We start from the raw sequence: 225,512 nt of genomic DNA, 5'->3' as shown, positions 1-225,512 counted from the left end.
TCAAAATAACGGCTGTTATTTCGAATTAACTTTGATGTATAGACATACCCCAAGAGAAGAAACTACATCTTGGAGACAGGAGAAAGTGTGAAGCAGTAGTCATGTCTGAAAGAGAGGTAAGCCATTTGCCTATGATAGACTGATAAATAGGCTGGTTCTCTATGAACATATGAAATTATAGATAGCTGGTCAGCAGTTTATAGCATATGTATACAAAAAAGAAAGGTTTGAGTATTTCAATATAAACAGAGCATGCTCACAAGTGCCATATCTTCTGTTTCCTTACCTTGGCCTGTTCCTGTTTCATGTTAACCCATGCCTACAAGTGTGTCTGGCAACCACAGAAACTTATTGTTCTGGACCAGCAGAAGAAGAAATCCAGAGATGCTCAAAGAGTGACATTTTACAAATGAGCTTCCAGGATGGATCTAATATCTCTTGTAAACACAGCATTTGGCTCATTTGAAGCTAGGTTTGCCTACTTACTCTTCTTGTGGGCTCTCTTGTTTATCTTCTGAACCAGGGGTGGGGAACCTCAGGCCCAGGATCTGGATGCAGCCCCCAGCTTGCCTGGATCCAGTTCCTGAGGTTCAGTAAACCCCCCTGAAGTTTCCTCCGCACCTTTTCTAAGTGCCGCACACTCAATGCAGGGTGGGGTCAGTGCGAAGGAAGCTTCATGTGCTCTCTGCCCCCAAGCTCTGATTGGTCTGGGGGCGGGGAAGCATGCGAAGCCTCCTCTTGCCCTGCAAGGAATGCACAGCACTTTGAAGTGCTGCGCGCTCCTTACAGGGCAAGGGTAGGCCAGAGCAAACTTTGCGCGCTCTTCCCGCCCCCAGGCCAATCAGGGCTTGGGGTGGGGGAGTGCATGACGTCTCCTTCCACCCTGATGGCACTTCAAAGTGCTGCGTGCTCCTGGCAGGGCAGAGGAAACTTTGTGCGCTTTCCCCACCCCCAGGCCCTAATTGTGAAACCTGACAAGCTGCACTCATTTACAAGAGATGCTCTCATTTTGGAGAGCTTTTAAACCAGTTAAAGAATCTTGCCTGCTCTGATGGAAGATTTGGCTATGTAGTTCAATGCAATATTTTTAAATTTCTCTCATTTAAGTGGTCCCAGCTTAAAAGCCTTGTCTGAGAAATTCCAAACCATTTCTAGTTATAAAACAAAATCCCCAACCATAATTTAAAAAAAACCTCTTTTCACAAAAACCACGATCAAACTGGCAATATAGGAAATGTTTTCTAATAAAGTACTGAATGCCATCTGTTGCCGAGTGAAATTGACTTCTCAATTGTTCTCTTCTGCAACTATTCTTTATTACAATTTCAATTTACCCTCTGAGGACTGGGTAGACAATGTATACAAGGCACTACTTAAAAATGAGTTCCAGCAATAATTTATCCTCTTAAATGAATACAAGTCTAAGAGATAAAGAATCCATACATTGTTTTGCTGATACATCTCCTTTGCAGGAGACCATTAAAACAATCATGTTAGAGCAGTCTGGGTACGTCTACAGTACAACGTTAATTCGAACTAACTTAGCCCAGAGTGGCCACCAGGGAAAGCTGGGGAGGGCTAGCCTCCCACTAGTTCGAATTAAGGGTCTACACAGCCCTTAATTCAAACTAGTAAGTTCGAACTAGGCTTAATCCTCATGGAATGAGGATTACCTAGTTCGAACTAAGCGCTCCGTTAGTTCGAATTAAATTCGAACTAATGGAGCGCTAGTGTAGCGCCTATGAAAGTTAGTTCGAACTAACGTTCGTTAGTTCGAACTAACTTTGTAGTGTAGACATACCCTCTGAGATCAAAGCTGAGATTTAATCTATGGAAAACCGCCTTTCCAATGCAAGGACATACATTTCATCCAGGCGGGACTGTATCAGCCTGCATTTCTTTTCTTTTACAGGCTACCCTGTGGCAAATTTGTCACCAATAAATCCCTGATTCAAAAACAAAACAAAACTTGGAGCCTGATTCTGATCCTTCTGGAAGGTTCTTTACACTGTTCTAGTGGAAAGGAGGGCAATGGCCCCAGCATGATACCCCATCACATCTATGCCAGTGTAATATAGAAGGCTGTTATACGTTACACCCCCATAGCTCAAAAATGGCTAGACTGTCCTATGCTTTAACAGTTCTGGCCTGCAGTCTAGACAAAGGGGTTGGAAGTTGTGTTGTAGCAGCCCCAGGATTTCCGTGGTGGGAATGCAGCAGCCCCTGGATCAACCCTGAGTTCAAGAAAGGCAAAGGGGTCAAATAATCTCCTTTGTCCCTGACCTGCCTCCTGAAAAGTGCATCACAAACTCAGTCCTGCAGGCTTCTGCTCTCCGTTGTACCTCTACACTTAGGATTTGCCTATGCTTGAAATGCTACAGCAGCACCGCTTCAAGTGTAGACATGGTCGTAGGCGATCCCCCTCCCTGGGAGGCAGTAGCTAGAATAGATCAATGGAAGAATTCTTCTGTCAACCTAGCACAGTCTACAGAGGGACTTAGACCAGTACAACTATGCTTCTCTGTGGTACAGCTTTTTCACAGCCTGAGAAGGGGCTGCAGGTCTGCAGAAATTTTGGCGGTGCCCAGAATACTCGGAGCCTGCACCACTCACTCACCCCAAATCCCTCCTCCCCCCACATACCTAAGGCTCTGAGTGGGAGTTTGGGTGCACGAGGGATGCAGGCTGAGGGAAGGAATTTGGGGGCTGGAGGGAGCACAGGAGCTTGGGGGCAGAAAGGGTGGTTCTGGGAGGGAATGGGGGTGCTTCACTTACCTAGAGCACCCCACACTGGCAGTGGCTCTGAGGGGTGGGAGGCTCCACATGATCACCTTCCGGTATGTCTCCCAGCCCTGTCTGCTGCCCCCAGGCAATTTCAAATGGCCTGTAATCCCCCCCCCCCGCCCCCCACACACACACACCATCACTGTCAGAGCAAAGGGCTAGAGACGCACCATGCCACTACCAGCACATGGAGCCCTGTGGGGCCGGGCTCTCTGTATGCTGTTCCCAGGACTCGGGAGCAGCACACAGAGACACTCCCCCACCCCCTAAGGCCACATGCAGGCAGGGGCGCAGAGCCAGTGGTCGAAAGCTGCTCTAGCACCGCTGCACTGCTGGTGCTGGCCCTCAGGGCATTTGAAATAGGCTGGGGCAGCCAGTAGGACCAGAAAATGCAGCTCACGGAGAGCGTGCAGAGGCGGCAGGTGAGCCTGGAGGACGTGGGGAAGGGAGAGCATGCAAAGGCAGCAGACTGAGCTGGGTGAGAGACCTGGCCCAAACTTTGATGGAGCACATCCCCCCAGGCCAGGAATATTACTGGGCTCCATGGGCCCATATAACATGCCTCCTATGACCCTGAGTGATGTAATTAACTTAAGCTGACTACTAATTACTAAACTTCTAGGACAAGCTTTCCTCTCTGTGTGATTCCCAGCCAAGTTGCACACAAGGAGCGAGCTAGCGTATGCAGCCCTTGCTCATGTGCTGGGCACTAATTCACATGCGAAGTTCCCCGAGGGCAACTCATAGGAGGGCTGCACCATCTAACCCAAGGAAGGGCTGGTCTAAACCTTACTGTACTGCTTTAACGATCATCATGGAGCTCCGTGTACTCCCCACGCCTAAAGGGACTTCTAGGGCATGTCTAGACTACAGGCTTACGTCGACATACGTTTTGTCGGCAGAATCTGTCGACAAAGCTTCTGTCGACAAGAGCATCTAGACTACATCCAGTTTTGTCGACAAAGCAAGCTGCTTTGTCGACATAACAGTGTGGACGCAAAGGACAGTGTAGATGCAATAATGCCTTGTATCGACAGAACTCTGTCGACAAAAGTCGTTATTCCTCGTAGAATGAGGTTTACATACGTCGACAAAACTGCTGAGTTTTGTCGACGTTATGTCGACATAACTCAAAGGCAGTGTGGACGCAGGTATAGCTTTGTCAACAAAAGTCCACTTTTGTCGACAAAACCCTGTAGTCTAGACACACCCCTACTGGCAAAGCTGATTCCTGTATGAAAAAACAGAACATGTTGGAATAAGACACCTTTATACCAATATATAACGCCATCTACACAACGGGTTTTAGAAGCATAATTAATTTGAAAGAGGGAAGTGGTTTTTCCCCTCTCCCCCGTTATTTTTTTAAACTGGAAATAATGACATTGGTACAAAATCTGGGTGTTGGCCAGGTCTCAGACAAGAGAGTGAAAGACTGATTGAAGCACTGAGCAGGAGTAAACCTGCTCCTGCTAGGACCCTGCGTGAGCAATCTAGCTGCCTTCTGCCTTTCCCAGCCTAGATGCAGAATGTGCTGACTTGCATTTTTGCCAGCTGCTGCAAAGCCCTTAGTTCTGGGCTTTGTCATTCTTTACATGAACTTCCTAGTGCCCTTCCCCCATTCCAAGCCTTTCTATATGGGACATGAGCTACGTGTCCTGTCAGAAACCCTGTGGTCATCTTTATCAAACCTCACAATAACTCACTTTTCTTTCCAGCTCTCTATGCAGCCCTAGGCTACAGCACTGGGAATAGCAACTCTCCCAGGAAAGCCTTCGGCTTCTGAGTTCTGAGCACTTGTTGGGCCACAGTACCTCACTGACTGGGGTTTTGTTATTTTTAGTTTTTAGAAAATCGTTCAGTCTTAGTCCTTGACACATGATCTTTTTACTCTTCGTTGGCATGATTTTAATGCCTAGGTGGAAGGGAGAAGCTGGGGGCCACTTAAGCCTGTCTTATTTTCCTCCTGTCTGATTCTGTAGAAACACGCTTTGAAAATTATATTCATATTCTGGATTTTAATGTCATTTCATGTTTGACAGCAAAAATTCCCACCCTGGCCATAAACGGCAAACCGTGTGACACATTTGTGCTGGGTCAGCCATTCTCTCTAAAGCAGAGTGTTCAGACTGGGGGTCATGGAGGAAAGTTCTGCAGGAGGAGGCAGCGTATACCAGCTCTGCACAGCAGGGCCCACCCTACCTCCTCCCCCACCCAATGAGGGGGAGGGAGGGAGCACCCCCTACATGCCGTGACTCACCTCAGAGTGCCAACCAGCCTCCTGGGTCAATGTCAGCATTCGCCAGGGTTGTGCTCAGCAGCCAGCACTGGTTCTTTCTTCCAAGATTGTTGCATGCACTTTCCTCCATCCTGAGAAGGGAGGAGTAGGTATTGGCCCTGCCTGAGCAGTGGCTCCTGAGTGCAATATAGAAGCAGCCTGCTGCTGAGAAAGCTTTATTAAGTGGCTATGTATTTGAAACTTAAAGGTGTGGGTAATGTAACTAAAGTGGTCTTAAGCAGTGTTCCTTGTAAGCTGGGCACTTGTGTGGCCACTCAGGAGAAATTCAGATGCAGGGGAAGACTAAATGCAAGAGCCCTGTTGGCTGACACAGAAACCTTAGTCCCTCTCAGTTCAAATCAATATTTTGGAGGGACGGGACACTTGTTTTAGCAACTGATTGGAAAAACTCACCATGGCAGGGATGGGAATATCCCACTTGGAAACAAGGAGTTGTCTGACATTGCCCTGCATGTGCCATAGCTGGAGCTGCAATTTCTGACAGGACATAAACTCCAGGTTGCTTGCAGGGACTCAAGAGTCTAACTGCAGGTCACAGTGCTGAGAAAACAAGAGAGAGATCTGCCATTCCGTGTGCACGTTTTCACTGTCCAAGGGCTCATGTTAATAACTGGAAGAGTGAGTCATAAATGGATGCCAGTGACCAAACTATGTAACCGCCGAACAGGTTCACTGACCTGTTATTGAGGGCACCCAGCACCCACACACACTCTCAAAGGAAAAGGCTTCTAATATTTTAAAAGAATGAAAGTGCCAAAACACTATTGCAAGCTCTACTTCATTCACTCAGGCACAGTGAACTAGGGATGTAAAATCCCATTTAATTGGTTAACCATTATGATTAACCTGTTAACTGATTAAAGGGGATGTGGGCAGAGGGGACTGCTCCAGCCCCGCTGGGTTGGATCAGGGCCTAGCCCAGCTGGAACAGCCATCGACGGGTGCTGCTCCAGATCACTGCAGACAGGGCCTGCTCTGGTTGTCCCCCTGTGGGTCTGCCCACAGTAAGTGGGGAGCTGCTCCAGCTCCCAAAGTTTAACTGTGAACCACAGCCGATAAGCATCACCCATTATGGATAATGCTTTCAGGTTAATCAATTAATTTTTCACATCCCTACAATGAATGGCACTGGATCTAAGAGCAGCCATTTTATGGATTGACTGAAGCTCCCGTTAAAATGCATTGGAAATAGTGGACTTGCAAAGCAGCATAAGCACATATAGAATTTGTGGATTGCTTTTAAGGTGAAAACTGCATTCCTGGCATCTTACTTTTCATTATTAGGGAGGGAGTCAGAGGGCACCTTCTTTCAGGATTGTTAAATATAACTGTCACAAGGATTAATTAAGACCAATTTATAAAACGGCTATAGTGACTCCATTTTCCTTGCACTGTAAATGCAGGGAGCAAAATATCTTGTACTGCACTGCTGTTTCCTTTAAACAGAACAAACTCTTGGCAGCTCACCCTGCTGACTCTAATAGCTGTTCTGAGTCCTTGGAACAAAGGGAGCTGCCTGAGTTTCGAATGCACCCTTCCAGTGTATTTCCACTGCTTGTGTGGCTCCCATGGTGACCCTGCCTCTGATGCTCCCGAAGTGCTTCTGAGTGGATGACTTTTGTTGTCAGTGAGCTGCAGGAAGCAGTTGTCCTCAAAGTCACAGGTAGCCACAGTTAAAAAAACTCCAACCTATGTACATCTGATCAGAGAGTGAGACAAATGCAACTGCCTAGTATAAACCACAAGAAACATGGCACTGGCAACTTTGTAATGTGTTTTGTGGCATAGCACACAGACCCTGGCTCACTCAACTCTCTCTGCCAATTGCCTGATCTGCTTTCTCTTGCTCAGAATCAGGAATCAGGAATTTACACACAAGACCAGGCTCTCTTATTGCAAAAAGGCACAAAGCACTGCTGCCAACAAACCGCAATCCAGCCAAAGCCCATCACTCTCTTTTCCTGGGGCTTGGATCACATTACATGACCTCAATATTATCTTAACTCTAAAAAGGAGCTGTAAAAATGGCTGACATATAATCAAGAGCAAACTGTTTGTTTTATGCTCCTAATTCAGGGAGGGAAGGACTATTTCTTTGACAGTTACAAAAGCCAACATTTGTTTTAATAAAAACACTTCGTTTGCAGGGGATAAAGAATTACAAGGAACTCAACGGGGATGTTAAAACGTGTGTAATTAAGTAACAGTGTAAAATTTTAACAGTTACATGCAAGGCGCCATTCGGCTCCCAGGAGCTGGTGCACATAGGCAGCAGTGCAGGGTGGCAGGCGGAAGCCAATACATGCAGGGAACTAGCTTAAAAGCCAGCTCCCTGCATGTATTAGCTCCCACCTGCTGCCCTGCACTGCTGCCTCTGTATCAGAGGCAGCAGCAGGGAGTGGCAGGTGACTCCCCGGGAGTTGGTGCGTTCCGGGAGCTGGCTTTTAAACCAGATCTCCATGCATACTGGGAGCCTGCGTGTAACCGCAGATATTAATCGTAAGCCTTGGCTCTTTGGTTAACTATTTACACAGTTACACTTTCAAATCCCTAGAACTCATAGCACTCTTTAAACACTAATGATGCCTCTCAGCAGCCTGAGCAGTGGTGTGGGCCATTTTTCAGCGGGGAAACTGAGACACAGATTAAGTGGCTTCCCTAAGGTGACAGCATCTCTAACAGACTGTTAGGCTTAGAGGCAGCAGGTTGGGTTCTGTGTTTTGGCCCATTTTTGCTCCCTCCTTTAAAGTTCTTAGGACTGTGTTAGCTCAAAACAGGAGCTGTACTGTTTGTAATGTTTCAGACTAAAGGGCAGTCTCTGATGTTCAGTGCAGTGGCCCATGGCCTCATTGCCGGTATAGTCGTGACATTCACAGAGTCAGCAGGCCTGCGTCTCATCCTCACACTTCCATAGCACTGTTGTCTGCTGACTCTTCATGGGACTAGTGAGAAGATAGCCAAGCCCCATGGGACTCACTCGGGCTGGCTGTTGGAACACTGTACCCTGGCAACTCTGCAAAGCTAGACAACTACATGCTGGGAGCTGTAGGATCAGTGTTCTGCACTTCTGTACTGTTCTAACAGTCATGTGTCTCCCTATTAAAAACACAGATGCTGCCCGAGGGCTCCTGGCAAGAAGCCAATGCAAGAAACAACCTTCAGTGAGGCAATTTGACCAACTCCTGAACTAAAAGCAGCTGCTGGTGAGGTGTTGTTTTCAACCATAACAAAGGGAGTTGTACATCTCCTTTCCACCCCTCCTCCTTTGGCATATGTGTTGGGTTATAATTGCTGTGAACATGTTTGCTTGCTGTAAGTACCTCATTGTACAACAGACCTAGGCTACTGTTCAGAGCAATGAGCACTAGTTGTTCTTGTTTTGTGTCTTGGCAGCCGGGACACATTAGTTCTTTCTTTCTCAGAAAGCTTTGGGAACAGCTCCACCCCTACGCTCTGCTCCACATAGGAAGCCAAGTAAAGAAATAAACACATGTCAGAGTGCAGCGGGCGATGCCACTGTGCGTCATGCCGCTCTGTGCTTTGTGAACCCAGCTGGGCAGGGTCTGGGATGAGAATACTGGTTTTAAATTGGATTAGAACTGCGGATGCAAATTCCAGTGGGAGCAATGGAGCCTGTATAGGGCTAAAGGCCCACGAACCCCACGCTCTTCATCTCATTTTCATTTGTTTTTCCCTGCAAGTTTTCTAGGGAACACTGGGAAGGGAAGGAGCACCAGTGAGGTGCAGTTGCCAATATAAAAGAAAGCCGGGTATCTCCCTGTCTCTTCCTGGTTGATCCCAGAAAATTCAGGCAGAGCTGATGCCTTCAGTTTTCTTAATCACTCCCCTTTGCAGGGGGTTTGTGTGGATCAACTAGTGAATAGTCAAGCACAAACGGGCAAAGTTGGAAAACGCAGACAGCATTCAAGCCTATCATGCAAATCTTGGGGTGTTTGATATCATCTCTAACGAGGGCTAAGTATTCAAGTGTTCTTGAACAGGATTTCAAGAAGAATGGGGGTGGGGGAGAGGGAGCATGAAGAGAAAATAGGTAGAGCCCTGTAAATCTGCAGGTATCTGCAGACCATGTTTGCAGATCATGGATTGGACGTGGATACAATTTTTTATCCATGCAGGGCTTTAAAAATAGGGTTGCCCAATCTTTCAGGATTGTCCTGGAATCCCCGAGAATTAAAAATTAATCTTTGATTTTTCAACACTTTCATCTGATTAAATTTCCAGGAGTTCATCCAACCAGATTTGGCAACCTGCCCTCTCGCCCCAATTATACTGCCTGGATTGGGCTGAACACACGTCATCTTTCCTTACTAACCTGAGTTTGTGATCCTCAAAGGGACACTGATTCCTTCAATCTCCTATTCCACCTACTCTCCTCCTTCCACTACTACTACTCTTGTTCAGCTGCCTTGCTACTGATCAGTGAAAATGTAGTAGAGAATTTCTAGTGCATGGTAACAGGGTCCACTTGCTGAGTTAGTGTGCATTAGGTCAGCATACTGTAAATTTATACCCTGACTTGCCGTGCATTAATGGACCGTGTACCCAAACGTTCAAGACTCGAAAGCCTTTGTTAACAAATATGATAGAGCATGTTATTCAAATCCATTTTACTTAGCAGGCAGGAAGAACTCATGCCCTTCATACTTCTGAGAGGGATTGGTACACTTTTGGGGAGGAGAGGTGGATCTTGGAAACAAAGTGACTGAACCATTCCAAATTACAGGGTCTCCTATCACACTCATAAGTCACAAGAGACATATACATTGGGGGACCAATCTAATATTCTTCTTTGACAAAGTAACAAATCTTGTGGATGGGAGGGGTGGAATGACTACCTAGCAAGGAGTATTGCAAAAATTACCCAACTAAATATGGGTCAACGATATAAGACGGTCGCAAAACAGCAGTCTTCATTCATTACAAAGAGTAGGGTGATAAATTGTTCTCTTTAACCTCTGGGGACAAGATATGAAGTAATTGGTTTAAATTGCAAGGGAGATTTAGGTTAAACAGTAACTTCCTAACTGGCAGGGTGGCTAAACACTGCAACAAACTACCTAAGGGGCTAAGGGAATTTTTGTCATTAGAGGTTTTTAAGAACAGGTTAGATCCGGGGTGGCAACATGTGGCATGCATGCCATAAAAGGCACTCAAGATGATTTTCAGTGGCACGCACAATGAACAGGCTTCTCCTTGCTTCCCCCCACCCACAACAAGGAGCCCACGCTGGCGATCCTGCATCACTCACCCTGCAAGATTGGAGCCAGTGCCAGCTCCCTGCAGGGGAGGAAAAAGCCCCAAAGCTCCACGTCGGATCCGGCTTGCGGGGAAGCGTGCGCATGTTCCTCCCCTCCCCACAGCAACTGAAGCGCTGTCTTATCCACCCCACCTTCCCTGGGGCTCTGGGGAGGCAGGACACAGAAGCTGCATGGCCTGGGAGCACAGGGCAGGAGACCAAGTGGTGTGCATGGTTGAGAGCATTGTTCCCTCTAAGCTGGGGGCAGCACAGCTTCACCAGTGATTAATCAGCCCTGCCCAGTCAGTCAGCTCCATGCACTGAGCCCTGAGCCTCGGACTGGGCGGGGCTGATTAATCACCTGTGAAGCTGAGCTGCCACCCAGCTTAGAGGGAACACTGGTGGAGAGAGTTCCTCCCCGCATAGGAGAGCAGCACAGCCCAGAGCAGGATGGTACGCCGGGGCACACCACTTCTGAAAGGCTGCCGACCCCTGTTCTAGATAATATTAAGTCCTGCCTGGATGCAAAGGATCTCTCGGGGTCCCTTCCAGTCCTACATTTCTATGATTCTAAACTACTCCAATGTGCAGTGTTTTAGGTCAGGTTATATTTCATGCAAATATCTTATATTTATTTGGGGCCTTTAATCTTGGAGAACTGTGTGCGAACATACCACAGATGCACATGACTCATCACTGAACTGCTGCCACTTGTAGGGTGAGATACAACAACACTATATCCACACTTCACACAGGACATGAAGAAGAAACTACAGGAAGAATAGATGCAGTTAGAAAAAGTTGACTAGATATCTGGAGTCAACATGCCACTGGTGCTAATTGGAAAAAAAAATACGGTAGGATCTTTCACAATGGAAAGTGCCCCTCTGACTTTGGGCCCATCTCAAAGAGGGTGCCCTTAGCAGCGGGTTGAGACGTTACTTCAGCACTGACTCAGAGAGAGAAGTGCCATCTTCTGACTCATCAGTGCATGTGCTGCAGTGCCTAGAAGTTTCCTGGACATCTCTCCTATCAGGAGTGACCCAGCATGATCTTTCTGCATGTGTGAGAGGTGATCCTAGCCTGAGGTGTGGTAGCAAATGTACACATGATGAAGTCTATTAATAATGAGACAGATCACCACCTACTCACCTTTCTCAAAGTCACAAAGCAGCAGAGACCCCAACATGTAACTATTTGATACAGTGCATAAACAGGGACGATGACACAAGCAATTTATCTGACTATGGGCAAATGGGATGCGTGTGCATGGTAGAGGATGCCTGCTCAGCCCTCCTTCTCCTCCTCTCGGTGGCTGCATGCACACTCCTCACTTTTGTCTAGAGCTAACACAGCCTTCAGGATCCCTAGCTTATCGCTGGAGTGAGGGAGAGCAGAGCAAAGCAACCTTACTTCAGCTGCCAAGTTTCAGAGGGGTAGCCATGTTAGCCTTTTTCAGCAAAAACAAGGTGGAGTCCTTTGGCACCTTAAAGACTATCAAATTATTTGGGCATAAGCTTTCATGGGCTGGAACCCACTTTTGTCATGTTTATGCATCTGGCAAAATGGGGTCCAACCCACAAAAACTTATACACAAATAAATGTGCTAGTTTTCAAGGGGCCTCATTGTTCTTACTTCAGCTGGGATATTCTGAAAAACAGTAACGAGCCATGAAACAAACAAGGGGCCTCTCACTCATGTTGACGTTGTTGAGGCTGCATTTCACCAATCTCTCAGCTTCTAACTTTTGGGGACTGAGTTGCTCCCCACTTGCCCACCCCTCACCATCTGGCCTAGTCACACACCTCCTCCTTGCTCTCTTTAAAGTCAGGCAAGACCCCTCTCTTCCCTTCACCCTCAATCTCCCCATATAGTCAGGAGTGGGGGATGTCTCAGTGTCAGAGCCCACTGGCGTTTGGTTTCCCATCATGGGTCTTTCAAGCCCTTCTCAGAGCTTTCACCTTTCTTCCTGTCCCATGCCTTCAGGGAGAGGAATGGACATCCACCAGAACCCATCAATGCTGCTTCTCACTCAGCCAGCGGGGTGAGACCTCCATCTCTGCAGCCCTACAAGCCCAGAAGCTGGAGTCCTTATGTGACAAAACTTTGGACATGATCGCATCCTACACAAGCTATTTAACATAATGTATTAATCCCGTCATTCGGAAGGATCCAACACACTTTACAAATGATGTGTGTACAAGCACCACTGAAATGTAGCCAACTCTATGGCAGAGGGCAGCTGTCCAGATTGAGAATTTGAGCTCTGGTTGGAATCATAGAAAACTAGGCCTGGAAGGGACCTCGAGAGGTCATCGAGTCCAGTCCCCTGCCCTCATGTCAGGACCAAATACTGTCTAGACCATCCCTGATAGACATTTATCTAACCTACTCTTAAATATCTCCACAAATGGAGATTCCATAACCTCCCTGGGCAGTTTATTCCAGTGTTTGACTACCCTGACAGTTAGGAAGTTTTTCCTAATGTCCAACCTAAACCTCTCTTGCTGTAGTTTAAGCCCATTGCTTCTTGTTCTATCCTCAGAGGCCAAGATGAACAAGTTTTCTCCCTCCTTCTTATGACACCCTTTTAGGGTACGTCTAGACTACAGGGTTTTGTTGACAGAAGTTTTGTCGACAGATATTGTCGACAAAGCTTCTGTCGACAAAGAGCGTCTAGACTACATTCAGTTCTGTCGACAAAGCAAGCTGCTTTGTCGACAAAACCCTGTAGTTTAGACACACCCCTACATGCAATAACACCTTCTGTCGACAGAACTCTGTCGACAGAAGGCGTTATGCCTCGTAAAATGAGGTTTACCAGCATCGACAAAACTGCTGAGTTCTGTCGACATTATGTCGACAGAACTCAGAGGTAGTGTAGACGCAGGTATAGTTTTGTCGACAAAAGTCCACTTTTGTCAACAAAACTCTGTAGTCTAGACACACCCTTAGATATCTGAAAACTGCTATCATATCCCCCCTCAATCTTCTCTTTTCTAAACTAAACAAACCCAATTCCTTCAGCCTTCCCTCATAGGTCATGTTCTCTAGACTTTTAATCATTCTCGTGATGCAAGAGTCAAATCTAGACTTCTTTTTGGAATGCTCTCTTCACCAATCAAAAGAACATGAAAGCTTGCTCTTACAGTGAAAATGCATTGCAGTGTGTTGTCAGGCAACGTACACATACCTCCCAAGCAAGAAGGTTTTAGACAAGCTGCTGTTCAGAGGCTATAGTAAAATGTTCTAGAAGAGCAGCCAGGAAAAACAGGAGAGCAGGACAACAGGCACTGTACTTGTAGCGTCTGAGGCCAACTTAGATGCTGGTCTGCCTCTGTTAGACTAATGGCAATGTCACAGTGAGCTGATATGCAACAGAGGGCTCCCATGAATAGGTGTGATTTCTCAGGCTGCAGGAGAAGTTGCTGGAGGTCCATCTCCTTGAGGTTGTGATGTGTTCTGTTCCTCTGAAGTAACGAACACACAATCACATAGCCATAGATCAGCCTTTATTGGCTGACTATATGGTGAATATTAGCCCTCCCATGTTCAGAGGATGGTTGTTATACTGTTAGCAATAGGGTGCTGTTTTTCTACTGTGTTTCTAATAAGCTCTGCTAGTTCAGTGCACTCTGTTTGGTTGGAAAGGAGGGAAGAGTGCAGCAGCAGAGACACAGACTTGGTTTATGCCATCATGGTCCTTAGTTAGCCTCTCAGATTCCGGGACACATGAATAGCAACATCACCAATCCTCAAACAGCCTGCACAGGTATAATACACTCCAAGATTTAAGGGCAACTTAAACGTTGGGACCATAGTAACAGCCTTCAGCAGACAGAACAGTCTCACTGTGATAGGTGAATGCTTCCCTGACACCAGAATACCAAAAAACCTACAGTGAGCCATACTAGAATCAAAGTAGCATCATCTACTGTCAGCCTCTGGATTGTTTGCTGAGTGGTATCTTGTAGAGCCTTCCTGGGAAGTAGCTATGAAAATGCACAAGTGAATTATTCAATGATCACCTGTTCAGAATTTCAGTGACTAATATCCTTTCAGTGATTGTTTTCCTCTTGCCAGGGAGCGGCCAATGTCCAGCCTAAAAATAGGCTGTTTTCGTTTTGTGCGCAGTCTGAATCCCAGCCAACCAAGTTTTCTCCTGATGCAGCCACTCCCATGGCTCAGAGCATTTATAATTGTTTTTCATTAAGATGACTTTAATGTCAGTGAAAGGTATCAGATCAGCTGCCCTGGAGACTGAAGTCCTTTAGCCAAAGAATAGGTATACAAGTCAATGACATTCCACCAATGTATTTCAACCCTGGGACTAGCTCTACAGGTGACAGTTGGTTCAGTCTTGGGTGTCTATAAAAGTAAGTACCAGGTGTGTCTGTGGCTCTTAAATGACAAAAACTAGATAGTCTACCTCTCATCTCTTATTAACCACCAAGCAGCAATCGGGTGGTAACCACTTTCAGTCACTATCAACTTCTGCTAGTTTGGAACTAGCTACCATATAGTGATACACTCTTATTTTCCATTTAATATTATGTCTAGTTCTGTAGGTGTCTATGGGCAGTTGTCCCTCTAATAGATTATCCGTGAAACTGACAACCTCTGGTTAGGATTTTTCCTATGTTTTAAAAATGTAAATGCCTCTGAAACCACCTAATTTGTCTAGCAGACCAGATAAACCCTAACTGAAATCTTAGAGGCCTATGAGGTGAGCACTTGTAAGCCAGTCGTCAACAGGGCTAAATAAGCAACTGTTTTTGAAACGTGTCACATATCTGCTGAACTAGCTCTGGCAGGATTCAGCAGGTCTGAGCTCTGCTGTTGCTGTGTCAGTTCCCAGTCCCATTGTGCATGTGACACACTGTGTGCTCCACAGTCCCACACGCTGCTGCTCAGAGGGTTTTTTTTACGGATGTAGGTTCTGATAAAATCTTTAACTAAAGTTGCATCACAAGTTCCTGTCAGCTGCATGTTCACAGGTGACTCAGCACCGAGCTGTCTGGAGGACGTCTAGAAAACGGAATGCATCACTGCCGTTTTCGTAACAGTTGTTCAGTGACGTACAGTTCTAATTTGCCAGGCAAATCCAGTACAAAAATGCATCTGTTGTAAAACTTCTCCCATGTCTCATTCCAGCCAGGATTCCAACATGCAGATACTGTCATAAAAGCCTGAGAGAGCGGAGTGTAGCATTTGCTCTAGCTGACTGCATAGTTGCTCTTATCTTCTTGCTTTCACTGAAATCAGAAGGGAGTTTCACAAATAACATCAGTGGGAGCAGGTCTGGGTCTTTCCCAAACCATCCAGGGATCCTGAAGACAAGCTTGTACCTTCCTCTCCCCTCTCCTTCCAGGTGACTTCACAAATTGATTATTTATGTAGTTTCACTTTTGGAATCATGTTTTCTTCTGTAACTTGTCCTCTCTGCTGCTATTTGAGCTCTTTCTACAGCAGTAACTTAACACCTGCTTCAGAAGGAAGGCTCCTGCTCCCAGAATGTGTTCTAAATGTGCACACAGTTAATTTCCGACTGTCTCTACCCAAACAGTAGGGGGTTATAAAAATGATACTTTGCATTTATATCCAAAGATCGCAAAGTACTTTGTAAGCCTTAGTTAATTAGCTAGGCCTCAGAACACTGCAATGAAATACAGCAGGTGAGTGTTTCCCAGACTTGACAGATAAGAAGAGTGTTCAAAGATTAAAATCTTTGGCTCTAGCTCTGGACTGAGGCTATCAGCCTGGAAATCCCCCAGCTTTTGACTTGCAGTCCTGCTCTCTGCACACCCAACTGAATGTCAGCAGCAGTCTCTTGATTGCTGTAGGAAAATGTCACTCTTCAGTTAAGGCAGAGCTACTCAGCATGTGGTCCATGGGCTGCATGCGGCCCAACGGCCTGTTTGTTTGTGGCCCGTGGTGCAGTTTGGGTTTACACAGGGCTCAACACGCGACCCGTGGGTGGGAGCCAAAACAAAAAAGTAGCCAATATAATGCTCTTCTGTTGCTATGCGTTTTAGTAGTTAAATTCCTGGCCTGTCGTTGCTCATTAAAAGTGCTGTCATAGGGGTGGAAATCGGGTAAATATTGAATTTTATTAATATCAGCAGAACTGACTTAAGTGGGGCCTCCATGTTGTGTAGTCTTGCCTTAATCTTTGTATTCATCCCTGTCAGTGTGAAAGAAGCTATTTGCACATATATTTGCATATATATGAGACCATGCTTAAGTTGCAGCCCTTGACATGTGCTGTATCATTGTGGCCCCCGGAGCTTCCATAGTTGAGTAGCCTGCCCTGAGCTAAGGTCTTGTCCTCAATTGGCTTTTGGCAGATATATCAGTTGGCACCCGAGAGTAGGTCTGTTTTTAAAGGAAGCTATCCTGTTTCTCCCATCAGTGAACATGGCAGCAAACACGGTCTAAGTGTGGCAAGTAGGGAGTCAACAGTATGAAGTTCTCCTTAGGTCAGTGCCCTTGCGATGCAGCAGCAATTCATGGTTTTGACTCCTAAGAAAGTTAATTGGGGAGAAAGTGTATGCCACCAAGGATGTGCTGAAACAAGTAGTGCTTCCTTAAAACAGCCCGTAGACTGTTAATACCTGAAAGCTCTTGTATATTGTATCTGAAGAATCTTCCTTTAAAAAAGGGTTGGTGACTCTAATGCTGGTAACTGATAATGGATCAGCAACCCTGGAGATAGAAACTCTCTGTCTGTAGAGAACAGGTAGAGTAGCACCACAGTTTCCCACACTGATCTCCTGATATGTCTCAACTCTGACCACCTGGCAGAGCGCATCTAAGGCTGATTGTTGACCTCTTTATTGGGGCACCTAGCTAGTGGTCACTGGTGCCAGTGATTGTGGTTTGGTATGTGACACCTGCCTGGTTGGACCTGTTGTCTCAAAAACTCCTGTCACATTGGCCACCAGACAGCCCAGTCATTCCTGATACTGGCAGGGTTTGATATGGAAACCGTAAGGAACGAGACTTCTGTCTTGGATTAGAACTTTCCTGGTTTGGCCAGAACAGCTGCTAGTTCTAGAGAGCCATCACAGAAACTTGTAGTCCCTACTACTGTCCTGGTCCTCCTAAGAAGGAGTAGATTGCCACAAGTACTGGGGCTTGGTGGGCACTGGGCACAAATGACGAGGAAATGCTAAGCCAAAAGAAGCATCTCACATCAGAATGTTGCCCTGCCCTACAGGGTGTCACAACTGCCGGCACTGCTACAGGGAAGGGTGGCAAATGGAAAATGGAGTGACTATTGTTGAGAAGACCTAGGAGACAACCTACTCCCTGCCCTCTGCACTCAGAACCTAGAGCAACCCCAGGAAAGGGGAAGGGGACAAGACAAAAGTGAAGGAGAAGCCACGTTTGAGTTCTGCACCCAGATTAGACACCAAGACTGATGGACAAAAGAAGATACCAAGAAGGACCTCACAGCCTGCCTGAGATCTCAGAGGGTTGCTCTGCAGGCTGAAATCAAATACATAATTATTTTTTAAAAGGAAGTATTGCTGCTTTACTGATAGAGAGGTGTAAAGAGGCAGTACTGTAGGGCTGGGAGGAGGTGCGAATCTAGCCCCAAGGAGCCCCTACTGGAGAATGGTTTCTTGAAATTAGTTTAAAATCATGGCAACTCCAAATTCCCAGAGCCATTCCACCCATCTTGCCTAGTCTCCAGTTTCTAAAATGACCACATCTTCAGCTCCCCCAAGAAAAGATCCTCTTTCATTTCACAGCATTTAGTGACAAACTAACATGAGATACAGGGCCTCTATGAAAAACTAACATAAACTGCAGCTGCGAGATGAATGTCTTATAAAGAAACCACAAAGCATTCAGTTTGTAAGTGCAGCAGCCGTGGGATGTGTCGTGTGTTTCCTGCCCAGGGATGGGCTGCTGCCAGAACAGGCAGTGGCTAATATATGTGTCTGCTGCAAGACTGATGAAAGAGGCAGCCTGAACTGCGTAGAGGTTGCACTGAATTGCACTGTCTGTGGCTCATCACATCAGGCCTCAGGTGAGGAGTAGAAAAACCAGTCAGTGCCAGTCCAGGGTGAGGCTTCGCCTCTGTCATCTCACCTCTTGCTCACATCATCTTGTTTTGCTGGGGTGAGACATCACAGTTGCCCTAGCTCAGTTTCTTTCTAGTTCATCCTAAAAACTGCCAGGTTTCTGTTTCTGCTGCCTTGCTTGCACTAAATACCCTTTCAAGGTTCCAGCTGCTTCTTTTGTGTCTGTTCCCCAGTTTATAAAAGTTGTGCATATGTTTTGTTTTGTGCTAAAAATTTGGCTTAGCAAGTAAATAATAAATTAAATAGTTCAAGGTTGTATCTATGCTGCCACATTCAGCGCTAAAATTTTAGTCATTCGGGGTGTGAAAAAACACTCTGTCAGTGATAAAAGTTTTAGTGCTGAAAAGCACCAGTATAGACAGTGCTTTGCTGTTGGGAGCTCTGCTCCCAGCCATAAGGCTACCATCCCTCCTTTGGAGTGGTTTTCCTTTATTGCTGGGAGCACTCTACCCTGATGACAGAGTGACTGTAGTGCCCATGTCACAGCGCTGCGGCGGCGGTGCTGTAACATAGGCAGTGTACGCATACCCCCAGAGAATGATGGAATGTAAATATTGTAAAAATAAATGTTCAAAGCTCTCGTACCCAACTAACACAGAACCAAATTAAAATTATTAAAGAAGAACTGCCCTGGAAAACCAAAAATCTGGATGCACGCATCCAGGGTTAGTGGTGTTTATATTGGGGATTTGTAGCCCACCTCTGCTAGAAGCAATTAGTGACCTAGTCACACATCTACATGACTGCAAGGCAACATCAAAGTCACATTTGCCTTTAAAATCTTAGGGTACCTTCTTTTCTCTTTTGTTCTCTTAAAACCAGATATGGAGGCGTGACTACTAAATGTTGGTAAATCAGGAAATTCCTAATTGGCTGGGGTGGGGGAGGAAACCATTCTTTAAGATTTTCTGTTGCTTTTATTTCATCTTTCTCCACTTCACATTGCTTGTACAAATACAATGCAGCTTTATCTTGGGACTTTCATACATACGGTGTACCCCTACAATTCCTGAGAGAAAACACTAGATGCTATGTGGACATTCCCATTGTCAGAGCTGCACCGCATTAGCCCAATAGTCAAAGAATACCCTAAAACTTCTCGGGATGGATCTACAATGAGATTTTCCTTAAACTTTCTATTGTTCTACCTTTATGCTCCTCCAAAAGGCATGATGGGAATTCTAGTGTAGACTTGGTACTAGTGTTTGTGCCACCATGTCTAATCCTACTCAGAGCACCTCTAGATGTCCTGGTGGTAAAAATGGCAGTGGCTGCTGGTGTATTGTCTACATAAGAGCTTGTACCTGTGCTGTCACCCAGTCTGCAGCTTAGGAAGAACAACGCTGAGAAATTTTTAAGAAAAATCTGTGGAGATTAACTTCAGCATAGACAAAGTTTTCATGGCCCTAGTCACGTTTCCCTCTTTGGATGTTCACCAGGCTGCTGTATTTGTGTCCTGTCGCAATGGGCCCATATGCTCTTAAACAGAGGTAAAGCTTGGGATAGGAAAGTATGTAGGGTCATATGTTCCCCTCCCCCTACTTATTGCTTGGCTTGTACTGAGCATGCTGACACAGACTGAGCATACTCTTAACACTGATGAAGCTGGCTGCCCTCACTTTGCACCCCACTATTGGCAAGCATGGGTCTTCTCTGCTCTTAAGAGTGTTTGTTGGGTTTTGGTTAGAATTCTTTCATTCATCCAGGATCAGCTGTTCCTCACGCTGCCCATAACTTCCTCAATCACAGGCTTTCTTTTTCCTATTTGCAATTTCTTTTGACCTTGGCTGGTGCCACAGTTTAAGAAGGTCCCTATGCTATGACAACATGCACTTTTGTTCCTATCTCTTGCCATGAGCCTTCTTAATTTTTTAAAATCTCTTCTCTGACATCTCTTCTCTCCCTTTGTTCTCCTGCTTGGGGATTTTCCACTCTCCATTTCTCCTTCCCTGGAGCTGACAGAACTTGTTTTCCAGCTCAGGCACCCTCTTTAGCATACCTATTGTTTGGCCATAGCATGGTTAATGACTGCCTTTGTTCTGTAGCCTCTTGCAGACAGTGTGGTTGATACATTTCAAGAGCCTTGTTATGTTATCCCATGGCTGATTCACTACACATTGAGGCATTCAGTGATACAGCAATTTAATAAAATTAACTAGAAATCATAAACGCTATATAGATAAATGCTCCACAGTGTCACATAAGGCCTTGCACAACAGCAGCAGGTGGAGATACTAAAGTTTTGCTTTTATATGTTAATGAATTGCACCTTTATAACTTGGCTCCTTTCAAAGTTTTGTTACTTTGTGGGGCCAGAGTCTCTGCTGGTGTATGTGCCTGAAAAGATTGCTTATCCAAACCTGGTTGATGGAAGTTTTTCTGAATCTAAACCAGAATTTTGCAATGCCCACCATTCCTCTAATTCTCTCTCTTTCTCTATCTCCCTCCCTCTCTCTTCAATTCTCCACCTTCTTTCTCCTTTTAACCTGTAAGATCCCTCCCTATAGGATTTTGACTTTCTAAGCCCCTGAGATATCTGTAATATGTATCATGCCAAACCCAAGATGCTTGATATTTATTGTGCACTGGGCCGATGCAGCACTAGTTTATGCTATAAGCACTAGTGGTGACAAGCCTCTGTTGCAATAGATGGGCCGGTTAGACAGCACAGTACCGCAATGCTCCTGCATCTCAGTCTGTGACAACTCCGTTCAGTGTGCAGTGTCTCCTGCGCTATTGATTACTGATGTTGTTGTAGTTCAGAACAAAATCATCCGATATCTACAAGCTTTCTGTTTCACAGGTTTGTTGAAGATTTGTAATCTATACCAAAGCCATTTCGTTTTATAAAATTAATGTAGCTTATACATTGGAAAACGCTGAGTTATTCTGTTCACATTGTAAAACAAAGATCCCATATGGGCCAGCTCATCCATTGGTGTGAATCAGCAATGTTCAATTTCCTTCAGGAATAAACAGGGCACAATTGTGTTCTGACCATGCCTCTTGCCCTCACAAGTTATAGAGCCATTAGGCAGCTTTGCACCATGGGAGGACTCTGTCTATTAGAAGCGATTTCCCCAGTGGCCAGAGTCATCAGATTTCTGGTTCGTTTCTGCCAGCAGCTCTGTTGGAAAAGGACCATAGTTCAATGGAGAATTTGGCCCTTACACATTGTAATTTCCTCGGCCAGGTAATTAATCATTATTTGTGACTTAAACAGCAACAGGCATGTTGTCAGCACTTACCTAATAATCTTTCAAAAGTTTGGATGTTGTTTATTCTGGCTAGAGACTAACTTAAACTAGCTCATCCGTTCCAAACTTTCAGTCAAGGTAATGAGGGACAGATACCAGAGTTTCTAGGTGACCTTTCTCCATTAGCACATTATTGCATTAGCTTATTTATCTGGATCAATAACCTTTCTGTTGAGGGTAACCTTAAAGTAATTTGTATTAATAGCCCCAAAGCAGCTCCTTTCTTCATCACATTAATTATATACATTTGCTGACTTTAGCTTGGCTATACCTAGAAGCAGGATAAATCACAGCGGAGGTGCTGCAGCGCTCCATAGCTTGGGACCCACCAAAGTTTGCTGGTTACTGTCAGCCATGTTAATAAAAGTGTGATGATTTTAGTCCACCTAAGGAGCCACTCTTAAAAGGTTATTTGGCTGTGTTCTAACACGTAGCTATCTGGAAAATAAAAGCCATAAGCCACAACATGCTATACTGTGAGATACAGTAAAGTTTGCTTAATTGGGACATGTATGTAGACAGACTAGGTTGGGATAAATAGCATCACGGGGTTCTATGTTTGAGTGTCACTGATTCCATGCAAAATGCACTTGGTTTATAACTAATAAGACTGGGGTGGGTCCGGGGACATGGTTTAACTTCCAACCCTACACAGACACACACACACAGGAATAGGAAATTGAAGCTGGATTCTTGCTACCTCACAGATTATAACCATGCTGTTCTAAATATTACACTTGTGACTCCTCATTGGCCTTTCAATTGCCATCTGGGGGCATGCGTTCAGAACAGCTTGTCCCCTAGTCAGGGGCCAAAAGAAATGTCCTGATTTTCAGAAGTGTTCAGCATGTTAGGGCTTTTGCTTTTGTGAAAATCTGACTGTAAACATCACATTGGGTGCTGAACACTTTTGCAAACCTGGTGCCATGTTAAAATTGCAATTGACAATGCATGAGGCAGAAATTACCCTCAAAGCTAGACTCATACTATAACACTAAAAAGAATTAAAAGTACTAGAATTTTTTTGGGTCAGTAAAATGGGCAGACTTGACACTGAATATGCAAAGGGAGCAGATCTGCTGAGTAAGATGTTGCTAATCTATTTTTAGCTGCACCCCCTGCTCACTATGCTCATCAACCCCCTCTCCATGGTTCCAAGTCATCTGCATCCTTTTCCGCTCCTGCCCCACCACACCTTTGGAGGGGCCCCTCTATCCAAATGCTCATGGTCCATCTCGTTCACTCACGCCCTTCAATCGCCGGCTATTCCCTCCCCCTCCCCCGCCACACTCTTCCTATTCCTGACCCCCCTGACAATAAAATTGTTCATGTGCAGAGTTCGGAGCCTCTCCTGGCAGCTAGCATGGAGTTTTCAGAGAAGTGACCTGTCAGGAAGGGATAAGCTCTGTGGATTTCTGAGCCTCACGTGTAAACAAAAACCAAACACAATCAGTAAAATGGGGCCCAACCCCAAACAAATCCCCTTCATTCTGGGTGCTCCTGGGCACCCGGCTCGCTAGTGAGGGACAGGGTCTGGGTTACATGTGAGCAGCCAAGTAGGGAGAAAATTCCCTCCACACCTGGTTACAGCCTGTCTTTGCAGGGCAGCAGCGCTCCAGATGTCTCCTTGCAGCTGGCAAGCAAGCTCCTGCTGCAGGGGTGGGACGTGCTTCGTGTGGACAGGGCGCAATGGAGAGACGTGGAACCATGAGGGAGCCCCCAGCTTTACGCACCCACACCCTACTGAGAACCAACTTTGGGTCATGCAGGAAGAGAGCCTGGTAAGGTAATCTGGGCTGCTAGTCCTTATCTTGGAGCTCCGTGGCCCACAGCCCATCCTCCCTCCTTCCATCCCTACCCCCACCTCCATCCTCCATTCCTACACCCCTATACCCCTGCCTCCATACCCACCATCCTCCCTAACCGCTCCCCCTTCCCACCCCACACTGCCCATCCCCCTCCTTCCATCCCTACCCCATCTCCATTCCTGCACCTACCCATCCTCCCTAGCCCCACCTCCTCCCCACTCCACACTGCTTATCCCTACCTCCACCCCCTTCCTTCATTCCCCCCCCACCCCCCAACCCCTCCCCCCACACCACCCATCCCCCTGCCTCCATTCCTATATCCACCTCACCTCCGCCATCCCCCCTTACCACACCATCCATTCCCACATACATCCTATCCCCCTTCCACCTTCCCCACACACACTCTACCCCCTCCCACAAATTTGTCGAGTTGTGCACCCCTCCCCTTCAGGAGCACCACCGGGCTGGGCAGCACAGCTCCCGCCACCGCAGCAGGAGACGGAGCCCCAGCCCACCCTCTCCGAACGGGCCTGTTGAGGCAGCTTTCCTCTGTGGTGAGCCCAGGGAGCCCAGAGCACAGAGCAGCCTCTCCGAGGAGGCAGGGAAGTGGCCAGAGTGCGGTGTAACTGTGTCATCCCCAAAGGGCCATGTGTGTGGTGTGGCCAAGACCTGCTCAGCTCGCTGCAGGCCTGGGAGAGCATGCCTGAGCCGGGGACCTGACACTGGGTCATTGGCATACGCTGGAGCCACTTGTCTGGGGGGAGATCTGCAGCATGGCCCCCCAAGAACCGTGGCCAGGCCCAAGTCACACAGAAGCTGTGCGGGAGGCAGGTCGATGCTGCTCCAGGGATCCCGTGGGGAAGGAGCCGCTGCCCCCTCCCCTTTTCACAGAGTGATCTCATAGTCAGGTCTCCTGGGGCAGGGTCTCCTGGGGACGGGAAAGGCTGCATGGCTGAGGGCGGGGGTGTACAGTGGTACACAGAGTGACGTGATGATGTCGTCCCACAGGAAATTTTTTTATATAGAGAGAGAGAGATTATTTAAAGCAGAGACACCCTTTTAACAGAAGAAATTACTTGCATGGGGGAAAGGCCTTATATTTACACTATATTCAAATACAGAATGAAAAAGATAATTGCTGCTTTACATCTTTGATAGCTTTTTTCATCGTTTTTTGGAGCACAAAATATTACCTCTCATTCACAGGATACTGACAGAATGTGTCCCATTAGACAGAATTTATGTTGGTTTAATCCCAATTAAACAGTAATCGTGCTTTTTGCTATCAGTGTGCTTCATTAATTCCTTGGGAGTTGTGCCAGTAAAATGCAGTGTATTGTAATGGGGTATTTTTCTGGAAGACTACAACTTTCTAAAATGAAAAACAAAATTCTGTGTAATGAAATTAAATATAATACTTACTAACCCAAATATAGCTCTGTCCTACCTCTCCAATAGATAAATAGATAAATACATCTTGTTTTAGCCCCCTCTGTCTTAGGTACTTATTTGACCACCAAAAACCATATTCTTGGTTCTGTAGCATCCCTTGCTGGACCTATTTTTTTCTTTTTTCTCTTTTTTGCAATGTCGGCTTCATTCTGTGTCTATATCTTGGTCTAAATGCCAAAAAAAAAACTTCATTAGGATCTTCCCACTGTTTTTTTCATAAGCTGCATTGTTTTCTTCAGAATCTATATGGCCATTTTTAAAAAGAAATGTATCCTCTACTGTGACTAAACTAACCTTTACTGTGTAACTGAAGAATTCTCCTCCTCCTAACTGTCCAGAGAAACTGAAACAGCAGCAAGAGAACTGGGAAGTCCCTTCATTCAGCTTAACTGAGATCCAGCTTTTGCCAACACCATTTAAGTATTAGCATTGTTAACCGTTTCAAGGCTGACCCTCAAAGCAGACATTATATTCAGTTTTTTCCAGCTGGCCATAATTTTTATGACCCGATGTCCCATCCTTAGAGGTTTTTAATGTTGACTTCTAATGTTTCAGAAATGTCCCTACAGGATAGCATGTTTCTCCTGCAGGAAAATTTCTGAAACATTAGAGATGACCTTCCCTGTCTACGGTGGTAGTGAAAGGAGTTCAAGACAAGAGGGTACGTCTAGACTACATGGCTCCGTCGATGGAGCCATGTAGATTTGTTGTTTTGGCAAAGGCAAATGAAGCCGCGATTTAAATGATCACGGCTTCATTTACATTTAAATGGCTGCCGCGCTGAGCCGACAAACAGCTGACCAGCTGTTTGTCCACTCAGCGCGCTAGTCTGGATGTTCCATATTAGGGTTAGGGTTAGGGTTAGGGTTCCATGATCCTGTCGACATCAAAGCCCTTTGTCGGCAGCCCCAGTAAACCTCATTCCACAAGGAATAACGGGGCTGCCGACAAAGGGCTTTGATGTCGGCAGGGGAGCGTTCAGACTAGCGCGCGAGCCGACAAACAGCTAATCAGCTGTTTGTCGGCTCAGTGCGGCAGCCATGTAAATGTAAATGAAGCTGCGATCATTTAAATCGCAGCTTCATTTGCCTTTGCCTATGTGTCTAATCTACATGGCTCTGCCAACAGAGGCATGTAGTCTAGACACAGCCAAGAGGAGCAACAAGTCAGAAGTCAAAAACTGGTATTTTCTAGAGATTCTTAAGAATTCAGGAGCCAGATTTTTGGGCCAGTATATTTCCATGGCTATTTGAATAGAGCTTTTTTTTATTCCAGTCCCAGTGGTTTTCAGTAGCCAAGGAATCACTGTTAATAAGAGAATTATTGGAACAGGATCAAAAAGACTGCTAATCCATTAGTCCCCACAATTGAGATCTCCCATAAAGTCAGAAGATTCCTGCCTTTGAGGAATTCAGCACTGGCTGGAATTCAGTCCACTTCTGTCCTGTTCCAACATGTCAACTAACTCTTCTGTCTCACTCCCACACAGATTCCTCCAAGGACCAGGTTGCCCACAGAGTGTTTCTTCTAGCTGCCTTCTGATTTTTAAGGGGCAAGGAACCACTAAACTAAACTAGCTAATGACCAAACACAAACAGCCCCCCACTTACTGACTTTGTACTCTCTGTCCTGCCAAAACTAAACACAGTGTTTTCAGTAAAAGACAATACACATTTCACTCTATATTCGCTCTCTTCTCAGTACCCCTCTTCACACGTGCTCATTTTCCTCAGCCTCCCAGTAGATTTGGCTCCACTTGAGAGCATTTTCTGCACCCATGATTTCTGCTCGAGAATTCTTGTTTAAAAACAAACAAAACAAACCAGTGTCAGAAAAGGAACAGCTTAGGACTTCTGATCAATTTTGAAACAAACTAACTAACTAACTACAATCTTACAACTTCTCATCTCTGCTTTGATGCTTAAAAGTTATCCAGAATAGTTCCCTGAATTCTAGGCTGGTAGGAGCTAAAACACTGCAGGTGTAGGATGTGTGCAGGGAAAATAACAGGAAAGGGAACATTTTATGTCTTTTTATCTAGTAACAGTTGCAGTGGGAGGAGAAAGGGTAGAAATGGGTGAGTATTTAGAGTCTGTAGAAAATACTAAACACATTCAACCCTGTGTGGAACCTTTCAACCCAGCCAAGCCTTTCTAAAGAGATGAGCCTGGCATCTCACTCTCTCTCTGCCCTCATATCAGCATTGTCAAGTGCCTATTAGTACCACTGTGCCAAATCATGTGCCTCCATGTAATTATGTCAGGCCCACTGTAAAAAAAGAACAGCCCTGTTTGTGGTTTCTTGTCTCTGCATGGAGCTAAATAAAACCTTTCCAATTAAAGGTTCTGAATCTTCCCAGAAAAACTGTAACCGTTCTGTCTCCTTACTCTCCCTGAATTTTCTCCCCCGTTTTCAATAGGTAAAGGACATTTGCTATAAATATGATTGTTTCAGACACATTCACTTGTTCCTTGTGTTTATCCTCCCTTGAAGATAGATTCCTGTTTGTGCCACTGGAATCACTTCCATATCATCCACTTCAGACGGAAAGTTATTTGATCAGGAGCTGTTTTTTATTTTGTTCAGCAACCAGTACCAACTGGGCCCTGATGCAGATTGGAGCCTTTGAGTGCTACTACTATAAAACAAATAAATAATATCAGATTTCTCAGTGACTAAACATCAGGTGGAGAACATACTGTAGGAGCAGTGCAGATCAGAGCCTAAAGAACAGAGAGCCTGGGCTAGACTGACCCTGTAGACACAGGAAAAGGCAAATTACATTACCCTGTGCCCAGGAGCACAGCTGAGCCTTAGGAGGCATTCACACTATGGGGAGAGGGTGCTTTGGTACCACTGCTTACTTCTCCCAAGGGTTCCCTCAGAGGGAAGCTGCTTTGAATTGCAGACATGCTTCTGGGAACATGCTAGCAATGGAGGGGCCCTGGGAGCCAGTGTGCTTGGTCTCACTCCCTCTTGGGGACTGTCCTAGACAAACTGAGATTTGACACCTAAACCTAAGCTGTAATGGAAGTAACTTTTAGGACTGTCTGAGTAGCTTCTAAATAGCACCGATACAGTAGGTATCTTGGGGGGGTGCTGATTAGTGCAAGTATGGAAGAAACATGTTGTTGATGATGAACACAGTTGTTTCTAAGTGTCCCATTGATGAGATGAGGGGGGTAAAGGGGGCAACTTCCCCAGGGCCTGGCGATTTAAAAGGTCCTGGGGTTCCAGGCTGTTGCTGTTACTGTGGCAGCAATGGCAACTGGAGTCCTGAGCCCTTTAAATTGCTGCTGGAGCACCATGCAGCACGTCCCAAGTGGCTCTGATGGCTGCCAACAGTAGGGGGCATGGAGCGTTTTGGACAGCGCTGAGGGCTGGCTGCCATGACTCCACGCCTTCCATGGGAGATCCCGTCCCTTCTGGGAGTGCAGAGCTGGGCCCCTCACCCACTTTGTCCAGTGCCCAGCAAATCTGTCAGCTCCCCCACTGACCAGCACTGTATTTGGACAGGCAAACTAGGTTTTTAACTCTGAACGAGTACTGCTGACTCTAGAGTTTTTGTTGTCCCTACCAGTCACTCACACTATAGTCACTAAATATTTTGCTGACCTTAATACCTTACTATCCAAAGCAACTCTGTCTTGCTTCGATGACCAAGCTAACATGGCCCTGAACCTCTGACCCATATGACTCTTCCAGAAACCCAACAAAATCCAAAACATGAAGAGTTTTATTTAATTTCTTCCCACTCAGCAGATTTCGAAAAGAACATCTAAACTGGGGTTGCTTATGTGTTCCAAAGTATACGTGGCTTGTCACTTTTTAGATGAAATGGCTTTGTGCAAAACAACCTCAGACTTTTTTATAAAGTGAAATAAAAGGATTTAGGAAAAGAATTCAGCATTTGAACCTTGTTTGGTCAAGGTTTCTGATGCTTCCAACCTCCTTTACGTCCTCTTGGTACTTGCATAATTTAACCTTACCACCAGTGTTCTCTGTAAATTGAGCATTTGGGCAGCCACCTAGAAGAGAGTCAGGTGCCACTCAGCTGATTGGCAGAGCACCAGGAGCATATGTTACCATTGGTGGTGCATATCTGCACATGCCTCAGTGCACATAACAAACTTTATTCTGCACATTGAAAAAATAGAGGGAATATTGCTTACCACCATTTCAGATTAACCATTTTGAGACCCACCTGAAACTGAATTAAAAGTTATTTTAGTATTTTTTCAAAAAGAGTTAAACACTAGTCCAAAACTGGACCTCAAGGGGATGCCCCAGCAATAAGTTTAGCACACAATGAGAATCTTAACACACAAACACATGGCCTCCAGAATTTTTTGCCTGGCTATGACCCACTTTTATAAAAGTATTTATTCATTGCTCACTCTGCTGTGCATAGAGCCTTATTCAGCTTTTTTGAAAATGACAGTTAGGCAGTGCCACAGTGAGCACAGCAATGCCTAACTATTTTTGAAACTCACTTGTTTTCAATGTTGTTGTAGCCATGTTGATCCGAGTACATTAGTGACCAGTATCTCTTGGTGAAAGAGTCAAGAGCTTTTGACCTTGCCAGACCTGAAGAAGAATTCTGTCTGGATCAAAAATGTCTCTGTCCCCAATAGAACTTGGTCAAGTAAAATAGATTATTACCTCACCCATCTTGTCTCTAAATGTAGGCCTGTGAGTAAGGGAATTTATGCTGCTTTATACCTAAGTATCAGATATACTGATATTGCACAATGGTTGCTAAAATGACACAGAATTCATACTTCTGTTGCTATACACATACTTGTGGCTGAGTGAGATTAATGGCTTAATCTAGCAGTAGTATAACATTTAGAGGGTCTGTCCACATTTACACTTTTCTAACCTTTTATATTATTGTTTTTTTTTTAGAAGTGTATAGGTTCCCTGTTTAAATGTGTCTTTCTGACACTGGAATATATGGCTTTTTAAAATTATTCAGATGTCATCAAAGTTTCTATTTTTGCCTTCATCTTGCTTTAAAGAAATAATTTGGTTTAATTTCTGTATTTTTTTACTTAAACTGAAATGATAGTCTGTTAGTCACTAATGGACTGGAACTTTTGCATGTTGCAAGGATCTTGGAGCTTAAGCAAGCTTCTACAGATCACATACAGTACAATACCTAAATATGTAGAGATGGATTATCTCTGAATGGCCTGGAATCTGTGGGTTCACGTCAGCACCTTTCTTTTTTTCTGTCTTCTACATATTCATATGTGGAAGCATGTGCAACAAAGTTGTATTACATACAAAAGTTCATAATTGCTTTCTGGACACTAATTTGGGAAATTTAATCAATCTGTGAGATTAATTGACAATATGTCTCCTTCCAGTGGTTTGGTGGGGTAGAAGAGAGTCCATTTTTCAATAAAACTATATCCCTTTGTATATAAATAACTCTGAGAATTTTTTCTTGAGCTAATAATTTCTTCATACAATGCACAGTCAACCTGTGGAACTCCTTGCCAGAAGGTGTAGTGAAGGCCAAGACTATAAAAGCGTTTTAAAAGAGCTAGATAAATTCATGGAGGATAAGTCTATCAGTGGCTATTAGCCAGGATATGCAGGGATGATGTCTCTAGCCTCTGTTTGCCAGAAGCTGGAAATGGGCAAGAGGGGAGGGATCACTTGATGAAAGCCTGTTCTGTTCATTCCCTCTGAGGTACCTAGCATTGACCACTGTCAGAAGACAGGATATTGGACTAGATAGAACTTTGATCTGAGCCAGTACAGCCATTCTTACGTTCTGTCTAGAACAGCAGTTCCCAACCTTTTCCAGATGAGGACCCATTTTGAGAATTCAGAAAGACTTGGTGACCCAAGGCAATTCAAAAACAGGGGGAGAAGGGAGGACAGAGTCACCCAGGGAGACACTAATGGCAACCCATATTTGGGTCCCGACCCATAGGTTGGGAAACCCTGGTCTAGAACTAATCACTGTGATAGGAGGGAAAATATCCTTTGGTCAGTTCAGGCTACTTCACAGTGTCCTGATGTCACAAGGCAGCCTGAAACTCATTGTGATAACTAGCAGCATCTTCTTAGACCTAGGAGATTTGTCCACTGGTGAAGGGTTGTTCTAGTGGATCCTATGCTACTTCCCTTCATGGCTGCCCTTCACAGGGATAGTGGCTAGATTGCCATTGCATGTTATGGCTGTCAAGGTGCCAGAATTGTCTGTGAGGTCCATAGGCAGTTGAGTATCAACTAGGGTACATTGTTCTTCTCCTTGTGGCATGCCGTGATTTAACTTTATACCAATGTCTTTGGGTAATGGTTAGAAAATTATTGACGCCCATCATCATCATTTAGAATCCAGCTTTTCGTTTTTGATCTGATATCTAAAAGAACATAGAATTAGAGCCCAATCAAAACACAGAATTAGAGTCCAGATAATGGCAATACATTGATTGGAGGCATACGAGGAAATAATTGCACACTCTGTACTTATACTGTAACGAGGAATCCTATGGTACCTTAAAGCCTAACAAATTTATTTTGGCATAAGCTTTCACAAGCAAAAGCCACACATCTGACAAAGACCAAGACCAAAGAGGGATTCTGTGTTTAAAGCCAGATTGCAGCTTAGGAGTTTGTGGTCCCTTATCAGACCAAACATGTTTCTGAGATACTAGGATTGTTTGTTTAGTTTGGAAAGAGGAGGAGGAGACAGCTGTATGACACAGGTATATCAAATAGTGACTAATATAGAATTCAGACAAATAATCTGCTTGACCTATGGGTGAATAATGAATGAGTTGTAGCCCAATTGTTCACTACAGAACAGGCTTTCTCAGGGTACGTTTACACAGTAGCACATACTTCTAAATAAGCTATGCAATTTGCATAGCTCAAATTGCGTAGCTTATTTCGAAATAGCTTATGTCTACACAGTGCCAAATTACAAAATACATCACAATTCCGGCATCTTCCTTACTCCTCGTGGAACGAGGTTTACAGGAAGACGGAATAAGATGCCTGTTATTTTGAGACATGAAGAACGCTATTTCGGCATAATGGACATAGCACCGCTGTGTAGACATACTCTCAGTGAAACAGAGTACATTGTGGTGTGCAAAACCATCAAAAGAAGGCAAATAAATACAACCCAGGGAGAAGGAAAAATCAGTTAATATTTAAAAAGTCTTCAATTATCTGAGCAGGTGAAGCACCTTTGAGAATGATGAGCTACAACCCACCTAAAAGGCATCTCATTTGTTTGTTTACAAAAAAGGGACCTGTGAGCTGGGGACAGTTAATACCCACGGGACGTTTGCACATTCTGCCAGAACAGAATGCTCTTCCTTTAAGTAAGCAAGTAACTGCTTTCCTCTGAGTGCACGCGCGCATATACAGACATTCACATTTTGTATTCAAAGTTCTTCTTGGCTCAGGTTCACTAGCAGCTGGTGCTAGCCATTTATCTCCCTGCTTGTGTCACAGAGCCAGAGGAGGCTGTGCTAGCACTTGTGCCCACGGGGCCGCTGCATGTCATTCCCATAAAAAGAGAAGGTGGATGAATTAAAAAACTTGGGGGAGAGGGCAATACAGTCTCAAAAGGCTTCTCTCAAAACAATTGCACCATATATTTTTCAGTGCTTTTTCTGTAAAGAAAAAAGGTGCCAGTACTCCAGGGGAAAAGTTGTTGAGCTCTGACTGGAGGTGCCGGTACTACGTTTGGAGGTGCGTACTGGGCAGTACCATCACAAAAAAAGCACTGTATTTAGTGCACCAAATTATGTTTCCTTAAAGCTGAAGACTTCTTTAGTGAATAAGGATGAATGAGTTCTCTGGGAGCACTCCCTCCCTAGGCTTCTGAGGTGAGCTGCAACTTCAAAGCATTTGCCTGTACAATTATTTTTAGAGTACTAGCAGGAGCTCTACTAGCTGGGGTCTGTGCACCCAGTTGTGAGCTTACTCCATGGTACTGTACTGTAAACATATCTAATGGCAAAGATTATGAAGAAGGAATTGTTTTGAGAACAGCATTCAGCAAACATATCTTAAATCCTTTTACAAAAACCCTCTATTGAAAAATAATTGTGCTGATGAGCAATCCACGTTCTGTACTGTTTCTCCTTTGTTCTTTACCACAAAGAATATCTCCCCTTCATAAATACACACAAAGTGGAAATGTTTTAAGTGCCTTTTGCCAGAAAAATCAAAACTGAAGCAAAACATTCCATCTTCACTCCTCACTGCTGTGAAAGGGAGCCTCAAAAGGAAAAGGGGAAAATAACCACTTTAGGTGATATTGTACCTGTTATTTGCATCAGCCATCTTTGTATCAGTCCCTAGTGCAGTGCATAGCACAGAGACAGTTGCACTATAGACTTGTCTGTGCTATGGGTGAAACAGTGAAAGGAAAAACTGTAAAAACCACAGCCCTGTAGTATGCAGTTTCAACCAGAGTGTAGGCAGGGCCTTGTTTAGCTCAAAATATACAGACAGCTTTTGTCTAGCTAGTCCTGATTTTAATCATACCTCCTTTCCAGATACAATGTCAAAATCAGCCAAGTTGCTCAGTTTTAACAGATCTACATTACAAGTCTTTTTCATGATCAGATGATTTATCATGAATCAAGGCCTGAGAAAACCGTGTGTTCATATGCATTTTCATGTTGTCATCAATCAGTACATAACTGATAGGATAGGCCTTGCTGAAAGTTTTTTATGTATCTATATACAGTATTTCATAGCACTTTCATTTTCTATGCCTTGTAAGTATCTAGCAATACCTGTCATATGTAATCGTTAACCTAGGAGTGGGGAACCTTTTTTGGGTTGGGAGCTACTGACCCATAGAAAAATCAGTCAGGCACCACACACAAGTGAGAGGCAAAAAACAAAAACAAACAAACAAACAAAAAAACCCTTAAGCAAACCCTCACTGACACAGCACCCTGACCGAGAAGAAGAAAAACACTCCCCAAATAAGAGCCTGGGGGGGGGCCAGGCTAGTAGATTTTGTGGCTGGAGGATTACCACAGGCTCCCCAATTCTGGGGAAGGGGCCTTAAGTCTCGGGGAATGGATTCAGGCAGGCCAGGGGCTGCATCCAGCCCCTGGGCCTTAGATTCCCCACTGCTGCCCTAAACGATTGTGTGTGTGTGTGTGTATGTGCGTATATATTTGTGAATATATATATATATATATATATACACTCACTTGTGACAGACTCAGGCCAATTGGATAGAGAAGAGTAGTCCTATTGGATTCTGGGAGGTGGGTGGGCATTAGCCTGCCCACATCTAAAGGATCTTCCCCCAGCCTACGGGGAGGATCCATAGAGCCCAGAATGCCAAATTATTACTGGGGACAAAAAAGAGAAAACAGGGACAGGCGTGGAGGTCACAGGGTCAAAACAAGAGAGCTGAATGGGGACACTGAGCAGAGAACCCCAGACAGCGTCCAATGCCCCTAGAAGGTTGAGAGAGAGCCAGCGGATGCTGCCCAGTGGAACTCTGCCCAGACACATGAATGGATGCAGGTTAGAGAAGAGTAGTCGAAGGCAGATATACTGGCCACAAGGTAAGCAGGTAACCAAAACAGAGGTTATTCCGGCTAATTGAGACATCTGATGCTAATTAGCCTGAAAAGAGTCAGTTGAGACCATTAGGCTAATTAAGGTACCTGAGGCCAATTAGTTTGAAAATAGTCAGTTGAGACCAGTTGGCCAATTGAAACACCTGAAATTAATTAAGGACCTGCTAATTCTATTTAAGACCTCCTCCTGAGTCAGCAGAACCCTAGTGAGACAGGAGGAAGGAAGTATTATTAAAGGACTGGGAGTACAAACACCAACAAGCTACAGGGAAGGAATCCCTGAGGTAAGAGTGAAGGAAGTGTTGAGGGAGAGGAAGAGAGAATGGGAACACACCAGCCAGTGGCCAGGGAATTGCACCTGATCTAGTAGTGAAGGGAAACACTGCCAACAGGTGCTGCCAATAGGATCCATGGGCTGGAATCCAGAGTAGAAAGTAGGCTTGTATTCTCCCCACCCCCAACCCCGATCAACTACAGCTATGTCTCCCTAAGAGGGAAGACAAGACCCCTATTAGGAGGATAAACTGCTCCTCCTAAGACCAAAGGGGCAACAGACAGTGGGGCTGTGTCTACATTGGCATGATCTTGTGCAAATACTCTTTAATGCAACAGTTCTTGTGTTAAAGTATTTGCACAAGAGAGCGTCTACACTGGCATGTGCTTTTGCGCAAGAAATATGCTTTTGCACAAGAGCATCCGTGCCAGTGTAGACTCTCTCTTACGCAAGAAAGCTCTGGTGGCCATTTTAGCCATCGGGTTTTCTTGCTCAAGAAATTCATGTTGCCTGTCTACACTGGCCTCTTGCGCAAGAACAGTTGCGCAAGAAGGCTTATTCCTGAGCAGGAGCATCATAGTTCTTGCACTGATTTCACACATTAGAACATCAGTGTTCTTGCACAAGAACTCCCCGCCACTGTAGACAGGCAGCATGTTTTTGCGCAAAAGCGACTGCTTTGGTGCAAGATCATGCCAATGTAGACACAGCCTTGGAGGCTTCCTACCAGTTACCTTGCTGGTCTATGGTGAGAGGCTCAGCAGACTGTGACCTTTCTCTCTAGCTAGAGAGACGTAACATTGAGGGTCCTAGTGAGTCTGTGAAGCAAGCACAATCCTCCTGGAAGAGAGGGGCCCACTAAGACAAGGTTGGACCTTTGTCATTATGTATGTCTATCCTGTCAAATCAAGATTGGATGTTATTCTAAAATAGATAGTCTCGGGTCACAAGTTGGGCTTGATGCAGGAATCACTGATTGATCTATGGCTTATTTTATGCTGGTTTGATTAGAAGGCCACAACAAACTCTTCTAGCTCATGTGTCGACTTGGATGCTACATTTTTGAGGAAGAAGACACTGGAGAAGCTGTAAGGCAGCACTTTCATCTTTTTTGAAAGAGGGAAAGGCAACTTGTTCCCTTTCCCCTGGGAATAATGGGTAGCCACAACACTAGTTGCCACTATCTGTCTTATGCTGCTAGCAGAGATTCTTCCCTCTTGTTACACCAGCAGTTGTGGTCTGTTTTATCTAGTGCTGCCAGGGCCGGATTAAGGAGGGGAGGAGCTAGCCGGGCAGCTGCCCAGGATGCCAACCTATGGGGGGTGCCTGATGGCAGCTGTAAGGGGGGGCAGCATGCTGGGGGGGCGGGGCCATGCATGGGCCATGCGCCTGGGGGCGGAGCCATGCATGCGTTGCGTGCGCGCCTGCTGCCCGGGGCACAGGAATGGCTCAAGCTGGCCCTGGGTGCTGCACCTAGCCTGTCACCTGCACAGATGCTACAACTAAGCAGAAGACTAAGTGGAATGTTCAGCTTGTGTAAGTTATGCTATATCCCTACACCTGCTGTTTGGAAGAAGACAGTGGATGTATTTCTCTCTCATCTTGTTCCACCCCTTCTAGCCATTCCAAAAGGAATCTCTGCTCAATAGCTTATCTCTAGGAAAGCACCTCAAAGGTTGACATCGTTTTTAAAAGTTAGGTGGGAGCTGGTCTCCAATTCATGTTTGGGGTCCCAGCATTGCTAATGGTGGAACCATTGTAGGCCAACCCTATCCTTCCCCAAGTTTCAGAATGAATTACTATTATCATTATTTATTTATTTTATTTATTGTGACCAGAATTTTCAGAAGTGTTGTAGATGCTGAATGCTTGATATACCCAGACCTTGAGAGCTTTTTTAAAAAATGTGGCTGCACATGCCAGCAATGTATTCTCCAATTAAGACAATTAAAGGTATAGCCCCTGTTCTAAGGAGTTAAAAATCTAAATGAGAATTGAATAAAAGGTCAAGTCAAGGAGTGGTGGCCTGGGATGAGCTAGGTTGAGAGTAGTATTGGTTGAGACAAGATGACTTATTTAAAATGGTTGAATTTTAAAAATCATTCTGGTCTGAGATGTTGGACCTGCTATTGTCATAAGTAACAGCTGAGGAGACTATTTCTGAAAAGTTTGTGGGTGGTTGATGTGATCTTTTAGGTTTGTGCATTTTGACAGAACTCTGTGTACTATGTACAGTTTCCTTTCGGGGGTGGTGTGTGAGGTGGCCATTCACATAGCAGTTGGGTAAAGGGAAATGTTTTAAAATGTGATTATAAAACCACAAACACTTAGCAGAAGAATGTGGTCAGAATTAGGACCTGAAACTGCTATAGTCCCTTTCAAAAAAATAAATTTTAAGATTGTGTCCCTTAAGGTTCTCCATGATCTTAAGATAACTGTTCTATTTACCTTGTGGTAAATTGAAAGTTTATTTAGCACATGGATGTAAGTTTGATTCTCCCTATAAATTGCTCCAGCACATGAAACAATAGTGTCTGGCAGCTAGCAAAGTGTTAATGGCTATTTGTTTAAAAGGATTTCCCTAAGTATTTCTTAATATTCTACTTGAGTGCATAGAAACTCTAGCTGTTCAACATGCCTGTCCCATTAGCTATATTTACATATCTTCTATATGCCTTGGACACTGAATTTCAATGTGCCATATCTGTAAAAAGATCTCTGGGCTGCCAAAAGTGCAGGTCTTTTTGTGGAGCTGGGGCCCTGGGCTGCATCCATTAAAGCCCCTACACTCTGGTCCTGGTTGGTTGAAGGGGAGAGGATGGCTGCAGTTCCATGTGCTGCTGTTTCCCAGGTCCACCCCATTAGACAGGAGCTGAAAGCAGCAGGAAGCTCTGTTTGTGTGCTTCCCTCGACTGCAGGTTTTCTTCCTACAGCTCCCATTGGCTGGGAATCATGGCCAATGGGAGCTGCAGGCGAGCACAAGGTAGGCAAGGAGCTACTTGTCCTCTCTCCTCCCTGGGACCATGCCACCAAAGGGGAGCACCCTGCACCCCAACCTCCTGCTCTGGCTTTGAGACCCCTCCAGCATCCTAAATCCCTCCCTCACCCTGCACTTCTCCCTGCATAAGCTCCCTCCCACACTTCAAGCCCCTTGGCCTCTGCCTGGAGCCCTTCCTCCACCCCAAATGACTCATCCCCAATCAGACCCCTCACCCCCTTTCTCAATCAAACCTCTGCCTCAACTCTCAGCCCCCTCCTACACTCTGAACCCCTTGTTTTTTGGCCTCACCCCAGAACCTAGTAGGCTCAGAAAAATCTAATAGCCTTGGGTCCTTGGAAGAGTTAATTGGCCCTGGTTCTGTCTTAGCAACAGTGATCAGAGACTTTGGGTATAGCACTACAGGAAAAGGCATGTAAGAAAATAGAGATCTGACCTAGTCCAGACAGATAAAAATCCTTTGCAAGAAAATTGTAAAAATGTACATGTTGGTGTCTTTCCTGCAGGTGCAGGGTATTCTCCCCTGAGGCATGGGCTGCTACACATAGGTTTTGGACTAGTGAGGGTGATTTTTTGTATTGTGTATTAACATCTATTGATATGCTGGTGCAATGTCCAGTGTGGAGGCAGTTACACAGGTAGAATTTATTCTCCTTCCCATACAGAAGTGAGCTGATGGGAGTGAGTGGGGTTCAAAAGGGGCAGTTGCTCCAGGGCCCAGTGATTGAAAAGGGCCTGGGGCTCCTAGCCGATGCCCTTGCTACCACAGCAGAGACAGCATCTGGAGCCTCAGGCTCTTTAAATCACCACCCAAATGCTGCGCAGCATCCTCCGAGTGGCATTAAGTACTAGCAGGAGCAGGGGGTGCTGGCTGCCCCAGCCCTGCCCCTTCTGCCTGAGACTCTACCCCTTCTGGGAGCACGGACTGCATCCACGCTGGGCATTGCACCAGCATATCACTCACCACAACTCCGCTTTGCCCAGGGGCCTGACAAGTCTGTTGGCAAGAGCCCAATTCTCCTCTCTGTAGTGTAGCAAATCTCCCATGAAAGTCAGTAGGCACCAATCTCTTTAACAGTTTGCAAAACATTCTTTTTTTCAAGCTAGCTTGACACTACAAATTTATGCCAGCATAGCTAGGTAAATCAGGGTGAGACGCTGTGATCCCTGACCTAGCTGTGCCACCAGAAGTCCCTGCTGTAGATGCACCTCTAACAAAGCTGTGTTTTACCCATCTTTCTGTTTTACAGCTTTTGTTCAGCAATTTTACTATTTTGGTACAGAGGGCAGCTTTATCAGTAAACCTGCATCCATACTAGGAGTGCTTTGCCCATATACTGTAGGAACAGAGATATACCAATAATGCTGCTTTAGTGTGGTAATCATGGCCTCATGATTTCATGCAACATTATGTAGGTCCTGATGCTGTAGATCCTGAATAATGAACTAGTAGCTGGACCCCTATGACTGGCTGATCCAGGAGTCAGCAGCTGGTCACACAGAATTGAGATTTGGCTTGGGCTATCTGTATCCTCTTTCTTCTCCATAGTGAGAAATGTCCATTTTAGATTGCATGGCCCAGACTCCTGGGCTCCTGCCAAAAACTGCTTGCTTGCTGTGGCCAAGAGCTACCTGATCTGTTTTCTTCAGCTTAAGTGTTTTTGTGCTAACCCATTCAATACTTTGGGTCTTAGAATCCCAAAATGGATATTTTGCTTCTGGAAAAATGCCAGAAGTTACTTTAGACATTTAAGGGACTTCTCTAACCCCTAAAAATTGAATAAAGGGGAGAGGCCAAGCCATTATTGTCAGGATGGTACAATGAATGTTCAAAAACCTTTAAAAGCAACACTACATTTCTGCCCTCTGTATCACTTTTCAGTCTGAGTTGGCCAACCTTATTCACACCGAGTAGTAATTTAGTCAAAGTAATCCCATACCCTAGCTTTTGTAAAGAAAACCCATGGTTTTTTTTGGTTAGGGGGTGTCAAACAGACTTTCCTGGAAAATCTTTAGATTTTTTTAGTAGAAATGGACTTGCAATTAAATGGATTTTTTAAAAATGGTTCTACCCTAAGTCCATTTTGCCTAGGTCTTGTCAAGCAACTTAACTTATACATAGGTGCAAGCTTTTTAGAGTTGTAATTGTAGGCTTATGTAATTGCCCTTTGATGCAAATAAACGAGACCAAAGCAGTGGACAATGTATTGTGGGGAACACTCCTACAATGAGGATTAGATTGACCTAACTTCCTTTCCATGATTTTTCTTCTCTTGATTTTTTTCATTAGGTGGCTATCCTGGCATCTTTTCTTCTACTTACAGACTATTTTGACTTGGCCCATTTGAACTTTCCACCTCCCATTCCAAGAATCAGTCAGATGTAAAGTACAAATCAACTAATCTAAATCTATCTCAGGACTGGCAATAGCTGAGCCACACGTGCAGTATACATGGTTAAAATAAAAATAGGATTTATTTCTGACAACCAGTTTACCAAATGTGATGGCTACTTGCTATTGTTTTCTTTCTTTTAAAAGTAACCAATTAAGGATTATATGCTGCATTCTATCCTAATGTATACTAATTACCACTTACTGGGCGTAAATCAGGGTAGAATTTTGCTCAGTTAATGACATTTCTGTATTGTGATTATAATTTAATGGGGAAATAGAATCCTAAGGAATCTTTCATTGCACCACCTACTTTCAAAGGTTTCCTCTCACAAGGGTCTTTCCTTCAGTGTGGCTCAGAAAATGCATTTGAGACACACATGCCCCCACAAGGGGAAGGTATCTACCTCCACAATGCAACAGACCGAAATAGAGATCAAAACTACTATCACAGGCTAAAGCACAGACACTAGCCTGATGTGAAATTTGGGCTGCATGACAAAACCACAAATGCAATCTTGTACATTTTAAGGCTGACTCACTAAGTAATGCCATGGATTAAACCAGAATATTTTGCTAGATACAGAGGACATCAAACTATTGTACTCTCCTATAGACTGAGAGTTCCCCTCTTCTCTTTAGGAACTGCAGTAATCCTCAGAGATAAAATAGACCAGTCATGTAAAGTTAACCAGAACTAGACGTCAGGTACTATCTGCTTTAAACTCCTGTTTCAAGAAATGTATTCCCTAATCTCTCAGGAGTGGTGATGTTATCTTTTTAATGTAGGGTTTAAGCTCCTTTAAGTGATCTTGGGATAAATTCATCCCTAGTGTGATAGTACATTTAAACTCCTTGAAATAAATACAAAGACAAATTCACCCTGGGTCTGTACAAAAAGGTACACTTTAAAACTGAACCTTTTGGGCAAGGGGTATTTCCAAAATATGTAAGATGGCTGAACTGCTTGGAGAAGGAGAGTAGGTATCATCTTATTCATATACCTATCAGAAGCAGGACTTTAAGTGCTTTTTACCTTTTGTGAGAAGCTACAAACTGCAATGTTTCATTCTGATGCTACTGCCCCTGGTGCATTGGCACTGTCATGTGCTTGTCCCTGAAGTGGCAGGCACCCATTCTCTATGGATAGAGCTCATTGGCATGCTCTTAGGACTAGCTTGTAGTTTTTGGTGCTTGCTCACCTCTAAATTTTAAATGCCCTGCAATTAGAAGTTAATTGACACGATTGTAGGTCCCATTACTGTACTTCATTATTTCAAATGGTTGAGGAACTTGAAGCATGTAGTTCTGAGACCCCAGTTCAAAATTCCTGTCAGGTGAAAGACAAGCTTCCCCAAAATGCCAGGCTTGTGGAATGAGCTACCTTAAAGATTGGAAGCTTCAGGGGATAGCTGAGTTAGTCTGTACAGGATAAACTTTAAAAAAGAAAGTCTGGTAGCACTTTATAGACTAACAAAACATGTAGATGGTGGTATGAGCTTTTGGTCCTAATAGCACTAATGAAATCAGCATGCTAGCAATGGAATAGGGTGCAACTGTGTGTTTTGTAAAGCAGGACATGGCCCTTACCGTAGCTTATGCAAGATATTCTAAAACCTACAAAAATGAGCAGAAGTGTCTACTACCTTTAAAGTGATATTGCCCAGATGTTAAAGGTGAAACTAAAGAAAGCCAAGTTGTCAATTAGCTTTTATTAGAAAAGTAAAAAACCCTCTCAAAACAATACAATTGCATAGAAAATCTTGCACTTGAACATCAAGTGCATTAATGTAAACTGTCATCAATAGAAGCACTACATAGGATAGTACACAGGTTGTTTGTGAGGGTTCCTGCCCTCATCCATAGCATCACATCACATTTCCCCTCTGGCATGCAGTATTGGAGAGCAGTAGGTAGCTCCCAGCAGTATTTTCTTCAAGCATATGAACTGATTACAACCCAAAAATTCTTGCTTCTACATTCACTTGAAGACTATGTATAGCTGCCCTAATGTCAGTAGTGGAGCTTATCTTTGATCAAATCACATACGGTCCCATCAGACCTTAAATTCAACCATCACTCATACACATGCACCACCCTCCCTCCACCAAAAAAAATCCATTGATTACAATGTAGGTTTTTTTAAAAGCCAGGAATAGGGGGACTGTCTACCCCCAACGCAGTCCTGCTGCTGCATCTGGCATCAGAACTGTCACAAGACTAACTGAAGAAGTCAGTACAATAAAAACCTGTTCTACAATCACTGAAAGGTTAAAGCTAGCACTCACTTGCTATCTATGCCCACTGAGTGAGGGAAGTAGAGTGCAGTTTTGTTTTCCAGTGAGCTTCATCCTTGCTTTCCCTCTCTGGACTACTTTCTTTTTGTACAATCCTGTGCCACCCTAACCTTGGTGACTAAGGAGCTGCCACATTTTAGCCAACTTATGTTCACTTTTTCAAAGCACTTAAGTTGTTGCTCCAGTTTCTCATGGTGTGCTACACCAGTTTAGAGAGTAATGATCAGTTATTCCTCTGAGGCACTTTCAGCACTCCTCTATTAGCAACTGCTCAGAGCTGTAAAGCTTCTTTTTAATGACTCTGAACCCAGTGCTCAGCTTCAGCGATTGACTAAAGCCTGGAGTGAAAGAAGTCCCAGAGCTAAAAAGGCCCTGGATTTTAGGCCATAGTCGAGAGTCCAATCTTAAAATAAGGGTCAGTTGAAAAGTAGGCACAAGATTTGGATCCACTGCAATCTGCCCCACACTGTAGCACCCCTTCCCTTGTTCAACACACAGGTCAATGAGGGCACCTCTCAGGCCACAGGGCTCGCTATAAGCCAGGTGAAGCAGCTCTTTGCTGACTTGAGTGATGAGTTGGCTTGGCATCACAAGTCTGGAGCAGCGCTTGGAATTGATGTTGGCTTTGTTCAGACTGACTTGGATTAGTTTCATGAGATTGTTACATAGGAGTTCATCTTCTGGGTCATTTAACAAGTCAAAGTCTGGAAGAGAAACTTCCTCCAGGTACTCTGCATCTGTGAATGAAAAGTCAAAGAAGGCAGATCAGTACTGGCCAGTTTATGAAGCTGGCTTTTGTTTCACAAATGCCTTAGTAAAAAGTTGCTACAAAGGACCAAAGTTAAGGAAAAGAAAACTTGTCCATTTATTAACCTAAACCATAATTTTCACAGAAAAGCTGAGCACTAAGTGAAAAAGAACAGTCTGCTGACATAGGGAGAGAAGGGCTGCTATGGTTTTATGGGACAATGTTTTGATGAAGCTTAAGCCTCTCCCATTGTGTATTTTAGCTTTACTGAATTACAGGTATGTGGTATATTCAGTTTGCTATTGCAATTGTGTTTAAAAATGTATTTACTGGACACATCGTTTAGAGGATAAAAAAAATCTTGATGGGTAATGCTGTCCTAAACTGTTCATTAGTGTAACTCAAACACCAAAGAAAATTGACTTTCAGCCCTAAGAAAATCTACTTACCGCCTTCGCTGCTCGAGCTGCTGTCCAGGGATTCACAATCGGAGCTCTCCGCTCTGGCACAGCGATCGGGCACCTCCTGCTGCCAGCTCTTTCTCCGGGAGAAGGGGGGTGAGGATTGGTTCTCTCTCTGCTCCGGAATGGGAGGCAGCGAGGAAGCGAAGCTGTCCCACACGCTGGGCATCGCTGCGGATGGTCAGTCACCCTGCGGAGCGGGGCCGCGGAGAGCAGCACGGAACAGATCCTGCAATGCAAGGCCAGCACAGAGCCGTCAGGAAACGCCCGGCGCTGGCGGGCAGGTGGAAAGCTCTCGACGGCAAGTTGGGGGGATTTGCACCGATGCGCCTCCGGCTAAACCACCCGTCGAGAGAATGAAAGGCAGCGGGGCCGCGAGCAGGCAGCGATACTTACAGGGCCGCGGGGTCCGGGCAGGTGGAGGAGGTAGGCGAAGTGGGGCAGGAGGCTGCGGGTGGGAGCCTACGCGCTCAGTTCCCCTTCTCGGCGCTGATGTGCCCCCAACCCTCGCTGGGCCCTTTAAATAGGCAGCTCAGGAGCGGCCGCCCCTCCCTACTGTGCCAGAAACCCAGACTCGGCCTCCCGTGCCGCAGCAACCAGTGGCGAGCCGGGAGTGTGTGTCGGGCTCGGCCAATGGCAGGCAGGCGCACGTTCGCAGCGTTCTCTCCTGCCCGGTTACAGCAGCCTGGGCTCCGCCTTCCATTGTGCGTGGAATCTGAGCTGCAAGCAGAGACCTTGGGGATGGGGGAGGGCCTGTTTATTACAGACTCCCAGGGCTTGGTTGGACCCTGTGCACCCGAAAGGCTCGTTCACTGCTGCTTTCTGCCTGTAAAGTAAGGACTAGGTTACACAAAGTAACATTGCATTGTACTGGTAATCTGAGTCCTAGGTTCACTCTCAGACCCGGGACTATTGAGAGGCTGATGGTGATGACACGAAAAATAACTACTGCTCATTTATAGCCAATTTTAGCAATCTTAATTGTGCTCCCCACACTCCCCATTTTCATGCTGTTTCTTCCCTGCTGGATATTTTTTCCCATGAAAGATTAGTTACGGTGTGGACAATGCGGGCGGTTGGGGAGAAACGGGGGATCATAGCTAGCCATTTGTGACATGACTTGGAATATCGGTTTAGGTTCTGTAACAAAGACAAGTCCTTGCTTCGTATAAAATCAGTTTCAACCCACTCCAAACTGGGAATAAAAATCTTGCTGCTACGTGTTTCTGCATGGGGGTTCGTTTTAAAAGGATGCGATGAAGTAGGATTGGTGTATAAAATCCTTTAATCGTCTCAACAGCAAAGATGCTGCAGTACATTTCATCAACTGTGTTTGTTGTAATCTTAGAAAGCGGCGAACTATGAGTTTATTTTCAGAAACCCTAGAGATTTCGCCATCCTAGCACACTATAAACATGCGGCTTTCAAACTGTACGTTGAGCTAACATCTTCCAGCCTTGGATTATTTCGTGCACAATCAAGGTCAGGACATTATTGCATGGTTTCCCTAACTTTTAGTCCTTAAAGCTCTATTGAGAAACTAGTTTATTTGCACATTCGTTACGTCAACTGATTTTTAGGAGGACGGTAAAGGAGGTCGAAAGCCTGATCATGCTATTGATCATTCGAGTCGATAAGTTCATTTGTTTGTTGCAATTCTAATTATGAGAATGCAGGCTACACGGTGAATTCTGCACGTATAAAGCTAACTCTAGGTAAACAATCCAACGCAAGTTGCAGCACAACCTCTGGGTCCTAGCGTCCGTCTTGCACTTTGGCTGCTTTGTGTAAATGACTGGGAGAATTGCATCATATGGGACGAGTTGGAGAGAAAAAGTCCCAGAGAGTGCAATAAAGCAGATCGTTTCATCAGAGAAACTAATAAGTCTACAACAGGAACAAGCAAGCGTATAACCTTTAAAATGAGGGCTTAAAATGTGATGCAGTTTAATCTTCAAGAAAACATTTTTGGGGTTTTAAAACCCAAGTATAGTGCACCCTGTGAGCTCTTTGATTATAATTATAATTAACTATAAGTATCTGATGTGCTAGTGTCCAATTCATCTGATGAAGTGTTTTACCCATGAATGCTCATGATTCTATATATTTGTTACTCTCTAAAGTGTCACAGCACTACTTGGCTTTTTTAAGTTATAGACTAATATTGCTATCCCTTTGAGACTTGTTAGTGTATGAGCAGTTAGCTAACTTTTCTGGACTAAAACAAGCCATGCTCCCATCTGCTGTCCTACATCTCCAGATGGGTCCATGCCAGCATATCACAAGTTGTTTAAAATGTGAAAATAAACTCTTTGAAATAAGGACTAAGTGGGGGAGCTGAAACAAAATGGAAAGGGGAAAAAAACCCATTTCCACCTAAACTGTGACACAAACCACCAAATTAATATTAATAAAAAGCCCCAAAACCAAAAAAATGTGGAAAACAGTAAAACTTCTCTAAATAAATAGAAACAATAACACACCACGTACAAGTGGTGAGCTGCTACTATTTTATCTGTGCCTTTGCAAGTATGGGGGATTGCAATTCCCATTGGTTGAGAATGACGATCTGCAGCCAACAGCAGCTGCAATTCCCTGTACCTACAGAGGCGCAGGTAAATATGGTGACGGGGGGCCCACTAGGGGCTAACCTTGGTGGACTGGATCCAGTCCAGGGGATGGTATTGTCCCACCCATGATTTACACTTACCATCATTTTGAGTGGCATGCTTTAATATGTGCTGCAGTTATACTGATGTAAGTGCTAAGTTTGTTCCATCTACCAAGCTATTGCTGCTTGAGGTGTGGATTACCTACCTTTCCATTGCTATGGGAAGTGCCTGCACTATGCCATGACAGTCAGGCTGTGTCCAGACTCCATGCCTCCGTCGACGGAGGCATGTAGATTAGCCAGATCGGAAGAGGGAAATGAAGCCGCGATTAAAATAATCGCGGCTTCATTTAAATTTAAATGGCTGCCCCGATCTGCCGATCAGCTGTTTGTCGGCAGATCGGGAGAGTCTGGACGCGATGCCCCGACAAAGAAGCCTTTCTTCATCGACACAGGTAAGCCTCGTGAAACCAGGCTTACCTGTGTCGATGAAGAAAGGCTTCTTTGTCGGGGCATCGCGTCCAGACTCTCCCGATCTGCCGACAAACAGCTGATCGGCAGATCGGGGCAGCCATTTAAATTTAAATGAAGCCGCGATTATTTTAATCGCGGCTTCATTTCCCTCTTCCGATCTGGCTAATCTACATGCCTCCGTCGACGGAGGCATGGAGTCTGGACACAGCCTCAGTGTGCATTAGAGACACATTCAAATGTGTGTGGGGGGGAGGGGTTGGGCAATGTGCTTAGCACAGGAATCTTCATTCTAAATCTGTTAGCAGAACACCTTTTTCCATAGGTCTATTCATGCTAGGAGATGACACACAAACTGGAGATAGCTGTTGCTCTTGACCTGTTCTCATTCACACAGCAGACCGGGGTGGGGAATCTGTAGCCCCCCGCTTGCCTGGATCTGGCCCTCAGGGCTCTGCTCCCCCCAGCATTGAGGAGGCTTGTCCTGGCACTCCATCCTCTGCTATTCCCCCATGGGGCTGGAGCACACAAAATCTACTTATCTGAGGGTCATTGGCCCCCAACCCAAAAAAAGTTTCCCCGCCCCTGCAATAGACTATTTTTGCTGCCTCTCCACAGAGATCACCAACTCTACCAGGCTTCTAGACGCTGAAAGTCATTTCTCCTGGATAGCTCTCTAATAGCCTCAATTAACTGATTTGGTGGTCCCTGTGCAGTTCCTTAAAGTAAAAATGCATTATAAGCATGGGCGTATTTGTCAGGCCCCAGGGACTGAATGGGAACTACAAGTCTGGTTTTGGCTAAACTGAGATGTCCGTTTTGAATACTTTTGATGATCCGTGATCTAGCACCTTCCACAAATACAGGCGATCCCCGCACTTATGATGGTTCTCCAGGAACCAATTAGGTCATAAGTTGAACTTTTTTTTTCCCCTGTAGGTATAATGATAAAAATGGGGGTTCTGTTCCTGGCCCGCTTTGCCTCCTCGGAGTTGTAGTCTGCGGCGCTAGCTGCTCCCAGAGCTGGCTGGGAGCTGTGCCAGGGGAAGGTGGCAAGTCACACTGCTCTCAGAGCCAGCTGGGGGCTGTGCTGTGGGAAGGTGGTGACTGCAGCAAGGTGATCGTATATGTGGGGGGGGGGTCATATGTTGAGCAGTCATAAGTTGGGGGTTGTCTGTACTGATTTTACTGACCCATATATGCATTTTGCTGACCTTACCAGTTTTTGTTCTGGCTTAGATAAGTGCCTATCAAGTCTATATTCATCTATATAGTAATTATAGCCCTGTTACAACATTTGAGTCATAGGCCCTGCTATTTTCTGTCGCGTTAGTTATGGACTCTATAGCTGTAGAATAGCTTAGCATTGCTGAAGATGTTGACTATGTAGGCGGAAAGGGATTACGGACTGAACTCTGGTTCTCAGGTTAATGGAAATAGCATTGCAGAAGAAATCTTGGGGTTGTGGGAAAGATTATTATTAATAATAATAATTAATAATAATAATTTATTTCAGTTTATTAAAGTATGTGAAAATTGCAAGACAACCAATACTGCATTAATGCAGACCCCTTCTCCTCCATTCTGGTTTACTTCTCCCAGTTGTAACCATTCCTGCAGCAATTACAAACAACTGCTTCCATTAAATACTTTGCTTCCATTGAAAAATATTAGGAATTGCTGTTTGCTTCAGGAACATGATGTGAACCACCACAGGAGGAGTGGTTCATTGGATAGCAAATGGAAGATGAGGGGAGTCCATGAAATAGTTTCCCAATTTAGATATCCATAAATATAAAAACATTTGAGTACTACTTTTCAGTATCTTTACTGGATACCATAAAGGCATAAAACAAGGTACCAGCCATTCTATAGCATGTGAAAATGCACCAGTCTATTCTCTGTGGCTGCTCTTGACTTTAATAGTTCTGCATTGTGAAATTGACCTAAACTAATCCAAAATTGGTACCTGCAAATGCAGAAATTGCAAACAACATGCATTTAGCACTTCCATTTTCAGGATTAAATCACGTTCATTCATTGATAATTGGCAATATGTGGGCTAACACAACATGTATATGCAATAAGAGCATTTGCTTAGCTATTGCCATGTTGGGAATTTTGTATGACTGGGTATTTCCAATTGTTCCTATAGCTCCTAAAGCCATTTTGAGTTAAATTTTGAATGCCTGATCACAGTCCAGAGCTATATTTTTATTTTGAGCCTGAGGAAAATCAGCTCACTCTTTTTTTAAAGTTGCACAAGCATGGGAAGAAATTATACTGGGTCTGCATTTCTTGTTCCTGTACCTGATCCTTGTTTCATGACTTCAAAATATCTCAGACACAGACTTGTCCTGAACCAGCATTTAGTGCACTAAGCCCCAATCCTGATTGCTGATTCTCTAAACCATCCTGTTAGTCTTTAAAGTGCTGCATAGTCCTGTCTTTTGTTCTACTCAGGATTGTAAACCAAATATGGACCTCAGGGCACAGGGTCAGAGTATTAACTGTGATGGTTATAATTACACTGCACTTCTGAAAAATGACTTTTTTTATTACATAAAAGACCATTATCCCAAATCTGAATTAAGACGTGTATTAGAAAAAAGAGTAGGTTTTAAAATATTTGACATTTTACTACATCAAGATGGAAAGTTGTCTAGAACTTAGAGCAGAGGACTATGAAGACTTGCCTACAATTCAGGGAAATGCTTTAAGTTATACTGGCAAAAGCACAGTAAATAGCTGGTATCAACTGAGAGACCTGTGGGCAGTGGATGTTGCCAGTGTTGCTCTGCCAGTGTACCTCAATGTGTAGACAAGAATTCAATGTGTGATATTTACAAAAATCAAAGTAATCTCTTTTTTGCTTCAGTCAACTAATCTGTTAAATGGGGATGGGGCTGTTTCCCTATCTTTAAACTGGCCATGTGGTTATTTAATGTTTATATTTTATAGAAATCTTTAAGATTTCCTTGAACATTATGTAGACTACTATTACTGTGAACTTTTAAACATTAGAACATGCAAATGCTAAGTATCTGTGAGAAATGGCAAAGTGAAGATCTCTAATTTGTTTTACTGTGGTACTGATTACAGATTTTTCACTGAAGTTGATCATATTCTTAATCTGTTTAATGAGCTATCTTGGGTACTCCCCTTCTTGAGTAGAGACTGATAATAGTTCCGCAGTAAGCTGAGTGAAATATACATGGAGGATACAGTAGGGACTAGACTGAGATTTCCAAGATCATTTGGTGTAGGAATATGGATTTAGCACAAACTGTTGTTTTGCCAGTATTTCCTGAAGCAATTTTTTCTTGCAGGCTGCTGCAGATTATTTGGGGACCTTCATAGCTCATTTGACCTCAATTTGAAGAACAATTAGTTCACTGTCACTGACCTCAATTCCATCTACTAGAAACAGGTCATTTTGTCTGCAGTCAGTCTGGCACCAGTTCCTTAATGCTGACAGAATATGGAATGAAATTTGCTAATAAAATACGTTGAGGACACACAGATGAGGGTGTCCCTGCTAAAAGAGTTTTTCCTAAAATTTTCCACCATTTTTACCATCTGCACAGGTGAAAACCGTGGTTGGAATATCAGTGTAGGATAACAGGCGATTTAACTCTGCTACGAGCATATTTTAATGACACAGTAGTTAAAGAATGCTGCTGGCCATCTGCATTTGTCTACATTAGCACATGTGAAGTTGAACCTGAGATCTAAACAGTGAGAAATGGTGGTGGTGGAATGTGGACAGGGTCTAAGGAGAAACACAATATAGATCCACTAGTTCTGAAAGATCAGGTCATATACAATGTATTGGGAGGATGAGTAGCCCATTGGATAGGCCAAGGTGAGAGTCAAAGACCTATTCCTGGCTGTGCCAATGACTTGCTGCACAACTGTCAGTATGTTGGATACATTTCTACATCTGTTCCCTCCTTCCTCACTTCCCCTGTTTATTAAAACAACTGGCTGTGTAGCATGGCTAGCTAACAACAAAAAGGAGAGGCGCTAACAGTGTACACAAGTACTGTATCTAAAGCAGTGATGCTCGTACCTCAGAGCCATAGATGTATAATTCTCACAGCAAAATGTTTGACCATGTATTCTACAATAGCTTAACACAGGAAAAACATCCTGATTGGTTAATAGCTGACACTTGTTAATAATTAAATCACCATTTTTAATATGTGCTGCAAAGAGGCACAGGAGACACATTAAAGAAACTCTTGTGGCTCCCGAGTCTCACACTAAAGCTAAAGGATCAAAACTCCAAAGAGAGTAATAGTATTAGAATTTTACATGAGCTTTTTATATGTTTTAGCTATAACAAAGAATAATTAGACACAGTTAAGGAAAGGAAGCTTCTAAAAAAATCAGGGAAACATTGGGTTAAGAAATCTGAAGTTGTGTTGCATGTCAATCTTTCTCTTTAATGATAAAGTCTTGCATAGAGAAGAAGCCCTTAGGGCTGTAATTTGCTGTGAAGTTTCTTTGCTCACATTGGCCTCAATCCTTTAGTTTTGCTGAGTGCCCTGAAATCCCATTGTTTTAAATAGTACTTGATGATGCAAAGCTCCTTAAAAACCACATCTATTGTGTCTGCACAAGATTTCAATATTATTTACATTTATATAGTAAGGATTATTTCCATCTTCAAAGTACTATGCAAATTAATTTGCTTTAGTAAAATTCCCATTGGGTGTGGTGCAGTGGAAGTGTTTGGTTCCAGGTCAGAACTATGCACCAAAATCTCTTCTCAGGATAGAGGTGTGACCGTTGTAACAAGAGCAGAATTTATCACTGTACACTCTGGATTCCTCATTTGGAGGATTTAAAACTTTAAATACAGCCCATTTATTGAAAGACATGACTGTCTAATACTTACATAGAAATGAAGTTTTGGTTAAAAAAAATTAACTTGTGTATTTTTCCATTTCTTAGTATACTCTCTTATCACTCTCTCTGTGAGTATAATAAATATACTTGGTTTTATTTCAATTTTATCTTCCTAATTTAGGTTGTATTTGTTTAAACTCTTTTGTTACTATTTCTGTAAACTCTCCAAAGTTGGATCACTAGATGTAGAACCAATGATGTGGAAAAATACAGTTTGTTTTTATTTTTTCCATTTGCTTTTTACTATTAATAACATCTGCTGTGACGTTCATGCTGTTCTTCACAGTACTGGAACTGAATAAAATAATAAAAATACTCAGTGTAAAAAGAGTCCTAATCAACTTCAAAATACACTGAGTTGTTTGCACAAGACATTCTGGACTGTGTTGCCTGCTGGATTTAATTTCCTTAGATCCTTCCCCCAACCTATCCCATCCGAAAGACTGGATGCAGGAGTTACATGATAGTACAAAAGGTGGGAGCTGGGGGAGAGGGGTATGTTGTGTGATGGTTGCTCTTGGGTATCCTTTGTAAATGAAGGGCTGTTTTCAAAGACGCCTGGAGAAGAGTGAAATTAAAGTAACACAATCTGAAAATCTTATGGCAGATCTTTTAGGATTTAAGTTCATGTAACCATCTGACATGTATTTAACAATTGTACCTGATGTATCTTACTTTTCGCATCTCGTACTGCATTTAAAGTCAGTAATAACGAATGGGTTATTTATGGGTATTTTCTTTTAGGGGGCAAAGATGAACTGAATTGATTTGCATCCGTCCATTTGGCACAGAAGGGGATTCTTGTTAGCTCCCGTTGGTCTCTTCAGGCTTATTTTATGGTTTTTTATGACTCGGAGGCAGAACGGAGCATTAAACATGCCCAGAGAAGCGTAGCATGTAGTAAAAGACAGTCGCTACAAAGGGTTAAGCGCAAGCTAGAGCCGGAACGTGCGAGCCAAGGCGTATTTCTTGGGAGGGAGGGCAGCTCGCTCGGGATTTGCATAGGGGACGGGGCCGTGCAACCAGCCTCCCCGCAGCAGACATGCTGATCTCAGCGATTTTGCAAGCCGGCTGAATAGCAGAAGGGGGTTGCCGGGTTCATCACGCACCGACAGGAGGCAGAGACAGGAACCGGCGCCTGGGGCAAGGCTGGGGAGATCCGCTGAGCAGCTGCTAGAGGAGTGGGCGATGCGGAGGCATAGGGCCAGGCAAGAGCGCTCCTCAGCCTGAACAGCGGTAGAAGCTAGAGAAGTCCCGCGGAGCGGGGTGGCTGGGAGAGCACCAGGCCCGTGGCTGGCGGCCTCGGGTGCAAGTTTGGAACCAGATCGCGCCAGCAGTGCTCAGTCTGGGGAGCTGGGAACCTCCCTTGGGAAGGGCTGGGAGCGCTCTTCGCGCCAGAGGGGAGCTAGTTAGGAAATACTCCCAGGCACCTTCCACGGCTTAGTAGTCTGGGCAGCACTTGCTTGGGGGTGCTTTCCTAGGGCGCCTTCCCTGCAACCGGCTGCGGCAGCTAGTCCCTTCAGAGCTGCGGAATGGAAGGGGCGGGGGCTAGGAGGCAGCCGCAGAGTGTGTGTAGTGGGGGAGGGAACCGCGGGGCCCGTGGAGGCTGCAAGGCCAGCAGGCCAGACCCCATAACGCAAATATGGAAAACGGCCTAAGCTGCGTCCTGAGGGGGAATGTTCCCTCGCGGCAGCCACGTGGTGCCAGCCGGTGGGAGCACAAACCTGACGCTGCAGACTAGGGAAAGAGCACAAACAACCGTCTAACCAAGGGCGCAGCTCAAACTGCAGATAGCTTTGAATGCGGGTCCCGCTGAGGATCACCAAACCAGGACAGAGGAGGGGAAAGAGCTGAGCCCTGCGCCCATGGTGGGGAAAAGAAGAAAACCAGCTCAACTACCAGGGTAGGTGGGATGAAGGAGGAGCTGGAGGGAGGAGAGGCCCGAACATGTCAAGAGCAGTGGGGAGGCACTGCTCTAGGCTGAAGAAAGATGATGGCTCAGGGAAAACAGATTGTTGGAGAGGGCTGGCTGGCTAGCACAGGACAGGTTGGTGGTGGAATATAAGGGAAGCAGAAAGAAAGGGAGAGCTGTTGAGACCACAGGATCCTGCAAAGAGATATGTTGACAAATGAAGTGAACAAAGGGAGTGAGACAACGGGGAAGGAGAGATGGTTATCGCTCCATTTCTCTACTGCACTAAGAGACTTTGAAGACTTGTAGGACGTCAAGACTTGACTGAAGCAAAGTATAACTTACAGAGAAGGGGGTAGAGTAAAAAGGTTGAAACTGAACAAGGGATTTTGAAGCAAGAATCAAGTGTAACTTTAAAAAAATAATAAGAGTTAAAGAGAGGGACTTAAAGGGGTCAGGGAGAGACAAGAACAGAGGGAAGTAGAAAATCAGAGACCAAAATAAAAGGGACAGAGGAGAAAAAGCAAAAGATGCTGAAGACAGTGTTGTGCCTCCTGTCCTTTCTTGATGCATCCCTGTTGCAATCACTTGAGTTCTGTCCCTGTTGGTACTTTTATGAGCGTCAGTGCTATATACCTGTAACATGCTTTCAGATTTCAAATCTTGAATTGGCATAGAGATAAAAATTTCTATCACGTCCAAATTAAGAGGATTCAGAGGGAAATAAAAATAGAGGCAGCACAGCACAGAAGCACTTTGCCAGCAGTGAGACTGATGAGATGTCCAGCCACTCCTCATGAATACCAATATCTAGGTTCCCTGCCTGACCATATAGATGAACTAGGTGATCATCTAGGGGGCCAGGCTTTATGGGGCACCTAATCAGACAGATAATTTTTTTCTCTATTTACAAATACATTAATATTTTACTTCTGTTTATAAAAGATACCAAATATTGCACTTGTAAAACTGCATCATTACCATGTCAGACATTGAGTTATTTATTTTACATTATGGAGCACAGTGTATGTAAAAGTTTCAAAAGAGTACCGCCTGGCTTTGCTACCTGTGGGCAGGGTCTGGCAGTTCAGTCATTCTCAGTAGTTCAATGTTGGCCAATCATACAGTTGAGACACTGTTGTTCACCGCTTAGCTAAGGCTGGTCAGTGACTCTCAACAGCTGTTCTGCTGTTACAAGCTGTGATCCTGAAGACACTGTGCCCACGATGAATTTGTATTGTGTTGTACTTGAGAACTTGGTAAGAGGTTTTAACAAGAATGTAAAAGTAGAATGTGCATTTATTGTAGACTATTACCATTAAAGTACTAGTAAAACCCTGATTTTTGAACACCTGATGACTAATGTTAGCAAATGCCACTTAGCGTATGCATTCTTTTTCGTTCTAGATGCAATAATGTTCAAGAATAGAAATTCTGGCTTTTTAAATTTGTTAAATAGTTTAAACAAATTAAACTAGGGGCCGTACTTCCAAGGAGCCCCCTGTCACTCCACACTGCTGCCTCAGTATTAGAGGCAGCAGTGTAGGATGCCAGGCAAGAGCTGGTCCATGAGGGAAGCCAGTTTAAAAGTGAAGGTATACCTGGTAAAGTTTAATTTATCATTGTAATGTTACTATGCTGTCAGGGCTGTCCCTGGAGGAAGCGAGGCCTGGGGCTAGTAAGAGAAGATGGTAGTCACTGCTGGGAGGCAGTGCCTCTCCAGTGCTTTAGGCTTGGAGCTCAGAGCAACCCCCGCACTGCACTCAGGAAGGAAACAATCAAATCCCCAACTACAAGATGTGGGATAACTGGCTAGGCAGGAGTAGTGCTGAAAAGGATGTGGGTTTATAGTGGATCACAAATGGAATGAGTCAACAGTGTGATGCAGTTGCAACTCCCCCCACTCTCCAACTAATATTACTCAGGGATGTATTAACAGAAGTGTTATGCATAAAACACAAGAGGTAATCATCCACTTTACTTACCACTGGTGAGGCCTCCGCAGGAGCACTACAGAAATTCTGCATGTCACATATTAAGAAAGATATGGACAAAATATAGAGTTCAGAGGAGAACAAAAATGACAAAAGGTTTAGAAAACCTGACCTATGAGGAAAGGTATAGGTTTTTTTTTTAAAGAACATGTTTAGTTTTGATAAAAGAAGACTGAGGGGACCAGATAATAGCTATTATTGTATCTGAAGGCTGTTATAAAAAGGATAATGATCGATTGTTTTCCATGACCTAGTCTTCAGTGAAGTAATGGAGCAGCAAGGGAGATTTTAGATTAGATATTAGGGGGGAAAAATCTAATAAGGATAGTTAAACACTAGAATGGGTTTCCAAACAAGCTTACAGAAATCCTGTTGAAGATTTTTAAGAACATCTATCACGGATGGTCTGGTGTACTTGGTCCTGCCTCAGTGTAGGGGGTTGGACTGAGTTGACCTCTTGAGGTCCCTTTTTAAACCCCAAATTTTTTGATGGAGCCGCTGTATGGAGTAAAATGACATCCTCTGCACATTGGGGATTGCTGCAACCCCATCTGCTGATGGCATGACCCTTTCTGGGGTTGCAATCCATAGACTGGAAACTGAGGGTCTAACTGTCAAATTTGGGGGTGGGAAGGAATTTTCCCCAGGACAGATTGGCAGAGGCTCTGGGTGGTTTTTGTCATCTTCTGCAGCATGAGGCACAGCCACAGGCTAGAGTACAGTAAATGGTGGATTCTCTGTAACTTGGAATCTTTCAGTCAAAATTTGAGGACTTCAGTAACTCAGCCAAAGGGAATGTATCTATTCCTGGTCTGGGAGGGAGAGGTTCTGTGGCCTGCAATATGCAGGAGCTAAGACTAGATGATCGCAACAGGTCCTTTTAGGGATGTTAAATATTGGTTAATTGAATAGTCGATTAACCTCATGAATTCTTATTGGTTACTCAACTATTCTGTAGTCCCCAGATCTGGGGCCGGCAGCCAGTGTGCTCTGTCCCCTTTCTCAAGGATCCCTCTGTAACTCTACACTGCTGCCTCAGTATCAGAGGCAGCAGTGCGGGATTCCAAGCAGGAGCTGGTCCGCAAGGGAAGCTACTTTAAAAAACAGCTCCCCTTGTGGACCACCTGCCGATGGCCCTATGCTGCTACCTCTGATAAAGAGGCAGCAGTGCAGGATGCTAGCAGCCCCTCTCCGGGTGGGCTGAGCTTCCAGACCCAGAGCAAGTTGGAAATGAACCGGGCTGCCTGCCTGCCTGGCTCCTAATACACTTCCAGACCCGGTGCAAGCCAGGACTTAGCTGGGCTGCTGGCCAGCCTGCTTAAAAATGTATTTGCAAGGGGAGGGCAGGAAATGCGTATAGTCTGTAGCATTATTGGGCATCACATGGCAGGACAGATGGACCAACGTTAGTGTCGTTGCAGAGGCTGACTCTCGCAGCATTGAGACAGTAGTTGCCCACAGGCAGCTATGATGGTCTGGTCACGTAGTCAGGATGCTTGACACACGCTTGCCCAAACAGATTTTCTATGCTCAGCTGAGGACTGGGATGAGGTCTTGTGGTGGGCAGAGGAAGTGGTACAAGGAAGTTCTTAACAAGTTCTTGGATAAGTGTGGCATTGATGTTGACACCTGGGAGAGGCAGGTGAAGGATTGGGGAACCTGGAGCCCAATATTTTGAGGTCAAGTGACATCTCCATGAAGAAAATCAGAGAGCCCGATGTAAAGAGCATGCCCGGGCCTGTATTAGCGCTGCTGGAGATAGAGATCTCATATGCAGCCGCTGCCAGGGAGTGTTCCTTGCCAGAAATGGCTTAATTTCTCATTTACGCACTTATTAGTTATAGGCGTCCAAGGAGAAATCTCCCTCAATTCAAGGGATCCCAGAGAGAGAGAACCTATAAGCTGTTGCTTATTGGTTAATTGGCTAACTGACTACACTATTACATCCCTAGTCCCTTATGGTCTTGAAGTCTGAGATACTGCTGTTACTCCAGCCAGCAGATAGTATGTGCATTTCCCAGAGAAATCCTCTGTTTTTAGTACAGCCAGTTCCAGAAATGCTGCATGTAATGAACAAAGAAAAGGCTTGATCCTGCTCCCATTCAAGTCAACAGAAAAACTCTCATTGATTTAAATAGAAACATAATTTGGCCCTTAAGCAGGAAGGATGTTCAGGATGGGATTGCAGCTGAGAAGCTGCTGTCGCCACAGCCACTGCTGTCTATACCCCAAACTTTTGCTAGCTCCCACACTTGCATCAGAGGAGTGAGAATATGCCTTTTACCGTGCTTGCTGAGCTGGTCTCTTTTGTTTGACTCTCCTGTGTTTGGACTATAAATTAATGTCAGGAAAGTGGATAAACAAAAGCAACAAGAACTAGTTATTTTCCTACATGCATTATTTCTTTGTCTGAATCTTTTGCTCTGATGCTCAGTGAAGAGAAATATTGCAATAGATTATGGGGCTGGGGGGAGGGAAATCAAGGTGGAAACTTTTTTGCTTTGATTCAACCTTTGTTATAACAGTTTAATCTTAAAGGTAAGGACACACTGTCTTTTGGAATGTAAGCATTTGGCACATCACTGAACATTAATAACAGGTACAATAAGATCTTTGTGACTTAGGAAAGGGGTTAAAGAGTATGTGTTGAAAGTATGCAAAGAGGTGATACTTGCCATATTGACTTTCCTCCTCCTCCTAGAGCGACAGTTAGATTGTGGTTCATATGGCTTTTCTGTCACCATGGGGTAATTGTCCACAGTTAACAGTGGAAGCCTCAAGCTATTGCAAAAAGACAGCCTTGCAGACTTGGTTTGACATAAAAATAATCAGAGATATGGACATTTCTCAGACTATATTCCCCTTGCACATTGCTTAAGTTTGTATTTGCAGAATTTTGTAATCTATAGATCCCTCTGTAGATTGTGGTATGACTAGTGTCAGTTAACAGGGATTTAACTAAAAATTGTCAGACTTGTTGTCCACACCTGTCTGTCTGCTGTCTAGCACTGTTTCAGTGACTGAGACAGTGCAATATAATGCCCTTCGTTGGTACTGTACTAGATTAGGCTAGTCTTTCTTTCCTGGAATGTTCTTCTTGTGCTTGCTTAGTCCTAAGGAACACACCTTTTTCTGTCCTGTCAACCCAATTCCCATTGCTAAGGCCCTGAATTGTGGCAACCATCTTTCCAAACAAATGGAGGGGTCTCCTTTTGGAGCCCACTAATGCTACTGATTGATCAAGCTAAAAGGAGTTGCCTGAAGTCACTCAGGCTATGTCTACACAAAAGGGTTTTTGTGCAAAAGCCTGTGGAGTGTCCACACCTCAAGTGCGTGTTTGCACGAGAAAGAGGAAGTTACTTACCCTGTGCAGTAACGACCTTTCTTTGAGGTATATGTCCCCGTGGGTGCTCCACTTGAGGTGTTGGGCTCATTCCGGCACCGCAGGTCAGAGAGTTATCAGCCGTGGTCCAGCCGGACCACGCATGCGTGGGGCGCATGCAGCTCGCGCTGATTGCTAGCTTGCGCTCAGTCTGGCTTCCCGCCAGTTCCTCAACTGGATCACTCCTGAAAAACATAAGGAAGAAACTCCGAAGCGGGGAGGAAAGCAGGTCGTGGAGCACCCACGGGGACATACACCTCGAAGAAACGTCGTTACTGCACAGGGTGAGTAACTTCCTATTCTTCTTCAGTGGTGTCCCTGTGGGTGCTCCACTTGAGGTGAGTACAGAGCAGTAGCCTCATCTGTGAAGGCGGGATAAGAGTCCAGATCTGTCTGCTGTGGACAGCACCGCAGAGGCCAGTGCTGATTCTTGAGCAACTGGGTTGATGGCATAATGCTTAGTAAAAATTATGTCCAAAGACCATGGTGCCGTACAGCGAATGTCTTGGTTTGAGACTCCTTTGAGAAAAGCTAGGGAAATGGATGTTGCTCTAGTGGTATTAGTCGTAATAGGTGTAGATATGGACTTATTTCATAAAGTATAGCAAGTGGTAATACATTTCATGATTATTTTAGATATACGCGGTGAAGACAACGGTTGGCCCTTGGATCATCCGTCCGCGCATGGGAAAAGCCACTGGGATTGTTGAAATGGGCGAGTCCATTCCACATAAAAAGCGAGTGCCCTGCGGACATGTAAGGTATATAGATGGGCTTCATAAGTCGTTGCATGTGGTTTGGGGTAAAATGTTGAGAGTACTATCAGTTCGTTTATATGAAATTCCGAGTTCACCTTTGGCAGAAATTCTGGGTGAGATCGTAGTATTACCCTTTGGTTGGTTAACAGGTATATGGAGGGGTGGCCAAAAGGGCTGCCAATTCTCCAACTTGTCTGGCTGACGTTATAGCTAGAATGAATATCGCCTTCATGGTGAGAGTCTGAATGTCACTTATGACTGGAGACTCAAAGGGTGGATATGTGAGAGTGTCCAAAACGAACTCAAGATCCCACAGAGCAGGTGGTTTCCTGTGCAGAGGGTGTAAGTTAATTAAATCCTTCAGGAAACGTTTAGTCATTGGGTGAGACACAATTGAAAAGCCTTCAATTGTCTGACTGCAGAAATTGCTGAGAGATGAACCTTAATAGATGAAAGACCCAGTTTAGAACAGTGTAGATAGAGAATGTAGTCCAGAATGCAGTGAACTGGAGTGGACATCGCATCGAAACCATTGACTATATACCACGAATGGAACTGATGCCACTTATAGAGGTAAGTCTTTCGTGTGGAGTCATGTCTGCTGTGAAGTATTATTTGTTTCACCTCGTGCAAACAAAGTGCTTCTGTGCTATGGAACCAGCTAGGAGCCATGCCGTGAGGTGCATTTGGTCCATTTGTGGTTGTGGCATGAACATCCCTGGCTGCATGAGCAAATCCAGTCGTTTGGGTAACGGATATGGTGGTCGGCGAGACATATGCAGTAGAAGAGGGAGCCAAGTCTGTCTGGGCCAGAATGGAGCTATTAGTATCACCGTGGCCCTGTTGTCGATTATATTCTCCAGCACTCTCAGGAGAAGCGGGATGGGAGGAAAAGCGTAGAGAAGATGAGTCCAGCTTATCAGGAATGCATCTCCCAGAGACTCGGGGCCCAGACTGGCTCTGGAACAGTATCTGGGACATTTCACATTGAGATGTGTGGCAAACAAGTCTATAGTGGGGTGTCCCCAGCATTGGAATATCGAAAGAGCCACTTCTGGATTGAATTCCCACTTGTGCTGAGGAAACAGGTGTCTGCTCAAGGCATCTGCAATGGAATTGTCCTTGCCAGGTAGGTATGTTTCCATAATAGTGATTTTGTGACTGATACATCAATTCCATAGCTTTGTAGCTTCTGCACACAGGGATATTGATTGGGCCCCTCCTTGTCAGTTGATGTAGTACACTGTGGTGGTATTGTTGGAGAAGACCTGAACCGTCTGACCACTGATCCTGGGAAGGAATGTCTTGCATGCATTGAACACTACCCTGAGTTCCAAAAGATTGATGTGTTGCAGGGCTTTCTGAGCATTCCATTGGCCTTGAGCGAATTCGCCCTTGCAGTGGGCTCTCCATCCTAGGAGAGAGGCGTCCGAAGTAACTTGGACAGTGGAATGCGGATGGTAGAAAGGAACACCTGGTAGCATGTTGGTCAGAGAAGTCTACCACGTGAGGGATCGTTTCACTGTCGATGGCAATGTTACTAGCCTGTGTAGGTCGCAATTGCCCGGACGATATATGGACGCCAGGCAATGTTGAAGGCGCCTGGCGTTCTGTACTACATATGACATCGCTGCCATGTGTCCCAAGAGTTGGAGACAGGCAAGTATTGACACTCTTGGGCTGAGGGACAGTGTCTGTGTGAGGCTCTGCATTCTGTGGAACCTCTCTGTAGGAAAATAGGCTTTGGCTGCTGTAGAATCTAACCATGCCCCAATGAACATGAGGGATCTTTGTGGTACGAGCGAGGACTTCGGGACGTTCAATACAAGGCCCAGATCTGTGAACAAGTCTCTTGTGACTTTAGTGGCCGACTGCGCACTTTTGAACGAATGAGCCTTGATCAAGCAGTCATCTAGATATGGGAAGATCATGATGCCTTGACGATTAAGATACACTGCCACCACCACGAGGGTCTTTGAGAAAACTCTGGTGTGGAGGAGAGGCCAAACGGAAGGACTTTGTACTGAAAATGCTGTGTGCCTACGACAAACCTCAGAAAATGTCTGTGCACTGGGTGTATCGTCACATGGAAATATGCACCAATTGTCTTTGTACAAAGCTGGGAATATAGATGTTAGAGTTACCATCCTGAATCTCTGCTTCCTGAGGTACCGCCTGAGATTGCAAAGGTCCAGAATGGGTCCCCATCCTCCTGATTTCTTCTCGGTGAGAAAATAGCGGGAGTAAAATCCCTTGCCCCAAAATTGATCGGGTAAAGCCTCCACTGCACCAATCTCTGAGACGGAGAACCTCTTGCATTAGGAGATTCTCATGAGATGGGGACGGGGCTGGAGGGAAGGTGGGAGGATGGGGGAAAAAAGAGGGATGGATTATCCTGATATTATTAACTCCCGTACCCAGTGGTCTGTGGTGATGGCAAACCATCTATGCTGATACAGTCTTAGTCGATGATGGAATAACGTTTGTGGTCCCGGGTTGTACGTTAGTGGAATGGTTCTCAGTCCTTCAATTGGAACATCAGACTTGCTGTCTGTTTTGGGAATTAGGGTTTTGTCTGGTTTGCGGTCTTCGCTTTTGTTGACGTGGTCTGGGGTGGTGGTGGTGTTGTGGATGGTCCTGTTGTCTGAACCTGGGCGCCCCATACGAGAAGGGTCTGTGTTGGAAGTAGGGCGTATACCATTTGCGACGATATGGAGATGTTATACATCCCTAACGTTTTTAGGGTAGTTATAGAATCCTTCCCAGAATGCAAAACTTGGTCTCTTTTCTCTGCAAAGAGACTCTGTCTGTCAAAGGGCAGGTTCTTTACGTTAGATTGTAAATCCTTAGGTACAGATGCCATCTGTAGCCATGAAGACCGCCTCATAACCACTGACGTTGCTGTGGCCTGTGCTGCTGCATCGGCAATATCCAGGGAAATTTGCAAGGCCGTTGTTGAGGCCATATAGCCTTCCTAGATAACTGATTTTAAGAGCTGCCATTTCTCGTTGGGCAAGTTCTCTAAAACTGCTACCATCTTTGAATAATTATCAAAGCTATGGTTGGACAGATGAGCAATATAGTTCGCCATTCTCAGTATAAGTGTGGCGGAAGAATAAACTTTTTGTCCAAAAAGGTCTAAGCGTTTAGATTCTATATCAGCAGCAGCATTCCTATGTTGTGGTGCCTTGGATTTTTGCTGAGCTGCATCCACAACTAATGAGTTCAGTTGAGGGTGCATGAACAGAAATTCCATCCCCTTCGGGGGAACGAAATATTTCTTGTCTGCCCTCTTATGAGTGGGCTGAGAGGATGCCGGCGTTTGCCATATATTATTGGCAATTTCTAGGATTGCATCATCAAAGGGTAATGCCATTTTGGATTTTTGGGATTTTTTTTAAGGTTCTTCAACAGCTTATGTTGCTTTTGTTGAACCTCCACTACATGCAGGTCCTGTGATTCTGCCACTCTTTTAAAGAGCTCCTGAAATTGACGAGCATCATCTACTGGAGAAGAATCGCCAGGGAACACCGCATCATCCGGAGAGGAAGAAGCAACAGAGTGGTCCACTAGGGATTGCTCCTGTGGTTGTGGCTGTTCCAGTGTCACTAGCTGCACTGGTTCTGAGTGTGCTTGAGGGAGAGGCACGTTTGCAGACGGTGTAGAGGGTTGAGTGGAAGCGCCTGGTGGCGTAGGAACCCTGGAGCTGTTGCGAGAGCGATACTGGTAGCGTCGTGAAGATCTGGAAGAACAACGTCCAGAAGAGTATAGTTGCTCATTATAATAGTCACTATGGCTGCAATAATGATCACGATAGTAACTAGACGATGAATATGCAGGTGAGTACTATCATCTGTAATCGTGACAATATCAAGATGGAGATGAGCGCAAGATGAGCGTGTAGGTGATCTAGGTGAGCGAGATCTGCGTCTGGTTTACAAAGGTAATGGAGAACATCTCTGGTAGCGACGAGGTGATGGTGAGTATCGCTGAGAGTGTCTTCTTGAGATAGTGGTAACATGAACTTCATGTGTATGTGACTCAGAGAAGGCAGAAGAAAGTGATCTGGGCTGTGAATAGAGAGCTAATTGTTCGGGGCTTGGTGAAGAGTGGAACCTTGTGCCTGTTGAATGGTCAGCTCCTGCATGCAGCATTGATTAGTGTGACCTTGGGGGGGAGCCCTGATGCTGCGGTGCTGATGAGTGGTCTGGGACCTGGCACAGTGCAGCCCTGGAAGCTGATACACTAGCGCTTCGGCGCTTGTCAATTTCAACTGTTGAAGCCGGTGCCGGCGAAGAGCCTGATGATAGCGAGCTCAGCGCCGGTGATAGTGCCAGAGAGAAGGGGTACTGATCTCGTACTGAGATAGCCGGTGCTGCGATCGATGCCATAGCAGCTGGCACTGAGATGGCTGGTGCCACAGTAGCCGGCGTGGAGGCACTTGGAGCCGGCATGGGCAGGGTCAATGCCGCTGATGCTGGGGCCAGTGTCGGAGCCAGTAGGGGTGAGGCACCTGCAGCCACGGGTGCAAGAGTGCCTGTGACCCTGAGCCGGTGCGGATTCCGGTCTGGGAGGCACAGCCATTGCCCGATCTGCTCCCCTGCTAGAGGTGGGGCTGGGCTTGGAAATACTGCAGCTCTTTCCCTGCCACTCGCCCTGCTGCTGTAGCCCAGTCGGTTTTTGACCCCTGCTTTTTGTGGAGACGGGGTTTTCACTACCACTGGAGTGTTTGTGCTGACTCCCCCTGCACTTGAGTATCCTGCGGCTGAAGCGTTTTACTGTAAGAGCAGCTTCAGCTGCATCTCGCGGTCCCGTCTAGCTCAGCTGGTCAATTTCAGACAGTGTGGGCATTTGTGGAATACGTGCCCCTCGCCCAAACACTTTACACATAGCAAGTGCCCATCAGATGCTGGCATCGCGTCATGGCACACTGAGAGCACTTTTTGAAGCGGGAGGAAGCCGGCATTATGAACTGAGGAAAAGTTTTTTTTGTTTTTTTAAAGGATAACTATTGAACAATGTGACGGCGCGTTGGGGGTCCCCCATCTCCTGCACCCCGAAATGGCACAAACAGACTGCACCAGGCGGTGGAATAGAGGAAGTTTATTGCCTCTCCAGGATACAGCACAGCACAGATGGAATCTGGTCACAGAGCTGGGCTAGGATGCCTCAGGCCCCCTTGAGATGGGGGAGACTGGGCCCCTAAACTCCAGCCCCTTCCCCTAGGCTGTCTCCTCCATGCTCTCCGACAGCCAGCAACCAACTAACTAACTTCCAGCCCTGCTCCCCAGCCAGGGCAGCATTCCACCTTCCTTTGTTCCTCTCCATGGGGGGTGTCTGGCCACTGGTTTGCATAGTGACTCATCCTGTTTTGCTGGGTCGTGGTACCCACGGCAGCCAGAGGGGCCACCCCAGAGCCAGCAGCATAGAAACCAGCCAGGTACCCCCACTACGTCACAAACAAACACTAACTTAGTAACTAATAATTATTGGCTGACTAACTATTTACACAAATCTTTCTTAAAAAGATGAAGAGAAGGGAGTTGCTCCATCTGCAACCGTTGAACGGTAAGGAGGCACTGGCAGGAAGCCGTACTGAGCGCAAGCTAGCAATCAGCGTGAGCAGCACGCGCCCCACGCATGCGTGGTCCGGTTGGACCACAGCTGACGACTCTCCAACCCGTGGCGCCGGGAGGAGCCCGACACCTCAAGTGTAGCACCCACGGGGACACCACTGAAGAAAAAATCTACAGTCAATGGACAGAACAGAGGGCTTTTTGCGGTGTAGGTATACCTCCTTCTACAAGGCATAATTCCTTTTTGCGCAAGAACTCTTGCGCAAAAACGTGTGTGGATGCTTAGCAGGGGTTTCTTGTGCAAAAAGAACCTATCACAAAAAGCATGGGTGCTCTGATGGCCATTCTGTGACTGGCCATCAGAACTTTCTTGCGCAAGAGCGTCCATGCAGTGTGGATGTTCTCTTGTGCAAAAGCACGTAGCTTTTGCGATGCGCTTTGAGGTCTGGATGCACTTTTGTACAAGAAGATTTGCTCAAGATCTCTTCCGCAAAAGCTTCTTGTGCAAAAACCCTGCAGTGTAGACAAAGCCTCAGTGTATAACTGTATAACATAACCTCTTCTTTAGTACGGATGTTAAAATGTGTTTGTTTTGATAAAAAAAGAAGTTACCCTGTGCAGTAATGATTGTTCTTCGAGATGCGTGTCCCGTGGGTGCTCCACTGTAGGTGTCGGCTTGTCCCAGTGCCGCAGATCGGAGATCTTTTCTAGCCATGGTCTGCCGGACCATGCATGCGCGAAGTATGGCTCGTGGCTTTTCGCACCGTTTGAGCGCTGCTGGTCCGGCTCCCGCCAGTTCCTCCTGCCTCATGCTCTGAAAGACAAAATAATAGACTCCGAAGAGGGGAGGAGGGCAGGTCATGGAGCACCCACGGGACACACATCTCGAAGAACAATCGTTACTGCACAGGGTGAGTAACTTCTTTTTCTTCTTCGAGCAGTGTCCCGTGGGTGCTCCACTGTAGGTGAATGTACAGCAGTAGCTCGCGAATGGAGGAGGGTTCGGAGCTAGCGTGCTGTAGCTGAGGATAACACTGCTGTCGCCACCGTGGAATCAGGTATTAACAGGTTCGGGATGGCGTAATGCGTGGCGAAGGTTAGGTCGGAAGACCACGTAGCAGCTCTGCAGATATCTATCAAGGGGACTCCCTTGAGGAATGCAGGGGACGTAGCGACTGCCCGAGTCGAGTGGGCCCTCAAGGTTGAGGGCAGTGGTTTCTTACGTAGTTCATAACAGGACCTTATGCACTGTACGATAGTAGAGGAGATGCGTTGAGCGGACAATGGGCGACCTTTAGAACGGTCCGTCATTGATATTAATAACGAATCCGTCACTCGAAAGGGTCTGGTCCTCTCAATATAAAAGGCGAGGGCCCGTCTGACGTCCAAAGCGTGCAAGCGTGCGTGTTCTGGTGACGCATGTGGTTTGGGATGGAATATAGGGAGGATTATAGGCTCATTGATGTGAAATCAAGAGATCACTTTGGGGCGAAAACATGGTTGCGTTCGGAGTATTGCTGCTTGGTGCGTAAAAATTGTATAAGGAGGGGAAGCTGATAGTGCAGCTAGCTCACTCACTCACTCTCCTTGCGGAAGTAATAGCCAATAAGAAATGACCTTCATGGACCGGTCATATAAAGTGCAGGTCGCTAGCGGTTCGAAGGGTTTGGCTGTTAGGGAATTGAGAACCATTTCGAGGTCCCAAGGATCCGCCGGTTGAGTATAGTGCGGGTACAGGTTGGACATTCCCTTCAAGAACCTTTTAGTTGTTGGATGGGAAAATACTGAACATCCGTCGACCGGCTGCTGAAAGGCTGCAATTGCAGCGACATGAACTCTGATGGAAGCGCAGGTGAGGCCTGAATTCTTGAGGTGTACCAGGTAGTCTAGGATACACTGCAGAGGTGAGGAGACTGGGTTCAGATCCTTTTGGGAACACCACGATGAGAAGCGTGACCATTTGGAAAGGTAAGTAGTCCGTGTAGATAATTTTCTACTGTTTAGTAAAATGTGTTTGACAGATTGTGAGCATAACACTTCTGACTGTTGGAACCAACTAGGTACCAAGCCGTGAGCGCGAGATGGTTCACCTGCAGATGGAGAAGGGAGCAATGATTCTGGGATAGGAGATCGTGTCGAGCTGGCAGAGGAAACGGAGGATGCATCGACATGCGATGTAGGTATGGATACCATGTTTGTCTGGGCCAGGCTGGGGCTATTAGGATTACTGTGGCCCTTTCTCGAATAATTTTCTCCACTACCCTTGGAATTAGGGGTGTGGGTGGAAATGCATAAAGTAGGTGACGCCCCCAGTTGTATAGGAAAGCATCGCCTTTCGAATTTCGTCCAATCCCCGCTCTCAAGCAATACCGAGGACATTTCGCATTGTGAGAAGTGGCAAAGAGGTCCACTAGCGGGAAACCCCATCGTTGAAATATTATCGAAAGCACTGCAGGATGTAGCTCCCACTCGTGATTGAGAGAAAAGTGCCTGCTGAGGGCGTCTGCCATTACATTGTGCTGGCCTGGGAGGTATTCTGCGATTAGAAAGACGTTGTGTCGATTGCACATGTTTCATAGACGTACCGCTTCCGCACACAAGGAATGGGACCTGGCGCCTCCTTGCTTGTTTATGTAATAAACGGTCGTCATATTGTCTGTAAGGACTCGTATGACGTGGTTGTGGATGATGGGAAGGAAGTGTTGACATGCTTTGTACACTGCCCTGAGCTCCAGGAAGTTGATTTGCATCAGCGACTCGTCTGGTGACCATAGGCCTTGTACCTGTTCGGGGCCGAGATGCGCACCTCATCCGATGAGTGACGCATCTGTTGTCAATTGCGCCGACGGTTGGGGGCGATGAAAGGGTACGCCCAACAGCAGATTGTCTGGGATTGTCCACCAAGCGATTTCTTGACTTGGGTGGGAACTGTTATTGTCCTGTGGGCATCGCGTACATTGGGGGGGCAGATTCGAGCCATCCAATGTTGAATGCATCGCAAATGTAACCTTGCGTGTTTCACCACATATGTTGTGGAGGCCATGTGTCCCATAAGCTGTAGGCACCGTAGTATGGGAACCTTTGGGCTGACGAGTAAGATCTGGATCAAGTCCTGCATCGTGTGGAATCTTTCCATTGGTAATGATGCGCGTTCGGTCATAGAGTCTAGATGAGCGCCTATGAACTCTATTGTTTGTTGTGGTTCCAATGATGACTTTGGAACATTGAGAATGAGACCCAGTTCGTGGAAGAGCATGCGTGTTGTCTGAGTGGCACTGAGCGATTCCTGTAACGATTGGGCTCTTATTAGGCAATCGTTGAGGTATGGAAAGATCATTATGTGTAGGCGACGTAGGTATGCAGTCACCACAGCCAGGGTCTTGGAGAAAACCCGTGGAGCCGACGAGAGACCGAATGGCAGGACCTTATATTGGAAATGGTCTGTACCGATTTGGAAGCGTAGGAATCGTCTGTGCGCCGGATGGATTGCAATGTGGAAGTATGCGTCCTGAAGATCGAGGGATGTGAACCAATCCCCATTCTGAAGTGCTGGGATGATTGTAGTTAGGGTAACCATTCGAAAGCATTGTTTTTGCAAGAAACAGTTGAGGTCGCGAAGATCTAGTATCGGTCTCCATCCCCCTGATTTCCTTTCCATTACGAAGTACCGGGAGTAAAAACCCCTGCCCTTGAATTCGTCTGGAACAGGCTCTATTGCTCCAACGGTGAGTAGACGGGCAACTTCTTGCCTGAGCAAGATCTCGTGAGATGGGTCCCTGAAAAGGAACGGGGCAGGGGGGGATGGATGAGGTAGCGACGTGAATGGAATGGTGTAACCGAGACGGATTGTTTGAAGGACCCATTTGTCGGTGGTGATGTAGGCCCATCGATGAAGGTACGGCCTCAGGCGGTGATGAAATATCGCCTTCGTAGCACTCAGAGTGGTATTGACAGGAATGGTTCTCAACCCCTCAAGGGACTCATCAAACTTGCTGCCTGGTACCGTGTTGGGAAGTTGCTTTGGGCAGCGGGCATCTGCGCTGTTGCCGCTGCCTACCCCTTTGTTGGTCCTGAGGCCTATACTGAGGGGATTGCCGAAGGGGGGGCCTCTGCCTCTGGTAGGGCATATATCGCTTTCTACGGTATGGAGGAGTGTACATGCCGAGTGTTTTAAGAGTGGTTTTGGAATCCTTCCCCGAGTGGAGAAGTTGGTCAGTCTTCTCGGAGAAGAGGTTCTGCCTGTCGAAGGTAAGTCCTCAACCTTCGAGAACAGGTCTTTAGGAGCAGAGGACTATTGTAGCCAGGATGCTCTGCGCATAACGACTGATGTAGCTGTCGTGCGTGCTGCCGCGTCAGCTGTATCCAGAGCAATATGTAAGGCTGTTCTGGAGGCTGCGTAGCCCTCTTTTATAACAGCCTTCAGAATGTCTCGTTTTGTCTCTGGAATATGTTGAAGCAATGGCACAAGCTTGGCGTAGTTGTCGAAGTTGTGATTCGCCAGCAGTGCGGAATAATTGGCCATTCGTAATGTGAGTGTTGCCGAGGAATAAACTTTACATCCGAACAAATCGAGACGCTTACTATCCCTGTCTGCGGCAGTAGGCTTGTGCTGTGGCATCTTTGCCTTTTGCTGAACTGCATCCACAACCAGGGAGTTAGGTTGTGGGTGCGTGAAAAGGAATTCCATCCCTTTGGCGGGTACAAAATACTTTTTATCCGCCTTCTTATTTGTCGGCAGGGCGGATGCTGGGGACTGCCAAATGTCTTCCGCAATTTCAAGAATGGCCGCATCCAGTGGCAACGAGATCTTTGGTTGGTGAGTGTGCTTGATATTGCGAAGGAGATGGTGTTGTTTTTGCTCCACGTCGCCCAACTGTACGTTTTGACTCTCCGCTACCCTTTTGAATAACTCCTGAAACTGGCGCAGATCATCAGATGGTGAGGTGTCTCCCTGAAAAACTGCATCGTCGGGGGACGATGAGGAATGGTGTGTGGGTGACTGATCAGGTTCGGGGTCCCGAACGGGAAGAGGTTGTCCGATATGAGAGGGAGACCTGGAGGGAGTTGGTGGTCTTGAGGGGGCAGAAGAAGAATGGTGTTTCTGCCCGAGGTGGGTTTGCGGAGACAGGCGTTGATGATAGGATGACCTATGATGATGATAGGGGGACGTGGAACGATGGGATCTCATCAAGTATCCTGAATGGGTTGAAAGCTGTGGTGATCTTGGTGATCGCGACCTCTCTCTATAATATGTGCTGCGACTGGGTGAGCGAGGATCATGGTGGTAAGAATGACCGGAACGTGGTGAGATTTGGCCGGTACGAGAGTACTTGGAGTACGGTGGAGATGGGGAGCGTACTTCGGGAGAGAACTCAGGGCTCGGTGATGAGGAAGATAATCTCCTGGGTGTATGGACCGGTGGTGCTAGCAAATGTTCCAGTGGAGAGGAAGCTGGGGTGGAAATGACCGAGTGTGGGATTATTTCCACTGGCATTGGAGGAATCCGTGCCGAGGTGGTTCCCGTTGCCGTTGTTGATTGTCTCGGTACCGGTGATTGCCTCCGCTCCGTAGATCGACTCAGAGGAGAAGGTTGTCGCGGTGCCGGTGAACATCCTTCTGATGGATGCCTGTGGTGAGACGATTCTTTCGGTGCCGGAGGATGACTCAGTGCCGGCACGGTCGAAGACGGGGAGCGCCCCGGTGCCGATGACGGTTGAGGCTCTTGTTGTTTGGTGGGAGGTGGAGGTCGATTCGGTGCCGACAGAGTAGGATGGGAAGGATGCTCGGGAGTTCCCGAGCACCGTCTTGTTAGAGGTCTAACCTGAGGTGGTGCCGAAGTGGGGTCGTGCACTGGAGGATGACTAGTCTCCGCCAGTCGTTTGGGCGCGCCCTTCGGTGCTGGGGAGTGTCTCGGTGCCGGGGAGCGGCTCAGTGCCCGGGAGCGGGTCGGTGTCGGGGGGTGATCCGTGCCGGGAGCGGTTCTCAAAGCCGTAGAAGTCCCTGTGAACGGTTTAGAGACCGAAGGGACAGCTGATATGGTTGAACCCGATATAGAAGGGCTTGGGGCCGACTTACTCCGGCTGTCTTTAGGCGGCCTCGCAACACTTGCGGGCGGTGCCGTTGACGTCCCTGGCTTATCGTCTGCACCCGATCTTGAGGGTGGAAGGGATCGCGTCGGTGATGGTTTTCTCTTAGCTTTCTTAGTTTGCTCTGCGTGACCCTTGGATTGTTTGACTTCAGGCTGTAAGGCTTTGTCAAACAAGAGGACCTTTAGACGCATGTCCCGCCTGGCTCTGGCTGTCAGTTTGGAACAGTGGGAACATTTCTGAGGTATGTGGCCTTCCCCGAGGCACCTGATGCATAGGGAGTGGCCATCAGAGGCAGGCATTGCCTCGTAGCATTCGCCGCACTTCTTAAAGCCCAGCATTTAGAAAGAACAACTAACTATTGAAGAAAAAAAAATTTTTTTTAACGACTAATGACTAGATAACTGTAAAAACTGCAACTTTAAACTACATAACCATTTACAATGACTATATTTCGTCTCTCTATCTCTAGTGAAACAGTTCGCAAGAGAGATGTTGTTCCGTCCGCGGCCAAGGACGGTCAGGAGGAACTGGTGGGAGCCAGACCAGCGGCGCTCAAACGGCGCGAAAAGCCACGAGCCATACTTTGCGCATGCGTGGTCCGGCAGACTACGGCTAGTTAAGATCTCCGATCTGCGGCACCGGGACAAGCCGACACCTACAGTGGAGCACCCACGGGACACTGCTCGAAGAAGAACTTGTAATTGCTGGAAATTTCAGCAATTACACATTTACATATGGAGGGTGGAGGCTGCTCTGTGGGTGCTGGAGAACACAGAGCCTGCTTTTAAGTTGGTTCCCTGCATGTACCATCTCCTGTGGCTCCTCCCCCCTCCCCCCAGCACTGCTGTACCTGTATCAGAGGCAACAGTGTGGAGGAGAGGGACGGCCAGGTGGCTCCCCACAAGCACCAACTTGTGTTTTCCCCCTACAGAGGCAGCAGCATGGTGGGAGGGCAGGCTCATTAGTTAATCTTTTACATGTTTAGACTATCACATCCCTATTCTTCACCCCACTGCTGTCTTTGGGGTTCTCCCAACTTCCCTGCTTTATTCTTTCCTGTCTACTATTTCAGTATTCAGTCCTCTATTTCACCAACTTTCCTCTGTTGCTTCTCTTCGTCATCCTGTTCTCTTTCTGTAGTGAATCCTCTAAACCAGCAATGGGCAACGTAGGCTACTGAGTGGGCCATAGCAATGGCCCTCCTTTATCTCAGTTAGCCACAAGATTGTTATAACCAAGATGGTCTCCCACGATAAGATAGTCTTGGTAACTGCACATGTGTACTAGAATTTGCGGGATGTGCGGATTGAACCATAGCAGCACTTTGGATGCAGTGGGAGTGTGTGGCTCTCATAGTCAATGTTGAGTGCAATCAGCAAGCACCTCACTTCAGGTTCCCTTCCTTTACATGTGTGTCAGTTTAGTAATATTGGTAGGAGAAAAACTGTGAAAAGAAGCCAGTGGAATCTGGCAACCCTGTGCTTGGGCAGTGGTGAACAAAATGTCTCACAGGCCACACACAACTCCAGTGGGCCCTATGTGGCTCAGGGGTTTCCAGTTGCCCACCTCTGCTCTAAACCCTCATCTGCTAAACAAATCCAGTCACACTAATGAGCTTGACCCATGCTAGGTCCTCTAGTGTAGAGGGCCATTCAAGGCATTAGCGCAGTTCATGGCTATGATTAGGGCCCATCTTCTTTATATAACATAACTGTACTTTTACTATGTTTGTTGGGGAAAATTACCGTATTATAATCGGGTCCTCCTCACCCTCCCAATTCTGGTTGTATTTTTCATACAGACAAAGCCTTTGTTCTCTGTCTGTTTCAAGTATAAAGAGCAAGGTGACATTTATAATATTTAGTTTGTCTAGAATGCTGCAGTATTGAATCATGGGACACACGCAGGAACTAAACCTGGTACCCTTGGCAACACAAGCCTCTACCACTTGAACTGGAGTAATAAGATTTCTCGTCTCTTAACTGGGGTCAACCATCAGGCAAACACATGATTATATGCTTTAGATCAGAATAGTGATCAACTGCCAACATTTCAGAAGTGGCATTAATTTGTGTGTGTGCAGATGGAGTAGGGCAACAAGATAGAAAAGTACAGACATTCCACCCTGGCACATACCAACTAGTTTGAGCTTTAAGATTTGTTAGAATGATATTTCTTGAATTTATATAAACGTTTCTCAGACACTGTATTTTTCCATTCTTTCAGGGTGCGGCTGTGAGGCTGGGAGCTGAGGTTCAGTAATGTAGTTTTGGAGTCTAGGTAGCAGCACGAGGATTGAGGTAATGAAGAGTACAGAGATATTTAGCAAAAGTTAGTACAAAATGTTCTTGTAGCACCCACAGGAAACCCTAAGAACATCACTGAACAAGGACCTTTGAGGTTTGTGCTCCTGCAAACTTTTAACACTTCACAGCCTTCCCCCACCCTTTCATAATGCTGCATTCCACACTTCAAACAAGATGTAAATTGGCATAAAGTGATCACTGATGTGGCAATTAATTTCTTGACTGGCTTTCTGATCGAGCATGTGAGGGCTGTTTTTAATGATAAATGTGAAAACTCCAATCTCACATGGAATGGAAAATTAGACTAAACAAGTTAGTCTGATTAATGAGGCATAATTAATTATATCCACAAGTGCCCTGTAGAGCCATACCCCAGAGAAAAGCAACTTGGGGAGTTTAATCTATAAAGAATAAGCTGCAGTTAGATTACATAGAATACTATTTTCAAGAAGCTACAGTATTCGCTGTTATAAAAGTGTTCACTGGAAGAAAAAACATGTTGTTCCATTTGTAATACAATACATGAACTTTTCACTTTCTGTCAGACAGCCCAGAAAGACCTATCTATTTTAGTATTATATACAAGATACAAACAACTCATGTGCAATACAGAGCTTGGTTTGTTTCTTCTTTGTTTTGCTAGTTGCAGTAACAAGACTGTCAGCATTGGTTTGAATACCACTTTCATATGACTTAAACAAACAAATCCTTATAGAAAGAGTGTGGTGAAATTTTATGGTTATAGCAGGCAACTAGGGTTCAGGATTTCTAGGTTCTATTTCCAAATGATGTTGAGTTGCAGTGCAACTTTGGAATAGTCACTTAGGCAAAGTTTTTAAAAGCAACAGATACTGAGTGCCCAACTTGAAATGCCTTGAACCTGCTTTTTTGAATCCACCACAACTTTTACTGGAGTCAGTGGGAGCTGCTGACACTCAACATATTTGATGATCATGCATTGGTATATCCAGTTTGCCATCCACAAAAGAAGCACCAAGTGACCATTTCTGAAAATGTTGTCCTTACAGTCTTTGTGCCTCATCCTGTCTGTAAAACATGGATAACAGTTCCCATATACAGTAAACTTCCAATAATCCGGCACCTTTAGGACCCAGGGGGTGCTGGATTATCAGATATGCCAGACTATCAGAAGGGGGGCTATGAGGGGTCTGGAGTGGGGTGGGAGGGGATGCCACCCCAGACACCTCATAGCCCCCCCCTTATGATAGTCAGGCTCTGCCCCAGGAGTCCCTGATTCAGCCGCTGCTGGTCAGTTTCAGCAGCAGCTGAATCGGGGATGCCTGCAAAAGAGCAGCTGGGGTGCTGCCGGGTTGGTCCCGCAGCGCCGAGGGGTGGCGCTACGGCACCAACCCAGCAGCACTCCAGCTGCTCTTGGGGATGCCTGGGACAGAGCAGCTGGGGTACTGCCCGGTTGGTCCCGTAGCGCTGCCCCTCGGGGCTGCAGAACAAACCCAGCAGTACCCCAGCTGCTCTTGGGGACGCGTGGGGCAGAGCAGCTGGAGTGCTGCCGGGTTGGTCCCGCAGCGCCAAAGGACGACGCTGCGGGACCAACCCGGCAGGACCCCAGCTGCTCTGCCCCAGGGGTCCCCGATTCAGCCGCTGCTGAAACAGATCAGCGGCTGATTCCAGGAAGCCCGGGGCAGAGTGCGCTGGGGAGACTCGCTTAGATTTCTTTTGAGTCGACCCCGTGCACGGTGGAGACGTCTTCTCATGAGTTCGGGAAGACTCCCGTTGAGGCGCTTCAGAGGGCTGTAAAGCCTTGTCAAACAAGATAAGCTTCAGCCTCATGTCTCTGTCTTTACGTGCCCTGGCCGTTAACTTCGAGCAATGGGCACATTTTCCCGGCACATGGGACTCTCCCAAGCAGCGTATGCACGCGTCGTGGCCATCTGACGCTGGCATGGGGTCCTTGCATCGAACACATTTCTTAAACCCCAGAGAGCCGGGCATGATATATATATATATATATATATATATATATATATATATATATATTCTTATAACGATAACGAATAATAGAGAAAAACCGTAACTTAACTATCTACTGAACTTCGAGAAATTTTTTTTTTTTAAACAAACAAACGACTAACTAACTAATTAACAATAAACTGTGGAAAACTTGTGATAATTTTAACGTTTATCTCTCAAGGATCTGTCTCTGAGGAGAGAATCCGATGTCCGTCAGCAACCTAGGACGGTTGAAAGGAACTGGCGGGGGGGCCGGACCGCGTGACCGAAGAAACCGCGCGAAGCCTGCCGCGCATGCGCGGTCTGGCCAGTTACGGCTACGAAAAGCCTCCGATCAGCGGCGCCGGGACGAGCCCGACACGTAGAGTGGAGCACCCACGGGGACCACTCGAAGAAGAACTGGGTAATAACTTCTTATAGTACTGAATCATGCTGTAATACATATTTCAAAAGCAATAGACTCAGGTTACCAGACTCTTAAATCAGAATGTTGTAAGTTCTGGTGGTGTAATGTGCTGAAGAAAAATGATCCATTGATTAATGGGTCAGTTTAGGACTTGGGACACCGGGGTTCAGATCTCTGATCTGCCAGTGGCTTCCCATGTGGACCTTAGGCTTAATTTCTCTGTGTCTTTGTTTCCTACCTGTAAAATGGGAATAATACCATGAAGGATATGACACTATCCTGCAATATCCTGGACAAATCTAATGGAATTAAAGTAAATTAAGATCAGAGGGGTAGCTATGTTAGTCTGAATCTGATGAAATGGGTCTTTGCCCACAAAAGCTTATGCTCCAATAAATCTGTTAGTTGATAAGATGCCACAGTACTTCTCGGTAAACTAAGATCAATGCCTTTGGGGAACGGATGTCACTGGTTAGCATCACCCTTACTGGATGATGCTTACCAGTTACTGGTTTACCAGTGGCCTGTCCAGTCTGGAGCAGCTCCCCACCCCCATGCAGGCAGAAGGCTGCTCCAGCTCAGCTGAGCCCACCATGCCGCAAGCTGGGGGGTTGCTTCAGCCTGGCTGGACTCACTGTGCTGCAGGCAGGGAGCGATCCAATCAGGCCTTCTGTTTGCAAGATCAGGTTTAACCAGTTAAACCTAACATTTAAGTGATTAAATGGGATTTGACATCCCTACTTTGGGGATCATCATAGTAAAATGCAGTTGTTTGTGGTGTTGGGAGAGTTTATGTAACTGGAGTATGTTACTATAACTCCACTAGTTATTAGCCCTTAGAAGCAAAATTCCTGAAGAGGCTCACATAGACTAGTTCAAACTGAATTTGCCAGAGACCAAAAGACAGGATTTTTAGATATATAGCCTCGTTTTAAAAAGGCTCAGGACAGGATTGTTAGTCCACTAAGGATCCCAGAACTTAGGCAAAAGTTGGAAAGGACGTAATGTATACTAAGGCCCATGAGAGTAGGTGCTAGTTCAGACATGATGTGGTTATGAACTTATGACCATGGGTGACTTTTTCTTTGCAAGGGGTTTGAAGCACTCACTTGCCAGAGCCCATGTTAAAGATAAGAATGTGACTGTGTATACGGTTAACCAGCTGAGCCAGGGGTCATCAGTTAACCATCACAGTTACAGAGGCAGCAATGGGGGTAGGGGTTTGCATGTAAAGAGGTGGGAGCCAGTGCTTGGGGAAGCTGTCTTAAGCCAGCTTCCCATGCATGCTAGCTCCCACATTTGCCTTCCCCCTCCCCTATATGTTTACACTAACAACCCCCCCCAAGCTTTTTAACATCCCTAGTTGAAGAGAGTTGGAAGGATCTCTTGGAAGCTCATTAGCATGCTTGTAAATGTTTATTATTTCAATATTTAGCTTGTAGTACTTTAAGAATAAAATAGGCTTGTATGAGAACTACTGTATAGTAACTTGACAGTACTTTATCAATTTCTGAAGATAAAGCAAGTAGGCTTGCTTTGGCAATATCTTGCTGTAATGACAGTATATTCAGGGGACTGTGCATCCTGGAACTATCCTGCTCGGAAAGGAGTGAAAAGATGTACTTGTCTGCTCAAGAGGTAATAGCTAGGGTATCTGGAAGCTTTAGAGTGGGTGCCCTTGCTTTACCACAGTGCAGGATACAAGTGCAGTTGCCCGGAGCGGTGACATATTACTATCCTCCTTTCCAGGGCGTTGTGAGCTATTCAGATACATATGATACATTCTGGGAGCAATGTAAGTACTAAGATTGCTATTCATGTTTGATATGAAATGCCTTGCCACAGGACATACGTTTTCTGAGTCCGTAGAAATTGTGTGTCATTGGATTTCTTGTCCGAGAAATGGAATTTTATATCCTAGTAATATTGCTTTGCACTTTTGATATATTTTTGGCATGTTTGACAGGGATGGCCAAAGTGTAGGGCGAAGGGGATTCTTTTGGGGGATCTTTTAAAAATTAGTCTTAAGCTTGAACTCCTAGTTTGGCACCCTCAGGACCTAAGGAACCAGAGAATTGCCAGACCATGGAAAATCAATATTGTCTGGCACAGGGGTGAGCAGTAACTTTTAATGGGGGGGGGGAGGAGCTCTCCAAGATTTTGGTAAGTGGCCAAGGGCCACACTTCTGTTGAGGTGGTCTAGGACAGAGGTTGAGTGCAGAAGGAAGCTTGGGGTAGGAGACTGGAGTGTGATCTAAGAGGGAGTTTGGGTTGTGATCTGGGGCAGAGGCTTGGGGGGCTGGGTCCAGGAGAGATTTCTGGCCTGGGGTTGGAGTTCATGAGGGGGTACAGAGTTTGGGAGGGAGCTGTGACCTGGAGGTGAGGAAAGAGGGTACCACACATTTGACTGGTGACCTGGGGCAGGTGGTTGGGAAGGGGGTATGTGTGACAGAGGCAGGCTCTGCTTGGGAGGCACTTACCTCGGTGACTCCAAGCCAGCAACCTTGCTGGAACCTGAGGTAGGCTGCCCGTCTACCTACAGTCCCAGCCTCAGTAAAATGGCTGGCTGCTCCATGTTGCTGTGCTCCAGCATGGGGAGGTGGGAGAGGCGGAAGGAGGGAAGAGAAGGCTATACATGACACTTCCCCCCTCTTCTGGATGCTGGGGGGGGAGGGAGAGAAGTGTCAGCAGCCAGCTGTTTAAAGTGGTGTGAGCTGCTCTAAGAGTCCTAGCAAGGGGGCCGCAGTCCATATCAGATGGCTTGGCAGGCCACATCAAGCCTGCAAGCTACATCTTGCCTACCCTGGGCTTAGCAGCATTACCAACACTTCCACTGGTTACTGGGATGTTAGAACACATTTAGGGGTAAATTAAAGCTAAATAACAGCTCCAAACAGAGCCAGGACTGGTGCCTGTAAAACTTTGAGGTAGCAGGAACCTGGGCCACACCCATAAGTGGACCTAAAGCTAACAAAAATCATGCTGGACCATGAAGATTGCCAGACCAGAGAATGCTGGATTGGAGAGGTTCATCTTGTGGATTGCCATTACAAGTATGGAGCTGCCTCTGCTGCTCCATAACATTCCATCCTGTCCACAAAACAGTTGATTTCTTTCCTCACATCCCAAAGCCTTAGAAAAATTCAAGAAAGAGACTTCAAACTCTTGATGTTTATTGGCCATGAAACAATTTTAGTACACTTTAGTAAAGTGAGAACAGATTTCAGTGTCTTGAGTCATTGTGTCTGCATTAAACAATTCCATTCTCCTAATACCTTGTTTACAGGCAAAAAAGAAACATTCCAGCAGAGTGAAAAAACTCAGCAAAAACAAGGAGCTCTAAATATAGAAATCAGTTAACATTTTCCCCTTCAGTTCACCCTGCACAGTTAGTTATCACATTCATCTTCAACAAGAACCTTCTTTCCATTCAGTACCCCATGCTTTTGCCCTTCAGGATTTGAACTCTAATAGCAAAAGTATCTACGTCCTGAATGATTGATATTACCTGGCCAGTTCAGGCATGTACACACCACTGTGAGTATAAATGATTGGGTTTTTTACAATAACCTTCCCTTCCCCTTTAAACAAACAGGTTATTCTGTCTTTAAAACTTACTGTATCACAAATTACAGCAAGGAGGCCCTGCTGAATTATTACCAAATGTCTACCATGAAGAAGACTACAAGGATTTACAGTTTTATTGTTGTAACTTACTGGATATGATTACAGCACCACCTGATGTGTACTTAAAAATATGATGGAGCTAGGAACACACTATAAATGAGAGCACATTTGAGTCCTTAGTGGTGTATATTTGTGTTGTCTTTCAACACCAGTGATTCCAAAGCTTTCAGCCTGAGGATGGCGTGAACCCCAGCAATTGCTCTATTGGCTTGTACCGCCATTCATCTGCTTCCAATTCTTCTACTAAACCAGCTAGTTTTTCCATGCGAGCAACTTGTTGATCTATAAGTAGTACAAAGATAAACACTGTTTGCAATAATATTTCACTTACATTTTTTAATTAGATGTATTGTGCAAGGATGTCCTTCCCTAATAATCCAGGTACTGGAAAATAATTGCTCCACTGTGTCAGGCTAGTCTGAATATTAAAAAAAAACTATTGATATTTTCCCTACATAAGTGGAGGGGCTTCATCAGATCCACAGGAGAACAGGCTTCATTAATATCCTTTTTTAGTCCCTGAAGGTGGTTAAGTATGGGCCAGGACATTTATCTGCAGCTCCCTGAACATATTGAGGCCCTAATGTGGATCAAAGACAATAAGAGGAAAACACAAATTTACTAATGCAAAATATGGGATTATTTTCTTTAGCATAACTGGCTAAGAGCTTGTGGAGGCCTTAAACACAATTTAGTGGTATTTCTCTGTATGTACATAACATTTGAATGTTGTAGTTGATCAATTCTATAAAATGTTCTAGGCATCTGTGGTGTAGTGTCAGTCCCTTGCTGGTTGACATGCTTGGGCTGTGGGTGACCCCCACTGGCGGCTGTCTGTAAGCATGGCCCAGCAGGAGATGCCTTGCCGCCCCAGGGCGGTGGTCAAACCCGTTCTACAAGTTGAGGGAAGAGGCTGAACAAAGGAGCTGGCGGTTGGGGAAAGGGGCAGGTTTTTTGGGCTGAAGCCATGAAGGAGGGGGCTGGGGTTGTAAGGGCCCAGTCACCCCCATCTTAAGGGGGCCCTGAGGCATTCTGGCCCTAATTCCTGTAACCAGATTACATCTATGCTGTGCTGTACCCTGGAGAAGCAATAAACTCTCTCTATTCTACTGGCTGGTGGAGTCTGTTCCTGCTGCTACGGGGGTGCAGGGTTGGGGGAACCCAACTCACCATCACAGCATCAATGGCCAGAACCCTATTGATCCAGGCAAAAACTTAAAGGGGAGAACTGGGGAGATATCTGGAGACCTTGCCATCTGATTAGCACAGCCACAGATTTAAGTACCTCTCTTATAGACAAAACAATTTCTAAATGGCACCCATGAATGGTCTCCAGCATAATAATGTTCTCTCACATTTCTTCTCACACTCCCAATAGAGTTTAACTTGACACTGTCAATGACTTATCTCCCACACCACCACCACCAACAACAAGGAGTATGGCAATACACACAAAGTCCCTGACATGTTGATGGGGGACAAGGAAAACAAAACCTCTCTCGGGGAAGAAATCAGAACAGTTTGGAAGGGGGAAAGTAGGTGTAGTCTAAATGTTTGGGCTGGAGCCTGGGACTTCTCTACTCAGGGCATCCTGCACAGCTGGGGCTCCAGCCTAAGCCTAACCATCTACACCAAAATGTTGTAGTCTCTCAGCCCAAACCCTGCATACCTGATTCAGTTGACATAGTGTAGACATGGTTATGGTCAGAAGTAACTATTACAGCTAAGATTAGAATGTGTGAGGTTTCCACTCTGCCCACTGTTCAGACCTCTTTTCTTGTGTTTACAGTATAGCATAGAGCAATGGAAAAAATGAGGTTAGAAACACTTCTCTGCTTCCACCCCCACATTGTGAGAGTTTAATTCAATATTTGCATTATGTTTGAAAGGACCTAATAATAGCCTCAGTTAGTCTAATTCAGGAAGTTAAATAGCTGTTCTGCTTTTTGTGGTTCACGGCACAGTATGTTGGCTTTTGATATATTTTCCTCTGCAGCTCCCACAGTAAAACTTACATGCATGTTCAAAAAACATACAACACTTGAAAGCTTACCATGTTTCACTTGCTTTAATGTAGAGGCAACCTGATAACTGAAAACGGATTCACAGAGGAATCTTTCTGAGCCATCTGTAAATGAAATAGAGAGGCGATTTAATCTTTCCTAAGAGTTTTATGTCCAAAAAGCTTTCAATAAGTGCTGTCACTCTTTTTTACAATTTTTAATGTTCAGTGTGTCCTTTTTCCTCTGCTCACCTATTTAGACACGTTGTCCTATTCTGGTAATGTGCAGCCTTCTGAGTCAGGAAGTGGTAGGTTCAAGTCTCCCACAAGGGCTTTGACTTTTACCCAGTGCTAATATGGAAATGCAGCACAGAGTGGGTATGGTGCTGCACTGTTAGGTATTATGGTACTACAGGCAGTCCCCGGGTTACGTACAAGATAGGGACTGTTCTTAAGTTGCAGACCAGGGAGATGGGGAGCAAAGCAGAGCAAAGCCGCGGAGCACGTGGGGAGCCCAGACGCGTCTGGGCTGTCCGCTGCCCGCGTGCTCTGCCGCTTTGCTTCCTCTCCCTGGTCTGCTGGAGACCAGGGAGACAGGCCCCATTCGTAACTGCGGATCCGACATAAGTCGGATCCACGTAACTCGGGGACTGCCCGTACTTGTGCCTGTTCCTTATGGCTGCTGTTGAGATGGATGAAAGATGATGTGGCATTCTGATTAAAAGAAAATCTTGATCTCTTAGCCATTAGTCTTTTTCTTAACAACGAACTTGAATAATCAACAGCCCAAGAACTATTGCTGAACTCCTAAAAGATCTGCATTTGCCCACAAGTCATCCAACTCATGTTTAGGAAGTCTTGAGATCTAGTTTGAAAGCTCCATGAAGCTCAAGTTTTCCCTGTGTTTCTGAAAATACAGCTAAAGATGTGTGGAGTAGCCCTTGTATGAGAGTGACAATTCACCTGTCCCAATACAAAATGACAATTTCACCCTTAAAACAAAATTGACTGTTCCACAGTGCAATTATAGGACAAAGCAGTATGTTAGTGCCACACAGTGTACTGAAAACCAGAAGGAGAATCACTGAAAACACTGTATAAACTCAGCTGTGAATGGCTTTTTGGGAGACGGTAGGGTGACTGACTTATGTTCACTCCTTGGCTGAGGACAGAGCAGTGCAATATGAAAATAAATGTTTAGCAAAGGTGGTTTTGTCATATAAAAAGCACAGTGAAAGGAGACCAGGTTCTAGAGAGACATAATACTTGACAATCTGTACTTCAATTTTTCTTTAAATACAAACCTTAAAGCAAGACATGGTCCATCAGCTATTCATTGTACAGACAATAATGTCTTTGTTAAATGTTAATTGAGACTCACAATAAATCAGAAAAAAACTGGGCTTGTTTCTGCAAAGTATATAGCTCTTTAACTCCTACTGTCAACAAGAGTGAGAGTGCACAACTACTCATAAGTGGGTCTTAAACTCTTTAGTACCTCCTTATCTCAACCCCTGACTGGGCATTTTTACCTAATATAAAAGGTCTTCTTAGGACAACAACTGCTATTGCCTCATACGTATGCAAGTCTTGCTCTATCAACATCATGGCATATTCTTCCATTAACTGATATCTGCAACTGTAGGCAGAGCCTCCAGTCTTCACCACATTAAAGTATTTTGTTCAGCAACTGAAAGGCTGTAAAATAGATTTTATCATCCTCAAGGAAGTGGCTATCTTCAAGTTCTGAGGTAGACTAGAGTACCGGCAGTCCCCGGGTTACATGGATCCGACTTACATCGTATCCCTACTTACAAACCGGGTGAGGCAACCCCGCACTAGCTGCTTCCCCCCAGCAGACCAGGGAGACGCGAAGCTAGCGACCCCCCGCAGCAGACCAAGGAGACGCGGAGCGGCTTTTCTCAGCAGACACCTCAGCTTGAGAATAAAGGACTGAGGGAAGTGAGGTGTGGGAGAATAAAACTGAGCTCTGGAGAAATGTTTGGCTAGAGTTTCCCCTACAATATGTACCAGTTCCGACTTACATACAAATTCAACTTAAGAACAAACCTATAGTCCCTATCTTGTACATAACCCGGGGACTGGCTGTACATCTGATGCTACAGATTAATGACTATATGGAGCAGTGGGATAACCATATAGTGAACGACAATTTCATACTGCAAGTGATACTACCAGCACTACTTATTCTATACACAACCATTTTAAAATAATCCCATTTTGTGCAAAATATTCTAAAAACTAAGGGCAATGGAGTTACAATTCTACAGCTTACTCCAGTTCTCTCTCAGCTCAGAGAGAAGCTCATATACAGAATGATCACTAATATTTATGGCTATTAGGATAAATATTACAGTTAAGACATTTATACACATTCTTCGCTAAATTAATTTTAAAGCCAAAGGAGATGCACAATCCTCCAAAGACTTCTTTGTTCTGCCAGGCTACCTTCCTGTATGTCAACTATGATGGCCAAGTATTAAAATCAAAGTTCCTGCTAAGCTGTGTGGTAGCACAAGTGCCTAATAAGCCCTGCGCTCCTCTAGCCCCAGCCAGCAACTGCTGTGGCCAGGCAAGAAGCGTGCTCCTCTGGCCACGCAGCATGTTGGATTAAGATGGGCTTTTGGGGTGCTTTTGCTGTAAAGCTCCTGTGTTGTGGGGCATATGGGTGCAGCTCCATTCGCTGCCATTCCTTCCCTCCAGGCTGGGACCATGTCACTAAGTGCCAGGAAGCTCTGTCCCCACGGTCACCATTGGCCAGGAATCATGGCAAATGAGAGCTGCAGAGGGTGGTGCCTACAGGTGAGCACCGGGCAACATGGAGCCACCTCTCGGCCATCAAATGAGGTTATAAGTGTCCTGTACCCCAATCCCAGATCTCCACAGCCTAAACCTGAGCCCCTTCCTGCTCCCTAACCCCTGCCCACACCCCAAACAACCTCCTGCCCAGAGTCTGTTCCTGTACCCCAAATCCCTTGGCCCCAGCCTGGAACCTCTCATGCGCCCCAAACTCACCCCTAGCCAGAGCCCTTATCCCCCCCCCAAATTCTGAGCCTTCCCTTATCGACTAATTGTATAGTCAATAAAATTTTTGACTGACTACAATACACGATTAGTAGATTACCCATTTCTTAACATCCTTAGCACATACTAGTCTCCGTTGCTTTTCTTCTTCTTCCCTCTTCCTCTGAGGGTACATCTACACAGCAGGGCTAGTTGAAATAAGCTATGCAGCTTCAGCTACATCAATTGCATAGCTGAAGTCAAAATAGCTTAATTTGGCTTTTGGTGCTGTCTACACAACAGGAAGTCAAAGGAAGAACACTCTTACTCTGACTCATGGTAACCTCATTTTATGAGGAGTAAGGGAAGTGGAAGGAAGAAGTCCTCCAGCTTAACATTATTTAAAATAAAAGCTTGTAGTGTAGGCATGCTCTTTGTTATTGCAGAGTAACGCCAGTTATTCTGAAATAACAATGCTGCTGTGTAGATGTACCCTCAGTGAGCAAGGGAAAGTGCAGATCTTGCTGCTTTCCTCTTGCTCCTGGCTGTGCAGGAGAGGAGAAGAGGAGAAATGGTGGTGGAAGGGAGGGGGCTTGGGCACTCATGGACAGTGGGGAAGGCACCCCCAGCCAGCCCCTTTTAATGTGTCTGGCTGCCTGCTGCTGAGTATGGCAGTCAGCAGGAAGCCCTGGGAGCCAGGCAGAGAGCACTCTCCCCCTGCAGCTTAGTGCCCCAGCCATCCGCTTCTTGCCAGAGCACCACACCAGGGAGCAGCAGCCTATTTTCACCTCTGGTGTTTTCTGACAATGGGAGCTAATAATAACAACGTGTTAGGAAAAAAGATGTTACTTTTGTTCTTATATATTGGTGAGGGGTTGTCTACCTCACCAGACAAAGTCTACAATTAATTTTAACTAACATATTTAGTTGCTTAAACATGGCAAGAGATACTTTCAAAGGCAACGTACCTATCAAATATATAATTTTAGGTGTGACCCTCATTTTATTTCTTTTGATTCATCCTACGAGGAGAAAAGTTAGCAGTTGCCATATGCAAACAGCTAGCAAAATCTGATAGAGCTTAATAATACTCTTCAATTGTGCATGTCAATTAATATTCAGAAATCCTATTTTTCCTCCCACCCCCTTCCTTTTTCATGCAAAATTCCCTTTCCCACACCCTGAAAATCCACTTGCCCAAGAACAGCAGAAAGCTTTGCCAGGCAACTGCTATCAGCTGCTGCATCTGTATCTATTATCTTAAAATGTGTTTTAGCTCTTATTGTTTAAAGTTATCCTCCCAACATGAACCAGTGCTGTCTTGTCTGCAAATGATTCAAGTGCCTCTGCTACTGCATAAAGCTTTGCAAACTGCAGCACAAAGAGAACTAAGCCTTTTCGGCCTCACTGCAGCTATTCAGAACTCAGTGGGCAGCAGTAAAACAGATGGTAGGTGTGACGGGGCAAGGCAGCCCCGCACTGAACCTACAGGGCACAGCCAGGGTTACCTGGCTGCAGAGGCCCCTCCCCCACAGCCCTACCGAGCATGCCCAGGCTGCAGCAGGGCTATAAAAGCCTGGGCCAGGACTCAGTCAGGGGAGGCAGCTGAAGGAGAAGGACTGGAGAAAGGAGCTCCCCCCAGCGGTTGCCAGGGACTCCAGGAGAGGCCGGAAGGAAGGCGGAGGCGAATTGGTGCAACCCAGAGACTGCCTGCCGAGAGGACACCGGCCTGGAGATTGCAGCCAGCTGGGCAAGTCCAGGGGAAGGAAGCCCGGGGGTCCAGGTAGGAAGTGGCCCAGGGCAGGAGCAGGAGCCGCCGCTCCCGGCCCGAGAACCTCGGCGCGTTTCGGCTGGATGGCCCCGCCGAGAGAGTGACCCGGTACCTGGTCGCTCACAGGGCCCTGGGCTGGGACCCGGTGGAGTAGGGGGGGCCCAGGTCCCCCTACCTGGGGTGTGCCCTGCTACAACGACAACTGTGTTGTGGACTTGGCCTTGCTTAATGGGCCAGCTATAGACTGTTTTGCGGACTCTGGCCAGGGGGCCTTAGCCCTGCTTAAAGGGCCAACTGTAAACTGTGTGGACTCTGGCCAGGGGGCCTTAGCCCTGCTTAAAGGGCCAACTATAAACTGTGTGGACTCTGGCCAGGGGGCCTTAGCCCTGCTTAAAGGGCCAGCTATAAACTGTTTTTGTGGACTCAGGCCTGGGGGCCTTAGCCCTGCTTAAAGGGCCAGCTGTAGACTGTTTCGGGGACTCAGGCCAGAGGGCCTTTGGCCTGGCTTAAAGGGCCAGGGAGACTGTATCACGAGGGGTCGGGGACCCAGGCGGGAGGGGCCCGCCACAGTAGGTCATTTCACTCTGCTGTTGCTTGAGAAACTGGACAACAGCAGAGGATAGGCAATAGAGTAACAGAACTAAAATCCAACCTGGACGTGACAGAGCAGTGTTTCTCAACCATTTTGATACCAGGGATCAGCTTGTTGCTTTCTTAAACTGTGTCAGGGAGATCTCAGGGAGTGGTACTAGTCCATGGACCTGTCCAATGAGAAGCACTGGTATAGCGTAGGGTAGCTCCCCACTATAGCAGCCAGGATTCATAGGAAGAAAAGGCTGGTAAAGGCCACCCACTCCCACAGCATCCATATCACTCAGGTGGAACAGAAATACAATGCTCCTCCCTTCCAACAGCCAGAGGTGGGGTGGGGAAAGGAGAGGATCCAATTTATTAGATAACCTGTATGTATCAGAGGATACTAAAAATTTAACCGAAGTGCAGGAGCAGCACCACTGTAGAAGTCACAGGATCCTCCACTATCTGAGCAGCACAACAGAGGAAAAAAGTTAGTTTCTTACCTGGGACTTGCCCCGAGACAGCAAGGCCTCTCATCTTTCATACCAGTCATTAGCTAGTGGTTTAGTTCTGTTTACTAAGGGTATGTCTTTACTACTGGCTGGATCAATTGAAAGCAATCAGCCTAGCAGAAGATTATTTATTGCCTCCAGTAAAGATGCGATAAATCAACCACTGAGTAGCTCTCTTGTCAACTCCGGCACTCCACCAAAACAAGAAGAGTAACCATACTCAAAGGGAAAGTGTCAGCTGTTGACTTACCGCAGTGAAGATACCGTGATAAACATGTCAACTAAACTTATAGTCTTCAAGTAAGTAAAGCTGCATTACTTAGGTTAATAGCCTGCATTAGTATCCGCAAGGCTTAAATGTACAGTATGATAAAAGCTTTTCTAGCTGTGTGAATGGATAAGAGCTCTGAGCAGGCATAAGTGGAGTAGGCCATAGAGACTGATTAGATATGCGTATTGAGCTAGGAGAGAAGACCAACAACATGGGGGAAAAAGAGACAAAACAAAATATAGTGAAAGGAGATAAAGAAATGGACACTGAAGACAACAGAGATCCATGATAGGGACAGTGGAGTGAAACCAGGATGGAGAACGGAGTCTAACAAAATCACAGGAGATATACCATACGTACACTGATTCTTTTAAATTGCAGGGTTAATGGTAGCACAGTATCTTTCACTCTAATCAACACAAGCTGAGTGGAGTTTTTAAGCCTTGTCCATTATCATTATTGGGAACTTTGCCTGAATAAAGGCTGAACAACAGGGCCCAATGAAAATGAATTTTCAGCATTTCACATAACTCGAGAGGCTAATGTATACACAATCCTTAAACTTCACCTGATATATCTGATATAACAATCTATTTTAATCATTTGTACAGAGCCTATTGTTCAAGCAACTAGGCTGTACTTACAGAAATGCTACAAATCCATAAATATAACATCAATCCTTTTCCAAATGATTTTAGCAAACATGAAACTGGAAGCAAGTTGAATAGAAGTCAGCTAATCTTTTGGCAATCCGTGACTCACTCAGAATTTAAACAAATATTAACTTCTGTACTTTGCAATTTCCATAAAAATAATCCCATGCAAGTCACTTAAAATTACCCATGCATTTTACAAACATCAATTACACAATTACCTTAGAAATAAGGGAGTCTCTAATACTTTGTCAATAACATGACAAACATTATTTAAATCTGCTCTTGATAGTATAACTGGTAAGTCCAAGATCCCACAGGGTACACCTACACAGCATCCAAAACTCAAAATAAGATACGCAATTTTTACTACGTAAATTAGCTATTTCAATTCTATTTCAAAATAGCTTATTTTGAAATTTGATGCATCTACACAGAACCAAACTTCGTAATAACACGTTATTCGAGACATCCCTTGATGCTGAAATAGTGTGACTTATTTCGAAAAATATTTCAAAATAACGCATGGCTTGTTAAGACTCAGGGTAGCTATTTCGGGATACATCCGGTGTCCCGAAAGAGCTGTGCAGTGTAGACGTACCCTTAAAGAATCCAAGGGTAAATTATTTTAAACAACTGTAAAACTACCTGAAAAAGATGTACAATTGGGTGACATTTATAAATATTTTAAATGGTTTCTTTGAAAAAGGACCATCACAGTATGCAACCCCACATAGACAACTGCATCCATTTGGAGAGAACGAATGCGTGAGATGTTATTTAAAATTAAAATCCTAAATTAATGCTATCCTTACAGGATGCTTCATTTAAACTGCTGCTGCCTCTCAAAATAGTTATCACATTATTAGGAACAGATTGACCAAAAGTTGAATAAAATACATGTACCCTTCCTCATGCTCTACAAGATTTCTAAATTAAAACAAGAAAACTTCAAAGGGTTGGCTCCTTTTTAGAATGAGAACTTTGCCACCAGTCCTGGAAAATCCCATCCCAGGATTCAGTTCTATACAGGAATCAGAGGTTGCTATACTGTTCTCAGAATACCACTGTCATACTGGCTCACCTTCCAAGCCTCTTCTGCAAATAAAATGCCCTCTACTGTATTAGTCATGTGCTAAAATAAAAGGATATCAATGTTTGTTTTTATATAACTAGGGGGCTGTGCCACCTCCTTGCCAACCTCCTTTCTGGGGTAGGTGTCTGGTAGGGGGAGGGCCTCAGAGGAGGGTGTGTGTGAGGGGGCTGAGGGAGTGAGGTCTCAGCAGGGTGATGAGTAAGGGGGTAGTGGGAGCGGGGTCTTGGCGGGGGAGGGGTAAATGAGTGAGCAGACTGGAAGCGTGGGATCTCAGTGGACGGGGTGAGAGAAGGAGCTGGGGGTGCAGAGTCTCAGTGGGCTGAAGCATCCCTGGCTGTCCCCCTGGCCACTGGGGAGGGGAGGGCCAGGCCAGGGCTGCAGTGAGTCAGACCTAACTCTGTGCCCAGCCTCTGGGGAGGGCTGGGCCAGGTTTGCCTTCTCCTGCTAGGCTTTATTCGACCATGCCTACTCCCCAGCCCGTGGAGGCAGATGACGTCATTCTGTTGTCCCACAGGAAAATTGTTTATAGATACAGGCAGTTCCCGGGTTACGTACAAGATAGGGACTGTAGGTTTGTTCTTAAGTTGAATCTGTATGTAAGTAGGAACTGGCGTCCAGATTCAGCCGCTGCTGAAACTGACCAGCGGCTGACTACAGGAAGCCTGAGGCAGAGTTGCTCTGCCCTGGGCTTCCTGGAATCAGCCGCTGGTCAGTTTCAGCAGCGGCTGAATCTGGACGCCAGTTCCTACTTACATACAGATTCAACTTAAGAACCCCAGGCGTCCCCAAGTCAGCTGCTGCTGAAACTGATCAGCGGCTGATTCCAGGAAGCTAGGGGCAGAGCAACTCTGCCTCGGGCTTCCTGTAGTCAGCGCTGGTCAGTTTCAGCAGCGGCTGACTTGGGGACGCCTGGGGCAGAGCAGCTGGGGTGCTGCCGGGTTGGTCCAGTAGCGCCCAGAGCGGCGCTGCAGGACCAACCGGCAGCGCCCCAGCTCCTCTACCACAGGCATCCAGAGAAAAGCCTGGTCTGCTGGGGGGAGAGGGGGGAGGGCACACTAGCTGCGCCCCCCCCCCCCCCCCAGAAGACCAGGGAGACGGGGCGGCGGGACTGAGACACACCGTGGTCCCTCCGCCCGGGTCCTCTGCGGCTTTGCTCAGTGTCTCCCTGGACCAGCAGACCAGGGAGACGGGGAGCAAAGACAGCCGCGGCATGTCTGGGCTGCTCCGCTGCCCGCGTGCGACGCGGCTTTGCTCTGCATCTCCCTGGTCTGCTGGAGGGGACTCCCCCCCCCCCCCCCCCCCGCAGCAGACCAGGGAGACGCGGAGCAGCTTTTCTCGCCCCGGAGGACGCGGGCAGCGGGACCACAGCGCATCTGGGCATCTCGCCGCTCCCGTCCTCCAGGACGATAAAAACCCAGTTTGTAATTGCGGATCCGACATAAGTCTGCCTGTATATCCAGGGCTCGCTGAACCACAGCGATCCCTGCTCGCCAGCCGGCTCTTCCAGGTTGCAATCTACTCGCCACGGACAAGTAGATTGCATTATTTGTCAAGCCCTAGATATATCTATATCTAGAGAGATATGCAACCCACCATGTCTTTCAAATGAAAAAGTGGTATTACCAGCCTACTGAGGCCCTTTAAGCCTACATAACCAAAATCATACTCTGCTGGCTGGATGTTGTGAAGCAGTCACCCATCAATTCAGTAGCTTGAAGTATTTAATAATTTTAATTTATTTTGAGGGCTCATTAAGTTCTGTGAACAAGTGTTTAGTTGTAATTATTTCACATCAGACACAGACTAATGTGTGTAAACTTCAATTAGTGATATGGCATAATGCCATTTCTACAGGGCTATCAGTATTCAGCACATTAAGTAACCTACATCATATTAGGTGATAATTTACATTTATCTAGTGCAGAGGTGGGCAAGAATTTTTGAAGGGTGGCCACTTCAAAAATTTCTAAAGCGATCATGGGCATCATGTGGAAGGGGCGGGGCCTTTAAATAGCAGGAGCTGAAAGAGCTCACACCTCCTCTGCGGTTCCCAGGCAACATATTAGCAGCTGGACCGGATCTGAGAGCCCTTTCAACTCCTGCTATTTTAAGGGCTCACACCTTAGCAGCCACCAGGAAGGCACGAGCCCTTTAAATAGAAACAGCTGAAAGGGCTGGTAGCTCCCTGCCCCACCGCTAACACATTGCCTGGGAGCCTCCGGGGAGGCATGAGCCCTTTTAAATGCTATTTAAAGGGCTTGCACCTGCTGGGCAACTAACGTTGTCTAGCAGCCTACTGGCAGGTGCTAGGTGGGCCAGATATGGCCTGCTGATAGCCTCTTGCCCAGCTTTCATTGATAATTGTACATACAGAGCCACTAAAATGCAGCCACTTCCAAGGCAGAGGATTGTAACTGACACACAGCTCACTGTATGGCAGTAAAGAGGGGAAATTCTGGCCATGATATTGAGGCAAACACTCAATGTTCCCTAATTTTTTTCTATCCAAGTGTGGAATAAATGTTGTTATATGTACTGGATATATGCATGCTGCTGGCTGTGGGCAATTTGCTAATTAGTTGAGCAGCACTTGAATCTCTCCTGGGTGGATGCCCAAGTACTCAGTTGCAAACACCTGGGTTTACACATTAACGGCCCCTCTTTTTACATGGAATGCAATAAAAGCAGACATATCAAAGACTGTCCTCTTTCTCAAGTTAGCTGCAGTGAATCTATTTATCTCAAAGAAACAAAAAACAGAGTTGACCCTTTTTGGATTTGAATCTGTAGTTCCACAGAGTTTAGGTCAGAAGTTGGCAATCATTTTTGATGAGGGTAGCACTCCAAGATTTTGGAAAGTGGTCAAGGGCTGCACTCTTCCATGATATTAATGGAGGAGATGTGGGGTCTGGGATGGAGGTTGGGGTAAGGGTTTGGGGTGCAGGAGGGAGAATGGAGTTTGGGAAGGAGTCTGGGTGAAGGAGGCAGTTGTGATCTAGGGCAGGGTACCGGGGTGCAGGGTTTTGGACTATGACGTATGGCAGGAGGTGGTTATGACCTAAGGCAGTGGACTGGGGTGCAGGAGTTTGGGTTGTAACCTAGGGTAGGAGGGGATTGTAATCTGTGGCAGGGGACTAGGGTGCCAGATCTGAGAGGGGCGCAGAGCGTTTGGGTATGTTGAGGGGAGAGGGGCTGGGCTGCCAGAGGCAGACTCTGGCCAGGAGACTTACCAGCCAGCAGCCCAACCAGTCTGCCTGCCTGCAGAACTAAATGCTGAGAAGCTTTTTAAGCTCTGCAAGCCAGCCTGCCTGCCCCAACGCATGCACAGACTGCACAGCCATGTGATTGTGTGAATAACTAAGCTGGCAGGGAAGAAGCTATTGTGCTGTGTGTGTGCTGCCTGTTATTCAAACAGGTAGTTCCCATTGGTCAATTTCTGGCCAGACATCAGCCAATGGGATTGTGCTAGGGGGTGGGAGTTAAGCCTGAAGCCTCTCCCCTCTGGGCTCTCAGTTTTTAAAGAGAAACAGCTCTGCAGCCTCTTTCCTGAGCGGTGTGTGGGGCTGCAAGACAAACAGGGGAGCCTGCCTGTGGCTCCCCGCAACGTCCACGAGCCAGATCTGGTGGCTTGGTGGGCCTGATCCGGCCCGTGGGCCATATTTTGCCTAGGCATGGTTTATGCGATATGGATACTTAGACCTTCCATCCACAGTTCCTCCAAACTACATTGAAAGAACAGATCACAGCAGAGCCACAATTGACAATATTAGTGCATTTGTATAAATACGGGGCATTATCTTAAATGGGAGCAGGAGACCCATGTGTTCTCATGAATTTAACACATTATGCAAGACAAAGACCTCAGTGGTACAAAACAAAAACACAAGCATGTTGTGTTCCCCATTGCCAACTGAAGGACTGTTTTGCCTATCCTTGCATTCTTCCATCCTAGATAAGAGAGGGACAATGCAGAAGGCAAACAGAAAAAAACAACAGGGCAAGTGGAGAGCTAGTCAACTGAACAGTTTTATGTATTAAAACGTAGTGAACGTTAATCTTCTTTCATCTGAGCACATCACAAATTCTTCACCTTGGTCAAATATTGTAAAAAATATTCCATCAAGAATGCTGTGATATAGGTGGTATTCCTGAAAAAAATGTGGAACAGCTCTTGTGCAAGAAGGGGTTTTTGCGCAAAAGCCTCTTGTGCAAAAAGGAGCCTAATTAATTATGCCTCATTTGCATATGTTTTTGCGCAAGAGGCTAGAGCGTAGACATAGCCTGTATGTATATTTTTATTTGTATTCTATCCGATTAATTTGCATAGCAACTTGCAAAGGACATTAAGCAAATTAAAAGACATAGTCCCTGCCCCAAAGAGTTTACATTCTAACCTGACTAGACAAACATTCCACGAAGCAAAAGTAAGGGTTCCATGAGAACCTGGCACTCCCCCCAGACAGAGACAAATTGTGGCGGGGCTTTTTTTTGGGGGGGGGGGGGGGAGGAGGAGGAGGTGAAATTGCAGGGCTGGGGGGGGGGGGGGAGGGAAGGGAAGAAAGGGGCTCTGCTTGGAATCTATGGGTTCCTTGAAATTCTTTCAAGCCAAAAAGGGTCCCGTGGCCAAATAAAATTGGGAAACACTGCACTAGAGTACCCTGTGATTAGGCTTTACACAAATGCATTGGCATTTCAGATACTCAAATGAAACCTGTAAGGCCAAGTTCATCTCTGCTCTAACTCCACTGACTTCAATGGTGTAGGAATACATTTACACATTGGCCAGATTCATCTTTTTGCTACAGCTCTGTTGCATTGGATAAGCTGATGCAAAATGGCCATATGGCATGCAGGCCCTCCAATTGTGAGGGCATATGCATACTTCTCTGTGCCTAGCTCTGCAGCTTTGTACCACCTCTGAAAGTCCCCCATTCTTGCATTCGTACAGGGCCTAGGAGGGCACAGAGTGGTGGAAGTGACTTTCGCAACTGCAGTGGCTCACTGGAGTTGGGGGGACAAATTAGCCCTGAGGCCTACACTAGCCTATGCTGCAGCCTGAACAGGCCATTTTGATTCCTGAGTATTGGAGACATGAGGGGTGCGTCTAGACTGGCAAAAACTTGCCAGCTGTCTACACTGGCCGCTTGAATTTGCGCAAGAGCACTGATTTTGTTTTTATGGGTCTGACAACTTTTTTGTACATATGAAGGAAAAACAATCCTATTCCATTTTAAAGTTTGAGAATAGGGGTAGAGAATTTATCAGGAATGAAGGAAAGAACATGGCAGCAGAGCTATACTGAAAGCAGAAATAGACCTATCATCTACCCATCCAGATTGCTTTCTTTTTACAATTAAATCTTTTGACTTGTCTGTACCTAAAATGACATTAAGAATTCTAAATTTTTATATATTCTGTCAACTTTATCAACAATAGTTCAATGACAGCAAAATGTGAAACAGAGCAGTTACCTTCTAACATTTCTCCAGCTCCTTTAGGGTACGTAAAGAGGGCTTTCCGTGGTGGGGCAAGGTCTGAGACACTGAACCCAGATCCAGTTACAGAGCTTCCACTGACTCCACCAGCTGAAGAGGATGAAGAGGAGGCTGCCATTTCTCCCTTTAGCTTAAAGGTAACAGAGAAAAAGTTATTTTTTCCTTCTGTAAGTTGTGCTAACTCCATAGCACAGCTTTTTGCCTTCAAAGAGCTGGATTCAAATTGATTCACATTATAGCAGAAAATGTCTGGTGACTTCTATCTTTGTCTTCCTGCATCCACATCCCAATTCTCCCATAATACTTGGTACCACTGGTTGTCCAATTGCAGGGGGTGATAGGTCACGAGTAAGGTCCACAGAGAAAGTTCAGTGGTTAAAGTTCTAGACCAGTGGTTCTCAACCCACAAATTGGGATTCCAACGTGGGTCATGACTCCATTTTAATAGGGTGGCCAAAGCTGGTGTTAGATTTGCTGGGGCCCAGGGCCAAAGCCAGAGTCCCATTGCCCAGGGACAAAACTGAAGCCTCATGGCTTCAGCCCTGCATGGCAGGGCTCAGGTTACAGGTCCCCCGTCCTCCCGCAGCTTCTCTTCCCTACAAGATAATGTAGTAATTTTTGTTGTCAAAAGAGGGTAATGGAGCACTGTTCTAGACTAGTGGTGCGCAACCTTTTTTCATTTGCAACTCCCATGCTGCGGGGAAAATTTTGTTGAGCCAAAAAACCCACAAACCTCCCCCCCATAAAACACCGGGCAGCTCCCCTGCCACTCTCCCCACACCCGTTACGTGTCTGTCAGGCACCAAGCTGGGAAAAGCAGAAAATACCAGCCAGATCACAGCACTGCGACTCCCCAGGAAGACAGCTGTGAACAAAGGCAGTCACGACACGAGTTGTGCACCGCTGTTCTAGACTGTGAAAATATAAAACAAGTAATTACATGACTGAGAACCACTTGCCTTTATTAGCTGTCTTTTTCTTTTAAACGTAAGTATTTTCTAGGTGGAGCTATCCTAGGAAGAACTAATATTTAAAGGCCACATTGAGGCTATATTCAAACTACAGCAGATTTCTTAATATAATTTAGTATAAAAATGCAGTTCATAATTTTACCACATGGTGGCACAAAACATGAAAATAATGCTCAATTGCACAACGGCCTTGGCAAAACCTGCTATATTTAATCTTTGTATAAGACTTATGAGCTTCACAGAGGATTGAGGGCAGCATTGGCCCTAAGTTGTAGCCTCACTCACAGTCCCTCTTCCTAGAATCAGGGATCTCTTGCTGCACTTCAATGGACTCACAGGAGGAAGATTTTTATGAGGTCTATGAATTAGTGGAAGAGGCAAGGTCAAAGGAATCCATCAGGCGAGGAAGGCAGTGCGGGGTAGGGACTGATAAAGACACCTTGGTCCACTCCAGGTGGACCTTTGGCAGCCCCTCTGCTGTACTTGGTATCTCTTCTCCCTCCACATCAGGGATGTTTCTCCTTTTCTATTGGCCCAGTGTCCGCACGTCCTTCGCCCTCAGGCGCTGCACTGAGTCGTACTGGCCCGCGGTACTCAGGCACCAGCACTACTGGAGGCCCCAGGCGAGCCCCCCTGGGCGGGGAGGGGGAAGCAGGCACAGGGGCGGGGAGCCGAGCCCAGCTCTCCCGGCGATATCCGTGGAAGGGGCTGGCTGCCAGGGCCCTGGGAACAAGAGCGGGAAGTGGAGCCCCGCCCCTAGCGGGGGGTGCGGCCACAGGCAGCTCACCCCGCCGACACGCGCAGCGCCTCAGAGCGGCTGGTTTCTAAACGGCGCCTGCGCGCGGACAGCACATGCGCTGAGCGACAGCTAGCAACCGCCGGGGGGGGCACTTCCCCCCTGAAACTGCCCCCTCCTCCTGTCCCGTGGCGTCCCGGCTCGCCCCAGCCGCCCTCACCCCGCCGCCTCACCTAGTACGCAACCGGCGCGGCGAAGGCGGCCTAAGTGCGTGCGCGTTACATGCTGAGCGGGCACGAGCACGCACGGCCCCGCCCTCTGCAACGTTGGCCGGGGGGGGAGAAGACCAGCTCCGGGACTGTGAAGTGGCGCGGTGCCGGGGAGCCGCCTGGCCTTCGTCAGCACGGGGTGGGGTAGAGCCGCTGCTGCTTGTTCGGGGCTGTCTCCCTAGGCCCTGCCGCCCTAGGTGAGTGGCGCCCCCCGCGCCGGCCCCACCCTCAACGGCCCAGAGTCACGCGGCTTCCAAAGCAGCACGTGCGAGCGGCGCGTCGCTACGTGCCCAGCGGCTGCCGGGCCCGCTGCATCTTCCCTGCCATCTCGCCCCCACCAGAGCCGATGGGTGGCAGCAGCTCTAGGAGCCTCAGGGATCTTTTGACAGTTGATGATACCTGTGTCCTGTGTCACATTTTAAAGCCCTGCTCCCTCACCGTGCAGCACAAATCCTGCCCGCTTGACTCATGCCAGCACCCTGCTTGCTCAATACCACCGCTTTGCTACGACTCTGGCTGCCTCGCCCATTGAGATTGTAACTCTCCAGAGTACTGTGTGTCCCTAGCAAGCACAATCGGGCCTCCGGCTGGGGTGGCCTTGCTGTGTTGTAACACTCCAGAGGCGCATCATCACCCTCTGCCAGAATTGTAATTGCTAAATGGGATGTGCCCCTCATGCCCTTTCCCTGTTCATCTGGGTGGCCTTCCTGCACCCTCTCCGTGTTCTTTTGCATGGCCCTGAGTGTTCCCTGTAAGCTTTGCCTATGTGCAATCACTTTTCCCTCCAATCCCAAGAGCTAGGCATTTAGTTTTGTATTTAAAAACTGAGATTCTTATATAGGCTACGTCTAGACTGCAGGCTTCTTTTGGAAGAAGCTTTTCCAGAAGAGATCTGAAAAAACTACTTTGGAAAGACTGCGTCCACACAGCAAAAGCATACTGAAAAAGCATCTGCTTTTGAAAGATAGAGTCCACACTGAATGGACCCTATATCACATTTAAGCTGTGATTACTATAGATGGAGTGGCCACCAGGGCAACTGTGGTTTTTCCTCTTTCCTCTTCTTTTGAAAAAACTCCCTCTTCCCTATCCACACATGCCTTTGGCTTCTTCCTCCTAGAAAGAGGTTTACCAATGTTGGAAAACCTCCTCTGTTCTTTCTATTTTTTTGTCAAAAGAATGCGATTTCAGTGTGGACACAAGTGAAATTATTTTGGAAAAACGGCTGTTTTTCTGGAAAAAACTCTGTAGTGTAGACATAGCCATAATTACCTCTAGGAAGCTCAAAATATTGTGAGACTACTGAAAAAGTATTTGTGGACTTAGATCACACTGATTTTATATTGTTAAAATACAGAGTAAAGGTTTCTGACAAAGGATAAATTCTCAGTTATGAAAATTAATCAGAGGAGGGAATGAACATTCATCCTTAGCATTCAGTTGTTGTCTATACACAGTTCTAATGAGTTCTAATTATGTGCAAGTTTAGACACTATGACAGGACAAGGTTAAATTTTGGAGGTGCCTGAACTTTTTATGTATCTTCATATGTTTAGGTTTATTTTTAAGTTTTAACTGAATTTCATAGGTATATAATGCCTGGCTTTTGGATAATTACATTATCCCTAAAATATAGTTTACCTCACATTTTTATTGATATTTCAGTCTTAAGTCCATTGTAAAATAGCTTTTTGTCAGGGAATTTCCTTGTTTTTTAATTAAAAATGTCATACATGGACTCTAAGCCAGAAACTCAGAGTATGTTGCCATGTAATATATGTTTCTAATCATTTGAAGATATGTAGTTGCTTTGTTTTGCCAGCACAGTGCAAAACAACTAAAAATGAACACAAAATATTTTCTTCTTCATGCCAAACAAAATTTCCCCTCCCACTTGTTCACACAAGGAACTTATTTTTCCCTTATTTCCTGGACTATTTGTTCAATAGATCTGGAGCAGTGGGTTCCTATCTTTTCAGAAGTTAGGATTAAAAGTCATTTTTATTATTTTTTGTAATCAAAAGTTTATCTGGGAGTATTGTCCTCTGTTAAAATGGCTGTCATCTCCCATTGATCTCTTATCATCCTGAAGCCACAGCAGCCATCAGGAAAGATGGAGACTTCTTGTGCTTTGTGGAGGCAGACACAAACCCATTGATAACAGAGAGAGAGAGAGAGAGTGTTCAGTGGCTTTGCTTCTTTTGAGAACAGAGGGAAATTGGAATAGTTTTGAAAAAAGACAGTTGTGTGGAATTATCTGTAGTAGATCTTTGTATTTTTCAAAAGCTTTCAGTTGTGAAGAGTGGGGAAACATGAACTTCTAATTCTAAAAAAATTGTGTAGCATGCACAACATTTCAGTGAGCTTTTAATTATAACAGGAATTTAAAAGATTTTATAGTGATTATTAGGGACTCGAAGTCTGGTGTTGGGAGCTAGATCTCTTACATTGCTTAAATTTTTCAGTTTTATTTATTTTTAATTGTTACACTAATCAAGTCTATTTGTAAATTCTTTGAATATTATTTCTTACTGAAAGATTAAGTGCACTAATATTGGGGAAGAACCATTGTTGCTGTATTCATGCATAACAAAAAGACTGACTCCTTTGTTTTAAGTGGGAAACTGCCTTAATTACAGTGTCTGTACTGATGTCTGCATGGTAGAAAATACATATAGGAAACCTGGAGATTTACTGTTTCTAGGGAGATGTCAGCAGAATTATTTTTATTTCAGTAGGGTACCATGATTGACAGGATGAGCTCAATGGATGTTCTGCGTCCAGCACTAATAAGGATTGGCGGGCGCATTTATAGGAAAAATATTATTCAACAACAGACCTATCCAAATGAAGAAGAGGATGATTTCTATGCAGGTAAGAGCTAATATGTGGGGGCCAGTCTAGTGTTAATATATTGCAAAGTGGGAAATCAACATTCAGGACTCACAGGGAGTTAGCAAATTCAGTCTCAGAACCTGTGGTAAGCTTCTTGTGGGATAAAAGGATCTGTCCTTATTTCAGGACTGTTGGCATAGTCTTTGGAGTGAAGAAATTCTTCATTGTTCTCTAGGAATCTTGGCCAAGAAGCAGAGTAATTTCTGGTTACAATATGCTTGTTGAGAAGATTGTGAAATTGACTTGCTGGCTAACAGTTAATTTGTTGACTGAAATAGTAAAACAGACATCAGTTGTAAAAAGTCTTTTATGTAAAATGATCAGTAAAAACATTAAGACTTTGTAGAGAATATTTTTCCTGTTTGTGCATTTCCTTGGTATTTTCCACAGTGAGTTTAATCTCAGAATTAATAGGACTTAGTCATTTACCACCTCCCTAGAAGTGCTTAGGACTTTTCGATGTTGGCCCTTAAATGGGTGTCACTTGTGACTACTTACTGTGGGTTTTGAAAGGTATCACCTGCCTACATGACTAACTGTTCCTTTTCTAATTTGATATTTTCACCTGTATGTGTACCATATTTGGTGATGTTTGCATGGGTCCTTGTAAATATAGAAAAGCTCAAGAATATCTGATAAACATCTGACACTTGTTGCATGTAGAAAAGATTGAAAGAACTGGGCAAATATGTTTTTTGCCACCCAAACCCATCCCTGTTCACATTAGGGATGTAAGCGAGTATTGAGGTATCTACTTGCTCCCCCCCTTGCTGCCTCTATACCTTGGTGCTGCCTGCCCCACTCCCCCTGCTGCTGCCTCTATCAGAGGTGGCAGCAATGCGGGAGGGGGATGGGAAGCTGATGGCACAGCTGGACCCGGCGCAAGCTGGGACTTAGCAAGCCTGGCTCAGTCCCAGCTCGCACCGCTCCAGGAGCTACCCTTGTGGAAGCTCTGCTTTTTAAATGAAGTAAGAGCTGGGCTGCTTGCATGCCCAGCTCCTATTACAATTAAGCTGCAGTGGGGATAGCTCCTGATCCAGGACTGAGCTGGCCTTGCTCAGTTCCGGCTTGCGCTGGGTCAAGGAGCTACCCTCACTGGGCCTCTGCAGTTTAAATGTAGTTGGAACTGGACTGCCTGTGCAGCTGGCTCCTACTACAATTAAACTGCAGAGCTGCAGTGGAGGTAGCTCTTGGATCCAAGGTTAGCTGGGACTGAGCAAACCTTCCCTGATCGACTAATCATGTAATCAATAAAAATTTTATCGACTACACGATTAGTGAATTACTTTCCTCTTAACATCCTTAATCCACATTGAGCTAACCAAGTTTGGTTGAAAAAACAATTACTAAATTGTCCAATGGCTAGAGGTGGATCTTTATTTCCTCAGATGCTTCGTTCTCTCTGAAAAGGTCAGTGGGTAACCACTCAGGCAGAATAATTATTTAAAAATTTCCTGGTGGGTCATTGGGCTGTTTTGTAAATTGCAGCCTATAGCAAGCTCTAAAAGTGCCATTTTTTCAACCCCCAAAAAATTAAGATTTAACATTAGTGTCATGATGTTTTTCTGAGCAGGTAGTAAAGTAAAATAAAAGCCAATTCTTGGCTGAGGTAGAAGGAGCTAGTTCTGTTTTTATTTAACCTTGTGAGAAGAAAGCCAGTGAGAATGTTGCATCACATAAAACACTTTTCAAAGTGGTTTGATTTTCTACATTGTAGACTCTGGGGATCCTACAGATGAGCCCTGTGATACCTTCCTTGTGGAAGAGACTGAGAGAGGTTTCCAGTGTGCAGTGGAGGTTCCCAGTCCACTATACAAGTGAGTCTACATATTGTTTTATTTTAATCCTCTTTTTCAGAAGAATGTATTTGGGAGGTGGGATTCTCAGAGGCAGCTATAGATTCTATCTCTCTCAAATACTTTCCCCTTTGTGGAGAGCTCTGTGTTGGGGGGAGAGAAGAGGTGTAGATCCCATTCCAATGAATCTGTTGCACATTCGGCACTGGTCTCTCACTTCGATGGCAACTGCATCCTATGTGCTTTTTTGCTGATAGCAATTTTTTGAGCATCTGCTCTTCAGGATATCAAGGCAAACAAGGAAGATGGAAAACTGTGGGAAGAAACTGGGCTAAGCAGCCAGGCCAGGGGAAGCTGTGAATGCTCTGTGAGAAGGCAAACTCAAGATGTGTGTGCTGCTAACTTAATATCTGAATTGAAATAATGTAATACTCACTTAGAGTGTGTCCATACTTTGAGCTAGCATGATGAAAATGGAGTGTAGGCACAATATGTGAACAGTGAGAGGGGTTGAATGATATGGTAGTTTCAGAGGAACTCCCCTGCAAGAATCTCCTCTTCCACCCCCCAACACTCAAAGAAAGAAAAGAATAAAGCAACGAAACCTTTCCCAGAAAAAGAAAATCGTGACTTTTGTGCATAATATTTTTCTTTATAGGTATATAATTGGAAAAAAAGGAGAAACCAGGAAGAGACTGGAAACAGAGACTCGAACTTCCATCAGCATTCCCAAACCTGGAATAGAAGGACAAATTGGTAAGTTTTAATGTGCCCAAGATGAACGTACTGGTCTCCCCTCCCCCCCCCCTTTTTTATAAGAACTGTGAATTAGGAAACTGCTTTTCTATTTTCAGCTCAGACTCTGGAACCTTGTTTAATTCACTTAACTTCTCTCTTCTTTTCTCTTTCTGTCTGACCTCTGTAAAGTGCTTTAACACCTGTTGATTAAAAGTTTTATTTAAGATCTTAATCCCACTTACATTTAAGCATTTTAATGAATGTAAACTGGTGAGGAGTGCCATTTAAGTCAAATGTAGGAATAGTCTAAAATTAAGTACTGTATATGTGTCACTGTCTGCAGGGTTTAAAGTGTAAGTACTTTAATAATTATTTTTATATTAATAGGGAGGCATACATACATACAAAGTCATCTTCTCTCATTGTGTATGTGAAATAAACTTTCTTTAAATGCACTTTAGGTCATTATAAAGCAGTCTTATTTTTTTTTAAGTAGAGGTTTTCTAATAACATTTGCATTTTTGTTCTCGTTTCTAGAATTTCACAGTAATGTATACTCCTGTTACACTAGGTTTTATAAGATCAAAGATTATCATAGTGCTCATAACATGGTGCACTTTGTGGCTTCAGAAAAGGAATGGAACATGTGAAGTAGAATGGGTGTAGCATGTTATGGGCATTTTGATAGTATAGTGCCTGATGTCATAGTAATATACAAAAATGATAAAGTTTTTCATAGTATTTAAAATTCCCTGCTGGTCAGTACTGTTGAGAAGTTCTAGACCAGAGGTTTCTCAGTCAGTGGGTTGTGAGCATCTGGGAGGTCATGAAAAGCCATCAGGAGAATTGTGAGGCTGCGAAAAATTCCCTATTTCCACACGCCATTTTCTTTCAAGGTCATATACTCTCTTTCAACCTGTCAAATCACATACAAATGGTAGATAACTACAGTTATTATAAGGGATAAGTTTTTTACTCTCTGTTTTAATAAATATAAAGGTGTCATACAACTGTTTGATTTCAAATAAAGGGTTGTGAATGTTTCTCGACTTTTCAGGTTATGTAGACATTTCAAGAGCAACCGGACTGAGAGAATCTTTCCCTTTGTTGGCCTCACAGACCAATTAATACTTTAGGGACTAGGGATGTAAATGGTTAACTGTTCAACTGGTAGGGGTTGGAGCATCTCTCTACCCATACTGGGCAGGGCATTGCTCCAACCCTGCTGGGCCCACTGCAGGTAAGGGCTGCTTTGGCCGTCTGGAGCAGCCTCTGTCTGTGGCAAGCCCAGCCTAGCTCTGCCACTGCAGGTTACATACTGGATTTCCAGGAATGAGGCTGACAGGAGCTGCTGACCCCGCTCCCAGGGAGGCTTCACTGCGGGCTCTGAAGTTTAAAGTTTATATAAACTTTATACGGGTTGAACCTCCAAAATCCAGCACTCTCTAGTCCGGCAACATCCATGGCCCATGCTCCTGAACAAGAGAGCCCAGGAGCCTAAGGGCAGGAGGGCCAGCCAGGTGGGGCATTAGGGTTGGAAGCCCAGCTGGGGGCAGCGTGGGACTGGGTCCAGAGCCCCGGAGCAGCTTCCAGCAGACCTGTGGCAGTGCAGGGCTGAGGCTGGAGCCCTGTGTCAGAGGGGGCTGGGGCTAGAGCCCTGTGGCAGCACAGGACTAGAGACCCTACAGCAACCCCACGGCTACTATAAGGTGGGTGCATAACTGGCTGGATAACCATTCTCAGAGAGTAGTTATTAACGATTCACAATCCTGCTAGAAAGGTATAACAAGTAGTGTTCCGCAGGGGTCTGCTTTGGGACCAGTTCTGTTTAATATTTTCAATAACAATTTAAATATTGGCATAGAGAGTACACTTATTAAGTTTGCAGATGATATGAAGCTGGGAGGGGTTACAACTTCTTTGGACGATAGGGTCATTAATTAAAAATGATCTGAACAAACTGGAAAAATGGTCTGAGGTAAATAGGATGAAGTTTAATAAGGACAAATGCAAAGTATTCCACTTACGGAATGGGAAGTGATGGTCTAGGAAGGAGTACTGCAGAAAGGGATCTACGGGTCATAGTGGACCACAAGCTAAATATGAATCAATAGTGTGACACTGCAAACATGATTCTGGGATGCATTAGCAGGTGTGTTGTGAGCAAGACACAAGAAGTCATTCTTCCACTCTACACTCTGCAGACCAGGGAGATGGGGAGCAAATCCTCGGAGCACGCCAGCAGTGGGACAGCCGCGGCACGCCTGGACTGTCCAGCTGCCCGCGTGCTCTGCGGCTTTGTTCCGCGTCTCCCAGGTCAGCAGACCAGGGAGATGGAGCAAAGCAGTGGAGGACTTGGGCGGTCCCGCCGCCCCCGTCTCCCTGGTTTGCTGGGGGGGGGGGGGGAGGGTGCAGCTAGTCTCCCCCCCCCCCCCCAGGAGACCAGGCTTTTCTTGCCTAACCCTGGAGTAGAGCAGCTGGGGGCTGCTGGGTTGGTCCCGCAGCACCGCTCTGGACCAACCCGGCAGCACCCCAGCTGCTCTGCCCCAGGCGTCCTGATTCAGCCGCTGCTGGTCAGTTTCAGCAGCGGCTGAATCAGTACGCCTGGGGCAGAGCAGCTGGGGTGCTGCTGGGTTGCTCCAGTAGCGCCGAGGAGCCGCGCTACTGGAGCAACCCAGCAGCACCCCAGCTGCTCTGCCCCAGGCGTCCCCAAGTCAGCCGCTGCTGAAACTGACCAGCGGCTGACTACAGGAAGCCTGAGGCAGAGTTGCTCTGCCCCAGGCTTCCTGGAATCAGCTGCTGATCAGTTTCAGCAGCAGCTGACTTGGGGACGCCTGGGTTTCTTAAGTTGAATCTGTATGTAAGTCAGAACTGGCATCTAGATTCAGCCGCTGTTGAAACTGATCAGTTTCAGCAGCGGCTGATGCCAGTTCCGACTTACATACAGATTCAACTTAAGAACAAACCTACAGTCCCTATCTTGTACGTAACCCGGGGACTGCCTGTATTTAAAAGGGTGTCACAAGAAGGGAGAAAAATTATTCTCCTAGCCTCTGAGGATAGAACAAGAAGCAATGGGCTTAAACTGCAGGAACAGAGGTTTAGGTTGGACATTAGGAAAAACTGTCTAACTGTCAGGGTGGTGAAACACTGGAATAAGTTACTTAGGGAGGTTGTGGAATGTTTATCTCTGGAGATATTTAAGAGCAGGTTAGATAGACATCTATCAGGGATGGTTTAGACAGCTTTGGCATTTCAAAGGGGCAGCTGACCCTGGGCTCCACACAGCATTTCCCCAGAACCCAGGGTCAACTGGGGAATCCCCAGTTTACCCCAGGATTCGCGCGGCATCCAGTCCCCCTGAGTCCCTCTGCAGTCCCCTTGAGTCTGCCGCTGACCCCGGGCTCCCTGGCTTTGAAATGCATAAGAGCCCCCACTGGGCACTCTGGTATATTTCAAAGCAGGCACCTGAGTGCAGCCTGGAGTCAGCGGGACTTCCCACTGGCCCCGGGCTGTACACGGGGTTCCGCATTCCTCCTTTGAAATGTACAAGAGCGCCAGTAGGGGAAGTGTGGAAGTGCCTATCTAACTAGTCAGTTAACCGCAATTTAACATCCTTAAAATAAACTAGGCTAATAATACTGTAGCTAAATAATTATCCAATAGAATCTTCAATGACTGTTTTCTACGGTGCCTAATACAATGGGCCCAAAGCAGTTGAACTCTGTAGGTGTTATGTAGTATAAATGCCTAATAATAATAATGGCAATAGAGAAATTATTATTGGAATTCTATTTGGTTGTCTTTTGAGTCTTCTAGAATGTATTTCATATTCTTAACTTGTCAATATCTTGCAATATGGACATTGTTAAATGCTTAAGTACAGTGTAAAAATCCATATCTTTTTTTAGTTAGTTCTTGGCTTTCATGGTCATCATAGCAAAATGTCACCAATTTGTATAGATTTCATCTAACTACAATTAGTTTTTTTGCTTTTTTGCTTTTAGTGATTACTGGACAGCAGCGTAGTGGTGTCGTTTCGGCCCGAACACGGATTGATGTTCTTGTTGAGAGTTTCCGCAAGAAGCAGCCATTCACACACTTCCTGTCCTTTGCTCTCACCCAGCCTGTGATTCAGGAAAAATTTCTGCAGTTCAAGGAGAAAGTATTGGAGAAATGTTCTAAGGTAGGGAACCATGATGTTTGGAAGTAGCTGATGTAAAAATGGACACTCTTCCCCAAGATGGTATTTTGTTTAATTGGAATTGTGAAACACAAGTTAAAATATATGCTGTTAGGGGAGAATGTGTCACTTGTGATTGTTGAATGCATAAGTAGAGTAATAAATTATGAGGCCTTAAAAGTAGACATTGAAAACTAGGAATGCTGAAGATACTGAGAATATTGTAATGAAAGCTTTTGAAACACAGAACATGGAATTATTTTTGTAATTAATTGGCAGTTAAATATTTTAGTCCCCTTGGAGACTTCCAGAGATGTGGAGGAAATTCTGAGATTCAAAAGTTAGATTTTTTTAAAAATTTGAAAACTATTTATGTATGCATGTAACCTTTGGCTGCATTTTATGTTGTTTCTACTATAAATACCCAACAAATGTGGGAGTCATTACTTTAACTTATCCAGACATTCATTACTCAGTAACATTTTATATGAGTCAAGATTAATCCCTTAGCAACAGGTCCCTTTGTCCTCACAAGACTGTGCTGCTATCACCTCTTGATTGTTTTAAAATCTTACACTGATAGCAGCAGGAAATAATTAGGAACAGAATTGAGTACAGAATTGAATGAATGTTGTATTGTCCTTTTTAAAAAAAAGATTAATTTATTAGGGAATTTAGTGTTGGTGAAAGTTTGCATTCTAGAGAGCTTTTGAATCTTTTCAGAATAGGTTCAGGAAAGAGAGCAGTGTTACACTGCTACCTGCTGATGCATTTCAACACTAAGCTGGGAGAACTACCTTTTAGGGAAGAGTGGCTAATTCAGTTTTCATACCCTTTTATTGTTGGCCTCTATGCTGAAAATGGGAGTGCTAAATTGTGTACAGGTGGCAGTTGCTTCATTTATTTGAGGTCTAATACTAGTGCTTATCATCATAGTTCCTGAGCACTTCTGAAGAATAAGAATGCTAACTCTTTTGCTGTGAGCAAGAGTCAGGCTTTGTTTTTAAAAACTGAATATAGAAGATCATGTGTGTTAGTGTCAGAGTGCCATTAAAGGAAGCCTAGACAGACAGACAGATTTTGTATTCCATCTCAGTTCCACAAGGTTAATATTGGTTGTTATCTAGCAGTGAGTACCATAATCTTGGCCTGCCTTCCCCTCTTGGTTTACAGTTCTTTTATAGTGGAACTATATTCTACAGTGGAATAAAGCTGTTGAGGGAGAGATGCAGTTCAGGTCATGGGCACATTCTAAGCAGAGCTCTTCATGTAGAATTTTGCGTAATAAGCATCTTACTAATACCACTGTTCGCTGTCTGGAGTTCCCTTTTTTCAGTTCCATTAAAGATCCCTTAGGGTATGTCTACACTAGCCCCCTAGTTCGAGCTAGGGAGGCTAATGTAGGCATTCGAAATTGCAAATGAAGCCCGGGATTTAAATATCCCGGGCTTTATTTGCATGTTCCTGTCTGGTCACCATTTTGAAATTCCACTAGCCCGAAGTAACTGCCCCCGGCTACACGCGGCAGTGAAACGGTAATTCGAACTAAGTCCTTAGTTCAAATTAACTGTTACTCCTCCTTTTCTGTTTATCCAGACTTCATCTCATGTCTCAGTTTCTGCAATGTCCTTTTCTCTGTCCTTGACAAATGGAACTTTGTCCCTCTTATATTCATTCAGAATGCTGCTTCAAAGATCATTTTCTTAGCCTTTGCTCCCTGTTCTCTATTGCATCAAACACATAAGCCACTTGTCTTCGCTTTCAAGGCCCTTCTTGGCCCACCTATCATTGCTCATTTGCAAATGAAATTTTAGTTCTCACCTCTGAGAGGCCCATGACATCAACTTGCATTGCCACTAGAATATTAGAACTGGAAGGGACCTCGAGAGGTCATCAAGTCCAGTCCCCTAACCTCACAACAGGGCCAAGTACCATTTATATCATCCCTGATAGATGTCTTTTTAACCTGCTCTTAAATATCTCCAATGATGGAGATTCCACAACCTCCCTCTGCAAAGTATTCCAGTACTTAACCGTCCTGACAGGAAGTTTTTCCTAAAGTCCAACCTAAACTCTCTTGCTGCAATTTAAGCCCGTTGCTGCTTGTCCTATCATCAGAAGTTAAGGAAAATAATTTTTCTCCCTCCTCCTTGTAGCACCCTTTTAGGTACTTGAAAGCTGCTACCATGTCCCCTCTCAGTCTTCTCTTTTCCAAACTAAACAGACTCAGTTCTTTGAGTCTTCACTCATAGGTCATGTTTTCTAGACCTTTAATAAGTTATTTTGCTCTTCTCTGGACTCTCTCCAGTTTCTCCATGTTTCTTGAAATGTGGTGCCCAGAACTGGACATAGTACTCCAACTAAGGCCTAGTCAGCGCATAGTAGAACTGAAGAATCACTTCTCATGTCTTTCTTACAATATTTCTGTTTTGTATCCTAGAATCATATTTGCTGTTTTCTGAAACAGTGTCACACTGTTGACTCATGTTTTCTTGTGGTCCATTATGATCCCTAGATTGCTTTCTGCAGTACTCCTTCCTAGACAGTCATTTCCCATTCTGTATGCATGAATCTGATTGTTCCTCCCTAATTGGAGTACTTTGTCCTTATTAAACTTTATCCTATTTACCTCACACCATTTCTTCAGTTTGTCCAGATTTTGAATTATGACCCTACCCTCCAAAGCACTTGCAACCCCTCCCAGCTTGGTGTAAAGGAGGGATATAAACACTTATCGAGTAGTCAAGTAGGAACTTGACTAGTCGCTTCCCTCCCCCCATCGCTCCCTTTCTTCCTGTGTCAGACAGGCAGCAAGGTGGGTGGCATGAGCTGGTGCTGCGGGGGAGCAGCTTAAAAGCCAGTTTCTCCCAGCGCTATCTCTGCGGGGGACAGGGGAGGCAGAGAGCTGCTGGGAAATGGCATGAGCCAGGATTGAAACCATCTTGCTCATGCTGGTCCGACTGCTGCTCCTCTCCTGTTGAAACTTACAAGAGCCGCCTGCAGCTCCTGTACATTTCAGAGGGAGAACCCCAGCAGGATAGTGAGGTCCCCCTAATCGACTAATCAGGTAGTCAATGGAAATTCCATCCACTATTCGATTTGCTGATTAATTGAAATTTAACATCCCTAGTATAAAGTGTGCAGATGATAAGCATACTCTCTATGCCATTATCTAAATCATTGATAAAGATATTGAACAAAACCAGTTCCAAAACTGACTCTTGTAGCATTTCACTTGTTATGCCCTTCCAGCATGACTGCTAATCAATAATAGCTACTGACAGAACAGCAATCCAGCCAGTTACGCACCCACCTTATAGTAGCCCTATCTTGATTATATTTCCTAGTTTATTGATAAGGTCATGCGAGACCGTATGAAATGCTTTACTAAAGTCTAGGTGTACCACGTCTACTGCTTCCCCCTTATCTACAAGACTTGTTATCCTATCAAAGAAAGCTATCAGATTGGTTGACATGATTTGTTCATGACAAATCCATGCTGGCTATTATCCATCACATTGTTATCTTTCAGATGTTTTGCAGATGAATTCCGTAATTATTTGCTCCATTATCTTTCCTGGCACAGGAATTAAGCTGACTGGTCTGTAGTTCCCTGGGTTGTTCTCATTTCTCTTTTTATATATGGGCACTATATTTGCCCTTTTCCAGTCTTTTGGAATCTGTCCCAACTTTCATGACTTTTCAAAGATTGTAGCTAATTGCTCAGATACTTCCTCTATCAGTCTTTAAGTATTCTAGGATGTATTTCATCAGGCTCCGGGGACTTGAAGGCATCTAACTTTTCTAAGCAATTTTTAACTTGTACTTTTGCTATTTTATCTTCTAAAACTACCCCATTTCCACTGGCATTGACTGTTAGGCATCCATAGGGATGTTAAATTTAGATTAATTGGCTAATTGAATAGTCCATGCAATGTGTATTGACTGTTCAATTAGTCGATAAGGGTACCTCCGCCTTTGAAGTGTAGCAACAGTCCCAGGGCTATTGCTACACTTCAAAGGTGCAAGTGCTGCAGGGAGCACTGGGCCAGAAGGGCACTCAAGCAGTCCCCCACTGGCCCTGTGCTCTCCACGGCATTTCAAAGCAGCAGTGCTGCATGGAGCCGTGGGTCGGTGGGGGAGTCCCCAGCTGATCCCAGGTTCCATACAGCGCCGCCGCTTTGAAACGCTGTGAGGAGCACAGAGTCTGGCTGTGAGTTCCACATGGCACTGCGCTTTGAAACACCCACTCCTCTTCTCCCCCCCCCCCCCAACTTGTTTGCCTCTTTCTGATAGAAGCAGCAGGTGGGGGAGATGTAACTAGTTGACTAATGTCGACTATCAGATAGTCGACTAGTCATTCACATCCCTAGCATCCAGTCATCACCAACCTTCTTGGTAAAAACTGAAACACAAGTCGTTAAACACCTCTGCCATTTCCACTTTTTCTGTTATTGTTTCTCTTTCTTTATTGAGCAGTGGGCCTACCGTGTCCTTGGTCTTTGTCTTACTTCTAATATATTTGTAGAATGTTTTCTTGTTACCCTTTGTCTTTAGCTAGATTGTGCTTGTTTTGTGTCTTCACCTTTCTAATTTTGACCCTTCATACTTGTGGTGTTGGCTTATATTCATCCTTTTTACTTTGATCTAGATTCCACATTTGATATAATTCCTTTTTGATTTCTAGATCATTTAAGATTTCCTGGTTAAGTGGAGGTGGTCTCTTGCCTACTTCCTATCTTTCCTATGCAGTGGAATAGTTTGCTTTTGGGCACTTAATAATATCCCTTTGAAAAACTGCCAGCTGTCTTCAATTGTTTTTCCTTTTAGTCTTGCTTCCCATGGAATCTTACCTAGTTAAAATTTTTAAACAAATGCCTTTCTGCTTTCTCTCATGTTGCCCCATATGCTTGGGAGGCATTCCTCATTCAGATGCCTTCTTAAAACTTATCTTTGGTGTGCTGCCTACAAAACACTTGAAAGCAGTTAGGCAGTGGTCTCAGTACCCTGGCAACCTATCACACTGACCAATATTTTCTCATTATTTGCTTATACTTTCTCATCTGTTATGTCTTATGTTTAGATTGTATGCTCTTTGGGGCAGGGACTATCTTTTTGTTCTATTTGCATGGGCCTTAGCACAGTCTGAGTTCTGGTCCATGAGTAGGGCTCTTAAACACCATAGTAAAACAAAAAATACACAACTTATTTCATGGTCTGTCAATTAGTCATGGCTTTTGGTCACTACTGACTCAGGTTGCATTCAGACCAGGAACCCAGGAAAAAAAAGTCTTGTATCGGTAGTATAGATGATGTCCCTGAATGTGTACAAAACTTACCAGTGAGAGATGTTCATTAACTGCATAATCAGTGGCTAGAAATTCTGCATTTTTAGAGCTTCCTAAAAAGGTGGTGATTGGTGTTTTACTTCCTTAGTGAATATAGTTAAATTTAATATGTACTGTACAATTCTTAGAACATGTCTTTCTTGATACTTAGAATTATGACAGAAATTTGATACCCAACTTCATACTTTTTAAACTAGAAAAGTGGTTTGCAGTATCACTTTCCAATTTCTCTGTTTTATTATGGGTTATAAAATCCTTCAAATAAGTTCTTCCTTTTTTCACTGCTTCTTTCTCTGCTAATGTTGGTCCTGTTCCATCAGTGAGGATTTTTTCACAGCATTTTTTCTTCACACTGTTGTAATTTGTAAATAACTTCCTTGAAATTTTGGCCTCAGGTCTAGAAATATTTTTCCACTCCCTTTACCAGGATTCAGATCCTCAATTTGTATTATTTTTTAACTTTTCTATGTAGAATTTAGTCACTGGCAAAGATTTGTTTTTTTATGTATGTGAGATCTGGGGATACTGATGCTTTCATTTTTCACCCTTTTTTTTCTGAGCTTTATCATGAGAGTTTGTTCAGATATACACAGAGTATACTGCAACTAGGGTTGTTAACATTAGATTAATCAACTAATCGAATAGTCAATGGAATTTCCATCGACTGTTCGATTAGTCGATAAGGACACTTCTGCTTTGTAATGTAACAAGAGTCTGCCCAGCTGTTGCGACATTTCAAAGATGGAAGTGCCACACGGTGTTCCAACTTTGAAATGTACAAGAGCCCCAGCAGGGACTTTTGTGCATTTCAAAGATTGAAACTCTATGTGGAGCCTGGGGCCAGCGGGGGATTCTCTGAGTCCCCCACTAACTCCAGGCTCCATGTGCCGCTTCTGCTTTGAAATGTACAAGAGCTCCAATGGGGGCTCTTGTATATTTCAAAGGTGGAACACTGCTGCTGCACCCCACACCCTCTCACTGAGCTGGAGGGAACTGGCTCTTAAGCCGGCTGTCCCAGTGCCCTCTCCTCTCCCCCCCCCCCTCCTTACTGCCTCTTTCTGATAGAGGCAGCAAGGGCAGGAGAAGCGACTAGTCGACTCGTGTTTTGGCTATCCAATAAGCTTTTGTTTATTGGATATTCAGTCGACTAGTCCCTTACATCCCCAATTGCAACTCCATACGTCTTTCAATCATTCTACAGCCAGTAATACCAGTGTATCACCCAGCAAGATTTGCTTGAAAGCACATCAGTAATGAATATCAGTCATTCAAAATTGTGTTTTGCAGTGCCATAAGAACTTATAGAGCTTTCCAAAGTATTAGGGGTTTTTTCAGGATGCTAAGAGAAACTTGCATAGATTTCAGGTAGAGAAAGTGTGTCTCTTTGTTTCTGCTGCAGCTTCAAAAAAGTTCAGAGTTAGTTAATGACCCCAGTACTCAAAAGAAGCTTACTAATGATAGTGAAAAGGGCATGTGTGTAAGTTAGCATTTCTTCTGGTTGTTGAGCATTTATGCAGGATTCTTTCCCCTCTAAAATTGTTACCATGAAAACCATTCATCCATAATTTGTAATAATGTAGTCTTATGTCAAAATATAATTTTTATTACTTTTTTGGCTTCACAAAGTTTGTAAGTTGAGCTAAAATGTCAAAATCATAAGCATTATCTGAGCCACTTATTTATATTGATTAGGTAACCAGACAATGAACTGGTAAAATAGAATACTAAAGCTAATATTTAAATGTCTGATATCTGCTTCTGACTGGGGGATGGCATTGTTTCTGGGTGACCTTGAGAGGTTTGCATCATGGATCACGAAGGGGGTGGGAGGACTGAAATGTTTATAGCTGATTCTGGGGTTGGAAGAGGAGGCATGCACTGCTTTCCACCGTTCTTTTAATGGCTGGTTATGAAGCAGCATTGCTAGGAAAAATCTTGTATGGTTCTTTCAATCTGTGTAAGTGCTGCCTTTATGTATAGCAGGCTGCAGCTGTAATGTGGGAGGGAGAAATACAATTACTGTGGTGTTTGACAGTCTATAAATATCAAAAGTAGATAATTTACGTGGAATGAAAGGAAGGTATCCTAGAGTGAAAAGAGTGTGTGTGTGTGATGCTTTTCAACCTCCACTTCAGTTTCTAGTGCATCTGTGGGGGGTTTTTTGTTTTTGTTTTTTAATTTGTTTTGAAAAATGGTGAATTACCCTGCTTATTCCTTGTAGGTGCATAGATTGGGATTGGAGTAGGCATATAATTGGGGAGGGGTGAGTAAGAAATAAAAAGCTTTTAAACTCTCATGTAAATATTATATTATTGGGTAGTCAAAATGATAAAACTGGGAAGGAGGAAGCTCAGTATTGAACAGTTTATTCAGGTACCTTGCCATATAGGATTTTGTTCTGGAACTTTCTCACTCCCTGGTTGAGTCATCTTAACAGGTGAGACTTACTGGTTAAGCTTAACTGGTGGGGGCTGGAGCAGCTCCCTGCCTGTCATGGGCAGGGGGCTGCCCCAGGCCCTCAGGGGCCCACTGTGGACAAGGGCTGCTCCTGCCTGCAGAGGTGGGGGGAGGGCCACTTTAACCCAGCAGAGGGGTGGGGGCCTGCTCCTGTTGGGTTGGAGCGACCCCCTATTCGCCTCCCTCATTAATCGGTTAATCGGTTAAACAATATGTTTAGCTGGTTTGCCAGTTAAATGGGATTTTACATCCCTACTTTAAATAACATTTTGTTTGGCATTCTATTAAAATGACAGTATTCATGACAGAAGGCATCAGCAGTGGGGGAAGTAATAAAATATTTAGTGGAGAAGAAGTTGGATCCTAAAAGGTACCTTAATGGAGTTAATTCCCCCCTTTCTGAAAGTAGAAATGGTTGGTCATGTCCCTTCTACCTTAAATCTATATTTATGAATGAGGTCATATTTTTGTTGTATCAGAGTTAATGAAGGTAGGATAATTGAATTCAGAATTTTGTCAATTTTTGTGAAAGATCTGCTGTCCTGTTCAGCAAGGTCTGTATCAGTTGAGCCTGTGGCTCTGTGTGTGTTGGTATTTGATATATAGATGTGACTCTTAAAGGAATTCTATATCCGTATAATATTTGTTAGCATACAGTGTGTTTCACATCATAAAACCTTCATATATTGTGAAACACTTTTTTTCTGAAAAATAAAATATTTCTTTCCTCTACAGGTTTGGGAAAATCATAACCTTATAATCTGTTCCCCTTCCCTTTTTTAGGACTTGTTAGCAGCTCCAGTGTACACTTAATAAGATACACAACTCTTTGGCAGGTCTGAAAATAGCTTTGTGTCCAGTAGAGGGCAGTGTTTGGAAGGCAGGAATATGCAAAAACATGATTTTATGTAGATATTATTTAAAGGGAATATTTTAAGTAGAAACTTCAGTATGTTTTTCAGGATTCTAGGTTTGTGATGAGTGGTTTTTTTTTTTTTAGAGATGCAGTGATTTCCTTTCTTTTAAAATGATTTTTTATTTTTTATTTGGCTGCCAATACATTTTTAGGAGCAGTAAGCATAGATCATAGATTTGTTTTTTATGGGTTAACTGCTACCACTTTGCAATTACTTAACACTTTACATCAAAGATGTTGACCCATTTCACAAATTTTATTATGCCTCATGACATTCATGTGAATAATGGTTGAAGTAGACTACAATAATAAGGGGTATTCTCCTATTTTTTCCCCTTGTCATCAGAGGTATCGTTGTTGAGTGAAGGGATTTATATCACCTTCTGGAAATGAATGCAGGAAAGTAAAGAGACGGAATAAGAAAAAATGTATCTGAAAGAGATTCATATTTCCAGGAAGTGCCATAGTCACCTAAAAAAAAAAAAATACTCCTGTGCTGCAACGTGTGAAGCAGCATAGAGGGTATATCCGTTCTACTTCTCATTTCAGTTTCAACCAGGATAAAGTTTCAGTATTGATGTAAGCAAATAATGTGTTACCTTTGGAAAATTCCTGTGTCTTAGAAGAGAACCCTTGCAAAAGAGATTTTATACACAAGACACCTTCCCCGGAAGGGAGAGGTAGCTGGTAGGAAACTTGTTCTCTAGGGCTACATCTACACTGCGAATTTTCTCTGCAAAAAATATGCAAATGAGGGACTCAGTTGCATGAATTGTGATCTCGTGCATATTTTCTGCCAATCTGTTTTTGCGCTGGGGTTTTTGCACAAAAACAAGCAGTGTGGATATTTTCTTTTTGTGCAAAAAACCCTTTTTCTGCAAGATCAGTATACCTCCTTTTTGGGGGCATAAGGATCGTGAAATGTAGGTACGGGGGTACTTGTTGTTATTATTATTATTATTATTATTTATTATTTTGAAAAAGGAGTACTTTATTAAAAAAGGTTTAGAAATACTGAGCTAGGGCACCTCTTCTTGCATTTATCAGATGCTGATGTAACTCCACTTGCTGGGAGCCTCAGGAACTTCTTAGCCAGGCACTAGTTCAGTGGTCTCCATCTTTTAAAGCATGAGATCACTTTTTGAATTTAAGTGCAATCCAAGATCTATCTCAAACACAAATACCCTTACCCTGCCTCCTTTGTGCCCCTTCTCTGAGGCCCCACCTCCACTCACTCCATCTTCCCTCCCTTCCCCACCCTCCCTCACTTTCACCAGTCTGGGGCAGATGGTTGGGGTGCAGGCTCTGGTCTTAGATTAAGGGATTTGGAGGGGCTCTGAGCTGAGCCTGGGGCAGGCAGTATTGGGGCTGGAGAGGATTTGGATTCAGGGATGCTCGGGGCTAGGGCAGGGACTTGGGGCATAGGAGGGGGTTCATGACTGGGATAGGGTTTTGGGATGTGGGCACCAGCTGGGTACTTCAGGTGGCTCCTGGGTGATGGTGCAGTGGGGCTAAGGCAGGCGTAAATCCTGTCCTGGCCCTGCACTGCTCCCGAAAACAGACCGCAAACTCTAGCCCAAGTCCTATTGTGCCACCTCTCTGCTCTGTGGAGAGGGGACACCTTGACATCAATCAGTACGCCCCCTCCTCTCCCTCTCTTGTCCTGCACAGCAAGAAGGAGGCTTCTGAGGGGACAGCTCCAAGGCAAAGGGCAGGAAATGCTCAGCAGTCTGTGGGGGGGGCAGCTGAAGTGCTAGCCTTGATAACCTCTTGGTCAAACCAGTCAGGATCACCCGTCGGAGGCTCCAAGATCTACCAGTAGATTCAGATCTATTAGTTGGTGACCACTGTACTAGGTCTTCAGATTTCAGTTTCCCGTGCCTAGTGTGTCTACACTGTATGAAACAGACTTAAATTGGATAGGAAGAGGAACCCCAGTTACTCAAAACCAGGCCAAAACAAAGAAAGGGCACTGCACTGCTTTTTGCTTGCCTCTCACTTTAGCCTGTGCCTGTGACATAGGAAGCTACTCTGTTCATTTTGCTGGTGGGGAAACAGGCACGCAAAGTAATTGTCCAGTTTGATTACCACACTCACTTCTATACATACCACATGGGCACCTGAGCTATAAAGGGTGTTTTTTTTATATTTGGAGGATGTCTATAAGGTATGATAGTGATGAATATTGATTTGACCCATATCTTGTTGGCTTTTTCTCCCTCAATATCCATGTGACTTTCCTAAAGTCTTGTGCTGGGCTTTGATTTCCTGTTAATTGTCTCAGTACTGGTCTACTATCAGAGACATGATTGAGTTAGTGAGTTCAGTTTTAAAAAAAATCAACACATTACAATGGTATGTTGGTGATTGCTAAGAAATCATATGCTGGACATTTGAACAAGAATGTTAAAATCTGTCTGCATCTAAGTATGTCGCTTCCAGCCACTCAGTCCTGAGACATTTGGAGGCAGATTTTGAAACTTCTGTTTTTTCAACAAGATTCAGCTCAAATATAGCATCTTTCCATGGAAGTTTTAGGATCTGTGGTTCTTTAAAATGGGAAGAGTGACAAGGATTTCTAAGGTATGCCTGAGATCCTTGGGGCTATGCAAAGAAGATGCTGTAGATCTTGGGTTGTTCATTGGAGGTCCTTCTTCTCAGTATAGAAAATGTGTCTTACCCAGGTGATGTACAACCACGGGCTCTGCTCCCACATATCTGTATTCAGATTCCTTCAGAGGGAACATCTCCTCAGGTCAATACTAGGTTACACATCACAATTTGGGTTGGTTCAGCACAGTATCTTTCCACCCTTCACCTTCTGCTTCATCGGATTAGGGTACTATTTCTCAAATGCAAGCTACTTGTTATGTTCCTTTATTTTGCGTCCATCATCTGTATGCATTACAGACATTAAAATGAATTGTTGCTAGCAACTGGAATAAAGCAAGCCTACCCCCAGATACTATCTCTCACTTTATCCACTGATGGACTAAATATCCTCTGGCTTCACACCTGAATTAAAAACCAAAGAAACAGTTTTATTGCGCAGCATCATAAATGTGTCTGAAAGCAGGGGGAGCATAGAACCTTTGTTCAGTTTCATTTTGGTGCCAGGCAGAATATAGAAAAGCTAGAGAATGGAAGTCAAGTGGACTCTCAAACAGGAAATCCCTCCTTATTTGTGCTTTGTGAGGTTGCTTTTCTAGGTAATTTTTCTTTTGTTAAGAAGCTACTGCATTGGGTTGAAATATGCAGGTGGATTTGACACCTTGTCAGGATTTTGAGATTAATTTAGAGTGAATTAATTAACAGAGCACAAAGTGCTCTCTTTACCTCTAGGGCCTGAGTGCTGCCTCCCAAGTACTACCAGGCTTTGCCAGCTTGGGATTGAGAGAGCAAGCTGCTGCATGAGATCACGTGGTCTCACAAGTCACTGGGTTGGGCTATAAGTACTAACATAAAAAGAAGTGTGTGGGAATTGCAATTAGGCTTGAAAAATGCTGGGTAAAATGTGAGTCTTTAAAACACCGTGTGAGGAGTAAAGACATAATGTTGATAGTCTGCAAATTTAATGCTTTAACCGTAGGCAGCTCCAGTCAGTAAATCTGAGCCCGATTCGAGCTCCCTGTTGGCTGAGGGATGTGCAGCTCTACCTGTGCTTGCTTATTTACAGCCTTGCTTCTGTCCTTTTCCAGTCCTATTCCTGCATTGGATACAGTCCTGTGCCTGCCTTGCCTCACCTCACACCAGGTCACATGTCTCTGACCCTGTGTTCTGACTCTGACCTCTAGCCTTTGCCTCTGTGTTTCTGGTTCCTGCCTCCTGTTCTGACCATTAGGCAAAGCAGCTCACATCCTATCATCTAACAGCATGAGGCAGGATACCATGTAAACATTTTAAAGAGGAGTTTTGAAATAAACTCTGAATTTTATGTGGAAACTTTAAAGACTATTTCAGTTGTTGAACTTTATTTTGAACCAGGGAAATATGTACCTTTTCAATAGTTTGGTAAATATTATTTCAGGTCTGCTGCTGAAATTGTGACCTGAATAGAAACTGTTTTAAAATAATTTCATATAATTGCCCACTAAGTCTTTTTTGTTACATTTGCAATAGGACCATGGGGTCAATAGCACTCTGTTCCAGAACCCAGCAAAGCTTCATCTTACTATTGGGACGCTAGTACTCCTGAATGAGCAGGAGATCCAGAAGGCATGTGAACTTCTTCAGAAAAGTAAAGAGGACTTTATTGAGTAAGTGAAATAAAGACATGACTCATGGGGGTATGGTCACTGAGAACCAAACTAGTTTTAGAGCCCAGGGAACAAGTGCAGGAGAGAGTGATTCACCCATCGGGTATAATTCAGAAGTTTTGAATCATTGTTTTAAAATCTGTAAAATGCTAAACCTTTCAAACAAAAGAAGACAGACAAGTACTTCATTGTATTTTGCACCAATCACTGAAAACTTTCTCTGTTTACTGGAAACCTTCAGTAATTTCTTTATATTCTAACAGTCCCCATTATTTTGCTATGAACACAGATTTTTTTCCTCTGCCCGCCACAAGAGCAAGAAAAACTCAGTTGTCTAAATACTTTGATAATTGTTTGTAAGTCTCATGCAAGTTGCCTCTTTTCTACTGAAGAACAGATGCTAATGTACCCCTGAAATGCATTCCTTCAGGCAAGGGAGGCCTGTGCAGAAAACTTTAGAGAGGATGAATTTTATTAGTCAGTCTGGAATACTAGCTTAGTGCTGCTATGGCACTAAGACCCATAATTTCTAGGGTAAAACCATATTTCAGGTTTAGAGCTATCTGAACGTAATGGGTGTTGTACTAAGATAATCTAACTCAGAAATATTAGATATTTTATTTTCTTTAAACATTTTTTTCTTTCTACCAACATTATGCAAAGACGTCTTATCATGTAAGACAAGTTCTTGATTTCTGCTGTGTATGAGGAATTATACCTGCAGGTGCCATGAATATCCCTGGGTATTCACATACAGCTAAAATTCTTACCTTCTGCTTTAAAATGAAGACCTGAGTCTTTCCCAGGATATACTGAAATAAAGGCTAAACATGATTAAACATCCATGAAAGTTCCAGCACGTATCTTCATTAGTGGAGGTAGGGTTCTGCATTTATATTATGAAGGCTGCCATCTTCCTTGTGAACAGATCAACTCTAATGGAATCTTTTCCATAGGTTGTCTTGGGGAAAAAGCACTGTCATTTGAATATTTTAGTTATTTAAGTTGCCTTTCATACCCCAAAAATTAAATGTATGTTGACAGTTGTTTTAATCTACTTTTCTTTATTAACATCTATATGTAGATGAAGGATTTGTATCCTACATTAAGATAAACAACACCCTTACACATCTTTTAAGAAAAAGTTATCCTAAAAATGTTTTCCCCTTGCCTATATGGACATACATTCCAGCGCCTCCTTCCCTATCTTTTGGAATGGAGTCTGGTGTATTGGAAGAGGAAAGGCATGCTTACCAGAATGTTTCACTTTCTTTATTCTAGTTTGAGAGTCTTGCTGAAGATCACAAAGGAAGTTTCTTTAGCAGGTGCACTGAAGGTAAGCTAACAAGATGAGTACAAAGTGATATATACATCTTGTTAGCTTCTCCCTGCTTGGGACACTCCCTTTATTTTCCAGGAGACTTTCTAATGGAGGGAAATCTTACTCGACCTCTTCCATGGATTATCTGGTTTGGGAAAGTAGATGGGTGTGGGGCCGGTATGTTTACCCATAAGGAAAGGGGATGCACTTCATAGCAATCTAAGTGCCCGGGGAATACAAATGATAGATTGCTTGTGAAGTAACAAAAACTGTTTCAAACAACATATTTACTTTCAATATTTTTAAATGCATGTTGAAATTTACCTAAAAGTTGCACTCAGTGTCAGGTGCTTTACCCATCCTTAGGTCCGAAACACTGTGCTTAGTGTATGATTTACCAACTGATGAATAAGAAAAGTGCAAATTGAAATATTATTCTTATAGTATTTCTTGACTACTTATAGTAGTTCTTTACATGGTAAGATATTAGTTGCTCGTTACACACAGTAAATATTGTTTTAAAATACAAAAACCCCTCTCCCTCTAAACATACCTTTAAAGATAGGCAAAGTTATTTCTTAAAATTGTGTGACATTCACCCAGTATAGATCACAAGATCTACACAACTCAAGTTCCACTCGGGTCACTTTTTTTTTTTTAATTTTAACAAAGTTTTGTAAGAAAAGAGCTGAAAAGTTAGTCCTTTAATATAGCACCCTTTCAGAAAAGCCAAATAATTAGAATATGGATGAATAGCTATTTTAGGGAAAGATGTAAAGCCAGAAGGTTTGAAGCAGCTAAAAACACAATGTTGTCTGAAGGGGAATTCTTCAGTAGACAGGAATATATATTAATCCTTATATAACAAAAAACTCCCTTTATATATTTTCTCTATTTTAGGTTGTCTCCACTATGCAGACTCTCAAGAAATGGGCAGTATAAATACAAGGAAAACATTTTTGTTTAAATATCTGATACACAAGCTTTCAGTCCTCCCAAAGCCCCAAATTCAGTCATTAAAAGGAAGAATTTTATAGTTGTATTGCAAGCAAGGTTCTTTCTGTTTTGTTAATTCAGAAAATATTTATAGCTGTTTCTGACACACAATTTCAAAGTGGGAATTTAATATTTTGAGGGAATTGACGATTCTTCTTAAACAAGCATTTTAATGTATCTTATGGATAATAAATTCACAGCCATAAAGAATGCGTCATGGACTTTGAAATCTAGTCTTTTGTATGCTACAGATTTTATTGGGGGAGACCAGCATTTCTCAAATTGGGGGTTCTGACACAAAAAGGAATTGTAGGGTGGATCACGAAATTATTTTAAGGGTTGGTCACAGGATTGTCATTTTTACTTACTCCGCATTACCTTCTGAATTGGCCAATTGAAGAGCAGTGATTGTTGGCCAGGTGTCCAGATCAGAAGGCAGCACCACAACAGCAGCTGTAAAGAAATAAGGGTGGCAACACCATACCATGCCATTCTTACTTCTGTGCTGCTGCTGCTGGTGGCTCTGCCTTCAGAGCTGGACTCCCAACCAGCAACCACAGCTCTCCAGCTGCCCATTTCTGAAGGTAGAGCCATTGCCAGCAGCAGTGCAGAAATAAGGATAGCAGTACCACAACCTTTTCTACAGTAACCTTGCGACCACTCCACAACTCCTTTTTGGGTCAAGACTCCTGCAGTTACAGCACTGTGAGATTTTCAGATCTAAATAGCTGAAATACTAACATTTACCATTTTAAAATTCCTGTGACTACGAAATTGACCAAAATGGAACATGAATTTGTTAGGGCCTTACTTGTGTCATTTATAGATAAAACTTCCCCAACCTGGAGTTCTCTTTGTGGGTTGATGATAGAATATGAGTGAGTTTGTTTGTTGATCTCCTTTAATTATAACATCAGCTATTGCCATTTCATCTCGTGGCATTTTCATATAGTCTGAGGAGTCTTAATATTTTATAAACTTTTCCTCTGAGTATATGCCTATTGGCATTCAAGCAGAGAGCCACCATTCTGCACTTAGCAATAATCTACGTATAGCCTGGGACACTAGAACCTGACTTATTAGAAGAGCAAATGTTGGTCAGAACTCTGTTAGTTCCTACTCTCCCCAAAATACTTCAAGTTATATGCAGAAGAGACCATAGTTTAAGGACCCTTGAAATGACAGAAGGTTGAATATCAAAGCACCTACCTTTTTATTACTGGACCAAATACAATGAAATATAAATCCAAGACCTAATTGGAGCTTTAGTCCATGACTTTCTGTCCTGGAAGCGAGTGCTTGGCTCCTGAGCCATGCTTAATTATTGTTGTCATGAGAGAGGAAGTTCATGTGTGAGGCCTGCAAAGTCAGAGGCCTGTCATTCTGATATAGCTGCGAAACCTAGTGCTGATGAGTAGCCAGGGTCTAAGTTCTGGGATGGAAGTTGGATGTAATGTTCTTGGAACTTTTGCGTTCCTCTCCGTTAGCATAACAATTAGGGAAACTGTCTTACTGATTTGACTTGTAATTGTATTAGTGTTTTGACTCTGGCTAGCACTTTTACAAGAGTTGCCACTTGACTTCTGTAGTAGCAGTGGGAGCAACTAGTATACACGAATGAGGATAAATGCAACTTAAAACAGTAAAATATGTATTTACCTACTTTTGTATTCAAAATGGATAGGTTTATTTAATATTTTGGAATTTTTTGTTTTTTAGTAAAACTGTTGGAGGCAAACCCCTGACAGTGGAGGTGGCAGGAATAGAATACATGAATGATGACCCTGCCATGATTGATGTTCTTTATGCAAACGTTCACATGAAGGATGGATCAGACAAGTGAGTTCCCGCTTTCATTTCACTGGGGCATGCAGACAGTACCTGAGGAGGTAGAAATAATGTAATGAAAGCCCTTTGAGCTGATGGGGAGTGCTGGAGAGCGTCACACTAGCAATCCAGAAGGTGAGGTTGGTGCTACTTTCTAGCCCAGTGGAGTTAAAGCTGTAGCCCTGGAGAGAAGTATAATGGAATTTATGTGGGTAAGACTCACCAATCTGATTAGAAGGTTCTAGGTTTGTCCTCCATACCCCAGGTTACATAAGTTGAGAACTATGGAGTTCTGTTTCTGAAGGTGGATCTGGGGGTCCACAACAGCAGCCACACTCACAAAGAGAAGAGTACCAAATTAAAACAAGTTTTATTATGGCAGCTATTATGATGGCTAACAGAACAAAGCATACAGTATCAATTTGCAGATTGACTGAATCACCTCTGAAGGCAACATTAACAAAAATCTGGTTATATAATTTGTGCTTATCTAAATATACAGATACAATTACCTAATCTTATAGCATACTCATATCCACTTGTCCCAGAAGACCGGGTGTGGAAGGACCAGCCTTCTTCTGCTTGTGGGACTCTGGTGCATGGTAGAGTATGGAAAACTTAGAAGCAAAGACTTAGACAGAATAAATAAAGTGAAGCAAAGAGTTTAAATGAAAGGAAGAAATACTTGAGGAGGAAGAAGATAGGGCTTGTGCTCTAGCCCCGAGCTTCCTTATTCCGTAGCTTTTATCCCTCTTTTAACATCAATAATACCCAGCCTCCAAATTAACCAAAACCAGACTTCTACACTCTGAGATTTTATGAGTACACCTACATGATTGGATGATGATATCGGGAAATCTTTTAAATATTCATGAATAAAATCACTTGATGGCCCCTTGGACTCGTTCCCAGACATAGAAAAAGCGGAAGCCTTGTGGTTAGGTACCAGGAAATCTGTTTTCTCCTGTTTCCTTAATCCAAGATATCGGTTAGCTGGGTTTTGCAGTTTGGGGGCCTATTTAGATCCTCACAAGGCATGGAGTCACAAACTCATCTGTGTACTGACCCAACTGAAGAATTCTCCATAGGGTCTTTCATAATTTCTAAAAAGATATTAAGAATGCTTAATTTTCCAGAAAGTAATTTAATCCTAAATTATCACACTACATTACTGCTCAAGCCAACTAATGCAGGATAAATTAGATCCTGCAGGCCTTGCATTTCTGGCATTAGTATTAAAATACAGAAAAAGGGATGGAATAGGACAGCTGACGGTTCACTCGAAGAGTGGGGCAAAGACTTTGAGTGCTCCCCTACCCCCAGACCTCTCAGGGTCTATGGGTGGGGAAGCATGGAAGTGTCTTGGCCCCGCCCCTTATGGGCAGCCTGGGGCCACTTCAAAAATTTCTGAAGTGGCCTCCGATCAAAAATTATTGCCCACTCCTGGGTTAAGAGAAACTATGATAAGCATGGTAGGAATTATGCTTATGGGGGGGCAATGTGCAAGACCTCAGAGACCTAGCTCTCAGCCTTCATACAGGTCCCAAATAAATGTATTGATCTGCACACATGGCAAAATTTAAATATTCAGTTCTTATGCTTGTGAAGAAAACATGCTATGTGTGACTAGATCCAGACTGACTTTTTCTGGGCCCGTGGGCAGGGTTCCCTCTAAGCTGTGTGCCTGTGCACAATAAATTTTAGGCCCACACACCTCTCCTGCAGAGCCTCACAGAAGCAGTCACTACCACACACTTTACTGCTGGACTGGAAGGTGAGTGGTGGCAGTGGTGATGTGGCAGGGCCGCGTGAGAACGGCCAGGCTGTCCTGTCCCTGTTTGCTCTGGTTCCAGCTATGGTGGGCAGGATGCCGTGCCCAGCTGGTGGAGCTCTGTGGCCGGGGGCGGCTGCTTGGGTGGCCTTGGCCGGAGCCGGAGCCGGAGGCAGCAGGTGGCAGTGGCAGCACTGACCAAGTGGGCAGCTGCCAGCCAGCAGCCCTTCCCCCCTTACCTTAGAAGCTGCTGGTCAGCTGACTGGGAGCACTGGGCAGCACAGCTCCAGCTCCCCCCTCACTCATGCTTTGAGGGAGCTGGGCAGTCCAGCCCCAGCCCTTCCACCCATAAATAGCTGCCGGCTGTCTGGGATTGGGCAGCACTCAGCTCCACTTTCCTCCCCAGCAAGCAGTTTCCTGGGAGCCGAGCATTCCAGTCCTGGGCCCACGCCCTTCAAGGAGCCACCAGAGAAAAGGGCAGCCCAACTCCAGCCTCACCGCAGTGAGGAGCTGCCACCTCCCCAACCCCTCAGCCCTCCATCTTGAGCTCCTCCTTCCCCTGAATCCTGCATCCCCTGGCCTGAGCCCCTCCCTTACCTCCCACCCCCTGCCCTGATTCCTGTACCACAGGGTCCTGCACCTTGTTAATTATCCTTTGGTTGAGTATTTTTTCTTGTATAACAATTTAAATTTGTGTTAGTAACTGGTGGGTGCCACAGTGGCGCACATCCGAATAAGCACACATGATGTCAGTGTGGGTGCACAAGACAAAACTCATTCTGCTCATGGATGGAAAATCTTGTAGGGAACACAGCCAATGGGCAACCTGAAAATTATCTCCTAGCAATGTATGTACTTATAAGTGTTAAATGCTGAATCTGAACAGTGTCAGTTTGAATTTTAGAATTTTTGTAGGCATCATTTGCTGATCACATTAGTAGAAACTAGGGATATAAAATCCTGTTAACTAAACCAAGTAACTGCTTAAACGGGCTGGGAGCAGCCCTCCACCTGCAGTACAGCAGGCTGTTTGGCCTAACCATAACCGCTGATTAACCATAACCGGTAAGCATCACCTGATAAGAGTGATGCTACCGGTTAACCATTCATATCCCTAGTAGAAACATCTAACCTGTCTGATGGGATGTGCAAAAAACACTTGGTATAATGGCAGGTAAAGTAATGTTGGGGACAGCCTTTCCCTTATTTTTGAAAAGGGCATTGTTGCACCGTCCTTTCCCTTAGACCCCGGTTGAAAAGGGATGGGAGATTCACAAGCATGGGAAACAGGAATTCATGTGAGGAATAGGGGGACAAATGGCTTTAACTCTCCATTTCCATAAGGCTGCCCTAATGTGCAGCATGGCACTGGGAAGAGAAAATATAGGAAGCTTGAATTATCAGCAATTAACCGGTGGCCTGGCCGGGCTGGAACAGCTCCGGACGGATGGGAGTAATAGGGTGGGTGTATGTGCTCCAGCCTGGCCGGGCCCATCTTAACTTGTATAACCATATATACTGGCTCAGCATGAGAGAGAAATCGTGCTCTGATACTTTCCACATGATTAAAATTCCCATTCCAATTCATTCTAATTTGTTATATTTCCTTGATTAGTTTTAGAACACAATAAAGTGCCATTTTTACTTGAGTTCTTCTCTATTAATTTGTTTTAGTATCTATAATAATATTCACTTAATCTTTTTCATTGCTAATTTTAAAAATCACTGATGTAAAGCGAGAAAGAAATGATAATAAACCATGACAATCAGTTTGTGTGTGTTGAAATTCACACGATGAGTGGAAGCCTATAGAAGGCAGCACAAAGCCAGTAAGTAGGCAGTATAGTAACTGCAGAGGGCTTAACAAGTGATATTTGGGCTTCGTCCTAGTACTGCTGTCTGTAAGTCTTCCTGATTGAAATTGAGTGTTTTGTCATCTAGTGAAGAAATGGGAAACTATCAAGTAAACAGTATTCATGGACATAGATGGTGATCAGTCTATAAGAAATTTGTTTCATTTAGTATGCTTATCTCTTGTTTTAATGGATAGAAATCTTGGGTTGTATTGAATGCTCATTGACTGTAATATGGTGAGGCATTACTTGAGTTGTGACGGAAAAACAGTATGAAAAATTTGCAGATATTTAGAAAAATACATCCTTCAAGTTTCAATTTACCTATCATGTTAATTGAGTTAAAGTCCTATTTTAATGTTCTTTTTTAAATGAAATATTTGTAACAAGTTATCATCTAGGAAAATTTGCAAACAACCAGTACTTTTTTATTTGTTTCCTTATTTGCATGAGCTCTCCCTGTTCCCATCCCTTCAGACAATACCCAAAAAGAAACAACAAACTATCCTTTCTCTAAATACAAAATTAACTGAGTAAACACACAAACAAGGAAATAGTCTTTCCTGGCAGGATTTTGATTATTCTGTTGTCTTTCCAGCAGAGTTTAATTCATTTTTTCCTCTTCACATATTGAAACTTCATTTTATACTGTGACGGGGTCCAGGGCTGGGGGGGGCCACCCTTCTCCCCTTAAGACGGTCCTTCTTCTGACACTAGCAGTTCCCACATCTCACTCCAGTGCGTCGTGTTCGGTACACTACGATGGGCGCATTCTACGCACAGACAGCAAGCGTCCTATGCTCCCCGGGTTGGAGAGGGAGGGGGGGCCCGGGTCTGCCCTCACTCATGGACCCCACTCCAGCGCCCTAAGGACACGGATCTGCTGCGATCCGGTCCAGCTGACAGGATGTACAGCCGAAACGTGGCAGCCCACCAACCCTTCCTGGTTGCGCCCTGGGCTGCTTCCTCTCCCCCTTCTGCCCTTGCAAGTCTGCCTTACGGACCCAGGAATTCGGGAGCCCTCGTCGTCGCTCCCCCCCTCTCTGATCCCTCTCCATCCCCCCGGGTCCGGGTTCTTGAGGCTCACCTCCCCCCAGGACAACAGGATGCCTCTGGAGCGGGGTACCGATCAGGAGTTCTGGTTCCTCCGATCCACGTCAGTTTCGGCTCTCCACCACCACCCCCCTTTGCTGTCCTGGCGGCAGCGTTTTTAAACATCCCGCCGCTTCTGGCGCTGCCTGGAGGTGGGCCCAGGCCGTGACGGGGGAGGGGAAGGCCCGCCTCCTCCGCTCCAGCCGCGCTGTGGCTCACCAGCTGCGCAGGAGCACCCGGCACACCACTGGTGCCCTGCGCCTGGGGCCGCAAACAGGGCTTGCTCACCAGGGGCTTCAGTGCGGGGCGGGGGTGTCCCATCACATATACATATACTACCCTCTTCTGGACAGGAGAGCAAAAGTGGGCAAAACAAATATTTTTCTTCTGTCTTTTTAATACCTGTTTCTTTTTTTCCCCCTCAACCTTCCTAGATTACAGATAATAGCTGATAGGCTGATGGAGCAGTTTGTATCTTCTGGGCTAATGATAAAGGAGTGGGATAGGGTGAAACTCCATGCTACCATCATGAACACTCGCTTCAGGAAAGACCCAAATGGTGAGTCTCTTTAGAACCGTTCTGGAGAGCCTGAATTACAGCATTACCACTGAACAGGAAGTGTTGTGTTCCCTGGTATTGTGTGTTTAAATCTCTAAAATCTAGGAGACTGGTCTGAATCAGAGAGCCATGGCTGTCCAGGTTCTGGGGCTGGGCTGGCAGTCAGGATCCCAGTCCTAGCGGCGGGGGAGTGCATCCTCGGCCAGGGTTGGTGTCAGTGGGGGAGAAGGACTGATGGGGGCAAGCCTTGACCTTCCCTAGTCTGGCAAACTCTGTGGTTCGGGACCACTCAGATCCTGTGAGTGCTGGACCAGGGAGGTCCTACCTGTATTGATACACTTCATAGCATTCTGTGGCTCTGGGCCAAAAGATAATTTGTTCAAGTACTACATTAGAACTTGGGCTCATATACTTTGTGGTTGCATTCAAGTGCAGAAATACCAGGTGTGCTGCATTATTAGAGGCGTAGACCTTCCATGAGATGTTAAACTATGGCCCTATATAATCATCTATTGGGAGAAGTTAAAGATTCCAATATGATATTTGAAAATAGTTCCATTCTTGTCCTTTCTTGTTAAATGAGGTTTTCCTGTCCAAAACTGAGTATGAGGTATTGCTAAGTGCCTAATGTCTGCTATTTCTACCAAAACAGTGTCTATGCTGACAGGCTTTAACTTACTTCTTACCTAATTCATTACTTTATAAAGCTCTCTAATATGGCTTGCATATGGAAGATAAGACCATAAGGCTCTGAAGTTAGGTACTGAAACTCAGTGGAATTTTGACAGTTTTGGCTTTAATTTTTCAGTGCCTGAGTTCTTTAGCTGTAAAATGAAGATAGGAATACTGCCTGTTCTTAGGCAGGTGCTTTGATGGTAAATTCGTTAATGTTTGTGAAGCACTCAGATAATGTGGTAGAAGCACCATAAAAATGCCTGTGAGCAAATGAATAACTTTGTATTCAGTGCAGCAGGGTTTGGATGGTCTAAGTCCGTGGTCCCCAACACGGTGCCCGTGGGCGCCATGGCGCCCGCGGGGGCATTTCCATGCACTCGCCAGGTGCTCGGGGCTGGCCTGGCACCGGGCGCGCGGCGCTGGGCGGGGGGAGCGCCGGCCCCGGGGCGCAAGTGTCCCCGCCCCCTGGCGCCCGGTGGGCGAACGGCCACGCCCCCTGGCGCCCGACAACCTCGAAAGGTTGGGGACCACTGGTCTAAGTTAAGTGAGGCCTCAGACCATACATTGATTGTTGAGGAGAAAAAGAAATACTGAATACTCATTCACTAAATGATGCAGAAAGATCTTATGGAAAAAATAGTTTAAAGATAGGGATTATTCCTATCCGATGCAATCTACATTGACTATTCAATTAGTTGATAAGGGTGCTTCCACCTTTGACGTGTGACAGGGGCATTTCAACGTGGCAGCGCTGCATGCAGTCTGGGCCAGCTGGGGACTCCCATCTGGCCCTGGGATGCACGTAGCATTTCAAAGCGGCAGCTACGCGTGGAGCCCAGAGTCTGGCCCCAGGCTCCACACGGTGCTGCTGTTTTAAACCAGCCTTTCCTCTCCCTCCTCTCCCCTCCACTAAGCGACTAGTCAACTAGTCATTCACATCCCTACTTAAAGACTTTATTATTGTGTATACACACAAAGGAGATGAATTAAGATTGCAGTTCCTAATTTTTCTGGACATGACTGCAATCTTAATATTCATTCAATGTATTCATTTTGTTTGTTTTTATACATAATAATTTCTTATATAATGTGCATGCGTGTGCAAGTGTATTATGTATGTATGTATGTATTTAAAAGGTGCAAGAACATTTCTCAGAGACCAATCCAGGTTTTTCTAGATGCTGTCAAGAATGTGCTTTGCATTGCAATCATATACTCAATAAGGTACTTTGCAGCATCTCAAGAGATGCATGAGTTTGTCATTGCTGAATTTCTGACAGGCCAGGGAACTTGGAATCTGCTTTCCCTTGCTTATTGTATTACATTGTGCTGTCAGCCATATAAAATCCTCCCAACGATATTTGTGATTTGGGATGTTTGCTTTTTCAAATTGCAGATTTTGGTCACACAAAAAATTAGGGATGTGAAGGATTAGTCGAGTAGTCACTCCCTCTCCCTCACTGCCTCTGTCAGATAGAAGCAGCAGGGGGAGGAGAACTGGGGGGAGGGGTACATCAAAGCAACAGCATCTCATGGAGCTGGGGGTCAGCTGCTCCGTGTGGAACTGCTGCTTTAAATGCTGCAGGGAGCCTGGCGTCAGCATCACGTGGAGCCTGGGATCAGCTGGGATCAATGTTTATTAACTGGATGCATAGATTTTAGGGGAGAAAAGACAATGTGAAGTATCCCATCTGAAGTTCTTTCTTGTGACTTTTTTGTAGTTGAAGAGCAAAATAATGCCGTTACAGGCAAATCACCTTTCAAGGACCGGGAGACATTTGATGGACGAAATATACTGAAGGTCGGTGTTAAATGGTTATTGTGTCTTATGCCACGTCTATATTTATAGGTGGATTGATGATCTGGAAGTCAATCTTTTGGCGTTTGATTTAGCAGGTCTAATAAGGACCACTAAATTGAATGCTGAGGGCACCCCCTTTGGTGCCAGTACTTCTACTCTTCATGAGGAATAAGGGAAGTTGATGGGAGCATTTCTCCCATTGACCACCTGCTGTGGAGACGACACTAAAGTTTGAATCAAGGTATGTCGATTCTAGTTATGCAATTAAGGTAGCTGTGGTTGTGTAATTTGAACTTATCCCCTAGTATAGATTTAGCCTTAGCTGGGTTGTATTTCCGTACATCCAAAATAGGGTGAAATGTCACTTAAAAATGTGTTGTGTACTTGATCACCAGAGAAAAATCTATTTTAAAAATAAATCTAGATAACAAATAATTGGAAGTACCACAGTATTTGTCCTACAGATGTTAAAAAGTGGGTAATTGTGTAACTGCTGAAAATCTCACCAGTTATATGGTTACACAGACCTGTAGTGTGGGGTGGCAGCTGGCTTCCTAAAGCAGTGGGGTGGGAGCCTGTGTATAACTGATAACAGTAACAGATAAGCAGACTTACTGGTTAGCCGTTGAAATGGTTATATTTTATATCACTAATTTATACATACATTCTTAAAGCTAATTAGATTTTAGATCAAATAAGGATGCTTGTGGAAAAGATAGTTAATAGGCATGTATGTTTATTGTAACAATGTTTAACTTGTGCCTGTATTTTTCCATAGGTCAGAATAAAAAAAATACTTTGCTCTTATTGTAAACACTAGTTAATACTACCATGAATTAAACCACATCATATGTTTTTATCATGATCATGAATTTTTGCTTTAAAAAAAATTCAAGATTGGATTTTTTTGCAGGTTTTAGCCAATTAAAATTGCAGTAAAGGGAGGATATTGTGGCCTTAGGTTTTAGGGTAGGAATCAAGACACATCAAAGTACTTGCGGGCATGTGAAGGGCAAGAGATACTGGGAAATCAGTGATTTTTGTTTTGCAGGATCAATGTATAATTTAGTATTTGTTGGTATTAAATTGGTGGTTTACTGAGTGTGGCTTAAGGACTGGAAGGGTAGTTGCGCAGTCATGTACCTGTATCCCAGATGGCTGAGGACAAAGAGACAGTAAATTAAGTAAAGCTACCATCCATCACAACATGTTACTGTGAATATTGCATCATGACTCTTCATTGCCATAAACTGAAGTGGCATATTTTTCATGTAATCATACATTCAGGCATAAAGGACATGACCATTGCACAATGATATAAAATTGTGGTGGGCTCCCAAAATCCTAAAGCTGGGTCTAAAAACAGAGACTACTGCATGTCTGAAGTGAGGTGTACTGGCATGTCCTAAGGGAAACTTCAAAGGTAACAGTATGCCTAGCTCAAACCAATATTCTTAGTCCTATATTAAATAAATATTAAATCTGTCTTCAGATTTTAATGAGAGAGAGAATCAAACTCTCTTTTTTTAAATTTATACTTTATCCACAAATGTCAGTGCTTTTTAAGGAATAAAAGATGCTCCTCCTGCTAGCCCCACAATTTATAGATTTCTGCACCACTGTCGTCTTCAGTGATTTAGAGGGGTAGCCGAGTTATTCTGTACAGAATAAATTTAAAAAACAACAAATAGTTGGTAGCACTTCAAAGACTAACAAAACAGGTAGATGGTATCATGAGTTTTTGTGGGCACCTCATCTGAAGAAGTGGGCTGTGCCCAGGAAAGCTCATGATACCATCTTGATGTTTTGTTAGTCTTTAAAGTGCTACCAGACTATTTGTTGTTTTTTATGTTTTTCCTCAGTGATGTATCGTATGTAAAAGCAGAGAAACACACCCAATCTACCACAAATGTCTATTTTTCTTTCTCCTGTGCTCTGAAATATAAGACAGTATCTTTTTGAAACTCCCAATTGTTTGTAGAGATTGGACTTCCCTGGTCTGGCACTCTCAGGACCTGACCAGTCCCGAATGAGGGAGTTTGTTGGACCAGCGGAGGTCAGGCCTGGCCCCCTGCTGCTGTCCTCCAGGCTGTCCGGGAGGCCCTGATCCTCCTGGCTGGTGGGTTCCCCTTCCAGCTCCAGCTCCCACCCCAGTTGCTGGCAGTGCTCTCCATCTCTGACTGCATTCCCCAGCCCCTGCCACTGGACTCCCAGTCAGCTCTTGCTCCCTCTCTGGTCTGTGGGCTATGGATGTTACCGGACCAGATAGGTCTTAGCTATACTGTTTTAGCCAAAAGAGTTCCTGCCTGTTTGGAGTGTGGAAAGACAGTTTGGTGTAAGAAATGTTGTCATTCTCCTTGACCTCTATACATTCCTGAACCTGGTCACTTGATATTTCCCTTGTGTCATACATGTGCTCATAGCAACATCTATTGACTTTCATTAATTATCTGACTCAAAGTGGGCTGCAGGCTTCTCAACAGTAGAGCTCTGCCAAAGCAAGCCATCGATCTAGTGATGTATTCCAGTATGGATGTGCTGATTCTCTTCCCACATCCTCACTTTCCCCATTTTGTATACATTATTTACACTCTTCCGCTTAGGAGATTGCCTTTTTGCAAAGTGGCTTCATTAACTTATGAAATAGGATCTAAATGACGGTGCTACTTAACATATTACTTCTACTCATGCTGATATTCCAGGGATATTGTATTGTTCAAGTGCAATGTGCTATAAAAATGTTCTCTTTTCCATACTCCCCAATCTTGATTGTAAAAGGCTGAGATGAGGCTTTTTGTCAGTCTGGATTGTACACTGGGCATGGCACAATATTAATGATTTAAAACATTGTTTTCCTACCAGTTTTTGGAGAGTTACACATAAGACTTTTATTAGCAGGATCAGTATCCTCCTATCCTAAACAGAGAATAGATCTTGGAATGAGTATTTGGAAAATAGTTACTTCCATTTTGAAAAACATTTAATGGAAAAGGCTTCCCTTGACAATTGATGCCAAGAGCCTATATGGGAAAACATTGGTCTCCCCATCAGCCTAGTGTTTAATGCCCAACACTGACATGCTAGATACCCAGGTTTATTCCTGTTCCTTCTCTTACTCTTAAATGTAGTAGATGCTGGAAGTAGTTCATAGATTGCTTCATGGGCGGCAGATGATCTAGGCCAGTGTTTCTTAAACTGTATTCTGTGGCAAACCGGTGTGTTGCGAGGCAGTCGGAGGTGTGCTGTAGAGAATAACAGAATTCAAAATGGCCACCCTTAAAGGGGCAGGCCACCTTTTTGTTGTTGTTGTTGTTTTTGCTCAATAACTTCCCCCCAACCCTTTTTTTCCTCAATAACTTTTCCGCCGGCTTTTTTCCCTCCTGACCTTTTTTTTTCTTCTCAACAAAAAATCCTTGGTGTTCCCCATAAAAAACATTGTTTGGTGTTCCTCGGTCTTAAAAAGTTTAAGAAACACTGATATAGGCTGTGGGAGGATGTACCTCCCCAAACAGACTGACATAACCCTGTCTACATTCAGCCCCTCGCTCCTTCCTGCAGTAGTTTCTGCCTGCTCTTCTGTAGCTTAGACTGGCTGACCTGCTGCCAGGATTCAGGGCAGTTGGTGCTGGAGCCGGGACTGCACCACCTGCTCAGAGTGCTGGGATTTTGCCATTTGGTGCTGTAAGACTGGAAATGCTCCAGGACTAGGACTGGGGGTCGAATTGGAGCTCCAGAGCACTGGGGCTGGGAACCTGCCCAGAGGGAATACTCTGGACTCCTGTCCAGGAGGACGAAAAGCAGAAGTCAGCTGCTAGTCTCCCACAATGGCTGGTTCCCCACCTGGCCAAACATGGATTGATTGCTTCATAAGAAATATCTTGCATTACTTCATACAGAGAACTATCAGAAGCTGTTTATGGTTGACAGCTCTGGAAAGAATTAAATTGAGCTCTTTTTGTTTGGGAGAATGATGCTGAACTAAGTTCTAAATAAAATGGAATTTCTGGCTAGCCATGTTCAGCAAGCAACACACAGAAGGTCTAAGCACTAGCGAGCTGAAATTGTTCATAGTCATGGTGATCTTGGGCTTAAATCTGGTCAGAAAAGTAGACCATGGGGTAGTTTAAGAAGATCACACATGCAAATATAGACTATAATTTGCTAGCACATGTAAACAAATAAGGTCTAAAATAGAATGGAAAAAACATCTGGATTCTTGTTGGATGAAAACTTAAATAGCTTTTTGTTTTGTTGGTTGAGGTAGTGGTAATAAGAGTAATTGTAGGTAGCTTTAGACTGAAACTAGCTTTGGGTAAGTAAAGATTAATCTTGAAGTATAAATTATATTTCTGTTGCCTATTTATAGGTACATAGGCAAAAAAATCAAAAAGACATTTGGAGTGATGTATCTGTAAAAAATCAACTAAATCACAGTAAAAAAATTCATCTATAAAAAAGGTTAAAGAAAATAAAGACCAATTTGATTAATCTCTGTCATGAGCAACATATTTGAAGTTATGATAGAGAAGGCTAGCCTTGTGATTGAAGCACCAACTGGGATTCAACAGAAATAGTTTCAGTTTCTGCCACAGACTTCCTATGTGCTGTTATGCAAGTCAGGATATGAGAGATTTAGTATTTGTAAAGGGTGTAATAATCCTCTCTTTTCTCATGCTGATTGTCTTTTCTGTTTAATTTTTATATTACTCTAGTGCCAATAGTCCTAGTCATAGATTGTAAGGTCTTCTGGGCAAGGATTTTCTTTTACTCTGCGTGCAGTGCTAAGTGTGGTGAGGCCCTAATCTCAGATAGGGCCTGTAGGTTCTGCTGTAATGCAGATGATTAAATAATATGTTAAGGGACTGCATCTTCTTACACTTAAGGAAAAAAGATGTTTATTGAGAGATAAGGACTAATGAAAAACAGATCTTGCCAATTTAATATAAGTATTCTCTGCTAGACTTTTATGTTGGTGGCCAAGAATAGCACAGTGGCATAATATGCAGTATTTGGATTTCATTAAGTCATTGAATATAGTGCTACATTAAAAAGTCTTATTATAATAGAGGGAAAATCACTGCCTAAATAAAAATAACAACTGCCTGACTATCAGTAGAATAAGCATTAATGTTACCACCTCCAGATAGGAAATATTTTTCATGGTGTTCCACAGCAATCAATATTTGGATTAGGGATGTAAAATCCGATTTAATTTGTTAACCAGTTAAACTTTAACTGGTTAACCAACTAAATGGAGGAAGGCAGGGGACTGGAATGCCCTCTGCCTGTGGTAGGGCCTGCGGGGCTGGAGTAGCCCCCTGCTTATGGCAGGTGGGGGTCTGCTCCAGCTCCCGCTGGTTAACTAACCGGTAAGCCTCACCTCTTAAGGGTAAGGCTAATGAGTTAACCATTTACATCCCTAATTCGGACCTAATTTACATTCCTAATTCGAACCTATTTTGTTTAGCTTTTTTATTAATGGTCTGCTTAAGTTAAATTTACAGATAATACAAAATCAAAAGGTTAGGAAATCTACATAAGGAGTGATCATAACTGTAAGACAATCAGAAAAAATTAGAGATTTTTCATTAGTCAGTAAGGTGAGCTATAAATAAATCCAAAGTAGTGCATTTGGGGAGAAATGGTAACTAGTATAAAATGAGAGAGAACTATTTCAAAAGCAAAATTTCAAAGGTGGTAATGCCATTTTGCAAAGTTCAGAACATTACATTCAGTTCTGAACCTTGCATTACTTAAAGGATACTGAAACACTAAACTAGATTTTAAATATGTAATTGGAATGACACTATGATTGGAGGACAGTTTTGAATATGAAACTGAAAATCCACTTTTGTACTATCTAGAAAAAGAGTAGATTAAATGGAGGTCACTTCACAAATGCTTCTTGCATTGAAATAACATCTGTGAAGAAAGGTTTATATACATCTGAGTATGGCAAAACAAGGAGCACTGATATGAGGTGGAAAATGAGAACTCATACAAGGTAGGTTTTGGGGAGGGGAAGTCATTTGTTAGAGTGCTCAATCATTGAAGTAGACAGAAGAGGAAATCACTGGAAGTATTCAGAAAAAGCTGAGACAGGTCATGTGATGGGGGGGAAATATAATATATGAAAGTTGTATTGGCAAGCAAGAGTGAAGAGGCAGCAGGTTTGTATAATTTTTGGTGGAGCCCAGTCCAAGTCCCACCCTTCCCAACTGATGTGTAAGATTGTGAGGGGTGTGAGGACTCTGGGGATGAGGCTGAGGACAAGGGGTTTGAGCTGTGGGAGGGGCTGGGTCTAGGGCCCCTATCCCTATATCTCCTTCTCCCACCCCAGCACCACACTCACTCAAGCCCCAGGCAGAAAGGACTCCATTCGGAGTTGCCTGAAGTTGCGGGGGAATGCCATGTGCCTCGTCCCAGCCAGGCTGCAGCAGTTAACAAGGGGGAACACTCCAAGAAGAGCTGCTTGCTGCAGGCAAAGCAGGGCACAAGCCACTCAGGTCAGGCAGCTGGCAGGGATGCCCAAGGAAGTTGTGTGGGGGAAGTTGTGTGGAGGTATGCAGAGCTGGGAAGAGACAAGTCCATACTCGGACCCAAACAAGTTGCCCCCTGTGCCTGAGTGGTCTTTTTAGCTTCACTATATGATTTGATACTACATGAAAATAGACCAGATACCTGACTTCTGTTGACTTTTGTTGAAGTTGAGAGAGTTAAGTGTGTCTGAAAATCAAGCTCTAGGAATTCAGTAGTTCTCCTTTCCATTTCATCCTTTTCTTGCCCATCTTCTTGTTACCCTAGTGGACATCCCATCTCTTGGTTTCCCTGAAATCACTGTTCAGCGGTAGACAGCAATCACCAATTTCACCTCTTCGGTCTTCAAGGGATGATTTTCATCAGTAACTGTCAAGAGTTGAATTACAATGGTTCTTTAATAGATATAAAGATACAGTGTTTAAGTACATGAGAGGTAACAAGTTGATTAGGGAAAGGAGGTGATTCATCCAAAAGAAGTCTGCATCCATTTATATCAGGGCTACATTTAATTATTACACAGGTGTTCTATGATTAGGATGTGCTCCAAAGGAGTTCTACAGCAAGTACAGAAAAAACCTGCTGGGAGCGGAAGAGAGGGAAGGCATTCTGCTTTCACAAGCACATACCTCTCACCGGGACTTCAGAAATCAGCAAGAAGGTCCTAAATTGCTGTCAGTAATCTTTGGCCTCTCTGTGAACCAGACTCGAACCTCAGCTGTTCTGGAACCTTTGCTGTCAGGGAAGCAGCAAAAGAACTGTTTGCAGGCCCCCAGTTCTGGAGATGGTTTTAGGATGACTGCTTTAAGCTATATCAGCTCCTGTAAAAGGCATAAATCCCCTGTATGCAAGCTGGGGATGGCTGAAGTCCTAGAGTGCTAGCCATGTTTGAGTATAAATGACTGTTTAACCAATAAGCGGATGCTTATCAGTTGATGGTTACACTCAGCGAAGCCACCTCCCAGGGAGTTGGGCGGGCAGAGGTTGGTGGCCCTTCTCCCGGGGAGGCTTTGCTGCAGACTGCAGTATAAAGCTAAGCTTTATATTGCAGAGCTTGCAGTTTGAATAACCATGTTACTGCTGAGATTTTCAGCAGTTCTGATTACCCTATTACACGATTTTTAACATCCCGAGCTATAACCACATCCTCCTCAAGCTGGGGCAGGAAGGGAAGTGGCATTAATTTAAATGTAAACGGTGTGCTAGATTCCTTGCATAGCTTTAAAACCTCTCAGTCCTAAATCTGTATTTAGGCACTTTAATTAAATGGCTTAAATTTTCAAAAGTGTAGAACATGCTGCAGCTCCGATAAATTTCACTGGGTGCTGTTAATGAAATGTTGACTTGGTGCCTGTATTTAAAATGTTGGCTATTATATTATCTATATCTACAGTATGTTTATGTATTTTAGGATTGTTGCATAAAATTTGTGCAGAACACTCTATTTGTTATATTGCTTTCTTATTTTTATAGCAAATGTTTCTTTGTTTTTGTATGTACTTTACTTAGATTCAGTAACAGAAAATTTAGAGAACAACATATGCAGCCCACAAATTGTAACTCCCCATTCTTAATAAGTAATAACTTTCCAGGAAGAACTAATTACATGTGGGTTTTTTGTTTTGTTTTTTGTTTTGTTTTTTTGCTTTAAAAGCTAAAGCATAGCTGATTTCATGTGAGGTTGATTTTAATTTTTCCTTTTTATTTAAGATCATATATAAATAGTTTTGTTCTGAGCTGTGGTGTACAGGCTTTTAAAAAGCTCAATTGTAATAATTTCATGTTCATTTGTTTTGTTGTGAAACCAGTTAATAGAATTGAGACCAAAATTATGTATTTGTGGTAAATTATGATATTTGCATTTTGCATTGTATATAAATTGAGAAAATGATAAATGGACCCTTTGAATTTTGACAGTCTACTAGACTGAAGTCCATACTGCTTCATTGCACCTGTGAATAAAAATATGTACCTGCATATCTTCTGTATCCCCTTCAGAAATCTAGGAGGATGCAGGAAATAACATTTAAGGATTGTTCATTACCTTATCAAGAGTACAAGGATTACACTGCATGTTGGTGAGGAAGTGGGTTTGGATGAGAGCCAGATGTGTGCTTGCAGAACAAAACAAGTGATCCAGATATATTCATCTGACATGTTTGTTCTTTGTCTTGCTGATTTTTGAAATCCTGGTGCGAGGTATGTGCTTGTGAAAGCAGAATGTCTTCCCTCTCTTCTGCTCCCAGCAGTTTTTTTTCTGTATTTGCTGTAGAACTCCTCTGGAGCACATCTTAATCATAGAACACCTGTGCAATAATTAAACGTTTTGTTCATCATCTGGCTAGCATGCCTTAAAAGCCATTAAAAGGAAGCAGATTTCTAGTTTTGACAGAAGGTGGTGTGCAATATAAGGAGCTGCCTCTCTGGATCAGCACCTGTCTGCTTGCTCTTTCTGCAGTCCTCTTATATTATTGCTGGAAAGCTTCCAAACGTCATTAAACCTCTGTCAGATAATCATTGGGGTAGCAGAGCCCGGAGTGAATAATAACCAGAGTAAAATCATTTTTGGCACTGAAATGCTTCAGAAAACCTATTTTGAATGTGAAAATAGAAAGCTATTAATTGAACAAACTTCCCAGAATTTGACGTATTGCCAGGTTATATGTGTTTCATTGCAAGTTGGTATCTTCCATGCTCTGACGGAATTCTTAACTTCTAGAGGAGTAAATTGAAATTTGGTTTTCTCTCAGCATAGTCTTCAAGGGGCATCTGCTCCAAATTTACCTCTGTTGGGGAATTCTTCTCTAGATAAACCTTTGCTAGGAATTGCAGGGGGATGGCACAGAACTAAAAAGCATTGGCAAATCTAGGTATTCCAGGTGGAAAATGGTGAGTGATGCAAATCAGGATTCAGGACAGATAGCAAAGTGCAAGGTAGGCACTTTGAGAAGCTGTGCTGGGGTCAGAGCGGTTTGCTGCACACGTTCATGAAGTCTGAGATTCTCCTCCATTTTTATAAATCCTTTTTGTCTGAGTGATTTCGCCATCAATCACTTTGATCTGCTAGTTCTTCTGCTCTTCCTTTGTAGCATATCAGTTTCATCAGGGGAAATAATGTATCCTTAACACATTTGCTGAATTACTGTTTCATTGGTGGGGAGACAAGGTACTTAGCTAAGTGCCTTATCTTCTCTAGTCTATATTGATATGGGACTTCTGGTTTAGCCACATTCTCAGAGTGTTGAATCGTGATGATACTTTGCTCTTCTATAGCATATTCCATCAAAATCTATGAAAACACTATACAAACATTAATTATTTTATATAGTACCCTTATGAGACAGGTAGCATGATCTTCATTTTGCAGACTGATAAGCTGAAGTATGCAGAGGCTTTGACTTGTCCAAAGACCCCCATGAAGTGCCTTTTGATATCTCTATTTTGATTAGCTTGAAGAACACCCTTTCTCTCTAGGAAGCCATCCATCCTTTTGTGTCCATCTCTGTCCTGAAGTAAATTTTGAAACCGCTATGGGTGGATTGAAAATGAATGAATAGGTTGCTTTCTGCTGTTAGTTCAGATTTTGGGTGGGTTATATTCATTTTCAGAAATACTACTGAATTACCTCTAAAGTTTACAGGGCTGGCTAATGCGTTGTTTTTTTTTTTTTAAGGGAAATCCCTCCCTAACCTACTGTTACTTTTCAGAGAGACGAGAATTTCTCCTCCATCTAAATTTAGAATGTTCTAGTTTTAAAGGCTGCCTCATGTCACTGGGCTCCTGTATCTCACTAACACTTGAGATGCTCCCAGAGAGGGGAAGCCATAGTATGGATACAATTCTGAACAGAATTTCTATTCTCCCAGCTTCTCTGAAAATTAATATGGAATTTTGAACCTTCTGCACTGACCAGCCAGGTGCCTTGGTGAGATCTGGAATCGGTAACAAACTCTGCCCTCTGCCTCCAATGCTTTTGAGGATGGTGAACTTCCATCACCAAATTCTGCTGCCTAGTGGTATGTGAGCAGGTGGGCAGATTAACATGCAGGTGAATGTCTGATGTGCTGCCTTTCAGTATCATACCTGTTAATGCCATACTACTCGTCTTTTTAATTCTACTTTGGTTTTCAATGATTCTTTCATATAAGTGTATGAAGCTTCTGATGAGGACCAACTAAGTAGAGGATGTATTTGGGGCAGTTGGTGACTGCAAAGTAGCTGACCCTTTCTATCTATAACCTTCCCCCCCGTGGCTGGATTTGATATCCTAACATAAGCAACATCTGCATTGCCTGACATTTCCGTCTACTGATTCCCAGCATTGTACCTTATGTGTACAAGGTGCTGAGTTGCTAACTGCATGCTACATTTCAGAAATTCATTTTTGTAAGAGAAGCACATCATCAGGGATAGTGCAAAATCATCCAAGCACATTGTACACTTATATTTCTCTAAGCAGTATCAACAAATGTACAGTACCTAAATCCTGGAGAGAAAAGAGATTGCTGTATTATCCTACCATCTACAATGGTAAGCATTTGAGGGGGTTTTCAATGCTTGTCGCTACCCTTTTCTCACCTGCTTTTAAAAATATGAAATTGCTTTTTTGGGTACTTGCTTCAGATTGAAACAATTGGGCCTATCATAGCCATGAAAAGGTAGCTAATTTTTTATGTTAATCAGTCACAGGCTAATGACGTAATATGACTCAGCTACACTGCAGTGCCAACTCGCCAGGGACAGATTTGTGTGGTTAATCTACAATAGCCCTATCCTAAAACAGTATTAACATGGCTGGAGTTTGCAGCGGACTAAGCTCCCTGCAAACTCTGTGTGCATGCACGTGCACACATTTTATTCAGTGGTAATGCAGCTCTTTGGTGGTAGTTTTTAATTGCAATAAACTGCAGTAAGTTGCTTCTTTTGGCATTTTGAGTATTGAGACTCTTAGGAAAACTGCTTGGACTCTCTGTCATTTTGGCTATGCCATTTGAGGCAAAGCAAAGCTTTCAGATTTATAAGTAATCCTGACAATAGCAGCAAAATCCAGGCCAAGCAGCTGAAAGTGCAATCCTGAAAGATTACATGAAGGAAGTTTCAAACACCATTGCTTCCTTCCCTTCTCTTGTCTTTTGTCCTTCTGCTGCCCATTGTCTTTTCAGCCAAATCCATTAATGTTTCGTATGCTTGTTGCACTTCTGATAGATTATTTAAAGGTACAAGTTTGTGCTGGCATTCCCACTTGGAATAAATGGAGCTGAAGTGCTTTGCTGCTGTCTTTATGTGGTTTAGCTATGATTTACCACTGTTGTTCCAAGGCTTGAAAACAGAGGTACCAAGTTATATTGGAAAGGTTGTCTAGAGGAAACCACAGGACATAAGTAGTATAGTGATGAGTACTTTACAAATGCCTAAGATAAGACACTGAAAAGTAATGTGAATATAGTTATACTTAATTGTAAAATGTATTTTGCTTGAGTTTATTTTTACAGTAAGGAATTATGTTTTGAAAAAACACAGACAAAAATGTATCTATTTTGATAGCCTGCTTCACTTTAATCTCTTTAAAAAAGATACTGTTGAGGTTTGAACAAAGGATGTTAAATTACATTTAATCAGCTAATTGAGTAGTCGATGGAATTTCTAGTCGAGTAGTGACCTGTCTACCTGATAAGCCTAGGCTTATTCTGTCAGCTACTTGGCTAGTCGCTTACATGCCTAGTTTGAACTGAAGTTTGTCATAACATTTTTGCTTACACTTGTAATGTTTAATTGTGTATGTAGTTACCAAAACAAATACTTTGATGTTCCAGCTTTATGATTATAAAATGACTACTGGCATGCCTGAGAGACTCTACAGTGTAATCTGTACATAGTAGAGGGGAATTAACCTCTAGACAGGAATAGTTTATTTTTAAACTCTCAACAGAAACTTCTAAAATGAGAGGTACCCGGACTATAAAAATGAGTCATTTTGATTCCAAGGCCATGTTTACCCTATGAGAGAAGGTTGAATTTATTAAGGTTGTTCTTTTTAGCACCTGATTTTATAAAGTTGAAGGTGCATGTCCGCACTTTGTGCAAGTATTCAACGTAGTTTGAAGTAGCGTGTCCCCAGTATTATTTCAGGCATTGTGGGATAGCTACCTCCTTTGCATTCTGGAATAGCTACCTCCTTTGCATCCAGGGCACATGGGGACCAAAATTGAGCAGCAGGTGGTTCTGGTTATATGTTGTCAGCTGTCCATTATCCATTTGTTTCCTCCTTCCTCCCATGCAATGGCAACAGTATATTCGTGACTTTTTTTCTCTTGCTGGGTTATCTGTGCAGATGCTATAGCAACATGATCATGGACTCCATCATGGATCTTGTTCAGCATCAAAGCTTTATGATGCTGATGTTAGCCTTAGTGCGCCTAATGCTGGAGTATGTCTGCCAGAACAAGAAAGAACCTCAGGAGGCCATGAACATTCTCTTCTGTAAAGCACTTGAGTTGAGCGAATTGCAAATGTCATTGGCATTCAATCTTCTGGACACAGACAAGCATAGACTGATGGGACTGCATTGTAATGCAGCTATGTGATGATCAGCAGTGGCTGTAAAACTTTTGCATGTGTCAGTCTGCTTTCATGGAACTTTGCACATTGCTTATGCCCTCCCCGGAGTGCAAGAATACCAGAATGAGATATGCTCTAACAGTGGAGAAGCAAGAGGCAATAGCTCTGTAGAAGCTTGCAATGCCAGACAGCGATTGGTCAGTTGGGAATCAATTTGGAGAGGGGAAATCGTCCATGGATGCTGTTGTGATCCAAGTAGCCAAGGCAATCAATGCCCTTCTGCTATGGAGAGTAGTGACTCTGGGAAACATGGAGGACATAGTGAAGCAGTTTGCTGCAATGGGTTTCCCTAACTGTGGTGTGGTGATAGACGGAATGCACAACCCTGTCTTGGCACCTGACTACCTTGCAAAGGAGTACATAAACCACAAGAGGTACTTCCAATGGTGCTCCAGAGACTGGTGGATCACAAGGACAGTTTCACCTACATCAACGTTGGATGATCAGAAAAGGTGCATGATGCATGCATCTTTAGGAATTCCTGCCTGTTGGGCCGGCTACTCGCTGGAACTTTTTTCCCCAACTGGAAAGTTACAATCAAAGAAGTTGAAATCCCAATAGTGATCCTTGGAGACCCAGTTTACCCCTTGTTTCCATGACTCATGAAGCTGTACATGGGTAGCCTGGACTGTAGCCAGAAGCAGTTCAACTATAAGCTGAGCAGGTGCCAAATGGTGGTAGAATATGATTTTTGTGCTTTGTGCTTAGCAGGTTAGACCTCAGTGAAAGCAACATTCCCATTGTGGTGACAGCCTGCTGTGTGCTCCATAATATTTGTGAGAGTAAGGTGGAAATATGTCTGTTCGGGTGGAATGCCAAGGCACAATGCCTAGTCAGGGATTTTTAGCAGCCAGGTACCAGGACAGTAAGGAGAGCACAGCGAGGGGTGGCACTAATCAGAGATGCTTTGATAATTAGTTTTATGAATGGACAGTATTAAGAGTCGTGCATGTTGCACTCAACAGGGTGCCCTTGCATTCAGTGTACTTGCTTGTAATCCTCCACCCCACCCCTGCAATACAAGCAGTTAAGAGACTGTTCACAAATCATGTCTTTTTATTAAGGGAAAACAGAGCAGTGGCAGAACAGTAGTCCAGGGCGGGATCTTTGTGTGTCTATGTGCGTGCGTGCACACGGTCACAATTGTGAGGACAGCCTTTTGGTATGCGACACATCCCTGGGGATTGAGTGTGAGGCTTCCCTTGGCACCCCTACCCACCCCCATATTCTAGGGCCCCTCAGAGAGAAGGCTATGGAACTCAGTGAAGAGGGAATGTTTGTTCGTAAGAGCTAGAGGGGGTGTTTGTCCAGGAAGGAGCCCTGGAGTGCCACCATGCAGTCCATCACATCTGCCATGGATGCCAGTGCTTTCTTCTGGTGCTTCATTTCCCGTTCCCCTCCTTTCCTGATGCTCTGTGTGCATCTCCTCCAGCAGCATATTCATCCATTCACTTACACACTTCTTGTCTGTAGAGTGTAAAGCCTAATCTGTTGGAACAAAATGAAGGTCTGTCAAAGACAACAGGGATGTGTTATGTGCAAGGCCACAGTTACGCTTTTAGGCAATCCCTTTGCAGCAGGTACATCTCAGAGTTCTTAGGGGAGCAGCTGGACTCGGTTTGGAGGTAAGCATGGGTAAGGGACAGGTTGGGGTACAAGCCTGCGGGTGGGAGAGGGTGAAGGGGTCTTGTTGTGGCAGCAGGTCAGGGGCTCATATGGAGCTTGTTTGTTTGTTTCCCCCCTCCTCCCATTTTCCAGGAGAGTGCAACTATCCCTTGCTGTGGGGGCATGTGGATGGGAAGCGGGCAGGGGGAGTCAAGCCATCTTCATTGGAGATGAGCAAATGGAGGTTTACTGCAGAGGCATCAGCTAATAGCTTCCACTGCTTCATCCAGATTGGTATCTCACATGGCAGTCTCCTGATAGGGAGCAGATGCTGACTGAATGTGGCTAGAAACCTGGATCTTACCCTGCAATGATTTGTGCTGCACTTACGCCAGTCCATTTACTGCTGGCTTGGCATGGAAAGGTGTCCTACTGTGGAGGACAGAATAAGGCAGGCCTCCTCAGAAACCATGTGAGAAGGATTAAAGAGTTCCTCTATGAGGGTATGTCTACACTACAGCACTAATTCGAACTAACTTAGTTCGAATTAGTTAATTCGAACTAAGCTAATTCGAATTAGCGCATCTAGACTTAAAAACTAGTTCGAATTAGCATTTTGCTAATTCGAACTAGCATGTCCACACTGAGTGGACCCTGAACTGAGGTTAAGGATGGCCGGAAGCAGTGCCATCAGGGCATCAGATTAGGACTTAGAGCGTGGAGCTGCTGCCTCAGGCTAGCCGAGGGCTGTGCTTAAAGGGACCCGACCCCCACCCCGGACAGACAGTTCTCAGGGGTTCCCCGCTTGCAAAGCAGTCCTGGCTTGGAGTGCCCTGAGTGCCCACACTCGGCACATCATAACACTCAGCCATCAGCCCGGCTGCACTTGCCGCAGGCTGCCATCCGGAGGGGGTCAATCAAGGGGCTTCAGGAGAGTTTCCTCCCCGAGGAGCCCGCAGAGCCAGCCCAGTCCTCCCCATCAGGGGCTCGTACCCCATTCCTCCCTCACCTCCTTCCACTTACCCCTCCCTAGCCCCCCTTCCTGATGTACAAAATAAAGGACACGTGTGTTCAAAAATAGAAACTCTCTTTATTGAACAAAACTCGGGGAGATTGGGAAAAGAAGGTGGGAGAGGGGAAGAGAGAGGGTGGGAGAGGGGAGGGCAACTAAAATGATGAGGGGTTTGGAACAGGTCCCATATGAAGAGAGGCTAAAGAGACTGGGACTTTTCAGCTTAGAAAAAAGGAGACTGAGGGGGGATATGATAGAGGTCTATAAAAGCATGAGTGGTGTGGAGAGGGTGCATAAAGAAAAGTTCTTCATTAGTTCCCATAATAGAAGTACTAGAGGACACCAAATGAAATGAATGGGTAGCAGGCTTCAAACTAACAACAGAAAGTTCTTCTTCACAAAGCAAATAGTCAACCTGTGGAACTCCTTGCTGCAGGAGGCTGTGAAGGCTAGAACTAGAACAGAGTTTAAAGAGAAGTGAGATCAAGTCATGGAGGTTGGGTCCATGGAGTGGTATTAGCCAGGGGGTAGGAATGGTGTCCCTGGCCTCTGTTTGTGGAAGGCTGGAGATGGATGGCACGAGACAAATGGCTTGGTCATTGTCTTCAGTCCATCCCCTCCAGGGTACCTAGTGTTGGCCGCTGTTGGCAGACAGGCTACTGGGCTAGATGGACCTTTGGTCTGACCCAGTACGGCCGTTCTAAGCTCAGGGCTCAGGGTCGGGGGTCTCAGTGGACCACCTTGATTTTCATGCCAACCTGCTCCTGGGTGGCCAGGCTGGCACCTATCCTGCCCTAGACGGCCACTTTCCTGTGCCTAGTGCGGAGGTCATGAATGAGGTCCACGATCTCTGCACTAGACCAGGCGGGCGCCCGCTTCTTGCGGACCTGGGCAGGCTCCCGGGAGCCACCAGCCTGGTCCCGGGAAGAGGCGGAGGGCTGGGTGGCAGTGGGTGGCCGGCTTGAGCTGTGCCAGGTGCAGGGTCTGCTGGCTGGGTGCTGTCAGGCTTGCACCTGGCATGGGCACCGTAGCCAGCCCGTGCCCCTTTAAGGGCTCCGGGGCCGGGAGGGGGGGCAGAAGATTTTCCCTGGTGGTGCCCAGAGTGGCCACCAGGGCAAGCTGGGAAGGGCTAGCCTCCCACTAGTTTGAATTAAGTGGCTACACAGCCCTTAATTCGAACTACTTAATTTGAACTAGGCGTTAGTCCTCGTAGAATGAGGTTTACCTAGTTCGAATTAATTTCGAACTAGCGGTTTGCCTGTGTAGCGCCTATCAAAGTTAATTCGAACTAACGTCTGTTAGTTCGAATTAACTTTGTAGTGTAGACATACCCTGAGAGCTTTATAGGTATGTGCAGTGAGGATTCCTGCTTAGTCTCCAGATAGGTTAACAAGCTGTTCTGGGGACCCCCTGCTGTGTAGGTACACTGGCTGCCACAGATCACACCTGATTGCCTTATCCCACTTTTAGCAAGATAAAAAATGTAAACTCACCAGAAGTGCCCTCTTTGGTATCAGTGCCTGACTGAGACACATCCTAGGAGGAGGGGATTGTCTCCAAAGTTATTGGCTCTCAGTGACCTCAGTTGTCCTGCTGTCTGCTGACCATTCTCCTTTTCCTCCTCGACTATACTGTCCTCCACGCTGCTGCCTGAGGGTGCCTGAGTGTCTTGGGAGGCATCAAAGGACTGACTAAGGTATCTTCTCTCTCTCCTTCATCCCCCGCAGGATCTCCTCCTTGCCCCTTCCAATCTTGGCATAGATATATCTGTGTTTCTTTTTCTGGTTCGCAGTTCTGCGAGAACAGATTCCTCTCCTGACACGGGAATGAGGTCCAGGATCTACAGAAGTGAAGACTGAGGGGGGATTTGATAGCAGCCTTCAGCTTCCTGAAGGGTGGTTCCAAGGAGGCTGGAGAAGGGCTGTTCTCAGTAGTGACAGATGGCAGAACAAGGAGCAATGGTCTCAAGTTGCTGTGGGAGAGGTCCAAGTTGGATATTAGGAAAAACTATTTCACTAGGAGAGCGGTGAAGCATTGGAATGGGTTTCCTAGGGAAGTAGTGGAGTCTCCATCCCTAGAGATTTTTAAGTCTCGGCTTGACAAAGCCCTGGCTGGGTTGATTTAGTTGGGATTGGTCCTGCCTAGGGCAGGGGGCTGGATTTGATGACCTTCTGAGGTCTCTTCCAGCTCTATGTTTCTATGATTCTATTATCTCCTGCATGCTCCATGTCAGTTCTCATCTGTAACCTAGGAACTCAAGGAGCTCATGAAATTTGAACTCATGGTCAGGTGTGCAGCTCAGTGTGCTGTCTGCTTGCCATGTCGGCCACAAAGGAAATGAAATTCAAATTTTGCCAGGTCTTTACCTGTTCACCTGGAGAGCAGAAGAGTTGCAGGTCCTGGTCAGATCAGTCGTCACAGGGGACTATGAGACACTTCCTGGATGCCAAGAACATTGACTTTCACAGTGCTGTGTCTGCAGTACCAAAAAGTCAACCATGCAAGATCAAATTTAGTGGTCATTCCTCATGAAAGTGGGAGTACAGAAACCAACTTTAATGGCCCTTTAAGTCATGTAGACTCATTGTTAGAAAATCAGCCTAATGCGTTAAGTTGGACCAAAATTCCCTGGGAAGACTGGGCCCAAGTCTCCTTGGCTCAAAATAAATTACACTGCATACTCTGTGTTATGGAGAAAAATGTAGAAGTGAGATTTTTTTTTTAATAACCTTCTGAGGAACTCTGGGCCCTTGGTAAGTGCCTAGTAGTCTGTGCCTTTAAGACATAACCTCTTTTACAAAGGCAGGATGATATAGGCAATGTTCTGTTGGCTGAAGGGTAGACATGGCTATGTATATTGTCGTCCCCCTTTTGGCTAGTTTTTCTTATGGGAAACAACTAAATAATAGCTCTTGCATTCTCCCAAATTTGGTGGTGTTGTGCGATCCTCACCACTCTTAAGTATGTGTAAGGAAATCTGGGGACTTCCTTCTTCATTGGTGTTGTGTGCCTCCCTCAGGGAGAGGAGGTCACAACATACAGAATTTGCAACACTGTAATTAAACACCTCACAGATTTGGCCCAGCACAATATATCTTCCTGACTGCTGAATTAAAAGTCAAGGGAGAAATGTGTCACCTCACTTCCCTTGATGGCTTCCTCTGTTTAGTATATTCCTTTCAGGGGGTCTCTTTTGGAAGGTTCTGACCTTTATATAGGTATCCAGACTGTGCTTATCAGTTGTGATTGTGGTTTTGGTGACATCACCTACCTCTGCCTGCATTTGTATGCTTGAGGATACTCTGGGACCCAGTTTGAAAAGTATATAACACATTCTCCAGCTGCAAGTCAATTTTCTTAGAGTGAAGGTAGAAGGCACTTGCGCTAATGAGTAGATTCACTCCACATACTTTGTGTGTGTAATCCAAGAAGTGCAAAGGTAAGTATGGTGTTGACTGTGTGAACGAACCTCTGCATCCATCTTCGTTTGCAGTAATAAAAAAAAGTCTTGTTTATTCTTAAGGCAGCAAGACATTCTCTTTCTCATACCCCATTCCAGTTAAATGGCTCACCTTTTGGGTAACTGTGTTGATCTCTACTGCTGGCTACTACTTATTGATCTCTGATTATTTTTTCCCCAGTCTCTTATTAAGGTGTGTGAATGAAAACTAAGTGAGTGGGAAGAGAATGTGGTTTGGACACATTTCCCATGCATTGTCTACACATCATTTTCCAGGCCCATTGAATAGATGGCTAAAGCATGTTACAGAAAATATTTCACTTGTTGTGCTCTAGCAAGTTTTCTCAAGGGTAAGAAAGCCAAAAGGAAACTTTCTTTTTCAGCTCTGCCTTGGTGCTTACCGAAAGACACACTCACAAGCTGTGGTCAAACTGTTTCTGGTAGCAGAGATCCCTGAATAGCTTATATTTTAACCAGGAAATCCTATTTTAATATTTTGGGGACTTAAGTGGATGATCAAGCTCTAAGTCTGAAAGGCCCCTTTCCTAATTACATTTGAGATTTTTAGAATTTCTTGGTTGAACAAAGTTACAACATTTTCAGAGCCCTCTAATTGCTCTCTTGTTTTTTTAATTCATAATTAGCATTGCCACCTCTGTGGTACAGAACATCAGGACACCAGGAATGACCCTGAGTCCATAAAACTGGACAGTTGTAGGCCTTTCAGATTCCCAGAAGAGCTACTTTAAAAAAGGGATGATCCTGAGAGAACTAGACAAGTGGCAATGGTCAGTATTTGTGGACTCTGATGACTTCTGTCACTAGAACTCCAAGGGAGTGAGGAAGTGTAAGCAAAAGTATAGAAGCCTTAGAATAAAGGAAGGCAAAATGACTGTGGTTGCCCTAACAAAAGGAAAAACTATGTAGCACTTTAAAGACTAACAAGATGGTTTGTGGGCCAGACCCACTTCCTCAGATCATATTCTGGAAGAGAATTGGCATGACCATATATACCAAAGGAATACAATGACAAAAGTGAACACATTATTAAACTGACAAATCAGATTTCATACAGGAGGTGAGGGGGAGGAAGGGAGAGAATAGCTATTTGAGTCAATGAATGGCTAATCAGGGGTGGTAAGTGGGAAGCTATCTTTGTAATGGTTAAGGTAATTAGCATCTTTGTTAAGGCCCATTCCTAAAGTGTCAAATTTAAGTATGAAAGAAAGTTCTGAAGTTTCCCTCTGTAATCTGGTGTTGAATTCTCTTTGAAGTAAGATACATGTAGTAAGATCATTAAGACTATGTCCAGGTAGGTTGAAATGAGAAGCAACTGGTTTTTCCTCGTGAAGATGTCTGATTTGTGGGCATTAATTCTTTGGCGAAGTGTCTGAGAAGTCTGTCCAATATATATATCAGAAGGACACTGTTGGCATATGATGGCATAAATTATAATTCTGGATGAACAGGAATATGTGTTCTTGATCATATAACTGACATGGTTAGGTCCAGTGGTGGTGTCACCAGAGTAAATATGTGGACAAAGATGGCAACGTGGTTTGTTGCAAGGGAAAGTTCCAGGGTTGATATTAACAGGGCTTGACAAATGCAGCTCCGGTGCGAGAGGGCGGGGCGAGACGCCAGGATACTGGCGTGACCTGGCCCTGCTGACTTTAAAGGGCTGTGGCCGCGTGTCCCTGGGAGCTGGCTGCAGCGCGTGGCACAGCCAGGGCCCGCCCCACCTGCTCCAGTCCTGGTATGGCCCCAGCCCCCCATTGTCTCCACGCTGCCCATTTCCCCATGCCTCCCCTGCACCCCGGACTCCCTGCTCTCCCTCTTCCGTGCGACCCTTTGGCTCTGCGCCGCCCTTCACCCCTCATCCTGCTCCCCCTGATCCCTGCCCCCCCAGCTCTGTGCTGCCCATTCCCTGCACTGCCCCTAGACCCCGATCCCTCTGCCCCTCCTATTCCCCGCATCCCATTCTCCGTGCCTCCACCACACCCTGCTACCCCCGATCCCTGCATCCCTCTGGCTCTGTGCCTCCCGTTCCCCGTGCCACCCCGTACTCCCCCATTCTTCCCTGCACCCCTCTGGCTCTGTGCTGTCCCTGCACCCTGCTCCCCCTGTGGATCAGGAGTGAAGGGTGCATGCCCATAGGGAAGGGCTGGACAGGGCAGGGAAAAGGCTGCTGTGACCCAGCAGCAAGTGAAAGGGGAAGTTCACTTGAAGCGCCTTTCCCTTTATGGAAAAAAAAATGAAAATGCTATTTGCTATTTATAGGGCTAAAATGCTGGGACAAAAAAGAAAACAAACAAAACCGCATTGCAAAATGCAAACGTGTAAAAGACAACAACAAAGGGGGGGTGGCAAAAAATGTTTTGCTTGGGGCGGCAAAAAACCTAGAGCTGGCCCCTGGGGAGGGGAAAGGGCTGGGCTGGGCTGAGCTGTGGGAAGGGGAGAGGAGGGGAAAAATCTGGGGAAGGGGCTTGTGCTGCGGGGAGAGGAGGGGAGGTCAGGAGAAGACGAAGAAAGAAGGCACCAGGGGACAGGGGTGCAGGAGAGACAAATGCCAGGGGGCCAAGTGCAGACAATGAGGAAAAGGGCAGGAGGGGAGGTGTCAGTGGGTGGGAGGACAGGGTGATGCTGGGAGAGGAGAGAGTAAGGGCACTGGGGGCTAGAGGGGGAAGGGGAGGTGCTGGGAGAAGGCTTGAAAGAAGGGGTGGGCATAAGGAAGGCAGGGATGGAGCAAGGCATCTGTGAGGGCACAGAGGCATGAGGGAAACGGGGGGCAGAGAGTGGTGAGGGGGTGGGCAACAGGGAAAAAGAAGGCAAAGGGGACAGGGGCAGTGAGGGAAGGGGAAGGCATCAGGAGGGTGCAGGTGTCAGGGGATTCTGGAGGTGGAGCAGAAGGGTAGACACCTGCAGGGGAGGGATCAGCACCAGAGGAGAGAGGAAGGGCAGGTGTAGAGGGAAGTTTTAGGAGAGGGGATGAGGAGGGGTAGCTCACATGATCACAGTGGGGCTCCTGGAGGAGTGGGCACAGGGGGGAGAGAAAGGCTGGCGGAGGGGGCCAGATCTCAGTAAGGCTGAGGGCAGTGAGAAGGGCAGGAGTCAGGACAGCAGAGGAGGGTGAGGGGTTGGGGGGCAGCAGGCACCAGGGGAGCTGATGGAGCAAGAGGAGGAGACATGGCAGCAGAGAGAAAAGGTAGAGGTTTATAAGATATTTATTAATAACTTGGGTGATATTTATTAATAACTTATTAGTAATTACTATTCTTATTCTTATTAGGAATTTATGCCATGAAAAAAACACTTTTTGTGGGGGAGGGTGGCGAGTCCATTTTTTGTCTGGCGAGTAGGGTTTTCCATAATTTGTCGACCCCTGAATATTAATGTGCTATGTCCTGTGGTTGACCTTGAAGCATGTGTATTTTCAGAATGTACAACTTTATTACTAAGGCTGTCTACACTAGCACTTTTGTGAGTGTAACTTTCATACTCAGGAGTATGAGGGGAAAAAAGTCCCCCTGAGTGACTTAAGTTACACCAACAGAAGCACCAGTGTGGACAGTGTTACGTTGGTGTGAAATGCTCTTCTGCTAACAAAGCTTCCAATAATCATTGGGAGGTGTTTAGTTATGTTAATGGGAGAGCTCTCTCCTATCAGCATGAAGCAGCTACATAGGAGATCTCACAGTGATGTAGCAACATTGGTACAGGTGTATTTCTGAAAGGTGTTTTAATGTAGAGCTGGCCTGAAACTCAGGAATTTCAGCATTGTTATCTCTGGGGAAGATAGGGTCTTCCAAGAAAGAGGATTATATGGGCCTGTGGGGGGAGGAGTAAACTACATGAATATCTTGACAGAATTGAGAGTTTTAAAATTTTCTCATGGTTGGTGGATGTCAGGCCAATTGGCACTAAGCCTGATCTGGAGATGTAATAAAAAATATTCTTCAAATAGTCAGAGCAATCAAAGCCAAAAAGAAGAAGAAGAAGAAAAAAGAGAGAGAGAAGAAACCATTTTACTTTCATCAGTGTTTGTCAATGAGACTCTGGTCCTCGGTGCTCTAATGTGAATTTTGGAAGCTCCTGGGAGTATATTAATCTTTATAATTGTTTAGCATGCGATTTGGGCTTTCTTAGTCATTTCTCATCTTTCCTACCTCATACTATTTAGATACTTTATTAAAATATCTCATTTTAAATGGTGTGTGCTCTGCTAGAGTTACAGCTGCATTTCAATTAAATTGCTGCTAGGTGAACTATATCCACCCAGTCCTCAAAAAATCTGCACAACACAAAAGGAGGAGATTACACAAATTAAGAACAGGAAAAGTGTTTCTCCTGAGCCTCAGAAATAGAACACAACGAATTCCTCCACTGAGGTGGAATAATAAATGAAAGAGCTGAATGCTTGCCCAAGGATCCAGACAGGAAGATTATTTAGCACTTGGAAAATTGGGGCTTGGGAGTGACTTCTCATTCAAGGTTACTGGAAGCATCGCAGGAGTGAAACTCCTAGTATTAATTGGAGGAAGACTTGGCTAATACACTGCATGGAAAAGAAGCTCTCCAATACAAATGGATTGGGCAGTGAGGAGCGGGCAGAATTTATCAGAAAAAAAAGAGTGTGTAGCTATGTCCTATAGTCCATCACCTCATACTGACTTGACTTTCTGGGTCAGAAGTACAATCTGCCTCCTTCCTTACGCATGTTTACAAGAATGCAATGACCACTACTGTGGGAGAGCTTCCTGCCAGGAAATAAACCAGGGCAGTTGGCCTATGTCAGTGCCAAGTACATTCTTGTAAACTATCTTTAGGTGATTTACAGCCAGTTTCTCTAACTTAATAGGAGTATGAATGATGAAGTTGGCAATTGTACCACTAAAGTGCTGTTAGAAGTAAGCTTGCAGTGGGTTTTGGTTAGATATATGCTAGATTCGAAAATAATAGTTAATAAATGGAGATAAAATGTTTCAGTAGTTGCTTATTTAAAAAAAAAAGCTCATGGGCAGATCTTAAGATGGCCATGAATTGGCTGATTGGAAATGGGACACAGCCTTTGTCATGTTGGCCACTGTTTTGAATCTAACCTATGCTAGTAGTGAGAATAAACAAAGTTACATGACTATGAAATAAACTGCTGGTCTGAGCCCAGTTCCTAGTGAACAGGTGTGCAAACTGGTACTTTCATGCAGATGGTTGTATTAGCCATGATGATTGAACTACCCTCCTACTGCTGGTGTGGATGCATCGAGCCCACTACTGGAGCACTCCCTGCTGCTGTAGGATTGAGGGGAGGGAGGAAGCTTTCTTCACCAGTTTGCCTGTGGATAAATAGGGAATTTCCATTTCCAAAGCTATTAATCAGGCAGATTACAACAATATTAAATTCACTTGAAAATAAAATCAAGAATTATCCCATGAGCACTTCCAGTACTGTTTCTTTAGAGAAAGGGGTATTTGCAATGTCAAACCAATTTGTCAAAGTCAGCAGTAGTAAATTGTATAAATCAGTACTGGGGAGACTTAAATGCATTTTGGAAAGGGGAAAGTGCATCCTCATAGCTGCTAAGTAGATCTTATGTTTAAGATGATTATATATGGAAAAATCAATGTATCATTGACTCTAGAAGGGCAGTTTAATGAACTTAGTCTTTTTCTGGCCATTAATATTCACAAATTCCATAATGGCAGAAAGAGATGTGTGTGACTGTTTTAAGCCAATGTTTACAGAGACTAATATAAAATTTAGTAGGAAAGATAGAATGAGGGCTTATTTCCTTGTGGTGGGAAGACTTTACCATTCAGGACCTTGAGGACCCTCTGCACTGGAACATTAAACTGAGTTTGAAAGTAGTATTTTTATTGGAAAGCTTTCTGAAGGCATCAATGGTATTTTAAGGTAGAGTAATTTCCTGCATCTTAATGGATGGGAAAAGCACTTTATGCTTCAGCATGATGCATTTCCAAGCACTATTGCTTGAACTTTCCTATAATGAATTCTGATGTCATTTTTGTGTGTGGCTTATAAATGGCGTTAATTACTGGAGTGGCTCCCTTATGGATTGTGCTTTGGCTTTTTGCCCCCTTTCCTCTTAAAAGTCTTTGAATAAAGAAGGACTCAGTGGCTTGGGGGTTAATGTTAGGATAAAAAGCCCTTGTGTGCAAATCTGATTTTGGACCAACCTGGCCACAACCATTGTCTTCTGAGGACTGACTCATGAATAATCTGGTCTCAATCCAGTTTTCTGTTAACATTGTCAAATCAATTGTAGTTAGCCCAGACTGGCCTTCTTTGATGATGTTTTCTGCTATGGATTGGAATAGGCCTTAAGACTGAACTAATATCTCATATTTAATGGTGTGGTCCATCTAGTTCAGGGCTAAGTCAAGTGGATGCGGTAGGGTGGGGAAGGCTTGCAGTCCCACTGTGCTGTATGTACTACAGCAGGGCTACTCAACTTTGGAAGCCCCAGGGGCCACGATGATACTCACAGTACATGCCAAGGGCCGCAACTTTAGGCTGTGTCTACGCTGGGCCACTTATTCCGGAAAATCAGCCGCTTTTCCGGAATAAGCTGCAAGCTGTCTATACTGGCCCTTGAATTTCCGGAAAAGCAACGATGCTCTACTGTACAAAATCAGCCGCTATTCCGGAAGAACTATTCTGCTCCCGCTCGGGCATAAGTACTTATTCCGGAACACTGTTCCGGAAAAGGGCCAGTGTAGACAGCCCAGTAGTCTTTTCCGGAAAAAAGCCCCGATTGCGAAAATGGCGATCGGGGCTCTTTTCCAGAAAAGCGCTTCTATATTGGCCGCAGACGCTTTTCCAGAAAAGCAGCCTGCCAATGTAGACGCTCCTTTTCCAGAAAAACTGAAAACGGAATAGTATTCCGTTTTAAGCAGTTCCGGAAATTCATACCAGTGTAGACACAGCTTTTGTGTTGTTGCATATACATGCAAATAGCTTCTTTCACACTGACAGGCATGAATACAAAGCACTTCCCACAATGCCCTGGCGCTCCCCGCACCTCCTGCCTGGGGGTTAGAAATGCTGACACCCTATACCCAGTCTGTTCCAGCCAGCCTGTCTGCTTGCATCTTTCAGTGCTCCTCCCACCTGGGAGACTTCTCACTGTTGTGAAGCATGTTCCCAGTAGAGGCCATGTTCAAAGGATCCCACTTGTAGGCCACGTGTTTAGCCCTGCGTAATCCCAAACTGCCCTGTGGGCCACAAACATACAAGCCGCTGGCTGCATGTGGCCCACAGACCGCATGTTGAGTAGCCCTGTACTACAGGAATTCAGTTTCCTAAATGTCATCTGGCATCATCAACAAAGACTAATCTAATTTTCTATTACAAAAATAATTTTTCTGAAGACTCATTCTACTAAATGCAAAATAAATACAGAAGTAGAGCTAAATGTCAGAGACACTTAAGGTGCCACAGGACTGCTTGTTGTTTTTACAGTTACAGACTAACACAGCTACCCCTCTGAGACTTTCCAGGGTAGATTTTTATAGCCAGGTCTGCAAACATGCCTCAGTTTATTTTGTGTGAACATTATTAATGGGTTCTAACACCTCTCTTTCAGATCTTTGAGAACTTCTGTTTTGGAGAACTGCAGCTGAATTCAGTCCACCTTTCTCAGAGATTTTCCACAGACAGTTCTGGTTACTATGCTACATCTGGGCAGCTCACTTTCTCCTGAAATAACAACTTGGCTGCTCCAAAAGATCTGTTGGGTGCCCAGAATGGCAGAATAAATTTGATCTTGATTAAAGGGGTAACATTAAATTTGAAGCCTGATCAAATATGAAAAGAGATCTCTTATAAGGATTCTACAAAGACTGGGACACCGTGTTGCTTCTTCAAAAAAACATGCACAATCCACGACAGATGATGGATCTCTCCTGTATCCTTCCTACAAATACCCCGTCTATCTATCCTCTTGAAAAGCTCTGGTCTCTTCCACCTCACACAGCCTTTTCATCTCTTAATACTTTTAATGTACAGGTTTCTTTGGTTTAGAAACAAGCTGTCATCTATAAGATAAACTGTCATTGTCAGCTAACATTATATACACAGTTTATTTCTTGTTTTAGATGTTTGATGCAGTCTTACAAGTTTACAAAAATAACATTTATTTCTCCATATAGTCTCTTTCTCTCTGGCAAATATTTGTGTCTCAACCTCTTTTCTCAGTTTTGTTTGTAATGGAGCAGAAGATATGTCTCCATGTTGTTTACTTCCTTAGTTCAAAGCCCAATGAAGCCAGTGAAAAGACTCCTGTTAAATCAATGGACTTTGGATCAGTCTTTATATGAACCAGAATGTTGCACGTCCCTGTCTATATGTCACTAACTTGCTTGTTGTATACCAGTGGAGGAGACATACCCAGCTTTCTGGGTATTGCACCAAATCTTGAGTATTTACTTTTTAAATGGGCAACTAAATCTCAAAATATTTAAAATCCAGAAGGGCTCCACAGACCTTAAGAGAACAGTGTTAAGGTAAGTCATTACTTGGTGCCCAAACTGGAAGTAGTTCAGTAACATTATTGATGTTAATCACCAAATAAATTATTTTAAAAACCAGTGTTTAACTTTTGTTGCATTAATAAAGCTGTATCATAAATTATTTTTGTAAACTTTTTGCACTTGTATTAATTTTTATTTCATGTTAGCTAGGAATCATATCTTTCCAAATTCAGTCTGTCTTTTTTCACTAGATAAGCTAAAAAACTGATGATCCTTTTTAAATTTTATATTGAAAACATTCCTTTTGCTCAGAAAATCATATTTTGAATATTCATCTTAGTCTGAAACTTTCCTGTACATGTGTTTTTTCTCCAGCTCTCTTCCTATATTGCCCAGTGCCAGTACACACACATCCTCCCATGAGCCTCCTCCAAAACCACCTTGAATGCTTCTTAGCTCATAAAATATATGGATGCGTACTTGAGACATAATCCTGTGAGATACTGAGAGCTCTCAACTCCTGTTCATTTCAGCTTTCAGTGCCTCTCAAGGAACATATCTCAAGGTCACGCTATTAGTCATCCATCCAAAAGTACAGACCTGGATTTTATTTTATTTTATGGTAGAAAGATAAAAGAAACTTAGCATGTTTTATTTTTAAGATCTGTAACCAAGAAGCTGTTTATGCACTTAGCAACACACTTCAGACTAAATATTCAGGCTCTAAAAGGACACTGAGTACTATTTTTGTTCCTCTTTGTAAGCAATTACCTCTTAGAGACTTAGCAATAAAATTACCTTTCCAACTAGTGTTGCCCTTTTTAATATTGATTTTTTTTGTCTGTTTTTCCTCATTGAGGTCATTATTGTTATAGCTGGTTTTGATTATGTTGGATTAGATTCTGCCTCCTTGGCTAAAACTTGTTTCTGAATCCATACATAATCCCATTGAAACCAATGGGACTTGTGCACAGGGAGCTACTACTTCCCTTGAGCAAGAGTAGCAAGACACGGCCCTTTGTGCACAAATACTGTTATCACGTGAGTGAGCACAACGGTGGAAAGGGCATTGACGGCTGAAGTAGCACAAAACAGTGTCTGTATGGGTCCTTCAGTTCTGTTTCAGTTTTCCTCCCAGGAAGAGTTAAAAGAATGCTAGTCTGTTTCCTCTTCTGCATATTGTCTTTAGTATGGTTAATTTCTAGGACTGAAAGTCAAAGCTTTTGTTTGAAAACTGAATCTGGTCCTCTGTGATCAACATGTTTTGTGCCTCCAGGATTTTTAGCTCATCTTTATTTTGAATGTAAACATCATCTACTAGTCCTCTCTCGTGGAAAAAATTCTAATTTCCAGTAGCCATTCTAAGAATGTAACATTTTAAAGGGAGGGTGTCATCTTGAAACTAATGTTTGTCTGAATGTTGCAACTACTATTGTGACAAAAAACACCTACCACTACCATAAATTAAATTGAAGAAAATATTTTCCCATTGATTCCTTTGTGCATTTAACAGCACTTGGCACAAGTAGGCCTTATTTCTACAGAGAGCTACAACCCCCCTTGATTTCAGTGGAGCTTTGGGTGGAAGCTTGGGAGGGGGGGTTGCATAAAGCTCATTGCAGAATCTTGGCCCTAGCTAGGCTCCAACAGTGCCTAACCCGGACCCTACTGTTGAAGGGGATGTTCTGTCCCAAATGGGAATTGCTACAGCGCCATGGTGGCCTGCATGCCATGTCCAAGGTTTCCAAATGGCTGTATTTCCATTTAAATGATTAAGGGTATGCAACTGAAAAGGGGAGAAAATCACTGCCCCGACAATAGTTTTTTAAAGCTCCAGGCTGCCAGTATCCTTCGCCTCCCAGCAGAGATTCATCTGTAAAAAAAAGTTTACTTTAAAAATTCCCTGAAAACCCCCATTTCCCCCTGGCTCCCAACCTCGCTATCCGCCTTCCAACGAGCGCTAGCCCCCTACGCGGGAACCGGCGAACCCGGTTCTCCCGGCGCAGAGGGTCGGGCCCGCCTCTTGCCGCTGCTCTGAGGGTGGGCGCTGCCGCAGGCACTTTCCCTACGGCACCCAGGTGCCGGGCTCCTTGGCAGGAGACGCGCTGCTCGGCCGCCGCCTCGTTCCGTGGGAAGCCGGGCAACAGAGCCGCTGCCCGGCCCTAGGCCTCTGAGGCTGGCGGCGGCCGGGAAAGGGACTGGGTGAGGGGACGCGGCCGGGGGCTGGTGTGGTGCCCCCGGGCTTCCGCAGCGCAGCTCCTCTCGGGGCCCCGGGCCGGGCTCTGAACGGGATCGCGGCGCTCGCCGCAGCCTGTCCGCGCCCTCCAGCTCTGGGTTCCAGCCCGAGCGGCATGTGCTTCCCCAGGGCCTCTGTCGTGCCCGGCGTCCGGAGGCCTCTTCGGGAGCGGGGCTCGCCCTGTCCGCGCCGGCCGGCCGGCCCGCCCGCCTCTGAGCTCATGCCCACTTGGAATGCCGGCCCCTGCTTTCTGGGTGGCTCCCGTGTAACAGGTATGATGTCAAGTGTGATGCTGCTGCTACAGTGACTAAGCCAGCCTCCTTTGGCGCAGACGCGGTAATCCCATCTGTGCCGCTAGCGCGGGGTTTCAGAGTAGGGCATCTCATAATCAGGTCACATTCCGCCGAGGCGCCTCCATCCATCTCTCCCGAAGTCGGGAGATCCGAGAGGGAAGGAGACAAATCCTTGCTTTGCAAGAGGGGGAGAGGAAAAAAGACCAGGCTCGGAGATGAGAGCCCCGGGCTGCTGTCTGGTGCCACTGCTGCTGTTGGCTCTCGCCTTGGCGGAAGGGGACAGCAAAGGGGGTAAAGACGGAGACCATCCAGGCAATTTTATGGAGGACGAGCAATGGCTGTCTTCCATTTCTCAGTACAGCGGCAAGATCAAACACTGGAACCGCTTCCGAGACGTGAGTCTGCAGCCTAAACCCGGTAGCATGAAGTCCACCCTGGCGGAGGGCAGGCAGGCTGTTGAAAACCAAAAATGAGTGCAGCGGGGAAAACCTGTGCGAAAGAGACGCTGACGAGAGCGTTGCTATCTCTACTCTAAATGGATCCCTAAAATACACGGGGCGCCCTTGGTGGTCGTTGCTATAGGGAGGAGAGATTTAAATACGACTGGGCAGGCTTCCAGTACCAGGGAGCTGAGTACGAACTAAACGCTATTTATGGGAAAAATTAAATGATTCCATTTGCAAAGCTGTTTAATTGTGCGCTAACTAGAGACTACCAGGAATTCATTCGGGTGATGGAAGCCAGAACAGTGTGTGCCTCGGCTAGGCAGCAGTACCCGATCGCATTAGATTGCACGGGGGCAGGGCGAGCTGGGCTGAAGGTGGTAACTCCCTTTGCAAACGGTGGCCTTTAATTAGAGGAAAGGGGAGGCTCGGAGCAGCCTTGCAGCTGGGGCAGCTCGCTGCGTCGTTCGGTGGAAAACAAAGCCGTTCCAAAGTGCTCTTAGGAGTTTGCAACGGTGCGTCTGGCAAGGTTATATGTGGCTGCTGGGCCGTTGTTAATGAACACCTCGGTGCGTAGACCTGTGCGTTGAGATGAACTGAGCAAGCGTGAATGTGTGAGGTTGAAAATACTGCAGACAAATGGTGGCGTTTTTATTGACATGTGTTCCCCTGCTCAGTTACTGCCTGCACATAATTACTCCCGAGCTGTCTAATGCTAGCGACTCCACATACTGCTGCTTCTTTCTCATTATATTATTAGATCCACAATAACGGTTTCCGGATGGCGGGATCAGACAGCAAAATGACAGACAAAATCATTAAGAAAGCGAGAGAAAAGTAGGAGGGAGCCAAATGGAAAAAATCATGCGTGCAAAAAAAGCAGCAAAATCCAGGTGTCAAAACAAAGCCCAACATGGAAATCGCTTTTTCTCTCCTGCGGTTTTTTTTTTTAAATAAAAGGTTTATACAGTGTGCTAAGTGATAGATTGGGGTAGGAGAGGAAATAATAGCTCGGTCTGTCCTGCGCCCATTTTTCATTCTTATGTGCAGATTTCTCTCTCTGTGCAGGGTGGAGGCTGCAGGGAACTTAAAACCCGATGATAGCAACCAAAATGTGTTATAAGGAAGTGTCCAGAGGAGTCTGCATACGAGCAGAGTTATCGTGGAAGGAAAATGTATTAGACTTCGATAACTTGCAATTTTAGGGATTTGTTTAACTATACATCTGATGCTTTCTATATTCTGCTCTGGGTGATGTGTGGACCCTGGTTAAACTATTTGCTGCTCCTAAGTATATTTGTCAGCACAAAGTAGGGTGTGTTTGTTTCTTTATTTTTTCTTCTACATTTATTTTTTTTCTGTTTTACTTTTTGTTAATGTTGATTAAGATAAATTAAGAAGAAAGGATCATAGCTTCTTCTCTGGGATCTGCTGGATTGCAGTGTAAATATGAATTGTTCTATAAGCCCCTTCTGCAATCACAAAAGAGGAAGCCCTCTCCCTATATACCTTTGCAAGTGCTTAGTAATTAGAAGGCAGAATCAGAGGTTTCCTTTCATTTGTGTTTATGCACTCCGTTTCCGAGCACCTGTAGATCACTGGGGAAAATGCATGAGTATTTTTCAACAGAGACTTTACATTTTTTCCCCTTGTTTAAAAAAGCTCAGAGGTTGTAAGGATGACAGATCTACAGCTATGGGGACTGGGAGCAGCTGTAGTTTCACTTAGAGGCTATTACATTAGAAGGAAAAGCAACTGGATTTAGTAATAAAACTTGAAAAAGGATTATGTTTTTGCTCTCTTGACACCATTTCCCCCGCTTTCTGAAACATTTAGTATAATAATAGGCACTAACCTTGCTTATATGCTGAATGTATTAATTGCCATCTTCTAGCAGTAGAAGTCAACAACCAGATGCAGTCCCCCTTTCATTGATGGTATTCTCAGGGAGGTTGTGGGTGGACTTGAAGACTGAATACATCTTTTCCAACTCTAATTTCTATGACCTTGTGGACAGAAACTGAGAAGAAAGGGGCTAAACCCATGGCTAATGCTAATAGAGGTTTGGTAATGGCCTGATCCAGATATAAATAGCCACAAATTGTATATTAAAATTATTTTTAATGGAGGCAAGTGACTAAATATCTGAACAATTTTCCTGGTGGTTCTTCAACCCTTTTACTGCAACACGTACTGTTGAATGTAATGAATTGAATGGTCTCAGGTAATCTCTGCAGAAGAGCTGTCATAACTAGTTTTCAGAGCTTATCCCTGGCTCTGGAAGGAGAGAGACAGGTGATCCCATCGGCCATAGTACGGGTTTTAGTCAGGTTTGTGTGAGGATGCTAACATTGCAGTGACTACTTGAATCTTACTAACCTGTCCTACAAGTAATTCAATGTTTTCAGTTCAGGGCATTGCTAATATAGTAACTTTCACAATTACATCTAGTCAATAGTAATCAGCTGTATTTAGTCTATTTTAGACTTCAATTTTATTTTGCTACGGTCCAAGACAAGTTCGAGTTTCTACTACCTCTTAATGATTATACTCATGCATTAGTTATTGATTTCAGAATATCTTACTGCCCAAGGAATTCAGTTTGTAGTACTTTGTGTAAGAGTAAAATAAATCTGGTATAAGTCATTACTGAGATGAACATAGTGGATCTTGTTCTAAATGCCACTGGATGTTGTTCATGTTTAAAACCAATATATGATATAGGATACTTGGCCATTTCTGCTCAAGACTAGAGCAGAGAAGGTTGTTGCAAGTCAGGATTGGGGTACTTTGTCAGAACAATGTGAAAACCTGGGATTAGAATAGCAGGTGGTCTGGAAAATTAGGATTCTGGTGCTTTGGCAGAGTTATGTGGGTAACGCTCATGCACACATCTCACATGCTGTGTTTATTTAAAGGTATTGGTCCCTCACTTTCTAAACACCAAATGAGAACATTAATAAAATTCATGGGTAAATGAATTAACCAGTAAATGCTGTGTGCAGTTCTGTCTGCAGAAGAATAGTGCCCTGTATCTTACTGACAGTGTGTAGGTTATTGGGTCTCCCATTTCAGTAGCTTTATGTTGAAAGGCTAATATATTCTTGATGCACTTAATGCTCAAGAAAGGAGTGACTAGCAGTCCTGATGAGATATTAAAACTGAACACACTGTGTGTATGTGAAGGTTTCCTTCACATGGTGCAGCCAATGCACCTCTGTTCTGGTCTGCAACACTTGCGTCCCTTCCAGTCTCAGATCTCTCCTGAAGGGAGAGGCTCTGATATCCTGCAATGCTTAACAGGGGAATGTGCATTTAGAACTAGAGTGATCACCAGAGTCATTTCACTTGTGACCTATATTCGAACCCAGGTCTTTAGGGGTGAAAGGTAGTGAAAGTTCCCTGATGGCTGAATTGGCTGTTAAATAACAGAGTGCAATTTTCTTGTAAGTCTATCACTTGTGTGGATGTTTGTGGAATAATTTATGAGTTAATGGACCAGCATTTCCCTTCTTGATATCAAATCCCAGAGAGATTACAAATAAAAGCATTCAGGGTGAATTATCCTAGTACTTAGGGTCGGATGTTTGTCTCACAAAGCTACAAAGATTTCACAACTCATTGCGGCAGTCAGGCTGTATTCAGGAGATATACAGGACAGATCAGAGGTGTGCAAGGGAAGCCTGTTTATTGCTGTGCTTGGATCTGCAAGCACTTTCATTTAAACATGAGCGCCTACATTAATTCAGACATTCTCCTTGCCAAAAAGAGGACTCTGCGGCAGTCCTTAATTGGTGATGAAAGAGTGCCAGGACAGTATTCATAACTGATGCGGCAGGCTCCGAGGTGAGCTGCCAAGCCTAGTGGTGCTGAGGCTCAGCCTGACAAGCCCCAGCACAAAGTAAGGACTGCTGTGTTCCCATGAGATAATCCCAGAGCAGTGCATGGACCGTCCTTTTCAAGTTGCAGCCCTGTGTATGTGATTATGAATATGCATGCATCAGAGCTCTATGTGAGCTGCTGGGGGTTAACTTCCTGTTAAATAAACCAATTACTTTAATAGCTAAAAAGAGAGGATAAAAAGAAAGGGGTTTCCCTGTTAAATGCCTTCCCCATGGAGACCTAATATAAATACAGTCCAATACAGGACTGATAATTGCCACTTGGAGTAACTTGTTAATGTGTTCACATCCCTACTTGCAGTTTGTGCATGTCTACATTTGTACTCACTGGCAAACATGGTAGTGCTGGAATGGATGCCTATGTGGACAGGGGTTTGTGTTTCTTTTCAAAGTTGCTTAGGCAGCCATTGAAATCCCATTCTGCTATGCCCATGGACTAAATTAAGCACTGAAGCAATTTTCAATAATACTGATAGCTAGCCTGGATTAATAAACAAGCCCTTGAGAGTTTATTTCTGCTGAGAAATAGTGTACCCGATGAGTCACAATTAGCTATTTAAATGGCAAAGAAATTCTAACTAAGTTAGCTAGTGTATTGAACTCTTGTTCTCTAGTGTAGGATGCAAACTAACATGGAGATGAGACACAGGATGAAAGGAAACAATTATTTGGCAGTGATAAATCCTTCCTACTGTGTTCCCTGCACCACAGCTAGAACAAACTCAATTGTTCTTGCAGTTGTTTGGGAATTTGTTTTGCTCTATTTGTTATTGTGCAGTGTCTCTTCCTTTCTTTCTCTCTCTCCTTGGGGTGTCTGTGCTGATCCAGTCTGGTTCTCAGAGGCTATGCATCATCAGAAAGCCACACCTGCATAGAACTGCCAAATGCTGCAGTATTACTAATCATGACATGAGAATGAAGGCTATTGATTGAGATGAAAATAACCACTTTGTCAGACCAAGACAAATTCCATTCCTCTACCCAAGATCAGCATTCTCACTGCTTTCCCAGTGTTCATTTCTCTGCTTCTTTGATTTAGCCAGAGAAACCAAACCCTTCAACCAGGATATGCTTCTGAGCAGAATGCCCTCTCTGAATTTTAATGAGGTAGAATACTTGCCAGTGATGATTTGCACTGCATCAGGACACATGTTTTCTGTGAATGGGAATATCAGCTAGAGAAGAAAAAATATCAGTGTGCCATAGATTTTGGATTCTAAAACTCTAGGGCTGCTGCAGGCTTCTTGGGCAAGAACTGTTTTGTGCAAGGGTTCTTGCACAAAAGATCTTGCACAAGAGCGTGTCCAAACTGCCATGTGCTTTTGTGCAAGAGATGTGCTTTTGCACAAGAATGTCCATGGCAGTGTGGACGCTCTCTTGCGTAAGAAAGTTCTGATAGCCATTTTAGCCATAGGGCTTTCTTGTGGAAGACAGCCCTGTTGCCTGTCTACACTGCCTTCTTGTGCAAGAGGGCTTATTCCTCCTGGGGAGAGGAATAATTTTTGCGCAAGAAGCCCTCTGTTCCGATGCTTTACTGTAAATTTACTTGCACAAGAACACGTGTACAGTGTAGATGCTCCACGAGTTTTTGCGCAAGAACGGCCATTCTTGCGCAAGAAGCCTGCAGTGTAGATGTAGCCTAGGTGTTCTTTCCTACTGGAATTACAAACCCAAGTGATGCCCATATTACTGCTGAACTGTGACCCCTAGTGCAGTTTCGGAATGATGCCAGGGCTGAGCCCCAGAAGTTCCAGTAGGAACTCCCTGCCTGGTATCTCTTGTGACAGGATGTCACTTATAAAGGACTGTGGACTCCCTAGTCCTGGCAATTAAATTCCCCCTCACTGTCCATACAGACACTCAACCCTTCATTAAAATCTTCACTTAACCTAATCTTAATGTTATATTGGTCATTTCAATCTTGTCTGCCTTAGTTAAGCTTGGAAAGTCACACTTCTGCCTGTAAATACAAGGACAGAGACATGTGTAAGCACAGAGACCAGCATAGAGGTCCTGATCTGCCTATGGTTTAACTTCCCTTCCCCTGTAAACGGGAGTATATTGAGCATATGGCAGGACACTGTAATCTTTGCAGTCATCCTCAGTTTAAAAGGTGAGGGCTGCAAAGACTGTAAATTGCTCAAGCCAGCTAACTGTGTTGAAGTCTCCACTGATGCATCCTGGATTGCCTGTCACCCTGCTTCCTTCACAATATTGAAAAGAAGAAGATAAATTAAAAGCAAAACATCCTAACACTTGCAAAATTAAGCCCCTGAAAGTCAGATAATTCTAAAATTTAGGATCTTTCTTTCAACATCATCTCATCCACACTCCTCTATAATTTTGCAGGAGGAACCTTAATTTGTGGGATTTTCTGATTTTGCAGTCCCAGTATCCTATTCACACTAATTATGTTGCTTTTATTATAAATAGAATATTCAGGAGAAGGATTTTTATAAAGAAAACTGTCGAGGCAAATCTTTGAGCCAGATCTTCAGTTGATAACATGTAAACCTGCTCAGTGCTATTAGACCAGTGGAGCTCAGTCAACTCAATCATAAATGTGAGCTCAAGTGTGTCCCCAGTCTGGCCACTAGCCATTACCCCAGTGGGAGACAGCTGGGGCATTTTGGTGAAATTGTAATGTCAGCCAGCCTGGGGAAAGTTATCAGTTGTCACTGGTGGCCTCAGGCACAGACTGTAGCCCTTCTTGTTTGCACTTGTACCTTCATAGCAGGATAGTAACGTCATCTATCACACAATTATTTTTTAGCCATTCAAAATGTTCACTGACTAAATGGCCCAGTCCTTATAACTTACTGAACAATGTATTATACAATAGTCTTTGTAATATACATGATAAAATAACATTAATGCTACATAGAGGCACAAAGCTGAAATTGTAGAAAGTCAGCTAAACAGCAAATGAAGATTTCTACAGTATCTGGCTGCATTGTGCATCTGGTGTGAAATGAACTTGTGGCCTATGTCTGGTTCCCAAGGAAAAGTGTAATAATAGAATACTATCACAGCTGACATTAAGGGCCTGTCTATCCTGTGATAAACCCCCTTGGATGACCTGTAGCAGCTCGTTTTGGCTCTTAGGAGGTCAAACTGTGGGGCTATAGAATTGCAGTGTAGACATTTGGGCTAGGGCCAGTTATATCAGTGGAAATTACAAAAGCAAACAAATACCCCTCACAATGATGCCAGTTGTCTCATCAGCACATTCCTGCCTAAAATGTGAAATTCTGAGGAATTGAAAAGAGTTATTTTCTTTTTCCTTTAATTTTCCTCCCTGTGTCCTTATTCTGCTCTAGAGCACTTAATGGTTTCCCAGTCAGTGACTTCCCTCATATTCCACTCCCTAGTTAGGAAGTATCTGAATATTTAATAATTTGCTGGGACAATCCCCAAATCCCTGTCAATCATGAGGAGAGTGTTGTGTTAAGAATGAGCAGCAAGAAAGCGGAAGGATCAGAGTCTCCCAGCTCGCAGCTGCAGAGAGACACGTCCAGTTTTTTGTGTTAGGTGACCCTAACATATGTTGTTTGAGTTTGTCTCTAGACCTGCTACACCATGATGACCACAGAATTGTGTTGGCTAGACTATCACGATTTTGAAGAGATTCCTACTATTTTTCATTGCTTGAGAATCCTGCGAGTCCTGTTGGTGGCCTATTTGGCAGGGGATCAGAGGCACCGGTCTCTCTACACACTGCACTTTGGCCTTAGTTTCCAAACCTGGCTAGCAGAAAAGCAAAAGCAGAATTTGCTTTCTATTTTATAGTCAAGTTCAAGGGGCCCTAAGGGATCTGAACCTGTATATTTGGATGTTAACTGGTAACCTCTTGTGAGCAAAGCAAGATCTTAGGAAGGTGGGACCTGATCAATAACTAGTCTTTCCCTCCGTGTATTAGTTAAAGCCCTTTGGCCTCAGAGCTTTGCCTTCCTCTGTTCCCCAGTTCTGGTTGCACAGGGGAATATGATCATTGGCACTAACTGTGTGAGGGCTTTCTTGCACTGCCCCTTACCTTCCCCCAACTGAAAACTAGTGTCAAGGGAGGAGCTCACACCTTTAATTCTGGGTTTGCCACCCTCCATTTAAAGCTTCCTTTCTTAGAGGTGTCATACTGTCACGCTCCCTTCTTTAACAAGGTATTGAGGAACAGGCATACATTGAAGAAACTCTGGGTTAGAGAGGATTAGTCATGGTATGTTAGATAGCAAGGGGTGTGCTGGGGAGGAGAGATTGCAATAAATTCCAGCCCCAATTCTGTGGGGACAAAACAGGTCATTGCTGTGCACAAGCTAAAGACTTATGTGTTTTGGTGATTGTGTGTTCACTGCATGTTGGGGTGTGTTGTTCATAGGTTGGGCTCTGTTTTTTGTATGGCTTATAGGTGATGGGATGTTGGGGAGAGTGTCCCTGTCAGGTATTTTCGGGGGGTTTCATCCATCATTGTCTCTACTGTTCAGATTCTCAGGCGCTCCTATAAGAGTATAAAATTAGCTGTGATAGAGGGGACAAGGGGGTCCCATGTAGACACAGAGTTGGGATTTATCTGTGAGAGACACAGTAGATGAGGACATGCCTCCAGAGCTTTATGTTAACGAGGGGAAAGTGGATGGATCATGGACTCAGTCCATGAGCTGACAGTCATGAGATACGATGCTCTTAGGTAATAGCTGTCAAAGATTCTTGAAACCTATTCGATTGTTGAGTCCATCTCCTGAGAGCATGCATATATGATGTCATACTTGATCTTGGTGAAGAAGCTGCAAAAATCTTTTCTCTGTCCTCTGCATTATTTACCACCTCTCCCAGCGTAGCGTGGCTTACGCATTTAATGAACATTCTGTGACTCCCAGACCATTAGACCTAACTCTGACCCCTGTGGCATCCCTCTGCTCCATCCCATCATTAATCTCTTTACGCTTGTCCAAGGCTTTGATTCCAAGCCAAAATCAACTGGGCCACCACAGACTTAACAATGAAGAGGATACCAAAGGGGGCAAAGGATTAGTGGATGCTTTTCTAATGGGGGAGCTACCAGAGCAAACGGAGTGTCTGTCTGTTAAAGTGTCATACTAAGATGTAGCCTTGCCCCCTCTTGTTTCCAGCCCCTCCTGTCTTGAACTTCACTGCAGTCCAGAGTTCATGGAGGTGGTTTTTTTTTTTAAACCAGGATTCATTCCAGTGACTTTTAAGTGGTTTCTTGGTATATTGTAACTACAGCACATTCTCTATCTAGTGAAACACAGAGTGGCTTGGAAATACTGTCAATGTAATTGGGTTTCTAGGAAAATCCTACGGCTGGTGTGTCTAGTGATGGCCACTGCACTCTTTTCCCCTGGGAATGGCCTCTGGTTTGGGGGATTCTATTTGAGATTACTGCCCCTGAGGAAAGCGTCTTCTGTGATCTCCTGTTTTCTCCTGCTCTTTGGACCTCTTGGGTCATGGCAGCCATCTTCTTCACCAGGAAGGACTAGCCAGGACTCCACTTGAGGCTGTCACTTTCACTGACTAACTGGTTAGTGCAGAGTTGCCTTGGCCAATGTGAGATGCTCCCTCCGTGCAGAGACTGAGTCAGATGCATCCGCAGCACACCTAGAACCTGGTCTCCCATTCCAGGGAATGGAGAAAATGAAAGCAGAACACCTGTAATTCAGACCAGCCATATATTCAGTGGTGAGCACACGGACGGTTTCTAGAGACTAGTCAGGCTCTCACTATCCGTTCTGTGGGCTGTGGTGATTCTTTTGTTAAGCTGTCTAGTGGTCTCAACCAAGATCAGGGCCTTGTTATGCTAAGCCAATGCTGGGTAACCTGAGGCCCACTCGGGCTCCACCTAAAGCCTGCACACCCCCTGGCTGCCCTCTTCCCCTGCGTGCACTGGATCACAGGAGCACTGGACTTCCTGTGCCTTCCCTGCCCAGCACTTTCGGAGGTGCTGCAAATTGCCTGATTTGCGCTCTGTCCCAGCTGCTCCCCCTTCCTCCCAGAGCTGGATCACCGCAAATCAGCCATAATTCTCTGAGACATTTTAACTCATTTCCATAGCAACAGTTTGAAGCCACAAAGCCTAAACCATCAGTGAATCGTCTTTAAAAATACTTTTCATTAAGAAAAAATAAAGGCGTTACAGGCAGTCCCCGGGTTACGTACAAGATAGGGACTGTAGGTTTGTTCTTAAGTTGAATTTGTATGTAAGTCGGAACTGGTACATATTGTAGGGGAAACTCTAGCCAAACATTTCTCCAGAGCTCAGTTTTATTCTCCCACACCTCACTTCCCTCAGTCCTTTATTCTCAAGCTGAGGTGTCTGCTGAGAAAAGCCGCTCCGCGTCTCCCTGGTCTGCTGGGGTGGGGGGGGGAGCGCTAGCTTCGCGTCTCCCTGGTCTGCTGGGGGGAAGCAGCTAGTGCGGGGTTGCCTCACCCCGTTTGTAAGTAGGGATCCGATGTAAGTCGGATCCATGTAACCTGGGGACTGCCTGTATTACTAACTTAGGGTATGTCTACACTACCCCGCTAGTGCGAACTAGCGGGGTAATGTATGCATACTGAACGTGCAAATGAAGCCCGGGATTTGAATTTCCCGGGCTTTATTTGCATAAGCCGGCCGGCGCCATTTTTAAATGCCGGCTTGTTCGAACCCCGTGCCGCGCGGCTACACGCGGCACGGGCTAGATAGTTCGGACTAGCAAGCCATTCCTCGTGGAATGAGGCGTACAGATAGTTCGGAATGGCTTGCTAGTCCGAACTATCTAGCCCGTGCCGCGTGTAGCCGCGCGGCACGGAGTTCGAACAAGCAGGCATTTAAAAATGGCGCCGGCCGGCTTATGCAAATAAAGCCCGGGAAATTCAAATCCCGGGCTTCATTTGCACGTTCAGTATGCATACATTACCCCGCTAGTTCGCACTAGCGGGGTAGTGTAGACATACCCTTATTTAGCCTGCTCGTTAATAGACAAGTGGCTAACTTCTGTCCTGAATCTGCCTTGGCCAAGGACGCTGCTTATGTTGGGTTCATGTTTGCTCTATTCTTCCGTCTTCTTGAGTAGCTTATGGGACACCCCAAGTTTGGGATGTTGTATTGTGAGGCTGCCCAAGACTGAGAAAAAGCATCACAATGTATGGCTGTTAAAAGCAGGTCATCCCCTTTTATAAGGTTGTAAATATGCTGCATATAAAGAGTACTTGGTATTTATTTGCGTTAGCATAGAACCTAGAGGTCCCTTCCATGCTTGGAGTCCCATTGTGCCAGACACTGTCCATGCAAATACAAGATCATCACTGTTCCAAAGAGTTTGCAATCTAAAAAAAGACAAAATAGACAAAAAATGAGGAATAGGCATGTTCTTATCCCCAGTTTAGGTATAGGGAGGGGAGATGCAAAGAGATTAAGCAAATCCATTCTCTGATATGTTAATATAGCAAAGGTAAAAGATCAACTGGTCCATATTCAGCACTAGAAGCTCGTGGTTCTGTCTCTCTTAACTACAATGTACAGCTAAGCACAGGCTGCCTGGCATACCTGGGCTGGGAAACCAAGTACAGTAACTTACACAAGTACTAAACCATAACTATGGAAATAATATTATGCTTTGCTATGGCATCTTTCATCCAAGGATTTCCAAGCATTCACAGATGATGATGATGATAAAACCTAACAACTAGAGCCTTGGATGGATACAAAATTTGTATTTGTGTGTGATCTGCAAACATGGTCTGTGGATATGTGGATATCTGCAGATTTACAGGGCTCTACTAATAACCAGAACTGGTCACATGTTTTTTCTGTTGGAACAGTTTTCCATTGGAAAATGCTGATTTCACAAAAGCAAAATGTTTCAAGGCAGCCTGTGGTTGTCAACTTTTGATAAAACCATTCTGCCTGACAGGTTTCTTGCCATCCCACCATCCAAGTGACTCGCAGATAGGCTCCCTGGGCTGCTCAGTTCTCTGTCTGCCCAGCAGATGAGTGGCCTGGCTTTGTGGGATGTTTGCCTGCCAGGCTGCCCAGCCAGCAAGCTCTTCAGGCTCCCAAACACTGCATCTGGCCAGCTCTCAGTACCCTTGGCTCCCCATCTACCTACTTGGTACTCCGTGGATCCCTGGCAGTCTACCTGGTGGACTGTCAGGATGCCAACATCCAGCCCGTCTGGCCGCCTGCCTAGAAGGAACCTGGGAAGCTAGCCAGCTGGGGAGCCAAGTCACCTGCTGTTTAGGCTAGGAGCCTGCAAGTGGACAAATTCCATTTTCAGTCTCCAGAAATGGAATTTTTCTTGCTTTTTTTTTTCTCCCATAAAAATGTTTAGAGTTGTTCTTGTTCTGGTTCAGAATAAAACCTTTTTCAGAATCTCTAAATTTTCATGGAATCTAGTTCCTGCCCATCTCTCCAAAGAACTTTCTGTAAATAAGGGAAGCTGGGTAAATTAAGGCACAGAGTGACTGAAAGGAGTGTCATGGGAGGCTTGCAGTGACCTTAGAAATAGACACAGTTTTCATGCAAACGTCCATGGCAATACAATGAAAGGGATAAGAAATACAGACCTGGCTATCCCTTCATCCCATCCCTCTGTTGCCATGACTTGTCTTGCAGAATTATTTCTGACCAGAAATGCAAGGGACCAGCTGCTTCCTGAGAGCTGCAGCTGCTCAGCACCTCTGAATATCGGACCCACTGTTGCCAATGTGAACGTATTTCGCCAGAGGGAACGGGAGTCATGTGACTTGTCAGCACAGCCCACTGCGCTGTTGAGTCTCATTTTAAAAGCCATCGCTGTCGTCTTTTCTCCATTTAGAAGACAGCTCCTGTTCTCAGGCGGTGCACTGACATTTATTGTATGTTACAGCAATTATCAACCACTGTAGCTCGGTTGAGATTTCTGCTCATCTTTTCTGTTTCCATTTCTTTTCCCTCCCCTCATCCATAGGAATAGTCCCGGTCAGGCTTTCACTGTGTGTCTGGGCATCACTGAGAGATGCAATGCACCTTGCTTCTCAAAGTCACTGTCTTCACATTTCCCCTAATGTGCCTGAGTGCTGCTGTAATGGATATGCAGAGCACAGTGACCTCACTCAAGCAGAGTGCATGGGCTGCGAGCACAGACCAGGCAGCAATTATGACTTTCACTGAATTGCATCTGGCCCACAGAAGCTAATGCAGTCAGTCTGTGCTGCCCTGAATTTTGCTCTTTCTTTGCTCTTGGCTTCCCAGATACTTGGGGGTTATGTGTTTTGTTATTTTTTTCCTTTCGTTTTTTACTCTTATCTGTGCCTGGCATGTCCTTCGCATCAGACATCACTCTCTTCCCTTTTTTAAATCACTTAATTTATTTTTCACTTTTTTCTCTTCCTTTTCTTTATTTACTTTCTTTGTCCCTTTAAAATCTCTCTCTTCCCAAATATTCCTTTCACTCAGGTGGTGTTTGCTGTTCCAGGACGCACTTTGTGTATCAGAATTAATAAGCTGTCGGCTTTCCTCTTACACAGAACTTGACAGAATTTCTAAAAGTCTTTCCCTGAAAAGCCAGCATGAACCAAACTTAAAATGGTTTTTCCTTTGGATGCTTGGAGCCCCTTCTATGCCATGCTGCGTGTTAATATCCATTGCTGTCCTTTTTTATTACTGTTAAGGTTGTTTAATGATTCTTTGGAGATTTTTGCCCCATCATTGTGTTGCCAGGGCACCTAATCCATAGTTCTTCCCAGGGGCCAGAATGAACAAGCACTTTTTCAGCTATGCAGTAACTGAGCGCAAGAGAGAACAGAGAAAGAAGATCTGCTTTGCCCCAATGAGTTGCTGCTGTGTTGATGCTTTCCATGCAGGGAGGTTGCAGACACCCTGTTGTACTGTTTAGAGAAGTGTGTGTGTGGAACTTTGGAGAGAGACCCAACAAACCTGACTTTTTAAAAAAAAGAACAGGACTAGAAAGTGCCTTGCATGATGTGTCAGCCTCATTATCTAATGTAGTGCAGAACTTTTTGCGCGACTGTAATGAAATTAATGAACGTCTCTACTTTTCACCTCTGTCCTGGGCTTATCTGCTGTTCTTTTTAAATCTCATGCAGATGATCAGCCAGCCAACAGAATCAATAGCTGGTCCTGTTCCCTACGTGTATGGATATAAGTGAACCTGGTGCTCTTTTGACAATGCTACATTGATATCCCTGGTGGCCTAAATCCTCTTATCGGGTGTGTATCAGCAGAGCTGGTAATTCAGGCCTTTGTGAATAATACCCTAGATTCCTACATCAGTGATGATCTTCTGTGCTGGGGCCTGGTGTATTGCTCCTGGCTCCTACCCTTTGAGTCATGTACCATGATAGACTGTTACAAACCCCACAAATGGTGAGAGGTGCCAGCAGTCATTGTCTGATGCCAGCCCAAAACTTTTGCTGTATATTTGGACAGTTGCCTGAAAACATTAGGAAGCCCTGGCCCATTCATTTATACAGTGGATAATCCAGGGGCACTTCTAATGCAGGGTCTATCTCCCTCTCCCGCCCTCCCACCACATACCTCAGACCTGTGTTAGCTAGATTACCTGTAAAGTGAGTAGTTCAGCTATCCGGCCCACTGAGTTCCCATAGTACCTGTGCTGAGGCTGCCCAAGGGCTACCAGTTGTGATCTCATCTATCTAATGACTGTGGCTGTCCATCAGAAATTGGAGAGAGCTACCGGCTAGTAATAAACAGGCCACTAACGGACTTCTATTATTAATGACTTTCCGTCATTACCGATCTGGCCATGATTGGAGATTCAGCTGAGCAAGGAGAGAGGCTCTGTTTCTCATTACTGATCTTTGCACCATCCAGTCCTCAAACTGCTCCATTTTTTTTACTTAGGAGCTCTGCTGCTATTATTTTGAAATATATCTAGTGAGCAGGAGGGAAAAATAAAGCATGTCAGTAGTCTTATGATCTCAGCATGAGCAAGACCGCTCTGGTATGCGATTATGCACCCAGATGTTAGGCTGCTTCTGAGGCCTGTGGATTAAAAGCTAATTGACACCAGTTGACTGCCAGACTATTTTCCTTCTGACTAACCAGCAACAGAGCTGATTTCCAAGCTGACTGTGCCAATGTCACGGATACTGAGTATTCAGTATAACACAACACCCTACGTCTATCAGTCAACTCCTTTGCCAGCCTCCCTCTTTCCATCTGGAAGCACACCTGCAGAGGAGATGTATCTGGTGCACATCATGCTGCAGCCAGGTGGAAGAATCCATGACTTACTGTAGTACTGAGCACCACTAATGACTTTTGGATTCCCCAAGACTCCCATCCAGTCAGACCAAGTGTGTAAATTAAATAACTATTTGTCCAAATTTGTTTATCTTGAAGGTGTCACAGGGCTCCTCATTGTTTTTGTTGAAACAGACTAACATGGCTAGCCCCCTGATAATTATTTGTGAAACATTTCTCATTGCATTTCTGAGTATCTTGAGTGTCTAGCAATTAGCTGGCAATTGAGAGCAACAGCCCAGCAGTTTTCCCCTTGCAAAGGTGAAGGGAAGGAAGCTGAGCAAATTGCAAAAAATTTTGTCTTATGCCTTTCTTTGTATGCCTGGTGGTGTTTTCCTTTCCTTAATCTTGTGGACAGCAAGAGTGGTAGCAGCAGATTTGAATTTTGGAATGTTTGTTTCAAGTTGATAACCAGAAAAATGAATACATCAAAGGCGTGTCTCTCCTTGTGACTGAGCTGCAGTCAATCAATACAGAGCTATTCTTTACCAGCACAATACAGCTGCTGATTTCTCTACAGTCCTAGTCAGCACCACAATACATACATCTTTGATTTAACCTTAAATGTAATTGTTGCTTTCCAGATCAAGACTGTTTATCCTGTCAGAAAGGGGTTGAGTTTTCTGCTCTTCTGCAAAATGGCTTTTTACCTCCTTAGAAGTGCAAATAAAAAAGGGATTAAAAATGAGCCCAACCTTTCTTTTAAAAAGGATAATGGTGATTTTATATTGTAGGTTCTACTAACCTATTCTCAGACTCCCTCTGTAGGTGCCTAGACTGGATGGAATTTTCATTCCCTTGTCACCCTCTCTTCCAATCTCCTGATATAAGAAGAGGAGCAGCTAAAACCATAAACATTTGTACATTGCTGCTGATGCAATCTGCCTGGCATGTTTCTAGCCGACTGAAAGCTGCAGTTAAGTGGTGGGTAAAGTGCATGGAGCATGTGAGGCACTTTAAGGTCCTTTGGGATGAAAGGTGCTGCAGAAATGTCAGGTGTTGTATGTGAGAGCTTGGCGCCTACTGTGCACATGTTTGATCTGCACTGGCACAACTTTGGCTTCCAATTTGCAATGGTGGGGAAAAGGGTGAACTGCCAGCAACATACATATCTTGTGAATTTTGACAGCAAGCAAGCCTGTGGCAGCAACTGCTTTCAGTGCTAGCCGTCCTGGGAGTGCCTGCTGTCCACGTTGCTTGAAGATGTTATGTAACCAGAGGCTACTAGAGCTCCAGGGAGGCCAATATTGTTGCATGGTTACCTCGTCTGTCTATATTAGGCTCTATCAAAGGGTAAGTGACCTGGCCAGGAAGAGCGGCTGCACTGTTAGCAGGAGAGAGAACAGAAATGTAGTACCAGGAATGCCATAACATGGGAGCAGAGAAAGGCGAAGCCCCCACCCATTCCCCCAATTCCGAATATATTTGGTAAAATTTTGTTCCTCAGCTGATAGTGCTGCTGCTGCAGCCTCGGAGGCAGTGTAGTGCCAACCCAGCAGGTGGTCTCCACATGCCCATAGAGTCATGGTGTCCAGCATGCTAGCCACATGTGGCTATTTGGTTGGTTGAATGTGGCCAGTTCACTATAGCAGAAGCCACTCTAGTGGCCACTGCTTCAGAACTGGTTGGATGCCACGGCCATAGAGAATGGCAGAGACAGAAGGGCTGGGGCTGCAGCTGCTGCCAGCTGGCAGAGGTGGTGCTGTCTCTCCTGGGTTCCCCACGGGCTGCCGAAGAGGGAGGAGGGGGTCGAGGAGCTGGCATTGTGTGTGTGTGTGTGTGGGTTGGGGGGCGTGGCAGCCAGGAGGTGACTCTGTGGGTGCTGGTTCAGGGAGAGGTGGTGATAGCCTGGCAACAGCATTGCTACTCTTATGCCTTTTTTGACTGTGCAGGCCCCACTCAGGAGCCTGAGCTCTACCACTGCTTCCTAGTAACACATGGGCAGAGCAGGCTCAGTCCCAAGTGTCCAGCCTGGCAACCGGGGGGCACTAATGCTGAGTATGTGGCTGGCACAGAAAGCACTAACCACACTCAGCAATTCAACTTCACGGCTTGGTAGCTGATCTGGTAAGACCCACCCCTGCTCCCCACCAGAATTGCTGTTTAGTTTAGACTCACCCCACTTCACCTTTGCCTCCTTAAACCCCCAACGAGTGTCCCCGAGAGTTGGAGTCACTGAAAAGGAAAAAAGGAGGAGACAAAGGCGAAGAGTGCTGGCAAAGCAATACACTTGGTCACACCTAGACCAGTCAATATGGGGGAGCAAGTCAAGCGCCTTTGCATCTACAAGATGTCACGGAATAATAGCTAAATTACTGTCTGAGTAATTGCAGCAAAAATCTTCTCAGGATTAAAAATGAGGCACTAAGGGTCCTCTTCGGTGCATCTGTTCTCTAGCTGCCAGTCTTCCCTGTTCTTGAAAGCTGCTAAGTGTCTTATGAAATGTAAAGAATCCCAAGAAGATGGCATTTACTTAATTTAACAGGGTAATAATGGAAACGGTTTGATTTGGAGAGGCGTGTGTGGCAGAACCCACTGTCATTTTTATTACACCAAATCAAGGACCATCCAGTGGACTGATGCCTGGAAAGAAACTGGGAGTCCCTGTCTGCAAGCAGGAAGGGGTCCTCCTAAGTTGGGGTGCAGGAGAGTTATGTCAGGTAGGCCTCCACAAGTCAAGCCAGGTTGTTACTTTGGCCAAAGACTAAACACTTTCCTCAAGAAGTCCCAGCCAGTCAGGAGAATGTTGAAAGAAGAGAGGTGAGCGTTTCCTGCCCTTGTTCAGGAAAAGGAAGGAAAAGGATAGTAGCTGCTGACAGGAAAAAGGACTCCTGGCCTAGCAAGCAGCTGCTTTTGAACATTTGATAGCTTTGATTTTCACACTTTAGTTCCATTATGGTAGCCCATGTCCCTTCCTGTGCTGTAACCAGCAGAGCTCTGTCGAGGAGACATGTTGGTGAAAGGTGCTGTTTTGACAGTCACAAGAGACTGAAATTTTCTGTTCCTCCATTAGCTGCCCTGCCAATGTGCCACTGCTGAGGGTGAGAGGGTCATTCAGTTTCCATCTCTTTGCTGAGGCTACCACTTTAAGACTTGGATGGTTGTGAATCAGGAACTAGTCTTGTACCACATGGTCATTTCACAAAGAACATGTAAGCTGCCAGTTGTACGCTGTAGGTCTCTATTGCATTGGACTGGATTTGAACCAGGTACTAGACGGTGAAAGGGTCTCTGCCATTATTGATCCAGGCTCCCTGCTGTGGTAGCACCATATGTGGCTGTTAAGAAGACTTGGAGGATAATAAATGCATGTTCTGACAGAAAAATGGCAGAACTTTTAAGACCACTTGAAAGGAAATGCAGGACAACTCAGGCAGTGCAATCACACAAGAACCCATCATCGCACGAGATGGCTCATGGTCTGATAAAAGCACACAGATCTCTGAACTACTGAGTGTGCTTTACCAATGGCACTACGTAGCTCAGCTGCCAGGAGAGTGGCAGAGACAGAGCTGATCTTGGATCAATAATACAAAATGGAATGGATGCAAGCAAATAGCTGCTTCATTGTGGTCCTGCAGCACTGGCTCTGTCACCTGGTCTGCGTGCTGCTAGCTTCTGCTGAATAGTAAAGCACAGCATGTCCCTGGGGAACAGATGGGCTGTTGCAATTAACCACATCTGTTGGTATCTGCCAGAAAACATTTTTTCCTTCTGTTGCCCGCCCTGCACTCTTCTGAGCTGAGAAAAGTGACAGCAAGCTCACCTTCCAGAATCTCCTCCCATTCTGTCCTGGGGCTGCTCCTCTTCAGGAGGCGTCTCGCTGGACAGCTCCTCCGTGGTGCTGGACAGTGTAGTGGCATTTTCCCATTCTGTCCTTAGCAGGTAAAGGGATTGTCCCAGAAAGCCTGGTACACTCCTTAGAAAAGGGCTCCCCCAACAGTGTATGTGCTGTGTCCTTTAGCTTCCACTCTCAAGAAACTCAAGGCCAGAGCTTCCTGTCTGAGCTCTCTCTCTGATGTCCCCGTAAAGGAAAATTCACATAGAGGAAGCTAATGGCTACTTGGCCCAGGTTCTCAAAAGCTCTGCAGGGTCTGTTAGTTCATCATGTATCCCAGCTTGGATGTGTGATTGTTGTTTCCACTCTGACCGGGATCACCAAGAAAATGTCCAGCAAAACAGCTACTGAGGGGGTATCCCTCAGCCTGCCGCTTGTGGAGTGAGGCTAAATAATGGGGCCGTGAGCGGTGATGAGTGGATTTCTGACTCCTTCCACATTTCTGTGTCTGATGCATGTGGATAGTTGGCCTATGCTCCTACAATGTCTGCCTGCTCTGGAAGCTAGCATACATAAATGGCAGCTGCTGTGTGCCATGTGCACAGCTGGATGTGATGTCACTACCGATGCATCTAGAACAATATCTACATTGACCTAGGCATGACCTAGGATGTGATAGATCCATTGGCACGAGAAAGTCCACAGCCAGTGAGGGAGCATCTTATTCTGCTTATTTATCTTCTCTCTTCTGATCTCCAATTCACCATTTCTTCTCTCTAATTTCCTCTATTCTCCCCTAGCTCTTATTGTGATGGAATATTTTGCTCCCCATTCTCTGAAATGGGACATAGTTTTCTAAAATCCATGTTGTTTACATGAGAGAGCATCAGAAACATTTGAAGTTTGCTATGTACTAACAAATCAAGGTGTTTGTGGTGTGTTGTGTGTTTTTTGTTTTGTTTTGTTTTTTTAATTTTGCCCTTTGGGTATTTTTTCTTTAATTCTTCTGAGGTCCTGACTGTGCACCTTCAGGATTGGAGGAGGAAGTGAGTATTCCAAGTATCCCCTCCACAGCCTTTGTTCTGGTGCCATTCTTCCCTTCTATACCACAAGATCAGGCTCTGTCTGTTTTCTGTGCTTTCCGCTCCTGAGGGAGCCTCTCTCTCCAGTGACCTGCACTGACAACAATCATTTTCCTCACCTCCTACTATAGAATGTGACACAAACAAAAAGTGCTGGCTCACAGGTTTTATTTAAACAATCTTGTGCAGTCTGAAAATAAACCTCCATAGGAACTAGGCAGGGACTAATTAAATCCCCTGCAGCCATGATCTCAGTGATGGTATTTGAAAGAGACTTGGATTTCGGGACTTTTCAATGTGCGCATGCCATGGTACTGCTTTATTGCATATAGCATCTTCCGTGCAAAAGGCTTCCTAAAGTTATCTGCGGAGTTAAATAACAAAGCTGCAAAGAGGCGTAATGGCCAACAGCAAAGGGACAGAGAGATTCTGAGGTTGGAGAGAGAAAAATTAGATGCAGGATTTCATATCCAGATGGGGAAGGAGAGTCAAGGAGAGGTGGAACTGCAGGAGGCCACTCCCAACATCTGGAGCTGCAGAGAAGACCCTGGCACCAACACTGTCCACATTCTATGGAGGGACAGAGAGTAGATGGAGGCTATATAGGTAGAGGGAGAGGAGAGGAAAGTGGTCAAGAGCCCAGATTTTTCTCTTGTGTGTAGGAGTAAATTGGGACTGACTCCACTGAAATTCATGTGACGTTACACCTGTGTAGAATGGGTTTAAGTGCAGGGAGCTGTGAGATGTGCTGTGTTTGTTTAATGTTCCCCCAAAACAGTTCTTGCTCTCCTGATAGTGCCAGCTCAGTGATACTTTAGGAAAGGATAGGCTCTGTATCCCCTCCCTTTTCTGGCCTCAGCAAGTGAGCATTTCTTCCCCATTCCATGCAGCTGACTGAGTACTACCTTCCCCATCTCCATCTCATCCTGGCTAGCTGGGTGAGGGCTGTTTCTTTCTCTGCTATTAGAACACAGGTTGTCATTTTCTCCTTCTTAACAATTCACTAATAAGCTTGGTGTGGAACAACGCCCATAAGGTGTGCCTGGAGTGTTAATGAATGATTGTTGATTAATTTATTACCCACACCCACTCAGATGACAGGCCCTGATGAACCAGTAACCTTTCTCTGGCAGAAGCCAATGCCTGATGCTTCAAAGAATGGTGAAGCTCTCTCCCCAATATAGGAAAGTGTTTGTGTCAGGCTTTGTGTCAGGCTTTCTGGGCCAGTGTCCTGGTCTGCTTACATCTGAGGAGTTTTCCCACTGCTGGTCAGCATACAGGAGGTGCTTTTAAGAGGACTTGTGCCTTGTCTTCCCCCATGATAACCCAGCAACCATGAAGCCAGCCTTTGCAGCACATTACCTTGGCAGAACTGCAGCCATTGCTGTGCTGCAGATGGCACTCAGCCTGCGCTTGGCTGCATACTTTTGCCTTCCTGTGTTGGTGCAGGACACTGATCAATAGTGGCTCAGAGACAAAATATTTTTCCAAAAAGGCTCCTGCTGATTCAGCCTTTCCGAGAGCCATTTCCAGTCCCACCTCTGTGAGTGACCGTGGGAGGGCAGCTGGCTTCACAATGCAGCAATCCACTGGCTTCTCAAAGAAGTCCATTTGCTAGCTTGGCAGAGCTCCTGCCGGGTGGCAGTGTGCCATGTCGGATGATGTGCATTTCCTTTGGTGAGAGGGGCATTGTTAGGCTGTGTGTGCTCGGCTGATTGGGGTCATTGGACAAGCTCGCAGCGGGAGTGCAAGGGTTAGAAGTCCAGAGTGCGTGTTCAGCAGAAAAGGCTTTGGTTTTGTCCTATCTCTGCTCTGCATTGCCACCCCCACAACGAGTGCCAATGGCAGATGGGGGACACAGTGCCTCTGTGCCTACCACAGCATGACTGTGTCAATCCATCTCTTAGTCCAAGGTTCCAGCTGTGCTGAAACCTGCCAGCATCAGGAAGAGGAGGAGAAGTGGTTTGAGGCTTGGCCAGGAAGATAAAAAACACTGGGAAAGGAAGAAGTCAGTCATTGAAGAGGTGCTTGCAGGCTTGGAAGAGAGTCCCCCAAGCAGGAAAGAGGAGAGGTGAATGGTTCTTTTAGAGACTGAGCAAAGGGGCAGAGTTCCTGTTAGGAAGTGCCCTAAAAATTGTATGCCTGCTGCTGTTTTCACTAGACAGAGTGCAATTTAAAAACCTTACTGCATTTGGGACCCCATGTGGGAACACTCTGCCCATGCTGATTTCCCCTTTTAAGGAATCCTTTTTTTGTTTGCTCCTGCAATCCTCTTTTTGAACCTCTCAGAAAACAAAGTCCTGTTATCCAAAAGGGTTGAGGTTTTGTGCTGAGAAACAGTGCATTGTGTGGGCTATCAAAACATATCTGAAAGTCAAGGAAAAGAAAACTGGGATAGGAAGTGTGTGTGTGTTTAATTACAGCAGTGTGTGAATGTGCACATGTGTAGGTGTGTTTACTGGAGGCAAAGGGGGCACACTAGTCTCCTGTAACCTACTAAGAGAGGAAATGAAGCCATTGGTAAGATGCAAGTATCCTACTAGCAGAATGGCTGAAGGGAAAGAGGATTTAAAAAAATAAAACAGTTCTAAAGGTATGTGATGCAAGCATTTGTGAGCCTTGCACTGCACAAAGCTGACTTATATAGCACCTGAATTTTATACTGAGTTCTTCCAGGTCTTATCACAATATATTAGACCCTTCAAGCGGTGGGGAAAATAGCAGGGCTGACTTGGCCAGACAGACATTAAGGGAGCACTGTGTAGGGGGAAGGGAAGCACTTGGTGGCTGTGATAGACATTTGCCAGTTTGCCTGGCAAAACCCCTGGATCTGGGGTTTGAAGCAGTAATGAGAAGCCCTACGTGACAGCCTGCTCCTGATAGCTACAGTATTCTTGAAGGGCCCAACTGCATCATTCGACATGAGGGCAGCTCAGGAAGTGGCCTGTGTGATATACCTGTGTGGTGGTTCATGGCTCACTAGGGATGTGTGTGTCCCTGAGATGGGCTGAGCAAAGGACCTACACCTAATCTCTCCTTTAGAAACAGCTGACGGATAGTTGCATCTAGGGAATATGTTGTTGCCAGTCTGCGAATCTTCAAAGGCTGGAATTGCAGGACACCCTGGCTTAGCACAGCCTCAGTTTCCTCAGCCCTGGCCAAGTACATTAGCACGAGCTTCTCTAGGATCGGCCCCTTGCTCGGAGGCTCTGTGAGAGGGGAGCATCCCCCAAGTACATAGTGTAGAAATGTTGGAATTCTCTTGGCTTTCTTTGGAACAAATGTGAAGCCTGCATAGGAGCCAGCTCTTCTCCAGAGCTGAGCGGCAGCTGCCGATATGGCATGTGGTGTGGCTGGTATCTGGATATGTCAGAAAGGAAGATTAACACTAGAGCTGTGGATGGTGAACTGAAGGGAACAGCTGGGACCAAAGGGGCAGGGACATCCATTTCACCAGGAGCCAAATAACATCCTGGGGCAGCAGTACTTTGGCGTAAATCAGTAAAGTCTTTTGCAATACAATATTGGTCACTTCCAAACCTCAAATGATACTGTTCCCTCCTCCCTCCCATGCTCTAAAATGTCCCTTCCTGGGTATAGGAGAAGGGAGTTGGCTAACAAGAGAGCAGTCAGGATTTCATTGCTGCAAATAAACCATCATTTTTTGGTTAAAGTTTTATTGAAGAGATTGCAGAACAATTCAAAGGTGCTTGTATTACTCTGAACTCTGCTGTCTGAAACATTACATCCATCAGCTGAGACATCACTGTTTCTGTCCCAGGGCTAACCAAGAAGTGTTGGGAACAGTACTGCAGCTTACACAAAGCCCTGAATTATCAGCATTTGCCTTATTTTTTGCCCCTTGCAATCAAATTCCATTGTTGCCATTGTGACAGAAGTATGACTTGATAAATGCAAATTAGGAAAGCAAGAAAAGATGCACTGGGGGAGTCTTTATAAAAACACATCACTTGGCGGAAATGAATTATGACATTTCACGGAATTTAAACAAAGAAATACCGTCTGTGTGATCACAGATCCAGCCCTTGCTTGCAGCCTGAGTTCTGGCAATGTCGGTATATTTCATGTGTGTTCTTTTCTCTCTCCCCTTTTGTTTTTTCTCCTACCCTTCTGCTGTGGGCTGCATTCCCAGGAGGTGGAGGTTAGTATTGATTTTTCTTTTTAAATCTGGTTTCAATTCAATCTTTACATGGCATCTGTGTCATCTTCCCTGTGTTCTCCCTCCCTCCAGTTTTAGTTTATCAGGAGAATATTTTGAGTTAATTTGAACAGTTGCATGTTACATGAAGTATGGCCAGAGTGAGTGTATATGTGTAGAGACATGCAAATCCACAGAGATCCGTGAACCATTTTTGTGGATCATGGATCGGATGCGGATACAGATTTTGTATCTGCACTAGGCTCTCTATGTGGCTGTGTGGACATATGTGAGTGTGTGCCAGTACATGCTTCCATACTCATATTGACCCCCATGCAGGTGGCACTTTAAATGGGGATGAAATGATGCACAAGCCTCATTATGGCCCTCTGTGCAGCGATGAATTTCATCTTGAGGCACTGTGTACATAGTCATTGCCACAAGCTAGAGGAATAGAGCCAGTGTTTATCAGAGACGGTGGTGGTTATATGTTAAGCATCGACCTATCATAGTATGAAAGTCTAGGAAGACCCCATTCCTGCCTCAAATTGTTAATAACGTAAATAAGCCCAGACAGTTCAAGACAGACCTCTCAAGGAAGAGATTTCTGCAAGGCAGCAAGCCCCTAGTATCAGCATCTGAGTTTCCTTTCTGGAGAAGATCGTCAATAACATTATTGTTCAAAGGGCATGGGGCATGTTATCTGCTATAAATTAACACAGGCTATCAGGGCACTTCAGAGAGTTATAAGAATGTTTGTTCATGGATTGCAAAAGTAAGAAACTTGCAAGGAGAAGCCTGTTCTAGCATGGATCTTGAAATGAACTGCATATCTGTACACTCCTCCAGAGCCTGGATTCATTTTAGGGATGTAAGCAAGTAGTTGAGTTGACTATTCATATTTCTCCCCTCCCCTGTTGCTGTCTCTGATATGAGGCAGCAAGTGGTGGAAGCAGGAGCTGGTGCTGGGGGGAGCCGGCTTAAAAGCCAGTTCCCACCAGCACTTTCTCAGCGGTGCTGCTTGTCCCGCTCTGTGCTGCTGCCTCTATCAGAGGCAGTAGTGTGTGCGTGGGGAGGGAAGGGCAAGGGGGCAAGTGGAAGCTGCCTCAAAGCAGCCTCGGCCCACAGCAGGCCCAGGCTGCTGTGGTAGCAGTCCCTGTCCGCCAGAGGTCCCAGCACGAGCTGGGACTGAGTAAGCCCGGTTTAGTCTTGGCTCGCACTGGGTCCAGGACCTACCCCCGCTGCAGCTCTGCAGTTTAAATGCCTGCCCTCCGGCTTTTATTACATTTAAACTGCAGAGATGCAGTGGGGGTAGCTCCCAGACCCAGCGCGAGCCAGGACTGAGCACTTTCCCTTATCAGCTAATTGTGTAGTCGATAAAAATGTTATCGACTACACTACTAGTGAAATACCCACTCCTTAACATCCCGAAATTTTTACTGTTAACCCCCTCCCTTCTCTTAATTTTTTTTATTCTCTGCCTTTGATTCTGTGTATAAAACGCATAAAAGCCAAGGGTAATCAATTATTTTTGTCAAAGTCCAAATTTCTTGTTCAAGGTATAGCCAACATCCAGTTTCCAGAGAAAATAATACAAAAACAATAATAATGGTAATAAATAAATAAAAAGATTTTGAAGTCTATTCAAAAGCATTGGAGGGTGTGGATTCGGGCCACGGGCCACCTATTGTTTACCGTTGTTAAAAGAGAACTGCTCCAGTGATTGTGGTGGGGCTGTTAACTGTGGGTAACCTTCCAAATGTGGATACTCTTGACAAAAAAGGGGAGGTTTGAGAGGTTTAAGCTTTTCACAGCAGGGAGAGCAGTGTGGTTAGAGCAGGGGCACCACAAGGCAGGGGGAAAAGCCTCTTCAGTCCTGGCACAGGTAAAATTTTCTTCCGCAGCACAGTACTGCGGTAGCCTCAGTGGCAGTGCAGTACTGAGCCAGCAGGTCTTTGTTCCACTGCCAGTCATCAGGGATGGCACTGCCTCTATTGGGCTCCCACACACTGCCTGTGAGGGAGGGGAATACTCCGAAGCTGGCTCTGGAGGTGCCGGTTCTAGGAGGGGTAGTGCTGGTTTTGGAAACAGTGTTGCCACTCCCAGGCCTTTTTTAAAACTGTGCAGCCTATGCAGGTCTCGCCAGGAGCCTGAACTCTGCCAGAACTTCCTGGTAATCATGTCTGAGGTGGTATGAGGCAGGGCCAGGCTGGCTCAGCCCCAGGCGCCTGTCCAGCCTGAAGAGCCACGTCTGGCCACCAGAGAGCGCTGATGCTGATTAGAGGGATGGTGCAAAAACGCATCCTCCCTGCCCAGCATTTTCACTTTGAGACTCAGGTAATCTGGTAAGGCCTGTTCCCCCTTCACCAAGCACAGGCACACCCCACCGCTCCAAGTGGTGCTCCTGGTGAGGACTCCTGGGTTCTATTCCAAGAACTTCTGACTTGCTGTGAGTCACTAGGCAAGTCATTTGATCTCTCTGCCCTATGCTTTGCAACTCACAAAACATGAACTTTAGACCCACTGGATCTGGCTTAATTCCTTTAATTTTCTTTTTTTTAAATTGCACATTTGACTTTTATCTCTTATTCTCCATTTTTTCACCTGAACAATAGTGTTACTTTTCCATAGAAATCTGTGGAAAGAGTCTACTCCTGCCCTTTCGTTTGGTGTGTATGGAGGTTGCTGTCACGGATGGGCTGAGGAGTGTGGAGAAGCAGTGAGGGACCTCTGTGCCGAGCCATTATAAATGATCAATCATTTTTCAGGATGAGGGAGTCTGAGACAAAGGACTTGTGTTTTTCCTTCTCAAGGAAACGTTCAGCTCCTTAAGAAAGAGGATATAGTGCATAGCCAGCCAGTATGCTGACATTTCAACAGCTGTGCCAGCATCTGAGAGGCAGATCACTTTTCCTGCCACCTCCAAGCCCTGACCCGATGGCCCCTTGCAGTGCAGTGATGCTGTGGCAGCAAGCAGTGTACTGCTGCAAAAGTGTGCATGCCCCTGCACAAAGGAGATTAGGGCAGCAAGTCTCCAGTGTTCTAAACTGTAGATGCCCCCTGTTGAATATGTTTGTGGAAATGCACTAGGTGAATGGGGAAAATGCAGATACTCTGCAGGTCTTCACTGAATGCTTCACCACAACCCCCATTTGCAGGCAACTTCTGCCTCCCAGGTGCTAAAACAAAATTTGCACATCTTGGCAATGAGAGAAGTTCTGTTCTTCAGGTTTCCTATTTGTGGGGTTCACATTACATGCATACACCAACAACCATGGCAAGTGCAATCCTGGAATTGGATTTAGCAGCTGGGCTTTGATGTCGAGGGCATGAGCATGCACATCTTGCCGTTCCTCTGCATTGCCCATCTGCGCAGTTCTGTGAGCAGCTAGATACAGGAATGCCTGAAAACGTCACTCTTGAGCAGTGGATCTGCAGAGCTCCATGGACATGAGGCAAGCAGGGTTCTGTGTGTTACAGGTCAGGAATGTTAGCAGAGGCGTGTGCGTGCGTGTGTGCGTGCGCATGCACAATGCTTTTGGTCTCCAAGAGGACCAAATTCCCTTTGCCAGCAATGCAGAATGCACAGAATAAATAAACATGATATGAATCTTTGCATTGTCTTTGTAACCACGTGTGTGGCCCTCTGCTAGAGCCCCAGCCATGAAGAAGGCACACACTGTCATTACATTCCTGGACAAGTGTGATCTTTAAACATTGATCAGGTTCGTGTATGTTCTGTTGATTTAGCTCTTCTCTCTCTCCCTCACTAGGATGACTATATCAAGAGCTGGGAAGATAATCAGCCAGTTGATGAAGGTAACTTTATTTCTGGTGCTCACTTTTTAAAGAGCTGCTGATTTTGGGGGGGAAAGGTTCTTGTAGAACTTGCAGCTCTTTGAGGCATATTCTGGACCAATTACTTGATGCTTATGTGGACACAGAACATTTGTACCCTGAGGAAACCCAGCAAGGAGGTGCTTTTTCCTCTGAGCCCCACCAGTCAGAGAAGGGACAATGGGAGGTGCTCTCTGTTGGATGAGATTTAAACTGAGGTCTTGATCACTGTGGCCATTAAAGATCTCATTCCACTTTACTAAGAATCAGTCTCCTGGCTAAATTCCAGCTTGAGTAAATTCTGCCTGTATTCTCCCTGACCTTCCAGACAGATACCCTTTTGCACAGAAGTGCAGCAGGTTTGGGAAGGGATGCTGTGTGCTGCAGCAGCTGTGGCCCAGGTCTGTGTTTACTGTACTTCAGTGTCGGATCACACAGTCCCCCTTGGCAACTCTTGTAAAGACACTATATAAATGCTAAGGGCGGTGTGGTTTTGTTTGCATTTGCTTCTGTTGTTGATTTTCCCAGTTGAAGTCAAAATCCTTATTTTGACTCTGCAGTGAATTGCTATGGAAACAGGCTAGCGTTGCGATTCTTGTTTCAGGTCCAGAGGCAATGTACTTGAAGAAGCAATGATCCTGTCTTTATGAAGCTATCACTAACCATACAAATGAATGAAGAAATCCACTTAGGAAATATGACCCACAGGCTAAACTGAATCAGAATAGGATGCATCTCTGGATAGTCTATGAACCATCCACTGCCCTTTTAAATAAATGATCATGTTCTGCGAGTGTTGATCCTCCTGTCCCCTAACCCTCTGCACGGTTTTACAGCACTCCTAACAAGTACGTGAACATTGTTCCCATTTGGGCATGATGCCTGCATTGGCTGCAGGATACTGGCCCATCCTGCTAGAGATATACCATTGCCCCGTTGCTATGCCTTCAGCCAGGGCTGGGTGTGCTGTGTGCTATTATGGAACACCGTCCACACTCACTCTGAAGGGCTTTGAAGCACAAGGCATCTGCTAGAGTCACAGAATCCTAGGGCTGGAAGAGACCTCGGGAGGTCATCAAGTCCAGCCCCCTGCCCAAAGCAGGACCAATCCCAACTAAATCAACCAGGGCTTTGTCAAGCCGAGACTTAAAAACCTCTAGGGATGGAGATTCCACCATCTCCCTAGGTAACCCATTCCAGTGCTTTACCACCCTCCTAGTGAAATAGTTTTTCCTAATATCCAACCTAGACCTCCCCCACTGTAACTTGAGACCATTGCTCCTTGTTTTGCCATTTGTCACTACTGAGAACAGCCTTTCTCCATCCTCTTTGGAACCTCCTTTCAGGAAGTTGAAGGCTGCTATCAAATCCCCTTATTCTTCTCTTCTGCAGACTAAACAAGCCCAAATCCCTCAGCCTCTCCTGTCCTCTGCTAGAGTCAGAAACAGTTTGATAGCAGCCTGTTCCAACTGGTCATCTGCCCACAAGGAGGTTCTCTAGGTAGTGTGGGATTGTGTTCTTAGAAGGTCGGACAGCATCTGAGTCCCAGCATGTGAAACATTACAAAGATTTTATACTTGTTTCTTTGCAATGCTTGAATTGGCTCCCAAAGTGCAGTTTTATCAAATTGGATGGAAAGGAGAAGCATGGCAGAAATTAGTTCTGCTTCATTTATAGATTCATAGATTCCAAGGCCACTGCTGTGTTCTTCTAACTTTACTTTCTACAGGCTCCTCAGAACTTTCCCAAAATAATTCCCAGAGCAGATCTTTTAGAAAAAAATACAATGTCAATCTAAAATCACCAGCGATGGTGAATCCACCATGAACCTTATAAATGTAACCCTTGCTTCCAGTCTGAATTTGTCTAGTTTCAACTTCTAGACATTGGATCATGTTACGCCTTCTCTGCTAGACTAAAGAACCCATGATCAAATATTTGCTCTCCATGTGGGTACTCATAGACTGTATCCAAGCCACCTATTAATCTAACACAAAACTAAATATAATATTCCAACAATGCTAGCACGAGTGCCAAAAATAGAGAGAGAAAGTAACCTCTCCACTCCTACTCAGCTTTGATGTGTATGCATCCAAAGATCACATAGATTTCTCCATGCGTTCTTTTGCTTTCCTTGTCCGTTTTCTATAACTCTTAGCTTTTAATGTATATGTATTTCTACCAAATCCCTTTTCTTCCATTTGTATTATATATATTTTTGTTTTTTCTAGCCTTCTCTTCCTCTCTGAACTGAGTTGGTTTTTGAACCAATGCAGCCTTCTCCTCTGATACTGTTTTTTTGGGCATTTCAGTAAAGTATCATTAAACATTTCTGAATGATTATTCCCATGATTTGATTACATTCTTTCTTCCTGCTGATTTAGTACACAATCATTTTCAGCTTTTTAAAATTGGGCCTTTAAAGCAGTACGTCTGAATAGTGTTCTGTTTGAGCATTACAAATGTGATCAAATCATGATCACTTGTATTTAAACTGCCATTAATTTTTAGTTCTGCGATCAGTTCCTCTATCTTTCAAGATGAGATCTAATATAGAATTCCCTGTGTTGGAGACACTACTTATTGAGTTAGAAAATTGTCCTTTGTAATATGTAGGAATACCAAGGGGCTATGTCTACACTCGCGGCTTCTTGCGCCAGAAATATGCAAATGAGGCTAAGCGTGGAATATCGCCGAGCCTCATTTGCATACCTAATGAGCCACCATTTTTGCAGTAGAGGCTCTTGCGCCAGAAGAAGCTGTCTACACTGCTCCTTCTTGTGCAAGAAAAACCCTCTTGCGCAATGCCACTACGCCGATTATTTTCAGGAATAACGGCATTGCGCAAGAAGGGGCAGTGTAGACAGCTCCTTCTGGTGCAAGAGCCTCTTCTGCAAAAATGGTGGCTCATTAGGTATGCAAATGAGGCTCGGCGATATTCCACACTTAGCCTCATTTGCATATTTCTGGCGCAAGAAGCCGTGAGTGTAGACCTAGCCAGGGTGTTTTGGTGCTGTCAGCGCAAGATCTCCGGCATATGCCACTCGTTTGAAATCATGCTGCTCTTTTTCCTACACATTATATTTAAGCGCAGAAGAAGCTGGTCCTCCTGTTCCTTAGTAGATGTGATCGTCTGTAATAGACATAGATGAATTTGTGGTTTTGTGTTTTGTTTGCTTTTATTGTGTTCTCCATCATGTCCTGATTTGGAAAAGTTGGATGTCTGGTCTTTTATTTTGCCTGAGCATGGGCCTGCTGTGATTCAAGCTGAATCCCTCTGAGCGATGCCCCAGCAATAAAACAGCATCTGTGAGCCCCGGGAGTTCATCAATGACTAATGTCTGTTCTCGGCAAACTCACTTCTTATTCAATAGATAGGACCCCAGGGAGCTGGTATTTTTCACAATTCAGAATCTGAGCAAATAAATACATGCCGTGTTGTTGACACACTCTCTCTATGTTGTTAGTTCTACTTAGCACCTTCTAAATGTTAACTCATAGTAGGTACTGTACAAACACAGGACAAAAAGAAGGTCCCTGCTGCAAAGAATTTGCAATCCAAGTACAAGACAGGGAAGAACAGATGGATACAGCCAGATGGATGGGGGAGTACAAGAAAACAATGAGACAATATTGGTCAGCATGATAGGCAGAGGTCTGAGAACAGCTGCCTAACTATTGTCAAGGTTTTTCTAATTATAGTAAAGGGGAGTTTTAAAGATGGATTTGAAGGAGGACACTAGAGTAAACATGAAATGACTTAACAAAGATCATTTGGAGAGTCTGCAGTAGAGCTAGGTTTAAAACTTGGATGTTCATGGCTCCCTGTCCTATGCTCAGACCTCTGGCCTACGCTTTTTATAAATGGCAGGCCAACAATATAACGTTGCAAGAGCTTCCCTTTTAAAAAAGGAATGTAAGACAACTTTTGGCTCCAGAACGCTCTATGTTCTGGGGAAACGAGCTTTTTACAGACTCTCATAAAATCTGTATAACACAAAATTCTATATAGACCTGGTTGAAATTTTACAAATTTTGACTTTTGCAACAAAATGTTTCATTGAAATTTCAGTGCATAAAACTGGACAAATAATTTTTGCAAAAAATTCATTATCATTTTTTCACCAATGAGGGGAAAAAAATCCAAATTTTGATTGGAATAAAAATAGTTGAACTTTTTGAGAGATTTTCATGGTGTTCTCATTTTTTACCATACTTTAGTCCTTTCCCACTGCCAACAGTCTGCTACATATAATGTACAGATTCTAATCCATGGCAAGCACCAGCTTTAAACTGGTTATTCCAGATGTAAATGTCTTGGGTTGTGTGCCCTCCTAAAATGAATATTGAGAGACAAGACCAGGGCTTGGCAATAATTTTCACAGGAGGGCTACTCTAGGAATTTGGTAAGTGGTAACAAACTGCACTTTTGTACTATATTAATGGAGGGGATGCAAGAGTTGGGAGGGAGTTTGGATGCAGGAGAGAGTTGTGACTGGGATCAGGGGTTTGGGGTTCAGGGTCTGGGAAGGAGTTTGAGTGCAGGAGGGGGTGCCAGGTGCAGGCACTGGCCCAGAGGCACTAATCCTAGGTGGCTCCCAGCTGGCCTCCCAGTTGGGTGCTCATGCAGGTTGCCTGCCTGCTGCATCCCTGCATGCTGGTCAAAGCTGCCGGTTGGGCACCCCTGGAAAGAAGGGAAGGGGTTCAGTGGGCCTCTGTATGCTGCCCACACCCACAAGCACCACCCCTACAGCTCCCATTGGCCAGTTTCCAGCCAACTGGAGCTGTGAAGATGGAGGTGGGCATGCAAGTAGAGACATGCTAGTCCCAGCAACCCATAGCTTTGAGCCTGGAGGGTGATTGTGGGCTGGATGCAGTCCATGGGCTATACTTTCCCCATTCCTGCACAAGATCTACTTGGAGGCAATCCTCATTGAAATTCTCATGCTACATTCAGGTTGCATAGCGACTGTGGTGGAGTTGTTAAGTAGGATAAGGAGTGTTTGCTATACTAGCTATTCACATTCTTTGTCTGTCTTCAGCTTTGGACACGACCAAGGACCCCTGCCAGAAAGTGAAGTGTAGCCGGCACAAAGTGTGCATTGCCCAGGGCTACCAGAGGGCTATGTGTATTAGCCGCAAAAAGTTAGAGCACAGGTAAGAGAGAATCTTGGGTCTGTGTGAGATTTCTGAGATGGGATTGTCCCTGTTACAGTTCATTGCACTGGGGAAAACAGGCATTCTTCACCTCTCCCTCCCATCTCACTTTTAATACACTGGTTCCAGAAACATCCATCAGGACAGATGATATGCCTGCAGATTGTGCCAATTTGGTGCTCTGGGAAACAGTGAAACAGTGATGTGTGAACAGTTTCGCTTGGCAAACAATGCTATAAAGGGTAAGGCCATAGATCATACATAGAGATGCACTCTAGTGATCTGTTTTGGCAGGACCAGACTTGGACAGATGCTGCAAAGCTATTAGTCCATCAATTTAAAATGAGTTCTTGAATTCACTGCTCTTTAGAGTAATCTTCTTGACTCCTATGGGAGAACTTTCTCTTGTTTCCTAATTCTTATCACTGTTTAATTATTCTATGGTTGACTGTAAATGCCTAGCAGCTGCTGGGAATACTTTTAGTTTTGTTTTGCTTGTTTTATAAGAAAACAAGATCAAGGCTTTTAAAAATCAAACAACCCTAGACTCATAACAAAGATACTTTGCAAACAGACTGAGAGGGAAAGAGAGAGGTTTGAGCAGTTTGACCATGATAGTGTTTTAAACCGAGCTAAATCCAAAAAAGCCACATTATTGCTAAGTCAGGCATTAACTGAGAGTGATAGACAGGTGGTTGGATGCTGTTTTAATCCATGTGCTCCACTCCTAGTGGACACAGAAATCAAAGTCATGCTCTTTTCATCTTTATTCCTGTGTGACAAGCAGACCTGGGGCGCTGGCAGAATCTGGCATTAGGAAAGACTTCCTTAATTAACATGGGTGAAACTTGGTCTGAACTTTTCTGTCCACTTGAGGCCAGATGGATTTGTACCTCAAGCAGCAGTACTAGGGATGCAGCAAGAATGCTGAAAGGGCTTTCATAGAATCATAGAATAATAGGACTGGAAGGGACCTCGAGAGGTCATCGAGTCCAGCCCCCCGCCCTCAAGGCAGGACCAAGCTCAGTTCATGAAGCCTGGCTTCATAGGTCATGTTCTCTAAACCTTTAATCATTCTTGTCACTCTTCTCTGTACCCTTTCCAATTTCTCCACATCTTTCTTGAAATGTGGCGCCCAGAACTGGACACAGTACTCCAGCTGAGGCCTAACTAGTGCAGAGTAGAGCGGCAGAATGACTTTATGAGTTTTGCTTACAACACACCTGTTGATACAACCTAGAATCATATTTGCTTTTTTTGCAACAGCATCACACTGTTGACTCATATTCAACTTGTGGTCCACTATGACCCCTAGATCCCTTTCCGCCATGCTCCTTCCTAGACAGTCGCTTCCCATCTTGTATGTATGAAACTGATTGTTCCTTCCTAAGTGGAGCACTTTGCATCTCTCTTTATTAAACCTCATCCTGTTTACCTCTGACCATTTCTCTAACTTGCTAAGGTCATTTTGAATTATGTCCCTATCCTCCAAGAAGTTGCAACCCCACCCAGTTTGGTATCATCTGCAAACTTAATAAGCGTACTCTCTATCCCAATATCTACATCATTGATGAAGATATTGAACAGTACGGGTCCCAAAACAGACCCTTGCGGAACTCCACTTGTTATCCCTTTCCAGCAGGATTTAGCACCGTTAACAACAACTCTCTGACAGGAACAACAACTTATTGGACAGGAAAGACTACAGATCGCTTTTTTCATTAACCTCCCTTCACTCCATACTCTAAAGTTTCTGGCTGAGTCTTTTATCGTTGGTAGTGTATTCTGGGTAGGGTGATTCTTGTTGTAGGTTTGGGCCATGAGTGGGATGGGGATTGTGTGCGGAGGCATCAAACCAAACACTGGCCAGGGAGGGGAGCGTAGGGTAACATGGACAAAACAACAATGCCAACTGGAAAGACATTGCCAAGCTTTTAGAATGTGGGAACATAAATAAACAAGCCCTCCCACTCCATAGGAGAACAGAATTTGGTAGCAATTTGCTCCGAACACCTTCGGTTTTCCTCAGTGCCATAGGCCTGGTGCAGCTCCACAGATTGTTGTTATAATTAAAGGTGATCTTGGTATTTAGTATCTTCAGAGGTGATCACCCCTTCCCAAAGATTTGATTTTAAGAACAATAAATGCATGCCTGATGGGCCCTGTGCACCATACCACAAATAGTTACCAACAGCACTCAAAGGCTTTGTCTGCACTGGCGGTAGCATGTAGGGTATGTGTAGCTACATGCCTCAGTGAAAAGCAGGCTGCATCCACACCGTGGGGTTATAGCTACATGCCTCCGTGAATGGCTCTGCGAGGAGAGAGGCAGAGGAGAAAGTCTCTGACAGCAGGGAGCTGCTGACGTGAGTCCTCTACACACAACCCCCAACCTGCCAGAGTCTTTCCCCTCTGTTGAAGCTTTTCCCGGTGGTGAGGAAAGGCTCTGTCATTGTGACACTGCACTGTTAAACGGAGCATTGTCGATTTGGGAGGCACCACTTGTGCATGAGGTGAGCCATGTAGGGTATACGCCCTATAATTTTGGTGTGTGTTTTCTCTACTCACGTAAGCAGTATCTTCCCATTTATACTGTTGTTTATGTCCGTGCTCGGGGCGTGCAGAGTCTGTGCTCTGCAGTAAGTGTAGAGATAGCCTCTAGTAAAACACTGGCATGTTTGTTCTCTGACTGGACAATCCCTATAGCCTGCAAAGCACATGAAGTGGAATAGAAATTGCTCCCCTCCCAGCTCAATCGGAAACAAACATTTGCTGGGCTTGCCTGGAATAATGCTTCAGGCATAGGCTAATAACCAGGAAGCAAGAGAGTTCCAGAGTTGCATGCCCTATTGTATTAATTGAGATGGAAAATATGGGCCCAAAGATGTTAGCATAATCCTGTCACTGTCCAATATTGAACAGTTTTAAACATGGTTCGGGGCTTGGTACACAAAGACCTCGGCCTGATTGGTCTCATGGCAAAAAATCCATAAACGATTCTGTTAGCCTTTTTAAAGACAAAAAAAGAAGAAACAGTAAAAGCATTTGGAATGTAAACTGTTAAGGCTGCCATTTTAGCAACATCCTTTGTTCCCTTTCTCTGGCGCTGAAGAGATTTTTAGAAGGAAAAGCCTTTTTATTGGCAGTCTTTAAAGATGGTAATAACTGTCCTTTTTGAGGAAAAGAGAAGTTAGTTCAGGGGTGGGGAATAACTTTTGAAGGAGGCCACTCCCAAGATTTTGGTAAGTGGTCTAGGGCTGCATTTTTTTATGGAGGGAATGCAGGGTCTGAGACGGAGGTTGGGTGCAGAAGGGAGCTCAGGGTAGAAGACTGGGGTGAAGGAGGGAGTATGGGTGAAAGAGGGGGTTATGAACTGGGACAGAGGCTTGAGGTGCAGGGTCTGGGAGGGGGCATGGGTGCAGGAGAGGATTCTAGCCTGGGGGGAGGGATGTGAAAGGGCTGCAGAGTCTGGGAGGGAGTTGTGATCTGAGGGAGGAAGGGGAGGGGGTGCAGAGGGTTTGGATGTTGACCTGGGGCTGGAGAGGGTGACCCGGGGCAGGGAGCTGGGGGGAGGGAGGTGCTGGGGTAAAAGAAGCAGGCACTTAGCTAGGTGGCTCTCGGACAGCAGCGCTGCAGGACACTGAGGTAGGTTCCCTGCCTGCCTCAGCCCCAGGTTGCTCAAAATGTCTAGCTGCTTTGGGCACCGAGGGGGAGAAAGTTTCATGTGCTGCCCCTGGCAAAATCTCTCCGCTCCCATTGGCCAGTTTCTGCAATGCTGCCTTCTCTCCCCAGTGCCTAGAGCAGAGAGACATAAGGAGTAGCCAGCCGCTTAAAGTGGCATGGGGCTGGTCTGAAGCGGATGGCTGCTCTGTGCACTCCCGATGGAGTGGCTGATGGGCTGGACTGGGAGAGCCACCGGCTGGATCGAGCAGCTTGGTGGTCTGGCCCACAGGCCATATCTTGCCTACCCTGAGTTAGTTATTGCAGTCTGGAGCTGTTGTTTCTGTTATGACAGTCTGATCCTGTTTCCTAGAAAACAAAGCAAATCAAACACAGACGAGAATGGAAGAAAAGAATCACAAAGACAGAAAATGCAGTTTCTGTTACTGGAGTTGAGTCTTGTTTGCACCATCACTGCTGCAGAAACACAGGCGCAGTTCATAGTCTTATCAGCCATTCTGAGACCTGGCAAATTTGTATCCACATCCAGGGCCAGCCCACAACATTTTGGCACCTGAGGCAGGGAACTCAAAAGACGCCCCCATGCCACCTTTTCTCCTGCCTGCCTGTTATGTCTCTTGTGCCCACCTTCCTCCAGCACAGCACTCCACCATCTCTGTGCATCTAGAGCAGAGAGAATACATTTGCACCAGCAGCAGACACAATTTTCTACACTCTGGGTCCTAGTGGCGCCCCCCCCCCCAGAGTCTGGCACCTGAGGCGACCGCCTCAGTTCCCCTCATAATAAGGCCAGCCCTGTCCGCATCAGACTGTTTGGGGCATTACATTTAGTTGCCTCTTTCTGGTCGCAGGCTGACAGCACTGCTGCAAAATGTCCCATCTTGGCCATTTTAACCAGACTCTTATGGACCGAAGGAAAAAGAGGAATAGGAAAGAGAAGAAAGGCAATGGGGAAGGGAAAGAACATGTAGAGGATGAAGAAGTGACAAAGTTTCACATCCTAGGTGATGTTTGGAGTTTAGCTGAAGCAGGTGGAAGTGGTGATGTCATCTGGGTGTCTCTTGGTGTCCTGGTCTGGTCAGAATAATTTTCAGGATTAGGATAAAGAAGATCTGGGAGTCCCAGTGGACATGGCTGGCAACTCATTCCTTCCCCTTTTTTTTTTTTTTCCACCATCCAGCATCGTGGACCCCCATAAAGTCTCTGTCTGAGGACCCCAAACGGGGAGTGGTGGATGAGAGAGTCTTATAATTTTGCCGACCAATTGGCCTAATTTTGGCCCCACTTTGAATTAACTGATTTCTGGTCTTCTGCTGCTCATTTACCAGTGATAATCTTAAAACAGCCCTTGAGTGCTATGGGTAATACCCTTCCTGCTTTTCTATCTCCTCCTTTCGTCTTTTCTTAAACCATTGTATATAATTGATCACTGTGACAATTTGAGAACTTTCACTCACTTTTTACAGTTTAGCTTACAATTAGGTAAGAGTTTGGAGTGGTTGGTTGTTGCAATTCCAGCAGTCAGAACTGCATTGATGAGACACTGATTACCCCCAGACCCCTCAGGCAGACATGGTCTTACCAGCCCAAGCCCCTTTTCATCACACCCTATAATGTTGGTGTCTCCCGCATTTGTTTTTCTGTGGCTTTTAAGAATTGTCTTTGCTCTTGTACCAATTATTCCCTTGGGACTGGAGAGCCTCCTCCCACCTGCCTTCCCTTGCAGTCTTGAGGCCAGGTAAGACAATCAGCTACAATATCACGTGGGCTTTGGTTCTAAATCGGTTGCTGCAAAGATCACTTCCATCCTTCCCCTCACAGAGGCCTTCCTTTCACCTCCTGCCCCCCCACCCAGTTTGACAGGCTAGCGAACAGCTGCCTGCGGGCCTGCAGAGTGAGACTGGCTTCCCACAGAATGAGAAGAATGGCAGATTTCTTTGAGGAACTTGACCAAGTTCTGTTGAGAAATGAGGAATTGTGGGTGAACCTACCTAACGCCTACCCATCTCTCTCTCTCTTTTCTCCCTCCCCATCCCCATGCATAGAATCAAGCAGCCTGCCCTGAAACACCATGGAAACAAAGAAAGCTTTTGCAAACCATGTCACATGACCCAGCTCGCATCTGTCTGTGGCTCGGATGGACACACTTACAGCTCTGTGGTGAGTGGGGCTGAAAAGGCTCTGGGAGGGTGGGTGTCAAAGGGTTGGCTGTGGGGAGATGCTGTGCTCCATGGCGTCCAGTGAAGAGTCAGCACAGGTCTGCACTGGCGCTCAGGCTGTGTGTGTGACAATTCCCTAGCCGTGCTCTCTGGGTTTGGTGCAGAGACGCAGGCATGGCTGAGCAGTTTGGCTCAGTTGTCCACGAAGGGAGTCTCAGGAGTGGTGAGGTGAGCTCATGCTGGTGAGGTGCGTCACAGTGTTGGATTTTGCATAATGGTGTGATGGTACCATTAACAGTGGATCTATTGTGCACTGTGTATGGTACAGTGTACGGTACCCCAAAGCTTGACAGCAAAGCATGGCTCAGGAGCGACTCTTGGCTCATTTGCCTGTAGATCTGGAAACTAGAAGATGGGAACCTGTATTGCTTAAGCCTTTATCCTCAGCTTTCAGAGCTGCCAGAAATGGATATGCGCTGCCTCGCAGAATACTGGGCGGGAGTGGTCTGTCCCTTCCTCTGTGCCCTGACTTCGCAGGGCTGCAAGAAACCCACCTCACCTAGGGAGCGCAGCACCAAGAGCCTGGAAGTTAGAATGGGGATGAGAACGCCAGGCTAAGGGGAGTGATGTGGCCTATGTATTTCTGTATAGATGATAGTGGTGACTGGGTAGAAAGTGGTACCTGCAGAGACCTCCTCTGTTGCTGGGATTGGGCTTGCTTGAGAAGATTACACAAAAGCAGCAGCAAGATCAGTGCAATGGATCGGCCCGACGCATGGTCCGTGCTTTTTGAAATGTGTTCTGGCAAGCGTGGAAACATGAAACCCAGACGAGCACATTTCTGATGGGCTCCTTCTTGTTTATGGCGATTCGGAGGCGATGGGCCAGCTCCCTGCGTTCACACCTGGTGGGGCTTGGCACTGAGCTTGTTCTCCCGGGGACTAGAGTGTCCTTCTCCATCCAAGAATAAAGGTGGTTTGGGTGGTGTGAGCTGCAGAGCGCTCAGAGCAGGATCATGCTTGTTGCACTGACTCCCTGCTCCTTCTCTCAGTGTAAACTGGAGCAGCAAGCCTGCCTCACCAGCAAGCAGCTGGCAGTGAAGTGTGAGGGCCAGTGCCCCTGCCCAACTGATATTGGCCCCACCTCCACCACAGATGTCAAACAAGGTAAGAGAGGGGCTGCCACACCGTTTGTTTTATTTCCCTTGGATAGAAAATAATTCAGCAAAGTACATGGGCTGCAATGGGGAAAGGAGGACACAGGAGTAATGCAGGTGCCAGCACAGCTGGCCTTATGCCTTTGGACTAAGTCAATGAGATTTTTCTTTCCTTCCCTCTCCCTTATACATGAGCACACCGGTCTCCTGCTGCAGAAGTGGAGTCCAGCTGCTTCTGCTAGAGCCGGGGTTGGCAACCTTTCCAAAGTGGTGTGCCCAGATTTAACCCTCCTGCCCCAGGTCGTGCTGTTCTCCGGGCGGGGGGGAGGGGAGAGGGCGGCAGAGACGCTTTCCACCGTGCACCCTGCTTGGTCTCCTACCCTGGGCTCCACTCTGGCTTTTCCTATAGGGAGGGAAGGAGCAGCACATGCACTTCCCTGGAAGCTGGATGTGGTGTGGAGCCTCGGAGCTCCCCTCTGCAGGAAGCCAGCACTGGCTCCAATCTTGCAGGGGCATGATGCTGGATCTCCAACACAGGCTGGGGTCAGGGTGGTTCGGGGGAGCAGTTCAGGGAAATGGGCAAGGTGGGGTGACCCCAGGGTGTCCAGCCCTGCAGGGGGCAGGGTCCTGTGGGGGTCTGGTCCATGGTGCCCTTGCCTTCCTGACAGGGGCCAATGTGGCTTTGGGGCAGAAGGACCCCTCCCCCACATTTTCCTCTCCCGTCAGCTGCCCCCACTGCTGCCCAGCTCTGGAGCTGCAGCCTGGACAGCACTTGCCCTCTAGTGCAGTGGTTCTCAAACTTTTTGGTCCATAGACCACCTGGCTCAATGCAAACCTTTCTGCGGACCACCAGTTGCTAATGGAAACTCACAGTTAATTACATAATTACACTGGAGCCATTTTGCTAGGGCTGCAGCTGGGGAGAACGGTTTAATTTAAATTATTAAACAGATCAAGCATTTTAACTTTCTCATGTTTATCAAACTTCATTTTAAATAAAGTAAAACATTAATTTATGTCCCCCACACAAAGTTTCAATGTTTTCTTTGTTGGGGCGGGGAACTATCCGTTGGGGACCACACAAGTGAGAAACAAAAAAATGACTCCAAACCCCTCAACCCTCTGAGCCTGACCCCATCACGTCCCCATCCCCAATTCCCCCATTACCTCCTCAGCCTGGCCCTCACTTCCTCCGCCCCTACTTCCCTACCCCTCCCACGAGGGGGTGGGGAGAGGGTTTCCTGGATCCGTATAGGGTCCCTGTGCTGCCTGGTAAAAATGGGCGGGGAGCCGAGGTGGCTCTTGGAGGCACCAGGGGTGGACTTCCCCCACCCCATTGCTTCGTTCTTACCCAGCCCCCCACTGCCTCATTGCCCCCCAGCCCTCAACACCCCAGACCCCAGCTGCTCATCTCACGTGGTGGCAGCTGCTCGGGACGGTCCCAGCCAGGCCGCAGGGGAGGGGAAGCCTGTTCCCACCCCTCCTACCTGCAGGTCCCCGCATGCCAGCGGGGTTGGGGTGGGCAGAGCAGCAGCGGTGTGTGTGCAGGGGCAGGACCTCAATCCCACGGCTCTGTGTAGAGTCCCTGTGCCACCTGCCACTGAAAATCGGTTCACGTGCCATTTACAACACACATGCTGTAGGTTGCTGACCCCTGCGTTAGTCAGTGTGTAGCTGGCAACATTTGAACAGTTTTCCAGGGACAGTTCTGCAAAGCAAAAGGTAGTTCAGGAGCCACTAAGACCCCTCAGACAGGGTTTTGTGTGCCATGTTACTTCTAAATGTCTACCTTGGACACTAAATTAATAATCCATAGTGATGCAAATGGATCAGTGATGCAGAGAGTGGCAAACTGCTTCTGGCTTTGATGGGAGCTGTGTTGGCTCTGAAAGCAAAGCCTGTAGTAAGGAGGGGGAGCATAATGGAGACAGAAGGGAGAGCAAGAAGTGAAGTGAAGGAGAAGAGAATGGAAACCAAAGGGGTGGCAGGAGAGAACGAGAGAGGAAAAACGATGAGTGCACCAGAGACAGTATAGACAGAAGCCCAGTGAGATGGACAGTGTTGTAACAGACACTTTCAGGCAGCATACTCTTCCCCAGAGGGGACTGTTTGGAAGAGACATCCCCAGAGGACCTGTCTGAGAAGCCAGGAGGTCAAAGAAGCCAAGTTGTGAGCAGCCCCAGGAAGCTGGAGTTCGTTCATTATCTCTGCATCCAAGTGAACGCTGGCAGCAGATCCAGGCACTGTTCGTTGAGGAAGTCGCTAGCTGGAGGAGTGCATTCAGGGAGATCTTTTAGGACTCCACCTTTTCCCCCCTTTTACGTTTCTCTGTGCTTGAGATTATGACCACAGGCTTCCTCTTTTGCCATCCCCAGAAATGGATCTGGGCTGCGTCAATGCCCATGCTTCCAAAGCCATGTTTGTGCCCCTTGCTAGGCAGCTACCCTCACTATCCAACCGAAGCATCATTTCCGTCCTCCCAGCCCTTGTCAGCAGCTGGGATGTGTGTGTAATAGTTTGCCGTCTGATTTCCAGAGACGTGTACTGGGCAGGACTTAGCAGACTTGGGGGACCGTTTGCGGGACTGGTTCCAGCTCCTACATGAGAACTCCAAGCAGAACAGTTCTGGGAACCCAGGGGCCAATCCAGTGACTGGTAAGAAAACTGCAGCTCTGTCCTCTGTGCACATGCAAACCCCCTTTCTAAGAATATAAGAACGGCCATACTGGTTCAGACCAAAGGTCCATCTAGCCCAGTATCCTGTCTCCCAACAGTGGCCAATGCCAGATGCCCCAGAGGGAGTGAACACAACAGATAATCATCCATTTCCAGCCCCCACCAAACAGCATATAGGGACACCATTCCTACCCAATCTGGCTCATAAGTATTGATGGACCTAACCTCCATGAGTGTATCTAGTTCTTTTCTGAACCCTGTTAAAGTCCTGGTCTTCATAAAATCTTCTGGCAAGGGAGTTCTACAGGTTGACTGTGAGCTGTGTGAAGAAAAACTTCCTTTTGTTTGTTTTAAACGTGGTTATGATGAAACGGGAGGAGTTGTCTATAGAGCGACAGAGACTGTGCTCAGTGTAGTCAAGTCTGGGGTATGCATTTCAATTTGCTAACTTCAGTGTCCATTAGCTCCATTCTTCCCAGGCCAGCCTGCTGTGACACATTAGGCTGAAGTGCAGCCCATGATTAATGTGGGTGGAGATTTCTCATATTGGGGAACTGTGGTTGAACCTTTGTCCCTTATAGCTCACTTCATAGCCACTATCCTACCATATAACTGCTAAGTGTCCAGATCCCTGCTTCTCTTGCCTCCTGTTCTTGTTGCTAGTTTAATGGTGACACAGGAATACCTTTAATATGGCATCCTCCTGTCTCAAAAACAGCACAGCAGAAAAAGGAAGGGCCAAAGAAAGGCCATATAAATTCCTCCCCATAAGGGGAAAGTACATAGATTGGGTTGATATCCTTTTGAGAAGACAAAGAGGCTGTTAATAGAACTATATAACAACAAATAGGAAATATGGTATAAAGAAGGTGAATCAGCAACTCCTCCTATTCATTCATGTATTTAGTTACATATATGGCCCCCACCTTAGTCTGTAATGTATTTCTCTTCACAACTCTTCTGTGAGATAGATGAGGGCTAGTAACCCTGTTTTACAGATGGGCATTGAGGCACAGAAAGCTAAATGACATGCCCATGGTCACGCAGGAAGTCTGTGGCAGAATTGGGAGTTGAATCCCACGCTGAGTAGAAGAGTAAGGCGAACCTATAGCCCCGGCACACTCTTTCCCCCCACTTTTTCATCCTTGCTTTTTGACCTTTCTAATACTTCAAGAGCAAGGGGGCCTTCAATTAAATGAAAGGGCAGCAAATTTAAAACTGATAAAATACATCCTTTTTTACACTAGACTAATCAAACTGGAACTGACTGCACAGTGTATTTTGAAGAGAACTTAGAGGTCAAACAAAGAGTAGACATTAAGCTGTGTAATCAGAATTTCCTCCATAGTTTCACTACACAGGATAAAAATATATCAAGGACACTAACCATCCTGCTTCAGGGCATAAACCAACCATTGCAGGATGGGCATACGCTAGGCTTCCCCGCCCCCAAAAAATCTACTACCATTGCTCCCAGCAGTCCAGCTTTGCTATTTATAGTGACAGAGGAGTGCTAGTGACAATGGGACAACAGGAACCTTTCTCCCTTCCCCTCTCTCCCCACCCACGCTTGACATATCCCATGGTCTAACCTTGCTTGTAACACGTCTACATTGCCCAGTGCTTCCATGTCCTTGTCTGCCAGTAATTTGTCTATGTCAGTGTTGCCAACGATGTAGCTGCATCAGGCCTACAGCAACTGTGGGGGCCAGATTCCCAGCTGGCGTAAATCAGCTGTACCATTGGCTTCAACAGAACTGTACCAATTTACATCAGCTGAGGAGCTGGGCCAAGACTTAGCTATTTGATCTCCATTCCTCTGTTCCTAAGTAGTCAGGTCTAGTGCAAATGGTGTGGTGTCTCCTCCCCAAATGAGCCTAATTATAGGACGAGGAGAGCAAAATTGCCAGTGGCCTGCTCCTGCGAGGGAGATGAGTTCTGGGGCAGGCCTGGTCCATGGGTGTGCTGGCTGACATGTCTAAAAGGCTGTTAGGTGAGCTGTGGAAGTCCTGTGCATCGTTCCATTCAGGGCAGCTGTCTGCCGTGCCCCTATGCTGAGCCATCCCGCTCGTAGGCTGGTTTGGGGTGGCTGCCCCAGGACAGGCACTTTTGGGGGCCTGTCCTATGGACAGGACCCATGGGATTATTAGGGGCCTGGTGTGGTGGGAGCAGGTGTTGCCCCCCCTGCACTCCCCATGGTGGTGGGAGATGAAGCAGCCCAGCAGCCTTCTCTGCTTTGCCCTGCTGCCCTTTCCTGGTCCGCTGCACTCAGCATCTCCGTGGCAGCAGGAAGCAGACTGCCCGGGAGATGCGGGATGCAGCAGGCCGGGAGGGCAGAGGACGGTGGAGCAGAGCAGGCTGTTGGGCGGCTCCAATTCCTGCCTCTGTGGTGAGTGCGGGGGGGAGTGTCGACCCCTATTGCTGCTGTGCCAGACCCCTGGTAATTCCCTGTGCTGTGTTGCTCACGGGAGGGGCAAAAGAATAGGGCAGAGCAGGGGCGAGACTTGGGAAAGGGATGGAGTAGGGGTGGGGCCTGCAGCAGGGCGGGGGATTGCCCCAGGCTCCACACTCCCCTTGGGATGGCCCTGTCCATATGCCCATTACCATGAGACGTGTTTGACATCCTGGGCACCTTTTTTACAACCTACACCCTTAATCTAGCTCAGCTGAGCTTGAATGAAGCCTACTGATGTCATGTGCATTTTGGTGAGGGGCCTACAGGACAGGAGGAGGCCGGGCTTGTGCTGGATGTCAGTGTCCTGGGGGGAAGTTAGGGAAACAATGTATAGTGCTGCTTTCCCTGACATCGGCCTCAGCCAAGAACCCAGAAGCCACAGATGTGCCTCGCTGAGATGGGAGGTTCCAGGCTGCTGATGAAACCCAGGGTGCTGAAAAGTATCCAGCAAGGAGGGTTAGGTGGATGGGTGCCAGCACAAGATGCATGGAGTGTTGTATGTGCATATGGCTTCTTTCTCCACTCTGTCCATGCTCTGCTCAGGGACAGTGGAAAGGGGGATCTCTCAAGGAGTTGATTGCAGCTCCCTAAGTCTCAGTTACTTTGCTCCAGCATTAATTAAAGCTGTAAGAGTTTGGTTTCCACAGGGACCTCATACCTATGGAGAACTGGGCAAAATGGATCCTTACTCCTCTACTCCCCTTCCCTCCTACACACTTCTCTTTCCCTATACTCTGGGTCAGAGGTATCCAGAGCAAGAGGCATGGTGGAGCTGGCTCTTCTAGCTTTATTCTGAGGGAGACTCCCCTTATATTAGAGGTAGGCAAATATCGGCCCACAGTCTGGTTCCGGTCTGCCAGGGTAAGCTCCTGGTGGGCCCCTGCACCACTGTGTTTACTTGCACCTCCGCAAGTCCAGTGGATCACAGCTCCGGTTGGCCATGGATCACTGTTCCGGCCAATGGGAGCTGCAATCCCCGTACCTGTGGCGGCACAGATAAATATAGTGGCAACGGCCTATCGGGGCTAACTGCTGCCATGCTATTGCTCACCCTTGCCCTACATAGATCCAGGGGGAATCTCCGGCTGTTTCACATTCACTTCACATCACGTAGTGAACTTAGTGGCCAAAGAATCCAGTTCATAATCTCAGAGAGAGGCAATTGTACCAGGATAAAGACAATGTCTATATAAATACCACAGTGAGGCCAGCGTAGATAGGACCCACAGATCCTTGTTATTGGACAACCTTGTGCTGTGATCTTGTAGGACCGCCCGCCATATGCAGGTGGGATGAGGACAGTTTCAGTGGGAAACTGGAGTAGTCCTAGGCTGAACTGTTGTGTAGTACCACTGTGCTTTGTTAAACAACCGCTACATTCCACTCCAGAGGCAGCTGCATCTTGGCAGCAAATGAACTGATATATACACATCTTCTGTGGCGGTGCTCTGTTGAAATATCTTTATTTATACTATACCCCATGGTTCCAGTGGTGGATGGTGATTAGACCATTTTATCTGATGGATTTTGCTGCATATGCCATTATTAATCTGCTGCACTCTGGTTGGCTTTGAGACCATCCCAGCAGTATGTTGTGGCCAGTCTGAGGGCCTACGATGCAGGTAAAAAGTTTGTAATGCATGCAGATCTGTTCTGAGTGGCTGAAAGTATCCAGGGTGTGACTTTTAGGGCTGAATGAAGGTTGGCCATGCAGAAACCTGACTGGTTGGGGTTGTAGCCATTATTGTGTAAGATATGCACTGCTAAGATCTCTGCATGGCCTATCAGTTCTGCCAGTTGCTGTGAGCACAAGCAAGGCAAACGTGAGTCCCTCCTGTTCCTCACATGGCCTCTGAGGTTGGTCCCAAAGCACACGTGGAGTGTGAAGTGAACTTGGTCAGGAGGAATCTGGTTAGTTTAAATGTCAGTGAATAAAAATCTCTGAGCTAGTTGCTCCCTGGGAGGAATTTGTTTGATGAAATCAGCAGTCAGCGCTGTGTCTGAGGCAGACTTTTCTCTGGCCCCCCTCTCCATGAGTTTTCCTGGCTCAGATAATCACAGCCATTGGCCATGTTTGTTCACTCCAGCGGCTAGGATGTCCACCCAGACAAACTGGCAGTTGCTTTGTACCCTCTGTGAATAGGGAAAAGGAAGCATGGTTTGAAGAGTGTTGCCAAGACTCAGCCTAACAATCCTCCTTACTGTGCAAAGTTCACAACAACATAGGGTGCATTGGGTGAAGCGCTTGGACTCCCCACTGCTGCAGTGCTCAGATTTTGTGCCCTGTGATCCTCCCTGTCATTTTGTCTGACTTCCTTCACCCTGTACACATTTGTCCTGCAGCAGAGATCCAGTCCATCTCAATGTCACGGTTCCTTAGGCCACCTCATGTCAGGGCACCATCACGATGTCAGGGCATTTCATTGGTCCTCAAAAGGAAACACTCATGACAAAACTGAAAATAAAAGGTGCGTAACTGCCTGTTTGCCCCAGTCCGGCACCTCATGCCGCTCACTCTGACATAGAAAGGACACTGCAAAGGGGACTGGTCTTGGATGAGAATCAGCAGAAGCACCTGAGCTGATAAAGCCTAAATGAGTTTGCAGACTCTTTGACAAGTAAACCTGCTATACCAGGAAAATCCCCTTGTATTTTCTCTCCTGAATCCCGGGATGACGCACACAATTCAGCTGCTGAGTTTGATCACTGTGAACATTTCACCCTTACAGGCGGCAGTACCTATGTGCATGGTGGTGATGTCAGTGCCAGGGTTAAAGTAGGGATGTAAATGGATAACTGGTTAACCGATGCCTGGCTCAGTCAGAGCAGCTCCTTCTCGGGCTGTACCATGGGTGGGGAGCACTTCAGCCTGGCCAGGCCTAGGTTAAAGGCACTAGCAATTTTACTCACACCTCTCTCTGCTGTTTCCTCTCTTTCTCGTGCACCTCTTCGGTTTGCTCACAGTGCTTGACAAGAGCCTGGTGGCCAGTTGCAAGGATTCCATTGGCTGGATGTTTTCAAAGCTGGACACAAATAATGACCTTTTCCTGGACCAGACAGAGCTTGCAGCTATCAACCTAGACAAGTATGAGATTTGCATCCGGCCCTTCTTCAACTCCTGTGACACCTATAAGGACGGCCACGTCTCCACCGCCGAATGGTGCTTCTGCTTCTGGAGAGAAAGTGGGTCATCAGCAGGTTTCCGTTAGAGAGCGTACTGTTGTGTCTGGGCTTCTTAGTCTGCAATTCTGTATGACTATTGAATAGCCAGTAAACTCACAAAATGTCTGCCCTTTTCTGGGAAGCCCCACGTGGTTTGGCTTCTTTAAGAAGTCAGATTATGGAAGCTCCACTCCTGTGTCCTGTTACAGCAGGAAAGGTCTGTTGGGAAGCCTCTGCTCACAGGTCCTGGGACAGAAATCTCGAGGGTATTTTCAGAAAAAGCTCCTACCCTTTTTACTCCCATCTTCTGGCAGCTCCCCAGAGCAAGGGTTTGGTCGCCTTCAGGGCATAACGTAAGGCACATCTGTTCAGACAAGGATGGCAGCATGGAGTGATTCCCAGGCCATGATGGTAGCCGTTGCTCGAACAGCATTTGTGTTGCTGCTTTCTCTGGTCAAAAAGCAGTGAGGTAGCCAGATGACAGACAAGGGGCTACAGTACTATCTATACTGCTATAAGTAAAGGAAAGTAAGAGCAGAATGCACTTCGCAAACAGTCACTTCACCTAACATTTTCACTGAAGTCCAATATGAGGACAGCTCCACGTTATTCAATGAACTGGGTGAAAAAAGAGCCACTGTTTCAGACTGCATCATTCTAACAGGGAGTGAGAGAGGAAGATGACAAAGAATCTGGCTGTAGCCAAGAGTCTAGATTCCACCCGATGGGGGTTCCCTGATCAGCACATAAAAGAAGGTGGGAGGAGTGAGGTTGGATGAGGAGAGAGATTGAGCAAACCTGGTCCTTCTGACCAATTTAAGCTGTTCCTCAGCCTTGCTCACCAACAATCCCCTGGTCACCTCTGAAAGAGTCATGCTCCCTGCATAGAGACAGGCCTTCTTGCCAAGATGCATATTTAGCTCTAAGAGATGTTTGTTTTGGGTATTACAGAGCCCCCCTGTCTCATGGAGCTGGAAAGGATCCAGATCCAAGAAGCATCAAAAAAGAAACCTGGTGAGTCATGAGCCATGTGACCTTCCCAGTGACAATGGATGGGATAAACTTAAAAAACAACAAATGATCTGGTAGCACTTTACAGACTAACAAAACATGTAGATGGTGATGAAGCTAAAACTGTCTGTTTAGCCGCGTAAACTGAGTGAGGCGTTTGCTTCGACAATGGTGTCATGAACTTTCATGGGAATAGCTGACCACATCTGAAGAAGTGGACTGTGCACACGAAAGCTCATGATACCATTTACATGTTTTGTTAGTCTGTGCAGGGCAAACTTAAAAAACAACAAATGGTCTGGTAGCACTTTATAGACTAACTCATCTACCCCCTGAAGCTAATGCATGGAATAGGCTTTTCTCCCCTTGTAGCAGAACACCAGTATGATATCTCTCAATGAGATGCATAAGGTGTGACTCTGAGGTTATGACTAGACTACATGGCTCCGTCGATGGAGCCACATAGATGAGTTTACTAGACATAGGAAAATGAAGCGGCGATTTAAATAATCGCTGCTTCATTTACATCAAAATGGCTGACGCGCTGTGCCGTTCAGCTGTTTGGCGACACAGCGGGGCAGTCTGGATGCTCCGCGGTCAACAACGGAAGCCTTTCTCGACCGCTGCGGTAAACCTCATTTCACGAGGCATAACGGAGCAGTCGACAAAGGCTTCCGCTATCGACTGCGGAGCATCCAGACTGCCCTGCTGTGCCGCCAAACAGCTGATTGGCACAGTGTGGCGGCCATTTTGATGTAAATTAAGCGGCGATTATTTAAATTGCTGCTTCATTTTCCTGTGTCTAGTAAACTCATCTACATCGCTCAGTCGATGGAGCCATGTAGTCTAGACATACCCTGAGTTAGTGTTGGCCACATCTGAGACCTTGTTACATGATGTTTGCAGCTGTGATGTTTTTGGTTTGTGAGCTCTTCCCCTGAACTACTGATAAATGCACTCTGTGACCTACCCCTTTGTGCATGCTCCTGGTATTTTATCTTCTTCTGAGCCAGCTTCTACTGCAGATTGCTGGATTTCTGAGACACTTGGACTACATCTACACTGCAAGGTTTTTGTGCAAAAACCCGTGGAGCGTCCATACCTCAAAAGCACTTTTGCGCAAGTAAATCAACAGTTAAACGGCAGAAGGAAGGGCTTTTGCCGGTGTAGGTAAGCCTCCTTTTATGAGGCATAACTGCTTTTAGCACTACAGCTATTGCACAAAAAGGCAAGTGTGGATGCTCCAGAGGGGTTTCTTGCGCAAGAAACCCCTATGGGAAAAAGCACAGGTGCTCAGATGGCCATTCTGTGAATGGCCATCCGAGCTTTCTTGAGCAAGAATGTCCATATAGTGTGGACGCTTTCTTGTGCAAAAGCACATTGCTTTTGCTATGTGCTTTGAGGTGTGGACGTGCTCTTGCATAAGACGTTTTTGCACACAAACTCTTGTGCAAAAGGCTTCTTGCGCAAGAAACATGTAGTGTAGACATAGCCTTGCTCAGTAATCCTTTCTAGAACAGCTGAGTCCATCTCTGTGTTTCAAATGCAGCAGTAGCTAACACACCGTACATTTCCTGTTCTCACCCTGGGCCCGTTTTTAGAGACTCCTGAAACTGCACACTGCAGACACCTTGGAATGTCACAGGAGAGTTCCCCAGTCTGCATTGTAGCACATGCACTGCTATGGTTTGAATGACAGTTTTCCCCCCAGGTGTTTTCATTCCAAGCTGTGATGAGGATGGATACTACAGGAAGATGCAGTGTGACCAGAGCAGTGGGGAGTGCTGGTGTGTTGACCAGTTTGGCATGGAGCTGACAGGAACACGGATACATGGAAACCCAGACTGTGGTAAGGACGCAGGAAATGAATGGGTATTGGATCACAGAAGAGCAGCTTTGACTGCTCTATTATTTCAAGAAAAGGGCAAGTGACTGTCACAGGCGCCATGTCACATAAACACTCCTGCAAAGCCTGTGCCCAAAGAGTCATCAAAGCCTATGCCTAATGCTAAAACTTGGGAGATTTGGGTTCATAGATCTTTTAAGGCCACAAGGGCCCATTGTGGTCACACAGCCTGACTTTCTGCTTGGCCCGGGCCGTAGGGCCTCCTCCAAATGATTCCTGCACTAAGTCCAGCAGATGTGAAGTTAGGTCATTGCAAATTTAAAAAATAAACCTCATCCTAAGTCCTGAATGGATATTCATTTAGATGGTAAAGCCACTACCCACTTTGGCACAGTTTGCCCTGAATGGAGGATGGTGCTTGTGGGGTAGCTCAGACTGGAATAGCAGGGCTGTTACTTACGAGAACAGGAGTATGCTGGAGAGCAATGTTAAGCCTAGGGCTGGAGTTGAAGGGCCACTGGTGGGGAAGAACAGGGTGCAGGGCAGAGTTTGCATGCTCTCGTTTGTGGGTGTTTGCACAGAAGTCTAGGCAGCTCCTAGATTCGATTGTGGAGCAGTGAGACCATAGCAGTACATGTTTCAGCATGGGCTGTACAGGCCAGCCCAGAATCTGAATAATTACTTGTGGAGCTAGTCTGTGCTGAAGTGTGAGCTGCCTCCTTGCTTTGGGTCCAAATCTAGCTGAAGATAGATCAGGTAGTTCTACCTGAGCTGCAGTCATGTCTTGTGATTGCGGTATAGATGTACCCTGATGTCCTGGTTGGCTCTAGTCAGTATTCTCCCTCCCTGACCTTTGAAAGCACTAAATAAAGAATCTTTCGCTGCAGAAACCAGAGAGAGGAAGAGAATTGATGGTGCTGCTACTGTAATGTGAGCCTTGCACAAGAAGCCCTCTCTAAGTAGGCTCATTTCTAGTCAACGCAACTGGCTCCCTCTCTAAGCCTACAGCAGAATGTGAGGTATGCTGGGCTCCCAATTGAAAGATTTCTCTAACTTACACTCTCTTGTTCTTGCAGATGATGTAGTTGGGTTCTCGGGGGATTTTGGGAGCGGCGTTGGATGGGAGGATGAGGAAGAGAAAGAGACTGAGGAAGCTGGAGAAGAGGCTGAAGAAGAGGAAGGAGAGGCAGACGATGGAGGCTACATATGGTAGAAGCAAAGAAGAGCACAGTTTGGCCGGGAAGCTGGCAGCAAGGCGTGACAGCAGACTCAAAGGAGATAAACAGCTTAATGAGATGATCAGGAAACACAGTTGAATGTAACTTACTATAGTAGAAAAAGTGTGTGTGCGCATGTACGTGTGTGTGGATACTTGGAGTGCTATTTACAACGCCCCTGGGACACCCTGCATTCTCCCAACATAGCAGAAAGCACCACTGTAGCAAAGCAAAAGTAAAAACCAGTCTGTAATGTTTGTTCAGGTGAGATCTTTTGTTCCACTTTTAGATCTGCAGCACAGATCCCCAGTGTGCACATGCTCACACATGCCTGTACCCACATGCATTTTCACAGCTATGTTAACCACTGAGTAAAAACCCGCCAGTAATTAATACCTTGCCATATAAATCTGGCTGCTGAAACTGCACGCTGCAGACACCTTGGAATATCACAGGAGAGTTCCCCAGTCTGCATTGTAGCACATATACTGCCAGGGTTTGAATGACAAACTGTACTAGTGTGCAGACCTTCATTTGCCTAAAGTTAAGATGAAGAATTGTATTGCCACAGTTCCGATGCAGGGCTGTACTCAGTGTGGGTGTGATGGAATTGTCCTGTGCCTGTTTAAGATGCCTGTTTCTTGGGGGGAAATTAACCTAGAAAGGTATTGCATCTTGCTGTTGAAAAGCAATGCTCTTGTGGGACATCAGTGACTCTTTCGGTCCCTGTGAGTGTTAATGCTTTGTGCCAAACTGATTGGTCATAAATGAATTCTGCATCATCTTCTAGTGACACAGAAAAAGGGATTAGGTACTTAGACTTGCAGACCGTTTTAATCGTGGAAGCAAAGTTTTGATCAATGAATTTAATAACCTTTTTGACCTTGCATGATGAAAAAAACTGAATTGTCAGATTTGTTAAAATAAGAGCCCAAGAAAACCTGTCCTGTACCCACTTCCTTCCCTCCATCCCCTTTTATCCAATTTCCGGCAGTCAGAGATTTAGGGATACTCAGCGCATGGGGTTGCATCCCTGATCATCTTGGTTAACAGTCATCAGTGGTTTCTGGAGAAAGCATAGCCTTGCAGCTGGTACATGTGGGGCAAACCTTGAACTAACAGGATCAACTAGGCACATGCTGTTCTATGAAAACTGGAAAGCCTGGCTGGAATTAATTGAGATCGGTAGTGCCCAAAAGCCGTCACTATATGATACTCATGAATGGGGCCAGGTGAAATATTTTGGTGTGACAGCCCATCTATTAGGGAGGAGGGTTCAGTGATTACAGGTGATCACATAGACCGTAGCTTTGTCTTGTCCAAAGCATTTATTGAGGAATTTTGTGTAAGATGTGTTGTGGGCTTCAAAAAACTCTTACATTATTTTATCCTGCAAAGCTGGGAGCTGCTTAGCCCATGAGAACTGTCCATATAGCTTCTTGAAACCATTGTAATTCCAGTCTCAATTTCCATGATCAGTCCCAGGAAGCCTCCGTATAGCAGGAGACCAGATGAGGGAATAGTGGCAACATTGCTCTGGTTCACTTCTTTCCCTGTTCATGGAATATGCTGCCACTTCACCCTGACAGAGAAGGGGAAACAAACTCTGAAAGGTCAGTTTCTTTTTAAGTTGAAGAGAGCACTTTCCTTCCCCTCTAAAAGACCAGTCATGTACTGAACGCAAATAATGATGGTACCAGTGTGTTTTGTTTTTATTCTCTCTGGAAGACACCTTTAGTTTCTTTCTAATCTGTTTGTGTGTCAGTCAGAGGGTATTTTTGGTCACTTCTGAATGGTCTGTTAGTCACTGGATGACTGAAAAGCTCTGATGTGCTGGAGAAGTCAATACTTTAGATTTTACTATTGAACAACAAGCTCCCCAAGAACCCATATTTAAAGGTAGGAGTACAGGTTAGTGGGGCATAGGAAGTGATTTGATGCGGAGCATCGGGAGGCATTGCAACTGAAGATGAAGAAAGACCTGAAAATGACATTACTTCCATGAAAGAAAAGCCAGCTCCCCGTGCCTGGTCCAGTCACCCATTATCTTCAGCACAGCTGCCAGGGTCTCAGAATGGGTGGCTGCTCTTGGCTTAAGAAGATTGGCTTTTTTTTTTTTTTTGGATGGAGACAGAGCGAGCACACACAGAGGCACAGTACCCGTGCACATCCTATTCCCAGGAAGTCAATGGAAGTTAGGAGAGTGTCTTAACTGAAAGCTGGATCGGACCAAAGCCATGTTAATTTCAGTTTGGTGGAATGGTCCCCTCAGCACTCACATGCCAATATTGTATGTGTGGCCCTGTGGGCATCTGGGTGTGTGCCTTGAAGTCCGTGCATGTGTGTGCAGTGTAAATGTGTGTCCCAGTGCAGAGAGAGAGAGAGAGGGTGGGGCTGTGTGGCACAACAGCGGGAGCCAGCTTGGCTTACACTGAGCACTCATGTGACATTAAGCCTAATAGGCTGCACTGGAAGCTCAATGTGCTACTGCATAGTCTTTAAAAAAATTAAAAAGCTAAAATCCCAATAAGCCCAAATAACATGCTTGCAGTGATTCACTATTATGTAGCCAGCTGTGACAATAAATGCACCTTGCTGTGTGGAACACTTTACATTCCTTTCTGCCCTGTCTCTCTCTAAAAAATACACCTAGACAGCTTATCCCCCACTTTATTCAGCTATGTCTCCTGATCGTCGGAGGAATGAATAATTGACCATGACTGATGAGGGGAATGTGCCACTCCCGAAGGGGATGACCTTCTCAGTCAGTGCGCTACTTGAAATGTTCTGTTTTTCTTAGGGTTTACATTTTGTATTGGATTTTTCCCCATGAGCATCATCTCACAAACCATAACACATACTCGACCTTTCATTCCTAAAAGCTCACTTTTTCATTGCATCCTCTAATTTCTTTGTCACTGCCTTTTGGGGCTGTTCCAGTCTCTCTTGTTTGCTTCGTGCCTGCTTGTCTCTGGTATTGGCTTTGCTTCCAGTTGTGCATGTTTAATAATCTGTAAATACATTTTTGAATCAAAGAAGCAATTTTCTAATCCCAAAGTGCTCTCACCATGTAGAGCCCTCTCCCCAAGACTGTGGGGATTGTGTCTGAATTTTGGACTAGTTATTAAGGCATTGGAGTCTTTCCGGCTCAGCGAGGCTCAAGGCTGCAGTGGTTGTGGTAGGATTCAGTTCAGCAGTGAAAAGCTCTGCTGGCAGTATTTGCCTCTGCTAATAAGGCCTGTATTGCTGCAGAGTTCAGCTCCTCCTTAAGCTGCAGAGGCCAAAATGCAAACAAAGGACTGAACACACACATTATTTGCAGCCCTTTGCTTTCCAGAGCTCTACCTCCCTGCCAGTGTGCACACAAGGTATTTTAACAGGAATGCTCTCCCTACTGTTTTTTTCCAGGTTGTATTTACAACCACCTGTGTTTGAGGTTTTTTGTTTAACGGACACCACCACCATTCCCATAGGAATCAGATGTGTTAGCACCACCATCTCCTTAGCAAGCAGTTTGACCATCACACCTGCCCACAGATTAAGCAGTTGTGCTAGCACAGTGTGTCGTTGGCAGGAAGGGAAATAGGAGGAGAAATGTCTTGCTACAGTTTGTTTTTTTTCTTAAGACTGACCTAATCCATTGCAATGTCCTTTGCTCCTGTGGCTAGTGCTCTTCACTGCTGTGCAGGAGACCTAGTTTCCATTCCTGCTTCTGGCTTTGCAGCCCCTGAGATGGCAGTGCTAGGAGGGCATTAGAAGCATCAGTCTCATACTCGGAGGAGCCTTGCATTGCACAGAAGCACCCCGTCTGGAAAAATAGGAATGAGGTAGATGGACATGGGAAGGAGTCTTAGCCTTCTGGTCAAGGTGAACCGAATGAGAGGTGGGATTGAAGAAGATGCAAAGTGGGCAGGTGAGCTCCTAAGGCACGTAAAGGGCACTAGCTAGCTTTTTGGCTCAGCTTTATGCTTTTCAACCGTGGCTGATCATGCTCTGTCTTTGCATTCAAGCTTCCTGTGGATCTTTTCCATACCCATCTCTATTACTATGGAACTGCCCTGTCTATACAAAATGTAGCACCATGGCTTTAAACCATTTATCAGTCTTTTTCTCTCATCTCCTCCAAACTGGAGCTTAGCTCCCTGGCGGTCAAGAGCTATGTATATTAAAACCACTAATAGATAAGTATTTTGAAGGTGTTCAAAACATGTTAATTTTGTTTAATTATATACTTAACAAAAGCAAATGACTAACAAAGTTCAGAGAGGAGCAACAGTGTATAGCCTGAAAACATTAAAATATCTTATGTGCAATAACTCTGAACTTAGATTTAAGAATTGTGTTCAAGTGCTTGGATTTCAGTTTGTATATTTAAGTGCTGAAATTGTCTCTCTCAGTAATTTTTAGATGTTAATCCAAACCAAGTGTTAGAATGTATGTGTGCATTTGGTGGGAACTAGTGTGCCAAGATTTCAGTTCTTAAGGCACCTTTTTCCCAGCTGTTTCACTCTTGTCCTGCTTCACAAGTCCGCCAGGGAAAGCTGTTTCACGCTATCTGTCTCTGCCTAATACTTAACCTAAGGAAACAAGTAACATACACCAAGAAATGAAAAATACGTTATTTTTAAAAAAATAAATAAAAATTTATAAACACTCTTTCCCCTCCCCCCCCAGTGCTGTCATCTTCTCTATTTTAAGAGATTTGGGCTGCAATGTGAATGAAAATGGCAGCTGATACCAAGTAAGGGTGTGTCAAGTTATCCATTTGCAACAGGGGTAGCATGCTGAGCTGCAGGAGAGGGGAGGGAAGTGTCTTAAAGTGCCACCTGGCCAGGCTATTGCCATATTGCTAGTGCAAGAGTTGAGACAATGCCTGTCAGCTAGGAATGAGTTGGCCAGAATGCAAAGTCCTGAAAACAGATGCTACAAAATCCTGTAGAGCTGCAAAAATGAAGGGGGAGGACAATTCAGGCCTTGACTGTAGCCATTCTTTAGCCTTTCTCAACCCTGCCTTCTATGCTGGGAGGAGCCTGAAGAAAATGCCATAGAGGGAGAATTAGAGAACCTCATGGGGTCTAGTTTCTTGCCATGAAGTTTCACGTCCCACTAGTTGTGTGTTGGTGTTCCAAGGATGCACTGTGCAGCCTATTTTCTCCTCTCCTATATATTATGAGCTTCAATGTGAGCCTTGGCAAGCTGCAGCTGTCACCTCTACTAGCAGCAGTTCTAGGCTTGTTTCCAGACACTGACAAGGACAAGCTAGTTTACTGAGATACTATAAAACATCTCTGCTGGCATGTCTGAGATCTTGCCTCTGATACTCTGCATCCCAGTTTTGTGGCTGGCTGTCAATAAGTGGACAAACTGGCCCCTTTTTCAAAAAGTAGGTCTGCTACACAGTGGTGCTTTCCTCCCTACTTCCTACGCCCCTTCCCCCACCACACACTGACAACTGAGATGTACCATCCCCCTTAGCCTGGTTCCATGAGTGTATCTAATATCAAGGAAATGCCTTGTCCCTGTTCTCCAACCTACTGCATTAAGGTTTAACAGCCACTAATCCCGTTCAGCTCCAAATTCAGCCTTCAGCTCTCACAGGCAAGCTAGCTGAACACTTTGTTGGTATAATACGTTGTCAAAGACTTGGGCCTTGTGGCAGCTTGGAACTGTGGCCATCATGGGGATTTATTCGCTCTCTCCCACTGTAGCTGTGACCACTGTGGCTCACTCGTGCTACGACTACACTGCCCCTTTTTTGCGAAAAATGCAATGCAAATGAAGCGCTCATTAGCAACTTCTCATGCTTCATTTGCATAGTCTCTTCTGATGCTTTTGGCGGAAGAGGTTTTGTGCAAAAAAAAAAAAAGAGCAGCATAGATGGGTCCATTTTATGCAAAAAAACCCCTCTTTTGCGCAAGAACCCTTATTCCTCGAAAAATGAGTTTACAGGTTCTTGCGCAAAATGAACCTCTCTACACTGCTTTTTTTTTTCGCAAAAACCTCTTCTGACAAAAGCATCGGAAGAGAATATGCAAATGGAGCACGAGAAGTTGCTAATGAGCACTTCATTGGCATTGCCTCTTCCACAAAAAAGAGGCAGTGTAGATGTGCCCTTAGATAGGAAAAGGGGTGAACTTCTGCTGAAAACTACATAGCTGTAAGCACTCAAAATGTCTTTGTCCACATGCCATATGTGGATTCTTCTAAAAGAATTCTGTTTCAGTGAGTAGTGCCTTGCCTGAAGGGACAGTGTGTTATGGAATAAATACTGGGTTCATTCTTGCGCCTTAACTTGTGCCACACATGGGATGTCTGAATGCTAAACCATTAACCCACTGCTAAAAAAACTTCGAGGGGCAATGCAAACTTGTACAAAGTCTCCTTAGCCATACAGCCCAAATCTCTCCTGTTACAAAGCCAAGACACACTAATCTTTCCAAAGGCATGTCTGTGGGTTGCAACAGAGGTAAGACCACCGCCTGCTGGGCAGCAGCCTCCCCACACACACTGGATATTCCTAGTTCTGCATCCAATTGCCACACAAGCTACAGTGGATGGCATCCTCCCCAGAGCATAACTCTGTGATGAGCAGAGATTTCAGGGACCCCTCCCCACAAGCACTCTGCAGCCTCATCTCTAATAGGTGTAGTAAGATGAAGGCCTGAAACATAACCCCCTGTAGCACAGGCCTGGTTTCAGGCCTAGCTAACGATGGACAAAATATGGCTAACATAAAGCAAAGCCGTGAGCAAGAGGCAGGCCCCTACTCTCAGAACTTGGCACAAACAGGGCTGAGAATGCAAAACTAATTGGTAATAGGCCTAGGTGTAGAACAGTAATTGGTACTAGGTACCGATTTGTAGAACAGTAATTGGTACTGATCATAACTTAAAAGCACATGCTACCACCAGCTCATTAAAAGAGATCTTGGTACTCACACTCCCCACAGATACAGTCTCAGGTTCAGAAAAGGGTCTAAAATGACAGCATGTTGGCTAGAGATGATCTAATCAAACCAGGAAGTACAGGGTGATGGGTGATATCTAAGAAGCATCAGACGATGGTAACCTGACCTGTCAGGAGAGATGTGTAACTTGTTTGTACTTGTATATAAAATAGTGTTGGGGGGGGGGGGGGGGGAGAGACTGTCTTTGGCCAGCTGGGAGGCATTGGGAGTTTCCCACTGGTTGAGCTGAGTCCATTGTTATGGGTAAATAAACGTAGTGATTTGGTAGAGTCTATTGACCACTAAGGACTGTACTTTGCTTAGCAATAAACCAGGCTGGGCACCTTCAATCCAAATCTGATTTGTGGTCTTTGGGAGCTCTCTCGGGGGTCTGTTGAATAAGGCAACACGGCCCACATCACTGAACACACGCAAGCAGCCTCCTGGTTATCCTCATTGATGGAGCAGGAACCCATTGGGACAACCCTGCCTGGCTGACCACACTAGGCAGGGCCACAGCATCCATACATTGGCACATTATCTTTGGAAAAGAGAACAGGAAGAGAATATACAAAGTTGTGAGATGGAGCTTTATCATATAAGTTCTTTATGTATTTTGTTGCAACAAGGTTAACTTGGCAATACCTTGGAATTACATGATGTTTAACTGGCTTTTCAGGCAAATAGCTTAATAATTGGACTTTGTGCAACAAAAACTAATTGCATATAAACTACCATTTAGTTTTAAAGAAAAAATGTTTTTGTACCTACTGGGCTGAATTTATCACTGGTGTACTACCCCTGAAAGTCAATGGATTCACAGAGTTTAGCCTAATAGTTAGGACTATATCAAACGATCAGGCATTCTAGGAGGTCATTAAAGCCAACCTACAACGCTCTCTCTCTAAACATTCTAGGACATATACTGGGCCTTAGCCGAGCTAGCTCTGGTGAAGCCAATGACTCTGTGCCCATTTAGGCTAGCAAAGGCCCTGGCACAAAAAGTTGTATTTCCATGTTTTTTAGGGGGTACTGGTGTACAATGGCAGACTGGATCAGTGATCCCCATGCTTGCTGCCAAGATAACTTTCTCTGACCCAAATACAAAGATAAATATAAGGAAGTGTAAACTGTAGCATGCCTGTCACTTACTAAGATTTACACTCACTTATACTCACTCTCATTCCATGTTAGTAAGCTGCATTCCCTCTGTAACATCCTTAATGTCGGGTTAATACAGGACTGTAAGAGGTTAACCAGTTAACTGATAAGAAGCGCTTATGGGTTCCAGTTAATTGTTAAACTAACATGGCCTTAGCCCTGCAGGCTTCCAGAGCCAGCAATCTGTGGGGCCAGGAGCTGGCGGTTACACAGAGTTTTCTAACTTCTTTCACATCCCTAGTTTAACACACTCCCTGTTAAGAGGTGAGGGTCAAACAAGAGGGAAGTGAAACAAACGAAAAAAGCAACTACTAAGATATTGTCGCCTCCCTCCCTCATCCAGTTTGGCATATTTACCTCCTACCATCTCACCCTGTACCTAACACAGCCTTCCTTACACCACAACCTGTGGGATACCAGCCAAATAAAAGGCACTGTAAAAACCAAATCACACCTTACTGCAGTGGTGGGCAACCTGTGGCCACAGATTCCCTGTCTGCTCTTCTCCGCCACACCCTGGGACATTGGGGTTCCGCGCTTCCTACTGCTCCCCCTCCCTCCCAGTACATTTGGAGCACCACAAATCTGGCAATTTGCACTCCATCCCCACTCCTCCCTCACCCTCCTAGAGCTTGAAGATCCTGTTCTGGAAGGCCCAAAAGTAAGCAATTCTAGGGCACAATAATTTTCATTCATCTGGACTAAGTTTAGCCTTCATCCATAGGCTGATGATAATTAACACTTCTTCCCTGAGAAGATGAGGTCCACCAGATTTTTGGCTGGGCTCAGTTCTACATTCTGGACCAAAAGGGGCAATCTCCTCCATAGTCGACTCAGTTGTATTGCTGGGATTCTGCTATTTCAGTTATTTTGCGGCACCCTTACCCTCTCGTTGATTCACATAATAAGCTTACAGCAGAGAAAGAGGAATACTGAAGCTTAGTGTATGCGACTCTGTTATGTAACTTCCACTGCTACTAATGGAGTTCAGCTGAAGGGTAAAAACCTTTGCACAGCACAGCAGCAGAACACACTGTTAACAATGCATCTGATGCTCCTTTCACAGCCTAAATGTTTCCTTTGTCCAAAATGGTGAAATAACTTCATCTTTAGTGACTCGTGTTTTAAAAAAATAAAATAACTCTGAAATCAGGACTGATAGTCTAATGATCACATTTCCGTACAACTGCACATTCAAATCCCAGCAGGGGCAACTCAGTTCTGCATCTTCTGAAGGAGCTCAATTAAGTTCTACAGATAGCACCTCCCATCCTGCAATAAAACCCCCAATCCAACCATTCCACTGCACCCATAACTCTCGCCTGTGAAGACGGTGAGAGAGAACAAACCACAAGACAGAAAACATTCACATTGCTTACTGCACCCCTAGGAAGTGTTCAGATATGAAGGTGATGGGATGTAAGAATCTACACTGGACAGAAATGTCACAATCCTTTCTAATAACTGAGAAGATTTCTACAATGTTGGTTCTGTGGTTCCAAGAGCAACGAAGACCGCTTTGCAATGGCTTTAAAAGTGTCAAGTAGAGGCTCAGCCAATCAAAAGCATTCAGTAACCTACAAGGTATACAAGCAGTCCCCGAGTTACGTGGATCCGACTTATGTCAGAGCTGCAGTTATGAACGGGGTTTGCTGAGCCTCTGAGGACGCCGGCAGCGGGACAGCCACGGTGCGTCTGGGCTGTCCGCTGCCCTCATGCTCCGCGACTTTGCTCCACATCTCCCCAGAGCAGGGAAACAGGGAGCAAAGCCGCAGAGCACACGGGCAGTGGCCAGCCCAGACGCGCTGTGGCTGTCCTGCTGCCGGCGTGCTCCACGGCTTTGCTCCACTTTGCTCCCCGTCTCCCTGGTCTGCTGGAGATCAGCAGACCAGGGAGACGGGGAGCAAAGCCGCGGAGCACACGGGCAGCAGGACAGCCGTGGTGCGTCTGGGCTGTCCCGCTGCCCCCGTGCTCCGCGGCTTTGCTCCGGACACCTGTGGTAGAGCAGCTGGGGCGCTGCTGGTTGGTCCCGCAGCGCCGCTCTGGGCGCTACTGGACCAACCCGGCAGCACCCCAGCTGCTCTGACCCAGGCATCCTGATTCAGCCACTGCTGGTCAGTTTCAGCAGCGGCTGAATCAGGATGCCTGGGGCAGAGCAGCTTGGGTGCTGCTGGGTTGGTCCAGTAGCGCCAAGGAGCGGCGCTACTGGACCAACCCAGCAGCTCCCAAGCTGCTCTGCCTCAGGTGTCCCCAAGTCAGCCGCTGCTGAAACTGACCAGCGCTGACTACAGGAAGCCCGAGGCAGAGTTGCTCTGCCCCGGGCTTCCTGGAATCAGCCGCTGGTCAGTTTCAGCAGCAGCTGACTTGGGGACGCCTGGGGTTCTTAAGTTGAATCTGTATGTAAGAACTGGCGTCCAGATTCAGCCTGCTGAAACTGATCAGCGGCTGATTCCAGGAAGCCCAGGGCAGAGCCGCTGTAGTCAGCCGCTGGTCAGTTTCAGCAGCGGCTGAATCTG

The 225,512-nt window shown here is 45.1% G+C and overlaps 3 protein-coding genes across 16 annotated transcripts; 2 read left to right on the top strand and 1 right to left on the bottom strand.

The window, feature by feature from the left end:
- Positions 1 to 41,892: 41,892 nt before the first annotated feature.
- On the bottom strand, positions 41,893 to 44,253 carry DDIT4 (DNA damage inducible transcript 4). Its single transcript, XM_006131997.5, has 3 exons — positions 44,102 to 44,253; positions 43,694 to 43,934; positions 41,893 to 43,233 (listed from the first exon to the last, which is right to left on the bottom strand). The coding sequence occupies exons 2-3, from the start codon at positions 43,872 to 43,874 to the stop codon at positions 42,743 to 42,745; spliced, it is 672 nt and encodes a 223-aa protein (XP_006132059.1). The 5' UTR covers positions 43,875 to 43,934; positions 44,102 to 44,253; the 3' UTR covers positions 41,893 to 42,742.
- An 8,447-nt stretch (positions 44,254 to 52,700) lies between these two features.
- Positions 52,701 to 162,098, top strand: ASCC1 (activating signal cointegrator 1 complex subunit 1). 13 transcript variants are annotated; one of them, XM_089780137.1, is made up of 16 exons: positions 52,701 to 53,604; positions 59,626 to 59,750; positions 63,198 to 66,381; positions 67,384 to 67,503; positions 71,882 to 73,712; positions 75,889 to 76,110; positions 95,195 to 95,337; positions 99,915 to 100,050; positions 101,789 to 101,888; positions 102,526 to 102,623; positions 106,613 to 106,791; positions 119,629 to 119,765; positions 123,802 to 123,921; positions 129,060 to 129,184; positions 131,581 to 131,660; positions 158,497 to 162,098. In XM_089780137.1, the coding sequence occupies exons 6-16, from the start codon at positions 76,002 to 76,004 to the stop codon at positions 158,611 to 158,613; spliced, it is 1,344 nt and encodes a 447-aa protein (XP_089636263.1). In that variant the 5' UTR covers positions 52,701 to 53,604; positions 59,626 to 59,750; positions 63,198 to 66,381; positions 67,384 to 67,503; positions 71,882 to 73,712; positions 75,889 to 76,001; the 3' UTR covers positions 158,614 to 162,098. The 13 variants fall into 13 exon arrangements, 11 of the variants coding, with proteins under 11 accessions (XP_089636263.1, XP_089636262.1, XP_089636261.1 ...); XM_089780136.1 differs by having other exon boundaries at positions 63,198 to 67,291; XM_089780135.1 differs by having other exon boundaries at positions 63,198 to 67,503.
- A 24-nt stretch (positions 162,099 to 162,122) lies between these two features.
- On the top strand, positions 162,123 to 219,545 carry SPOCK2 (SPARC (osteonectin), cwcv and kazal like domains proteoglycan 2). 2 transcript variants are annotated; one of them, XM_006122773.5, is made up of 10 exons: positions 162,123 to 162,306; positions 190,306 to 190,351; positions 195,412 to 195,526; positions 201,253 to 201,367; positions 202,418 to 202,532; positions 205,058 to 205,177; positions 210,618 to 210,836; positions 211,767 to 211,829; positions 213,538 to 213,675; positions 214,749 to 219,545. In XM_006122773.5, exons 1-10 carry the CDS (start codon positions 162,127 to 162,129, stop codon positions 214,883 to 214,885), a joined length of 1,248 nt encoding a protein of 415 aa, XP_006122835.1. In that variant the 5' UTR covers positions 162,123 to 162,126; the 3' UTR covers positions 214,886 to 219,545. The 2 variants fall into 2 exon arrangements, with proteins under 2 accessions (XP_006122835.1, XP_075791116.1); XM_075935001.2 differs by lacking the exon at positions 162,123 to 162,306 and adding an exon at positions 162,332 to 162,923.
- Positions 219,546 to 225,512: the final 5,967 nt, after the last annotated feature.

The sequence above is a fragment of the Pelodiscus sinensis genome, chromosome 8, assembly GCF_052426305.1.
Source record: "Pelodiscus sinensis isolate ZL-2025 chromosome 8, ASM5242630v1, whole genome shotgun sequence".
NCBI lineage: Eukaryota > Metazoa > Chordata > Testudines > Trionychidae > Pelodiscus > Pelodiscus sinensis.
Note: the sequence above shows the minus strand (reverse complement) of the source record. Positions and strands in the feature narration are given on the sequence as shown.

Excerpts from the sequence above, each read along its gene's own strand:
- DDIT4 (XM_006131997.5), bottom strand. The coding sequence starts at position 43,874 with ATGCCCAGCGTGTGGGACAGCTTCGCTTCCTCGCTGCCTCCCATTCCG. Across the intron at positions 43,234-43,693 it reads CAGCTCGAGCAGCGAAGGCG|ATGCAGAGTACCTGGAGGAA; the intron begins GTAAGTAGATTT and ends TTTCATTCACAG.
- ASCC1 (XM_075934991.2), top strand. The coding sequence starts at position 77,731 with ATGTACTTGTCTGCTCAAGAGGTAATAGCTAGGGTATCTGGAAGCTTT. Across the intron at positions 101,889-102,525 it reads GTTCCCAGTCCACTATACAA|GTATATAATTGGAAAAAAAG; the intron begins GTGAGTCTACAT and ends TTTTCTTTATAG. Across the intron at positions 131,661-158,496 it reads ATGGACGAAATATACTGAAG|ATCTTTGAGAACTTCTGTTT; the intron begins GTCGGTGTTAAA and ends CCTCTCTTTCAG.
- SPOCK2 (XM_006122773.5), top strand. The coding sequence starts at position 162,127 with ATGAGAGCCCCGGGCTGCTGTCTGGTGCCACTGCTGCTGTTGGCTCTC. Across the intron at positions 195,527-201,252 it reads CGCAAAAAGTTAGAGCACAG|AATCAAGCAGCCTGCCCTGA; the intron begins GTAAGAGAGAAT and ends CCCCATGCATAG. Across the intron at positions 201,368-202,417 it reads GACACACTTACAGCTCTGTG|TGTAAACTGGAGCAGCAAGC; the intron begins GTGAGTGGGGCT and ends TCCTTCTCTCAG.